The 277,409-nt window shown below is 41.6% G+C and overlaps 8 protein-coding genes and 1 long non-coding RNA gene across 16 annotated transcripts in view; 2 read left to right on the forward strand and 7 right to left on the reverse strand.

The window, feature by feature from the left end:
• Window positions 1-2,191, forward strand: part of gnmt (glycine N-methyltransferase) — a 9,720-nt gene extending 7,529 nt beyond the window's left edge. The window contains exon 6 of the mRNA XM_084380728.1: window positions 318-2,191. Within this exon, the coding sequence (XP_084236854.1) occupies window positions 318-489 (172 nt within the window). The 3' untranslated portion in view covers window positions 490-2,191. The remainder of the gene's footprint in view (window positions 1-317) is intronic.
• A 24,745-nt stretch (window positions 2,192-26,936) lies between these two features.
• Window positions 26,937-49,753, reverse strand: sertad4 (SERTA domain containing 4). Its single transcript, XM_084382187.1, has 4 exons — window positions 49,231-49,753; window positions 34,048-34,220; window positions 31,920-32,038; window positions 26,937-30,981 (listed from the first exon to the last, which is right to left on the reverse strand). The coding sequence occupies exons 2-4, from the start codon at window positions 34,199-34,201 to the stop codon at window positions 30,067-30,069; spliced, it is 1,188 nt and encodes a 395-aa protein (XP_084238313.1). The 5' UTR covers window positions 34,202-34,220; window positions 49,231-49,753; the 3' UTR covers window positions 26,937-30,066.
• A 2,014-nt stretch (window positions 49,754-51,767) lies between these two features.
• Window positions 51,768-100,246, reverse strand: syt14a (synaptotagmin XIVa). 3 transcript variants are annotated; one of them, XM_084380864.1, is made up of 8 exons: window positions 100,230-100,246; window positions 78,353-78,505; window positions 74,407-74,634; window positions 64,115-64,386; window positions 63,582-64,031; window positions 62,026-62,215; window positions 61,240-61,296; window positions 51,768-57,901 (listed from the first exon to the last, which is right to left on the reverse strand). In XM_084380864.1, the coding sequence occupies exons 1-8, from the start codon at window positions 100,240-100,242 to the stop codon at window positions 57,588-57,590; spliced, it is 1,677 nt and encodes a 558-aa protein (XP_084236990.1). In that variant the 5' UTR covers window positions 100,243-100,246; the 3' UTR covers window positions 51,768-57,587. The 3 variants fall into 3 exon arrangements, with proteins under 3 accessions (XP_084236990.1, XP_084236992.1, XP_084236991.1); XM_084380866.1 differs by lacking the exon at window positions 100,230-100,246 and adding an exon at window positions 86,455-86,497; XM_084380865.1 differs by lacking the exon at window positions 61,240-61,296.
• A 7,293-nt stretch (window positions 100,247-107,539) lies between these two features.
• Window positions 107,540-112,665, reverse strand: sdsl (serine dehydratase-like). Its single transcript, XM_084380867.1, has 9 exons — window positions 112,541-112,665; window positions 111,001-111,163; window positions 110,647-110,683; window positions 110,426-110,565; window positions 110,260-110,348; window positions 109,892-110,128; window positions 109,679-109,809; window positions 108,134-108,220; window positions 107,540-107,789 (listed from the first exon to the last, which is right to left on the reverse strand). The coding sequence occupies exons 2-9, from the start codon at window positions 111,145-111,147 to the stop codon at window positions 107,686-107,688; spliced, it is 972 nt and encodes a 323-aa protein (XP_084236993.1). The 5' UTR covers window positions 111,148-111,163; window positions 112,541-112,665; the 3' UTR covers window positions 107,540-107,685.
• A 756-nt stretch (window positions 112,666-113,421) lies between these two features.
• Window positions 113,422-149,485, reverse strand: LOC311273956 (apoptosis-stimulating of p53 protein 1-like). 4 transcript variants are annotated; one of them, XM_084381293.1, is made up of 24 exons: window positions 149,289-149,485; window positions 145,027-145,174; window positions 142,843-142,950; window positions 141,090-141,151; window positions 130,066-130,161; window positions 128,006-128,062; window positions 127,677-127,797; window positions 126,982-127,061; window positions 126,709-126,876; window positions 126,454-126,594; window positions 126,181-126,376; window positions 125,675-125,818; window positions 121,777-121,844; window positions 121,261-121,468; window positions 120,854-121,081; window positions 120,536-120,751; window positions 120,269-120,419; window positions 120,116-120,153; window positions 119,661-120,028; window positions 119,292-119,429; window positions 118,237-118,370; window positions 117,657-117,823; window positions 117,356-117,555; window positions 113,422-115,682 (listed from the first exon to the last, which is right to left on the reverse strand). In XM_084381293.1, exons 1-24 carry the CDS (start codon window positions 149,448-149,450, stop codon window positions 115,641-115,643), a joined length of 3,441 nt encoding a protein of 1,146 aa, XP_084237419.1. In that variant the 5' UTR covers window positions 149,451-149,485; the 3' UTR covers window positions 113,422-115,640. The 4 variants fall into 4 exon arrangements, with proteins under 4 accessions (XP_084237419.1, XP_084237420.1, XP_084237421.1 ...); XM_084381294.1 differs by having other exon boundaries at window positions 125,690-125,818; window positions 149,289-149,484; XM_084381295.1 differs by lacking the exon at window positions 125,675-125,818 and having other exon boundaries at window positions 149,289-149,484.
• Window positions 149,486-162,308: 12,823 nt separating this feature from the next.
• On the reverse strand, window positions 162,309-167,853 carry LOC311274391 (protein tyrosine phosphatase type IVA 2-like). Of its 2 annotated transcripts, none has more exons than XM_084382040.1 (8): window positions 167,736-167,853; window positions 166,698-166,836; window positions 166,488-166,613; window positions 165,451-166,201; window positions 165,250-165,342; window positions 163,166-163,296; window positions 162,907-162,981; window positions 162,309-162,744 (listed from the first exon to the last, which is right to left on the reverse strand). In XM_084382040.1, exons 4-8 carry the CDS (start codon window positions 165,544-165,546, stop codon window positions 162,633-162,635), a joined length of 507 nt encoding a protein of 168 aa, XP_084238166.1. In that variant the 5' UTR covers window positions 165,547-166,201; window positions 166,488-166,613; window positions 166,698-166,836; window positions 167,736-167,853; the 3' UTR covers window positions 162,309-162,632. The 2 variants fall into 2 exon arrangements, with proteins under 2 accessions (XP_084238166.1, XP_084238167.1); XM_084382041.1 differs by lacking the exon at window positions 167,736-167,853 and adding an exon at window positions 167,044-167,156.
• A 3,618-nt stretch (window positions 167,854-171,471) lies between these two features.
• Window positions 171,472-179,954, forward strand: gjb9a (gap junction protein beta 9a). 2 transcript variants are annotated; one of them, XM_084381454.1, is made up of 4 exons: window positions 171,472-171,610; window positions 176,699-176,913; window positions 177,875-178,176; window positions 178,279-179,954. In XM_084381454.1, the coding sequence occupies exons 2-4, from the start codon at window positions 176,743-176,745 to the stop codon at window positions 178,619-178,621; spliced, it is 816 nt and encodes a 271-aa protein (XP_084237580.1). In that variant the 5' UTR covers window positions 171,472-171,610; window positions 176,699-176,742; the 3' UTR covers window positions 178,622-179,954. The 2 variants fall into 2 exon arrangements, with proteins under 2 accessions (XP_084237580.1, XP_084237581.1); XM_084381455.1 differs by lacking the exon at window positions 171,472-171,610 and adding an exon at window positions 176,167-176,270.
• A 2,745-nt stretch (window positions 179,955-182,699) lies between these two features.
• Window positions 182,700-185,556, reverse strand: marcksl1a (MARCKS-like 1a). Its single transcript, XM_084381348.1, has 2 exons — window positions 185,229-185,556; window positions 182,700-184,082 (listed from the first exon to the last, which is right to left on the reverse strand). Exons 1-2 carry the CDS (start codon window positions 185,316-185,318, stop codon window positions 183,540-183,542), a joined length of 633 nt encoding a protein of 210 aa, XP_084237474.1. The 5' UTR covers window positions 185,319-185,556; the 3' UTR covers window positions 182,700-183,539.
• Window positions 185,557-216,255: 30,699 nt separating this feature from the next.
• On the reverse strand, window positions 216,256-217,110 carry LOC311273616. Its single transcript, XR_014624690.1, has 3 exons — window positions 216,984-217,110; window positions 216,672-216,731; window positions 216,256-216,587 (listed from the first exon to the last, which is right to left on the reverse strand). It is a non-coding gene; the product is annotated as an uncharacterized lncRNA (long non-coding RNA).
• Between the last annotated feature and the right edge of the window lie 60,299 nt (window positions 217,111-277,409).

A 277,409-nucleotide genomic window follows, 5' to 3' on the forward strand; every position in this document is an offset into this window, starting at 1 on the left:
CATGTATGTCACTGGGTCTAAATTAATATCCGCTCAGGCTTAACAGGTTAACCACTTGCCTACAAGGACGTTCAGAAACATACAATAGTTAGGATGTAATAATGACAATCCCTTTTGAATAAAATGTTATCTTAAAGGCCTTGTCTTTAGTGTTTTGTATGTTTTGCATACAGTATGCTATTTGTCATACATTCTGGGAACACTTTTCAAGGACTGTCATGGGCTCTCCCAAGGGACTTGTTAGACACAATTAGCAGTAGCGTTATTCAGTGGTTGGAGGTATTGTAATATGTGCACACTCTGTTTGTCCTCCACAGTAAATTCCGTCTGTCCTACTATCCTCATCGTCTGGAGAGCTTCAAAGGTTTGCTGAAAGAGGCCTTCGGCGGCAAAATGGAGCACAGCGTCTATGGAGATTTCCAGACGTACGTACCCGGCCAGACCCAGGCCCCGTGCTACTTCATCCATGTCTGTAAGAAGACAGCATAAGAAGAGCGCAGCCAAACAACATGCTATACACACAGAAAAAGCAAAATAATAGCTCTCTGTCCTCTCTAGGTCCTATCATGCTTCAACAGTCTGTCAGATTTTGCCGAATTATATTTAAATATGTCTTAAGATTGTGTAATTTGAAATTTCTTGTAAAAAAAAATGAAGCAACAGGTTTTTTCTTTTAAGAATGCTGGAAATAGTTTAGCAAATTGACTGTTAGGTCCAAATGATGATCACACGGGCACTAAAATCATCCTGATAGTTGGTGACCATGTAGTGCAGTGCCAGTAGGTAGATGGCTATATTATCATTATGTAAGAAAACGTATTGACTGTGCATTTTATGATGTGCAAAGCTTCATTTTCTTGAATCATTTTAAAATGTTGAATGCTAAAATGTTTAAGCAACAGTCTCTTTGACTTTGCCAGAAGAAATTTGTTGATCTCTCTTTTGATATAAAACACATTGTGTTCGTTGATATCCCAAAATGTAACTGATCTAAAAAGGTCAAACCAAGTTTGAAAACATATTCCAATTATATGAGAGCATTGTTTTACCCACATCTGGTATATTCACAATGCCCTGCCTTTGTGTTTCCCTTGTTTCCTCCCTGCCTCCTTCCTCTCTGAACTCTGATATCCACACAGATCATGGTGCTGTACATTACTGATATTCCTCATGTTGGAAAATGTGACAGTGACGCAAAGTGCTAAGATATATTCTTAGGCAGTTGTTTTTGAAAGTCTACCACATAAGTCTTAAAAACACAGATAAAACAACTGTTCTCTGTGTCTCTATGCTTTTCTTTTTCTTTTATATTTTTGAGCTGCAAAAGGAAAAAAGGCTGATCTTATTCTGGCCAAAAACAGATCAAGAGATTTTCCACTAAAGCCTGCTCTTGAGAGAAATGCCTCAACGCTTCTCATACTTGATTTTTTCATGTGGCATTGTTGTTGTCTTCTGAAGAACTGATTTCTTGTTTCTCTTATTTTGTGAATAAGGATTTACCTTATTGGAGCCAAGAAGAGCCTTTATGTTTTCTAGTCACTACTACTAATGAACCTACAACAGACCAGAAGTTTGTGTCAGCCAATAAAAACTAATGTCCTTTTGAGGATTAATCCAAATCTACCGACAGGAGAAAACAATAGTGACTCTATAATGGGATTAGCAAGGAAAAATGCATTACAGTAATAACTTGGAACACCCAACATGCTTTAAAATTGTACCAACCAAAGATACTATTAAAGTGAAAAACTTGAATGTTATTCAATTGTGCTGCACAGTCCATGTATCAGATAGAAGAGATGGTGGAAGAATCGTTTATTTCGCTGTACTATCCAAGTTCAAATCCTTTTTGCTTTGATGCCAAATTAAGAGTGTTTTTCCCCAGAACGAGAAAGGAGCTCTAGCAGAGAGAAATCAAATATTATCACTACACCTGCTGTTTGCCGAAGCAAGACCACATGGTGCATTCAAATGCTGTGCCAGTGCCTCTTGTAGAACAAAATCTGCGGTAGTTTGTGATTGAGTTTGACAGTAGGTGCAGAATGTGGAAAGATCGCTGAAAATTTTTCACAACAGCCTTATTATGTTTCCTTTTCTTTTGAAAGACAAGTGTAAAAACAATTCATAATTGACAATGATTATTGGATTTATTTTGCCTGAAATAAAAAGTTATCTGATTGCTACTTTTCAATTTTTAGTGTTGTGTTTCTGTTACATGATAAACGGATATGTGCATACAGTCAGATTTAGGAGTCCACAGGGATCATCATACATAACACAGCCTTTTTTAAATAATCAGAATCAGAAATACTTTGTTATCCCCCAGGGGAAATTGTTTAAAATGTGAGTGAACATAGGAACAATCATTTTTTACATAGTTTGATCGATGTTATATGTAGGTGCGTTAAAATTGCTCATAATTCGACATCATATTTTAATATATTTGATGACCCAGTCTAAAAAGATACCCATCTGAGTCTCTAATCTTACAATGGAGTTTTGTTTGTATGACCTTATCTTGTACTAAGCAGCGTCACAATTCTTTAAATCCACTATCCGATTTGATTTAATTCAATTTCAAATTAAACATGTTAAAACATAAAGGCTTTAACATGTTAACTGTCACTTACATTTTGTATGGTATCAAGTGTGATCTGACCTCCTTGGTAAGGGTGGAGTTAGTTCTGTGCAGGTGTCCAACTCCAGAGAAGACAAAACAGCCCCAAACTTGAATATTCCCACCACCACGATTCACTGTGGGTTTGAAACACTGAAGCATCACAACATTTCAAGATTAGAGTCCATGACTACAATCCTGGTGGTTTATTTGGCGCAAGTGCTGTTCTTGTTTTTCTTAGTACATATGCTGAATGTGCGTAAGTACGCGAGGGTGGAGAAAAAACAAGTAGAAGAGATTGAGAATCGCCGATCCTGCTTTTGATTTCAACAATTGAAATTAAATGCTCATTTCGATTGATTCATAAATTAGAATTGTAATTATGACACCCCTATGTTGTACAGTACAAGAACATGATCCCTCATAGTACTCTCACTACATACTGATACATCTCAGAAGAAGTCAACCAGTCAAAAGTACATTTACAATAATGTAACATTTAAAAAGTGAAATTCAAATTGAAAGCTAATATAGCTGAACATTTTACAATGTAGACAATGTCTCAGTATAACAAATATGTGCAAATCAGGAACTGTTGTGCAAATCTTCCTGTCAGGCATCATCAGCATCATTTCATACTTTTCATCATTTGCTTTTTAAGCACTCAAAAACCTTTAGGTTCAGTGCAACCATATTTGCATGTGAGGATTTATACAATTGCCATTAAGCTGTAGATGAACATATCTCAGAGTTACACATGCCATTAGACAAACGGTTTAACACATGTTGATCACAGGGGCCAACTCGCCGCATCGCTGGATTATTTAAAATACAAGAATTTCAGAATCATGATTTTTATATGAGAAGCAATTGATTAAAACTGTACCGAGTTGAGATCATTCCTAGACATGATATGATGCAGCTGCTGTGATACAGGTTTGACACAAGAGGGTGGTAGTAGATTACATGCAGCTCTTGAAATAATGACAAATCCCACAGATGAGGACCAGGCTTCATTAGTAAACCTCTGCTTTTGTCTTTTTGCATGATAAAGTTTTATCATCATACCATTGTGTTTCTTAACTGAAACTAACCAACTTTTAAATGTCTCATTTAATTTTAACGACACTCGTCTGGTCTCACTTATGTGTATTGTGACTGCTAAACTGTTTGCATTCCTGCCCCGAGTCCCAAGGCCTTCACATTTGGTTTACGTTCTCCTCATTTACTCTTTGGTTGAGAATTGAAGCCTATAAGAACCAATGTTTTTACCGCCTAGCTCTCTTTGTAGACGCCGACGCAACACATTAAACTTCAAAGCACACTAGAAAGCTCCTAACCCCAATATAACGTATAGCTTCTTCACTGTCTGACAGTTTATCAGTGAGTGACATTTCCTGCCTTGTCCGTCCGACCTCCGTACTTGAACTTGCTCACCATCACATAGCAAGGCTACCCTGCAGCGGAGCGTCTGGAGCTCATCTCGTCTCATGTCTCCAAGGTATGCTATCAGACTCTGTGGTAGACGGCCGTGCAAGGAGCTGATACACAAACCAGATGTGCGAGCCGTTTGCCAGATGTGCCTGCTCCGCTTCGCTTTGCTGCAGTTAGGGGAGTCAAAGTGGTCAACTATGACTGACTTTACTGGGGAGGATCGCTTTCACAGCACATCATTGGCCAAATCAAACAAAAACAGAGGGAGCTGAGAGAGACAGATTGGCTTGAAAGAAGGAGATGAGAAATGATGATTAATAATGATTACTACAGAAGAGCCTTTAAAGGAGAGAGAAGTTAACTGTTCTTACCAAATGTTCTTGTTACAAAATCTTTTTTTAAGTTTGTATTTGGGGAGAAAACGATTTCCTTTGTTTACCACTCCAATTTGGATTTTCTCTCTCCAAGGTGGCGTGATCCAATCCTCGATACATAATTTCAGAAACCTACAGTATTTGTGGCATGACTGACTGTTGTTTCGATACTGTATCAACACACCCAGTCACCCAGCTGTTAGATATTTTGTCTTTCTAAACTCTCTGTGGATGGTGGAGCATTCCTGGGAAAGTGATAGAAAGCTGCAGCAGTTTGTTTGGGGTTAATCTTCTGTAACCAGACTCGCATCTTGTTCAGCTCCAGAGGTCTGGAGAAATACAAGCAATTTTTTATGGTTTAAAGGACACAATGTTCCCGAAACCTTTGAAATTACTCTCTGAATAATTTGTTTGTACATAACAAGATGTGACCAATATGTTGGCGCTCACTGCTCTTTCTGTATTCCACGAGAAAAAAATCTTTATGTAGACTGTTTAAAGCTCCTGTTTAAACCCCACAAAGAGCTGCCACTCAACTCTTCTGCTCCTCTCAGCTCTTCCTACCTGCCCAACACCAAACAACAGACCGCCAAGATTTAGCAGCTAGCAACTAGCAGGTGAACATAGTGGAACATTTAGCTCCCAAATTTTTCTTAAGAGTTGGTAAAGACTTAAACTGAGCCACAAGAGCCACTTCTGGACGCCTGCAGTCCGACTACAGAGCCAACAGGTCTGTAGACGATGCTATGAACATAGCCCTCCACTACATCCTTCAGCATCTGGGCTCCCCAGGAACCTACACCAGGATCCTGTTTGTGGGCTTCAGCTCTGCTTTCAACACCATCATCCTGGCTCCGCTACAGGACAGGGTCTCCCAGCTGAGCATGCCAGACTCTACCTGCAGGTGGATCACAGACTTCCTGTCTGAGAGGAGGCAGCATGTGAAGCTGGGAAAACATGTCTCTGACTCATGGACCACCAGCACTGGATCCCCCCAAGGCTGTGTTCTTTCTCCTCTGCTCTTCTCCCTGTACACCAGCAGCTGCACCTCCAGTCACCAGTCTGTCAAGCTCCTGAAGTTCGCGGACGACACCACCGTGATCGATCTCAGATGGGGATGAGTCAGCCTACAGGTGGGAGATTGACCATCTGGTGACTTGGTGCAGCGAGAACAACTTGCCATCATCGAGTCCATCCTCACTTCCTCCATCACCATCTGGTACACTGCTGCCACTGTCAGGGACAAGGGCAGACTGCAGCGTATCATTCGCTCTGCTGAGAGGGCGATCAGCTGCAATCTGCAAGCTGCACCCCTCCAGCACCTGCACGCTTCAAGGACCCTGAGACGTGCAGGTAAGATAGCTGCCGACCCCTCCCATCCCGGACACAAACTCTCTGAGACTCTCCCCTCAGGCTGCGCTCCATCAGGACCAAAGCCTCTCGCCATAACAACAGTTTTTTCCCATCTGTAACTTCTATCAACAAGGCCTGTGAACCCCACTGACACTGACCCCCTCCCTCCTCCTTTACTTACATTACATTAATGTGAGTTTTAGCCACCGACTCTCTTATTTTGCACATTGCATTATCAGTATCTACTGCGACCTTGCACAATCTGGGTCAAACTTTTTGCACTACTGGATAAATCTGGACAGTCTTCACCCACTTTAAAATCGGTCACATTTTTACAAATTCCTTGTATGTGTAAACTTACTTGGCAGTACTATAACAAACTATAGATGAGTGGTTTCCCCCAGTGTCCAGCCCTTGTATTAAGTGGCCTGTCCAGCTTATAAGATGGAGGTAGCATAGCTTAATTTTTAGCGTACTGAGATGAGAGTGATTATTGATCTTCTCATCTAACTCAGCAAGACAGCAATAAGTGTATTTTCAAAAATCTAAACTATCTTTTATGAGTATGTTTAAGTGTTTTTAGCTTATTATTTTTCTAACGTTTTCTCAAGGTTTTTCACTAAAAATATTATTAGCGATTAAACAATAGAAGGATGTCTTTGATGACTTACTTAAAATAGGAAAGGGCATGAAATAGAAAGTGAGAAACAACATGTAATCAAACTTCCACACCGTAACCAACAAAACTATGCAACAAAAACTTCATCAGAAGAAGCCGATGAAGTGAGAGTGGAAAAAGATACCAGAAGGATCCGGAGATGTTCAAAGAGAAAAGGCTGAGAAGGGGAGGGGAGAGAAAAGTCGGACAGCATCTAACTGGCTTCGGTGCTTCCACTGTGAGATGCCAGATGATGATTTTCCAGATGTTAGAAGTAGAGGGAGAAAAGTGAGGGGATGTGGAGGGAAAGAAAATCTAAAAGTTTGATTTTGTTTACTTCTCTTTTTATTTGTCTTCCTCTGAGTTTTCCAGGTTTGGTCAGAGAATGAATTAAGTGGCTGCACACACTTAAACAAGGTGACAGTCTGTGAGTGCTTTGATTAGCCTCACAGCGCTCACACAAACAATAGATGGACAAAAAAAAAAACTGTGGAGGTTGATGGCTCGCTATAAACTCACTGAACTGCTTTCTTTCCCCTCCACTTCTCCTCTCTTTTTACTTTTTCCTCCCACATCACTGATCGTTTTCCTTCAAGGGCGCATGAGAAATTATGGTTTTATGTGTGTGTGTGTGTGTGTGTGTGTGTGTGTGTGTGTGCTTTGTGAGAATCAAGACTAAGTAGTCACAGCTGTCTCTTTCTCAGCTGCCACCACTTGACTCCTGATGAGAAAGGTGGACCCTGACAGAATAGATAGTTTAAACGTGTGTTTCTGTATATCTGTGTGCACTCGCTGTGATGTGTACATTTTAGATTAACATGTTTCATACCCTGCCTGTCCAGTGAAAACCACGTATCTTCACATTTTGTGGTTTTGAATTTAGATTTTTCTGATAAAATGAGGGATGAAGTGTTCCTCATTGGTTGACAAAATCCTTCCACTTTTTTAAAATAAATTGACATTTAAAGGAGCAATGTGTAAGATATGGCAAGAAGTTGAAAATGTTCAGTGAACTAGAATGACACTCAGTAGAGCGCATACCAAAAGCCCTCTTCACTCCACATATTACTCACACATAGATACTTACACCTACATACGGCACGAAAAATATCAAAACATAACCTTGGTAGTGGTAACTCGTGGGAATTAAACAGTTTTGGATTCAGAAATCAATGTATGGTTAAGAACATATCAGTGAGAGGAGGGGAGATTCCCCTTCACCTAAGATGTGGGGAGCTGTCAGTGTTATAACAGGTCAGCAAGTCACATGAGGGGCAATTCTCTTTGCCTCCTGTTAACAGGATCAGAGTTGGGTGACGTAACTACGGTACTTTTTTCGGTTAAAAAGTAGTGTAACGCGTTGCTACTGAAAATATGGTAACGTAATGTAGTTCCTTTTTCAGTTGGGCACAACGTTACTTTTCCCAGGGACAGATTTGACAGCGACACTGCCTCAGCTGCACGCTTGCGCAATAGTTGCGGGCTCTCATTCCACGCTGAGGCTGGTACTAGCAATAGCATGCAGAGAGCAGTCAGTCATCATGGCAAGCGCGGCGGAGCAACCACAACAACCAACGGTGACTTTTGAGGGATGGAGGTATTCCCATTATTTCAAACTGATTGAAAATAAGCAGAAGAATTTGAGTGTGAGGTGCACACTGTGCCCTGGCCAGAAACTTCTGTCCACTGCCGTAAACTCAACAGCCAACCACACCAAGCATTTTAAAGCAAAACATGCTAACATGAAGCTTGTAGCTCAAGATCCCCGGGGAAATGATGATATGTCCAGTCCAAGGTCACATAAGCAGCTAAAGCTTAATTTTCAACAGGTATCTAAACAAGAGTTGGACAAACTTGTGGCCTCGTTCATCGTTGGAGGGTTAGGGTCAAGTGCTCTGTGGCATTTTTCATAATAAAGAGCACAAAAGAAATACCTGTTATGTCCTCCATAGTAGAACTTTATGTAGGCCTATACACATTTAGGAACTGAGATGGGGTTCTGCCCAAAGTCGAGCACCATGAAAGTAACGAGTAACGTAAAAAGTTACTTTCCATAGAGGGTAACTAAGTAAAGTAAGGGATTACTTGACAAGCAAACACTACTTTTTAAAAGTAACTTCCCCAACACTGAACAGGATGGAAGCTAGGATGACACTTACTGTCCAATAAGACATCAAAGCGCCACTGCCCTGGGGAAGGCACGATCAACACAACTGTCATAAAGTATGTCCCCACTGTTCTGTTGATACCTGACAGTATATAACTCAGGACAATTTGGAAGAACGCTGCATGTATTAAAGAGATCTGATTCATCACACAGAGTCTAAAATTCTTCAAAAAAAATCTGCCTCAACAAGGAGAATTTCCCTTACACATAACAGAGAGCGAAGTAATAAACCATAAGGGTTTCGTCAAAGAGACTATATATTGTCTTGCAGAGATATCTTCTGAGGATGGCATGCTAATCAGCTAGCCCCAGCCCGTTTTGTCTTTTACCAGTTTTTACCTCAAGAAACAATGGTCCCCGTAGTTTCAGCTGGGAAATGTAAAATCAGCAAGTTTGCTACTTAAAAGGTGCAATTTGTAACCAACATTATCCACAGAATGTGAAGTAATGACAGTATTGATGTTATGTCAAAGACATAACATTTTGCGATATCTATTGAAGTTAGCATGCTAACCAGCTAGCCCGTAGCCACTTTGTACCTCAAAAATGCGATAGTAAACAACACCAGTACTCCACTGGTGCTCCAAGCTCCCAGTCCTGGTAGAGTCAGCTTGTACGACTGTGAGCTGCACGGTTAACTGAGCTCACTAGCTGACGGCAGCTACAGTGAGCAGCAGTGCGGTAACTCCTGGCTTATTTGGAGTATGAATTCAACAGTTGGCCATTTCTTACATATTGCACCTTTATACTACCAAGCAGTATATGAAATAGTTACAATTAGCTCAATCATAAATGTGTAAAGCAGTAAGATATAACATATTAATATGTATTAATGCAGCAGCAATAAGGTATAATAGTAACATGCTGACAGGGACCATTTAACTGTACAATTTACTTTTTCTTACTTTTGCTGATAATACTTGTATACTTTTACTTAAGTAAAGATTTAATTACAAGATTTCACTTGTGGACTATTTTCACAGTGTGGTATTAGTACTTTTACTGCAGTAAACTTTTCCACCACTGGCGTCATGTGTACCTAATGTCTGTGTGTTTGCGTAACGGGGCTTTCTTGAGATCCCTTCTCAGGATGAGCCAAGTTGAGGGTCTGTAAGCATTTATAGAGTCGTTATAATAAAAGAGTGGGTCGCACCAAAAACTCAACAGCAGCTCTGGGATTTTCCAGCCCTCCACTCAGCCTGTGCCAAGACACTGTTTGGACAGAGAAGGCTAGAGATATTGAATGCCTTGTCTAGTGTTACGCAGTGGAATAGCCTAATCCAGACTGGGCCCATTCTTTCCCACATGAATGGTGTGTGTTTGTCTGTGCTCAGTGTATGTTTGTGTGTGTGTGTGTGTGTGTGTGTGTGTGTGTGTGTGTGTGTGTGTGTTGAGAGGGGTCAGTAAGAGAAAGAAGAAACAGACAACATCCTCCTGCTGCGCAGAGAGGGCCTGAAGAACAATAAAGCCTGGCGAGTGAAGGAAGCACTCTGGCTGGAGGCCTGCGACTGGACAACGCTTAGCTTGTTTTGGGTTCTGAAACAAATAAATGACAGAGTTCCTCTCAGTTTCATCAGCAGGCACACTCTCACACACACACATGCATGTGAAAACCTATGGAGATGAATGTATTTATAACAAAAGGATTGCATGAGCACAAGACAAATTCATTTTGAGCATGCAGAGACAGATTTGTAAAGCTTGTCGCTCTTTTTTCAGTTAAAAATGTTAAATCTTGTGAAGCTGTAATGCATATTCCTCGAGGCTGCTAGCAACAATTACACTGCACAGGATGAGTTATATACCTGTACCTGGAAGGAGGATAAAGGATGGGTTTATATCCTTTCAAGTTTATCTTAAAATAATATTCACATACCCATATGTATGAGTTATTGGTCAGATTAACCATTCCTCCTGTCCATATTGTCTTAAAAGTGCAATATGTAAGAAATAGCAACTGTCAATTTATATTCCAAGCAAGTTGGGGGCAGCATATAACCAGAGTAACCACTAACTGCTGCTAACTGTGACTGCTGTTAGCTAGTCAGCTCAGTTGGCCATGCAGCTAGCGGTCCTATTAGCTGACTCTGCCTGAGCTTTACGATCAGACTATTGCCTCATGAGGGTACTTCAACTCTTCAACTCTGCAACACAAATCATAGTCATCTTTGACATAACATCGATACTGTTGTTTCTTCACATTCAGTTGATTATTAGCTATTAGCTATTATTATTAGTTCATTTTTTAACTGAAGGCAGCTGAAGTTTATATGAGGCTTCAGCAATCTGAGTCGACCTGTGTTACCTTTCTGAGCTGCAGTGGAATAGTTGTGAAAACAGGTCATTTCATATTTAAATATTCATCACCTTGGCCCTCAGCTCTTTCATTGAAACTGCAATAGGAATAAGACATCTTCATGGGCCAGTATGGCCAGAAGGAATCATTACAGTGATATAGTGACAGTTTACAGCAACAACACTTTCAATGTACGCATGAGCATGTGATTGTTGGAAGACAGACTTGAAAAATGTGAAACAAGGCCTCAAAGTAATATCCTGAGTGTTGAGGATGAGTTCAGGCACCTCGCAGCCTGAGGAAAGAAGCTGCTCTGTAGTCTGGTGGTACGGCAGCAGATAATTCTGTATCTTTTACCAGATGGCAGCCGGGTGACCAGACTGTGGCTGGGGAGGGTGTTGTCTTTATTCTTTTGGGCTCTGTGCAGACGCCTCACTTCACCACTATCACTGCTGCTATGTAGATGAGTACCAAATGATGTTCTTCACCCTCTGTAGAGCGTTTCCTGTCCTGGGCCACACATGAACCATGTCAGTTTGTGATGTTTCCAGTCAGGATGCTTTCTATCTTTTGTGGGACCCTCTGAGGGCAGCTGTCTCAGGCAAGTCTCATGTCCCGGTAAGTTAATGTGTATTGTGTGTTTTACATCAGTTCATTGACAGTTACCTCTGTTTTGATGTATTTTTCTGTATCGTGTTTTTCGTGTACAGTTAAACTACCATGCTTTTTTACCTAGTATGCTTTTTCCCCCTTCCTTCAGTGTTTTATGGGTTCTTATGCATGTAAAAGATATTGAAAGTTAAAAAGGTCAAAGTCCACACCAACAGAAGCCCCTCTCTCCCACAGAAAACACTGCTCCTGAAACGCCTCGTCAGCACACTTTTTGACCTCACACTATGTCACCATGTCACACAATTGCATAATTATACCTTGATTTAGCAAAGCTGCTCTGTTGTTGTTAGTGGTGCTGGGTCTGGCATGAGTGAGCTGACCAATCAGAACAGACTGGGTCTTCGGGAGGGGGGACCTTAAAGAGACAGGAGCTAAAACAGAGCATTTCAGACAGAAGTGGAGTACAGTGCTTGCAGCACTGGACAGTATGAGAAAAGTGATTTGAGCTGATTTGATTAAAGTATGTAAACCTATTCTAGTAGTAACCCAAAATACAGTTATAGACCTGAAAATGAGCGTAATATGTCTCCTTTAAGAATGACTTTTAACTGCAAATGAACTGTTATAGGCTGGACACACTGGATGCCTGTGTACTGTGTGGCGGCTGCGTTACCGAGCTGCTGCGGCTCACTCGCATTTGTGTTCACATAGGCGCTCTGTTGATGTGTCTGCCTTATCTGTTTACATGGAGTTTGCCTTTGATAATTATCGATAGATATGATTACCTGATTTTCCTTTACCCCCACTGAAAGAGCAAAAGCCGGAGGGGGAGCTAGAGGAAAGTGAAAGTGAAAGAAAAGTGCAGGAAAGAAACTGCCCCTCACCTGTTGTGTGTATCCTCTTCATGTCTGTGACATATTCTACACATACAGACATTAAAACTGTATTCGATCTAGATTTTTGCAGAGAACCGTGCTTGACACGCCCGTCTCAGGCATCCTGTGTGGCTGGTCTAACCTGTTAACATGGACCGAAATGAAAAGCCAGAGGTAATGCCACACAGCAGCGCTGCACATGCATCCAGTGTGCCCAGCCTGTTACACTCTACACGTTAAGTTCAAGATGAACAGCTTGAATTTTGAGGACTCATTAGCCATAAAATCCTGTGAGGTATGATGATGTCAGCATGCTAAATGTTACTTTACGAGTGTGTGATTTGGTTGAGGTGATGAAAAAAGTGCAGCTGTTGTTAACGTGCACAGCTTAACTGCTGTGTAGGAAACATTTTAGGGATTTTTCTAGATGTCCAGAAACATGCAGTCATTGAGACATTATGACTCTTAGTGCGGTTTGTTTTTCTTCAGCTTCACTCTAAAGTGTGAGCTCTCCCTCTCTTTCCTTCTCTCCGTCTGTCTGTGTCTACCTCCCCACCCGATTTCCCGTTCATGCCCCAGGCTCGGTTTTCCTCCCAGTGGTCCTCCAGGTTCATTTCAGTGAGTGTTGCCAGCTTGTCACAGGTTAGAGAGAAAATAAACATTCAAGCTTTCCAAGTTAAACAGCAACCTTGTCATACCATCTGAAAGCCCCTCTGCTTCCTCTGGGCCGCCCACCGCTCAAAGAATGTGTCTTCAGTTCTCAGAGAAATGGCACAGTCTGCACACACAACCAAACAAACCCGCACGCGTATAGAAATGAACGCAGATGTCATTTTCAAACACACACATGGAAGGTGTAACTCTTATGTGCACAAGGGAAACACACACAGAGGCAAGCTCTCACTGCGGTGATTTCCGTGACAGTCCTGAGTACACTGCATCTATTGTTCGGAGGCTTTGTGGGTCCCAAAGAGAGCGGTGAAGTGTTCGCCCAAAGAGATGGAGATGGGGAGGGTGGGGGTGCAGGGTGGTGTCCATTTCTACACACCAGTGTAACGACACTCGTTCTAATAACTGCTGGTGAGGTCTCCTGATGGCATACAGTACAGCACAACCTGCTACGCCACACACACACATACACACACACACATACACAGACATCATTAAATAAAATTTCATTGACATTTTTCCTCCTGGCAGGTCACTCCTGCAGAAGTTTATGGTTTCCACCGGTTATAAATGTTAAGGCAGGATTTGGGTAAAAGCGGTTAAACATGAGTGAGTCTTCCATGAAGTAAAGTAAAAGGTTTTTATCACATGTTTTCCATCAGAAATGAACATTTTTCATGTATAACTTCAATTTGACCTGGTAGAGCCTGCGAAAAGTCACCCCCTACAGATCATTAATGTCAACAGAAAATGTTGTTCGAGTACAGTGGGTTGGTGGAGGGGAACTTGTAGAGGAAGAGGTCAAGAGGTCACCAAAAAGATTCTCTCTGTTCAACTAATGTAAAAACAGAAAGACCAAAAAATGGACGAAGAAGTTGGCCAGTATTCAAAATCAACAAGTCATTCTATAGGTTATTTAAGTATACACTTATCTTGATTGTAGTAAGAAGTAAACAAGCTGCCATTAGCAGTGAAATCTCATTTGTAAATTGCTACAAAACTGTACTGTTTCACAGGATTTTATTTTGTAGGCACTTTTGACAAGCAATAGTCAGAAAATACATAAATAATGAAAAGTAGAATCTTTAGTCATCACAATGTAATGACACGTACCATGGTTTGGGTTTTCGGTTAGTTGTTTCCTGTTTTATTTTGTAGATTATATCCTCATTTGTCTCGACTTCCATAAAGTCGTAATGTCACAACTATACAGTCACTGCATCCAGCCATGCCTCCAGCACAGCCGTGGCTATAAAAAACACAATCGGAGCTAATGTGGAAACACAGAGGGTGGTTCCTGCTCAGGCCTGTGAGAGCTGACTAATTACAGCAGACTGTGCTTTTCAGGAGGGGGCCTTAAAGAGACAGGAGCTAAAAGGGACTGTGCATACAGAGGGTGATTAGAGGTGCTGCAGCAATAGAAAGTATGAGAAGTGTTTTTTAAACATTGAATCATGCAAACATTTTCCAATATACATGTACCCAAGTTCGAGTATGAACTTGAAAATGTCCTGATCTGCAAGTCTGTTGGTATAAAATCAGACTCAAGCCAGTAATGCCGACTGGGTTTACAGCCCTTAAACATCCAGACTGTGGAGGCTGGACAAGGTTATCTTTTTGCCTGTGTCTGTGTCATAACCCATTTTAAATCAAGTGTTTTGAGATTGAATAACTTCCACATTAACAAAAGCTACCATGATCTGCTGGAGGTGGCGACTGCCGACAGCAATTAATCTGTTCTTTCGCTGTCAGTGAAAAGGTGTTCAGATTGACTGACTGACTGACTGATCACTACAGAAGACAACACATAAATCAACCACTAGATGTGTCTTTAGGAGCTTCAAAAGACATTTCTTATAGGCCAGGAAACCATACATGGCTTATTATTTTCCATCCGTGTAATAAATGACTCCATGCTGATTATTATATTTAGTGTCTGCTATCTTTTCTTTGCAATGTACATTTTATTAAATGTTTTCATCTAACTGGGTGGTTTCTATGTAGTTATGCTACCACAAGAAAGTTTTGTAGTGGCATTTTTTGTTTAAACTACCAACTTTCATAAATTTAGCATTGTGGTGAAAACTCAGTCTTCCTTTGTCATAAAATTGGTTTGTGTTTGTTTGGACTCTGGGAAATTATTTTGTTTGACTCTCCTTGCCAAGATGAGAGGTTGTGCTTTTATTGGAAATTAAAAGCATGATTTGTGTTCCCGGAAAGGCCAGAAATTGAGTTTTGATCTAACCAAACTGCATTTGTATTGATGTAATGTATGTGCAGAGGATGTTGTCAACAAAGCCCCTTTTTTTGCTGCTCAACAGTTTGTTGATACATTTCGTAAAGCCACTGGAAAATCCCGTTAGAGCTGTTTTTCATCTCTTGCCTCTTTCCTTTAGGTTACTTGCTTTTTAAAGGCTTTCTGGCTGGCAAATTAATACGTGGGTGGTATTTTCTCTGTGGCTCAAACTCAAAATGTGGTTATGCGTGGGAATGATAACAGTGATAATGCTAAACGGCATATATTTCCTGCCCTTTAGTTCAAATGAATGCAAAGGTAGCTGTTTGGGTAGGACTGAAATAACATGAAAAACTGTCTTCAAGACTGGAAGGACAACTCATCAATGGGGTTTTCTCCAGATTTAATAAAATGCTATTATTGTATACAGAAGAACATGGTTTAACAATGTACTTTTGACCTATCCTGATGCAAGAGTTACTTGTGTGTCTGGGCTTTAATTGGTTACACTGGGAACCATAATTCTTCGGTAACCACTAAAACACAGGAGACAAATAGGCCAGCTAATAAGAATTTAGCTTGCGTGCCAATTTGAGTCTGGAGTTTCAGGTTATTTGAGGCTATGAGTAGCAGTAGAAATGACTCAGAGGGCGATCTGAGTCATTGCTCTAATATGATGGATGCTGGCAGACTGAGAGATCTTTATTTACACTTATCTGGATACAGTCAGTGGTGGTCGGATGACTTATGTGTGTAAAAAATCTCTCTGTGGACTGACTGGACTAGCTGTGAACGAAACTGAAAAAACAAACTGATGCTCAAGATGTGTGTTTCATCAACAACATGATAAAATCTGCAGTAGGAGGTAAATACTGGTACGTTCCTTTTTAACACAACGTGTGATTTACCAAACCACGTTAGGTCTAACCTTCAAGATTCAAAGAATACTGTGACATTTTAGGAAATATTTGCTTTCTTGCAGAGAATTTGGGAGAAATTAATGGCCCTTTTTTTTTTTTTAACCCAATCCCAATCCGAGTCATTTAATATTCAGTATCTGCAGATACTGAGTCCTGATCCGATACTTAGCCCTAACTTATATTTTCCTAGATAATACAGCTGCAATAAGAAAAAAAAAACCTGCATCCAAGCTGTTATAGGTTTTTTTATTTTGTTGAAACTAAGTAAATACTTTCATATGGTTCTTTCTTATTCTGCATATGCTATTGCAACATTGGTTTGCATTTGTTTTTTTAACAAAAACAACCAAGTAAACAAAGTCAGTAACTAAAAAATGTCTTTGGCTCTTATCAATTCCACTTAGTGCAGATATTGAAGTAAAACTATAACACTCAAATGAAGAACATCACAATTCCACTTGGTGCAGCATTACAGACTATAATGGTAGGGCATACCAGGGATTCAAAAACCCTGATCCTCTACCATGGAGATTGCTTGAGCTGAACTCATTATATTCCTTTGAGTGTTTGTTTTTTATGTGCCAAATTTGTACTATTGAATGCAGCTCTTTTGTTACCCCCTCATGAAACGGTCGTATTGCAGATGTTACATGTCGCCGTTGGACTGCCTTCGCTTACCAATTTAGAATATTTCCCCACTGCAGACATTTTATCGATAGGTTTGTCAAAAATAACGTTACGCTCGTGTCTGCGTTCTGCCACAAACTGTGCTCCATTTACAACAGCTGATGTAAAAATCATCGGGCTTGGGTCCATGTTCAAAATTGCCGATCCCGATCAGTGAAACAATGCCCATATCGGCCCTAATCCTGATGCCGCAGAAGCAATACATCCGTCAAATCTCCCTCTGAATTCTGGTTTGTGACTTTACTGCTTCTAAAATCCATTTTCTTTGGTTTGCCTAGCTGTGGTCCCTGCGTTGGAGTTTCCTCAACAGGCAGAAACCCACAGGGCAATAGCAAGTCTCTGTGAATGGTACAATGCAGTCCACTACCTTTCTCTGGCTTGACTACATGCACGGGGCCACCATCAATACGCGTAATATATGAATAAGGTGCTCCCACTTGTCTGCAAGTTTATGTTTCCCTCCTATGCTGACATTTCTTATCAGGACCCGGTCTCCTTTGACTAGTGCATCAGCTCTGACTTTGTCATCAAATCGTATGTTGTTTCTCTCTCCTGTTTTTTTAGAGTTCTCAGCAGCCAGTGCGTAACTTTCTTGGAGACGCTGGCGCAAGTTCTGAACGTATTCTGAATGTGTCTTGTGCGTCTCAGTTGGAGGATCGATGCCAAGGATGAGGTCAGCTGGGAGAGTTGGCTGCCTGATCAGCTAATATGGTAAATTCCCCGTGGTATCATTTCTTGAAAAACTGTACGCATGTACAAGGGGTTTCACAAAATGTCTCCAATGTTTTTTATCCTTTTCGTCCAGGGTCTCGAGCATGCTTAAGAGGGTACTGTTAAAGCACTCAACAGGATTTCCCTGGGGATGGTAGGGTGTAGTACGCACCTTCTCTGATCCAATCAGCGACCACAGCTCCTTGATTGTGTGGGATTGTGTGGAAGTCCCTTCCCTGATCATTGTGAAGACGACTAGGAAAGTTGTAGCGGACGAGAAGTTCTCTGGGAGAGCCATGGCGACAATCTTGGCCTTTTGATCCTTTGTCGGTACTGCTACCGCAAACTTTGTGAAATGGTCAGTAATGACCAAAATGTTCCTGGTGTCATGGCTTTTAGGTTCGAGTGATAAGTAGTCCATGCACACTACTTCTAATGGTTAACTTGTTTTGATGTTGCTCTCTGTGGTTTAGATTTCTTCTGGAAACACCTCTTACAGGGTTGGCATTTCTGTTCAATCGACTCTTTCAATCTCGGCCAGTAAATCTGGCTCGAGCAAGGCCTTTGCCAGTCAACACATCAGGCACTGATGAAGCACCTAGAGCAAGAGACTCTGCAAGGACAGGAAGTCGTGGTGCTGACACACTCCAGAGATTACATCAGTGGGGATCTCTCGGTTCTCCCCCTCTATGATGCGCTTTGTCATCTCATTAATCCGTTCCTTTTCCCACAGGAAGTCCTTATCCTCCCAAGGTGCTGTCATCTAGATAGATCATTTGCATCCCCGTTAGTGTGTCAAGCTTGATACTTGATATTGAATCTGAAGGTTGAAAGGGCAGCCACGGTCTCTTTTTATAGGTTTTACCTCTCTTTTTGCGTGGATAGTACCCAACAGTGAGAGAGTTAAGGGGCCTGGCGATCTTAGAATAGCCCGCCACAGAACACCTATAATATCCTGCAAAGCCCAGGAAACGCTTAATTTCCTCTCTGTTCACAGGGTGAGGCCAATCTTTGAGAGTAGAGCTTTTGTCTGGGTCAGTGTGGACCTCTCGGTCATCTACCGCGTAGCAAAGGTATTGTACAGATGACCTAAAGAACTGAAACTTCTCAGGTGCCAATTTTAGACCATAGTCCTTGAGACAATGTAACACCTTCAGAAGTCTTGTCTCATGCTCTTCAAAGGGCTTGGAAAAGACTGTAAGGTCATCTAAAAATACGAGAACCTGGTCACCCTGCTGGGTGCGTTCCCGAGGGACACGTGAACGCAGTCTTAGGTTTATTCTCCTCTGCCCTCTCTACCTGGTAATAACCAGACTTGAGGTCCATTACCGAGAACCACCTTGCTCCACTCAGGGCTGATAATGTCTCCTCAATGTTGGGAAGGGCAAATAGACAGAGGGCTTCTCCACAGAATTCTGGTTTGAACCCAAGAAGGTGGCAAATAGCACCTCACCATCCTCTACCACCCCAAATGCTGATTCAAGCTGAGTGAGGTAAGCCTCGGGGGGTGCATTGGTACCAAGCGGCTTGAAAATATCAGCAGCTGGGCTGAGCAGGCTCTCTAAGATTCTCCTTACTTTTTGAGAGTCAGACAATGAAGCATCATTGAGAAGAAGGTCTACCTGGGTGTGCCAGGTGTCGTAATCACCTTGCCCTTTGGCTTTGGCAGCCGCCGAAAAGATTCTGATCTGGCTCTGGCTGTAACTAGATGGTGTTGTGTCATTACGAATGAAATTGTTCAACAATTACTTTCTGGATTTGGGGGGGAACTATTGTGCCCTTATCAAGAAAAGGGGGACTTACGGAAGCACTGGGGGGAAGAGAGCTAGTTGCCAGATTGGTTGGCTTTGGCTCAAGAATGTCAGACTGACCCTCATCAGTAGCTCTGTTGTTACTACTATGTGTAGGAGCATGCTGATCTGAAGACGACTGGAGGTGAGTATCAGGACTCTGTGTGGGAACAGCCAGCTTTACTATTTCCAGCAAGAGTGCTCAGTCTTTGGGCTAGTTCTCTCCCAAGCACCTTTTGATGTACCTCACGAATGGTCCTCACATGCCAAGTAAAGGCCAATTTATACTACTGCGGAAAGTGCTGTACACGGACACGGAGAGCCCTCTCCGTCCCCGGAGAGCCTGTCGGAGACCCTCTCCTTACTCTCCGGGCGCATGAAATATTTTTTAAGTGTCCGTCACTCCGTTGAAGGGAAACGGAGACGGCAAGGGCTGTGATTGCTTCAACTATGCCTGTGACGTAAAGGCAACAAGGCCCATGCAAGTCAATGATCCATTTATACTGTATGTATATTCTTAATAGAATGTATTCCCTGTTTTCACAGTAATTTGCAGAAACATATGAATTTAAATTATCTTTGTGTGTATTCCTCTGGATTAAATTATTTTCTCTAAAAATAGTAAATAGGGTGGATTCTAGTTTAATTTGCACCAATCTCCTGGCTAGCCCACCACTTTCGTAACCCCTCCTAACCCGTTACTTCAAGATAGTGTTGAATATCTAAGTATGAGACAGGGGTTTGACCTCTAATCTAGATTCAGTGAGGAGATTGGCCTAAATTTACTTGTCTGACCTTTAAAGAAGACCTGTAACATCCACCCCAAATAAAACACACAACAACAGACTGGTGATAAAAGCACATTAATATTAATTAAACAAACCCATAAAGTGCTAGCTAAATTCTCAAAAGACATTGGTAATAACCTGGGGTTAAACTACCCTGGTTGCACATTGAAATGATTGCAACCTGATCTGGTATTTACAAATGCCCAGGTCTTATGTTGGTGATGAGGTTAACAACGATTTGACCACTGGATGGTATCACAGGCGAACGGTGCTTACAGTGTTGTATGTTGTTAAAGCACCGAGCTGAATTCCTTCTGCCTGCAACATCTTTCAGCTTGGTTGCACCACTCGTGCGCTTCAAAACACAATTGCTGCGTTTTGAGTCAAAGCGGGCTTTGGGTCGGAGACAACAAGCCAAGAGACCAGAAGAGTGGCATTAATCAGACACAGATGACCTGGCTTGCCTCATGTGATAAATGCATCCGAGAAGGAAAAAAAAACACACAAGGGTTGACATTTGAAAGTTGGAAGTAAAGAGTGTAAATGGTCAGTACTAGCAGACAAAGACTTGAAGGGTTAAACCAAAGCTAACATCCTCACATCCAGGGTTGCCAGGTTTTCCTCAAGAGCCAGATTTGTCAATCCATCCCAACCTTCCTGATTTCTATCTAGAGTCAGTTCAAAGAGTCCATGTTGCAGAGCAGGAGAGGACATGACTTGAGGTAATAGGACAGTGTGCCATGGGTGGAGAGATGTGTAGCCTATCAGCTGATCCCAGAGGGTTGTACAATACAGTCGGTGTGGAGGCAAAAAGAGGATGCGGCAGGACGGATATAGAACAAGGTTATAGGAGGACATGTTGTGGATGCTCTCAGGCCATTCTCTCCCCCTCCTCCAACGTTTAACCTCATTCTTTCTCTCAGGTCCGTCAGGCCTCATTGCAGCTAAACGCTGAAACAAGGAGAGTGATTCAGGGCCCCGAAAGGAAACTTGTAAATTGTTGCTAAAGATAGCAGTGTTGAGACAGGGTGTGGCTTTTCACTTTACCTGTTTCCTCTTCATACAACAAAAACCTCAAACCTCTGACCTAAAGCCTTTTATGCTCACTCTGCTTAGACACAGGTCGCTTTTTTAAACACTGTTGAGAGGAGAAAGCGAATGTTATTATTTTAAATGATTATCATGGAAGCACAAAGACAACTAATTAATCCTTGTTCAAGTTTAACTGTGTTACATCTGATAACTGTGACCTTGAGCATGAGGTTAGATGACACTCAAAAACAGAAACATGACATATAAAGCTGCTAAGACATAAAAAACATTCCACACACAGACATCATCATTGATTTGTCCACTTGAGAGAAGCAAATGCTACAAACACAACACAGACATATCATCTTTATGGCTAATCAGTTAGCAAACAGCCGTGTGTTTACACATCCACAGACACAAAGCAACATTAGCATTCATTTGGAGTCTGGTGTCACGCCACCATATGAATGTAAATCCAACATTCAGTCTCCTTTCACCTCTTTCTTGGTCGACAGAAATTCCTGGGATAAATATCGGTCTCTTTAGCTGCTAAATGCTCCACTGTGTCCAGCAGTTATAGCTGCTTACTGCTGGGTAGCTGACGCAAAGTAGTTTAAACAGGGCTTTTCACGCTGGACACAGCTGCTTGCTCAAGGTGGAAACCAGATTAATAAGAGTGAAACTGAATCAAAACAATCAAACAACGGTAATTCTTTGAGGGCCTGTCACGACGAGCAACTACTTTGACATAGTCTCGCAGAGCCAGACCTATCTCCGCAGCACTGTGTCATAATTGTCTTGGGCAGCCCAGGATGCAGCAATGTTGCCCCTGCAAAACAGTGCCAGGGGGACTTTTTGTTTGTTTGTTTGTTTTTGTTTTGGAGGTGAGCCCTGGCATTAAAATGGCTTAATCCCTTCAGAAGAAATGTTAAGAGCAGCTAGATTATATACGTTCGTATCATTTGCGACCAAGCTAGGGATATGGTAACTTGCCATTTTCAGTGTGAAGGTTGCCAGCTCGAATGTTGTTTCCTGCAGCGGAGAGCATTTTGGTAACAGTATACATGTAGATAGTGGAAGGAAGGAGAATGCCACCTCAAATACCACCCAATGGCAGGCCTACACCGAGGAATACAGCTGATGTATTGTGTGTGTGCTCCACACTTTTAAAAAGGAAACTGTTGAAGTGGAACACAACTTTACATTATCACATATTACATTTTCGCATAATTTTCATTAATGGAAAAGTTAAAAGTTTTCATCTTTATACAGGTAACATTTAGTTTTTATCAACTGTTTTTTTGGGGGTTTTTTTGCAATGACATCACTGAAGTTCAATCAAAATCAGATCAGTGGTCTCGGCTTCCTTCCCAATCCAAAGACATGCATGTGAGGTTAACTGGTCACTCTACATTAAGTGTGAATGTGAGCGTGTATGGTTGTTTGTCCCTATATGTCAGCCCTGTGATGAACTGGTGACTTGTCTAAGGTGTACCCCGCCGCCAATGCCGACTGGGATTGGTTCCAGCCCCCCATGACCCTGCGAAGGATAAGCGGTTACAGATTCAAATTCAAAAATACTTTATTTGTCACCGGGAGGCTTTATTTGTCCCCGGGGGGCAGTACAAATCAACTACTCTATGAGCTTACCGGTCGACTGCACGAGCAGCGACTCTGAAGGTGAAGATGATGGTGGTGTAGGTACAATTAAATCTATCTAAGACAGCTTGCTAGTGTGTTCTTTGTATTGCATGCACACAGTCTCCTGTTGTGATATGGGTTGATCCAGAAAGATAATTTTATTGTCAGTTGAAGACACCAAAAATCTTCAAATTCATAGCCAATTAAACGCATCTCATTCATCTCCAGTCGCAATTCATACACAACTTTGTCTTGGTACCGTGAAAGATTCAGCGGTGGGGAAAAGGGAGTGTGCTTCACAGTCTGGGATTGAGGACATCCTACACATTGCGTGTTTATCAAATACCAACAGCTTCTTTCTGCAGTGAAAATACAGGCGCATTATGCTGGAGGGAGAGACCCAGAAACATCAACAACAGCCAGAGAGCTGTGGTTGTTATGTAAGCTGAATCAAATTGATCCAATGGGGATCGACTTGTTGGGCTTGAGCTGCAGTGACATGGATGAAAATTCAGGCATAATAATCTGTGAGCACTTGCAGAGGGCAAATCATTGCTGTAGTCATTGTTAGCTGATACAGCTGCACATTCTGGTTGTATGGATGAAATCCTCTTTCATATCATCTGATCTCTGTAATATTGCCCAGGATCTTCAGTTTTGCAGTGATTACAGCAATTTGGCTTGTTATTGTAATAACAGGGCACAGTCACTCATCTTCACTCACCAAAAGTCATAAACAAAAGAGCTTGTTCCTAAGATCTGCTGTATTTTATTTTGTTTTTTTATTGTATTCGAAAGATGCTTCAAGAGTAAAAGAACCAAATATTAATGTAGATGCCATAGTCACAGATTCTACTATGGATGGGCGATAACACAACATAATGCATATTAGAAGAACTGAATAAGCCTTTGCAGTTTTTGATAATAAATAAAAATTGTTTATTGTTAAATTCTGTCAATTATAGCAGCATAGATGCAGTGCAGCACTGGCCAGAGTATTCATGTGCCTAGAATGTGGTCTAATGTGCGACAGATCCTTTATTTTGATAGTCAGTGATGGAATGTAACTAAGTACATTTACTCAACTTTGAGGTACTTGTACTTTAGTTGAGTATTTCAATTTTCTGCTACTATCATAAAAAAAACCCCACTGATTCTGGTAATCAGAAAAATGACTATTACACAGTATATACTGTATTATACAGTATATGCTGAATATCTGTTCTGATAATTACGATATTTCTGTTCTGTACATGTAGCATCTCTTGCATTTCTGTCCATCCTGGGAGAGGGATCCCTCCTCTGAGGCTTGTCCTGAGGTTTCTTCCATCTTTTTTCCCCCCCATTTTTTTCCCTTGGGTCTAAGGACAGAGGATGTCGTTCACTATGCAGATTGTAAAGCCCACTGAGGAAATGTGATTGTGATTTTGTGCTATATAAATAAATTTGATTTCATTTGATAATTGGCCAATAACGCCAACGGCAAGTACACAGTTTAAACGTGTACATATATGTAAATATAAATATATGTTTAATTTACCTTTGCTTATACTTTTGATACTTAGGTACATTTATTGCCAGGAGATTACATTGAATATGTACTAATACTGCATTTCATATCAGATAGTTTAAGACTTTTAAGTTCTCTTTGTATGGGCGACTTTCACTTTTACTCAAGTATGACTTTTGGGTACTTTTTACGACACTGTTAACAATGACTTTACAATCTCATGATACGATATCATGTATTAATAACTTAGTTTATACTTTTTTGCAATGCTGATGCTCAATGTTAGAGCTAAAACAATAAGTCTATTAATCCACTGAATCTGTTGAATGACAGAAAACCAAACTATTTTTGATAAATCATTTCAGACATTATCCAAGCAAAAATACCAAACATGAGCTCATTCCACTGTGAAGATTAGAAATGTTTCTGTTTTATATCGGTGTAAAATTAAAATATTTGGGTTACAGACTGTGTCAAAACAAGACATTTGAAGATGTCACCTTGGGCACTGATATTACCTTGCGAGGAATTCTGTCTGTCTGTCTGTCTGTCTATCTATCTATCTATCTATCTGTCTATCTGTCTGTCTGTCTATCTATCTATCTATCTATCTGTCTATCTGTCTGTCTGTCTATCTATCTATCTATCTATCTATTAGCTGTTCAGACACAGCAGACTGCGGAAATCTTCCCGCTAATAACAAAACCAGAGGATTGGGGAATGAAACAGAGGAATTCTGTGTCTGAGATGGAAGACAGCAGAACAGGCAGAGAGAAAAAAGAAAAGAAAATCCTGACAATATGTTTGAAGCTGTGAGAGACGAAGGTGAGTCGTGTGGAGGAGGGGTGGGACCTCCGAGCCTTTGGAGCCAATTTGAGGACCTTGTGATGCAAAACCAGTCCTCAGCAACAGACAGTTCCCATGGCAACGTTGAGCTGCCAAAATTCCTTGTTGACAAATGACAGCTCCCCTCTACTTGCCTGGCGATGTGTGTGTGTGTGTGTGTGTGCATGTGTGTGTGTTATTTGGCAAGTCCCCATCTTTGCCTTAGGCACAGGGGAAGAAGGGGTGAAGAGATCATTGTTTTATGTATGCAGAGATACATATGGTATTCACATACCCACATGCACACACACACACACACACACTGGTTACAATTGCAACAACATCCTCTTACTGCAAGAACATGTTATTAATGTTAGATGTCATATTGTTTAGAATATGTTTATACACTAAATAATTATGCTATTAAAGGTAATGGTGATTATGCACTATCCTGTAGTACAGAGATTCTTCTGCATGCCAGGAGATTCACAGAAAGATTGTGGAGTAGCTCAACTATATTTGACAAAACTGAAATTATAACGTGAGCAAAAAAAAAGAACTTTTTTTAATTAATGGATAAATGGTTGAATTTTTGTTATAGCAGTTCGCTTAAAGTAATTGATAAATGAATAAGTAATGAAAAAGTAATACAGGCTATAAATGGTCAAAATTAGGGTTTGAGTTACATGGGAACCAATGGGAGTTGAGCTCCCATAAGGTAAGTTAGCTAAACTGATGGATAAATCCACTCAAGACCTAATTAAACAGGTCTCTTTAAATTTGACTCCCAATATGGAATTATAAACATCTTAATTGACTTAACATTATTTTTAGTAAAATTACAATTTTATGTATCACAATCCATTACAATCTGACAATCTAATAATAGTAAGTGCAGTAAAATGAAAAATACAGAGGAATGTGAAGCAGGAGCAGAGAAAGATGAGCAGCAGGATACACACACACACACACACACACACACGCGCGCGCACACACAAACCCCTGCGGCAGAAGTGTTGTGAAGAGATGATCTTCCATCCTCACCTCGCAACAGATCTGTCAAGATGTTCAGACCCATGATTTAACCTCCCCACTTCACACTGTTACATCCTACCAACACATACACACTCTCTGCAGTCTGTACTACAATGGCTAGCTGCTTTCAAGCAATCGGGAGGAATGTCACACAAAACCTGCACAGTATTAGAAATAATCCAGTAATAAGGGCACACATAGGGAGCACTAATACTGGATCAAAGCAACATTTAACTTAAGGCACTTAAGGTGGATGAAAGTACTGTGTGTGCACAAACCGCATTAAAACAGTACACAGAACATCTCTTAATAACACTTAATATTGACGAAGTGCCTGTATTTTAATTGTCCCTTGCTTATCTCAAGGTTGTAGGGGACACAGGTCTAAGGGTCTGTGTGTGTTTTATGTTACAAGTGAATACTGCAGGGACAATAGACATGACAGGGAGTGCAGGGTGGAGTGTGGAGGTGACACAATGTCAGAAAGATTAACAAGAATTGAGGGGCAAAGTGACACCTGAGAGACCTGTGGTGAGTGCAAGCTGTGATACTGTACTCCACTGCACAGCAGACAGGGTGGGAAGCAAGACAATAAGCAGGAGTACACAGACATACATTTACAAATACACACACACACAACTGTCATTGCACTGTGAACTGCAAGGTTGTAATGTAAATGAATAAAGGAGTAAGCCAGATATTTTTTTCAACATTTCTTTTACTGATCTTTACACTTGTCACAGAACATCACATAAAATCAGAGCTGACTTGCTCTTTTGTCGTTTTTAAGTACAGACAATGCAGTTATGCTTTGTCATTTTTTTTTCCCATCCTTAAAAAAGTACCACTGGTAATTACTGGGTTTTTATTATTTAGGGTTTAGACAAAGTAAAGTAAAATAGGCTGGTACTCATTTGTACTTGTACCTATCTAGTTGAAGATGTGTCACCAATGCCAGTCTTATTTTGGACATAAGAGAAAAAGAAAAAGATGGGACAAGTGGCAACAAACCAACTGAGACCATCCAATTCTCACCTTTGAGTACGTCACTATGATTAAGAAAAACAAAACAAAACACGACTGACTGATAGAATATTTCCTTTTTTTTTAAACTTCAGTGTAGGTTTGGGACCCTAATCTTCAGAGGTGCCGAATGAGACACAGCAACAAACTAGAAACCACTGATCATGCCATCATGACAAAAATAACAACTTGTTATGTAGTGTATCTGTCATTAATTGGTTTCTTTTTAGTGAAGTAGAAAACTTAGGAGTGTCAGCTCCTTCAAGGTTTTTAAAAAAAAATGACATATAGTATCCTCACCAATATATACCTAAATAGTAGGGCTGTCACGATTTCAATTTTAAATGAGTGTTTCAGAGATCCTGTATGGATTTCTTTGAGAAGAGGGTTTCCTCGAGGAGGAAAAAATGAACTGAACTAAGGTGATATCATAGCCAAAGATCCTTTATTGGTTTTTGTTGGGAGGAGGGTTTTGAGAAACCAAATTTTTGTTGAACTGTAAATGACAGCTGCCAGGGCAGAAAAGTCAAAGTCGAACAATAGCATAGCTGTCAGTACTAAAAAGAAATAATGGAATAATTGGAATGGTGACACCCCTTCTATACAGGCTGACGCTGTTCAACCAACATGAATTCACTCTATCATGCTTGATTCTATGTGCTTGGCAGGAACTTCAGGTGACACACACACACACACAGGTGTGGATCATTGGAGGCAGGTCATATTAGGATAGTTAGAGGTGTATAATGTAGTTTTTGGTGAAGAAATTTTTATCACTTAAAAAATGTAAAAATGTAATTGACTTTTTGATGCCAAAACAAACTAAACAAACAAACAAACAAACTTTTCATGACTAAATAAATTCAATATACAAACTGACCTTAAAGGATGACACCCTGCCACCTTTCTAGCTTCAAACAGTCTTCTGGGGACCTTATTTTCCTCTGAAGACAGCTTGTTTATTAAGTTTTGGAAAAAAATAATATTTCAGAGTTTGTATTATTACCTCATTAATATTGTAAATATTAAAGAGTTTGAATCACTTCTCCAAACCTACATAGTGCCTCTTTAAAGGAATAGATTGACATTTTGGGATATGTACCTTTTCGCTTTCTCCTTGAGAGTCAGATGAGAATATATCACTGTCATGTCTGTGCAGTATATATGAAGCTATGAAGCCAGCAGGTTTGCTTTAGCTTGGCATTAAGACTGGAAACAGGCGGGAACAGCTAGCTTGGCTCTGTCCAAAGGTAAAAAATCTGTCCACCAACACCTCTCAAACTCAATATTTGACAAATTAATATGTATTATATGTATGATTAAGTGTAAAAATGACACATTGTGGTTTTACTATTACTTGGCTGGGCGCAGAAACTTCCTGACTGCTGAGCAACTAGTAATGACACCAGTAAGATAGAGACACAGATATAAACGTGTTAATTAGCTTTACAGGTGCTGGTAAGGAGATTTTTGATTAGCTTTGTTGTAGATCTTCTAATGCTCAGCAAGAAAGTATGCATTTATTAAAATGTCAGACTATTCCTTTAACTTCCAAATAGAGCTGACTGAAAAAACTGGAGCTTTTTGTCTTTACACACACAAAAACACATAATGAAATTTTATCAGTCTTTCCTGTCCTCTTGTTGTTGCTACACATGTAGATCGGTGAGGACGCCGGGGTATTAGAAGTGTGATTCAATGATGATTTTTATAAAGCAACAGATCCAGTTTTTTCTTCTTTTAGATCCAGATATGTTTTCTTCAAACTTCAATGGACAGACCAACTGAACCCCACTAAGCCTTTTTTGGGTAAATTCTAACTAAATGTAAATGGGGCTCTGAACACACTAAAGGCTTTAACTGTCCTTGAAATCAGCTTTAAGTTTGGCCATTGTCAAGACTGGTAGTGCTTAGAAAACATGCATTTTGAAGTAAAAACAAACAAAACACATTTTGAGTGTGGAAGTGAACTTTGAAATTTCATCGACATTTGAAAGAATCCCTGCATTTAACCACATGCCCTTGTCCTGTTTTAGTCAAACACAGTCACTTGGAATGCAAGATATCTACTTAGCAACAAGAACAATTACATGAACACACAATATACAGGTATCTATAAAAACACTAAGGCACTTGAAGATGTGATTTAACATTTCCAATGTTTATGATTGTTGTCATTTAAAATAATCTGAAGAATACACATCGTGCCGCCGCTGCAGCACAGTCGCTTGCCATTGCCTGAGACAGCGTTGAAATCAAATAGGCACGCACAATTATGTGCAACCCATGTTTTTAATAAAACAGAAAAGCTGAAAATAAAGTTTTTTAAATGCTACATCCTATCTTGCAAACACACACACACAGAAGCACACACCCCCAAATCCACAACCCTTTACTTCATAGGTTTGTTTAGGGTCTTGAAACGAGACCGTTGCACCAATATGAAGCCCCACTTGAGACCTTAAGTTTTGTGCTGTGGGACTTGAGAATGGTCTTGGAGACAGTGCAATAGCAAGCTTCACTTCACCTTTGGGATTTAAGATCCCATCATATGTGAACTTAACCTTTATAAACGTGTTTCCAGTGCCACCAGTGGCCAAAAACTGTCTTATTTTTATTTTTTTTCATCTGACACAAGCAATAGAGTTGAAAGGAGTTCAAGTTAAATAAAACTGATTAAAATACAGCTGACTTGGCATTACTACAGAGTAGGTAGCTCACACCTTCATCTGCTATGAGGAGAAATAATCCTCAACTGATGACAGCTGTGGTCATCATTACATTTTTATTCTAACACACTTAGAATGTAGTTTTTATTGTCTATGAGCTCTGCGGTGCCAAAAGCTGATTTTGTGGAGCTCCCTTTCTGTGGCTGTTGAGTCCCACTGACAAGGTCTCTCAACCTGCTCCTCCTCTTCCTCCTCTTCCTCCTCCTCCTCCTCCTCTTCCTCCCCATGCTCTCCCTCCTCCTCCTCTTCTTCTCCTACCCTGTCTGTCATGCAGCTGTCCTCTGCTGTCCTTGTATGTGCATGACCCAGCAAGGTCCTAGTCCTACTTTTCTGGCTTGACTTGTTCTCAACAACATCAAGGGACGGCCCAGCTTGTCTTCTTTCATTGTCTTCTTCCTCCTCCTCTTCCTCTTCCCTCTCTTCTTCTTCTTCTTCTTCATTTTCCTCCTCCTCTTCAGCATCCTCATCCTCGTCATCATGCTCCTCTATGGCCACTGCCAGCCCTAACTTACTGTGGCTAGCTAGCTGAAAAAAGGAGGAGGAGTGAGGTGTGGACGGGCAGGTGGAGAGTGCTGCGTCGTACATGGAGAACGGGAGGTGGAGGTAGTGTCCTGCAGCAGCTGCCGCTGCATAGATGCAGCAGCATGTCTGGGCACAGTCAGGCCGCAGATCCCCCTGTCCTCCACGGACCATTCGGAAGCGCTTACGGAAGGGTGGGCCAGCCTGGGGCGTTATGCAGATCCGGGTGGGGACTGTTCCGTGGAGCGCCTGGTGAGCAGGGTTAGTGCTGGGTGGTGGGACACAGGGGCCGGTGGTGAATGCTGGGTTGGGTGGGAAGCACCAGTCAGTGCTCTGGAGCAGGATCTCAGCTCGAAGGCGCCGAAGGAGGTTGTTAACAAGGACAGAGCGCCTGAGGAAGGCCTCAGGGTCGTCTATGAATCGCATCTTCTCCAGGGAGAGGCGCAGCACATGGGCACGCTCCTCCAAAACTGGTGCCACCTGAAGGACATTATCCTTTTAGATCTATATAAGCTCGTCATTTTTTTTAGCATGATATTTGTGTGAGAGTGTAGAGTTTTCAACTTTTTTTCTAAGATATTAAAGGTGCAGTATGTAAGAATTTTAGTTCAAAACATTCAAACATGAACTCAAATTATCAACAGAATATCAAGAAAAAACAGCTTTGATGTTTTGTCAAAGATGTGAATGTATAGTGCTGTCGCAATATCTACTGAAGTTAGCATGAAAAAACTACTAGTCATGGATGTATAAACAGAATACTGTTTACACAGTTAATAATGCAGTTAAAAGATACTCTGGGGTTGTGCTGTCCAATATTTGTTGGGAGAATGAATTCAACAGGTGGCCAGTTCTCAAGTACTTCACCTGTACAGCACATCAAGCCCAGCTACTGTTATCATGTTTCAGCTTTAACATTACCCACCCACCAACTCCAACCCTTTATTTCAAAACTCCTGATTGAGACCAATTTAAGATTTTGGATAACAGTTCCTTACAATGCTTTAGCCATTCGGAATAACTAAAATAACAATGCACTGTATTTACTGACTGCCATTTTATTTGAGTCTCAGAGTTCTGGGTGTATTATTTATCCCCTATGTAGTGTCCTCAAAAATTCCGACAATGGAACAAACGAGTAGAGTCCAATGTTTGTTAACAACATGACAATGCAATCTGTTAGTGATGACACAAAATTATGGCGATTCAGAAAAAAGTCTGAAATCTCCAGCTTACTATAAAGTAAACTATTGGGAATATTAATTGAATAACCAATTTGGACAGTGATATTCTTCTTTCAAATTATGTCATCGTGACAAATGATGTTCTGCACTCATTTTAATTAAAGAGTGAATTGAATGCTGTCTTGATACACTGTGTGATCTGAATGTGAGAATTTGGAGTGTGTTAATACTTACAGTCTGGCAGTATGTCCTGAAACTGAAGCGAGGCTCATCGTCATCATCAACAAACTTCCTCTTGAAGTATGCGATCCGTGATACTGAGACATGATCAGGAAGTCGCCTGCAGGGGGGTTCTAGGGGTACAGGAAAGAAAAACACCATAAACCAACTACGCTGGTGGACTAAACAATGTTACAACATCTTTGACATAACAGCAATGAACACCATTGTATGATTTCATAACTTACACATACTATTATAGTTAGAATCCTGTATGAGGTAATTTGGAGCCTCACTGCAGTGTATTTTGTCATTTGATGATATTTCATATATATGAGTCATTTCCTGACGATGTTGATGAACAACACCATTCGTCAAGTATTTTTGCCAATAATTCAATTTTACGCTCAGAGTTAAAAATAAAAAAGCTTTTGCAAATATAGGACAATGACGTATGACTATCATATGGAATCTGTGAGTCATGCGTCATGCAGTTTGAAAAGCTGTAGAGATATGGAGCCTGATGAAGGCCAAAACATTTGTTCATTTGGAAAAAAAAACATTGGATTGAAAATATAAAATTTGTAACCGAAAGTTCAAGTTTTGATCGAATTTTTATTGAATTATAAAAAAGTATAAAACATTTTCAAAATAAAAGTGTAGTGTAATTTTGATTTAATTCTGATATTCCTTTCAATAAATTATTTATTTTTAATTTTCAATGATATATATTTCATACTTGAGGTCTTATTTTTTTCAGTTGCAGATTTTATGTTTTCAGATTCAGATCTCATTTTTTACGCATTCAAGTTTCAGACTTTTGGCCCTGATCTGGTGTGGGTGGCGTGGCATCAACTGAGAGGGGCGTTGGATTGTGAGTGACAGCATAATAAAGAAGGCTCAGGGCCTTCCCCAATTACTTTGCCTTCAGGAAATGTGGATACTTTGTTTAATACGAATAAACTCTTTCTATACACTGTATTCACCTGATTAGCAGTAAATTAAGTGATGCTCAGGACAAAGTTACATTAAACAAGCTGTTTCAGACCACTCTTGGCAATTATCAATAATAAGAGCAGTAAAATATGCCAGATTGTGAAGTAGAACAGCCATGCTTTAAAAAAAGATGTTTCCCATTTACACATAAGACTGTACAATTACATTTTGGCCTTGATCTGGCTCCATATAGAGACACCAGCAGTGTCTTCCAAAATGTGAATCATGGACTTAAGTGTATATGATGGTAAAAGTTGCTAATATCCAGGCTTATGCTACCCAAACTATCATCTATGCAATTGCTATCCATACTAATAATATCAATACTGTTGCTATCCGTACAAATATCAATGCTATTGCTATCCATGCTAATGATGTTGATCTTGCAATCCGGTTGCCATCGAAACGAACAACATCCGACTATTAACCATGCCTTACCTTGTTTGATAAAGAATGTTACATGTTAAAAAAAGGAAGTAATAATGTCTGGAGTGGGGCCCTCAACATCTATGCAACTTGGATGGTAGAAAATGTGTATAATTATATTTTTTCAATTGTAATCATTGCTTACTCTACTTTGATACTAAAGGCATTTAATGCATTGTAAGGACATATTGTATGTGAAAAGTAACTAAAAGTGCTGTGAGACAACATTAATACCGAACTGAGTCTTCAACTGGACTTCCTTGAGTTTCAAGCAAGACCATTTGCCTACGTGACTTGCTTGAGTTTCTTGAACTTAGAATTCTGATGCATTGATTGAAAAAAAGACATTTTACTTAACAACAATATTTAAGTTTCAGTCCAACCAGATTTAGCTTGAGTTGAACCTTATCCTTAAAAGTATTTTAATGGCAGCAGGCCATGGGAAAGAACATGTTTATTGGGTAACTCATTTTAAAATGAAATGTCCTACTGGAAAATGTGTTGGTCCTTCAAACAATTAAAGTAAAACTTTATGAAAGCAAGCGCACATACTGCTAAAGGGCTACCATGGTCATTAGTTTAATTGCTCTTCATCATTAATATCTGTATGCTTATCTGCACTCAAGTGACAAATAGTGATAGATGGTTTGGGCAGAGGCAACTTATTGCCAGGGCTCAAAAACTAAAAACTTGAACGAGCATCTGTGCTCGGTGTCAGTACCTGGTGTAAATTGCTCTTCAGAGCTGCATGGTGGAGCAGGGTTTGAAAGGCAGGTCTTAGTGCAGCGCTCCGATTCCCATATGGGCTGGTACGTGGAGAGCGGAGGGTCTCCTTCTGGGTCCAGGAAAGGATTCATGGACAAAACTAGGGTCATCTCTCTCTCTGATTCCAATCTGGGAAAAAAAAAACAGGAAATAAGTTTGCAAAGGAAATAACAAAGCTAGTTTAACCCCTAATAAGTTGTGAATCCACATAAAAGTATTCCATCATAATAAAAGGCAACTTTCAAAACTGTGGATAGATGTAAAATAATTGTAATATATGTTATCTTGAAAGCAGTTTACAAACTATTTATGAATATTAACACACGTCATCTGACAAGTATTCTGCATATGCTTCTTAATGATGTGGTAAATGTTAACAAGATGTTTATCTATGATACTGGCAAATACGTGTGTGCGGAGGAGTAACCAGCTTCTGTGCAAGCTGCATGACAAATCTGAACGACAATAATGGTGAGCACTTAGAAATTGGCAGATGGCTGGCGACTCTGTGATATGCGTGGTGCTGAAACAAGTGGGACACAGATGGAGAGATGACACCCACTCACACCATGAATTCCCTATTGATTAGTCGGAAGGAGAGTTAGCGAGTTGTTTGACACCAATTTGTTCGGTAAGATGGATCCCGTGCAACAAATCGCTTTGGGAAGCTTTGTCAACAGCTTGGTAATCTAGGAGGCAAAGGAGATGTGCACGGTGCCAGTGGGTCCTGTACATAAGGCAACCGATTTGAAAAAAAAAGTATCAAACAGGCAAAACATGTATTTCTTTTTAACTGATGTTGATGATTTTTGTCTGTTTCTGAATAATACAAACAATAACATGAACCCGTCTCCCTAGGTTCCCTAGTCTCTCTAGGTTGCATCACTATGAAAGTGATGCAAATAAAGAGAATCATGAGGCCGGCACATTGCTTGGCAGTGAGTAGCACTCGCCCTCCAACTGAGCTTTTTTCAATCTAAAAACAGAGCCCTACTGTGAAGACAGTGAGGGGCCTGAGAGCCTGTCTCTGAACCAGAGAGGAGAAACTGTATCGTCCTTTTGATCACAGTGAATGGCTATCATTTGGTTCGCTGTTGATTCTCCCCTTCGTGCAGAATGCAAAGCCAGCTGTTTCAGACCTCTTCGTCGCTACCTGTCCTCCTCAAAGCTCCTCCTGCCCCTCCTCTTCCAGCCCACGTGAACAGATACAATGGCCTGCAACCCATCTTGACAGACCAAACAGAGGCGACACCATCTCAGCCTCACCCCTGTTGGGTAGCTGATTAAAATGTCCGCTTCAATAAGCTCCCTGCTTTGCTTGGATGAACAGTTTTATTTCTGTGTGCTGCTTTTCTAGTGTTTGCTTTTAATGGACTAATCAGACACACCTAAAGCCAGTGGAACATCACCTCAGGCACTGCTACTCCCACCAAACACATCTCGGCAGCCCCAGGGAATAATGGATTACATAGAAGTGCATTACATTTTATGTTTTTAAGGGTACAATGGATATGCTTTAACATCAACAGTCGACTACAACAGTTCAGTACAAAGCCTACATCACTGCAAATGCTGCACCAATCCAATTTTATGCTCCATCTTATCCTCACTCATGAACAAGATCCCCCCTGTGAATTGCCACTTTATCGTGGTGGAGGGGTTTGCATGTCCTTGTGACTATTGGAGCTGTGCTGTTGGGTGCAATAGCCAGTGGGTTTTCCTCAGACAAACTGCCAAGGGGACGGATTAAGAGAGGCTTAACTCTTTCCTGTTCTGAAGTTGTTTAGGGTAAGTGGGGGCAGGTCTTATAGGGCAGGTCATTGCAGATGCATGCAGGTCTTTGGAGGGCTTAAAATTTAACAAGACAGATATGTTAGTGGCTCTGCGAGGCCCAGCTGTGCTTTGACCTAATTGCTAACATCAGCATGCTAACATGCTCATAATGACAATGCCAACATGCTGTTGTTAAGCAGGTAGTGTTTTCCATGGTCACAATCTTAGTTAGCTTGTTAAGATGCTCATATTTTGGTAATTAAACAAGTAAAGCTGAGGCTCATGGGAATGTCAAAAGGCTAGATGAAAAGTCATAGAATCAAAGTTAATTCAGTTCATCCTAAAGGGGGCATGAATGAATACATGAATGAATGTGTCTACCAAATGTCATGGCAAGCCATCCAGTGGTTGTTTTGTGACATTTTAAAAATACAGACGTCAACGTCATGGTGGTGCCTGAAGTCAGGGGATCACCAAAGTCTGTAGGATTTATCTAAATATATAATTAATATTGACCATCGAGGATTACACAAAATTACTTAGCAATCCCCCCAGTAGTTGAAATACTTTAGTCTCGTCCATCCGATCTACTTCACACTTCACAAAGGAAGTGCTGTGTCAATTTGGTGCAATTTTGACACATGACACTTTTAATATTAATACACTTTGAATAAACAGAAAACACTGCTCTGTGCAACGATGGGGCCGTGGCTAAGTGGTTCTGCAGACCTAAGCTGGGCTCACACGTGATCCCTCTTAAATGATCTCATGTGGAAGCAAATATAAACAAACGTTGTTGTGGTGCAACAACTAGCTTTAGTAACATGTTGCAGAAGGTTAAACAAGTCTGCATGAGTCAGGAGACATTGTCAGCACAGGTTTTCTATTCTTCAGCTACTGTAGAACTGAAGGTGAGATTTTAAGTTTCTGTCAACAATAGTATGATTGCTAACGTTGGCCTTAAGGGCTACAATGTTTACCGTTGTTTGGCAGCACTGTCAGCTGCTCTGGGATGCCTCTATCTAAATAAAGTTATATATCTATAAAGTGCTGGGTGGGGAAATTAAATTATTTTCTGCTTCTGAAGGGGGGGAATGCCAGAAAATGTTTGAGAACCATTGCGATAGACCAGAAGTGTGATCCACAGAGCCACACCGCTTACTTACCTTTTATTTTTAACGATGAGAGTTTGCTATTTTAGTTTTTCATTATCTGTATAATCTGTAAAAATGTATGATACATTTCATCATAGATTACATTTTTAAATGTTACATTTGATTTAGTCTTGTAATTTTGGAATAATTTTTGGCCAAATTTCTGATGATGAAATGAACACAGTGAATTGACAGTGTTTACAGGTTATGGGAAGCTGGTGAGGGATCATGTTCTTACGGCTGCAATAGCGACCACTAGTGGTGATTGGCCTGTGACTTCACTGTCTACGCCTGCCTCAGGCCAACACAGTGTATCAACAGAGAAAAGGATTGTAGCACAAATTTGTGGAGTGTAAAAAGACAAGTTACTGTACATGTTATTTCCACAATTCTGTCTTTAATGCATATGGACATAATGGAGGGAAAACCCAGCTGACAGACAATAGGTTTTCTTCTTTGGAGCCTGCGGCTCAGCTGTTCCACTTTTAGTCACAATACATCACATTACATGATAGATTATTCACATTTTGTAACGTGTTGTCAGAGTCAAACCACGCCTGTGTCAGCTGCACTCCACTGCAGAAGCCTCCCCCGCCAAGGACCACCAACTAGGGCCAATTATGTCACTGTTATTGAGTGCTAGTGCCATGGTTAATTAGCAGCTTTGGCCCTTCTCATTTCCCCCCTGAGCTGCTTTTTTACCCTTAGCTATTTTCCTCTTCATCACCTCCCATCGCTACAGTTGTTGATATGTTTGCTTGGGCACAAAGAAACAAGCATGCCATCACTCCCTCTGCCCTCTGCAAGCACCTCCATCTCAACATCCCCCCTCCCTCACTATTTTATTGTCTCTTTCATCCCCCAGTCTCAATCTCTCACAGCGGTCACAGTTGACAGCTCTCTGAAGGGGGTGAAGTAAAAAACAGAAAAACAATGAGAATACCGACCAAGCAGCTTCCCTACATGTACAGCAATACTTCTTGTTCTTCAAAGAAAGGGTGGAGGGGGAGGACGAGGGGGAGACAATGTGAACAAGTGTGTGTGTGTGTCTGTGAAAAAGGAAGAGGGAGAAATAAAAACAAGGAACGAGGAGAGAAAAATCTCCTGGGGGGATATCATACCCCTCTTTTTCCCTCTCTCTGTTCCTGTCTGCATCTCGCAGGAATGTGAGAGTGATTGATAGCGAGTGCAGGGTGTGTGTGCGTGTGTGATTGTGTTTAACAGTGTGTGTATTTGAGGAAGAAAAAGAAACCTGTGAGTGTGCACAAGTGTATGCGTTTACATGCGAGTGTATGTGTGAGACACTGCTTCACCTCTGTTCAGTCTCCTCAGGCTTCATCCCTCTTATCTTCCCTCTCTCACAGCTTCCCTACCTGTCTGTCTCTATCTCGCTGTCTTTTTCATTACACCCTTTGATGATGAGAAGTTAATTGCAGTGCCGGGGCACGAGACAAAGCGTGGGAGGGAGACAGAGAGTGATGGAGAATGGGGAAAGGTGGAGGGGGGAGATAGAGGGAGGGCTGAGGGATGGATGGATGGAATGAGTCAGGGAAGGAAAGATAAGTGCCTTAGGAGCCTTGTCATGAGTGGAGACAGATCGCCCGCAGGGATGATTTCTGCTGCTGTGATTGACTCCCTCCCTCCAGTGCTGCGATAGACAGGCGCACACACTCAGACATGCACAGCTTGTAGCGTCCTGAAATATTTTGGAAGGAAAGTCAACTAAGGCCGTGACATTCAACCGAGGTGCTTGACTTCTACATTTTCACAGCTATACTGTAGGTGTTTTACCTCCCTCAAACAAGGATATTTCTAACATTCACAGACTGTCTTTAGCGACTTTGAAGATTTTAGTTGTAGGGTTAGGCCTAGATAAAATTCTGCTGTTGTTTAAGTGATAACATCTGCATAAAATTAAATGCTTCCTCCTTTTTAGAGTAAATCTAAAGAAACAGGTGTGCAGCAGTTAGGGTTTCCATTATCCGGTAATTGAATTTTTGTTTTTACTGGGGAAATCTGTCTGACATACTTGATTCTCTCCGTTATTAATGTCTAACTCCCTTGTATTCATACCAAACATAATGCAAATTTTTCTCACAATCTTTAATCTTGGGATTAAAACGTGTCGGAGGTGCCAGTGTCGTTGTAATGTAATGTAATTAGTCTCTCTTCAACCTTGTTTACTCTGGTGAGTACTGAGTTCAGTCAGAGGCTGACACTGACACAAACACGCGTGGCTGTCGTTGCTGGCTAGCTCACGGCTGATGTACAGAAAGTATTCTGGCTATTTGTGGTGATTTAACATGAGTAAGGCGATGTGAAAAATTTGGTTCGCTTTGCAATTTGAATTGTATAAACGGTGAAGCCATTCTAGAGAGAGAAAGCTGACCGTTAAATCTGAATCCCAGGTCATTAAATACTGACGCTTTGTGTTAGCGATGCATGGCAGTCTCCGTGAACTGTTCAATCGTTCAATAAATGCAGATAATATTTCAACAGAATTCCTCCAATTTGTCCAATAGATTGAAATCTTTCAGACCTCCCTGGATGAATCCTCTGGGAGAGATGGTGAAAGACAAAGTACAGGAACAAGCTCTGAGGGGTTTTCATGAACTCCCTTTTAGTTTTGTTAACTAAATTGACTGTCTCAGATGGCTAAATCCTTTATTATGCACACAGTCTGTTAGCATACCATAAAGTGCATTCTTAAAACCCATTTTATAAGATTACTGTTTTAACAAGTCAGCTGGAAATGTAGGGATGGGCACAGGACATTTCAAAATTGAGAAAAAAATATTACAATTTAGGTAATGGCTTGTGACTGCAATTAAATAGAGCCCAAAATGCATTTTCAACCATTTTGTGAAGCTAACATTGGCGTAGTTTGCTAGCCATAGCTGATAAGATCTGCCAGTGACAATTCCCATTTTAGAAAAATCTAGGCCACTACCTTGAAATGCATTCTTTTGTCTACTTCTCTGTAAGGAACGAAATAGTCAAATAATAATAAGAATTTTGTTGATAAATCTGCCATTTCATGTCTATTTATAATTAGTATGGAGTGTAACTAGCCTTACTTTTGCTGTAAAAATGTAACCCAATGCATACAGGATTGTTGAGGCCAATACTGATATCAAACAAACAATCCAAGGCAGGTTTTCACGATGAAAGCAGTGCTGTCTCCGGTGTCAGGGATTAATGTTATTGGGTTGAGTAAAATATGCCACCAGTGTCAAAAATCAAACAGCCTGACAGTTAAGAGTGAAACAACAAACGGGAGCGTTTGGATTATCTGCTCGTTATCTTCAATCCGTCAGTTGTTGCTTTTTAGGGATGTTCACAAGTTCTACCTACTTGCCCTTGCCTTATGTTTAATAAAAAGCATTCAAAGTGACACTGATATTCAAACCAAGACTGGGGGAAGGCTTCATTTGTTCAATGATTCTGGCAGAGTATGAAACATGCCTCTAATAAGCTTTGTGTTCCCTCTTTTTTCTCTGCAGCCTCAAAAATGCTAATCGATCCAGCATGTGTTTTTGAGTGCATGCTGTCTCTGTGTGTGTATGTGTGCATGTGTTTACTCCCTGTTCTTTTGGCCAGGTTTTTACTTAGTGTTTCCGAGCCCTAGGGGAACAAATAGCAGTGAAAAGAGTTCATGTCTGTGGTTTTCACATCAAAATAAATCCCAGATCGCCTGAGAGGGTCTTCACAGCACACACAAGCATGCAATGTGTCATGATTTAACAACTGAGAGGAATCACACAGATTAATTGTGGAACAGGGAATTCTGCCGAGGACATGAGCGTGATGGTTAAGATTTTGTTCTGCCATATTCCATTACTGCAAATGAGACGAGTACACACCCAGTGTATCGAGGACATGAATCAAATAACAACTACAAATGTGCATACATGCACTGAATGTGCACACACTGAATGCCAACCCATTCCTTTCCACTTTGCTCATTTTTCCAAACAGGGACAATGTAACAGTCTTCTGTCTGATTTACAAAACATTTACATTGGATATTCCAAGATGGCTACTGATTGTGTGTAAAGGAAGTGGTTGGACACTTGACAGCTGTACTGTATGGCAAATTTGATGATTAATAGTAGTAAGTTAATCAATTGGATAAAGCTGATCGAAAGAAAATTAATTGCCAAGTATTTTGATAATTGGTTAATAATCTAATTAATTTTGCAAGCAAAAATTTCAAACAATTGTAGGTCCAGGCTTCTTTAATTTGCTGCTTTTCTATTATTGTCACTCTGTCATTTATGACATAGTCTTTGGGTTTTGGAGTGCTGGTTGGACAAAAGAAGCAATTTGAAGACGTCATTTTGAGCTCTGGGAAATTGTGATGAGCAGCTTTCACCATTTTTGGCGATTTAAAAACTAGTGTTTTTCCGATACTAGAATTTCAAATTTGGATAAAATATCTTGAAAAATACAGGTATTTGATACCATGCTCGATAACACATTGAAAAGTATGTCGGCATGTTTTTGTTGGGATAATCTTGACTTTGAGTGACTTTATAAAGCTCAATCACACGCAGTTCTTTGATTTCCTGATTTATTTTGAAAGAACAGGGAGGTAGTTGTGATAAAAAAGGATTTTCACAAAAAAAAACAGTGTCCTGTCAGTGATTCAATAAAATGTTTGTTTCCTAACAAATTAGAAGGTAAAGTGGTTCCATGTGTTTCAGTGTCATTTTAAGAGTTTTTTTCTTTTTCAAGATAATCTGGAGTTGCATGAAATGTGCATCCACTTTGACTTCCAAGTACAACTTTAGTGCAAGCTGAACCATGTGCCAATGCCATGCTAGGCCTTACAGCTCATTTCACTGGTGATAGTTGGCAGAGAAGTCAGCTGAAATGTTTTCCATATGTACAGCACACTGGGGAGGGCGTCAGCAGTAACCATGTGCACATGAACAAAGGGAGAAAAACCCTTTTTAGAAGTCACTCTTGACAATGTCGGCTCTGGTCAGTGTCAGCCCTTGTGTATGTCAGTACTTATCCCTGTACAGATTCAGGCAGGTGTGTGTGTGTGTGTGTGTACAGTGACAGTTTGTGTGGTGGACCAAATCTAAGCAACACATCTCCACAGTGAGAGGATAAGTGGGCGTAGCCCTGAAAGAGCTGCCTGTGGTTGCCTCGACAGGAGCTTCAACAGCAAGCTTTCCTCTCAGCTCGGTAATCTCACGGCAGGCACTTTGAGTCTCACTGGAAGAGAAAAACTTGAGTACTGGCACTGCCTTCTGTGCTCCCCTGCATTTCTTTTTTTTTTTTGGTTTGATGCCTGCTGCCTATGCTCACACACAGACTGAATGGTGATGTGATTTGAAGGGACAAGGACAGGGCCAATGAAATCCATCACATGTAGAGTACCTGGTGTATCTTAAAGTGCTACCTGGTCACCTGCAACACTTTGACGCTGAGTCGTTTAAATCCTCCTCTCATAATAAAATATGACACAAAAATGGTAAGCTTTAACTTGCAATTATTATCAATTAATCTATCAAAATAGTTGCTGTTAATTAATTAGTTAATTAAATTTTCTCTCAACTGACTAACCAATTAATTGTAAAATTTTCATTGCATACATATTATGGCCACATTCTTAAATAACCAACTATAAGGATTCTTATCAAAAATGTTTGTTCATAGTATGTGTTAAATTAAAAAATGAATCCAGGCCAATAGATTGGTACTGTTTTAATTTATTAAGAAGTCCTAAATATCTGTATCAGCCTTTATAATTCAGCATCAATTGGGCCCTGATCTAAAGAGTGGAACTCTGAGCTAGCAGTGATTTTGCTGTTCATTGACTGTCCTGTTCAAGCTACAAATCCCTGAGCTTTCTTTGAGTGGTTTTTCACACGCTGAGTAAGGTTGGGAGATGTCTGCCAAATTGGCATATGACAACGTCTACAGTGAAACATCATGATGGATGATGACATGGTTGTTTATGAATTTGAGGCAGCGTGTCCCCTCAGTGTTGTCGTAAGGCAGCAGTTGTTTGTTAGCTCGCCACTGTAGCTGCCGCTGTTTCCCACCGCTGCTCTGACATGAATCTCCAACTGTCTCTCCATGCAGAGGAAACTATCCTGTTACCACCGACATACATCCCTGTGCCAAGTTTAAAAGCGTCCTCGTCTCTGCACCACATGTTCATAACCTGGCTTTGTTCAGCCTCATATGCATAAAACAACGTTGGCCGAGGCTAAGCTAAGGAAACTGTGTGTAAAAACGGCACGACTGAGAGAAACAGCGGCCTGCAGGAAAAGAAATACTGCTGCCACAAATTTAACCGAGTGTCTTGGGTTCTCCTAACTAAGCTGGTTTAATGAGAAAATAATAAACGGGACATGGAGACGTAATGTTAGTGCACTGAGCAGCAACATGCTTCTTTTCATTTCCTCTCCCCACATATCACAAACATCAACTCTTGCCCTATGGCAACTCCGAGGGGACACGTCACTTGATTGTGCTCTCTGGTGGGTAGCCTTTTGGCGTGGCATTTGTGGATACTGCTCTCGGTTTTCATTCAAATAATCTGTTTTTTGGTTATATATTGATATACTTTTGGTTAATGATATAGTTTGGAGTTTTCACTAAAAAATATGCATGCTTTGCTTTACATTCCATATTTTACACCAAAACACATTGTGTATCCTTAAAGCCAACAACTTTCTGCACTCTGCTGCCTTCCGGTCTTAATCCACACTAAGAGATGGGCACTAATACATTACAATACAGTATTTTACTATAACAGATTACAGATATTTGTTTATCAAATATATCCAAACTGGATTTTCTTGCCAATTTGTTTAAAAGCTGCAGGCAGGAGCTCTGCGATTAAAGTCACGATTTTTGTTATTTAGTTAGTCACTCAGGTAACTTGGTGTTAACTTATATGCTTGAACCCAGCTACTGGAATAGCTGTATGTTATGAACATGGTTCAGAAGACTCATCAAGGTAGTACCAAAAAAACCCTCCTCATATTACTTTATTACATCTCATATTATCCTAAGCATGCTAATCTGGACATATCCATATTTGTATTAGGTGAAAACTGCAGGTAAACACCAATCAGAAAGCAGGCTAATATATGACAAATAAAATGGATGATGAAATGCCATAAAATGTCGATTATCATTCTGTAACTGGAATTCTAAGCCAAGAAGGCCACTTCTTCTCAAAAAAAAGAAGCTCCATCCCATCAATATGCCTGCTGGCGTGTGGGTGGAGAGTGTGCAAGTGCTGGCATAAGAGGGTGAAGCACACAGCAAGAGAGAACAGATAGAGAATAGATAATAGGTGTCATGACATCAAGTTCGACTTCAGAGAATCGACAACGAAGAACTGTACGCAATGAATCAAAATTGAGACACTCAAATAGCAAGCAATTCACCCCCTGCTAGTAGAGTGGACCACAGTCACTCAGCAACACTAAGAAAAGCCACGCTGGGCAAATTTGACGGAAAAGCCAGATGCTTTGCAGTGGAATGTTCAAAAGATAAATCAATGAAGACCACAACAAAATGTACGCTTCCCACAAAGACCCTGGTGCACTGAAAATTTCTTTAATGTCAATGACAGGATCAATGAAGTGGCTCTCCTACTTTACATATTTATGTGTCACATTAAACCCTTACACACACTAGGAACTTGTGTAGGATTAGAGATGCTAAAAAGCTTGTACAGTTGTTGTTCTGCAAGCCCTAAGTATGACTTGTAAATCCTCAGAGCCTGGCTACCATCGCTTCTTCAGTGTCAGAAGAGAGGGACTAGACCAACAACAAGTCTGGGGCTGGTTCAGTAAATGCCACACTTGTTTCCTTGAACACATGTTCATGTTACATCCAGTTATAATAATATAAAAGACAAATATGTAGACTAGATATGTAGACTAGATTAAGAGCCGTGCTGGGTGTTAGCTTGAATTATTTTTCATGATTTTTTCTGTGTTCTACGTCTGCTAATACATATATTTCTTTGAGCGAGAGTGTCAGAAGCATTAGGGATCATCGCATTTGGTTATTTACAAGCTCTGAATGGAAGTGGATGTGTCAGTCCCAAAGAGTTACTGGTGATGAAACAGTGACGTATACACTGGCAGTTTCATAACATCCTGCGATCTGATGCCAAAAATATAATGTAATGCAGCCTGCAAAATTATTTGTTGAATTTAATTATTGTTTTTTTAGTTGGACCAATTGCACCAACTTCACCTTCATATGCAATTGAAATAGAAATTCCATTAAAAAAAAAATTTTAAAAACGCGAATTGACTTTTATTTCGACGTAGACTAATCATAGGAAATTCAAAGACAGTTCGCACAGCTGTCGTTCATCAAAATGTCTGTAGACTTGTTTTGATAAACAAAAGCAAGAGCAGAGCAAAAGACCAGTCATTTTAACCATTTTTAGACAGCGGATCAGTTTTAAATATGTCAGGGAGCAGTTTTATACAGTCGGTGGGAGTAATGACCAAGAAGGAGCTGTCAGATGAAGAGCTGCAGGTGACAGGCTGCACACCTCCGACTTCTCAATTAGGTAATCCTTTTCCCTCATTAATGTTATCACGTTACCCGTTATCACTGAATTTAAATCTGACATATTGCCAAATAGGCGCCTTTTCTATTCGATTTGACAGCAAATCTTTGGCCATTGCCTTGTCAATCAGCTCTCCTAACTTTCTCCACGCTAAAAGTGAAATGTGACTCCTTCTCTCATGCTGGCCCCACTGTTGCAAAGGAATAGACGGCTCCAACAGGTTGCAATTGCAGCATCCATCATCAAACTATTGATTTTTTCAAAAAGTGGTGGGCAAGTAATGTAATTGGCATAACACCTGGATCTTGCACTAGGCTTGCTGCAAAGTCGGTGTTCCAGGTGTTATGCCAATTACACTTCGCAGCAAGCCTAGTGCAAGATTTAAATAAGTAATTATAAGGAAATAGTTAAAACCTGTATTTCATTTGTTAGTTCAATGCAAGGTTTCATTAAGTTATTTAAGAGTAGAAAAAAAGATCTTCACTAATTGTTAAAAACTAAAAATGTACACAAACTGCTGTTTGCTATGGAAGCCCTAAAGGGCCATGCATTCATACATTTTATTTCCTCCGTTTTCCCGTGATAGAGAGTTAATTTCATTTGTTTTTTCGTTTCATTTGAGTTATTATTATAGATAACGAACAACAACTAGAATTGCACTAAGTACAGCACATACCTCCGCCAATGACCAACATTCCCCTTTACCCGCATCAAATTGTACTCATGCTTAATATGCCAGATATTTTTCATTAAGATCCATGGATCAATTCCTAAGAAATTAATGAAAATGTCGAAAAACATCCCAACTCACAAAGTTAAAACATTCCAAGATCCGTCCATTTATCTGGACCTTGACCAAAAGTTGATGGGATCTATCCTCCACAAAGGTTTCATGGAAATACATTCAGTAGTTTTTGTGTAATCCTGATTGAACAAACGGACACGGGTGAAAACATAACCCTCTTGATGGATGTCATAAATAATTTATTCCACCAAGTAACTCTACATATGGAGATATCTAAATTAAAGTTTCTCCAGACCTTTTAATGATACCCTGATTTGGGCCGAAAAACACTCCTCTGTCCTTCCACTCACACTGTGCCATGTTGCTGTTTTCTTTCCCTTTTCTTTTTTTTGTTAGTTGCATCTTAGATTGTGTTTGTGCCAGCTTGCAGCCTGTCAGGACTCATCAGAGCAGCTTGCTGTTGGTGGAGGGGCCGTCTTGGCCGCGGTGGCGTGACTAAGCTGGGTTCAGGGCCCTCTGGGTTTCATCCCTGCGCTCTTCTTGCTGAGTGGTGACACATGTGTTGTGACAGGGCCGCTGTACAGCGCTGCATTATGAACTATCTGGGGACGGCTTGTTGTGGCTGTGAGGGTTAACGGGCCAGGGGTCTGTGGGTACGTCAGTGCCACACTCCCAGGGGTGGATGCAGCACATTAAAGACAGACAAGGGCATCGGAATATGTTTATCAAGAGAAAACGCTCACATTACAGTATGATGTCAATCCCTTTTACACTCTTGGACAGATGTTGGATGGATTTTCCAGCTATGGTTTTCACAGTATAAAAGGCTATTTTTAAGAGAAAGGCATCTGAAATCACAAAATATATCGCCATTTATGATTTTGTTGCATCAGTTGTCTAAATAAATTAATGCTCTAAAGCAGGTCTGAATTCATAACAGACGCATAAAGTAAGGAATCTGGTTTTTAGTAGCTACAGGTTTTTTGGATCGCAGGTTGTAAATGCATTTTTCCAGCAAGGGTGAAGTCATGAGGTCTCAGCTATAAATAAGCGACACGTCACAGCTTCCTCTATTTTTGCACAAATGTGTGTTCTCCGCTCCTTTTGAGTTGTCCACCTTAGCTGTGTGTCTTTCTGGAGCACAAAGGCGTATTCATGATGGGGAAACGGTGCCTGAGGGGAAAAAAGGAGTCTGGGGCTACACCCTGCCGTCCTCACACACACAAACACACATTAAGCAGCTCAACTTGTCTTGGCTGAGACCTTCTGCACAAAACAGAGTGGAGAAAGAGCGGGACAAAGGGAATCATCGCCAACGACATTACATGTCTGCGCTTAGCGGTGTTCTCAACTTTCCTTTATCCTGTCGCACAATTATTATCTATTACACCTGCCTTTTTGGGCAAATTACAACTTTCCTTTATCCTGTCACATTTATTATCTATTGGGCAAATTACAAACCCTTATAGGTTTGTGTATGAACAACACATTTGAAGTGCTCTTAAATTTATGCTTGGCAACATGTCTGCTGAGAGGCAGCTTTTAAAAATGTATTGTCTCTCCTTCAGCGCACACTACAGGTCCGCTAAGAGCCATGTTTGGAAATGCTGCTCCAGATGTGAGACTCTGCGCCCCGCTGAGGGAGATGAATGGCTAGGGGGGCTGCAGGCTACCTACAGGTTCACATCGTTAATGAGCAGAGGAGTCTGCTGAGAGCGAGATATGATTGATAGCGCCGTGACAGAACTGGAAGAGGGGGAATCACAGCAAGGAATTTTTGATAAAGACAGAGGGGTGAGGGGCTTTGGCAGGCAGCAAAGAGAAAGAATCTGGCATCGGACTCGCTCGAGCTAGATGCCAGGAGCCCGTCTACCATGCTGCAAAGCCACAGTGCTTCCTCTTGTTACAGCCCCACTTCTCTGGTCTGTTAGTTTAATCTGCAGCTGGATGTTTGTCCCTGTTGCGTGCCTCACCATATTCCACATAATACTTTTCCCTCCAAGGGAAACAAATAGCAAAGGTGGAATTTCTGACAAGTGTTTCCGGATGTTGTTGGCAGCAAGTGGACATGAAGTGCATCCAACCCTATTACCAACCCACTGTGCTTGGAGCCTTCCTTTCACCAGAACGACGGATAGATTAGGAGACAGAAGGGCGAAAGTGTATATTTATTGCCTCCACTCCATTTGACTCGCTATGTTTTCATATCTTTTAATCCCCTCTGGGGTGTTAATGGTCCTTTCGGAGCGACGAGATGCCTGTGACACTAAGTCAGAGACGGCACAGAAATGACATCAAGGAGAGAATTACAACAGAAGCGCAGAATTCAGCTAAATCGTCTCAACCCCCTTCCTTTCAGATGGCAGCAGTAATACAGGCAACCGCCACTTCAGGATTTGCAGCCAAGAGCAGTCCCCACAAAATAATGAAGTGAGGCTGGATGGATGCCAGGAGGGCGACTGGTTATGTCAGCCTGCATAATGTGCTAGACCAGGGTCTCTGTAATGTCATACTAGTGAGCTATTGACTGCCCCGATTCTCATTTACCCTGCAGTATCAGATCTAATCACTCTACTACATGTTTATCCAACATCAGCTCAGTGAACGCTAAGCAGGCTACATTACCCACTTTGCCTTTGACTTTATAAACAGTTGCATTTCTAACATTAACTTCGGCTAATAATAAGTTAGTGTTCACCTCTTAACCTTGGAGGTGGAATGGAAATCTTAATGCGTGGGAGTCCACACTTAAAATGTAGTTTGAGTCCAAATGCAGTACGGCTGTGTTAATTAGTACAACATGGACACAAAGAAACACATAATGAGAGCGAATAACTTAGTGGCAAAAATGATAAGACTCACTTTTCATGACTAAAACGACTGAATATGATGTTAGCAGCTCACCTGTCTTGAATTGTGTTGACCTCGTCCCCGGCTCCACACTTGCTTTGTGGTAACGACAGAAATCCAAGGTGCGTTGATGACAAATGAAACAGTCCTACTGCATAAACACTAACGTAGCGGTGTCCTCAGCTGGCAGCGCGTTGTTCTAATTTTAGCCCCGCTAGCACGCGAAGCACACTATCGGTTTAAATACCACTTATGTAATTACCAGTTAATTAGCTGCTTGTCTAAATACTAATCATTAAGCGCGCGCGTTTCGCTCACTATACCCGCGCGAAAGCATCCCCGCGCGCTTTCTGCTCAGTGGCAAACGTGGACGGCTGTTTTTTTTATCTTTTCCTTGAATGAAACAAGAAGGTGAGCTCGGCTTCGGCTCGGTCCTCTGGTAGTCCATTCAGCGCGGTCTCCCGTGCAGCAGTGTCCCGGGCGGCTCGCGTCTCGGCTGGGGTCGCTGGGTTGACAGTTCACATGAATGTGTGGCGGAGAGAAAACAACACCAGCGACGCAGCTCCATCCCCTCCAGTCAACTACTGCTGAGGAGTTCAGGTGCAACTCGGAAATGTCTGTACTCGTTTGATTCTCAAGATTGGAAGTGAACAGTCAGTTACTTGTGGCAGGTGTATGACTAATGCTGCCTTTGTTTAGAGCTGAAACTGACTTGTTTTCATTTTATAGGGAAAATAAAGGCAGGAAATCAATCGATCAAGATGACACCTTCAAATTGCTTGCTTTTTCCAGTCAACAACAATCTATTGATCATTCAGAGTAGATCAAAATTAAAGGATAACACCACCAGTTTTACAGATGTAAGTGTGTTTACAGAGGAAGCTGCATGTAATCTGATGAATTGCCTCTCAGTGGCTAAATTGCATTGTGGGCTATGTAGGCACCAGTTATGAAAAGCGGTCCACTGCTGTAGCTTTGCACTCCTATAACACTGTTGGACTTATTATAGACAGTTTAATAGCAAATGATATAGCCTTTATATTACAATTTCCTTATTTTCAAAACATGGTGCCTACATTACCCAAAATGCAACTTAGCTATTTATCAGATTACATGCAGCTTCCTCTGGAGCCACAAAAGGATTAATAGTAAATTTTTCATATATGCATTAATACTCCCCAAGACCTGTAAACACACTTTAATGTGTACAATGTGCCAGATTTTTTTGAGAGGTAATCAATTAAACGATTTTTTGTTTGGTCTGTAAAGCATCAGACTTGTTTTTGTTTTGTCTGACCACCAGTCCTATACCCAACAATATTATATTTACTGTAATATTGTAAGATTATCCTGTTTGAGAACTCTTTTTCAATCAACTGATTATTCAAAAAGTTTCTGCTGGTTTTTTCCGTGGGTAAACTAAATAATAGAGCAATTGACCAATCGTTTCCTTAAGTTAATATTAAAAAAATAATTTATTTCTTGAATAATTGTATGCCCACTTACTATTACTCATCAACTAACCCTTAATCATTCATTTTGTTCATTTTCCTAAGTGTTAGCACCTACATTGATACCATTTTGTTTGGGGATGGTGCTCTAAATTTGTAATTGTCATATTTCCGACAGCTCATGAATGCAATCTAACACTTTTTTTTTTTTCTTTTAGAGGTTTGTGTGTTGGAGATCGGTTCTGCAGGGATGTGACCGACAAAGAGCGAGGGGAGGGAGCAAGCCCATCTCATCTGTCATGCATTTCCCCTTTGGTTCAGCAGCAGCCACTGAATCTTATTTTCCAGCATTTCTCCCGCTGACCGCTTTATTCTGTGTTCAGCTGTGGAATGTGCTGGAGAACACAGTTAATTGTAAAAAAAACCCTCATATCTCTGATCTTGTTTTCGCTCCCTGTACTTATTTTTTTTATTTTTGTTTTTTTTACAATAGCTAAAACGACCAAAGAAGGTTCAGGTTTGTGTCAAGATCACACAAAGTAGGGTCAGTTGAGTCAGCTAAAAGGAAAACACTGCTTCTAAGAGCTCCCTAACATGCTACCTACATGTGAACAAACACCATTGTCATTGTTTCCCCAGTATCCCACGTTTTTAAAAGCCATTTGTTGGCCTTGAATGTTTCTTTACTTTTAGCAATTGAGTGGACTTTTTTTTACCCACTGGGCAAACATGGTTTGTTTTCTAATGAGCAACCTCGAGTCAACCACTCCCCATAAGAGCTGCAGGCATCTGCTTATTAGTTCTAGTTCAAATTTAGTACAAGTTTATATAGTTATTTAGGTTCAAATTTGCTGAACACTGTCAAATAAGCGCTAAAATGCAATATTTGCTCCCCCTGTCGGTTGCTTTGTGGCGATGCAGGGTATCTGTGGACTTCAATAACTGAGTCAGAGCTGAGCAGCATATCTAATTCACAATGTATCAAAGGCCCAAAGGCTCACAGTATGAAAGGGCTCAACACTGGTGTTGTTGCTTTAGGGTAAATATCAGTATTCTATGTTAACACACACAGACACACACATACACAAAGATGTGATGAGACGTGGTAGAAAAAACTACTCCTACACAAGCATCTTTTCTCTTTTAGCTCTTTTTTAAACAATAATATCATCACATATAAACTCTATCATTAATCAATTTGTAAGACATTTTACAAATCAAACTCAGCCTGAAGTACAGAAGAAAAGTACATTTACAAGTACATTAAGACACTGTGACACAGGGCTTGCTGAGTGAAAAACAGTAAGGCACCAATGCCATCTGTGGCATAGGTAGTTTACAAACTAAGAGGGAAAAAATCACCAGTTAAAAATAGCATTCAAACCAGAAGATTTTTCAAAGTGTGTAAGAAAATGAAAGCAAAATAAACAATACTGAAAAGCATAAACATTTTGTTTTAAAAGCCTCATAAGTGGAACACAACATGTGAAAGATAAGCAAGACAGAGCTAGAAGATTGTTCCACCAGATATTTGTGTTCTTACAGAAGCAAAGAAAGGCCATAATAATATGTATTTTAAAGGATCAATTTAAAAATTAATCACCACTGAAAACTAATATTAAAATTTAAATACCACAAATGAACAATTTTGATTTACATTAACATAGTACTGACAGATGTCAGATCAAGCTTTGGTAGCCCAGATGTTCAAGTTTAAATTTTGCTTCTAAATTTTGGTGTCAGAATTTCCCAATTCAGTTTTACCTAACTGTTTTTTTGTTTGGTATTTAACTTGACATTAAGTTTTAATTTATATTTGTCACCATTTTCCATCTGGATTTGCAAGCGCCCAGTCAAATTGATATTTAAATTAAGCAATGACAATGATTAAATTCCTGTTGGCCTTTCATTGCTTCCGTAGTTTGGTTGTGAGACCTGGTTTAACGTTCAAGAAATGAGTGGCGTGTTGATGGCACTACAAACTGGTTGTGTGGCTCTCTAATGAAAGTGTGACGTTGTGGTCAAAAGTTTACATACACCTGTAAAGAACATGTATATCATGACAGTCTTGAGTTCCAGTGTTTTCTAGAAGTCTCATTTTCTGTGATAGAATGAGTGGAACACACAGTACTTGTCACAAAAAACATTCATGATGTTTGGTTCAATAATTAATTTATTAAGGGTTTTTTTCTGAAAATGTGACCAAATCTGCTGGGTCAAAAATATACATACAACAACTTGAACGATCAATCTTGGTTGTTGTGTCACTGCCACGATCAGGAAGAAAACGCAAACTATCACCTGCTGCTAACAGAAAATTGGTCCGGATGGTCAAGAGTCAACCAAAAACCACCAAAAAGCAAGTCTGCAATGAATTAGAAGCTGCTGGAAGACAGGTGTTGGTGTCCACAGTCAAGCCAGTTTTGCATCGCCATGGGCTGAGAGGCTGCCATGCAAGAAAGAAGTCCTTGCTCCAGATGTGGCACCTTAAAAATTTAGGTTTCTCCAGCCATGAAGTGAACAAATTTAGTTAAACTTCATCAATTCTGTTGGCTATCAAAAACACCTGATTAAGGCAAAAATGGCCAAGGGACATTTAACCCAATATTTGAAATACTCCATGTATATTTTTGACCCAGCAGATTTGGTCACATTTTCAGAAGACCTATAATAAATTCACTATTGAACCAAACTTCATGAATGTTTTTTGTGTCCAAGTTGTGTTTGTGTTCCACTCATTCCATCACAGAAAAATGAGAGCTGTAATCATTAGATGTTTTTATAAGTGTATGTAAACTTTCATTTGCTAATTCTTCCTACCAAAATTTATTTCATCATAGTTTGTCTTATTTAAAAGCGTTGTTAAAAAAGTGTTTTGTTCAACCTTTATCATGCAGGTAGAAATCGAAGATGCACAAAAATAAGCTCACTGCTAATATTGTCTTGACTATGGAGCGTAGCTGCCATCAGACACCCACGGATAAAATATCTCACTTGATAGCTATTTATATTCCCTCACACCTGTTGATTCAACAAGATCACTCCTTTTTCTGCAGGTTGTCAAATGGTGAGACTTGAGAATCAATTTACTGAAGTCAAATCAAAATAAGAGTGGATTGTTCCCTTTAGTCTGCAGTATTGGATTCTAATGATATGATATGATGTCTCTCTTCACGTACAACTAAGACCCTGCCAAGCTATCTCTTACATGGTGTGTTTCACTGTTGTGCTGTAAAGACTGTGCTTCTGTTTCACACTGTTAAACAGCATCAAAGCTGAAAAGTCCCGACAGATCGTTGAGCAAGTCACTGTCACATCCCTTTCTGGTTTTAGAGGAAATGTACAGAGGACCAGATCTGCAGGACATAAAAGTGTTACTTTTTCCTCTAAAACATAAAATAAAATAACAGAATAGCAATTCAGAGTCGTATTGCTCATAGGGTGGGTTACCGTTTGATTCACTATTTAATTGTCTTGACACAAATTCTTCCTCATTACTGATACAAAAATAGATAAGAAACCATTGTATACAAAGTATATGGCAGACAATCAAGAAGTGGGTTACTTTGTTCTAAATACCAGTAATTAAAAGTCAGAAATTGTCACATCCAGCAAGAAAATGCAACAACTACCTACAGTATATCACAGCTCCCCACGCCCCCTTTACTGTACCGATCCAGTCAACAGACACACGCACACACACACGCACGCGCACAGACACACACGTGCGCGTGCACACACACACACACACACACACACACACATCCACTTGGTAAACACAGCACAAAGCTAGCTTTCACCACAACCACAGGCACAGTAAAGAGTAAATGTAGTTTCTGTTGTCTGTAAATGACATGAAGTGAGAAAGTGGCCACAGCTAAAAATACAAAACACTGGCCCAGAGACACTCTGCAGGTTTGTCAATGTACACTGTGGCTCCTGTGAAAACAGTTCTTACAGGTTGGATTCCCTTCAGTCAGGCTATGCTGTGTGCGCTTTCTGTAATCATGGATGAGGGTCTGTGTGCTCTGAGGGTGTGTCTGTTTTTGTACTGGGTCCACTTAAAGAAATGCATGAACTGACTAAACCATAAGGCAAGGGATTGTTTGCGAGCAACCACAGCACTTATTAGCACCAGAGCAGGTTAACAGGTAGGTTTTTTTCTCACCTGTTATTCTAACTGCTGTGATGTGAAGTTATTTTTAGTCGAGAGACAGAAGTGTCTTAAATTTCTCTGAGTGGAAACTCAAGATCACACAACCACCACAGTAACTACCACACTTCCCTGTCTATATAACATACCTCAGTCTATCAGTGCCTCCACAAACTGGCGTTTTCCAAAAATATCTAACAATGTGAAATGCTCATTTTGTCTCAGAGATCACTCAACATCAACCCTGACACTTCCACTGTGAGTAATGTCAGGAGGATATATGCCATATAATTTATTTGCCTGACGAAAGGGTCTAAAAATATTTAGTCATTGTTTGGTTTACTTAAGCTGAGGTTCAGACAACTAGGATGTTTTTGCCTCGGCAGTGTCGACAGAGAGAGGTTCATGATGGTGTAGTAATTCAGCTCAAATCTCCAAATGAATTCTTCACAAAAATGTTCAACTACTTCCTGGGCACTTCAAGATATCGTCCAATATGCCTCCATCCCTGCAAGTTTATATGTAATAGATAACCTAATTGCCATGAATTTGCAAAGGACAACATTTACAACATGGTGAACATGTTACAAGTCAAAAAACAATGATTTAGTTGTGTTTAAGGTCTTATTCACACAGAATCAGGCATTGCGGCAAAAACAGTCCTCCCATCCAGTTGAATGTGGGCAGTGTGTTTAGGTTGTGGTTGAAACAGAATCAACTTTGAAGAAACGCAACACAACGGACAATTAATAAGCCAGCTTTTAATCTGTCGTTGTGGATAAACAATTGCTAACTCATTCATAGGACCAGCACGCAAGTAACATAGCAACATGGCAACTTCTCTGTTGTTTAATGGTGGTTGGCAAACTCCTTACCACCACTTTCTGGATCAGGGGCTAAAGTTCACAGCATTACAACACATTAACCATCCACAACCCTGCTGCTAATCGCTGCAACACCAGATTCTGTGTGAATATGGCCTAATACATGAGGAACAGGGTAGCTAGCATGAGCAGTGATGGTAGCTTCGCATGGCCACATCATTGGCTTACACAACTGATATCAGGAGAAATTCAAACTTAGCAGCTAAGTAGAAAAGTATACTGTTGCTGTGGGCTGTTTTTTCTCGGAAGCAGATTATGCTACTATGAAGTCCTGTCCTGTTTACTGGTGTGACAAGGACATTGCTAGCTAGCTGGAAAAAAATGTAAAAATGGCGCTTTTCATACCATGAAAATTGCCTAACGCTCCCAGACACTTGGTTTCCAAATTCTTTTATTAAATGCTCTTTTATAAATGTCTATGCAAAGTTTTTGCTAATAGTGTTACTATTAACTACTCAAAAACGCAGCTTACCTCCTGTATCATGACTGCACGGGTGTGGTTTGGTTGAGGTAACATAAACAAAACAATCCCACAACAGTTCTTCATTCAAATGTTGCTAGACTGGATCACAGTGATGCATGACATCACCTTTTTCAAACTGAGCCCTACCCACTTCAAACCAGTGAGAAAAACAAGGAGCAAAAACACAAATACAGAAATCTCTCATGTGTAACAACCAAAACTGTTCTAGCTTCAATGGAGAAGTCTGTGTTCATGTGGGACCACACTGCTCAGAGAGAGAAACCGACTGAGAGAAAAGGTTCTCGGGACCTTTAATAATCAGTACGTTTACATGATGTGAGACTATTGTGACTATTGTGTTAGTCCGACTGAAACTTGACTTTTCAAGTCCATGTAAACATGTTGGTTCGACTGAATTTGTACTAAATCGAATTTCTCAAAGTCAGACTAACAATAATGTGGTTGGAAGTCGATTGACTCTTTCATGTATACGCCTTATACGGACCTGAAAAGGCCTTGGCATTCTGTGCATGCACCACAGTCCCTGTGCCGGCCATTGACCCAGAAGTCATCCATGGCATAAATCCGTAGCAGGAGGCCCGGAAAAAACAGAAGAAGAAGACGACGACGAAGGTGTTAATACAATATATATTATGTAATATACAGTGCTAAAAAGTCATCATTCGCTGCGCGGCCTGTTTGCTGCTTCTTAACTTGTTTGGTATGTGACAGTAGGACAATCGGATGAAGGTCCAGTAGCAACTAGCTGAAACAGTGCATATCCCCACGGTGTAGCTGGACATACAAACATTCTCCCCTGGTGCTTGTATACTGGGACAATGCCAGTAGTCCAATTAAATGGTCTTATCGAGCTATGACTGTAGCTCGACTTAAGTGTGCATGGAAACATACTGATCCATGCAAAATCCATGACCAAAGCCCAATTACTACTGGTGTGAAAGTGGTCACGCATGTCCCGTTCTGGGTTCTATATGAGAACTATTTTCCTGTCAACCCTTCAGCTTCTTGTACACAGGAAGAAAAACAAAAGAGGGGGGCCATGTTACCAGGGCCTTGCACAAGAGTTGTAAACATTTGTGATAAGATTGAGAATAATCCTGATATCAGTTGTTTGAGCTGGAGATGTGGGTACACAAAACTATCACACAATAATTTCCTGAACAATATTATCAGGAGCCCGCCTCTTGGAGCAGGTCCCAGCTCTACCAGATCAAAAGACAAACACAGTGAGCGCCACCTACAGCAACTTAAAGGTCATTACAAGGTGATTCATGAAAGTAATGACATCACCGTTGTGAGTGGTTTTATGAACAGTGCCATGAAAATGCTTATGCAAAACAACTCTTGATCTTCTTCTTCTTCATTGCCACTGACTCTGGTTTCTGGAAGCTCCGTGGAGTTATCCTCAAGCACTTTCCTCACTTACTGTTGTCTTGCTGTTAGGACTCCAACAAACTGTGCCAACGGCAAACCTGCTGTCCTTTTGACTCCTTCATCTGAGTCCAGTGGGTGAGCTCCTCCTCTCCGGAGCTGTTGAGGCCGAGTGAGATCCAGCCGATCATCTCCTTGCGCTTCATGCTGCGCTTGTTGTAGACGGAGAGGATGAGCGTGACGTCCGACAGCTGGAAAAGAGCTACCTGGAAGACAAACGTCTCTTTGTAGGTCGGGTTGGGCTGACCTCGACAGATGGATGTCTTACACTTGGACATCTCATGGCCCATGGAGTTCAGTAGGGTCAGCTTAACGTATGTATCTGAGCAAGACACAGGTGGACAGTTAGGGGGGTATGGTGTAAAGCTTTTGAAATAATTTTTAATGTGCTACAACATTTAAGGCACCTGGCTTGAGCAATAGATCATTTGTGCAAAATCCTTCTGTTTCTCCGGTGTATTCTCTTTGAATTAAAGCCTCACAGCCTGCTGCAGCTGTGCTTCGTCTGCAGCAAATTCTCCCCTCACAGCATTTGTTCTTGTTATAATATCATTGTGCTTGATGTATAAGATCATGACCACATAGGATGCGGTTTTCTCCTGATCAAACACAGCTGTGAGTGTTCCTGATAACAGCGAGTGAGAACTCAAAGGGTGCAAGGAGCATTACTTCGGTCTTGTTGCTATGCAACTAGTGCATGTCTAATCTGAAATAGGGGATAGTGTTGAAGATAAAAACGGACTAGAGAAAGTTAGAAATACTTCTGTATGTGTTCACAGGGTGAGGAGCTTCTTCTAAAACAGATAACAGAAAATTAATGTTCCTCATCAGGAAAACCCTCCAGGAGCTACTATTATTTCCTCTGACTTTGACATAATGTCAGTGTCACGACATGACATGTCCACAGACTTTTAGAGCCCAGAGCGGTGCCCCAAAACGTGCTCCGTCCAAAAACGTGTGTCACATATTTAGAGGAGAGGAGATGCACGTCTGCTGCGAATACATGAGAATGCTCAAAAACATATAGTCTGTGACTTGTGCACAATTCTAATACATCGTAAAAATCGTACTAATCAGATTCAGCATGGAAAAGAAAATCTAGCTGAAGATCTGTATAATAAAACAGTTATCGGTTATCATTATCAGTATTCAAGCAGTTATGTTCCCGCTAATCCTGGTCTGTGTGACATGTACCCCAGCTGATTCCCTCCTATTCTACTGTAAATCAGTGCATATTCCAAAAGAATCATTCCCAATAAACTAATTCAGGAAAAAGGAAAAGGAAAAACACTGCCATTATCAAGTGATTTAGCATTCACGCTTTCCTTATTCACTCCTCATTTCCATGCAGGAATCATGATGTAAACTGAAGCCACAAATCCAGCTGAAAGTAAACGCGGCACGACCGGCAATCACAATGGCTCTTTGAGAGTGTTTCGCCCCTCATCTACAACCATACTACATAATAATGCTGTGTATTATGTTCCTGTCTAAGAGGGAGTATAAGGAATGAATTGCCGAGCCTTTCATGCTGTCGAGTGCCAGCTGCCTTCCAACGCCTAGTTCACCGCCTCAAATCACATATTCAGTTGCTCTCTTTGACATAAAAGCAGAGTGGAAAAAATAGCCTTGATTTCTTTTTTGACTGCTGCTGAATGGGCTCTGCCGAGCTGTGGATGTCTTAAGTGGTCAGTAGCGGTGATGCATGGCTCTTTGGTATTGTCGCTGAATGAGAGGGGCTGCGACTGATGATTAACTTGACTTGTCGGCTCTGTACTGTTTTGAAGTGATAAAGAAGGAGCTGTGAAATTGCTCTGCATCTTTCACCGCGCTCTTTCCACTTTGTGAGACACACAAAGCCAATCAAGGCCTTCATAAGCATTTTGCACAAAGATTTTTTTTCAGTGTTACCAGATGTGACTATTTTCTAGATGTAATTTGTGGATATGCCGTTCAGGAGAGCACAAACAATATCACAATCTGGCAGCTAGTCATTAGTTACAGACATTCATGAATACAAGGAACACAGCAATTAATGGGGGGACAGTACAGTGTGTCTTTTAGATTAATATTTATGCTTGTCTCTATCACAGAAGTCCTGTTTGTGTTTTGTGTGCCGTAAAAGGCAAAACTACACCGAAGCATGCCAAAGTGTATTGTCTGAATAAAGCCAGCGGCGCACAGCATTTCCTTCAAGCTGGCCATCAGCCACCAAGCAAACTGGATTGAGTTAGCATGAATAGTTTTTCATTTCTGAGTAAAAACATGAGAGACTTCCAGGCATCACGGGCACAAACACAAGACATAGGTAGTGGATGACAGTTATAGGGCTGCATGCATTAAAAGACATACACGTCTAAACAGGCAGCTATCTTCATGGATAGATGTTCAGAGTTTTGTGTGTGAAGCAGTTACAGTGTAAATCAAATGTGAATCCCCTTTAACAAGTCATTTTAATTTTACAACAGATTTTACTTTTGGGAAGAAAGCATATTTGCTTTTTGCTAAGCATTAGATGGGAAGACTGAAAGAACTTTCTGCTAAATATTAAGTTACAGCAAGGACAGAGTCAGCTTTGCTTAGCATTAAGATTGGAAACAGCAACATAATGTAACTATTTTACCTTAAAATAACTGCTTGTAATATGTAACTTCAGCGAGACAGTAGGATCACAGCATTACATACATGTTTACTTCAAGATACAAGTTTTCAACACATAACATTCTTATGATGTAATGAGTTTTGTTTGTTATTAGCACCTACATTATGTCTAACAAATTGTTAAACTGAAACTGTGGGCCGATTTTTAGTGGTTGAAATGCTTCTAAGGACCCCGGAAGACTAGCAACTACTCTGTAAAAGCTGATGGGGTACCATTAAATATTAAATACCAATATAAATAACACTTTATAATAACCATCATTAATAAATGGTACATTTCTAATGAATAAAACTTAAGTTAGTAGTTATTTTACTGTCAACAAACAATGAAATGTCTCATAAACCATTTATTAAGTAATTGTTTATTGTAGAGTTGCAACAAATGTTTATAATTCTCTTTAAAATGGTTAATAAATACTGTGTAGTTTATCTATAAACTTTATTCGGATGGTCGTTATAGAGTGCTGAGGTTTATAAACCTTAACAACTTAATAAATGGTTTATAAAGCATTTATTTGATTGTTAACAGTGAAATAACTATTAACTGACATTTAATTAATTTGTAGTTATCTCTCAATTGTTTATTACATACAAAGCTTAAATGTAGAAATGAAAACTTGCATCTTTACATGGGTGTGCTACACTAATTTCTTGGCTGGCTGTAGTGACGTTGAGGGTTTTTTGTATCTACAAACAGTGCCAGACTAGCTGTTTCTAGTCTTTATGCTAAGCTAAGTTAGCAGGATACTGGCTGTAGCTTCAAATTAACCGAACAGATGTAAAAGTGGTTTTGATCTTGTCATCGTGTCATTTTCTTCTGTTTCCTCATAAACTACTTAAAAGTTTTACAAACGTCTATGATTGAGATTGTGTAATAAATAACATTTAAATTACATGTGCCAACCAAAGGAAAATGCTTTGTGTCTGATTGGGTGAATCCATGAAGATAGTATGAAAAGGCAGTGATAGCACCTCATTTTGCAGCAGGGACCGACTCACCTCTGATAATATAAACCTGTCCACCTATCAAGTGTTTAAGACAACAGAACAGTCCATCTGACAACAAGGGTTGGACAGCAGTAAGAAGAAACAACGGACCAAGATGTCAAAAAGGCAGTAGGGTGAGAGAGATTTAGGTACAAACATAACAGAAGATGCGAGGAAAGAGAAACAGGGTCAGAAGGACAACAACATTGCAAAAAGTTCAACAAGAGACACTTTTTGTTTGAACTTGCTGCTCGGATCCCTGGAAATTGACTGAGGGGGCTGACCAGGAAATGAGGGAAACCATGGATCAATCCAGAGGAGAACTAAAAAGCAGGTCGTGCAGCCGAGACAGATTGTGCTACCTCTTTTAAAAGTTACAGCTGTGCATAGTTTCTCTCTGGCTCAGTCGTAGTTAAATAAATAGCATTTGTTTTATAGCCTATATATTTCTTTTAAAAAAGGACTTTGACATCGAGTTTTTAACTAATTTGAGGGGAATAAATGAGTTGAAGAGTATTCAGAAATGTACTCCAACATGACTTAAAAGGCTAACAAATACAAGATGGTGGCCTGTATGGCTTAACTAAAACTACAAAGTTTTGTTGTAAAAAAAAAAAACCCAAAAGAAAACATTATTATTGGTTCGGCTATATGTTTATATGAAAGGCTGTCTAAACATAAAACCCTATGCACAGGCTCAACTTGTCCTTCCCCCATCTGACACAGGTCAAAATATTGTTTACACTCTTCACTGCTTTTCTGGAAAATGACTAGAATAAAATGCTTTAGAGTACTTACTGGGTGGCTTGTTGGCAGCCAGGTTTTTGAAATGGATGCCTTTGATGATCTCCACTGAGAGACGTCCTGTGGTGGCGTTGTACACCAGGCCCACAAGGATCTCTGGTGTGGATGTTTGACTGACTGACTGGAATGATGAGGCGCTTTCACTGCATGTCATATCTGAGAGGCTGACCTGGGATTCACCACCCTGAAAATGTTTCACACAAAATTGTTCACTGGTATTTGTTGTTGTACAATGGATTCTTGATTGCAGACTGATGTGGACAAGTCTTCTCATTTCCAGCAGGCAGCCAATTTTTACATCTGAAAGATTTCATCAGCTATAGTTATCTAGCTAGTCAAGGTAATGTTAGCTCCATGACTTTGTTGAAAAGCTGACTCCAGTGTTGTGTTAAAATCTCTTTCCCTGCTAATTTATGTTTCCCCTCACCTTAAAGGATTAGTTCACACAACAGTGAACATTTTGTCATTATCTACTTACTCCCGCGCCAATGGTAAGTCAGATGATGTAGTTTTGCAGTCCAGAAAAAAATTCTGGAGCTTCACAGCATAACAGTGCTGCAGCATTTTCCTAAACAACCCAAGTAGATAGGGACTTGTTTTGAAAAGTCAAAAACAACAGAAAAAAATAATAAATTCATTTAAGAAAGGCCCCTTTCAGCTTGTCCAGCTTAATCCATGTCTCCAGAATACCGAGGTTACAAGTTTATTTGGAAAAATGTTATACCCTTTTTATGCTAAAGGCGTTAGCAGGTTCCCCGGCTGAAGTCTGCACATCAAGGGTGTAAAAACCATCATTTTCAAATCAATTTGGGATCTCTGAGCTTCTGGACACGTGGAATACACTGGACGAGCTGGATGGAGCCATTTAGTGTTTTGTTTTGGGTTTTTTTTCAAACAAGTCCCCATCTACTTCAGTTGTTGAGGAGAATGCTGCAACGCTGTTTTTCCGTGAAGAGCCAGAAATATTTTGTGGACTGGAAACTTCACCGTCCATTGGCATGGTGGTGAGTAGATAATAACTACATTTACATTTTTGGGTGACCGCAACCTGACATAACCTAACCTACCAAGCACTTACCTCGGTTGCAGAGGGCAAAGCTATTCAAGGGGGAACTTTGACATACAGTGGAGAATTACTGCAGTGGATGTGCTAGTCATGAACTGGCCTTTTCAATGCAATCTATGAGCCAAGAAACTAATTCACTTCGAAATAGCCTAATGTACAGTTCAAGGTGCAGGTATCAAGCTGGTTAGCTTGACATGATTGAGCTTGTAGAGCAGATACATCTATTCCTTACACTTTTGATCTTGTTTTTGGTTTTTGGAGAGGCTGAAAAAATGAGGCTTATTTCTCTCACCATATGTTGCTAGTTTGCCAAAACAGAAGTAGCTGGCTCGTAAAACAGGATCTCAATACTCTCCCAAGCTGAAAAAGATAACTTCTTTCTGAAAATGTTATCCAATCACACGAAAGATCAATCACCGTAGAGCAGCAATTAGTGAGGTTATGAGAGCGCTTGAAAGCCAACACCTGCTTTGATGCCACTTACCGGGAGAGCACAGCATGCGTCTAATATGACCGGCACAGACATTTTGCCCTGAAGGTTGAGCTTGGTGAGGTAGAACACCTTTTCCCCGAGCACCTTCTCCTTCTTCATCCTCCGCATACTGTAAAGGCGGAATCGGATGGCGTAATTGCTGATCATCTCCGACTCCACATGGCTGAAGCGGAAGGTTTCAGTGAAGATTGGGCATGGCCCTCTCTGGATTCCTGTTTTCGCCCTCTGCTTCTTGGTGGGCAGCAACACAAGGTGGACCTGCCAGGAGATGTTGCCGGTACGCTTTAAGGCAGGGAGGTCTGTAACTGCCATGATGGTGACCGCCAGCTGCTGGTCCTCTGAGTCAAAGTCAAACACCACATCCAGAGTGCCATATTTTGCAAGCGAATCTGGTTCATAACCTTTAGGGAGCTGAGCTGCTGATCCACCCGCTGACATGTCCTAAAGAAACCAATGAGATCTTAAATGTACAACAAACACCTTGATCCGTATTTCCAGTTATATCTTCTATCACTGGTATTTACCTCTGGGCTGAGGACAGCTGTACTGTCACTGGGTACATCCTCCTCGTAACCCTTGTTGAGGTAACTTCCAGTCTCGTGGCCATCGCTGCCCTCACTGGGGCATTTACCAAAGGACATGTGGGGACTGCCACTGGTGTGGGATAGATCACACTTGGCGTCTCCCAGGTCTGACAGTGTACAGGACATCCTTGGAGAGCCATTCTCATCCTGATAAGGAGGTGGCTGAAGCTCATCCAATGGTGGAGTTCGTCTCATCCTCTGGATGCAGTTGGCTGGTCGAAAGAGAGTAAAGAGAGAGACCAAGGTTCACAATAATGAAGATATTTATAAAGATTTTTATTTGAACCATGTGAAGGAAAGTTTACTTTGCTTAACTGCCAACAGCAGTGCTCTTAGCAATGGCAATGTTGGTTAATCCATTGGTTGGTTGGAGGTTAAAAACTTTTCACAGCTCACAGAGAATGAAGCCTATCCACGAGCTTCCTGGGGAGGCCAATGGGGAGGTTACTGGGGAAATGATTATGGTTGATACTTCCTGTGCTCGGCGTAAGTAACAAATTATCATATTAATTGACATACGGGCAGCACGTTCAAGGCTTTAGAAGCAATAGCTAGTGGGGCTCAGCAATAATAATGGCATTAGTGACCTGGATATTCATGAATGAATGATACACCGTACCAATCGCTCTACTAAAGAGGATAAACGTCCTGTTACCATGGACAATGCCGGCTCCGGTTAACTGACAGTAAGGAATTTAAGTAGTGACGGTTGAAGGAACGGAAGAAAAAAAAAGGTCCACATTGCGCATGCACGACTCTGTCCTGATACTTCCTAATGTTGTAGCTCAACAATCTACAACATGAGAATGCCTGGTTTCCCGTACTCAGGAGTAGCTCAAAACGTGTTTACAACACAGAAAATGCTGACTTTAGTGACAGTGAAAGATTACATGGTCATTACTACATATGTATTTCTGTCTGGCCGTCTATTTACTGAGGCTCTAAATGAGAGTGTTTATTCTGTAGCTGCACCTCAATGCTAAAGTAGGATTCTGGTTCTTCTTTCCTGGCATAATATATATCGTTCATGTAATTCTTGATCATTGATATAGATATATTTATCGAAGAATTCATTTTCACTCTGAGAAATGAAACTTCTGCCAATCCCAATGAGCATTATATGCTCTGTGGGAGGAATCTTGTGAATACACAGGCTAAACAAAAAATCAGATATGCACAAATAAAGGACTGATACTGATACTTGTTACCCACAGATTTTATGCCTCTCACCTTTCTAAATGATTCACATGCCTGGAAGGCAAACAATGAGGCTATACTGAGAGTCTCCGTGACACTTAACGAAAGAACCTCGAATAGTGTTTTCAGCCGCATTCTCAAAACTGCGTTCCTTGTCCAAGTTGGATTCACAAAAATTGAGCAGCTGATGCTAATACTCCCACAGGGACACTGGTGAAGCTTTAAACTCCAGTCTCTTGCAAAAAAACAGAAGGAAAGAAAGAAAGAAAAAGAAAAAAAAAGGATGAAGAAGAAAATAACTTGGAGAAAAAAATGATCTTCTTTTTCTGTCTCCCAACTTTTGGAAAAAGCCAGCACTATGATGACGTAATTCCAGCTTTCTCCCGAGTTCTTCAAACTTTCACTCTTAATAATGTCAGTGAAACGCCGCCTCAAAGTGGCACATAACAGTGGCAGGATGGAGGCAAAGGAGTCTTAACTAAGTGTCATGGAGGGCTTGATAAAAGGAGCAAATCCATTTTGAGCAGCTTTTTTCCTGCTGAGCCGGGGGCGGTTGATTTGATGGAAGCTGCTGTGTAAAAGCACTACTCTTTTCTCCAGCCCGTTAATTGGGATGGTTACCATTCCTGCTCTTGTCTAACCCAGCCTTCCTTCACAGAGTTTCATCCCCTCTGTATAGGCAGACGCCTTGTTTTGTCTTCTTGTACCTCTGTTAGTGCAGAAACAGTTTGTGCGTTGAGAATCTTGACTGTGAAACTATTTTGGGTAAGTGGAGCAGAACTTCATTGTCCTTCCTATGACCACAAGGATCGGGAACACAGATGACCTCTTGCCCATCTGACACCTATGCAAGACAGTCAAGTTAACAAATGTCTCCCTTATTTAAAAAAACAACAACATACAACTGAGGTAGATTCAAACGGTTAATAGGTTATAGCAACAAAGATACTGAGAAGAGATTCAGTAGGGTTAATAGTTTTTAATGACCTATACATGACTAAATAAATGCTGTGAAAATTGATTTTACCAGATGTTGGACTGAGCTTTTAGCTTTTACTGAAGTGTGTGCCTCCAAGCACCTGAAAAGCACACGCTTGACACATTGATCTCAGCAATATAGCTCCTTTGTTCATCAGCTAGCATAATTTCTTAAAGAAATAATTCAACCTTGAGAAATAACTATGTACACTTCTTTCTGAAAGTATTGATGTCACTGTCATGGCTATGCATTGAGTGCAGAGCTGGAATCAGGAAGTAGTTACTGTAGCTTAGCTTAGCATAGAGACTAGTAGCAGGGGGAAACAGCAAGCCTGGCCGCCCCGAAAGCGAGAAAAATACACCAAGTAGAAGTCTTTAAAGCTCACTAAATAATGCCAACAACACCAGCAACAGGTCATCCATTCCACAAGCACCCTAGTGTGGGCTGCCAGATGCAGTACAGGTTTTACCCTTCACTGAAGCCATTTTAATGTCTGGGTTACTATGATCTCACTATGATGACAAGAGTCTGAGCTGCACCTGGCTGTTGTTCGCCTTTACACATAACTACTAACTGTATTTTATTATTTTTGTGTAGCCTAATGTTAAAACAAATAGAGACAGCAGGAAAATCGGCTCAGGCTCAGTCAGAAGGTAACAAAATCCAAGGTGACAAACAAGGCAACACAAACAAACAAACAAACAAAAAGGTGTTTTTTTTTAGGGAAGGATGTGCCAGACCATTTCTTGGCCAGGAGCAGTGGCTTGTTGTTTTTACACACAAGTATTTGTCTGGATTTAACAAACAAGACCCGGTGTGTTATTTAGAGCTTTAGAGGTGTTGAGAGGCACCCTTCTTAACTTTAGAAAGAGCCAGGCTTGCTGTGTCCCCCTTTCCATTCCTGTTCTATGCAAGGCTAACATCCTGGATAGCTTATAAACATGACATGGTATTCCTACCATCAAAGAAAGAAAGCTTAAAAGCGTATTTCTTAAAGATAGTGAGAATTTTACAAACCATGCATAGTGGTAATAAATCTTGCTTTTGAGGTAGAACTACTGCCTCGCACTTGTATGCCTCCGCCTCAGCATTCAATAATGGCCAGATTATTTTTGGCAAAACATTATGATGTCACAGTAAAGTTGACCAATATAAAAATCATGAGCCAGTGTAGCTGTTTCCTTCTGCCTCCCATCATTATGCTAGGTTAAGCTAACTCGCCTTGCTTTAGCTTCATATTTATGGCATGCAGAGATGAAAAAATACTAATTTTGTATTTCCACAAACGTCTAACTTTTCATCTAAAACTTATTCATGATGCTCTTCAGTCACTCTGATGTCATTTCTGCACTTCCCCCTACGACCAAAGGCAGTGATGGTCATTTACAATGCTAGGGTCGCAGAACAAAATTGTTTAAATAAAATAAAAAATTTAAAAATAATTTAAAAAAATAGGGAAAGAAGCTGCTTTGTAGTCTGGTGGTATGGCAGCAGACTACAGAGCAGCTTCTTTCATCAAAGGTAACAACTCATTGTAATTCTAACTACTATGTTTTAGGCAACTGGATGCTTCTTCAGTTCTAACTAACTGGAGTGGAGTTGCAGTCTTTTAAACTCTGTGTGGGAGTGTCCTTACAGATGGACACATGTGAGCTCTGAGTTTCAGAGTCGTTAGGGCCGCTTGTGGGTCGTTGACCCGACCGGCCTTCATGTGGGTTGCAAGGGCTAGGTGAGCCCAGGTATGAATGGTTGTTAAGCTGTGTAGGGAGGGAACTCAGTACTGGGCTGTTAGTTGCTCAAAGTCTGGTCCATCTTAGTAATGAATGCAGCGATGGTGAAATTAATCTCTTTCACTGAGTAGTTGGTTTTGAGCCCTCTAAAGGATCCTTGTGGCCCTGTGTCCTTTCACAGTTGAACCCAGACGTAAGCTCTTAGGAATTATCCTGTGTTGCCTGCATCTCGAGTTGAACTGCAGGTGGTTCCTGTAATCACCTGCGGTTCAACTCCTAACATCACTGCTGCCAAGCAATGTCCTGGAAAATGTTTCCAAGTGTGTACACTAAAGGTAAGGAATGGCAAACATGAAAAGACCAAACATTACAGACATGTCAAAACAACTCGCATAGAACAGAAGCTCTCACCTGGAGAAATAAGGACATCAACAACACAGCACATCCTGACATGCAAGAGAAATGGGTGAAAAAACTTGTCCAACAGAGAGCTCACCCAGAAGGATGTCCTTGCGAAAGGACTGAACTTTGTAGCAACTCCAGAACAGATGCTGGTAGTAGATCTCATCACAGCAACAGAGTCAGCCATGAGGAACAACAAGTTGGTAGACACAGAGGCAGAACAGCTACGGTTGAAGGTATCAGCCGCTCTTGCTAATGCAAAGCATCCCCCTCCAACCTCCACCAGTAAAAGAATCCATCTATGTCAAACTGGAACGACCGTCTTTGAACAGAGGAGGTGGCCTATGACATTACTTATCACCCACCTACAATGCAGTACTGAGAGTGAGTACCTCAACGGCTCTGTAAGGACACTCCCACACAGAGTTTAAAAGCCTGCAACTCCCCTCCAGGTAGCCTCTTGGATACTGAAACATTTCCAGTTGCCTACAATATAGCACTTAGAACTACCATGACCTGGATTACTGAGAACCTTCTTCAACAACTCATTATAATGAAAATAAGGCCTGAATTCTACATTGACTACAAGCATTTACTTTTAATGAACTCTGCCACTTAAATAATTCCTTTTAAAAAGTATTGTGATGTGTTGCCTCACAACACGCCCTAGTCAAGCAGTCATGACAGCATGTTAACCTCAGAGAGGAGAAAGTTGGGCCAGACAAACCTCCGATTATTTCGTTCTTGCTGCCAACTTCCTATTTTTGGGATTGCTGTGCGGAGCCACCGGGGCACCCAGCTCTGCCTGATTCTGCAGCCTCTGCACAATCCTCCTCATGTATAATACATATGTCCTGAGGATAAAACGCTTCATACTCTCAGACAAACACAAGCAGCAGTGGGAGTCGAGAGAAAACAACACAGACGCCTCAGAACTTTTACCAAGGCTTGTTGGAAATTAATGAAATCAAGTACTCTCTCAGCTATATCATGGAAACTAGTGCTGTCTAAATTTCTAATAATATGTTTCTGTTTAAGAGAGAAGCGGTGACCGGGTGTCGGGACTGGTGTGAGATCACTGCTAATCCACAATGGCTTGCTGAGAAAACCACAACCATCAAAGCCTTACCACAGGAAGGGAAATAATGAACATCTAGTACTTTTGAAGTGCAACCATGGATGGACCAAGTTCTTGCTGCACTTCCTCTCCTGGCTACAGACCATATTAGTGTTTTGTGGATTACAAGTAAACTGGTTACATAATCTAATGATCCAAGAGAGTTCATAGAAACTGCGAACCTGAAACTCCCTCAATGGATATGTTTTCTTCATTCCCTCTTTTTATTTAAGAGAAAGAAATAATCTTTTTTTCACCCTTGAATTTTCTATATAATCCTTCAAACCTTTAAGGGTGTTTGAATCACACAAAAATAAACACAAGATCTTTCATTGCTTATATGTTGTCATATAAATAAACCAAGTAAATTTCAAATTATTGCTGCCAGGCACAAGACTCAAATCTCTGCTGCTCTCGCTCACAAGGAACACACACTGATGGAAAGCAAAGCCAGTGTGACTGCTTCTTTGAATTCAATGAAAAGATAGTATGGCTGTCCAGTCACTATAGTTTGATGACGTCTGGGGTTATTACATGTAGCATTTTATATTTGATAGAATGAAGAGTCAATAGGGTCAATAGCAGCAAATATGCAATGTGACCAGCTGAGACAGCGGAGTAATGGGCCATTCATGCTCAACATTAGATGCGTAGATGGTTACAGGATGGTTACAAGAAAATTGAACAATGGCGACCTCCAAAAGTACTGGAAATTAAGTTTGTTACAATTTCTGTCATTGGTAAAGTGAAGAGGACTCTCTGTTTACAGTTGCAATGTAGTTAGTGTCTACTGTCAGCAGGCAATTTTTGACTCTGAGCTGCCCTCTAGTGGATGTATTGCTTAAACCTACATGCCAGCATAAAGGACTCATGTATGTATGTAGGTCAGTTCTGATTACATCGTTTGAGACGGACATACCCATGAAAAGTGAGCACTCTCAACCTTGAGTGGAATTGTGTTAAATGCACATTGATGGAAACGCTGAAACAGTTCTTCCATGAAGAAATACAGCAAATTTCCTGTTAAACGTGACCCCATGACACATCGCAAAGTTCAGGAGATCAACAATTGGTCACAGTGTCTCACAGGATAAATTTCAATCGCTGAATCCCCAGATAAATACACTCAGAAGTCAGAAACTGTGCCTTTTGACGAGACATCAGGACTTCACAGAGTTTATGATGTCACAAATGGAGCGACGCCTGTGAGCTAATTCAGGCAGGCAACTCGAGCTGCACTGATATACACATGACATGCTCCACGCTCCACACTCATCTACCAAACGCACCAATTTGGTGGCCTATTTAAACAGCAAAAATCTCCCATCTCTCCCTGTGCCTGTCAATGCCATCACTGCCCTGCATCTGTAGCCCCATTCACACTGCCCTGTAATGCATCTCTGCATCGTCCTCTGTGTGAACGTTTCAGATGTGGAGAGGGGGGACAGTTTCGCTGCGGCTCTGATGCGCCTCCGGAGGTAGTATCAGAGGCGCAGCAGAAGCGAGACAACATCTTTTTGAATGGATAAGCCAGAGGCGGAGAGCCGGGGCGTGTTGATCTGATGGTGTTCACAGTCTGACAGCTAAACAGATCCTTCACTAATCAAATAAAAGACACATTTCCAGACAATTTCAAGACATTTAAAGACAAAACATTAAAATATTTGCAAAGATAATTCATTATTGTTTTGTTATAAAAGGTAGGGAACCAATATTCAAAATGATGGTCTCATTCAACTACATTTTTTAAAATGTTATTTGAGGATGATGTATTGCAGTAAAGCTTCTACATGTTGTAGCGAAAGCCTGATCATTGAAAGAAACATTAAACTATCTGTCACTATAAATTCACAACACCAGCAAAATCCCTGGCTGATGAACTGAACAAAATATTAGGAACAATTTGCAGGCAACATGGAGCATAATCTAAAAAATGTTCCCTGTAAGTGGACAGCAACTAATTAGTAAGATTGTATGTTCTCGCTCTTGACAGGGAGCCACTTGACTGTCAGCCAAGAATCACTGATATGCTTACAGATTCAAATGAGGAATCACTGTGTCTGTAAGAGAGAAATCTAATGAGGCTACTGCAGTTTTGATCAGATGATCCTCTGTAACAGAAAACATGTTTTTATCACAAAAGTCAAAAAGTGACATTTTCAGAAATTTCTGTGTATGAGACCAAAACAACCTGTAAATCTTTAAATATCTTATCACTGAGCAGCCCTTGTTTCCTGGCTCCATATATCTGAGCCCAGGCTGAGGGTGACAGGGACCGTAGTGGTTGTGAGGAGATGTACAGTTTTTGCAGCACTTGCGTAACAACAACTTTGTGCAGTGTGTTGCTTCTTTACTAATGGAGTCAGAAGCATGTCATGCACTATTTATCCCTTAGCTACACATTCAAACATTGCTTTAAATAGATCGTGCCAGACACTCAGCCTTGGAACCCACTGTCTTATATAACACAAAACTAGTTCAGACATGATTCACTGATTGAGGACCTTGGCGAAGATTAGATTGTTTTTGTCTTTTAGAGACACTGTCAGGTGCAAACACAGCTGATTTATGTCTGAGGATGTCATACACGAGCATGTCAGACTTTCATCTCTGCATGTGTCCAAACCAAAGTACAATGTTAGAATCTGATCTGCAGGATATCACCACCTCTTTATATGAGAGCATGTGTATCAGGAAGCTGTGAATCACAATATCCAGGTTTAAAATGTAGTTTAGTCATTTTTAAGTTTAGTCACTATTTTTTATTAACTCATTTTCCTTCCACTGATTTAAATTCAATGGGTTTTTTTTTAGCTTATTTCCTTCTTTAAAAGTAATAGTTCGACATTTTGAACACCTATTCATGATCTTGACGAAAGTTAGACTACAAGATAGATACCACTCTCATTTCTGCTATTAATATATAACTAACTGCCAGTTAGCTTAGCTTAGCAAAAATAATGGAAACAGGTGGAAATGCTCGCCTGGTTCCATCTGGTGATAAAACAAATCCACCCAGCAGCACCTCTAACGCTCACTTCTCATTTGTTTAATCTGTACAAAAACACAAAAAAAAGTGTAAGAATGACAAGTAACGGTGATAGCAAGACTTCAGGAAATCACTGCTCCCGACCAAAAATTAGTCCAGAACACTCCACACATTTTGACTTTGATTTTTGTACAAATTAAACAAATAAGATATAAATGTGTTAATTAATCAGACGATCATGGTAATCGTAGACCAATATTATTACCTTTTTTTAAAAAAATTTTTTTTATTCTTTTTATTTCGAATATGTAAATAGTACAAGGCTTCCTCATTGCTATTTAACAAATTATTTGCACAACATAATATAGAAATGAAAATTTTTGAGGAAGCAAAATAATAATGAAGCACAGAAAACAAAAAATTATTGACATATTCGAAAAGGAGTGAGAAGAAGCATAGCTTGTTAGCTCTCACCCCTTTGTCTAAATCAACTATATATATATATATATATATATATATATATATATATATACATATATATACATATACATACATATACATACACATACATACACATATACATACACATATACACATACATACATACACACATATACATAAACATACATACATACATACACACATATACATGCATATATATACATACACACACACGTACACATACATACATACATATACACACACACATACATACACATACACATTCACATTCTCTACCTCTCATCACCATGCTACATCAATGAATAAATAATAATCACCAATGTTCATTAATGACCATTATCCATTGTACCCGCTAAATAATATGTTTTTGTACATTTTCTTGAACTATTGCTCTTTTCTGCAGGATGGTAAGTGACTGTAATGAAGTATTGTAAGTGTTTCCCCAAACCTCGGCACAGTAATGTAAATATGGCAAGACCAGTGAACAGTACAGTGTGCGAAGAGAATTATGATCTTTGGACTGAGCCAGGCTAGCTGTTTATGCTAAGCTAAGCTATAAGCGATTTAAATACTGCATCTATCTTTTCTGCCTCTCATTCATTCTAGCACCATCCCACATGAATTCATCGATCCAATATAACAAATAACTACAAGACAGCACATGAGGTCATATCTAAGTTGTTTCACAACCTAAATGATTGATTCACGTTCAGGGTTCAGATGAAGTGTGTACGGCACTTTAATAATGTCAGATAAATCAACAGCACCCACTTTAGTGAAGTGTTGTGACAGATGAATAACAGACTGATCCAAATAGGTCAGTGCCAGTGTTCTCCTGTGACTTGGTCTATGCTGAAGTGAAAAAAATAACCTGCCTTCCATCCACCGCGGTAAATGCCTTGTGATGGAGAGTGTGGCAGATGTGAAACAGAGATGCATAAAAAAAAAAAAGAAAAGTGTGAGGCTGTTCAAATTATGCAGACAGTTGACTGTTTCACAACCCTCCCACGGAGAGTGTGCTGAACGGGAGCTTCGCTTTGATCACCTCTCTGGATTAACTGACAGTGTGTGTCGGTGTGTGCGGTGCATTCCTGTTTGTTGGACTGGAGGTGCAGAGGAGTCTGTGCATTTGAATCAAGCTTACTGCAAAGATAAGGGGGGGGAAGTATCTCTATTAAACTAGTGCAACTTCTCATTGTACAGTTGAGGCATCCTTTGTGGATGTTCTTGGAAAAGTAACCAAAGTATCAAAGTGATTATGCAATGGCCTTGAAGCACAGAAAAATGCTGCTACTGCACCGTCTACAAATGAATATTAACAGAGAAGAATAGTGGTTTCACAGATACAGATCCTACCGTCATCAGCCGAGGCTTCACTGCTGTAGCCCTCATAATCAGCAGTCAGAGGGCTGTACTTTTGCCGGCTCTCCCAGCTGAAACCTCCCGCGAGTTTGGTATTAGCAGCTGCCTTGGCTCCTCCCCGGAGGCCTTGGGAGCGGCTGACTGCTTCCTGATACTGACCCATAAGTTCATCCTCACTGTCCGACGATGAGCCCTGCAGGTCGGCGTCAGTGTAGGCCTTGTCTGTTCAGGGTAGAGGAAGATGGTTACTGAGGTCAGGCAGACTGGCAGCCTCTGCTGGCCCTAATCCTGCATTGCACAGGAATACTGCTGAACTGTTTTTACAAAAGGCAAATGGAAAAATGGTTTCAGGTACGATGCCAGTGCCAGAACAGTTCTCAGGAAATGAAGTTTACCAGACTTGTCTATAAATGTGTCAGCAAAGTTGGCAGAACACTGAGAGACATCTCTGTCCTGAGGTGACATTTTTTAGGGGGTCAAAATGATAAAATCTGCCAAGTCTCCCAAAAGATACAACAGGATGTTGACAGTCCTATTTAAATGATATTTAGTCATTTAGTCGACCTTCAGAACATATATTATTCAGTGCATCACCATAAATGTACCATATATCGTAAAATGTGATCCATTTGCAATAATCATTTAGAGGTCCGTTCTCTATTTTAACTATGTGTGTTTTATTTTTCTTATTAATTTAATTGAACTAATGTTCCTTTTATAAAGGTACTAATGCATTTCCTCACATTATGCCAAGTACTTTACTCTGTGTAGTGAAAGTGCCAGACAAACAAACTTTCCTTGCCTAGAGGTTTCAAACCATCATGTTTAAATTGTATTATAATTATTAATTACAATGGTGGTGGTCATAACAAATCGAATCAACAAGAATGTATCCATTTATTACACCGTTGTGCTTTGGTGTGGTAGCTGTTGCTCAGTGGATCATTCTGAACAAAGAGGCACAGATCATTAAGTCACCCTGTGATGCAGTCTGTCTTATTTTATTCGATCTATCCTGTACCACATCATCTAGATTATTTTTGCAGTGTTGAATGAATGATGTGCTGAATTCACTGGGAAAATAACAAGCTGTCATGAATCATTTTGTTTTAAGTGGGTGTCGTCACACATGATGTCATCCAACCTCAAAGGCTTCAGATGTTTTTTTTGCTTTTTTTTGTTCTTGTCTGGTGATTCAGAGATGCTTTATAATATGAGTTCTGGAAACTTACATGAAAAACAGCAGATGGACAAAAATCATGTTGACAAGATTATCCATGAGATCATCAAGTATATGAACTGCTTAGTTTTTTGTTTTTTTTGCTGCTTTGGATGACTTTTAACAACAGACTCCTTTATGGCTACAACCCAACAATGATCATGCAAACTGGCAAAGCAGGTACCAGAGCATTCAATGAAAACACATTCAATCGTACATTTTAAGTCCTACGTATCTGCACACAACAACCAAAAAACAGAGAAACTCAAAACTACACAGTCAAAGGGAATAAGTCAAAGTCGCAGAGGAGAAGCAGACAGATAAGAGTTGTTACTGTTCAGTGAAGCTTCTCTGAACTTTGTGCAGCAGCTAGATATCGCCGAGTTACAGAATCTTGAAGGTTTTTGCATCGTTGCCATGGAGCTCTGTCCGTGATCAGACACATTATGCAACAAAGTGCCTTATTATGCAACAGGAATATATTTATAGCATTAGCAGTATCGGTAATGAATTGTGGAATACCAATTTGTTAGGTACATGTAGTGCTGTCCAAGAGAGAAATTATATCTTTGTGTCTCTGTAGACATTTTAGAGGCTATAGTTACATCAGGAGGGGGCAACTTGTAATCTAATTAAGTTTATTTACTCAAGTACTATATTCAAGTACAATTTTGAGGTACTTGTACTTGAGTATTTCTATTTTCTGTTCATTTATACTGTACTTTATCAAATGCATTTCTTACTCACTACATTTAATTGATAACTTAAGTTAATACTTACTCTGCATACTGCATCAAAGCCAATGCATTTTGTAATTAATTTATTTGATTGGCAGAAAAAGATTGGAAAAAAGATTAGAGATTAGAGAAGATTATTAAAGATTACAATGCTGAAAATTTTATTTGCTAATCGGCAGGGCAGGTAGATGGTTGACTCATAGTATACCGATGTATGACTACTTCCACATTTGTCAATACGATTTACGTCAATAAACAGTCACTACAACATCCTTTCTGTAAAATCGACCAGCCACTGGAACAGCAGTTGTAGCTTCACATTTGATCCAAAAGGGGGCAGCAGAGCTTTAAAATGACTCTGGCTGTCACATTTACCAGACTGAAACGTCTCTCTAAACATTAGTAACTCCATAAAATAGCGGTTTTGGCACAGTAGAAAAATCTCTTCTCACTAGATTGAGAAATAAATATGCATTTTTGTCCCATGTTGCCATTGAAATAAACATGGTGCAAAAACCAGCTCACCACTTCACACTGCCTCCCTTTGTTTTTTACAGAATGTTTACCAGGTGGCTTCCCAGGGCAGAGCCAACTCCCTGTGCAGGCTCCCTGGGGCCACCAACCTTTTAAACTTCGGAGGCCCTGTGGACGGATGACAAGTAAACAGGGCTACATCTGTCAGCAACAGTAATCCCCTCATGGGTTGAGAAAGGCCAGCGCCAATGTCCCCATGCCTCATGCTGCAGTCGGTGGCATGGGTAGCCGAACGACACGGATGGCTTTCAATAACTGACCAATAAGAGGAAAATTAAGTGGAAATAAGGGTCACGGCATAGCTACTGATCCGTCTCCTAAGTTTCAAGTGTAAAATATCTGTTGTTTGTATTCAAATGCCTCTGCTTTGGTTGGTTAGAATCATTGTATCTCTTTAAACAGAGACAAACTCGAAAGGTAATATGTCGAAGAAGTCAGACTTTATAGCTTAAATTCAATAAGAACAGCGTAAAACAAAGTATACAGTCTGAGTGGCAACTACCACAGGCACATAGTTCACAAATGGGTCCTTCAGCATTGATTTAAACTGTCCCAAACTTTACCAGAGGCATAAAAATGGAATTAAGATGTATCATTAAAAAAAACAAACGGTAACACTTTATAATAACGATCATTAGTAAGTCCTTTATAATACATTAGTTAATAATGATCAAATCATGAACAAAACATTAATAACCCTTTGTAAATGATTAGTTAATACTAAATTAACATATCACAACTATGTTGTAAGTCATCTACAACTGATTAGTTAATTATGAAATATTCATGAAATAATCATTAGTAAATGTTTACCTTATGATTTGTTATGTAATGAAAGAGGCCTGTTCTTCATCTTTTATAACTCATGTGTAAATGTATTACTGAATCATCTATAAGTCATTTACAAGTGCTTTTGCATCCCCCTAATCTAAAGTGTAAACACCCCTCGCCACATCTGAAACTTTCTCACACAGAGGCAGATGCATTGGTGCAGGATCCCCGCATGCAAACTGCTGTGTGAAGGGGGCTAGTGCGGCGGCCGGGATGCGAACCATAGTCCCGTGGTTTAAAATGCAATGGATGGCAGCGTACTTAACCACTCGACTATCGTATCATACTTATGTTGGCATGAGTATACTATATAACATATATCCGCTAATGTTAAATTTAAAAAAATCTAACAAGTCATTTGCAGATGACTAAAAACATAGTTGTGATATGTTAATTTAGTATTAACTAATCATTTACAAAGGTTTATTAATGTTTTGTTCATGATTTGCTCATCATTAATTAATGTATTATAAAGGACTTACTAATGATCGTTATTATAAAGTGTTACCAAACAAACAAGACTTGTAGAGATAATTATGGTAAAATATGCCTTAAAACCTTGAACACAAAAGCACAAAAGTGCCTACAGTAAAAGCATGGCTGTGTAAATGCAGCTCACCTTGAAGCTCTGTTTTTTTCCTGAAGTCATCAAGGCACTGAAGGCTCCCTGGGTTCTCTAGTGCCAACTTGTTGTTGAGGTACCAGAAAAGGAGGGTCATGAGGATGATGAAGAGTCCGATGGCTGTCAGAAACCCCAGCACCTCTGGAGAGACTGAGACACAGAAATTCAAGGTAAAGTTGTTTGGCATTTTTAAATATCAGCAAGGCATTGTCAAAAATGATTGTTTCAGCCTCAAACTAATGCCAATGGTATTGCTACTGATTGTATTTCTCAAAATTAAAACACACTGCTGGTAAACCCCACTGCTTTCAGTGAACAAAAATGATGTTTCTACCTGGCCCATAGTCTATCACTGTCACTTAATAAAACATGAGTTTGACATTTTGGGGAGAATGCTTTTTCACTTTGTTGCCACGAGTTAGTCTCGTTAGTCAACTTCCTTCCTCACTCTCTGACTGACAGGCGACCAAATGAAAGGCAGCGTTACCTTGAGTGAAATTATGGTTTTCTCTCTGTTTGGACATTGTTGGAAACATTTGGGATAATGTAAGTACATACCTCAACAACATATACAACAGAGGTCTAGCGGTTTTGAGACATTTCAATCCAAAAGTGTGATAAATAATTTGATAAATAAACATAAACAGCATGATAAATGTTTTAAATTAAATGCAGCTTTAATAAGAGACTATTCTAAGCGCAATGGTCTGCTTTTCCTGAGGTGTCACATAAATAAAACCCCATCACGTTCTTTGTACAAACATCAGGGCAGATGAGAGAGACAGAGGCAGGTAGATTGAAAGGCGCCAGGAGAGATGTAAAACAAGCGGAGGAGAGCGACACAACTGGTGCGTTGCCATAGCAACAGGTTCAGGTGCAACGTCACTCCAGACTCCAGACACACAGGCAAGTCAGTTGTCATTAAAGCAACGCTGGGTGCCACGCATCAGTAGATCCGGTTTTGTTCGGAACAAAACATTGTTATCTATGCAGACGGCGTTTGTAAACCCAGTGCGAGTCCTGTTGATTATGACAACCTGGGGGTGCTTTTGACAGATGAAAGCCAGCTGTAAGACCTTCCACCACACATATGACCTTCAAGGAGGTGCCATGTCATCTATCATCAGGGGTGGCCACAGAGGAGACTTCTCGTCTCAGCTATTAAAACATAATGTTTCTGGTAATACATCAACCTTGTGACATCAGAGCAATCAGTTGAGCTTAATATCTTCGTCCTCAACAGCTCGTAACTATTAAATGTTACATTTTTAAACTAGAAAAACCTAAACCACAATAATTTAGCAGAACATTTTCACCTCGCCGACCTCGACAAAAGTTCACAAGCTATCTCCTGCAAGCAGTTCATTTGACATTTTGCTGTAATTTGTCGCAATCAGGGACACTCAGAGGGTGAGTGGGTCACCAACTGTGACTCAGTGTATGGAGGAGGATGGAAAGACCACAGGGGCTTCATTTTCCGTGTGAAAGCCAGTTATTTTGACGCAACAACAATCATAGCTCAAAATAAAATAAAATGTCCATTATTTGTGGTCATGTGGTAAGTTCGGACAATAGGGTTCAGAAAGTAGACCATGTTTGGTGCATTATGGCAGTAATTGGGAAAAACTGTTTCTTTGTGCAGTAGAGGATATTTGTATTCACACTGTAACATGCGGGATGCGCCAAGGATTTTATATATGTAACACTGCACACTATACAACACTGCATACTGCAACCTTGTGTGCACCACTCTTTATTCTGTCCACTGTCCATAGGATGATGCTGAGGGCAAAGTGGATTGCGGGATGCACTGAATTTAAACTTGACTAAACTATCAAATGATTACAGTTAAACTATTTAGGTTGTGAAGTATTTTGGATGTCAAATACTGCCGTAAGCCAGTACTCTATCATATTAAAACTGCACTTTCATATTAAAATAGAATGATCACCAGCACCAGTTTGGGCAAAGCTCTAACACTGTATTCTACAACTCCCACACTGCAACTACCCTGTACATGTTTGTGATTGAGAGGAATGAAGTGTTAAAATAAAAATGAAATGTCTATGTACAGTCGTATACTCTGCATTAGATTAGCACTAATCAATACTTAAAAAGGGTTATAAAAGTCGGAGGATAAAAGAGATTTTACAGGAGCAAAGGGGAAAATTACAGTTAAAACAGATCTTTTAGTGCAATTACAAAGAATATATTGTTCACTCCTCAGATTACTGCTGAGCTCATTTAATGTGATGAATGAAGCTTTCAACCAGGAAATCACTATATGTAAAGTCAATTTTGCCCAATGACTGCCTTGGTACTGATAGAAGATAATGAGCTCATTTGGCGACAAAGTGTACTCAGATGACATCTTATTCTCCGATCAATGATGCTTTCTGTTATTTATAATGCCTGCAACAATTAGCTGGACTCCGATCTGTGACTATTATGCATTTGGAAAGACTGGATAAAGTAAATGAGACATAACAGGATGCTCTCCAGTGTGAGTGTGAGCTCATCCACTCAAAACTTAACTAAGTATATTGGTGTAATAAAGTTCTCCGTTATGAAAACAATGAGCTGTCGAATTGTTTTTAACAGCCAGAATCGCTCTTTCACACCTCAAGAACCAGACAACAATGCTACATGTTGACTTTTTGTTGAAAATTGTCAGATCTTTTGAGTAAATGTCCTCTCTGTGAAATGTGCCTGTGCTGTAGTGAGCCTGCTGGAAGCCCACGATACAGGAGGCGTTCTCCCGTGGGAATGCCTGTCTGCTCACACTGTATCAGCATCTCACTATTGACTGAATTATTCACAGCACAGATGGATCTTGCTCTGTCTAATTCCCCGACTGCCTCAAACAGGGAAAAGAATATTCAATCACAGAAACCTACAGACAGTTTCTCTCTTTACTTTTGACTCCCTGACTTCCAGACTACTTCTACTCTATAAACAAACTCTGCATTCAGGTAGATTCCTCACTTCTACTCCCTAACAATGCAAGTGTTTCCAACAGTGCAATAAAAGTGCTGTAACTACAGGGAAAAAAGTGCTGTTTATAAAACAGAAGCTCAGTGCTCTTTAATGCGATGCAGAAACTAGCCTTAAATACTGTATTTATTACTACCACTTATTTGTAGCCACAAATTGGAACTAATGGGAACTTATCCTCTGAATAAGTAAAAGATTAAAAGATTAAACTTGTTTTGCATGATCTTGATTAAACAAATCAGTCATAGACAGATGTTTTGATTGTAAATGAGCAACATAGAGAAAACTAATAAAGCAAAGCACAGCAGAGAAAAATGCAGCTACACATTCATGAACACACACACAGTATATATGTTCAGTTTTAGCTAAAACAACTTATTTAACCGAATCTACTGTATTTCATTAACAGACGGAGAATAGCCTTTAGATAATGTGTGGGGTGGCTGAATGATGACTCACAGGAAGAATTAACAATAACATACTTTATTACACAAGAAGCTACGAGAAGAATAATGCAGGAACATGTGAGGACCTTGGCATGGTTATAAAATGCACCACACACTTTTGTAAAAGTGTTTCTTTAAAGCTAGTGTGTAGAGTAGATTTGAAGGTAAGATGAGAGCTAAACTTGAGAAAAGATGTTTCGAACAATTTATCCTAGACTGAGACATTTTGAAATCAATACAACAGAATAACCTCAGAAAACTGACAGATTTCACATTGCTTCCTCATTATGACGATGATTGAGATGATAACAGTAACACGATGAAAAGCATCAGAGAAGGATTCATCTCTAAATTATATATTTAATCATTTTAAATAAGGCGATTTTTAAATATGACAATGTTACGTCTTTGTTTTGCATAATGATAAACTGTACTGTATAATATAATGATAAGGTTTTCTGATGCAACTCAAACAATTTAACAGACGACAGATGTCTTGTTGTTAAGGGGAAAGTGTCTGACGCTGAGTTTGATACAGACTCAGATGGCAGTCAGCTGTAGTGAGGCATTGATATTCATCTGGTGCAACAAGTGATTTAGATTAGATGCTCAGTTTAAAGGTAAATATAAGTGAGTAAACGGATCGGTTATAAATAGGGTTGGGTACCTTTCACATTGGAACCGATACAGATGCCAGTACTGGTATTGGATATCAGCACAGTACTGGACTATATTAAAAAATATAAATGACTGTCATAAGGAACATTAATTACAAGCAGTATAATGTAGCAATACACCATTGCACCATCGAATCTGCCATATCCAAAGCAGACGGGTAAGTAATAGTGGCATTGTCTGTATTGTTGTTGGTTTCATACTAAGGTTTCAAACTTACTTTATGAACTCACATACTGTTTTAGCATTCTGAAGAGCATGCTGGTCAGGAATTTCAGACGCAGCCAGTGGTACCTTTAAAAGTACAAAATTTAGTACCCAACCCTAGCTATAAAGTGGATGAGAAGACAATGTTTACTCCGAATTATACAGCAGGTGATGTGAGATATTGAAAATCAAGAATCACTCATTTTGACATAGCTGAACAACAAGAAGAAGTGCAATGTCTGACATTGTATCAAACCTCAAAATATATAACTTATTTAGAGGAAGACTGTTGAATGACCAGCCACAGTTCAAGGACACGCTTGTGTTGAACAAATGGAAGGTATGCAAGTACTTGACCAAACAGAGCAGGTGATCTTATTTCTTCTTTTGAAGCTTTATGTCCTCATCTCTAGCTTAAACTGGGTGCCGTTGACTAGATCTAACAGTCATTATGCAGGTCTGAAAAGAAACTACCGTATCTACTGTACAAATGCTGCACATCTTTAGTTAGAGCCAATAAAAGAGCCTATTTATAATTCTATCATCATAAACCAGACAAAGACACTCCTACACTTGTTATCTAAAACAAAGAGGGCCCTCAGATAGCTTGATTGATTTGCCAATCTCAACAGTCCTTCTCAAAATGTCCTCTTTCAACACAGGGTGGTAAGACCACAGACTAAATAATAAATAGCGGACCAGCGGTTTGTAGACTGCTGTTTCGAAGGCCCAAGTCAGGCAAGATGGAGCCATATTTGGATAAGAAAGTGGAGAACCAGAGAAATGATAAATTTGTAAATCACAAGGTATTCGTGCCCTAAAGGATACCCTGCTTTATCTTCTATTTTACTCTAAATGGGACCTCAATGTACAAAATGAACATCATGTTGTATTGATGTCAAGGACCTGAAACTAGTGATTGAGACCATAAACTCACTAGAAACCTGCTTACTGAGGTAATAAATCAAGTCAGAAGTAGGTTCATTTAGCCATAAGCTTACATAAAATCCAACTTCTTTTTGCAACCATAGAAGATCAAGAAACTCTGTCCACTTATTACTCTGTTTATGGGTAAGACAGAGGAACTACACCTCCCACAAAGCCTGGGAGCATTTAGAGATCCCCCAGGAGGAGCAAGAGGACGCTGCTAGGAAGAAAGACATCTGGACTGCTCAGCTGACCCTGTTGCCATGGCAACACTGACCCAGGTATGTATGTGTCTAAAAAGTAGATGGATGGATGGTTAATGATGCTGGGTTTGTGCTTTTAGGAGCAGAGTTAAGGAAGGGACATGTTTACATATGAATATGTTTATACAATGAGAAAAACCTGTCGCATAGTGGAAAACTAATGTAACTGTGCTTTAGTTTTAAGTTTAAAGAATTTAAAATGCTTTTTTGTCACTGTTGGCAAATATCTTTGGTATTTTTGCTTTTTCATTGCTGCACATCTCTATTGTCTTTGTTGTGTTCAGTCCGCATGGAAACAGTTACCATGTTGAATGTCAAAAAGATAAAAACCATCTCAAAACCAGAAAGACACCCACACACTCCACAGGCAGACTATAAGCACTCTCATCACCATACACACTCCCACACATGTTCAGACAACGCTCCGAAAGCACAGCACCTACTGTGTAGCCACAAGCCTGTCCACACACACACACTCACACACACACACACACACACACACACACACACACACACACACACACACACACACACACACACACACACACACACACACCTCTGGAATCAGTCTTCAACAGTCACAAAAAAAATAATAAAATAAAATGGGATAACCCAAATTATGAAACAGCACACACTTACACAACCAGACCATTCAGTCAGCTCACACAATGTGATGAGCACCCTCTGAATCTACTTGAGCATGTTTCAGGTTTTAAAGAATCATCACCATCCACAATATTTTGCACTGGCAAACAAGGGAACTGAGTACTCTAATTGAACATGCAAATGTATGATTATTCTAACCAGCCTTATTTGTTAAAAGCGTGTTATTACAGAACTAAACAGTTGCATCACCATTGTGATCTTCAACTTGCAGTCACCTCAAAAACAGATCATGTCAATTCAATTTTGTGGCATGACAAGAACATGTACTTTCATGTAAATGTTAAATAGTTACACAAATGTCTTCTTTACTCAATTAATCAATTTAAATCAACAAATATGCAATGTAATTTAATTATTTATTAAATAAAGGATTGAATAAATTAACGAAATGAAATGAATAAAAAGACGTAATAAATTACAGTCTAAGTACCTACATAACATTTAGGGGAAACAGCAGTTATTCCTACTAGGTAACAAGACTGGGGAAAAATGGGTTTAATGGTGAAAAAAAAAAAGTACAATTATAACTTTGGGACATGACACTGTGCAATGTTTGTTGTACTTATTTATTATTACTAGTATGTAAATTATTTTTCTGGGAACAAAACATAAAGGCGAACCTTTGTAGAGTTTGTACCTTTACAGCTATTATGAAATTTTTACAGTATGTGTATGTTTTTAAATAATGACAGAATACTGCACAATGGTGATGAAGTTTTTGGGTCGAAAATGAGATCAACTACATAATCAAAACTAATGTTAGAGAACCAGCTTTTACAGTATGTCCTATCATTAACAGTTCTGGAGCCAAATTAGTTTACTGTACTTTAACTAAATTAAACTTCAGTCAAATTATTATATTATATTATATTATATTATATTATATTATTGTAACAATAGTATAATAATAGTATAATGACTTGACAAGATAATTCCCCTTTCGTGTGTGCACAACAAAACTCAATATAGCATTTATGTTAATGTTGATTTACAGGCAAAACACACTGTTACCCTATCTGTACCCTGTAATTACTGAGGGAGTAACAGGTTATTAAAACTCTACTGACAATGTAGCTTATTTCCATGTCATTCTTTAATCAGTACTTTTACTGGCTTTCACCATCGAATTGAAAAGACACATACACCCTCGACATGTGGTCGAGCATGAGCACCCACTTCAGACTGGGTGCACGCTGACGCTGTTAGCTTAGCAGCTACAGTGAATATATAACATCTTCTCAAACCAGTTTGGGATCTCAGGGCTTTCAGAGACTTAACAACTTAAAAAACTTTTTTTTAAAAAGTCCCCAGCTGCTTTCGTCGTTTAGGAGAATGCTGCAATACTGTTTGGCTGTGAAGCTCCAGAAACGTTTTGTGAACGACAAAACTTCACCCGACTTTCCATCAGCATGGGGGTGAGGAGATAATGACTGAATTTTTATTTTTGGGTGAACTAATGCTTTAACAAATATACTTTACTTTACTTTAGTAGATACCCAGTTAAGTATTTCATTGGCACCCTGTATGTAAAAAGTAGTACACTGTAAATTGCCCACAGTAAGCGTTACCATGTTCAAAAATCTGTCAAGGAAGGAGGAATAGAGCATTGTTTCATGCCTGAAAGTAAAATTTTTTACATTTCACTTTGGTAAAACGTAACTCAAATTTAGGTGCTTGTGTAGTTAATTTACAAGTTTTCAGCTGACGGTTGAAGGAAAACGATGAACACAAGATGTGAGCACACAACAACACAAACACAGGCCACAGTGAAGGTGACACAAATTGAACACAGTGGAGAAAGAAAAAAAGACACGTGTTAATGGTAACAGTTTCACAGTGATAAATGTTGGTGAGGAAGGTCAAGTGGGCGGTGCAGTGAGGGGGTCAAAGGTCAACCTCCCAGAGCTCTGATCTGCCCTACCTTTTCTGACGCAGATCAGCTCATGTACTCCACAATTACGCTCGCCACCTGGAAAGACAATGCAGTTTCAATGAGCCACACTGTGATGGAGGGAGCGACAGACAAAACAGACATCATGGAAACACATTTAAATATGTTGGACCATGTAGACAAAGTACCTGAAAAGGACGAGAATAACACAGATATAAGACAACGACAGAGACTGGATGGTATATGGATGGCCAGTGTACAAGCTGTGGTTTTTATCCACATGTTCTGGGCAGTTCCTGTTCAGAGGCTGAGTGTGTTCCATGTGTTCAGGTAAAACAGATTTTAACTAGACCACACCTCACACTCAATTACAAAAAAGCTAATCTTAGCTAACCATCTCCTGGTTTTAGCTTGCTACTGTATATGACAGAAAGATACTGTATAGGGAGTGAGCCTTGTCATCTTACGTCATCTTATCCTCCCATCGCTGGTGCTAATTCATCCCTTCATACAAAACTTAATTTCAATAAACTCATTCCTAGATTGTATGGTTCTGGAAGATTGGCTGGATGCGACAAAACAAAAAACACAATCTGAAAAAAAAAAGTTTGAAGCTGCAAAAAGCTGTTTGTAATTCAATAGCATCTCTGACATTTAGAAAAACCCCAGCATGATAAAACCTTGATTATGCCACTTTGTGTCACTGTGTGTTGATTTTGCTTATCACCATCAGGAACCACACCAGGTGGTAGAGATAAAGGTATGCTAGGTGTTTTACAACATCCTCAGATGCCATTTGAATGCAACCCGCTGTCTGACACTGTTAAAGTGAAGATGGGAAAGGAGTGTTGTCACGTACTCCACAAAGCATTGCTCTAAAGCTGTTACAGCTCAGTGATGCTTAAGTTTGGGCAAATTGTGGATACAGAGGGTGTCTTCTAATCTTAGCACAGATCTTGGCAGCATCCATGCAAACTTGTATCAGCTTCATGTGATGATTACATAATTTTTTTTTTTTTTTTTTTTTTCTTTTCTCCATTTTGGAGAGATATGTAAGTGCTCCATTAAGATATCCATTAACATATCAGTTTAATTACCAAATTAACTTCAGGTGTTGTTGATTGAGAGGAAATACTGTATTTATTGTTCATACTGTACGCTGATATTCTATAAAAGCAAAAGAAAAGATTACATTCTAATGGACCCTGGGATTTTTATTTAAGGGCTACACCCATAAGACAACACTAATGCCAAGAGTGAACAAATGATGGTAGCCATGTCTCGGGCAGGCAAAAAGATCGAACACAATGTTTTGGAAAAGGCTAACAGACCAAATGCTACATTGGGTTAAGCAATTAATAACTAAAGAGTTACATATACACAGAAAGGAAAACAGGATATGTTCTTTTCCAAGTCATACAGAACTAATTCAATCAATATTCAAATGACACCCCTACAGCAGCTGGTGCTCCAGTGCATGCAGCTGGTGCTCTTTTGCCCCTGTCCCTCAAACATCCCGAGTCTGCCACTGCTCTGGGGTACAAGAATTTCAAATTATAGTGCAGCATCATAGCAATATCTGGTGGTAGTTTCCTCACTGAGATCCTCTGTCACTCTGAATTCTTGTCAAGCCGTGTGTCAGCTCACTGGCCTGGACCCATAGGGTGGCGACTGCAGGGGTGTGAGCATCCATTAGAGCATCAGTATATATATGATGAGGTAAATATCTAGACACAATGTTATCAGACAGAGGACCTGTACAAAGAGATCACCGTGATTTTCTACTGCAGGCTGCAGGCTTCCAGACAGTGTCTGTAATTCAGAACTATTACTCACACTTGTGAAGGCCTCTCGGTCTCTGAGCTCTGCAGCTGCCTCTGGGATCTGCCTACAGGTGGAGGTTTCAAATAGCTCCGGCTGCCATCAGCTGTGACACATTGTGCAGCTACAGAAGGCAGAAAGCACTGACACTAATGGTGTCACAGTGGCACAACTATAAAGTCATGCTGGGCTTGAGAAAATGCATTTAGCTTCACTGGGTCGTGAAGAAACAACTAGAGATCTGGTCCTGTCTTAAATTTCACCAGACAAAATTAAAAAATCTGATTAGCACCGAAGAAACCCCAAACTATTTTACCAGTTTAAGGACAGCAGACTCCAACTGAATAATCTGAAATTAAAATGAATTTTACATACCCTGTGCAAAACTAAAACATTATGGGTATTTAAATTATTCCACCTAAACCGACCCTGATCAGAAACAGTATACTGCATAGTTCTCGTTGATAGTGACATCCTGGATTGATTCGTCCTACCATCTTTGAAAGGTCAAACCCACAAATAAAGCTCCCATTTAAAACTGATCTTTGATAAGAGCACTGCCTTTTCGGTCTGTTGGTTATGGCCAGTGCAGTTGTTTCAAAAAAGGGCAGAATCAAGAGAATTTCAAGAACAAGGTTAATCATTTATTGTAAAGATCATATTTTAGGCAAAAGTGCTTCAGAGTTTTCTAAGTTTTCTGTGATACTAAACAGGATTTTTTTAAATTAAGTTGATATGTAAACTTGGACACACAACTAGCTGACTGAAAAATGTAATGATTATCAAGAAAACAATCAGCTGAATAACAGATAACAGTTACAGGCCTAAAAAGAACAATGCATGTTAGTCTTGATGCTACTGGTGCTCTCTGGTGGATCTACAACCAGTGATTGATGAACTAATCATGCAGAACTTGCAGTTTTTGATATCATTTGAATTTTAGGGTAGAACAGCACCTCAAGCTCTGAATAAAGAGCCAGCGGCTTTGCTTTGACAAAATATTTTTTTTCGCTTTTACTGTCTTTCCTACTTATTTTCTATTCAGTTCCTCAGTATTTTACATCTTACTGAAATCAGAAAATCAGTTTAAACCTCTTAGGTATCTGGCTATGAGGGAGAATAGGTTATATCCATAAAATGTATACATACTAATGGACTGTCCACGCTGCAGATATGACACAGACCAATGTCTGCCTATGTCGATGAAGGTTCTCAGTCATCCATCATGGTAAATCTGGGTGCTGTATCGTAGGCAACTAGACGTGTTTCAGTTTCTTGAAGACGTTTCACCTCTCATCCAAGAGGCTTCTTCAGTTCTAACTAACTGAAGAGGGGTTGACAGGCTTTTAACCTCTGTGTGGGAGTGTCCTTACAGAGTCGTTAAGGACACGTGTGAGCTCTGAGTTTCAGAGTCGTTAGGGCCACTTGTGGGTCGTTGACCGAACCGGCCTTCATGTGGGTTGCTAGGGCTAGGTGAGGCTAAGTGCTGCATTGTAGGTGATAAGTAATGTTGTAGGCCACCTCGGCTGTTCAATGACGGCCGCTCCAGTTCGACATTAATGGATTCCTTTACTCCTTCTTCAAACCATCCTTCTTCTCTGGCCAAGATGTTTATATTGTTGTCTTCAAGAAATTGAAGTCCAGTTGCCTTCGATACAACACTTAGAATGTCTGCCTGTGTTTGCACATTGAACAGTTTAAATCCTCTAATTCAAATAAAACTGACTGTTAAAACATGACTTCAGGCTGCCTTTTTCTTCGTCGTTCCTTAGTTTCGTGGCATGTTAGCGTATACTTTCTTTACTTGCAGTTATTGCTATTTGCACTAAATTTTACAGCATCCTTTGTTTCTCATGTATAAGGAAGTAACCTGCAGCTCAAAAGAAAATATTCTCAATTTGTTTCCTAATGGCCATAGGAAAATTGTCCCAAGATATCAAAGGTTCATGTAAATACAATCCTCAGTAAGACATAAAACAGTGTGGCAGATAGCCATACACTGTAGTTACCACATATAAACACAGGCAACAAAAGACGTTGAGCTGCTACATGACAAGACTGTCTGAAAGTCTTCCCTGCCAAACTCTGAGCTGAAAGCCGAATTTTTGTCCAGCAGATCAATATAGCAGCTGTGTGTGGGAGGAAACTCCCTGAGCTCCTTCACTCCTCTTCCACTCAACACACAACATACTTGTCAAAAATAACATTTTCTTGCATGTGTTCTTGAATACGGTACACAGTGCTGGATGCTCATATCACACCACAAGCGATCCCTCTCCCATCTTTTAAATATTCTGGGGATTGAAGTTCCTCTAACCAGCACTCCAACCTTCAATGTAGCTATCATTTCCAAAGGATTTACACCCCTATCACTAGTTACCTAGTAGATCTTGCTGGTTTTGTCACAGGAGCTCCCAGATCATTTCATACTTCCATTTCTGTTCAAGGCAAAACAGGCAGCAGATAATGTCTCACCTTAATTATCTGAATATGTTTATCAAACATACTTGCTTACACTAATAAATTAAGTTGGTCAATTGTTAATAGTAAAACATTTGTGCATCAACATACTTGTAACTTCTTATATAAACTCCTGGAAATATAAAAAGACAGCCAAATTATAGTCATTAATACTCATGTAGGCAGCAATGACTAATCAGGTCTTTGCATGGACTCTCTCCAAATACAGTCGTTAAGAGTCAGTGGATGTTTTTAATGTGCAGTGTCATTATTAAGGGGGAACTCCACAAATTCGGGGTGTGGCGAAAGAACAAGCAAGCTTAGCAAACCTCTGTAGCCCACTCCTCATTTCTGCTTGAGATTTGTTTATAAAGCCGCTACTAGCATAAAAAAACAGAATTTCTGACCAAACTGTCAGTGGTCGAGTTATACTGTAGGTAATGTACACTACCAGTCAAAAGTTTGGACACACCTTCTCATTCAGTGGTTTTTCTTTATTTTTATTATTTTCTACATTGTAGATCAATACTGAAGACATCCAAACTATGAAGGAACACATATGTAATTATGCAGTAAACATAAAAGTGTTAAACAAACCAGAATATGATTTATATTTTAGATTCTTCAAAGTAGCCACCTTTTGCTTTGATGACAGCTGTGCACACTCTTGGCATTCTCTCAGTCAGCTTCATGAGGTAGTCACCTGGAATGGTTTTCAATTAACAGGTGTGCCTTGTCAAGAGTTAATTTGTGTAATTTCTTGCCTTCTTAATATGTTTGACACCATCAGTTGTGTTGTGCAGAGGTAGGGTTGGTACACAGTTCAATACAGGGAAAAGCCCTATTCAACTACTGTTCTTGTCCATATTATGGCAAGAACCACTCAGCTAAGTAAAGAGAAAGGACAATCCATCATTACTTTAAGAAATGAAGGTCAGTCAATCCGGAAAATTTCAAGAACTTTCAATGTATCCTCAAGTGCAGTCGCGAAAACCATCAAACACATGATGAAACTGGCTCTCATGAGGACCACCCCAGGAAGGGAAGACCAAGAGTCACCTCTGCTGCAGAGGATAAATTCATTAGAGTTACCAGACTCAGAAACCACAAATTAACAGCACCTCAGATTAGAGCCCACGTAAATTCTTCACATAGTTCAAGTAGCAGACACATCTCAACATCAACTGTTCAAAGGAGACTACGTGAATCAGGCCTTCATGGTCAAATTGCTGCAAAGAAGCCACTACTGAGGAAGAACAACAACAAGAAGAGAAGTGCTTGGGCCAAGAAACACAAGGAATGGACATTACAACAGTGCAAATCTGTACTTTGGTCTGATGAGTCCAAATTTGAGATTTTTGGTTCCACCCACCATGTCTTTGTGGGATGCACAAAAGGTGAGTGGATGGTTTCTACATGTGTGGTTTGCACCATGTAGCATGGAGGAGGAGGTGTGATGGTGTGGGGGTGCTTTGCTGATGACACTGTTGGTGATTTATTCAAAATTCAAGGGACACTGAACCAGCATTGCTACCACAGCATTCTGCAGCGACAGGCCATCCCATCTGGTGGCATCTTAGTGGGACCATCATTTGTTTTTCAACAGGACAATGACCCCAAACACACCTCCAGGCTTTGTAATGGCCATCTGACCAAGAATGAGAGTGATGGAGTGCTGCGTCAGATGACCTGGCCTCCACAATCACCCAACCTAAACCCAATTGAGATGGTTTGGGATGAGTTTAACCGCAGAGTGAAGGCAAAGCAGCCAACAAGTGCTCAGCACCTCCTGGGAACTCCTTCAAGACTAACGTGCAGTATCTATTCTGAAAGGAGACATTTTATGCTAATTTTCAAGTTCATCATTTTATTTTGGGTTACTACTTAAATAGGTTTACATCCTTCAATGCTCAAAAAACTCATCTGTTTTGTCAGCTCAAACACGGCCGACCCAGCACCACAACAACAACAGCACAGCTGTGCCAAATCAATTCTTACTTGCCAAACTAGCCGCTATGCATAAATTATGCAACTGTGTGGCATGGTGACGTAGTTTGACGTCACATGGTCACTGATTTAAAGGCGAGACTGCTGACGAGGTGTTTCAGGAGCAGTGTTTTCTGTGAGAGAGAGGAGGAAAAAAGGCCAAACATTCTGCTGCTTCAGCTCAAATGTAAGAAGAACTATTTAAAAATGTGACTTTGGGCTCACATATTGTGATTTCCATTCTTCACTTTTTAAAATACATTTTAAAGACCAAACAATCTATCTATAAATTAAGAAAATTATCAGCATATGAATTAATAATGAAAATGATCTGTGTCATTCATGAATGTGTGTACTTTATGGGGCCTGATCAGTCAAGACCAAATAATAATTACAGTTACTGAAGTCAACTTTCTGTCAAACAAAGCAGATGACTTGTCACCTGTGCTGCTTTGAGGCTTCTAAATCAAAAACTTTATGTTGCAGGATAGTTGAGATTGATGAATATTTTTTTGAGGAAAAGCTCAAACAAAAGCTCAACATTTGGCCGAGACATAGTGATGATGAGATGAGTGCACCTTGTGTCTATCAGAACGCTAAAAAGAGAGTACTGGCTCATAAAACCTTGTCAGTACGTAAAGATTTTCACATGACCTGCTCTTCCGCCTGAACAAAATCAATTTGAAGCACCATTTGTGATCGATGTGTGCAGTTTCCGAGTTCTTGTTTTGTCAACCTTGGCTGCACTCCCTTCTGCAAACTTAATCCAGGTGAAGTCTGTGGCCTCACAGTCTTTCCTCACGCAGACGTCTGTGGCCAGGCTGGAAGCATTTTTAGGATTTGTCCCAGTTTCTTAAAGGAATCTCCTCTGCCTGCCCCCTCTAATCAGGCTGCCGAGGCTAACGCGTCTGGGTTCAGGAGAGAACCATGAACCGAGGCTGTGACACAGAAACTTGGGCTTAAGAAATTGACCTGACAGAGATATTTGATTGTTTGGGGTCAGTGGAGAGAACATGCTGTGGTAGAAAGAAACTCAGAGAGACAAACTTGTGGGTTTGCCCCCATTAAGTTTCAAACTGAAGCTGCATAGAGACAAGGCTTTTAAAATGATATTCAAAAGTGCATTAATTGATTTTGAGGGGGCAGCAGCACAAGCTGTGAATGCAAAACTCTGTCATACTCGTGAAATTCATTTGACATGTATTTCTAGTCCTGACATATGCAAGTTTAATATTTACTATCTTTCCAATTTCTGTGGAAAATATCTGGCTATTAAAGGTGATATAATGGACTAAACTTGGGGACTTGGCTAAACATGCATTGGTCTTTATCCTCATCAATAAAACAGCGACATTAACAGCAATAATTGTGAAACATTTCCTTGTCAGCATCTGTTTACATGACGATCTGTTTTCTGACACTGGCAGAGGGAAGGTTTGTGCCCCATCAGGTTGTTCATGAAACGTGTTTGTGTTGTCATAATGAAAAGCACAAGGGAGACACTTCAGGGTAAGCTCCAGCTAAGCCAATTAGCAAGCGGAGGATACAGTACGTGAAAGATTAGCCAGCTTACCCCGACAGTTCATAAAGCAGCAACAGTCTCCTCAGACTATATCTGTACAACATAAACTGTTGAAAGGGATTTTCTTGAGAAGACACTGAGGCGTGTGTGTGAAGTCACTGCTAAATATACTGTATATTTTCAGCACATTTTCTGTTGTCCCGGTCAATGGAAACACACTTTAAAGGCAGTGCAATTGATAGCTTATTCTAAGAAATGATAAAGCAACCTCTCCTCAACCAACCTCCCTTGCCATGTGTCAGCTAGAGAGCTGATCAATAAGTAAACTAGACAAAAACGAGTAACAACAGCAACCCAGCTGTGTGCAGACAACAAGCCCTGAGATGACAATAAAAAGAAAAATCTCATATACAGCAAAACTGTTGCTGATGAGTCAGTGTGGTGGATGTGCAGTCCATCTCTGTTGTGCCCATGGGTTAATGGCACAGTGAGAGTGTTTGTGTATGTGGATACATGCTCATCAAAGCTTCAGCAGAGCAAACCTTGAGGTCCTGTGAAGAAAAGTGCTGAACCCACAGAGAAACATTAGCAAACATAGAGTTAAAGTATATAAGAGCCTAAAACTGTGCTAAAGAAGATCAAGTCATATCTCTGAGATTATCTGTTTAGGTTCCAGAGGCAATACTCATCATCTTAAAGCCCTCAGAACTGTTAGCATACACTGTTTATCCTGCTGACCTTTTCAATGCGAGTGGCCCTTCCCTCTATCTTAAGTACATAAATGAATAAATTATTACCTCATTAATAGTTGAAATGAAAGCTGCATTCAGTCTTTTTTTTTTCCTTTTGCGGCCATTTCAAATGACTCTGCTACAAGCCAAAAATAATTTGCTTTTGGCACATTATTGCATTATTAAGTTGATCTAGCTGATATGCTAGCAAACCATTGCGTCCCAACACATTGAGCAAACATGGAGCAGCATTATCATTCATTTGGAGTCATGTTGCGGGCCACCTGACAGTCCAATACACTCTGTTTCAGTCTCCACTAACTCCTTAAATAAAAAAAAAGCTGCTAAACAATCCACTGTATTCACTGGCTGGTCACTAACTTTGTCTGTCCTCTGTTTGTTGCTCAGCAAGTAGTGCGCTGTGAATTGACCAGAGCTTGTTTTTGAAAACAGAAGCTTTTGGCTGGAGATGGTGCTGATAAGAGCAGAGACTGAATCAAAACAGTAAAATTGCCAGCCCGTGAACCAAAACAATGAACTGAGAGAAGCCAAAATACCTCACAGAGCTGAGGGGAGCTGCAGAGTCAGGTGATAATTCTCTGTGGGTCTGTCAATACGAGCAACCCCCTTTATATTATACATTTCATTCAGTGTTAATATAAAGATATTGATTAGAGCAGCTTTAATTATAAGCATCATAAATAATCAAGACTGTCACTGTAAAGATTGGCAGCCTCTTAACTGCCTTTTAGCTTCTCCTGGTTCAATTTATGTCTCACAACAAGTGCAAGTTCACTCAGTTTCGATTCAAAGCTAGTGTATTGCTCTTTTTCAGATACAGTGTCTCATAGCAAATGTTAGCACAAATGGTCAGATGACATATTAGCTATTATCGCCTCATATGCCATTTCTCTTTCTCCAAAACAAACAGAGCCATACCAAGGAGGAGGAAGGGAGAGCAGCTGTAAAATCCTTGACAGGAAGCATCAGGGTTCACGGAGGATACGGTCTTAATGTTTCGAGAAAACCATGCAGTGTTTGTTTTGTTTTATCAGCCTAAACAACATATGTGACCGAATGCTAAGACACCCATATATTTATTGGATTTAGCTCAACTGGTTGACAAAGCTATAGAGGACACATGACATGGGAGGCATTTCAGTAAGATTTGAAAGATACTGTCAAAATGTCAGCAGAGCATTTCTGCTGCTGCAATTCCAACACATCATATTTCTACAGCTACAGTAAACACCTCCTGGGCTGACTACTCTCTACTTGGCTCCAGCTCAGGACTCGACAAGGCTTCATACAAACCACACACACACACACACACACACTGAGAATACCAAGCGAAGTGAGTCGGGCTGCTTTTGATCTGCCGGACAGAACACCGGGCTTAACCAGGATATGTGAAATCCATTTGGGCCTGCAGTCGATCTGTCTACAGCTTGTCACAGGAGCTGATGCATGGAGCTCAGTCCCAGAACACGATTCACCAGTCCTGTTGAAATAACAATTGCACACGAAAATCCAGATTTTTACAGCTTTTCATATTGGATTATTTTGATTAATTTACTTAATTAACAAAGAGCTTTCATGTACACAAGCTAAGTTAAGTCACTGAGGGATCCTTTCACAGAGAGCCTGCTGTGAAGATCCAATTAAGAAGCCTAAAAAGCTCTGGTATATTTGGTATTTAAGACAGCACCTTTTGATAACTGTAGTTTTAAGATGATGATTCAGAGCTCAATCTGAATTAGCAAAATAAACAAACTCGATTACTCAACTGAATGTCAGTGAATACATTAATGAAGTCCCTAAATAGCTACTAAAATATGAGCCCGGAGGCATAAAGAAAGAAGAGTAAGTGGGACACAGTTGAGGCTGTTCACTCAAACTAACAGGAAATGTTGAAGTGAATCCAATGCAAAGCATTTTTTTCAGGTTCTATCCATCATGTGTCTTACAATCAGGTAAGTAGAACACTCAAATGAGAGAATTTGATGCCCTTATTTTTGCCATATTTAATCACCTCTGCAAAGTGTCTGTTTGTTTCTCAGCAGGATTACAAAAGAACTACTTCCACAAAACTTGGATACTTGGAAAAGATCCCATTTACTTTTGGTGCTGATGCATATAAAAGAACAGATCCATGATTTTTTTCTCGGTTTCTTTAACATTGCAAGATAGGCCGTTTTTGACATTTTTGTTTATTTCTCAGGGAACAATGCATGGACCTTGATGAAAAAATCTGGTGTTTTTAGGTGGCTGATATCTATAAATATAGTACAAAAGAAAGTTGGGTTTTGGCAGAGGTATGTTTTTGGGGAAGACAAACCAAATGGCTTGATTATTTATAGGGGCTCCATGGAACTCCGGTTGTCAGTTTATGTGAGAGTCCTCCATTTTTAAATTAACGTTAGCTTCTGTTGCTCTCTGTGAGTGGACCGGAGAGAGGTACTGAGACAAGGCACTTGAGGACGTGCATAAAGTCACATCCTTTGGACTGTCATGGGAAATCTGACCCCGGTCCTTCACAAACAAATCCACAGTCCAGCAGCATTAAACAACTTGAACAAATTGTCAACTAGGCAACTGAGAGACACGATGAAGGTCTTTTTTTACCTCACGTTATAATCCTCTCACATATGGCCAATAAAAAAGTGATTAATACATCTAAATGATAGAAATTGTTTTACTGATTTATTGAAAGAATAACTGTTAACTTAATCCATAATTAAAACTAATGTTGATCATAGCTGTTTTCTTTGACTGAATATTGAAAACATCTGCAGTTGTACTTTCATGTGTGTGAACATCTGATGCGATGAGCTGCACTCTAAATAAAAGCCCATTCTCAACAACATAATGAGGAACACTGCGAACACTGACTGATGCAGCCACAATAAAACATCACGACATCTACATCCATTCTTCTTAAATGTCAGGCAGAAACAGCTTGTTCCTGTTGTTTGTGCCACCTCATGATGTTCAACCAACCTAACATCATCACAAGTACAGACAGAACCACAGCCTCCCACCGGTGATGACGGCCCGGCTTCTGGGTGCGGCAGGTGTCAGTCAGCCCCACAGCTGCTGCATAAATCTCAGAGGAGCCAACTAGCTCCAGTGGAATATCGCTGACAGGGCCAGCTATAATCATGGCCTTTCAGGAAATGGCACTTTGCTGACTAATGTGGCAGGAAGTTGAGGTCAGCGGGCGGGGTACAATGAGTGTCTAACTCAGGCGAGGTGTGGCTGACTGATAAACTGGAGGGGGCACTGTATGATGGAAGGGAGGCTATGTAACGCAGGGGTAAAGAGCTGCCTCTTGTCATATTGTGGACTTCTGATTGATTCATATTTTGATTGTGTTTTTTTAAGAAAAATAAATTAAGATTAAAAATGATTACTGAAGCGAGAAAACTAAAATTGAATCACCCAGAAAGTGAAACAAGGAAAATGATTTAGCTCTGTAGTAAGTATATGCATATTTTAGTATGCAAACAAAACAATGCAATATCTAACAAGAAAAAAACAAGACGCCTGGCAGATGATGACAGTGTCAGTCAATGAAGCAGATGGTGGATTAGGAAGTTGCACATGGTAAAAATAAATAAATAAATAAATAAAAAACATTAACACTGAAGAAGCTGGAATCAGATAAGTTTCACATCATTTTCTTGTTAAAATGACTCAAACTGATCAATCGATTATCTAAATAGTAGGGAAATTGTTCCCGCTCAACAATTTTTTCACTTGATGATTCTGTTTCTCACTTTCATAGTGTCAAGTCTTATTAGCAAAGCCCCGAGGCCCTGGGCTGGTGGCTGGTCTATTTGCCTAGTTTACAGCAGGCTAGTCCACATCAATGTGCTGGTTTCTAGAGGTGAACCCAGCTGTCCTGTATTTCTGGTGGCCTATTATTTTTCCTCTTCCTCCAAAGACTGGTGCGAAGACTTTACACTTTTACAGGTACGAGGCGTCCTACTGGCCTAGTGGTTCGAATTCATACCACAGACTGTGAATAAGACATTTCCTGTTTGATTTCCAGCTGAGAACCTTGTTTTGTGTCAATTTCCATGTCCATGTCTTTCTCTCCTCTCATCTCTTGGCACCTCTCTACTGCACAGGAAGAAATAAAGGCACAAAACGCATAAATCAAGTCGTACAGGTTTGACTGTGAAACTATCATAAAATAATTCTATATGAAAGAATTAATGAAAACTAATGTGGAACAAACCAATCAAAGCACTGACGCTGATTTATTTTGGGAAACATCCCAAAGACCTCCGCATATAAAAATAGCATCTGTATAAACTTAAATCATATTCAACTTTTTAGCCATATTTCCATGTTTCAAATTATCTTATCATTTTATGTAGTATTATGAGTAGGCCTATAATCCTCATACAGTAAGTGGATGATATTTTTCATTTTGATTGAAAGGGATAAACCACTGTCTTTTATTACACAGCAGGTTCATCATTTATCATTGAGCTTAGTGATGGCCTATTTCCAGTTACATTACATTACATACAAGTGCAGTATGTATTCTACCGCTGCAGGCATTTTGATATTTAAGCAGATAAAGTGAGCACCAAAGCTGCTTACAAGCTGCAAAGTTACATAAGCAGAGACAGGTGAAGAGTAAACGCACATATCTGTTCATTGTGCAGTCCAGAAACACACATTATACATGTGTACAATATGTTTTATACAGTAACTACATGTCAAACTTAGTGTTTTGCGTTTTCTAAAGCTGGACCAGAGCTTTCCAGAGCACACTGTCCGGGTTACTGAAAGCTCAAACCCCATCCGTGTGAGGTTTGCTCCCTTTAACCCAAGTTGTAAAGTACCGACACGGAGCAAGCGAGGCTGCTGAGCAGCAGACTTCAACGAAAACCAACTGACAGCCAGAATTACGGTAAAATAACAGCAGGAAAGCAACCAGCGAGCAGACACATGGCACCGCTTCAAACACTCTCCGTTCAAACTGACACTAGCTAGTTTCATACGGAGCTGTCCGTTCAGCACCGCCGCGAAACACACCGAGCTGCCGCCGCTCCAACGCTCACCTCTCCCTCCTCTACTCTCACACACGGCGGGGGAAAACCCTCGGCTCACACACATATGAAGAAACTTTATCTGCTTCCAGTCAACGCAAGCGCCGTTCCCCTAAAAGCATTTCACTTTTCTAGTTTGAAACATTTCGGCTGTGACATGTATTATTTCCACTGGAAGTTAATTAGCAGGAAAAGGAGCGCCGTTATTGGCCTACTTACCATCAATCGCCATGATGTTCTGTTTTGGCTTCCACCAAAGCGGGCGGTGAAGAAGGGGGAGCGGCCCACTGTAACTGAAGGACGGGGGGGACTCAGTGGTGGTACGGTCCAGAAAACACCGGGGAGGAGAGGAGGAGGAAGCTGACTGTCTGAAACCAGCGCTCTACAAATGGCTATCCATTATTTACAGATAAGAGAAACGTGCTACAGCTAAAGAGAGATCCACAGCTCTGTAAATTACTGGGTGACTAACATCTGATAGGCTACAGATTAATAATATAGTTTGAGCCAATGCAAAAATTAATTTAGTTCAGCTAAGCTACATAAAAAGTGCACTATGTAGTTCTGAGGAAGACATTATAATCAATATAATATCATTTTTTTCAAAAAACTATTTGAACTTACCTTAAAGGACAGCATTTTATACTGCTTTACTTTGTTTATATTTGGCGGACCCTGCCACGTTTCTTCAAACCTAGCTTCACCTAGTTTCAAACATTGTTATGGGGACCTTATTTTTCTCTGAGAATAGCGTGTTTATTCAGTTACGGAAAAATAATTGTTTCTGAGTTTTATTACTACCTGATTAATGTTGTAAATATATACTATAGTGATATCTAATAATAATTTGAATTTCTTCTCCAAAAACTACATAGTGTCCCTTTAAAAAATGTAAGCTAAAATGCTATTAGGCCAAAAATGAATGACGTTCATAAGCTAAGTCAAGGTACACTGTGTAGTTTTAGGAGAGAAATTTTATTTAGAAGAGAAAAATCTTCATTGATTGATTTTCACCATTAATTAAACAAAATAAACAAACTCTCTTGTTTTCAAGACTGAAAAAACTGAATAAACAAACCTAAAAGGACAACGCAATTTCATACAGTTTTACTTTGTTCATATTTGGCCGACCCTGCTCCTTTCTCGCTTCAAACAGTGTTGTGGGGACCTTATTTTCCTCTGAGGAAGGCTTATTTATCCAGTTATGACAATAATAATGTTCTAGCTGGCTCAGCTAAGCTAGCCCATACATATTTAGGATGAATAATATATCACAGCAATGCTAATACAGTTAAATGTTTTGCTATGCAAGTTAATGCTCATAACACCAACGATCATCTTTGCTTTTTTGAAGCCATTATTTTATGTGTGCTACATGTTTATATACTTGAGGGAAATGTCCAGCTCTCATTAGCCGTGGTTCTCAATCCTGCTTCCTGTGACTCAGTGCTGAAGGTTCACCCACCACCTTAGCTGTTAATCACCACATGATTATCGATGGCTGGAAAAGAAACCAGCAGGGCTCTGAATTCTGAGAACAGGCCACCGTTCTGAAAATGAACAGTATGTTACGACTAGGGCCTAGGGGAAACCCTGGTGCCACATATTAATGGGACTCTTCCAAGCATCACCAGCAGCAAAGTATTTTAAAGGGTTTATTTAAAAACACATATTTTTGGGCATTTAGCAGATGCTTCTGTCCAAAGTGACATACATTCATACACTGATGGCAGTGGCTGCCATGCAAGGTGCCGACCAGCACATCAGGAGCAGTTTGGGGTTCAGTATCTTTCCCAAGGACACTTGGACATGCAGACAAGGGGAATCGAACCAGCGACCCCTGAGCCACAGCCGACCCCAACACACACTGAAGTGGAGAGCCCATGGAAACTGGGAGGAGCTGACCTTTACATTTCTGGCTTGGAGGCTGGAACCAATCAGCTCCCTAAAACAACCTACACTCACACTCCATCACTCATTCAGCCAAACACACCTGCAGCCAATCACACATTCACACAGGTAACAAGAACATACATGAAAATGTTCAAACGACCTCTGGGGCCGTAACAAGTAAATGTTTGTATCAGAACCGAAGAACACAAGCTTCCTCCTACACTTGCCTTTGCTGACAGTCATCAGTCATACCAGAAGCAACCTGTCATCGCAGACCTTTTCTGGGACTTGTTGAAAAACATTCTGGGATTCATGTGATGGTGATTTGTCTACTTGTAGTGTGAATATTAAAAGTCAGCTATTAAATGCAGCAGTGGAATTAAATATTCATACAACAGGCAGGAGGCATGGTTGAGAATATCAGTTCAATCTTCACTGTCTTGTTTTTAAAACCTGTTGTGCTTCCATCAGAGATGTAGATATAGTGAAATAGGAGGAAGAAATTGGAGAATATATCCAAATATGACCTGTTCACTATACCTCTGAATCCAAGCTGCACACCCTGATATGTGTAATGGTTTTACTGTGCCCTGCCTGAAACTGCAACACAACACAAACACAACTTAAAGGTGCAATTTGTAAGAATCGGCCGCCTGTTGAATTCATACTCAAAACAAATAGGGGGCAGTATACCGCTAATTGTTGCTAACTGTAGCTGCCGTTTGCCGAGTGATGCCATTTACATTACTAGCACAGGGGCTTTGGCCTGGGATGGGCCGTGACAAGTGGATTAGCATGCTAATTTCTGTAGCTATCACATAATGTAATACATAGACTTTATAACATCAAAAGCATCATTTTTCACATTCTGCTGATAAATGTATTATAAATCTTAAAACAAATCAATATTTTTAATAGTTTTGAATTAAAATACTTGCCGTTCATATCGCACCTTTAAAACCAGCACATGTTATCTTGTCATTCCCTTATTGCCTCAGTGCACTGTATTTATTCTAGTCTGATCTAAATCGCTCTCTGTGCTGCTGCAGTCGCTCCATTTCCTGTTCATTCAACCTTCAATCATTTCTATCTCATCAAACTGTAATTATCCTGCTACTGCTATCTTTTTAAATTAGACAAATACTACTGCCTGCTTGTGTTCATCTCTCTACTGAATTACAAAAATCTAAATATAGTCCATTGTGTGGAGTATTTCACTAGCTTCTTTCAGCCCTCTGAAAACATGCAGCTGTAGTATTAATGCTAATAGGAACCTGTTGTTACAATACAATTGTAAAACCTGTTGACTTTCATTTTGCCATTCACTTCACGCTGCCATGCCGTCATCAAGTTGCCATGGATACATACAGCAGCTGCTGAGAGCTTGTGATTCCCTGTCAAACACATGGCCAAATGTTAACCAATCAAAGCATGTGTAACACATCTCTGTACCCTCCTCACTCTGTTGTGCCTCTAAATTTAGAATCCTCAAGTCAAACAGAGCTGTGTATGACAGTGTGTGCTGTGCTCTGAGGAGATGGTATACTAACACTGACAAACATCAGTCACATATCTGAAAAAGGCTTTGTAATATCATCCAACATGCAGTTTAAATAATAGAATCCAGAATCCTCCACAGTTTCATCATCTGATATTTGTGTACTTACTGATTAATCATGAAGTTAACATTTCTAAAACTAACTGTAAACATCTCTGTTATTAATTGACATCCACCTTATCCATCATGCCAACAATCTGAGGGGTCTTTAACTTCTCATATGCATCATTCAACACCAAGAATGCTATTTCACTTATAACACAATATACTGGATAAATACATCTATTACGAGATTAAGAGTTTAGCTGTTCTACATCTCTTTGTCTCATTCTCAGCAGTTTTGTTTATAACCCATTAAAGGGTAACTCCATCAATTTTGCACATTAAAGTGTGTTTACAGCTCTTGGGGGGTACTGCATACGTGGAAAAAGTAGTATAAAGCCTTTTGTGGCTCCAGAGGAAGCTGCATGTAATGTGATAAACTGCCTCCAGTGATGTCTCTCAGTGGCTAAGTTGCATTGTAGGTAATGTAGGTGCCAGGTTTTGAAAAGCTGTCCACTGGTCTAGCATTGCAGTCCTATAACTGTTGGAATCAATTATAGACAGTTGACCAAACAAATGACCAAAATCAATACAGCAGAGCCAGTGTGTGTGGTGTTTGCAGTGCTTACCTGTATTGTGTATTTTCTATTTTTTCTAAACGCTGCACATATCAAACTGATGGTTTGGATGTTTTCCTAATTGGCTTGTGATGTGACTCTTTGCATCTGTTTTCTTAAGTTGCAGTGTGTTAACTTCTCAGGGCCACCATATAAAACATCATATTACCAGAAAGAAGTACAGATCAGAGAAGAAAAATCTCACTTCCAATCTCACCTGGAGCCAGCGCTCTAAAGCATCCTGAGTGGCAAACTGAGGATCTGTGCCATAAATCACAGTAGAAATTAATTGGGCATGTTACAAATGCAAATACACATGCCTGTGTTTCATTTTACACCTTGAGCCAAATCTCAGCTCACAACCCCTTCATAGCAAAGTTGGTGTGGCCCAGTGACGAGCGATACAGTCACATACACTCAGCCCAGATGGTCCTTATCTGGTTGCCAGAACACGGTGCCCATGATATAGGCCTTGGTTCTGGGCCAGAATGGGGTCAGCTAGTTGTACAGTTGGCTGAAGTCGGACCAATGCTATGGGCATCTGTGTATTTAGCATGTTAGCTAACATCTGCATCCGCTTGTGGAAATAAAATCATTTCAACTTGTGCATGTTATGTGTGTCCAATTTATTCTTTTTTTAACTTCTTTACATTATTTGGACATAATATGTGCCCTTGTAGTGTTGAGTATTGTTGGCCAGCCATGGACAGGTCGCTACAATAAAACCTCGTGGTTTTCAACTTTATTATACTTTTATTTCTAGATTATTTTTCATGTGTGTTAATGAATTTTCTGTGTGTGCATTTGTTTGCAGCCTCTCTTGCCTCGATTTGCTTCCTTAGATACAAATAAAGTATTTTGAATTAAAGATGCACTATGTAGTTTCAGGGAAGACATTTTAATCAGCCTAAACAAACTAAATGAACAAACTCTACGTTTTCATGACTGAATAAACTGAATGAACAAACTGACCTTAAAGTACACAAACACAATGTCTGTTCTGGAGACCTTATTTTCTTCTGAGAAAAGCTTGTTTATTCAGCTGTGGAAAAGATAAATATTCTTGAGTTTGTATTATTACCTCATTAATATTATCTGAATTTAAATTTCCATTCCAAAACTACATAGTGCCCCCTTAAAGTGAAGTAATTTCACAAATGAAGAAACACCAACACATGTTAGATCAATGCTATTTGTCGCAAGCTCAGCCCAGCAGTCTTGTCCATTACTTTTAAAATCAGTTATGGATGCTATATGTGACAAACTAATTGAAAACAAACTTTATTAACACATAAATTATCAATTGGAAACAGTTTCTGAAAATCAATTAAATATGTGTGACTTGCGCATCATTAGTAATGCAGTCATACTGGCTAAAGAACAAGAGTTCACAAACATGCATCCACAAACACATAAACTCAGACATGCGCTGTTTCTCTGTTCATCTCTCCTCATTCATTCTTGTTTGCTTTGTCCTATTTTTAGCTGTAGCTCTGCTCACGTGCCCTCTGCTGGGCTCATCAAAGCAGCTCCTCCAAGTTGTCATAGAAATTAGACCGGCATGTCCATTAGCTTCTCCGTCCGGAATCACACACCGGGAGCACAGCTGTGGGTCAGGGAGATTCTGAATCTGAACATCTTTAATCCTGTAAATATTTCCAATTAATACAGGTAATCTCATGACTACCCATGCGTAACAACACCTGCTATATACCCTTCAGTCCTTTAATATCAGCGTTGTATGACAGTCTTGATATGATGATATTACATGATACAGTCATGTTCACTCCGTGTATGACCTTGTGCTGTGAGCACCAACAGTGCTCCTGGGAATAATCCAGTTCAATCAGACAACTGCTGCTACAGCACTGCTGGGGAAAAAGGAGCAAGTATACAGTGTGTCATCAACCAAACCTTGTGGCTGAATGAGAGGTACTTCATAACATGCAACATGCTGACTTATATCACCTTGTTTACATTAATTTTTCACTCCAAACAACCAGGAATGTATGCAAATCCTTAACCTGTCTGTTTCAATAGCTCCTCTTTGTTTTTTGAATTGAATTAGCTCATTAATATTTCTAATTATCCAGTGTATAGACGCCTGGAGGCTTGAGGAATACCGCCTATTTCCTCAAGTCAAACATATCAATGCAGAATGAGCGAAGCAACAGAAACACTGAGGTCCAAAAGTGTGTTTTAAGTCGATAAAAAAGCAGCAAGGTGCTGGTGTATCCTGCACAATCTTATATAAGATGTTTGTCTTGTAAAAATCTCAGTAGTAAAGGAAAAAACATTATCCAGTTTCTTCTTCCAGTTGACCTTGGAGTCTCCACGTGCGTTTGGGTGAACTCGTCGAGAATTAATGAGCTTTCTTCAACAGTGGCTTTCTCTTTGCCACTCTCCCATAAAGCTTTGACTAGTGAAGAACAGTCGTTGTATGCAGAGTCTCAAGGTGAAGGTTCTGGAGCAGCCGAGTCAAAGCCCAGACCTCAATCCAATGGAGAATTTGTGGCTGGACTTGAAAAACTCAGAGTTCCCTGTGCAAACTCATAGAGCTTGAGCAGTTTTGCAAAGAACTGCTCAGAGCTGTGATTGCAGCCAAAGGTGCATCTACTAAATACTGACTTGAAGCTGAATACTTATGAAATCATTTGACATTAAGTATTTTTAATTTATTGACATTACTTTGTAGAAATCTGTTTCACTTTGACTTTAAAACATTTTTTTGTAATCTTTTTGTCAAAAAAGCCAAATAATATTGACAGTAATTCCATTTATGAAAGCAAAAAAAGACGAAAACACCCAAGGGGCTGAATACTTTTTATAGGTACTGTAGCATTCAGTCCATTTCTCCTTATATCTTATGTGACCATCTGAGAGTTAAGATGGCAGATTATCAACAGGTAGTTAAATGCAACACTTTCCACTGACTTCTCTGTTGCAGGCAGAATAGTGAGGAGCTGTTTCCATAGTAATAACTTGATACACCAAACACAAATTGACTGGACGACTAAATTTAAAATTACATGAAACAATCGAATTGTTCTGAATTGTTTTGATTTTAAATATATGAGTGCACTAGAAAAACAATCCAATGCTGCTTTTAGTATTTAAAGAATATTTTGTAATGCCATCAGTTCATTTATGCTTAAATTTCATCAACAAATGAAAAATGAAGCTCTACATTTTTAGTTTTCTGTGTCTGACTCTGTGTGGATGGACGGTGTATTTTTGAATGGTGATCTGTGACACCACCATGTGGCCAACGCTGGTAACTAAATTCTGACAGTTAAATGAACTGAGCATGGTTACAACATATTCAAGTGTAATGAGTTACTTAATTATTTAAAACGGAGGACATCAACTTCAATGCATTTTCTTTATATTTTATGTGACAAAAAAATTAAACTGCAATATCAGAAGCATTGATTGATTTATTACCAGCAACCTAAACACATTTGTTTCTAAATCAGATGATACATGTCTGTAGATCTTGTAGGAATTCATCTGTATTCGATGAACCATTCACAGTTCATTCAATTAACTAATGCAGTATTTTAGTTTATGTCTTCAGTTTGTGTTTTAGGTTGGCAAGTTGCTTCATGTCGATGCTGCTGCCACCGCACACGATCACCAGCAGGGGGCCCAAGACGGTCGGCAGCCGACCTAATAAAAGGTGGTACAACAAAACTGATCAACTTCTGTAATCTCCACACATTCCCACTTATTGGAGGTTAAATGACAATTATTGCTTTTACATTTTCTACAGACATAGCTGTCGTCTGAAAAGGTCTTACAATGTATACATGCATACGAATAAGAACCACCGACAAAACAAAGAACAAAGAGCTGCTAAAGTAAATGTCTGCTTGGGTGTCACTGCTGTATCAACAAACAGAGGAATTGTAAATGAAGAGGAGCTGATACAGAAGTAGTCATGAAATTGATTTTTCCACGTTTACGTTTACTAGCATGGTGGTAAATATCTTTCAAGCTGACAGAGTAGTTACCTTCATCCTGTAGTCTGCGTATGAGTCCACTGTAGACAGCTGCAAGTGAAGCTCCACATGCCAGCTCCACCAACACTCGCTCCTCATCTATAAGATGGAGCACACACAGGCACGCATGCACGCACGCACACACACAGACACACACGTTTGAATAAAACAAAATGAAGCCAAGTTCAAGAACATTATAATCATAGACTGTATAACAGAAGTGGACGTAGCTTCCAGGTCTGAAAAGTGAAGCCAAAACAAAGTGCATCAGCTGGTTGCAAAAAGGAGTTTGATGTAAGCTTATGAGAAAATGACCGTACTTTTAACTTGATTTACTACCTTAGTGAAGTCTTCTAATGAGTGTATGGCCTCAATTGCGAGTCCCAAGTCTTCTTCAACATAGCATGATGTTCATTTTGTAAATTACAGTCCCATTTAGAGTAAAATAGACGATAAAGCAGGGTATGCTTTAGGCCATAGCTACCTTGAACTTGTTTTTGGGTGTTGTTCGTGTTTTCACGTTGGATCTTTGACCAGTTTGTTTTCAGGTCATGAAAGTCATTACTTACATTTTTGTTCGCATAAAAATGTCTTGTTCAGCATTCAGTTGTTCTAAAACACACTGTAAGGAGTCGGCTGTTCATTTTGTCCGGCAAGTACAGTTTTTCACTAACCTCAATTAGCATCCCAAAATAATATCACAATTAAAGCTGCTGTATGCTTTTATCAGAATAAGTGTTGATTAGCTCTACATTCCAACAGTAATCACTGATCTAGAGTTATAGTGTTTGGTCTAGGGGTTAAAAAATCGTTTCACTTAAGAATCGCGATTCATGTTTCCCACAATTCAGAATCTATTCACATATGACATCGATTTTCTAAATGTTATTTGGTAGCGTGATGTTGATGGAACGAGAAAGGCAGAACTAAACACCGAGGGTAGAGTAGCACCCGGACAGTTAACAGCGAGCAAACAGTAGAGTTAGGTTGAAGTTCATCTTCAGACAAGGCAGCGATCACAACATATATTTGTGATGACTTTTGAAGCCATCATGAGACGTTATGATGTAATGCTAATAGAGTGGCGCAGCTGTCAGCAGTAACAAACGAGACCAGCTGCTTTATTTACCATTATTATTGTTGTTATTATTGCTCATGGTATTAGTAGTATTAGTATTATTAGTGTGGTTATTATCAGTAGTGATGCTGGTGATAATGGCAATAATGAATAATGTTTTTGCTATTTTATTGCTATTATTAATACTCATCATTACAACAGCTTACTTTATAGTATATATTGATAAGATCTTTGCATATTATGATATATAGATATAGATATGATAAGCCATACATATCTTGTCCTCCAGATGTCACACTATTGTGGTTTTATTAGTTTTTTCGGTGAAAATGAAACTGAGATGCAAAAATCACTATTACTAACAATTGTGAATCATATCAAAATCGTAATATCTGTCATAATAACTACAATATGATTTTCTTTTTTAAACCATATCATGCAGCCCTACAGTACATACATTCGGGGAGACACACACTCACCCAGGAATGTTTCCACAGCCTGCAGAGCCTGCTGGTCAGTCACAAGCTCGGAGATGATCGTGAGCTCGCTGCATTGGCTGCATTCAAAAGCTTTCTTGCACACTGTCTTTGCTCCGAGACATTTCGCCTCACTGTGGACGGACAGATGAGGATGATGTCAGCGTGGTTGCATTCAGAACTGCAGAAGGCATTTGAGCCACTTTACCCTCTCACCTGGTGATGTCATCCAGGGTGACCACCCTACCAGCTTTTACCGCAGCATTTAAACAGTCGGCCCCCACTGTCTCCATGGCGATGATGGGTACATCTGTCCAGCCGACATCCTTTAGGCCCTGGACGACCCCACAGAGGAGCCCCCCACCGCCTACAGACACCAGCACAGCTCCAGGCTTAACACCAGAGGGACCCAGAGAGGCTCCAACCTCTGTGATCATAGTGGCGTGGCCCTGCCTGGGAAGTGAGGAGGGAGATACAGGAAGGGTTTGGATGGAAGTATTTTAATATTGCACAATGCCAATTTTGTTGTTCATCAAAATTGCATTGTAAAAACTGGAAACTTTAACTGTGATGAATGTTTCTACCAGAGCAGGGGGTTATCGAATGGAGGAACATAGGTGAGTCCTTCAGTTTCTGCCAGTCTGAGAGCCTCTGCATTGGCATCATCCCAAACCTAAGAAGAAGATTTTACTTCATTTTCTCTGCTAAACCTATAAAGAAGAAGAAGAAGAAGAAGAAAAAAAACTGTACCTTGCCTACAGACTTGACTGTAGCACCCTGATCCTTAAGTCTCTGATGGACCATCTGAGGTGTGGAGGAGGGGACTATGATGGTGGCCGGTAGACCCATTTTCCTGGCTACGTAAGCAGCAGCCATACCTGCATTACCCCCTAGAAAAGGCCAGGCTATTACGTTTTATGACAGCCATCAATAATACTGTGCATATTGACATGTCACAGTAGAAATTTCACCTGAAGAGCAGACAACTCCTTTAGATTGTGTGGCGAGCTGCAAAAGAGAGCAATGAATGTTAGTGTCCTTTTTCCAAAATCTACTTTTAAAGGTGCACTGTGGAGTTTTGGAGAAGAAATGCAAAGTCAGAATTTTGATATTTACAATATAAATGAGGAGGACAATAAGGTCCCCAGAAAGGTGGCAGGGTCTGCCAAATATAAACAAAGTAAAACACTATGAAGTTGTGTTGTACTTTAAAGGAGGATTTCTTCCCCATAACTACATAGTGCAACTTTAATCCAAATGACAGATCACATTCAGTGTCTGATATGATGGCCGTGAAGAAAAAGCTTGAGGCTGAGGGTTCCTACCTGCTGGCAGAGGTGTCCAATGCCGCGGATCTTGAAGGAGCCAGAGGGCTGTGAATTCTCCATCTTCAGGTAGACGGTCGTTCCCACGCGTTTGGACATGCTGACGCTCTCCAGCAGCGGTGTGTTGACGTGGAAATGCTTTGCCATGGTGCACCCGATTTCACTTAAATGACAGCATGTTAGACGAGTAGAAAGTTGAGCCGGACAGCTGAGAAAACACTATCCACTAATGAGGACAGACACAATCTGTCCTTTAAGAGAAGTATGTTTTCAGCAGGTTGGTTTACTTTACATACTTTATTTTTATTATAGAGTTTTATATTAATAGGTGTCAATGTTCACACGCGTGCTTCCTGCCCTACTGTGTGACATGCAAAAAAAATAAGTATTTCTGAGTTTGCATTATTACCTCATTAACATTGTAAATGTTAAAATTGTGATTCTGAATTTCTTCTCCAAAACTACATAGTGCCCCATTAATAACAAACATATGCAAATTAAGAGGAGAAGAAATAAATATCTTAATAAGATGACTTTCATTTGTTCTCGTGAAGTGTTGTCAAGTGTAGGGTTAGTCTTTATTTCAAAATTGCAATCCTGTTGGTAATCCTCTTTTTTACTGAACGTATCTGTAATCTAATTACATCTTTTTGTCTATAACTATACCAAATACAGTGACCTTTTATTTGTATCCTGATTGTGTAATCCTGTTGCATTCATGTCAGTATATATTCTGTTACACCCCAAGCCTGGTAGTTGTCATGTTCACATCAGTAGTAGCACACAAAGTAAGCTGAAGTAAAGCTGGCTAATAGTTCATTATTATTTGATCAGTAGTTGTTGTAAATCACTAGAATAATGCTTCCTGAATGAAATATCTAAAAAGAATAAAAATCCATCACAGAATGAAGTGAAAATCATTAAGTGGAAAGCATTACATCCAGTTTGACAATTTCAGGTTAAAAAAGCCCAACTGAAGATCATTCACAATGACATCTGCGAATTACACTGGAAAATAACTGGGGCATTGTTTCCCAGTCTTATGAACACAACAAACAAAGTCCAGTTCACTTCCCAGCAGTACTGGGGGGTATTCCAGAAAGCGGGTTTTGTGAAAACTCTGAGTTTCACTTCACAGGGTAAGTCAACTCAGAGTTCAGGGTTAGGCTCAGAGTTTGTTGAACCTCCTCTCTGGAATACCCCCCTGGACTGGCAGCAGACACATCGTTAGCAGTCAAACACCTCTACATCGCTTGATACTACCAGTGGTCATTTTAGTTTCATATACGCTAATCATTAAGCTAGACCTATTTATTTATTAAGTTCACGATGTATTAGGTCACTTGGTGCTGTTTCTCAGTCTTTTAGCGATTTTCCTCCATGCAGTTGAACCTTTCTCTGTGCAAATCCCAAAACACAAAACGTCATGTGACGTACTTCGCTTATAGTAAACCACTGTATTGCGTACATTGTTAACTTTTACTGCATGTGGATAACAGCGTATTGTAAGGTCATAAATGTTGACTTATGACTTACTTACCTTCAACGGTCTTGTTGAACGAGCCTCTGACCGTTCAATAAAAAGCGCTTTATATTGTGCAAAGTGTTTGATATTATCAGTGGTCGCTACATTGTGTTAAGCGATGTATCATGTAGCACAACAGCCTACTGTGACGTAGGAACAACAAAACACCATCACTTCCGGTTGGTATTTCAAAATAAAGGTAGACCATGATTCACTTTTTCAGGAACAACAGTAACAACAACAACAACAATAATAATTAATAATTAATTATTATGAATATGTTTCTGTAATGGCTAGACCCGCACTTTTTCCTGTTTTTGTTTTGTCTCGTGGTCATCAAATACTACAATTTTTTCTTGTCATACTGTAGGCAATACTTTACAAAAAGTATGCAGTATAGTAAAGAATAGTGATAGTAGCCTATATAACATGTTTGAGAATGTAAAAACTTGGCTGTCTGTTCTGTGCTTTCATTTGGAAAGACAAATCTTTTTTTTTCCATCTCTCATGTGTGATGGCTTTGTTTGCATTCTAAGTTGTACCAGCACATCTTGCTTAACAAACTCAGTCAAAAACACTCATTTGCACAGTATGACTATAGTGTGAATTTCATGGAAATGAACTCACCTGTTAAGAGCCTTCTGTCGGTGCAGCAGACTTGAATGACCTGTGAAATCCCCTCTAAAGTCCACGGTTTATTATCAAGCGTGTGCCGGGTGGGGTGGCTACAGTTATATCACAGTGTGTGGTTGATGACTGATGTCAGTGCACACATCTGGTCCATTCATTCGACAATAACTACATCCAACTTCCATCTCATGCACTCCTTATCTTCTGCATTTTACACTTCAGAGAATTGAGTGAGTGAGTCACAGCCACAGCGTTGATCGTCTGCATGGATTATAATATCTTTATTATTATTGTATGTACATGAGTTGAGTAGTTACAGGTCGCATATACACAAAGTCATGGTTTGCACTCCTCAGACCGATGTGCCATTACACATCACTCTACTTATTGCTTCATATTTTACACAGCAAGTGTTAAAGGACATGACGCTTTGTGTCAAAACCTTCCTGTCCATTGGGTGGCAGCAATGAGTGACAGAAAGAGAAACAAGAGCAATGTGTCTAATAATAATAATAATAATAATAATAATAATAATAATAATAATAATAGAAAACAAACAAACAACAAACCAGGAGAATAATACATTTCATACAACTACTGAAATGTGTAAATCTGAAGAAAAAAAATCCGAGATGACACTTGAAGAATGTTGTTTTCACACTTGAGATTCTTCATTCGCTTTAGGCTGATTTAGCCCCATTTGAACACTAAAGCAGTTCGCCCAGCAGGGATAATGTATACACTATATTCTCAACCTTTGTTTGAAATGTGGCAGCGTGAGGCCTGGTTTGTTCTGACAATCTGTGTCTTGACTTTGAAGAAAACACAGATTAGCCACGGCAGCTTTTATGTGATGTATTTAAGAGGACTGAAACACTGAGACTGTGGTAGATGGGGGACACTGCTTTACCATATTTTTAGTTTTAGAGCTCCAATATGATGACCAATATGTGCCAGGCCCAGGTCTGGACTGGTAAATAAATGGGCAATGTGTAAGCATTTGAGTTGACGACAGAATGTGAAGAAATACCAATTCTGACATTATGACATCGATGTATTGTGTAGCAGAGATATCTACTGAGGTTAGCAGGCTAACTAGCTAGCCTCGACCTGTCCCAGTCCTAAAATCCTGTGTTAGCGGCGTAAATGCAAACACTCCCCTGATCTCCGAGCTCACAGTCTGAACCATTAGCTGCATGGCCAACTGAGCTAACAAACTAACTGCAGCTACAGTTAGCAGCAGTTAGCAGTTAGGCTGATGATACAGTACATGCTCCCCCTTAATTTGTTTTGAGTATGAATTTGACAGGTGGCCGATTCTTACATATTGCACCTTTAAGTGTTAATGGAGAATATTGCTATGTTTTGTCAATTCCTCCTCTCCCTTCTTCTTCTCTAAACCCTTTGGTACTTTGGTCTCACAAATTCACTTCACACATTCTTGTTTTCCTTCTTCTCATCCAGCAGCAAACATTTTGCAGTTGAACAGATGTTAATATGACACCATGCATCAGTGCTGAGTCAACATAAACACACAATAGTAAAGCATTGAGACATCGGTAATGATTCGTAGATGTTGTGAAATCAGAATTCTTCTGATATCAGTTCAAACCCCTCTCTTTAACCATGCCATAACATTTTTATTGTCAGTATCTTGTTCTCATGTGGGATGATGTGGACTTCAGCCACCATGCATCAAAAGCTTGCTGGATCCTGCTTCTTGGTCTTGTGGTTTGCACTGCTAATAGCTGCCCTGTAAACAACCTGACAAAGCCTGAATTTCTTTCCTTAACACACATTCAGAGTTACACTCCCTGTTCTCTCTTCTCACTTTCATCTCTCCAACTTCATCTCTTGCACAAAATATCACCTGATCCAGCCTGTGAATATACTGCATTTAAATCCTCACACCACACAGTGTGAAGGTAACAACATACTATGTCCATCGACAGAGAGCTCATCACTTTGCTGTTGACTTCATGAGGATCCATGTGGGTGCTTTTGTTAATTAACACCATACAAAAATAAAGTAGCATTCAAAGGTCGGGATTATTTGGGTAAATGTCTGCGAGAGCTTTCTGGAAGAACTCAAAGATGCAACCAAATGAGATAATTTTACGTTTTTTTCTGTTCAGCTTCTCTCATGCGGCTGAACTCATGTGAAGTTGCCAAGCTACTGTTGCTCGAAGTAAGATTCAGACAATTCCTTTCAGCTGCAGCAACTCAGTGAAAGCATATCATGACTCTAGCATAAAGTGGCTCTGTGATTCTAGCATTACATCCAAACAAACTGGAAGAAAAGTTGCTTCATTGGAGTTGCGAGTTCCATGTTTGTTTCCGATGGAGGTAGTCATTCCTCCCGACTACCTCCATTGTTTTTCCTTCTTTCTCGGCTAATGTCTCCTCCCACATGCTGCTGCTGCTCCTCTTCTTCACTGTGTGCATGCGCCCTCTGTGAGTGTGCACATGGCTCCTGATCTGGGCTTCATGCCAGTGAGCGTTGTCTGGGTTTGATCCTTGGATACAGCTGGAGAGAGGAAGAGAGATGGAGGGCAGGGTCACTACATGATGTTAACATTGTTCTCAAGGTGCCTGAACATCATGAAGGCAGACTGTAAGACACTTGGTGGAAATAAAGTTACCATTTATTACATTGTTTCCTCTGGTGAATCACAGTGAACAATCAATTCACTGAACAAATGTGAGTAAGTACAGAAATGCAACACGCAGTTATCTTTTACACGGTGGCAGCATGGTATACAGTTGCAGCCTCAAGGTGATGGCCAGTTTTATTGAAGCGACTGTATATGGTCTGGCTTTACTATTTGCAATAATTGAGCTCTGAGCATTATGGAGCGTGTACACACTGTAATCCCTGAGGCTTAAATGACACAGGAGCACAAGCCCTGTCCAATAATGCTTCTCTAAGAAGTATGCATTATTGGACGGCGTAATGAATTTTCTTGCTTCACCTTCACATCCATCAATCTATCCATTCATTATCTACAACTGCTTATCAGTAAAAGTTTGCAGGGGTTGGAGCCGATACTCAACAATAGATGTATTCATCTGGTAAACATTCCCTTAAGAATGTAGGATAAGTGCTATATGGTGTTAGCTACTAGTTTCATAAATATGGTTCTAAAAGAATAATCATCTAGAGATGGAAATTCAGAATCCCGGTGGAAGCCCATTTCTACCAGCTAAAGGAAAACCAAAAAAGATGAAAACTAAGCTTGATGACAAAAAGTGTTACCATGGTAAGTCAGCATCATGACAAAAAAAGGTCAAAATTATGGAAAAAAGTCAATATTGAGATAAAAGTCAAAATTTCCCTAATAATTCTGACTTTTTAACTAATAAGTTTGACTTTTAATCTCATAATAATTACTTACCATGGGAATATTTTTTATCTTCAAGCTAAGTTTTCATCTTTTTTTGTGTTTCCTTTAACTGGCTGAAATGAGCTTCCATAGAATCCAGATCACCGATTGCGTCTCTTCTTTCATTCCTGGGCCAAAGTTTGATCCGTACATCAAATTTACACTGTTCAGAAGTATGCTCAACGTACGCTTACTTAAAATGAAATGTATTTTGTGAAGAATTAGTTATTAGAATAACTTCTTTTACCCACTTTATGGTGACATAATCAAAGGTCTGGTTACTATATAAACCATATATATTGCATTCTTTGAAATGTTTTTTTTTTTGGGTGTGTTTTGACACTGACCAATCATTGCTTAGCAACTGTAACTAGCAGGGAAGAGGTATGTGTGGAGCTGTAGTAAGAGCAATATTTTAAATATAGTAATTTACAACTTGAGAAATTAGATAGTGCTGTTTTTAGCCTCTCTAAAACCAAAAAGACAAGACAAGTGTATGCAGGTGACAAATGTTAGCACACTAGCATACATACTGTGAGCAAGTATGTGAGGTGAGTAGCCAGTGTTATGTTCAATCTCACATTTCTTTTCATTATCACACTGGGACTTACTTTTCCTACACTGCAATACAAGAACTATACTGCTTGTTTATTTCCATATTTGGCTACATGGATCACCAACTGGTGTTGCATGGTTATGAATCTTTTACACAAAATGAGTGATGCTAACTTCTGTGGCAGTCATTTAAGTGGCTCAGGCTCTATATGAGCACACATTTATGAAAAGATGACTGTTGTAATGTCTTCTGTTCTCTCACCCCGAGCAGGTTTCTGGGTATGTATCCCTCGCGGTCGTTAAGCCGTGCCCACCACCAATCTGTCTCTGTGTCGTCGCGGCGGCGCAGCACGGTGAGGGCGTCCCCCTCGTTGAACGACAGCTCGTCGGCCTGCTGGGCTGTGTAGTCCCAGAGAGAGGAGACTAAACCTTTGTTCATCACACCCAACTTTTCTTGTACACCTGGGAGAGACATAGAGAAGTCAGTGTTAAATGAAGCCGCTTTGAGTAGAGCTTGTAATTGTCACATGACAAGTTTACTGACTGCCTGTCTATAAACCTACCATAGAGGAACTGAGAACACTGTGTGTAGCCCTCCTCCATTTCTTCGCATTTGTCTGCTGCTGTTTCGACGTCACTAATTGTTGTGGCGAAAATGGCAGCCCCCGACTCCACCAGCATCTTACAGAGGTGGACGCTATTACATGAAGCTGCGCAGTGCAAAGGAGTCCTGGAGGGGGACAACAGTGAAATATGACAGACTTAGACATTCCTCTGCTAGGTAGGTTCATTCACCTCTGGTCAAGAAAGGACAAAGATGTTGTGACAAAAATCTAATCTGGCAAACTCAATTAACATCATTAGGAAACAGGCTGGCAAAACATGAATGAAATAAATGACGAAACTTGAATGCAGATCCTCATTACCCTTGGTAATCTCTTCCTTCAATACTGCGGAGGCAGCTGAGTCGAAACTGAATTTAGAAATGCAATTATCTCTCTCATTGTTGCCTGTGAGCTGAGCTCCAGTATCGCTGTCACAGAGCGTGTTCATTTCACAAACACACCCGAGTCCTTCAGCAGCCTCTGTTCTGTTATTAGTCTGGACCGTTACATGACAGACGAGCCGACTGAAGGTACTCACCATCCGTCACTGTCAGCTGCGTTTACATTCACTCCAAAGTCCAGCAGGAACTTAACAATGTGGTGATGGCCGGCGCAGACTGCGTTATGAAGAGGAGTTATGCCTTCATCATTAGGCATACTGGGATTTTCAACCTACAGAGACAATGAGAAAATAAACATGGGTATTGGACTGATTAGAGTGAAACCATGAGCAACCTGTAAGTTGGAGAACACAACAGAAGAGCCACGTGACTAAATTCACTGTGATAAAGCAACCTTTTGTGAACAGCTTGGAAGCTGTGGAGTTTTTGAATCTTTCTGCCTCGGGGCACGAGGATGTCAAACCGAGATGTTCTTGATGTGAATGTTTCCTTGAGAATATCAGCTACAGTTTGCAGTTTGGAGATTCAGTAAGCACTTTTGTCCAGTCTCCAAGTGAAAGCTGTCAGGGATAGATGGGAGTTTGCCTTTTACAGATCTAAGGCTTTGTTCTCAGTAGCTTTGTGTTGCTGTAAAACACAGAATGCGAGTACTCAACAGTAACTTTGCACACCTGACAACAGAGACCACCGCTCCCCTGACAGAGCTCTTGAGGATCAAACATATACTGAGTAGGTTTTGTCATGAAGGTATTGAAAAGCTTCAAGATCTTCTGGTTATTGGCAGATCTGTCGAGGAAATCTGTGCGTGGGTGTTCAGTCATTGTTGGCATGTACAGATATTCTTCTCTTGCATAAGGTGGTGTGTTTCCTCATTCAACACACACATGTATCAAAAGCAGAAAGTGATATTCAGAGCTGCCTGAAAGACGGCCCAACATTTTGGGGTTCAACAGGAGATTCTCTGGTGAGATTACACTAACCTCCCTACATTTTCCAAGAATTTTGTGTTTTCATACCACCTCCCAACACGCCAAGCATCCCTGAACTGACAAATCAGACCACAGACCTTCATGATAAGATTTCTGCTTTTGGATGTTTTATAACAGAAAATGTATGAGGCTTATGACCAAAACAGCACACACAGTTCAGATTCACATTCAAACTTTCTAAGAACAACAACATAATCTGATACCTCATATATAATCCTCTGCACCAGGTCAAACTCTCCCTCTAACGATGCATCCAGCAGTAGAGCCAGAGGGTTGAACTTGACCCTGAGGCCGTGGCCTGTTCGCTCCGACGACGGCTTCTTCAGGTTGGTTCGCTTCACCTGCAGCACACGGGGAGAGAGACCAAAAAGTGTTGACGGTGCAGAACAGGAATTGCCAAGTCAGCACATTAGCTTTCAGAGGGAACACTTATTATGTTTGGGTTAGCAGCAACAGATTTCAAAGGGGAACACAATAAAAGAAAATACTCGGAGAAGAATTATGAGTGTCTATTTTAGCAAACAGAAGCCTGTGTGTACTCCAGCTTAGGTGTAATTATCGTCTGTGCCTACCTTCGGCAGTGAGGGTGGAGCGGGAGGCGATGGAGAAGGGGAGGTGTGGCCCACAGAGTTGTGTGTGGGACTCGACCCTCTCTGGTTGTTATTGTTCTGGTCCTCTGGCCTATCAGGTGCAGGGGATGGGCTGGGTTGGGTTGATGGAGACACGTTATTGGTGATTTCTGTTTTTGCTGTCGTCTCCGTGGCTGTTTCTATGGCAACAGAAGGAGGGGACAATCGGCGGGAGCCAGAGTTCAGGTTTTGACCTTCGGCCTCCGTGGTTGCCATGCTGACGGGCTTGTCACCGGATGGTACATTCCCGTTTGCTGAGTGGATGTTGTCCATGTCACCCAAAATGCAGTCTGGCTGGTAGAAAGTGTTTCCTGGAATTATGAATGAAACAGACAGTTGACATCAATGGGAAATACTATAAAGATGCTAGGCCGTGTCATTATATCACAGTGTCTTACCTGAGCCTCCTTCCATGCCTCCCGCCAACGTGTTAAACCTGCACAACACAACAGAAATCAGTTATAACCAAGCTGTTGCTGCCTTGATTGATTATTATTTCACTTAAAAATGATTTGTTTTCATGTCGGGGCACAGTTCTCAGTAGCACAGACCTCTGGTACAGTAGTTTTTGGATGTTCGGCCCCTGTGGTCCCTCAGGCTCAGTGATTGAGCTCCGTTTCTTCAGGGGTCGCGGAGCGTTGCTGAGGCGTCGGCGGAGGATCTCCAGGTCAGCGTCACTCTGATAGCGTAGCTGGGAGTGGGCTGTGGTGGGAAATCGAAATACGTTTGACCACAATTCTGTAGGCGAAGGACACTTGGAACTAGAGTAAATTCATGACGGCGCACTGGTGGGGTTAACTCGATCCTCTGGTACATACCAACTGGGGTGAGCTTAGTGGGACTAAGGGGACGCGGGATGTTGTCCACGCTGGGTGGAGGCAGGATTTGCCCATCACTGCTCTCGCCTCCTCCTTTCCCTCTGTCTTTATCCGTAACATCCTCTCCTCCTGCTCTTGCTACTCCTCCTCCTCCGTGGAGAAAAGGTACAGGGGATGGAGAGTTGGAGGAGGTGGGGAGGATGGGTTTACCGTAGACTATGGAGAGAGAGGACAACGGCACAGAAATATACGTTATCATTTGTCTGTACATGAATCAGTCATCTGTAAAAAAAATATTTCAATCTGCTGTTAAATTACCTGCTTTGACAGTTGTCCTGTTGCTGAGAGAGCCATAGTTTTTGGCCTGAGGGTGCTGGAGGTACATACTGTAGATGGAGCTGCTGTTCATGGTGGGGGGGCCCTTTCTGGGAGACTGGGGCCTGGAGGGGTGGTCCGGGACATAGGGACGAACCGCCACTGCTGGTGGGGGGTCTGTTCGCTCTGTTTGAGGGGACAAGGGAGAGGGTTGGGAGGTGGTGTCAGGGCCTAACAGTAGAGGCAGGGTCGGGAAAATACACAGTTTACACTTAATTACAACTTAATCCCACTCATTCATCATTTAGTTCCCCTAAAATAGAGAGGGTGTGACATATTTTGAGTGTTGTTATGTGGCATGAACAGGAAAGCAGCCTTTCTCCCTGCTGCCAAGTTATTCTTTAAATTACCTTGGCTAGCATTCGGAGGGACAGAGATCCGATGCTGTATTTGCTGCGAAGAGGAGGATGATGAAGAGGAAGATGAGGTGGCATTTGCGCCACTAGATCGGGGCCAGCCCAGTGTACCAGGGGCAGAGCGGGGCAGGGAGCTGGTGGCACAGTGATGCCCTGCCGCCTGGTGGGTGGCACTGGGGTAGGTACCATAACCAGAGGGATGCTGAGAGGAGGGAGAGACGTCGAGATGAGGAAAGAGAGACAGAATTGGAAAAAGATTTCTCTAAAGCCTGACTGCATAACCTAATTTTCTGTGAAAACCTGCATGACTATTTGAGAAGGAGATTTTTCTCCCAAAGATATTTATTTTTAAGTTGAGAAGTTCAGGCATCCATCTACTGCACTGGTCTTAAACGTAGGACCCAGGGTGCCCTTAAATGACCTGAAGGAGGCCCCCTATTGTTTCTATAATATCATTCGGTAGAAATAATATATGAGAATGACTATTTTCATGGTAACTTTCACTATTACCTGTTCTGGACTGTTGGTCTTCCAATCCGACACACTCTTACTGATGCTAGGCCATGATGCTTCATTAGCTAAACAGAGAGAGAGGGAACACAGATTACACCAGGAAAAGCGGAAGGAGAGGAAGATTCAAAAACAGACACAGACGGGAGGGAAAATGGCAAAAAAAAAAAAAGGAAAGGAAAGGTGAGGTAAGGTGAAGTTAGAGAGGGTGACATGGTGGTATAAAGGTTAGTTTATTACGTTATACTGAGAAGAGACTGGAAGGGATCTGGTACAATATCCAAAATATTGTGGATAGTGTAGTTGTTGTCATGGTAACATCTGTATCTGATAATAATAAAAATAAATCCGTAAAAAAGACTATAACTGGCTGACTTGGTTACTTGTGACAGTCCTGCAGGTCAGTGGCCTAGCTTAATGCTACACAGTTTCACAGCAGTTTAACCCACCTACTTCCATATAAAATAAAGCAGACGTTTTTAAGACTGATACTGGTTCCATTATTGTCTGTCTATGACCATGCTTACAAAATATTAATCAAAAGCACTGTCAGGCTGTTAATGTTAACATGTTGAGCAGGTAATGTTTAACGTGACCTCTTAGTTCTGAGTGATTGCATGCTCACGTTTGCTCATTAGCGCTGAAAACAAAGCAGAGCTGTGGTTTCTAAAGTGGTGGAACAACTGCCACAAGGACTGGCAGTCAAGGTTTAGTTGAAAAAGCTAGCTAAAAATAATTTTCAAAAGTCCATTGTGAGACGTTAAACTTCCACTACATGTTACAGTTGGCTACAGTTCAGTGTCCATTGTCTAAGTATAATTTTAAGCTGTTACCTAACCGTTCGGTCTAGCTGCGGCACAGCTGCGTCACAGTTCTGGCACGTACCAGACAAATACTGATTAACTGTTAAAGCTTAGAACCCTGCAGTCAGTTCAGCTGTGCTGTGAGACCGTTGACTGCTGTTGTAACCTGCTGACCTCAGGAAGAGGAAAGTCACGTCAGGAAACAGCCAGCTCTGTGTGTGTGCGAGGTGGAAACTTGGCTATCTGCCTGAGAGCTCAGATTAGAAGTCACTCGTGTTGTGGAGGAACGACAGTACCGTTTACAGAACAGGCAGCATCACTGGACGCCCTGGTGCAAAAATGCAGGTTCATGGTTTTCGGAAGCCCAAGCCTCTTCTTGGAGACGCTTAATGTATTTCAGAGCTCAACTGTAAAGCTCTCAATAAGCAGAAAACATGATGAATCATATTTATATATGCTGTCTCAAGTGTGTCACTTAGTTAGGATTAAAGGAATAGGTCAAAATTTTGGACGAGTTAGTTTAGAAAACCAATGTCACTCGCATATCTGTCCGCTAAACATTAAACTGATTAGCTTAGCTTAGCATGAAGACTGTAAGGAGGAGAAAGGAGCTACTCTGACTCTGTCTGGAAGTAAGACGCCGCCTTGCATAATCAAGAAACCCAGCCATCTAACTGGGGCTGGGGTTGAGGGACAATGGTGCTTCGGCACGGTACAGAGCAACTGGGCCAAGAGTGAATGCACCCAAAGTGTACAGAAATGAGAGTGGTAATCATCTTGTTATCTAACTCTTGGCATTTTCAAAAATTACCCAAAAATGTTGAAATGTTCCAACAATATCTATAAGTATCTAAAGGTGCAATATGTAAGAATTTAAGTTTAAAACATTTGAGAATGATCTAAGATTATCAACAGAATGCAAATAAATGAGAGTCATGATGTGTTACAGAGATATCCACTGAAGTTAGCATGGTGACCAGCTAGCCCCAGCCCATCCTTTTTCATAATACCGTTAGCAGCAGTTACATGTAGAGCTTACTCTGCTGATATGACGTCCCTTAGGTGTTTGGAGTTCGAGAGGTGGCCAATTCTTGGTTTGTATTACACCTTTAAGGATTAATCAATACTACATTTAATACTATGTGCTGTAATCAACCTAGCTGTTAGACCTATCACATTGCAGGTACACACCACTGACAGGACCAGTAAAAAAATGTTGTCTGTTATCCATCTGATAATGTTTTTCAATAACAGAAGCTCCAGGATATCTGAAGCCTGTCCTGCTGATCGTTTACTATGCAACATTCGTAACAGGAGATTTAGTTTCAGAAACCCTGGCTCTTGGGTTGTGTTACCCCTTTCTTCCCAATTTTTGTATGAGTCAGGTGAATATGAAACCATTTCTCTTAATTGTGTGGATTTTCAATGAATCACTAAATGATTCATGCCATTGGCAATGCATATACTGTATCAGCATTCATACAATATAAGAGATATACATTACATTTGTGAGACTTTGATAACTGATAACAGTGACAGCAGCTGCCATGACCCCATAACCCCCCTCACCTAAAATATACACACAGAACACACAAAAACAAACAGACTTTATATAGCTACAAGTTAGCGTGTCTTAGACTTAATTTCATTAATCTGTCGTGGCTCCCTGCACAGTAGACTGTATAGTTTCCACATTACATAAGCTGGGATAATAAATAGAGCTGTGGCATTTGCTCTGGCATACAAGGACACAATGGGATTTGTATGAGAGCTGTTTCAAGGCACATTGTTTGTACTGAGCACTTAAAATAAGTGAGACGAAAAGTTCTGCTACTTCCAGCTGGGGTGTACTGATATATTACTATAAACAAGACAAGTGTCTTTCTGACTGGCATACTGCACGATGATTATGGCCTGACGTAGCACGATCAGCGGTTAATGAGACAAGGCTGTGTTATGTTCACAAGGCTCACTCTAGATTAGCTATTGACACTAAAAAGTTAAGTAAGGGTGATTATTAACTAGATTAAATAATGGGCCATGTTAGAGAAAAAGGTTTAGTGAACTACACTGACATGAAAAGTTTGATACCACTCTAATGTCACTATGGTATTTATGAGGCCATGTGACAGACTGTAAATAAGGGGGAACAGCTAGCTTAGCTCCGTCCAAGGTAACAATATCCATCGTCCAGCACCTTTACAACTCACTGATGGCTTCTATGGTACACCAGGAAGTCTCTTTGCCTGCCAAAGATGTAGTGCAGTACGTCTATATATTATTTTCCCACGTTGGCGAAGTGATGACCCACCCTACTCTGCGAATGATTGGCTGGTACTGGGTTGGTTAGGTTAAGGCATGAGGAGTTAGTGAAGCAGCGAGCAGGGCGGGTCACGCCTTCGCTCTTCTGGGGAAAAAAATATCCCGTCTGGTACACAACCCATCAAGAAGACATTAGAGTGGTCTCTTCTCATCTACTCTCAGAAAGAAAGTTAATAAGCCAAAATGCCAAACTATTCCTTTGAGTCAGTGAGTTATTACACTGACCCTTGGTTCTTTCCGTCTTTGGTGTTGACCAAACATAAAACTCTGTTTCTTTACATTTTCTTTTTTTCTTTTAATCGTTGTCGTCGTTCCCTTTTTCAAGTTCAAATTAAAAAAATTTTTTTATATATAAGACAGTTATTTGAAAATTTGTCAGCAAAATTAGTTTTCTAACTTTGAAACTGGAGCTGAAGATGATGAATTTGTTTTTACTGCCATTGACTTTCTCACACCAGGTGGAAAAACATGAAGGAATAACTGAATGTGAGTCCAGACTGGGGTTTGCGTCCAGTTTATTTTCTTATGTTGGACTCCCTAACGCTGAGCAGCTGCTGGTGATCAGATGTCATGTATGCATCCTTACACATTTGACCTTTACATTTTGAGGTCACCTTCTGAAGCTGATTCAATTATGTTCTCCAGACCATCTGTCTGTAGTTAGACACACTCCATACTACAGCCCAGACCGGGACACACACACTTTGAAAATGTCTACATAACAGTGAGTGAGGAAGCAGGTGCTGCTAATCTAACATCAGTTTCTCTTGCACCTTTCAGGGACTCACTGTTGTTACTGTCGCCCCCTTGAGGGGACCGAGGTCCCTCCCACGCCCCAGTGGGGCCTGACAGGACGATGTCTAAATCTGACACTTTCCATTGGCTGGGAGGCTTCCTGATGCCACTCCTGTCCTCCTCTGCATGGCCACACCCACCACGAAACGACAGTAACAAGACACCAACCGTGACAGTGACAACCACCAAAACAATATATACACCAACACCATCATAATGACATCAAACGGTTTCACAAAACAGGAACAATTCGCAACAACAACCACCACCATGACATCAACAGGTGACAACACAATCGTCACAAAACCACCAATAACATCAACACATCACATTTAAGGTAACATCAACAAGAACAGGGAAGGGAAAAGGAAAAGAAAGAGCCAACAGACAGGAAAAGGAAATAGACAGCGAGTTAGAGCCCAGACAGAGATTTAAGACAGTGCAGCTAGAAACTCTGAAGTAAAGGGTTAGTACGTCTACCAACCTGAGAGGGAGCGGATGTGGCTGAGCGGGGCTGGTTTGGGTGGCGGGTCGGCTGGCAGTGGGTACCCCACCTCCTGTCTCCCCTCCGCCGGAACCTGGATGTAGGGACAGACAGCCGCGACTCGACCCGAGACTCCACTGCCCGGATGGGAGGAGGTCTGAGGGGAGGACAGGCCTCCTCCATTCATACGACTCAGCTGAGGAGGTGCAGACAGACAGAATTAGACCTGAAGTAGCTGTCAAAGTTAACTATGTTAAGAGTTAAGTTGCGTACTTCTGCTTTCTTCTTATGCAGCCGTTCTCTCAGGTCTCCGATGCGCTGATCCATCACCGTCACCTGGGCGTTCCTCTTGTTTAGCAGTTCCTTGTTCTGGGCCAGCTTGGTGCTCTGCTCCAGGTTATGACGGTTACGAGCCTGAAACACACAGCGTTACAAGTTATTCACCCTCCATTTTCTGAAAAACTATTTTCCGACCAAAATAATGTGTTTATTTGTCGATTAAGAAGATTATGACGTGGTTTGATTTACCTGCAGCTCCTGGTAGAGTTTCCTTAGTTCCAGGGCTGCAGGACCAGACAGGGGTGATCCTTTCTGGCCAGTGGGTGCACCCTGGGAACCGGTGGGTGCCCCCTGACCTGGTGCAACAGAGTGCAGCTGAAGGCGTCCTCTCCTCAAGTCCTCCAACTGCTGGGTCAACTGGTGAAAAATATTAAGAAAGAACTCAACAACTCGCCCGCCACAAACTCAGTTTTGCTTGATTGTGTCTGTTATAATGAAAGCTCACTCAACCCTCCATGTTACCTGGTCGACTCTGACCACAGCAGACTGCAGCTCTGCCTGCTTCTCCTGAAACAAGCTGCTAACATGGTCGATCTCTGCAGCTGGAGACAAAGCAGGAAATACGAATTAGATTGAAAGATTTTAGGTTACATGAGATTGCTGCTAAGCTCATGAACGTGGCATTTAAGTTCAAATGGTCAGCTTTAAAGCTCTACTGTCTACTGCTGCAGCACCTCTATTCACCCTGTGCCTGTCTCTTTAAGGCCCCGCCTCCTGAAAAGCCCAGTCTGCACTGATTAGTCAGCTCTCACAGACCTGAGCAGGCACTGCCCCCTGTGTTTCCACATCAGCTCTGCCTGTGCAACCACGGCTGTGGTCAAGGCAATGCTGAGGGCCGGGACTGTACAGTTGTGACATCACAGTGTTACGGACGTCCTGATGGCTCATTTAAAGGCATAGCTCCAGGATGCAGGCTGTGAGCATTTCTCCATGAATTGAACGTTTGATATTTAGCAGCTAAACCTGCTCCTGAGTCCAAAAAAAGGAAGAAAATCGAACTTTCTACAATTTTAAGCTGAATGAATTTCAGCCGCATTTTCAGCCCTCATGCTGAATCAGCAAGACTATGTTATGATTCACTAATATGTAGTCATAAACTGAAGTGCCTGTAATCCACAGGCATCCTCTCTGCAGTGTGCTCAGTGTGCCATGCTTACAGAGGTTTCCGTTGATCAGTTTGCTGTAGTCGACTTGTCCTCTCATGGCTCGGATCTTCTTCAGCTTGGCCTCCTGAGTCTCCACCCGCTCCTTCAGCTGTTGCAGCTTCTCTGCTTCGGACTGAGCGAGAGAGAAGGAGAAAAGACATAAGCTATTTATTATAGTATACAGTTTCTACACTAATGGGGCTTCAACATATACGTCTTTGTGGAGCTAACTTTTGGGTTTGCCTACAGTATATATGTAACATCAAGGTTCACATCTGCTCTGGTGCCTTAAAGAACATTTCTAAAGACTGATAGAGGACAGGCAGATATGTGGACCTCACCTGTGTCTGTCCTTGGTTAGATCTGCCTCCCTGGTGAAGATACCTTAGTCTCTGCTCCTGGAAGACAAAAAGGTGAGAACATTTAAGATTTTTAGATTTTCAGTTATTTCCAGATACGACCCCAGTGTGTCAGACTAATTGCTATAAACATTTCTCTCACCATAAAACTCTTGATTTCTCTGAGTGTGTTTGTCACTACCCATAATAACTAACTCTTAACTAAAATTGAGGAGGCCTCATTCCTCCTTCTTCTATCGTCCTCAAGGACAAATGGTGCCTCTCAATTAAGGGCATTGAAAGCTTTTTTTCTTTTTTTTTCTGACATAAACACAGTTTTGTTTAGAAAGTTTATCTACCATAGGGACATCCAAGAGGGCACTTAGTGGTGTTTTTCAAACGTGGGGGCACCAGGGGGGATCGCCTCTTTTCATCAGTGTCTGACATGCTGTGTTTTTTGTTTTAAGTCCAGTGCTGTCAGATTGTCAGACTGTCTGTGTTTCAAAAGTTTCACATTCATCAAGTTGTAATGTAGAATTTCTCTGTACTGACTGCCAAAGATGCTGTCACAGAAGAATAATAGAAATATTACCCTTGTAAGAAGCACACACTGTCTCTGATCACTGTTTCTAGTGATCATCAATTGATCGACATTTCATACAAATACCATTGAATGGTTTAATGCTTCTTTTTTAGGTTCCTTGGTGTTTGGCATGCTGATTTATTTTTCATAGCTCACCGGGGCACTTGATGGAATGGAGCCGACGTTAACAACGTATGTTTCACCTGTGCTTTTCTCATGTCCTTTGTTACGCCCCCCTTATTCCCTTCACTGCTCCACCCACCTGACTAGAGGTCCAATTAGCCAGTATATGACAACACCTGTGTAGGTGTGCACACTGAACCTTATTACTGAACTTTGTTACGTTTCTGTAAAGCACAATGCCTCGAGGGGAGAAGTAAACAGAGAGAGAGAGAGAGGGAGAGAGAAGTCTATGGTGTGTAATGCTGACTGAGGCAGTTTACACCTCTCTCTGTTATAGTACAGCTGACCTGTGTGTCTCTGTCACACACACACACACACACACACACACACACACACACACACACACACACACACACAGAGGAAGAGGGAAATGGAGTGTTGGCAAGAAGCCTCCCATCATTCACTAGGAACACACATACACGCGCTAATAACACATTACAAAACGGTAGCTTGTTTCATTATGTGGACAGTGCACAAGTTAAAGTGCACGTTCTGAGTGCCAGGAGCTGTTTTGGATAAGTCTTTCCTGGAAGTTGTAAATCCATGTTGCGTTCGATCAATCTTGAGAGGATGTAAACTGCAAGCCGAGGAAATACATAGGAAATAAATAAACGTAGACACTGGAAGGAAGCATTTAATAGCTGGAATGTAGCGGGGGAAGTTCCTGCTTTTAAAAAATGCTGAATGTTAGCGTGAAGTTGCCAGATATAATCAAATCAGCGGCCTTGAAAAACCCAACTTTACTAAATGAAAGTTGGTGGTTGAAAACCTGCTGAAAGCATTTTTAGTTAGCTTCAGACTATATGTTTCATCATACTGAAGAGATTTTGTTTTTTGTTTTTTTGGCAGGCCTTACTAACTCTTTCCTGGAGTACAATTCTGCTTCAACTTCCCAGGAAATGTGGCTCCCCGATGACCTCATTTCCTGTCAACTGAAAGGTCACTTCCTAATGTGGGAATTGCCACGATCTGTGTTTCTCTCTCTCTCTCTCTCTCTCTCTCTCTCACACACACACACACACACACACACACACACACACACACACACCTACACACAAAACCATGTCCTTAAACCTCTGACCTGGATCACATGTCCTGTTTCCAAGGAAGACGTATGTGCCCTGATCCTTACACACACACACACGCGCGCGCGTGTGCGCGCGCACACACACAAATTCCTCCAAGGCTCCTCCGGCCTCAAAGCCAACCTTTTCAGACAGAGTCAAATGTAGGTAACCTTACACTAACTGACAGGCAATCCATCCAGCAGCTGTGTGTGTGCGTGTGCATGAGTTACCTTGGCCACCAACATCTGTTGCTGAGTCTCTATTTGTTGCTGTTGTCTCGTGGCCATTTCCTGGAGCTCAGAGAGGGTCAGCTCCACACGGGGAACCTACACACACACACACACACACACACACACATGAGAACACACAAAAAAAGTTACACGTAATAATGGGGTATGTCCATAGAAAAAGCTTGTGTCTTCCCTTGTGTATCCGTACTCTCTGGTTCCATCCTTTACACATCTCTGAGATGACAACCCCAACAGTGACAGGAGATAAATGCTAGGCTACAGCGCACAGCTGCACACACATATCACCTCACACTTTAGGTCACAGAGCACCTTCAGTGTGCTACAGAAATGCTATTAGGCTAGAAGCTGGCGGCCTTGGCAGGGTGACAGAATTATGGTATTGGTTCAAGGGGAAAATAGCCAGAATCCTCTCTGGTCTGGTCATTACAGGCCTGTGACACCGACATCAACATGAGCTGGAAAATATCTGATCACATTATCATTTGTCCCATGTTTCACTATCAGAGGACTGACATGGGAACATGTTGATATGGCTGTGTTTGTGGGTCTTCAAAAGAAACATTCCTATGATTGTAATGTGTAAGGGGGTGGGCTGGGGAGAGAAATGCCTTTAGCAGACAATGAAAGGTTGCTGCCCAGCCACATCCTGCTATTGTGTATGTTCATTCATGGACAAACACACACACACACACACACACTCACACACACACAAACACTCACACACTGCACCTGGTCTGTTGCTTTCATTGTCAGTATGCAGCACAGTCAGACAGAGTGAAAAAAGTTTTTAAATAACTCAACTCTCCTCTGTGTTAATAGTCAATACAACAGTTAATATTTTAAATATTCTTAAATGGTACATAATTATATTATAATTATCCTCTTTTAATTAACAGATGCAGCTCTAATAAATACATTTAAAACATGGATTCAAGGATATAAATGTCTATCACCTGTACTATACTGTAAACTGTATGTCAATACGTATGTTTAGCTGTCAAGTAGTGCCAAACCACATAGTCAGAGATATAAAGCTGGTGGCGCAAAAAATAATCTTCTTTTTACTGCTATTTATGCTGCTGTATTGGATGGGCTGTACTACAGGGTGTGTGTGTATATATATATATATATATATATATATATATATATATATATATATATATATGTATATGAATATTTCATACATATGTATATACATAAATGAAGGAACAAATACCAAATACTAACAGAACAAAAAACATTACCACAAAGTACATGATCAAAACATACAATGCAGTTGGGTCAACATGCAAACAACTAAAGTAGTAAACAGAATCTGCAAAGGGCCTAAAATGAAACTCTGAGGAACCCCAGAGTTAATAGGTTTAAAGAAGTAGTTGTTAAAGCAGAAACATGTTGTAGTGCCTTTTACTTTATATCACCTCAGAGAGAAGTGGTCTATGGTGCAAATAACTGAACTAAAGGCTGATCTATGCTTCTGCATTAAATCTATGCCACAGACGTAATAAGTCAATTTGTATGGCTCTTCTTCGTCACACTACAAAAGCTGCCAGATTGCAGCAAATTCATAGAGAGAATACACAAATATTGGCCTGGACAAATGAAAGAACAGGAATTAATTGAGGGAGTTTGTGTTTGCCTCAGAAAGAAACTCACTATGAGGAATGGTGATTCAGGTGGGAAACAAGTTCCTGTATTTTATTTGAGTGGTGAAGGGTCACTTCACCCAGACTAACAGAAAAGATAAAAACATTTTTTATTAGTGCACGTTTTGAGATCTCCTCAGAGTCCACTGACAACCCCTAATACACTTGAATTTAGTATATTGTGGAATGAAAAATTACATTTGAAAAAACCTTTGCCATCTAAAACTAATGTCCAAAACCACTCCCTGTCAAAACATTTTACTTATGTTCATTAAAACCTTGATGAACTTGGTAAGTGACGAACTGTCTGTTGAGCACTGCTCTGAAACGTCAGTTGAAGATGGAAGCTGGAGATAATTATAGAGGTCTGTAATCATTGAGATCTGAAAAGTCTAGGCTGTAAGGTTTAAGGGCTTGAACAACATCACAGGGAACTCAGTTCCAGCCAGAGATGAGTGATAAATGGTCTGAAAATGACTAGGGAGTGCAGGCTTCAGTCAATTTAGTCAAATGTTCAAAAAAATCTTCAAACCAGGGAGGGAGGAGCTGGTCAAACCCCATTACACTGAACAGATCCCTAAGGGTTATGGCAACTCTTAGATATGATATCAGTGAAATAAATTAAAACAACCATCCATATAGTGACTCAGGGAATGGAAACTCTCACTCTGGCAATATAAGCTAAAGATCTGTTCCAGTGAATAATGAGTCCGATAGCCACCCTGTGCTTCATCACTGCCTTTGGGCTGACTTGCATAATTCTTAAAAAAAAATAAAGCAGACACGCAGTATTCAAGCATAATACAGACTACATCATCTTTAAGGCGATGACACTATGCACTTTACGCTGGTTTTCCAGTCAGGGGTGCCACATGTCATTAGCAAACCGCTGACTTGTGGGATTCTGCAGATCCATATTTTGATGTGCATTATGAAGTTATGAGTCTGCAGATGCAAACCTATCTCCTGCTAATGCACTCCAGTGCTGTCACCTCAAAAGAGACCAGACAGTGCCAGTGTGATTATAATATTTGTTAGCAGTGATGCAGTGGTTAATAGATAGATTAGTAAAAACAAGACCACCTGACGTTGATCATTATAAGGCGATCACAACCTTCAAAAATGTTAATCTGTCATCATACAATGTATTGATATGATGATACAAGACAGTATAATCATTTGTAGATGTATGATTGTATGGCAGCAAAGACAGGCCATGATAATTTGAATGTTTTAAGCTATTTTAAAAAGGATTTACTTGATTGTAAAAATGAATTATAACTGAATATTTATTGGTATGGGGATTTACTGTATGAGTCCCCCACCCTAAAACTGGGAAGATATCTGTAGGTTTGAAACAGAAAATTAAACAATAAAATAGATAAATAATATTCAAACTGGAAACAATTCTCTGGCTAAATTTGCAATGCCTGAAAAACTCATTCAACATCGAGGTTTTGAAGTTGAATGATTTGAAATGATCTCGTGGAAAAGATGTGAGTTCAGACCACATCATCAGTTTAGATGGATGGTTTTCCAAACCAAGCATTCTATAATGATTAATCCAGTAGTATTTACATTTCAATACTAAAAATAAAAGGTAGCGACCACATTTCTCATCTAGGTATTCAGTTGCTTGCAAAATTGGAATCCTGATACCTTTTTGCTTCCGTATATTGCATTATAAAGATGTATTAAAAAAGGTGAACAAACTGAATTTTGTTGAACCCTCTACTAAATGCGAACCTTCTTGCTGACTTGCTTGGTTTAAAAGCCTTAATGTGAAAGACTGTCATCTGCTGGTTTCACTTATCAGTCAAAAGAGTGATGCCAGTGATGTTACACTGTTGTCCTTCGGTTATCTCTCATTTACGTATATCCTCTTGGCACTGCGATATCCATCTTTTGAATGAACACATGCATCTTACAGATACTGAAAAGTTAACAGTTTTCCCGACACTTAACGTCATTGCCATGTACTCTGCTGCTCACTCTGTTAACACTCTGGAGCAGCCTACAACATCCTGCAGACTGTGCTGCTCTGAGCCCCCAGCTGACGTTAACATGCCATTTTCCATCAGCCTCCCGCTGTGCTGTATTTACCTGCAGGCTGTCCCATGTGATCCTGCAGGAGCGGACTTTAATTTTGCTGCATTGTCCTTCAACAGTGAATTCCTGCACCAAATCCACCTCATTCCACTCCATCCTCACAGCCCTTCAGAGGAACAGCGGACCTTTATGGTTTCGGCTGGAAAAATGATGCCGGAGGGTTGGAAGAGAAGAGCTCGGGAGGGGGACAGGAGAGCGTTCCTTATCACAACTTTCCCTCTCGTCCGCCCGGTGATGTGCTGTGATTTACGACACTCTCTCCCTCAATCTCTCCCTCTCTCCTGCTCAGCCCACGCTCCCTCCACCCCACCCTCCCCTTTCTCTCTCTCTTATACAAACTCTCTCTCCGGCATTGGTGTGCTCTCATACGACGTGTAAAGCCCAGTGTGACACTAAATTCAATTACTACAGTAAACAAACATGTTAAACTGGTCCACAGAGACGGATGGAGAATCATCACATCCATCTGCTGTTTATACTTTCCTCAATCCTTCCCTCTGTCTCTTTTTGTACCTCCTTCTCTTCTTACACCTCTCATCTGTTTCTAAATCTCCCTCCATCCCTTTGTTCCTTCTTCTTTTACACATCTACATCCTTCTTAATCCCCTACGTCCCCACATTTCTCTCAATCATTATCATCCCTCTGCAGCTGGCTTTTTGCTGCAGCGACATCTCCTCTCTCTCTCTCTCTCTCTCTCTATCCCTCTCTCCCCTCACATCTTCGTCTGTCTTTCTCCCAGTTTCCCTCAGAAGGGAAATCACTGCACCACAGCCTGATGGGGCACTAGCTGCTCTCAATCAACCTTTGTCTCCGACTCCAGATGTGCGTTATGAGGAAGATGATGGCGACGGTGATGATGCTGGCAGATTAATGGCAGCGTGCACGGCGATCTCGTGGCACAAATTCCTGCCAGACGCGTCCAGCGGCACGACATGTAACGTGCATGCACACACAGACACAAGAGTAACAGCTGACTCCTGCTGCGTCATATTGTTTGCCTCTTTTTCTCTGCTTTACTCTCTGCAACACACACACACACACACACACACTCACACACACACACACAGTGGCATGTGACTTAACTGCTGCGTCACACATTTTCTCTATAAAAGAGACACACATCTGTCCCACTCAGATGAAGACACACACACACACACACACACACACACACACACACACACACACACACATTCAGTAATGAAAGCTGAGTTTCTGCCAGTTCTGCTGTGTGCAGTCATCTGTGTGTTGGCTGGAGATTTGCAGACATGAGATGCAGGATGATTAAAAGCGGTTACTTATGTTTTTATGATTACATATAACATATATTTAACAGTGGTATTATTGAAATTGGAATACATTTTCATTGCCATTCACAGGGTTTTTAAGTCTGAAGCTGATATGTTTGAACTTGAAGTTTTCGAGTTCCCTTCAGACTCTGTTCAGGCCCTTAATAGCATAGCATTTACACCACCAAAAGACATTAATATTCATTCAAACTAGTGGAACTCCCTGCTTTTAAATTATTCTGGGAAATTTGGCAGCTCCTTAATGTGAAAATATTCAGATTTTGCAGAAACTGCAGTATAAATTTGCATCGAGAACAAAAATGAGGAAAAACACTTTACAACAGAATGTAAACGTGTCATATCACAGATATAATGGATCAAAATCTAAACTTGAAATATTTTATTTCTATGACATGTGTGTTGCCAGATTTGATGGTTTTCCACCCAACTGGTCTTCTTTTTCATTCAATTAGGCAGCTTGTGTTAACGTTATGAAACTGTCAAAGTTTGGTAAGGGTTATGCAACAAAACTACTTGGTTAGTTGTAGGAAAGGATTGGGAATACAATGAGTTAAGTTAAGTTAAGTTAAGTTAAGTTAAGTTAAGTTAAGTTACATCGCGTTAGACACCTTACATGTTAAATATGTTACATGTGTTAACTTACTTTGAACTTGAAACTTTTTTCTTTTAAACCGTCACCTGACTTTTTTTTTTTACATGTGATACTCCAAGGAGAACAGATAAACTTTGCAATTGAACATTGGTGTATGCACTGCACAAAATTTGACAGCATTAAGTTGTGTTATTTGTATCCAGATTGATGACATTTGGCTAAATATGCAGGATAACATAGACACACTGTGTACTCTATTTAGTGCTTTTATTATGCAATTCCAGTTAAACCTGACTGACACTTGTGTCAATAGATTTTTCAAGGCACTTTGCAGTAATTGTCATGATTGCCAACATCATGACAGTTCATCAAATACTGGCGAAATGTAATCAATAATATTTGTGTATACATGCACGAATCATGACAATCAAAAGTTTAAAATGGAAAATTCTGTGTAGGATTTTTAAAGATTTTTATTGATATTCAACAAAAATCACAATCTTTTCCTAACCTTAGCCAAAGTGCTTTTGTTGCCTAAACTCAACATAGAGCATATGTAAACCCTGGATTCTTGTGTGACAGTCCTGTTTTTCATACACCATCCACCCACATCCTCCCTGCCATGCAAACAAAGTTCATAAATATGGTGCATAAATCCGTCAAAGAAACCTGGTGCAGGCACAAAAGATGACTTTCTGAGAGCGAGGAAAAAAATTCAATTAGTCTCCATGTACAAAAATCCTGTTGACTACATTTCGTGTAAATCTGACCAACTACCATGATACTATTTTGTAACTGTACACCAACTGTAAAAAGTGATAGCCATTTGCTAGCAAGAAAACATTTAGAACAATCACATTATAATGTTGACCACAGCCGTCTCATGCTGCTGCTGCTCACTGGTCTTTCAGTTTCAATCACGGTTATAATCTGAAGCACATGGGTTATTTGACCTCCTCAGTGTGCGAGTATTATGTTTCCCAACAGTGTGTATGTTCTCAAAGTTATGCACACATACATATACTTGCACACACACACATAGACATGTTGTTCTGATCATAGGTCCCATCAGTAATGAAACCCATCCCCTTCCCATCTGCTGTATGCCTCCAGTAAAAATATTCCTCCTAATCTACAATAACAGCCTCCAGACATTCCTGCAGACCCGGCTGAACCAAAGGGGAAACCTGTGTTATCAAAGCCGCTCCGGTGACAAACATTCACACAGCAGGGTAGCCTGACCATCCTGTGGCTGAAAGGTCACATCTCTGAACCTCACCACAGACAGCTTGTCCATCAACATCCATGTGTCCTGACAGTGTCTTTGGGCTAAACACCTTCAGCAGCAAAAAAAGCTCAACCAGCTGGATTAATTGTGGGAATACTCTTTTAACTGGAGTTCTGGTGCAACACCCAGATTTCACCCAAACAGGGACTTTCCTACGACTACAGAGTATAATATTAACAAAGTGAAGTTTGTATTACACCTAGTGATTGAAGTCTGCCAATGTCCCTGAACCCAGACTATCATATAACCCTCAGAGGCATTTCTGGTGATGATATACAGTGAAAATATTAATCTTAATCCGTGTCAACACAAACCCCTGACATGTGTCTTTTGTCAAGAGCACACAAACAGACACACCTGACTTCTTAATATATCCCTCAGCAGTGCTCGCCTCACACACAGCTGGGGTTGGCTCAGCAGACTGTGTTAACTCAAAATGTGTGACAGTCCCCGTGGTCGGTCTGAGGTTAGGGGTGAGGCCTACATTAGGCTGTCTGGGAGGTGAAGGAGGGAATGTTGTGATCGGACTGCTGTCTTACTGAAGCAGCCCACACACGACAGAGGAAAACACAGCTCCTCTTCACTGTGTGCAAAACACCAGTGCTGGCTTTACCTAACATTACAGTAAAGATACAGTGTGCACTTATCCAAAAAACTACATGTCATCAGGGATCACTGCACCTTGTTTTGTTTTTCACCTTTTTTAGATTTCGACTCATGTAGTGATGCTTAAAGCAACACAATGTAACTTCCTGGAGAAAGATAATTGATTGTTGAGTCTGAGCTCAGTCTGTACAGCTGTGGCTGATGGTAACTATAGACAGGTGTTCCCATTACAAACACATTACTGGAAACCAGTATAATTACTTTTTAGAGGTAGACTTGTGTGTGGCACATTTCTTTTACCAGATCTGTTGGCTCCAGCTAGCTACATGTGAGAAATGGCAATATGGCATCTAACGCTAACCAATACCTACGCAAAGTTAGCTCTGCTGGTATAGAAAATGTAGGTATGAGTGGGTCCCAGATAAGGATTGTAAATGGTGCCAGACCAGAAATAGCACACAGGGGCCCCTCATAAAGGTAAAGGTAGTTTTTTTAAAGTACTGTTAGCATGTATGAAATTACAAAATTCCTGCCGTACAAATTAGAGCACAGAAGCTCCCTCCTTCATTCACAAACAAGGAGGGAGCTTGACGATCGGTTGGCCGTGGACCACAGTCGGATGTTTGTCAGCATGACTGTTTTTATCTTTCACAGCAAGATTCCCGGATGTACCAGTATACGCTGTGTGAGAGCTTATGAGAGGGAGCTCCATTTCAGCAAGAGGCCATTCAAATAGTTTACAACATGTTATTTAATAGTCAGTGTTTTATAAAAAAATACCATTGAATTTTCCATTAAAAAAGGTTACAAAGTGTATGTGTGTATGCTGATAATATAAGAAAAAGGAAATCTGAATGTGTCAAAATCAGAATTAGCAGGTCAGACTCAAAAAAAAAATTGCAATCGGTGCAAGTCAAAGACGCCCCACTACTTTCTTCAGTAAAAGAATGACATCAACACAGTCTGGTTTCCTTATTAAACCCTGGAGGGAAGACTGACTTACCCTGAGGTCCTGCAGAACCATTCCAATAATATTAAAAATACATTTTGCTACCATGAGTAATGACATGTGTGTTGAGATGAGTGATGAATAACAGATCTAAAACTGCTGTACTCATTCTGTCTGTCAGCACTGTCATGTTTACATCATTCTGTGGAAGAAACATCATCTGGTATATGTCTGTGTGTCTCTGTGTGTATTAGTAAGTGAGAGCTTTTGGATATGATTATATAGAGCCGAGAGTCACACCCTGACACACACACACGCACACACACACACACACACACACACACACACACACAGAAACACATGGCCTACAACAGTCCCATCCTGACACAAGGCACACAGACAAAAGCCAGTGTGTGTGTGTGTGTGTGTGTGTGTGTGTGCGTGTGTGTGTGTGTGTGTGTGTGTGTAATCTGGATCATGAACAAAGAAAAGTTAAAAGAAAGTAAAGCACACTTACACACACACATCCACGCACGCACACACACATTTCAAAGTCACCTCTACATTTGCTCCTATATCCACTTCCTCAGTTGTTCTATTATGTATGACAAGCTGATGTGAGGAGAGGTGGGTAGAAAGTGTAAAGCAAACACACACACACACACACACACACACACACAGACACACTTTTTAGAGCTTTATACAGAAATGGTCACACACACACACTCTACATACACCCACAAAAAATAAACACATTTCCAGAACTCACCCCCACGCTGCTCTCTTGCCTCAAACTCTTTGCTTTTGCTTGAAACTGAATGTTGAAGGTAGACGACAAAGAAAGACGGGTACCTCAACACGACTGTGAAGGAGTGCTCGAAGTAGGAGCAAGAGAAGACGGAGGAGGAGGAGGAGCTGCTTGGCTAGCTAACAATCCTCTTAGCCTGGTTATGTCATGGGACCAAGCTAATCCTACCTTCACTGACTGACCAAAACATGCACACACACACACACACACACACACACACTGGCTGACTAACTTGCAGACTGACCAACACAGATCCGCAAATACATTCACACACTCAAGCCTGGTAGGTGACTGGCTAACCGAGGCCTAGCCAACAAAGCTAATGTCTCGTCTGGGCACAAACACAATAGCTAACATGGTTGAAAATAGCTGTCAGTGTCCAAATAAAAAGCTGCCAGCGTGAGGTCAGCCGCTCCACTTACTTTATGACTCAGTGTTTTGGAGGGAAGAACAAGCTGGCAAAACAAAACATGGTTAGCTAACGGCAATTAGTCAGGCAAGTGGCAAAAGGCTAATTCCCATTCTATCTATTTTTCTGTCTGTCTTTAAAAATACCTACAGTAATTATATTTGTGTGTGTGTGTGTGTGTGTGTGTGTGTGTTTTCACATGATTCTTACTGGTAGAGTAACTATAATCATCACTGTCACTAATCCATGGGGGCTAATCCGCTAGACTACACACAGAGAATTATACATATGCCCACACACACACACACACACACACACGCACATGCACATTGTTTTGTAAATATGAGTTGTTTTGAGAATGAGAATGTTTTGTTTTTTTCCCGCCAAATGAAATTAGCCTATTTTCAGGATATGTAAAGATTTAAACACCATGTCTGGCTTGAGTCTGGACTACATTCGTCTTAGTGGCTACTTGTGTTTAACATCAGGTTTGTAACACTACTAGACGAATCGTTGAAGTTTGCCAAATATCACAATTTACAAAAATATTAAAGGAATATTTTGATCTTTTGAGAAACTCAACTTAAAACACTTGTTTTTGGATTCACAGGCTGTTATTTCAAAGGCATATTTCACCTTTAGAAAGAGCAATGCTAGCTGTTTTCAGTCTTTATGGTAAGCTTGTAGCGGCGCCTCCATGCCATTGTTCCAACAGCCCATTATTCCAAAATGTCGGAAAAATGTCCCATTGGACCGGCCAAACCGGCCAGTGCTCTGAAGGGCCATTGCTCCAAAAATACACACTCTTTGAGGACTTTTGGGGCATTTGAATCATCAGAACAATGCCCGGTGCCTACTAGTATCTCAAGAATAAAACACAGGGTTTGATTACATTTGAAGGCTAAAAGATCCTTGTCAAAATTCAAGTCCAGGGATACAGCCTATGTTAGGAATCGCCAATATGTATCATTTTTAGCCGATACTGATAATAACCTGCTTCTCATGGCCGATGTAGTTTCAACGACATGTTGGGCTCTCTTGTCTACACTCTACACAGGTGAAGCGTGCTGTACTTTTTCTTCAGCTGTAATTTCATTTCCTTCATTTCATTTTAATAGCTGATAATACAAATAGTAATAAATGATCATTATGTGTTGGAGTGTCGATACTGGATTTTGAGATTGAGCTAATTAGAGATGCATAACACAGCCTGTCCTGCACCCTAAGCCAAGCCCAGCTCCACTGTGTGTGTGTGTGTGTGTGTGTGTGTGTGTGTGCCTCCACCTACCCTGTCATTAGCACTCTCTGGTGACTCTGTGGTCCAGCTCTGCTCCAAAGGCTGCTGACTTCCTGCATATAAATGAAGAATGAAAAGAAATCTGAGCAGAGATGGTGAAATCAAAAATGAAATGGACAGGGGTTGGTTGAATCTTATGGCCTGGTAGACTGGGGAACATGTGACCGACACACACACTGATACACAAAAAAAATGAAAATGCAGAGGAGAAGGTGGTGGAGAAGACTGACACACACAGGCTGCACAGTATATATAGCAGCATGTAGTATGTATGCAACACAGGACCACAAACATCATGTCCACATTACATTCAACAGGGAACTTAAATCAGTGATCACATTCAATCAAGCAGTAGTTTAATAACCGAGTAAACGAGAAGGACAGCTAAAGCAGTATAGTAGTAATCAACAGTAATTTATGGACACAGGGGGAAATATATCATCATCATCATCATCATTAGTTGTGGTGTGCTTGGATTCACTTACGACTAATAAATTACATCTGTTCCATCCCAACTAGAACATTTCTCTCTCCATTACAGGGCAGATTATTTGGTGATGTAGGCCAGCAGAGTAAGCTTCTAACAGAAAGGAGACGTCCTTGTGGGAGGTTCGAACTTAAATAAGCCAGAGGGCAGATGACGGTGGAGCAGGTACTACAGAAGGCTAATGTGTCGCTCTGGTCCTTGGAGAGCAATGGCTAGTTAGGAAGCTGTTTTATGATAACAGGTGAAGACACAAACATGACCAGTCAGTCACTCATAAGATGATGTAACTGTCATAAATCAAAGGTAATGATGGATGGCAGTCACTCCTATCAAAAGCACATCTGTATTACACTCTGGTGCTGGAGTCATGGGGACCAGGGGGAGAGGCAGGCTCTTCTCTCCACAGCAGGCGGCAAAATGAACCGCTGCTCTCCTTTCTTATCTTCCTCTAGATCTCCCCCCGCTGATGTTAAACCTATTACAGATCTGCCAGCATATGAACTGTGACTGGATGCAAAATGACAAGAACAGACGATAAAATCTGTTCAATAAACGGTCTAAGACTCAGCCAAGTGATACAAAAAAGTGATGATTCATTTATATTCAGAATAAACTTCACAGTTCACAAGCGTATGATAATAATGAGGTTTTAATGAATGATAATGATGTTTTTAATGAATGAGGGGAGGAGAGGGAATGCACCAGCAGGTGGTGAGGTTGCCCTGTTCCTGCAGGGAGCAGACACACACCAGTGCTACAGTCCAGTGACACTGTTATATCAGAAGCCCTGCTATTGTACAGCTGGGGTACTAACATGCACAGATATTGTAGAAACATTTGCTCATTGCTTGTTTAACAGAAAAAGGGAAATTATTTTCCTTGGTTATTTTGATTTAACATCAATGCTAAATGCTAAAACACATAATGTTTTTTAAATGCTGAAGCACATGCAGCTATTTTGTCAGAAAATGATGTGATGTTTGTGCAGCAGACCAAACATTTCTCTGTCCTTATCTCTGTCCCCCCTCCTACCCCGTTCACGTTTGCCCCGTCCATGTTATATAACTCTAATCATCTTATCCGGCTAATTACTGACCGAGCCCCTGACCTCACCTCTAAACCTCATACACACCACTGGTCCACTCTCTTTGTCTGGTTCTCTCTGTGAGAGTGAAGGATGTTCTGTATCGTTTTGACAGCAATTCATATTCACAGCTTGGGTTGAATTAGGGACTATATGCATTTGTTTTGCTGTACCTTGTGTCCAGGATGGGCAGTGTCTGAGGTAGAAGCTGACCTCCGGCCTCCTGGCTCCCCACTGCTGGAGAAGATCCAGCAATAACACCTCTGAAGGGAGAACTCGCTCTGAGGAGAGGTGAAGAAACATGAGCCAGGCTGTTACACAGAGAGCCAAAGTATAGAGGGAAGCCAGGACAGGATGATTCAATTGTATACATTCAATTACCATGACTTACATTATCATGGAGTCCTGCTTAACAGCATAGTTTCATATTTACTGTCAATAATCATTATTGTCTGAAATAAAATGACAGCATGATATTCCCTCTTGCTTGTATTGGTGTATATATATATATATATATATATATATATATATATATATATATATATATATATATATATATATATAATGATATAAAGTTATATTGAGACATAATTTTTTTTCCTGCAGTCCAGTGCTGCAGCACCTTTATTCACACTCTGTCTGAAAGCTCCCTTTTGTCTCTTTAAGGCCGCTCCCAAAAAGCCCAGTCTTCTCTGATTGGTCGGCTCTCATAGGTCTGAGTAGGCAACACCCACCAAGTTTCCACATCAGCTCTGCTGGTGTTTTTGCCATCTCGGCGATGCTGGGTACATGGTTGAGGGCTGTGACTGTATAAATGTAACATAACAAACTTACAAAAGTCCTGACGGCTCATTTAAAGGCACAGTTTCTGAGTACAAGTTGTTGAAATACAATTTTTTTGAATTAAATAGGAATGAAATTGGGCACTCCTATTCTGAAATAGTCCAAATGATGGATTTTAATGCAAAAACTGACAATGAGTGACAACTTGGTCTAAATGGTTTCTGTGATGGTTAGTAGTGGCACTGTGGACACTGTAAAAATATGTATTATTAATATTTATCATTAACTCAAACTCTTTGCTTATGTGTGTAAATATTTACACATTTACACGTATATGAGTAAAGCAGAAAAACTGAAACAAAAGAAAGTTTGGGGTATTCTAATATTTTCAAAAAGCCTCAGCAATATTCTCCCTGCAAAATAAATCAATCTGTAGCTAATAATATACACACACCAGTCGGGAGGCCAGTTGTGGCCTTGGGGCAGCAACACTTTGTCACAACACCATTTATTATGTGCTGCCTCACAGTGTCACCCTCTAAGAAACAGTATAGTATTAGAGCCATTTATAGCCTGTCTGACCACTCAGTCACACCACAGTGCTACACAAACACACTGCGTGGTTATGTGCATCACTACTTTAACAGCTATCAGTGAATGAATGGAGGCCATGCCATAATGGACACAGTGGCTCTCAATGTCTGCACGTGATGGACCGGTCTGTTCACGTTTACAACGGCATACTATTGATTCCACGAGCTGCAGCGGAGATATAGGTCTGACTTTGTTTATAATTAGCTTCAAAGCAAAGGATCTAGGCCAGAGTCACAATGTGATTATCCTGTCAGATAATCCCAGATTATAATCATGTAAATAATATAATGTTCAAAGGACTGTCAAGAGGGGTCAATAGTAATTATGTTAGTAACTGTCTTGGCTGGTATCATTTCTGGATACATATTATACTCATTATAATAATAATAATAATAATAACAACAATAATAATAATAATAATAATAATAATAATTGTGATTATTATTATTACTATTATTATTATTGTTATTATTAATATTATTATTATCCAGTGCTGCAGCTGTATTCCTCCTCTGCTTGAGCTCCTCTCTTTAAGGCCCCCCATCCCAATATGCAGTCTGCTCTGATTGGTCAGCCGACACATGCCTGACCCAGCACCAGCAGAGCAACAACAACAGAGCAGCTGTGCTAAATCAATTCTTACATGCCGAACAAGACACTAGGCATTCATTATGCAAATGTCTGACTCTGTGACGTGGTGTGATGTCACAAAGTTACAGAATGAAAGATGGGACAACTGACGAGGTGTTCATGAACAGTGTTTTCTGTGGGAGAGTGAAGCTTCTGACCTATTCAACCTTTTTTCATGCATCTTTATAATGGAATCTTTTAAATGCACAAGAACCTACAGTACAGTATATAACACAGAGAAGGAAAGGGGAATAAAATGAAAAAGAATAATAGGTCTCCTCTAAAAAAGTGAAAATATAATTTTGCTTATTGTATATACTGTACATAGATAGATGGATGGATGCACTCACCATGTCCATTCCACACTTCAGCGAGGTGACACTCCCCCTCACCGGCTTCCTTGCAGTATTCCACCACATCAATCACTCTGGTTGCCGGAGTGATTGGGACCTCAGTCAGCATCTGCTGGGTGTCATTGAGGTAAACTGTGAGGATCACCTGTAACCATGGAAGAAAACATGATTAATGTTGTGAAACATCATAGCTTTTACCACCTTACCACTGCAGGAATATGGACAATGTGAAGTGAAATATTTCTCACTGAATACAGCATGGGATAACTATCGGTTTGCCAGTCAATCAACACAATAACTACAGTTCAATTACTCAGTCATGTCTCTAGCTCAGCATTAAGAAGCAACCTGACTGATCAGAGAGAGATCACGTTCAGATTACACTACTTAAAATGAGTTAGGGATAGTAGGATATTATTATGTTTCACCTGATTGTTTATTCTGTGACCTATCTGATATTTTTATTTTGTGTTTTGTGAATAACACATTTAATATGACTTTTATTGCATATCCATGCACATGCATATATGCACCCATATCCCATTATCCCTAACTCATTTTGAGTAGTGTAAAGGATCTACTGTAAACTAAATATAATAAACCAAAATGATCTCATATTTAGTCAGAAATGTTCCAAAATCATGTTTATCCAAGTCAGTAAGATTAGTTTATATGAAGAGAAATCACAGTATAATTTTGCCAAGATGATTGCGATGAAGCTTTAGGTTTGATTTAACATATTTGAAAAAAGCAACAAATGACTTCAAAGTATCAGCTGGGCAGTAGTGATCCCCTCTGAAATAATATATATAAATATTTTTATCAAATCCCCCAAAATTCTGCAGCCAAAAGATTAAAATAGCAATCAGAAAAGGACATCCTGTGTTATCGCCTGTGATGTCACTGGCAATGTCACTGGTGATGTCATGTCAGATAGTCAGACGGCAGTTGAAAGATAAATTTGGGGTAATCTGGGATAGGAACACACAGACCAACCAGGGCGCACACATAGACACAGACACACTTTTAATCTCAATGTTGCATTTTCTCTCTCTCACACAGACACACGGACACACACATTACATTGTCTACTGTCCGCACACACACAGACACAAACTCCAAATATATACTGCTCTAATCCGCAGTATTCTACACACCTGTCCCAGATCATGTGAAGTAATCCCTGGTCGCATGCAGACACATTGAGCGGGGACACATTCTCTAAAGCTTGGATTAGACACACACAAACACACGCGCACAAATACACGTTCACGCACATGCAAACACAGTAGGGGTTTGACTAGTCCACAAACCATTTAAAGAAGGAAAATCGTGGCCTCACAAGGGCTGTAATGTTTCTGTCTCACATGGTTAAAATCAGCATTTGTCACACTGAAGGGCTGTTGGCAGAAATCAAAGGGTGTTTTATGTGATCAAATCATTTGAAATCATTCCGAGTGGGTTTTTCTCATCAACAAAAAACACTGTCCAAAATATTATATAAACGCAGCACATACACACACATAGAGTACACGGTCATTAGGCACGGCTGGGAATTTGACTTCCGGAGTTACACGGATATAATGAATGACTACATAATCAGTAAATGTTTAACATTTAGGAAAGAGAGTGTTGTCATGTGAGTGTAGGATCATTAAACTGGCCATGGACAACGTTTTAGCTTTAACTTATCATTCTGAAGTAAATACTGATTGCACAGTGTAGAAAAATGTATGTCATATAGATTGGTTCCCCATAAACTTCACTTTGACTACGTTATTCGGTCTGCCACTGGACTCGAGTCTTCATGGAAAACAAGGGTAAAAGCATAGCACAAAGGAAGCATGTCTGCCATTGCGCACCAAAACAGGATTGTTTTACCCGGTCACTATCAGCAGCTAACTGTAAAACAAGTGGAATAACTGTGGAAGGTGAAAATGTGAACAGACAGGCATTCACTCAATGAGAGACCGCCACTGTTGTGTCAAAGTCTGTTTTCCCGTCGATGTGTTCCCCCTCACCGCCTAGACTTGAAATGGTTCAAAACTGACATCCTTTCTACCAGATCAGTAAGTGACAAAACCTGCCCACTTAATAATACAGATATGTGTTTTAATCTGCCTTTTCATAGCACTGAGATCTGGGTTTCCAGGTCAAACGGGATTCTTACGGTTGTTTTTTGCTTCGGACAGTAACCAGGCTGCTTAAGTAAAATTATTAAGTAATTTGTCATTTTCCAAATGCAGGTTACTGTGATACAAGGACCCATTTTCTGCTTCCTCTAATGGGAGAACCAGCACAAAGTAACATTTCTCATCCTAACCTCTTTAGAAACACTTATTTTTGGGACCGACAGCTCATGTTGCTTCTATAACTGTGCCAAAGAATTACTTCAGCAGTGGAAAGGTGATCTTTTGTTAAAAACTGGGCCGTCTATGCAGTAGAAAGCTGCAAATATTTTTGAAATTGGTGCCACATGACCTGAGAAAACAGAGCAAAAGGGCTGTGGTATTCCCTTTTGCTTAAAAGATAGGCACTGTGAAACATTTAAATCAATCAAATAGTATAATCAAAAAAGACAGGAGTAGCCGGAGAGAGAAGCAGGTTTCTAGTTTCCACCCTGGCAGTTAAACTTCTGTGGTGTACGTGAAATGATTTGTTTCCTGCTAGTGCTAATGCCAGTTAACTGTGACGATGTGTATTTTTACTACAGACGCGTTGAATTGTCATAGAAAAGCATTATTAAAGGTATTATCATGTGTCCCTGCTTCCTCCTTACTCATTTAATTACTCACACACGTGCTTCTCCTACTGTGACATGTCAACATGCCTTCAGTGGAAAGGGCCTACTGGGTTGTCTTAACATGGAGAAATCATGTGTTTAGAAAACCAATCTGCTGTTTACAACCATGGTGGGCTTTCAGCATGGCCGTTCCAGAGTAGATTACAGTATATCACCCAAAGACCCTCTATAGATAGACCAGACTATACAGTTCAAATGCAGGCCAGATTTACCTAAGCACCAAAGCATACAGCATATTGCGGTTTGATGACTGCTCTGCCATTAACAGCGAGTAAGTTTTCCATGAAGAGCGATTAAGACTTATCATGTCCATATCTAAGTATGCATAACAGTAGTTCAAAAAACATCATAAACCTATCATGTAATAGCAATATAAAAAAGCTTTGTTTGTAGCAATGAATTGTTAAAGGATAAGTTCACCTAAAAATTAAACTTCAGTCAAAATCTACTCAGCTTCACAGAAAAACAGTGTTGCAGCATTCTCCTACACAACTGAAGTAGATGGGGACTTGTTTTAAAACGTAAACAAACAACCAAAAACAAAAAAAAAGATAACGTCTGGAGTAATCCAAGTCCCCTAAAGCCCTGAGATCCAAAATTGACATGATAAGACGTTATTTACATGCTTGATCAACAGTTGAGCTCGGTCACCCACCTCAGATGGGGGGTGTGGGCTAACGCTTTTAGCCTAGCCACTACAGTTAAGATTTCAGCTCTAAATAGGATTTAAATAGAGTAGAGTTTTAAAAACAATTCGGGATCTCTGAGCTTCGGAAGACTAGGATTACTCTGGACGAGCTGCATGGAGCCCTTTTGTTTTTAAAAAAAATGTTTCGTAAACATGTCCCCATCTACTTCAGTTGTTAAGGAGAATGCTGCAATGCTGTTTGTTTGCTGTGAAGCTCCAGAGATTTTTTGTGGAGTACGAAACTTCACCCAACTTTCCATCAGCATGGAGATGAGTACACTTAATTTTTTCCTTTTTGGGTGAACTTTTCCTTTAATCCTAGAAAAGCCTTTAAAAAAAAGAGACTTGTTCAGTCTTTATTGTTAAATTAAGTCGCGAGTGCACACTAGTTCTGACCTTTTTCAAGTTTTAACATGATGAGCTCACAGGAAGGTCCACTTCCTCCCGGCTATTTGAGTTGTGGTTCCTAAACTGCCTCTGGTGCTGAATGAAGTGACTCTGGCTATTTTAGGCATCAGAGAGGGAGAAAGAGATAGTTAAACTCTAAAGAGGGGAGAGTGACAGCCTGGTCTCTTAGTTAGCCTGCTGTGAAAACATATCAAAGCTCATTTTATATGTAACTCAAACCATTTCAACACAATGCGTTGATTGTGGCAGGACAGTGGCTGGTATACGTACTCTTATCAACCAATTGTGCAAGAAACCAAAACCCACACTCGTGCTACCAATCTTCTTAGCGATGTATATAAAGATCTGTCTCTCACTCACCACTGGTTTGGTTTTCAGCTTCTTCTTCTGTTTCCTGCATTTGCTCAGTTTGAAGTTCTTAGACACAACCACCAGTCGCTCCAACACCAGCCCGAAGAAACGCTTCATGGGAAAACCATGGACCAAAAACACACACAGAAGTGTGTGTATGAGTGTGCGCATGCATGTGTGTGTTAGATAGATGGATAATTAGTGGTGTCCGATGGAGAGAGTGTGTTTGAAAAGTGTGAATGTCAGGCTGTGTGTACGTCCTAATGCTAGGAAGTGAGAGGAAGGGAGGGAGGGAGAGAGGGAGGGAGGGAGTCGGCTTTCAGTAAATATAAGGAGGAGGAGGAGAGGATGATGGGAGATAAAAAAAGAGATGTTAGTGGGAGAAGACCATGATATTGAGCTGATATTGTATCAGCAATGAAAAGATGTATTTATTAAGAAGTTCCCGTAGTATTTGTTGACACTATCTGAAAACTGTAAAAACATAGCTGTGGTTACATGGATGATATTTCTTCAGTTCCGAGATTGCAACTGGACTGTTGACATCACTGCTAAATAAAGTGATCAAATAAGTTGAGCATTTACATGCCCCAAAGCATTTAATCAGAATATAACTTTTTTGACATGCGCAAAGTGGTTTCATCCACCGTAAAGCTGCGGAAAACAGGAGAAGAAGTTTATTTTCCAACTTTACTGAGAAAATTCAATTCACTAAATCATTTGTTTGCCTGCAATTTTCAAGATGGACCCACATCGTGTCCTGGGAGCGATATCTGCATTTCTGATTCGGTGGATTGCGGTTTTGTTAATCCTTTCAAACTTCGTTATATTTTACTTTCACCATGTTTCTGTGCCTCCAACAAGCAGTGTTACTTTATATTAGCCCCACAGGAAGTTAACATGTGTGGAAAGAAAATATTCAATCCAGCTGGAGAGAAACAATCAGATTAAGCCTTAACTTTGTTATTAGGTGCTAACGTTTTCCTGTTACACCACCAATATCGATCTGATTGAAAAAATCATTCAGATCAGGCCGGATCAGATCAGTATCTTCCAATTAAGGTTATTACATGAGGATTTGTTATATTAATTAAATATATATAGTCATATACATATTTCCATATTTGTAGCTAGTGAAGCCATAATATTTTAAACTAGTCAGGTCTGGTCTCATTTGAATGTGAAACAAAATGTTCCTTTCTCATCTGACACCAAATGTCCACATTTGCCACGTACTGAATAGTGAACAATATTCCAGTCACCGGTCTACACATCAGCATATCATCAGATTTGTGGATCATCACAACACTCAGTACTTGATTAGTTCGAGCATGTGACAACTGAAGTGTGAAGTCTCAAAAAAGTCCCAGACGTTCTGATGCCAGAACTTTTAATTTTAGCTCCGAGTGTAGCAGAGCTGGTGCCGGCCAGGTCACTCAGGGTCAACATTGACACCTTCACTTGCGCAATCAATAATGGCACCGTACTGACACATACTCTGTTTTACTGCTGGTTCTTAAATGATTGATGATGAGCTTTTAATTTGGACATAACTGTCATAAATACGCCTGTGGAAAGTCTGAAAATGCCCTAATATATATATAATACTGTTCTGAATGATAGACCTGACAGCCAGCAATGAGAGGCATGCACCTAAAATAATCATAGAAACACAACGTCCATGTACACAACATTGGCACAAGTATTAATATGAGCTGAATGTATCAGTGTTTATCATGTTTGATGGGTGGTCAGTGTGGTGTGGAGTGAGGCTGTCCAGAAGCAGCAGTAGTAATGCTGGAGGGGGAGAGATTACAGAGGCCACACTGATAAACTGCAGCATGACTGCACTCTGACACACACACACTGACACACACACTCTCACACACAGAAAGGACACAGAAGGTACACTGGCAGAAGCTCTGTGTGTGCGTCTCTCTCTCTCTCTGTGTCTCACACAAGGTCACATGCTTGATGCATGTGCTTGAAACAGTGCGTCTATTGGAATTGACAGAACATCAGTAGACAGCGTAGAGGAAACGAGACAGACCAGAGAGGAGAGCCAGACACAAGTTACTACATTACTATGGTCATTACCAGCTGATTCATTCATCAATATGCCAGCAATCACAAACAATGTGTTGATCTCTCTTTTTCTCTCTGTTTCACCCTCTCCTCGTCCCTTCACTTGTCACCTCTTTGTCGCTCCGGCTCACAAACACGATAATAAATCAGTCACAATCGTTACAAATATGCTGCCTGGAGAAATCAACTAAACTATGACCCTTAACCACATATTTTTCACATGGGTGGCCAGATGGGGTCAGTGAAAACCTCTGGATGGAAACTATAAACTATAAAAACTATGTACACTCATTTCTTATAGCATTTTGTGTATATATAGGAATGGAATCAAGCGATCAAAATCACAAGATCGATATCAAAACAGAAGCTCTCAGGTTTATTAGAGAAGAGGAAGTGTTTTGTTATGTATGATAGGAGCAATCTCTTTAAGGACATGTGTGTGTGTGTGTGTGTGTGTGTGTGTGTGTGTGTGTGTGTGTGTGTGTGTGTGTGTCGCTCACTCTGCAGGAACTGGAATTTTTATGAACAAAATGTTCTTCCAAGTTCTTCAGAAGGGACAGCACTGTACTTCCACCCACCACAGACAACACAACCACACAATGCAACAGAGGTAGTTAAGATTCCCACACACACACACACACACACACACACACACACACACACACACACACACACACACAAACTCACAAACTTTGTTCAAACAGTAAAATTAAATGAAATTTTTTTGTATACAGGAAAATGAGGTCAGCTAACCAGAGTGAACGTGAGTCTTGCTGAGGCATACCAGGCCTGGTGAACAAGTCACCATGACATGACATCACGCTCACCAGCTGTCACCAGCTGCCGCTGAAGGGGACAAATGTGAAGCACTGAAGCCGAGAACTGCTTTGCTTGCAATTTTTTTTCATGCTAATAAAGATCACATTAGGTTGTTCATTATTTTGTGATCTCGAGATAACAAAGCTTGTTTTCTTGTGATAATGGGTTAGTGTTAAATAAGTTGGTAAATTGTAAACTGCATTAGCAAACTGAAATGGGAGCTGTATTTTATTTGTCTGCTAACAGAAATAATTGTTTATGTTTATCTGCTTAAAACACTAAGGTTTCTATTTCTTAAAGCGACTGCAGCAGTGAAAGTTGACTCTTGTCATATAAACAGTAAACACCAGGAACACGCTTCATTTTGAACATGCAAAATATGCTTAAGACGTATTTTCAGCATGCGACTGACAGTTCTGGTCAAATTTCATATTAGCAGCTGTGTCATTTTTGTGAATGTGAATTATGTAACAGCTATGCTTGGATACTGCCCAGGCTGCTGTAGCTTTTTTTGCTAGTAAATCATTTTAAACGATGATGGACTCTGTTGGGATCTGGGGGTAGAGGCTGCTTATACCTGCTGTGCCAACCATACAGGGAAAGTTATCCTTCTGGGAGTGAAATGGTTTTCAGCCTGGTCCATCTGTCATGCTCTTGTTATGTCTGCCCGGTGGCTTTTTTCCAAATCTAACCCATTGTCCTGACTCTTCCTATGTGTTTTGTTGCAGTTCCTAAAATAAATTCCTCTACAGCTGAACTCTTACTGGTTTCAAGTGAATTCAGAGAGATTATTCAGGAGCAGCTGGTAGAAGCCCACATGATTTTAACTTCATTTCTGTGATATTCAAAGGACTGTCTGCTTAATGTTGAATCAAGCGAGGGTAGAGAGGCTCGTGTGGGACTGAGGAGAGTGCTGCCTTTTAAAAACCACCCAGGAAGACGTCCTTTTTCCATCCACAGCAACCAAAATTAGGAAAGTATTACACGCTGAGGAGAAAATAGCTCTGTCACACTGTCTTTCCAGTGAGGCAGCTTCAAGTAACGCCTGCTAATAAACCGGAGGGATTTACAAGCTTAAATATAAAGTCATTGAAGACTGACTGATGATATGCACGAGTCTGTATTACATTACAATTACAATTTAAGAACTGGGCTGTCAGACTCTCATCTTAAGCCCTGTACAATGACTGAACAGTGGACTGAGCTATAATCATGTTCTTAAGTGAATGAGCTTCTCAGATGACTGTAATTACAAAAGAAATGATACTCCTGGAGTATATTTCTCTGACAACAGAGTGACAGTGTCAGTTTTAAAGTCCTGACGAGACAAAAAATGTGCGTAAAGACAGAGAAACTAAGAGCTTAAGTAAAAATAAAGCTTATGAATGCAAACATGAGAGAGTGAAAAGACATAAAACCAAAGTAACACCAGCTTGCCTCTGTGCAGCTGTTGAGCTGTCTGTGTGTGTGTGTGTGTGTGTGTGTGTGTGTGTGTGTGTGTGTGTGTGTGTGTGTGTGTGTGTGTGTGTGTGAGAGAGCGCACAGTGGAACACAGAGACAGCTGAAAGTGATTTACGTTTCAGACGCCCCAGCTCCCACTGCCCACACCCAAACACACACTCACACATATCAGTCAGTACCGTCTCTATAGGAACTGCATGTGGCCGGTGAAACACGACCTTCGTGCCCGTTGAGAAAGAAACAATCCTTTAGAACCAGCTCACAGTGTCTACCGCTGTGTATGTCTCTTTGTATGCATTTTCCTCCATCAACCAAAGTTAATCAATGCTTTGGCCTATTAATTATTTAAACCCTTTTTATGTTCAGGGGTAAATTTATTCAATCCTGCAAAAGAAAAACCCACCTCATTAATTTTGCAGCATGTCAAGCTAGCTTAAAACTTTTCCAAAAATCTTGTTTTTCATTGCAGATGTGATCCTTTATTAACATATGGCAGACCAGCAGACCCCAAGGTCATCAATATGTCCGCTGTACATCCCAAGCTGTCTACATGCTAATTCTGTAGAATAAATGTGACTTTGTTTTGTGTTGTTTAAGAATTTTAGCATATTTAAGTGAGAAATTTAAGTTTAAAATGTTCATAAAGTAAATAAAATGCTGGAAAAAATAACAGTTTTAATGTTGACTATGGCCCCCACATCCCCGCCCCCCGCTAAACACTTAGCTAAATGTCAACATCAGAACGCTAACTTACTCAAACTGATATTGCTAACATGCTATGGTTAGCAGGTATAATGTTTAACATGCTCACCATTTAGCGTGCTAGCATGCAAACACTTGCTAATTAGCACTAAACACAGCTACCGGTTAACAGGAAAGTCGTTAATTTAGCAGGTAGCCTATTTGGTCATAAATGAAAGTGTGATACAAATTAAAATTTTGACTGGATGGTGGCCCTACATGAGAAGTCACCAGAGTTATTACAATTCATTCTGAGGGAAATATGTCGCTACAATAGTGGATACATTTCATTTTCAATGTGAACATCATAGTGGCATTACAAGTACAGTCAGGGGATCACCTAATTCATTGAATAGTTGAGTCAGTAGTTTCCATCCACTGACTCATGCTACTAGCATGAGCAATAAATAGCAATAAATAGTATGACTTAGCATTGACTACTGTCTTTGTGCATGGGAAGTGACAATGGTGGTAGCAACGTTGCCAGCTCTCTACCAGGGAAATATGTGTTGGCTGCTTCAGAAGAAGTTTCGAGATGATATCATGCTCTGTTTTGCATTTGCTGTATCAATCATGTGAGCTGCCTGCTGTGTACTGAACGGGGGCAAAGCTGTGAGAAGAGATGTCTGGACTGTAGTTTAGGAGTCAATAGTTTCTCCAGCAGTCTGAATAATTAAGCAGACTTGTTGATCGCAGCTTTTGGCAAAATACTTCACAAATGGAGTGAAAGTCACAAAGCTACGAACACATGGTAGAGGCTAAAGCTCACTTTACTCTTGGAAAAAAGGGCGAAGAAAAGGTTTGAACCAGAAAGGACATTCAGGCTGAGGTCAAAGGTCAAGGCCAAAGTGTTCACTATGTTTCTGTCTCTCCCCCTCTCTGTGAAGTAAACACATCTCTATATCTTCAGTGTATTGTCTGGAGCTGACAGCTGCCCAGCCCAGCCACAGTGTTGTAGTGTTTTCAGTGTGTGTGTGTGTGTGTGTGTGTGTGTGTGTGTGAGAGAGAGAGAGAGAGAGAGAGAGAGAGAGAATGAAAGAAAAGGGCAGGATGGAAATAGGAACACTAATGTTTTACTGACTTTAGTGTCTGCTGTCCAGTACAATAGACTTTTCTGCCTTATTCAGTACTATCTGCAACTGTGCACCGCATGTCTGCACGCACTTTACTTCCTTTGTTTTCTACTCACCAGAAACTTAGTATACATCAATAAGACATCTGAAAAGTTAATGAAAATGCATGAACATGTCATTTTAATATATTTTTGATGGGGTTTCGAAGATCAACTGCACCACACATGCAGGCACAGACTCAATAGTGTCAAGAAAGCCAAAAGAAAAGCAAGACAGCTGATTCAAACCTTCAAAATAAAAGCCCCATTGACCTGATTGCTATCATTTTTGAGTAACACAAAGAGAAGTGAAAATCACAAATGCATATATTCTTTGCCACATACAGTAGATGTATGGAGATATATTCAAGGGCACGGTATGGATGTGTATCTGTCATAGTTACACCAGACAAACTCAAAGCATATTTAACATCTACATTTCAAAGTTTATAATCATCAGATTTTAGAGCCACCTTCACCATCTGGAATAATAAAAGCTGATCTTGCTCATTTGGAAATAGAGAATAACATCCCTTGAACTAACACTGCAGCAAACATGCAGAGCCTCCATGTTACAATATACTGTACGCTTCCTTTGATTGACAATGAAAGCAGGCTACATGGTGAGAAAACACTGCCGAGCTGCCATTTTGGAAGCAGAGCGCTGAACTTCCGGTGTTCTTTATAAATGTGACAAATTGATACAGCCGAGACCCTGAACGCAACACGAGTTTATGACTGCGTTGAAAGGCTTGTTTCTGTAAAGTCACTTAAAACAAATGACAACCTCTTTACATTCAAAATCACATTGTTTGATAGAAGTTTCACTTGATTTCCTGTCATCACTTTCGGAGAAGTTGCCGTAAAAATACGCAGTTACGACAATAAAAAAACAATGAATGAATGAGAGCATGCTTATATTTCATACTTAAACATCTAAAGTGTAGTTGTGTGAAACGTCGCCGGGGTTTCCTTCCAGCTGTAGTTGTGTCTGAAGTCATATGGAAGTGATTATGTTCGCCATGTACATGTTTCCCAAAGCACATCCTGTCTGATACCATCAATGAGAACTCACCGGCAACATTCCCGCTGCTCAGCGCTCCTGTCCCGTTAGAAAACACTGTCCCGCACCTCCTCCCTGCGCTCCTCTCCCTCCCTGGTCTTCTCCTCGTCTCTTCCTCTGGCTTCACGTTGTGTTCCTACGCATCCAGATTCTTCTTCTCCTCCCTGCGTGTCCGGCCAGATATCCAGATGCTGAGAAAACTAAAACTCCAGCTCCTCTCCACTTTCCTCTCCCAATCCCTCCCTCTTCCTTCCTCTCTCTCTCTCTTTCACTGACAAACAACACACACACACACACACACACACACACACACTGAGTCTCTCTCCTGTGTTTTAAGAGTAAACACAACTGCACATGAGAGGTTTGGAAACAGCAGCTGCAGTTTCATTATATGAATTTCACTGATTTCATCCCTCAGTCATCAGCAGGCGGTCTGCGGGGTGAACTGGGTCACCCTCTGCTCATCCCTCCCTCCTGCCCCTGCTCCCCTCCTCCCCCTCCCCCTGATAAATGGCCTACATGTTTAGTACAATATGTGGCAAAACAGTTGGTGGAATAATCACTAGTACAAAAGTCTATACTATTTTCCGGAGATGTTAATAAATGTTGTCCTGAGTGAGGGCGCCCTCTGGCAAAAGTGTTTTCCTGCAGTGTGACAGCAAACTGACTAGCTCACTCATAATCTTTGTGATTATCTTTATTAATAGGTCAAAAGTCCTTGCAAGATGCTTTTTAACATTAACATGACTTATCAGTGATAACAATAGCAAAATATACAAGTTTATATTTAGTTTATAAGACATCTTTAAGCACTTATTAACAGTTATCTGTGCTTTTTGCAGCTATTAAAAAGTACTTATCAAAGACTTGGTGGTAGCTGCAAAAAGCATAGTTAACTGCTGACAAGTAGTTAACTAATTAACCTGATAAATGCATTATAAAGTATGTATTCATCTTAATAAAGCAACAAAGAGCTTAGTAAAGGTTTGACAATGACATATCAGTTCATTAAACTTAAATGTGTTTTAAGAACTGTTAACAAGTGTATCGCTTCATCAGAGAAGAGTTCTTGTTATAACGCATTTATCCTTGTGAACATTAAAAAGATTCACCATTCAACGCCCTTGAATAACATTTAAAAGATTAATAAAGTGCTCTGTTTATATTTCAACCAGAGTGCAACTGACATAATAAAGTCCACTTCTACTTGGCAGGACATTACTGCCACCTACTGCAGCAACCAAAACTCAGGCTGAACATAGAAACATTTGAGTTTGACCTCTCCACACTGACTGCTGGGGAGGAGTGAATATGTTATTCTCATCTCTGGATATCAGTACATGAATGTTGGTCAGTATAAAAGCTTTTTGATTCATTTAAAGCCTGAAGGTTATAATGTTCTGTACAGGGTAAGTGTAACTGTTAAGAGAGATCACTTTAGGATGAGTTAGGATGATGTAGTTTGTGGTGCTGTAAAGAGATGTTTTTGTCATTGAGCCTATTTAGCACACTGTGGATCACTTTACTTTTTAAACTTGCGTTCTACAGATGAAACCAAACTTGAACAAAAATAGGGAAATGAAACATTATACTTTCCTCCAACTGAGAAGTCCACCTAAATAAAAGCATTTTTTCTTAGTTCTCTGATTTAACTTTGTGTGGAAAACTTGCTCCAGGGCGAAATGTGACATTCAGTCAGTCGTCTCTTTGTGTAAACATGAACATGAAAAAAGACAGTGATGAAAAGAGGACATTTTTCAAGAATTGACTCTCAAACCCACTTCGTGGACATTAACTGTATTCACCCACTGTGGCTCTTTTGTTCAAGGTTGGTTCATGTGCGTGTGTGTTGTCAGGTCAGTCAATAAAACCAATCAACCTTGAATCATCCATTGGCTCCGTGTGATGCTATCCATCCACCATGACAGCTACATTCACACAGCACCACCACAGCCAGAGGCAATCTCTCAGTCTCTCTCTCTCTGTCTCTCTCTCTCTCTCTCACACACACACACACACACACACGGACACAGAGTTCACGGAGGTCAGGTCACACTCAGCCTCATGTTGGGAAGCTGCCATGTTACAGCTACAGACCTACATGCAGTCAAATCATTGTGACCTGGAACTGTTGTAGAGTCGGCCTGGTAGCTTATAAAGCTTCATACAAATAATAAGAATAAAAACGTGTTTTGGGGAAAATGTAACATGATGGTAATAGTTTCAATATCAAGTCATGTCACTGTTATCAACCTCAGATTCTAAGATAGTGTGTGGTCTGACTGATCATTTCTACACTAGCTGTCAGTGTCTAAACATTTTAGTTTAAAATGTTCAAAAATTAACTTACTTACATTATCAACAGAATGTGAAGAAATATCAGCTCTGATGTTTTCTCAAAGATGTACATGTATTGTGTTGAAGAGATATCTACAGAAGTTAGCATGCTAACCAGCTAGCCCAGGCCCATCCTTTCTCAGAATACCACTTTGTAGTGGCAAGAGTCCGATATTGAAGCTCAGGCCTCTGGAGGTGGGTGCTGATTGATGTCGACAATTGTGCTTCGTGTCCCCGCCTGAACCGCCTTGTTTTTGTTGTCCCTGATGCCAGAGTCCTGGTCGAAGTTGCTGCAAAATGCTAGCTGCATGGCTAACTGAGCTAACTGCATTCACAGTGGGCGGGTACTCTGCTGATATGCTGTGCCGCTACCTGTTTGGACAAAGAATTCAAAAGGTGGCCAGTTCTTACATATTGCACCTGTAAGTGTCTTGTAATCTGAAATTATTTTCAGAATTTGCTCATTATATGCAAATAAGCATGAAAGTGAAATGTCCTGTGTGACAATATTTTCTCAACTCACAACACAGACACATTAAACTGCGATTCAAAAACACACACAACAGTTACAGTACTTAAACACTTTAATTTTCTAAGAAGACTGATAGATTTTTTCAAGCAGACAGACATGTCACAAAGAAACACTGTCGAATAAATAAATGAATAAATAAATAAATAACAAGTACAAATAGTTAAAAAGGTACAGGGAAAATAAAACCTATAGAAAAAATAACAACATCACAAAGACGAACAGCAGCAGCTGACCAGACAGCTAGGTAAGTACAGAACCAGAGATAGACAAGAACTATGAGCACAAAGGTTTCAGTGGCAGCCATGTTGGATCCACAGTCCTGTTCAATAGGGGTTATAACAGGAACACAGGAAGTATTCAGCAAACTGTCCCATTAGCAAGTTTAACCGGGGCAACAGAGGTCACTTGCAAGCTCATTTCTTTACCATCTAAAATAGCAAGTGCTCATGTGTTTGCATAGAGCCCACCATCATTCAACAATATATTTTGGACTGGTATTGTATGCTAATTGTTAGCGGGAAGCATAGACTGTATAAAGAAGGGAACGTACCCACCGGGTAAGAAATGTGAAGCCAATGTGTAAGTTCTTGCATTGTTTGTAATGCCCAGCTGGAGGCAACTCCACTGGTTTCAAAAAGAAGTCTGATTGCATAGAAGTCTATGAGGAAATGACCCTACTTCTCACAGGATTGATTAGCTCAGTAAACATTTTCCTAATGAGTTTATGCAATCAGTCTCTACTTTGAAGTCCACTTGGATACAGAATGATGTTTACTTAGTAAATTAGGGTCCCATTTAAAGTTAAATAGATGTTAAAGCAGGGCATACTTTAGGAACTGGCTACCTTGTAACTGACAAGTCCCAACTATAGCAATGCATAGTGTTCTCAGTCAGTCCACCCTCTCGTCCAAATGTGAACACTTCTAGCAAAAAAAACAAGACGGCAGCGGCTTTAATGCCAAACTCGATGCCTCAAAATGGCAGTCCAAAAATCAATGGGTGACGTAAGGGACCCAACATCCATTTCCTTTACACAGTCTATGGCGGGAACACTATTGTCACATACTGTATACTTCCACTCCATCATACACTGCTGGTAGACTATTGGTATGCTGAAGTAGAGGTATAGAGCACTGGGGCTCGTGAATGATTAGGAAAGCATTTTTGTTCTTTAAGCTAGACAGCTAACAGGAAAATCTATCAAAACCTTTCAGTGTTCATTTATTAATACATTCACCATATGACCTTTTAACATGGTGGCCCACTTGCATTGATGACATTATGAAGGACAGTGTCAAACAATTACAGTCAACACAAGTTTGTTCTAAAGAGGCAGACTGTGCTCCTATGACTCAGACTTGGGACATACTATACAATAGGTAGGTAGATTGTAGTGCTCTTTAATACAGTATACGTCACATTTGCAAGTGAGAGTACATTTTTAAAATTATTTAAACTTTTAATCTCCTCTAAATACACTTCTTTAACATTGTATGCTTCCTAAGTTCAGTTTTCATCTGTTCCACTTTCTGGCTTCAGGACATTGCCTTTTTCAGTAAGTAAAAGTTTGGAATAAACATATTCATCTGAACCACTAGCCCCATTCACACTGCCCTTTGAGTGAAGGGATCCTGCGCCAATTCTCCGCATCCTCCTCTGTGTGAAAGTTTCAGATGTGGCAGGGGGTGAAATTTCGCTGCGGCTCTGATGTGCCTCCGGAGGTAGTATCAGAGGCGCAGCAGAGGCGAACCACTTCTGTGTGAATGGGTAAGCCGGTGGCGCAGAGCAGGGGCATGTCGATCTGATGGTGTTCACAGTCTGACAACTAAACAGATCCTTCACTCAACAATATAAAGAGAAATGTCCCACAAAGTAACGTTACATGACCAAACAACAGTAACGTAGTAACTGGTCGTGTCTTTGGCAACTTATGAGGAAAAAAAATCCACAGTTATACGTGGAGAAGTGTCTGTCCTCCTGTCTGTCATCCTGTCTGTCCTACAACAGCGCATGTCCCTGGCAAAAAACTTTAACTCACCAAGTGTTTGTCTCCTTCCACTATTGTGTTGTTGTAGTTACTGTCTTGAATAAAATCACTGTGCCGGTCAGCCCTCCCAACTGAGACTTCAGTGAACTTTCCCCCAGAAAACAGCACCCCTCCCCGGAGTGAGAGAGTCAGACAGCGTCCTGTTTACTGATGGTGATTATGTAATCATGTAATTTAGAGCCAAAAACGTAACTTTGTCATTTTCCAGGATGTATGATGGGTCAGGATCTCAATCACAACACATTATAACTGCATCCATATGATTATAAACAGTCAGCGGGTAAATGTTTAGATTAACGGGAGGACACCGGGGGAAACATGTTGAAAAAAACACACAGGTGTACCGTCGTGTACCGTGGACGTGTACTGTCACGCCTCTTTTAGATCTGCAGCGCCGGAGTGCTGTATTAATTGACACACTGGTGCAGCTTTACTCTGGAGCTGCTTGGTTCTGTGTGAACAAACAGGCGGAGAATTGGCGAACCTCCGCTGCGGAGATAATGCGGCGTCTCAGTGTGAAAAGGGCTACTGTGTGGATTGATGTGCAATTACCAGCAAGCCTCTGAAAGCACATACAGCCAACTATTTATTCTGCATTTGTAGTGGTGTGGCTTTGAACAAATATGAAGCTGTAGACCAGTTTAAAATCACGATAAATCAATTGTATACTTGCCTACAGACAGCATTTTTTTTAATGTCTGATCCATATGTCAAAGTTTTAACAAGTCTGTTCACATAAACAGCATTTCTCATTTCTGCACCTGTAACAGTGTATTGATGGAGTAACCTTTTGATTTCACAGTGATTTTGCTGACAAACAGACTTACTTCTGCTTAACTGTGGGGTTCCTTTTTAATGGACAAAGTCTTTTTGCTACATATTAAGAGTTACAGGTCAAGGAGCACAAATAAAAACACATCCAATTTTTCCTTCATGTTTGATGTGAAAATAGAAGATGGTAATCTTTTCACAAGATTTTCAGAAGCTTGACGTGAGGTCCTTGGATACTTGGTAACACATTAAGTGCTTTGAAACATTTTCAGGGGCTGTTACATTAGCTTATCATTTTACCCAAACATGTCAACTTTCCATTTAACATCAAAAGATCAAAGTCTCCTGTGAAGCTGCACTGAAGATGTATGGGGAGTTGTGGATTCCTACTGTATACGGCAGCTCTGTCCGTTGGCATCTTTGGAGCGAAGACACAGTTTAGCTTTGTAGTTTTCCAGGTACAGCAGCTGCTTGGAGTTGAATGCTCCACGACGCTTCCTGCAGAACATAATCAAAACAAGAATAATATTTATAAAAACAGTAACAGGTGTGTGAGCAACTACAGGCATGATATACTAAATACAGTGCATGAAAAGACAGAGCAGTTAGTAGTACAATCAAGTAAAAGGGCAAACAGCAGAATTACTGTTTGGTACTCACAGTCTGATGAAGTGCACAGCATCCTCATATTCCATCCCACACTCAATTAGAGCCAGTGCCACCAACACAGGAGCTCTGAGGACAAACAACACAAAGATGAAAATTTACAACCATCTTTGGACAACACTTCTATGGTCCTGTATGAAGTACAGCCTTTAACTCAGTGTGTGCTTATCAAACTTTACTACTACTACTTTAAATTCTAATAAGCCTGAGTAATTGTACTAGGTTACATTCTGCACCACTGGTGCATACTTACCGTCCTAGTCCAGCAACACAGTGCACGGCCACACAGCTGCCAGGCTCGTCTCTGAATTTCATCTGCAGTAGGTTCAGCCAGTCATCAACCACCTGGTCTGGGGGGGCGGAACCATCGTCAAAGGGCCAATCCTGGAAGACAGATAATACACATTGCCTTGGATGTTTTCCCTGTTTTCTACATGAATTACAAAAAAAAACAGTCCAGCCACAAATACTCTATGGATTGAGGTCTGGGCTTTGACTCAGCCACTCCAAACATTCGCCTGGTTGTCTTTAAACCATTCCTGTGTTGCTTTTGCTGTATGCTTTGTTGGAAAATAAATCGTGTCCTAAGTCATAGTTATAGTCATAGTGTCCGCCAAAAAAATTCTAGTCTGATGGCCAAAAAGCTCCATTTTGGTGAGACCAAAGAACCTTCTTACCCACATGCCTTTGGGTGAACACTAGTTGAGATTTGTTATGAGCTTTCCTCAACAGTGGCATTCCCTTTGCCACTCTCCCATAAAGTTTTGACTTGTGAAGGCTCACTGAAGTCTCAGTCGCAGTGATTTTTTTCTATACAAGTTGCCAGAGACAGTAACTACAACAACACAATAGTGGAAGGTGACAAAGACATGGTGAGCTAAAGGTTTTGGCTCCAAATCCCGTCATATAATCACCGCCATTCAATTGCGGGAGCTGCCTGGCCCTGCTGCCGGGGACAGACGCTGTTTTTCGGGCAGAAATATGACAAAGAGTCTGTAGGACAAACAGGATGACAGAGGCTTTTCTATGTATGGATGTGGTATTTTTTTCCAACATTACTGTTGTTTGGTCCTGTAAAGTTGCTTTGTGGGTTGAAGTGTAGGACATTTCTGTTTTATTGTATGAGTGAAGGATCTGTTTAGCTGTCAGATTGTGTACACCATCAGACCGACACACCCCTGTTCTGCGCTACCGGCTTTTCCATTCACACAGACGCCATCTCACCCCTGCTGATACTACCTCCGGAGGCGGAGGTATACATACACACACACAGTGTATATGTGTTACCTCAAACCTCCACACAATAACTTAAATACAGTAAAACCAGTGGACAGTAGAGAATATGGACAGATTTGTGATCCAGAACATGCTTGGCTCAGTACTGAAATGCTTCTCGACAGTTTGGATTGTACATGATTTATGTGAGCTTTCCAAATGATTCTGTCATCTATTGTCACCCCAAGGAATTTGTACTCATTAACTTTTGTTGACACCATCTATTTGTATCTGTACTTGACTATTTGCTTTATAATTACTGAATGAAATTATTTGTTTTATTCAAATTTAATGATAACTTTTTTCTATCAAACCACTTTAATTTTTCCATTTCTGTAGTGATAACCTCTAATAATTGTTGAAGATTCTCACCTGAACAAAAAATATTTGTATCATCAGCAAATAATACCAGCTTCAATATTTTGGATACTTTATATATGCCATTAATGTACAGAATAAACTGTTTGGGACCCAACACTGACCCCTAGGGGCGCCACAGGCAATGTCCAAACATATTGAAGAAAACCTTCCCAGCTTCACAAATTGTTGCCTGCCACTTAAATAACTTCTTACCCAATTCAATACTATGCCCCTGATGCCACATCGTTACAGTTTATTAATCAGTATTTCATGATTGATTGTGTTAAATGCTTTTTTGAGGTCCAGGAACACTCCAACAGCATGTTTTTTAAGGTCTATGGAGTTTTTGATTTCCTCATTTGATTCAATTAAAGCCAATTATGTTGAATTGTTTGGTCTGAATCTGAATTGACTGTCGCTAAGTAATTTGTGTTTATACTGAGGATAATTTATTTGTCTAGGACCATTGGCACAGTGGGATGTAACTCCACTGGGTCTGGTAATTTTGGGAAATAGGCTCATACTGTACATTGTGTTAATGAATTCTTCAGTCATTCAACAGATCAGTATTGATATCCCCACAATGAAAATTATTTATTATATAAAAATTATTGAAAACATTTCCTCCATCCAGTCCCTGAAATATTCCCCTGTCAGTTTGTAAGGAAATGAGTGGGCTGTGTATCTATGCATGTCACTTACGAGGACCTGTATGCCTTCTTGTTCCACTGGCGCTTTGTCATATGTAGCAGCACACACTCTCACCAGGGTGTTTACTCCATATGCCTTCAGATCCTACACGTCAAAACATACTTGTCAAGTCACTGTTGCTTCTTCAAGAAATAAAAGATGAAGAAATGAATGAAGGGCATAAACAAATGATCAGAATGTGTTGTACAGTACCTCTATAAATCTTCCCAGTTGTGCGTTAGTGGGGTTGTGCGTAATGAGGAATCTCAGACAGTCATAAGTGATCTCCACTGGAGCCGGTCGGTTCATGTTTAGATTTTTAGAGGTTTGTGAATTAAGAAAAAAAGATCAGAAAAGTACTGTACTTCAAAGAATGGAGTAACAGACAGAGTCTTCAAAGGAATTTCAGTGAAAGTCTACTGATCATCTAAAATAATCTTATTATTAAAAGAAAAACTGCTTAGACCTTACAATTAACTTTACTAACTAATGCATCTGTATAATTATTGGGAAAAGAAGTAAGCTATTCCTTTGATGGTAAAGAGTAGTTTGAATAAAAAACAAAAAACACAAGACAAATTTCTTGGTTATTCAATAGGAGGATAAAAATCTGAACTTTTCTTGGCAATGAATGAAAAACTAAAATTGGCTTGGTTAAAAACTTAAAAATCTAAATCTGGCAGAGTGGGATCAAAAAAGGCCGGTGAGGAGACACCCAAAGTTCACAAGAAAAATCAATCTAAAGACAGATAAAAGATCCGTCCTTTCCTTCTTTCAAATCTATTAGCCCATTCAGAAACAACTTGTACGAATCAGAGTAGAAGAAGGAAGCGAAAGCAGGAGAAGAGTAGAGCTGTGAGGAAACTCCCGGGCTACAACCGAAGGGTTCCCTGCTCCCCAGGACAAGTGACAGGCTGGAGGTTGGCTTGTCTTCATAAGGGTTGAACAGGATGGCAGTAAGGACCTGCGAGGACAGTCATTAATTACACACCATTTTCAGCAAACCTAACTAAAAGTACACTTACATACCATTTTTTTCTCATTACTTTATTATGAATGCAATCTTTCTGTCCGCTGGCTATTCTCAATATCACGTTTCACATGTGATTCTATTGCATTTGTGACGTTTTAGCTGATAACCAATATACAGACAGCTACTTCAATCAGTATTTGTGTCAATGCTTGAATCAATGTACCTTTCACCTCTGTCATCCAAGAACTACAACATGCTGAATCTTCGTACTACATACCTGTGTGCGTGAATGGCAGTGTTTGCGCCTAGCTGGTTTCTCCTGTTCACTTGTCCACAATAAGCAGCAGGTGCTGGGCTTGGCAAAACTCCCCTCCAAGCCTCGCAAACGCCATACATGTGCAGCCTGAGGGACACACAGTAATGGATTGCAAGTTGGATGTTCATCCAGTTTGCTCTGTATTAAGACATGGGACGGTGAAATACTCACTGTGATGAGAGCTGAGGAGACAGTTCATTGAGCGGACACAGGAAAATGTGACGGCTCCGGGATGTAGACACACCATTGATGATGATGCTGCTGCTTTTCTGGGTCCTGGCTGACGATGGCCCGCTAGCTTGCTGCTAACCTGCGGTGTAAAGGATAATATGTTAAGTATACTCAGCTATGTCACCTCAAACTAGTAGCTCCTGGTTACTCCTATTGCTGCGTACTTCTAATGAGAAAGTGACACACATGTAACCGTTAGCTACAGCCGTTAGTTAGTGTAACTAAAAGTATGTAACATATTGTAAATCTACATAACGGAACAACATAAGACAACGTTATATTCTACCTGATTTCACATGGTGAAGTCGTGTGTCCACTTGAAAATAACGGGACGTACATACAGAGCTAAGGTGGTCAGCTAGCTAAACTGCATCCCTGACCAGGGATCTGATTTTACACCCAGATTGCCGACAGTAATTAATATACAATTAACGGCTGAGCCCGAGATGCAAATTGTTAAAAGCAATATATTTGGCCAGCTATTTATTTATTTATTTATTTTGCCCATACAGAAGGATGTTAATGTAACTATGTTCAGGAGCAGCCCGCTTGGTTGTTGACGCTAGCTAGAGCGATTTTATAACATTTGCTAAATCACCCGAAAGCCAGCTAGCTTAACGTTCACGTTCGCTGTGTCTAAATGCACATTAATCCATGTATAGACAACACAGGTTATCACCCAGTTCACGACACAATGTTAGCACCTGATTTAGAAACTACCTCACTTGACTAATCAACGACACCATCTGTCATTACAGGCTATCTGCGCCAACTGCCAGCCAGGTCATGTAAAAACAGGTCAACAGCCATGTACACAGCAAGCTAACACTTCCAGGCTAACAAGAGCATTCGCCGGTTATTATAACTGCCAAATGACAGCGACGACAGTGGCCTTGTTACCTCATGCAACATTAGCTACACACTAACTACAGCTGTTGCATCAAAGTCAAACCACACACGACTGAATAAGCTACTTACAAAACGCAGTAGTTTCGCGAAAAAATCCAGACGCTTCTAATGACACAGGAGGGTCTGCGAAGGAGACATGTTGAACACAACTGTCGAGTGGGAGACACTTAGCACAGATACTTCCGGCCGCAAGCTTTCCAGAATAAAACCGATTAAAAATTACACATTGCCCTGTTTTAAAAAATCAGGACGTTTTAGTTTGGAAACAACTCCTCTACACTTCCGGTATTCTTCAGCCTGCCCCCTTTTAGATGACGAATTAAACAAATCACTGTAACGATGGATTAAACATTACCTGAGCACACTGGGCTTTTTTTAACTTCACATTATTTTGCTTTATTTTATAAAAGTTCAGTTTCAAGTACTTGCAGCATATTTAGTAAAGATTAGGTGTATCCAGACATGTAGATGAAACTATTGTTCTCTGCCCTCTATATAACATTTATCAACCTAGGCACAACTGAAAATTAAAATCATAGTAGCATTTGTTAAATGTACTGTATGATGTATAAGTCTGAAAGCATGCAGGTAGTTGTAACTGTATTATAGGCAGATGTTGAAGTCATTGCTGCCATCTACTGTTTGCACACAATAGAGTAAATCTACCAAGATGTAGCTGCATTGTACAGTGGTGCTTGAAAGTTTGTGAACCCTTTAGGACTTTCAATATTTCTGCATAAATATGACCTAAAACATCATCTGATGTTCACGCAAGTACTAAAAGTAGATAAAGAGAACCCAATTAAACAAATAAGACAAAAATATTATACTTGGTCATTTATATATTGAAGAAAATGAGTGGCAAAAGTATGTGAACCTTTGTTGATGAAGGTTCTCAGTCATCCAGGTCATGGTAAATCTAGGTGCTGTATCGTAGGCAACTGGACTTGTTTCAGTTTCTCATCCAAGAGGCTTCTTCAGTTCTAACTAACTGGAGGGGAGTTGGGTGGCTTTTAAACTCTGTGTGGGAGCAGGGGCGAGGCCAGGGGGGGTAAGGTTAGGACGATTCCAAGGGCCCGGCACTGACAGGGGGCCCTTTGAGGGGCTAATAATATTATTATCTATCTTGAATATTTTAATCTGTCATGGGGCCCAAGATTTCTGGCGGCGCCCCTGTGTGGGAGTGTTCTTACAGAGTCATTAAGGACACATGTGCGCTCTGAGTTTCAGAGTCGTTGGGAACACTTTAGGGTAGCTGGTCCAACCGGCCTTCATGTGGGTTGCTAGGGCTAGGTGAGCCCAGGTGTGAATGGTTGTTAAGCTGTCTGGGGAGAGGACTCAGTACAGCACTGTAGGTGGGTGAATAAATGTCTCAGGACACCTCCTCTGTTCAAAGACGGAAGGTCCAGTTTGACACAGATGGATTCTTTCACTCCTCTTTCAAACCATCTGTCTTCTCTGAAGATGTTTACATTGTTGTCGTCAAAGGAATGATCTTCTCCTTCAGGTGTAGGTGGAGAGCAGAGTCTTGACCTGAGGAGTTGGCCCTCCTGTGTTGTGCTATTTGTTTATGGAGAGGTTGTTTCGTCTCCCCAATGTACAAATCTGTGCAGTCCTGGCTGCACTGAACAGCATAAACTACATTACTCTGTTTATGCCTGGGTGTTTGGTCCTTAGGAAGTTTCTGCCAACACACTGAGGCAGAAACTTGTCCGTACTAGAGAAGGACAGCAGTGGCTTTCTCCTTGCAAACCTGCCATGCACACCATTGTTGTTCAGTGTTCTCCTGACGGTGGACTCATGAACATTAATATTTGCCGATGTTAGAGAGACCTTTAGTTGCTTAGAAGTTACCCTGGGGTCCTTTGTGACCTTGACAACGATTATGCGTCTTGCTCTTGGAGAGATCTTTGTTGGTCGGCCTCTCCTGGGGAGGGTAACAATGAATTTCCTCCATTTGTACACAATCTGTCTGACTAGTCAAATAGAACATTGCGCCCACTGATTGTCTGGTTGTCATCGCATTGATTAAAAACACCTGACTCTAATTTCACCTTGAATCCTAGAAGTTCACATACCACTCATAGGCATGTAGTATTGGATCATTTTCCTCAATACATAAATGGCCAGGTATAATATTTTTGTCTCATTTGTTTAATTGGGTTCTCTGTATCTACTTTTAGGACTTGTGTGAACATCTGATGATGTTTTTATGCAGAAATATAGAAAATTCTAAAGTGTTAACAAACTTTCAAGCACCGCTGTATGAATGTTGAAGAAACACACTAAATGGTACTAAGATCCCAAGTTCTCTTAATTGACTGAATTCCTGCACATTGTCACTCTCCCCACTGTGCTCAGATTATAAAAAATAAATAATGTGAGTGAGGGATCCGTCTTTTAAAGAGCATTTTACTTCACAAATAAAACGCATATGGAATTTTTATGCTTGTTTTTTTCTCTGGTGGGCCATATTGAACCTTGTGGCTGGCCAATTTTGGCCTGCAGGCCCCGCTTTGGGCAGTTTTGTTTTAAAGTGAGAGAGTTTTCTGCAGAGACTTGGAGTCATTGGGACCTGAGTCGACTCAAGTCACTGTTTTGATGACTTAAACCTTGACTCGAAAGAAAATAAACGACCTGAGACCAGGGGTGGCAAAGTTAAAGATCAATTTGAATGCTAGCACTTTTTTAAAAAATTAAATAGATATCGTTACAACATCATTTTCATTAAATTGTTTGGCCACAATAATCGTGTTGTTAAAATCTGATATCATGGCAGCCCTACTTTACACTCGACTTGGACTTGGAAGTTAAAGACTACACATTTGAGGCATCATGTCTCAAGTCACAACTTGAGACATGTTGCCTCAAATGACTTGTCAGTGTTCATTTTATGTTTATAGTTTAGTTTAGTTTTATTTATTTATTTTGTCTAGCTGTCAGTGTTTTGTTGTGTAAAAGTGATAGATTTTGTTGGATTGAGAATATATTAAGCTTTCATAAAGTTATTTTTGTCCTTATTTTATTACTTGACTTGCCCTAACTAAGGACTCGACTTGACTTGCCCAGGAAAAAGTGACTTGAGACTTGTTGGAGATCTGGACCAAATGACTTGAGTCACATGTCTGGTTTTGAGGAGGTTTGCAGCTTTATGTTTCTTTAAGCCTCATTCTGTTTGATGGTCCAACACAGAAGGCGGTGCTGCTGATGTCCTTCTAACAAACCTAAAGCTTGATATTTACACTTTGACTTCTACCCTTCAGCCTGCTGCTAGGATAACATTTTCTTCAGTGTTTGAAATCATAATTATAGGCTTCACCTAGAGTACACATTGTTGATTGCTGTGGGGTTACACAGACACAGACTTTCTCTGATGTTGAGTTAATGAAACTGTTGGATACACTAGGAACACATCGCTCACTGTAAAAACACATTTGCATTAATCATACTCTGTGCAACAACAAAGAGGGTGTGGCATCTCTATTACTCTTTTTCTCCTACACAATCACACACACCCACACACACAGAGAGAGAGAGAGAGAGAGAGAGAGAGAGAGAGAGAGAGAGAGAGAGACCACAGGCATTCTGGTTGGCTAGGATGGATTTTCTGCCTCCCTGCCTGACAGCACATATGTGTCTGTTTCTTTACCTATTCATAAGGTGTTAGGTTACAGGGCTCGTAGGGAGTGTATCCTGCAGACTGACAAGACGGGGCACGCAAAGTCTGTGTGTGTGATGACGTAGCAGCTGCTGGATCTGGTTTGGCAGGATTTCTGAGGGAAGGGCGAGAGAGCAGGGACACAGACACAGAGAGGAAAAGGAGCTGAAAAGTTGAAACTGGTTTTGTCTTCACTGTATTTTACTCTGCTGTCGTTGTATCTAAATCTTCTCCGGTTGGTGTGGACATACTGGGTTTTGGTGTTTGAGCCGGGTTTCAGCACGAGGTAAGTTTCCTTTTGTTTGGTTTTGGTGTATCACATGCTTAAAGTCAGGACAGTGAAGAAAACATAGAAGCCAGCTGTTTCATTTTAACAGCTGGCTGAGTTACAGTAGTTATTTACCCTAAAACAAGATGGAAACAAGTTGTTATTTATGACAACAAAGGGAAGAACCACCATCATTAAACCTGTGAAAAAACAATGGGAGAATGTTTCCTGTTTCTATGACTAAGACACAAACTTCAAGTGTGGAAGGATATTGAGCAATCAACACGAAGACACAGTTACAAAAAGAAAACTGTGATCTTTATATAAACTGTACATTCAACACATGAACAGAGGCCTCCTGGAATGCAGCCCTCTTTACAGTTAAACATTTCCACACACTCATGATACATCAAGATGGTATGCAGTTGGGTTTGTGGTGATTTCCTGAAACGAAAACAGTTTCCCGAACATCACAGTGTAGTATAGGATATCTAAAGTCTAATTTGCCACTTGACACAAACGACACATGCTATTGTCAACTGCACTGCATCATAATGCCTGATAATTGTTAATAAATACACAAAATTTAATTGTAGTTTGAAATGGTCAATGCCGCTAGATGGCACTTAATGGACCATGATGGTTAAGAAAAAGCCAATGTCAGAGGAAGCCCAATCGGCGCAAAACTTTAAAATTCTATTCATCATGATAGAGGCAGTGGCAATGGAGTTAATTCAGCGTTTCAAGTGTTAGCACTGAAAAGTCCTCGGAGCCGAGCCACTCCTGTTTTCTCAAATCTAAATATTTTACTCTTTCCTAAACAGTGCATGATCCTGCGCTGCTCCTGACACCGTACAGGCGTAAGGATGGTGGTCCCATATGAATTTTATTTCACTTTATGACCAGTAATGTGGTGGGTATAAAAAGAAAATAGGGCAGTTTATAACTTTAAGTACAATTACAGTGAGAAAAAATCTATTTTGCAGAAACCCTTTCCTTACATAACTTGTGTGTCCTTTTTTTTGTTAACATTTTCCACCCTTAACTCCAGGTTTGACAGCAGTAAATAGGAACATACTAGGCGATGAAATACTAAATTAGATACACACTGGTAAATAAAATAAAGGTACAATATGTAAGAATTTCAGTTAGCCTGAAAACCTCTTTTTCCCAGCGGTCCAAAGCTCCTGTGCTAGCCGTGTAAACAGCAACACTCACACATGCACGGCTAACTGAGCTGAAAAGCTAAGAGTAGTTACAGTCATGAATGTGGGCAGTCTGTGGTGGTACTTGGCGGCATCGGATGCATGATACATAATGTCCTGTAGGTGCTCCATGGGATTTAGATCAGGGAAACGAGAGGGCCAGTCAATGGTATCAATGCCTCCTTAATCCAGGAACTGTCTACACACTGTGACCACATGAGGCCGGGCATTGTCCTGCACCAGGAGGAACCCAGGGCCCACTGTCTCCAGTGTAAGGACTGACAATCGCTCTGAGGATTTCATCATGGTACCAAACAGAAGTCAGGGTACAGTTGGCTATGACATGGAGGTCTGTGCGACCCTCCAAGGATATACCTCCCCACACCCACTGCCAAACCGGTGATGCTGGATGATATTACAGGCGGCATATTGTTCACCATAGTGTCTCCAGACTCTTTCATGGCTGTCACATGTGCTCAGCGTGAACCTGCTCTCACCTGTGAAGTGAACAGGCCACCAATGGCAGACTTTCCAATTCTGGTGTTCTCTCGCGAATGTCAATCAAACTGCACGGTGCTGGGCTGTGAGCACAGGTCCCACTAGAGGACGTCGGGCCCTCATGCCACCCTCATGGAGTCTGATTCTGACAGTTCGGTCAGAAACATGCACACCAGTTGCCTGCTGGAGGTCATTTTGTAGGGCTCTGGCAGTGCTCCTTCTGTTCCTCCTCATACAAAGGAGCAGATACCAGTCCTGCTGCTGCTTTGATGCCCTTCTACAGCTCTGTCCAGCTCTTGCGACCATACGTGCCATCCCACATATGTGCCATCCCGGAAGGGGTTGGACTATCTGCGCAACCTGATTGGGCAGGTACCGCCTCATGCTACCAGTAGTGACAAGGACACTAGCAGAACACAAAACTAGAGAAGAATCAGCCAAGAAAAATAAGGAGAGAAAAAACATTCCATTATTGGGTGCTGTCTTGTTTTTGCCTCTCCATTGCACTTGTTGTCGCTTTCATTTTCACCAAAGCAGGTGAAATTGATCAATAGAGAACTGTGTGATTAGATTTTGTTTGCAAGGAGAAAGATATATTCGTTAAACACACACACACAACCAAGTATCTCTGTACCATAAACTCTCAAACCACACACATCTGCCAGGAGGTTTATGATTGAAGTTATATTTATAATGGACAAATGACAGGAGGCCGTTTCATTCATGGTCGTCTTTAGCTCTGCACATATGCTGGTGTCTCCACTGTGTTCATTCAGCATCAGCAGACAAGCACAAAGCAACAAAAGCAGCAGCAGTGATAACACACACACACATGCACACAGACAGCAGCTGTGTGGACAACGTGAACAGTGTCCAGGATGGAACATAACAATAAGTAAAGACCTGACAAAAGACACACAAAAATGTAGCTTCAGGTTTAGCTTCACATTAGGGAGGAATTAAAGGTGCAATATGTACAAGCGGTAAAGGTAACATCTACTTTTATTAGCAACTTCAATACAACACGTGCGGCCCCTTTGTCCAAATGCAGAAGGGTACATTTGTTACGCTCAGCAGGTGGAGGTTGTAGGACCCAGAAGCGGACACCAGAAACAGAGGATTGATTAGAAGGTGTTTTTATTAAACACAAGTGAGAAGCTGGCAGTTGAGGAGGGCTGAGGAGCAGACTGGAGGCTCCGCCAGGGAGACACAGTCCAAACATTGTAAACATCATCATTAACTTAGAATAGATTAAGGTTATGTGTACATATTTAAGAGTCATTAACAATAAAGGCATTTGTCATGGGACACCAGTGTCAGTTACTTTATGTGTAAAAATAAATCAATAACACATATTACTTGTTACCTTCTTTTTAAAGTAACATATTACATTACAATATTACCGTCTGCATAGAGTAATAAATTACTTATAACACTACTTTTTAGTTACTTTCCAAAAAATTTATTGTATGGAATATATTCATTCATTCATTCACTCAACCTTTATTTAAATCTCGAAAAATCTTTGTCTGCAAGCCCTTATTTTCAATTGTGTCGAAAGCACAAATGAAAAACAGAATAGGCGCAAAAATGTGAAAACAAACCAGAGCAAATAAACAGAATGGCTACATGAAAATGATAACAGATAAGAAGCAACAGGTGAAACAGGTTTCAAGGCTTTAAAAAAAAACAGAAAGCAATGGCTGTCACGTCTTTCTGTGAAAGGTTCCCACCCAACTTTATGAAAGTTTCTTATTATTATTTAATTGCTCTATATAGATTATTTGTAACTAAAAAGTAGTGTAATAATTAATGTATTACTCTATGCAGACAGTAATATTGTAACATAATATATTACTTTAAAATGAAGGTAACTAGTAATATGTAATATATTGTATTTTGAAAATAACTTGCCCAACACTGGTTGTAACACTGCCTACTGATAATAAAGCACATTGTTTGTTAGCGAGTTCACCCTTTCTTAGTATCATGTCCACACTTTACTATTTTGCATTGGCAACAGAGGTTTTTGCATGAAATGTAAAGCTTCAAGGTTTAAGGTAGAAGAAGAGCAGTGGAATAATTGCTTTTGTTACTTGAAAGCTGTAGATGTTTGTTGGAAATGTCGTCTTTACATACAGGCTGTCATCTGAAGAAACGACGTCTAACTGAAAAATAGTTGGAGATGGTGCCATCTTGCTGAGATTTAGATGAGAAGATTGATGAAGTTGGGGTTCACTGAAAAATGTCCTTATTTTTGAAAGGAAAGCATCATTTTCTTCGATTAAAAGAACAATAAATTGATCAGAAATACAGTCTAGACATCACTAATGTGGCAAATGACTATTCCAGCTGGAAATGGCTGGACATGTTTTATGGAATATCTACACAGATGTACAAAGGACCGTTTTCAACAACCATCAGTTCTGTGGCACAATGGCACATTGTGTCAGCTAACTGATCATTAGACAACCCTTGTGCAATTATGTCAGCACAGCTGTAAACTGTTGTGCTGATTAAAGAAGCAATCAAGCTGGCCTTCCCCTGGCTAGTTGACTATCTGGAGCATCAGCATTAATGGGTTTGATTTTAATCTCAAACTGGCCAAAAAAAACAAACAAATAATAATAATAAACAACTTCCATGTGAGAAATTGCCAAGAAACTAAAGGTCTCATACAAAAGTGTACTATTGCTTCAAAGAACGGTGCAAACTGGCTCCAGCCAGAATAGAAAGAGAAGTGGGAGGCCCCAGTGGACAGCTGAGCAAGTACATAAGAGTCCCTAGTCTGAGAAACACACAACTCACAGGTCGCCATCGTGCAGCTTCAATAAATGGTACCATTAAAACACCAATCTCAACATTAACAGTGAAGACTCCAGGATGCTGGCCTTCTATGCAGAGTGGCAAAGAAAAAGACATGCCTGATATTGGAAAAAATAAAACGACTTAGGAAGACTGGACAGAAGTGTCATGTAGGGAGAAATCTAAGTTTGAGGTGTTTGGGTCACACACAGTATTTTCCAAATATTAAATGTGAAACTACTTCTTTAAAACGGAGGGGTTACTTGTTTGTTTGTGTGTTTATAAAGTGTTATATGGCACTATCTACATATTGATTCATCCGTCAGCCTGCAACCAGCTAACAAAGAAATTAATTTTCCAAACAAGGTCTCCACCTTCCTCTCCAGGCAAATCTGCAATTTGCAAACTATTTCACACAAGCCCATGCAGGTTCGATGTCAGTCACCAGTTTCGGTTGAAGTTACCTGCATCTGTTGGCTTGGACGAGATCCCATTCAATAATAAAAAGGATTTCACAAGTAATTCAGCTGTGATCTGTTTTTATCTTGTCACTAGGATGTGGAAAGATAACCTTCTTTTCTGTCTTCCTCTCTTTCAGGGGGTGCGCTTGTTTTTTCCACCCAGGCCAGTGCAGCAGCAGGGATGAACTGGTCGGGACTAGAGAGTCTGTTGAGCGGAGTCAATAAATACTCCACAGCGTTCGGGAGGATCTGGCTGTCCATGGTGTTTGTGTTCCGCGTGCTGGTGTTTGTGGTGGCAGCGCAGAGAGTTTGGGGCGATGAGAGCAAAGACTTTGTGTGTAACACTCGACAGGTAAGACGGAGGAACGACACTGGTTGGTCTATGCTAACACTGTGGAGCGATTACTCTCTCATGAGGAGGTACCATATTAACACACTGCCAGTCTAACAAGGACTGTTGATCCCAAAATCAAAGATACATTTGTTCCCCTTACCTGGTATGCTCCTTAACTATCTCAATTTTTTTTCAAGAGTTTTGGAGATGAAAACCTGAGTTAGGGACTTGGGTTGTAAACTGAACTGGGTTGCATTATGGGAACTGTAGGTGTTTTTTGGATCCTATACAAGAGTTTTCAAAGTAAGGATATCTCAGGCTCTGTTGCATCAATTTTTCCGTTGTCTCTTGTGAGTCCCCCGACTTTCTGTGTGTGACACCAAATCTCTGGAGTAGATCTTAAAGAGCTATAGGCTCAGTGCAGGCAGACTTTTTAAAGAAATGTGCTGACTTCTTAGGACTTTAACACATTTGTAAGCTTTCCCGTGAGACTTCGGATACTCTAAATCACCTCTGTCTGTTTGTTGAATTACTCTGTTAGGTCATTTATAGAATAGAAGGCAATTGGTAAGCAATCAGTACCACCTATCAAAGTGTGATCTAAATAGAAAGCAACTGCAAAATGCTGACTTTAGTTTTATCTGCAGGGAAATGTGTTGAAAAGTATTATGCCTATCCGCTGAAAAAGGCTGCAAGTTCAGATGCATTGTAGCTTTTAACCATGGAGGCATTATAGCCTTCATCAGCCCCTGGCAGCACTAGTGCTATTGTTTTGTATTTATCATTTCATGACAGTTGCATTAGCTTTGGTACAAAATAAAAGTATTGCCTCTTCATTTCCTCTTTGTTTCTTGGGTATTATCTCTGGTACAAATGTGACAACCTATACTATCACTCATTTTATCTGAGAGATCCTGGTCATAAAAGAAAAAGCAATTGCAATAACCTGTTTAAAAAGAATCTCTCTCTCTGTTTCCAGCCGGGCTGCACCAACATCTGCTATGACCACATCTTCCCGATCTCCCACATCCGTCTGTGGGCGCTGCAGCTGATTTTTGTCACCTGCCCTTCGCTGATGGTGATGGCTCACGTCAGATACCGCGAAGGAAAGGACGCCAAGTACGTTGCGCTGCACCAAGGCTCTCACCTGTATGCCAACCCCGGCAAGAAGAGAGGGGGGCTGTGGTGGACCTATCTGCTGAGTTTGGTCTTCAAAGCCGGATTCGACACATCGTTTCTGTACATTCTGTACCGGATATACCACGGATACGACTTGCCCAAGTAATGCTCGAATCATTACCATGGAAAAATACAATCTGATTATCTACTGGACTTCTATTCTCTTCTGTTCTGCCTTTAATCCTCTCTACTCTTTACTTCTAGATTATCCAAGTGCTCCCTGGAGCCCTGCCCCAACACCGTTGATTGCTTCATCAGTCGTCCAACAGAGAAAAAGATCTTCATGCTGTTCATGGTTGTATCCAGCGCGCTTTGCATCTTCATGTGTATCTTGGAGATGATTTATCTCATTGGCAAGCGCATCGCCAAACTGGTGAGCGTCCGCCATGAAAACGAGAGGCTCGTGTTCGCTGATCAGCACGAGCTCACCAACATGGCCCCACCCAGGTCCCAGTATCGTAAGACTGACCCGACGCTTGGAGACAGCCAGATGAGTTTAAACAAGAGGGAGAAGGTCAAAGAATTTAGCATAAGTACGACCTTGTAGGACTCAGAGGTCACTAAATGCAGGTTGTTACGAATGGGTGGCCACACAACAGGAACACAAGTTACCTGATTAAAATGATCGAACCAAAGGAATGATGAAAGGAGCGATACCGTGTATCGTGATCCTGTGACACACCTGAACATGAAGCTTTCATGACTCTCTGTTGGAGGAATCTCCAGCACTGGCCAGCTGTATGTTGTAGAGCACTGTTAAAGAGGAGGACGACTATATTTTTACTGTGTTTTGTAGCTTTACTATAAGTCTGATCACGTTATGGCCGACTATCCAAGGAGAAACGTTCAGGAGCTGGTGGGACGGCACAAATGGAGTCCGATGTTGTGTGTGACGGCACTGTACAGAGATAATTGATCATGAATCAACAACAATAAGCCATGTTAATTAAATGCAACACCTTTCTGTACATAATGTAAATTGTCTTCAACACTCTTAATAGCTTTATTAATCGTGTGATTGAGAAACAGATGGACAGCTGCCCCACAGGACATGTTGAGTTTTCCATCAATGTTTAACTCTTCATCATTGAGCTGATCAAACAGGATCTTCTACATCTTCTTCCATAGCTTCTTATTTCCTGCTAAAGGGGCTCAGTAGACCATATTTACGCAGTTTCCCTCTGACACTCCACTCAGGGTGGGAAGCTCAAATGTAAGAGCCTACTGCTGTGTTCCAGGTTGCAAGGTTGCAAACATATTTAATGAATCCCATTAGCTTCTGTTGGACAACAGCTAACATGAGCATTCAACCACTTCCTAGCTAATGTATTTAATAGTGTTATCCAATACAATAGTAAAGATGTAAATTAAGACTAAAATATCATTGCACATCTTGGACACATTAATTTAAGCCTGGAAATGAAACACACTGGATGTAAAGGTAGCAGTTGAAGGCTAATGTTAGCAAATTAATTATGGCACAATTTCCTCACCAGATTTTCACTATCCATTATCTTTTCAGTTTTGTAGTTTCTCTACAGTTATATGACTTGCAACCTGAAACATAGCAACATTACACTATCCCCACATTCAAGCACCCCACCCCAAGCTTGACGTCAGAGGAAAATGGACACTGCGTGACTACGGATTATTATCAGGACTCAACATTTGCATTGAGACTCAAAGTTATGGTGTTTTTATTGTATGTATGATGAGTAAAGAGAGCGAACTTGAAGCTGTTGTCTTGCTGTACAGGCTGGATTTAATCCAGAGACACGGGGTAGACTACTTATGCTTCAATAGTTTTTTAAAAAACTTGTTTTTATTGACCCTTATAGTGCTATATTTAATTGCTTGTCAAATAAAAAATGCTGATCAAACTGTCTGTTATTTCTAGAAAGGAATTTTCCATTAGTTTTTACTCACAAACAGGGTTTGCAAATAGAGAGTAATATCAGGGACAGTGTTTAATAGAGAAATTGAAAGCTAAATCTTATATGTCATAGATATTTCTACTCTACACTATTTTCCTTACTAAACAGAAAAATACAATCACACAGCTTCTGATATTTTTAATTGCACTGGTTGACTCATCTTAAAACACACTTTATACCAACTTGACATAACTGAACTAAAACCTAGCAAAACAGTATCTCCTTGTTTAGACTCCTGTCAGCTGGTAAAGCCAAGTAACACACTGAGCTACTTGTTAATGGCAGCTAGCATGGCAGCTAGTTGCTACAATCAAAGATAGTTACAGCAAAGAGGAGCTACCATCGAAATGCAGGCCATTTCTTGCAAATTACACCTTTAAAGGTGCATTATGTGGTTTTGGGGTAGACATTTTAATCAGAAAGAGAAAGATCTTCCTAAACAAACTAAATAAACAAACTCTGAACAGCTTGTTTACTCAGTTATGAGTGTTGTATTATTAGCATTTAAATAATAATAATAATAATACTGTAAATATTAAAATTCTAAGTTTAAATTTCTCCTCCAAAACTACATAGTGCCCCTTTAATAATACCCTGGAAATTATACTCAAATCATCACAGCAGAACGTATTTTACATGGCAGAAAAAAGTACAGGTGTTATCACAAACCTTAACAATGACAGTGAGCTAGCGTGCATAAACAAGGACCCTTATATTGAGGCAGCTAAATGGAATTCAGCCGCCATTAATTATTTTACATAATTATTTACACATACACGCTTATAAAAGGTCTGCTTAAGTACTTGCTCATTATCCAAATCTAACTAAATTCAGTTCCTGTCAGTCATCACTAGATGGCGGCATGCTCCAGGTTAAATAAAGTAAATACACCAATATATGGACATTTGGGGGGAATTTGTCTACAGGTTTTAAATTTTGCAATGGACTCATGAACACATATAATGGTATTGGGTAAACCAAGAAGCCTTGAAAGCTCCATCAAGGTAAAAAAAAAAAATGTTTTAAAAAATCGTGTGCCAGTGGTGTTCATTAAGGGCTCCGAACAGAGCTGCTCATACTGACCTCGCAGGTACCCCTGCCATATGGACAAGTACCTACACAGATGCCTTCTACTTCCTCTTGAAAGCTACTAAACCACTTAATATGCCATGTTACTCATTACCAGGACTTGACTACTAAGATAAATCAGGTTCCGTGTCGTCTTATGAAAATATTTTTTTAGAAACCGACGTCTTTATAAAGTCACTTCTTTTCTGTTTAATGGATCAGTGCTGCTTCCTTCCGAGCCCTGGGTCAGTTTTAGCGTGGTGCCGGTCCATCAGCCGGCAGGAAGCAGCTGGATTCACCCTCATACGGAAAACAAATTTTACGACGAGGATGGGATTCGAACCCACGCGTGCAGAGCACAATGGATTAGCAGTCCATCGCCTTAACCACTCGGCCACCTCGTCTACAATGCTACTACGTTAGCCTGCAAAATGTCGACTCACAATAAGTGTTTTATTAACATGTAGTAACGTGTATATTAGGTGTTAGCATTAGCATGACACGTTATAGGCCTATAAGTCGAAGAGCAACAGTGTGCAGAGTCACATAGCTACTGTGTACACTTCTGTCCACAGCAGGGAGCCAGAGACCAGCAAAGACAATTAGGTATTTTAACCATCTAATTACGTAACTATTTAAGTGGGCCCTATCTTTGTTGATTAACATGTCAAACATGATGCCGTAATTAGTTTTTCAAGTTATGTAATAAGATCTAATATCCTCCTACCCTGCAAGAGACCTGCCTCAGGTTTCATGTTTCATGATGCATCATTTGTGCAGTGAAATGCAACATGGCATACTCCTGGTGTTGTGCTTGAAGATTAGTGTGAAAGAAAGATTTAAAGGTATCATATGCAAATTTTAATCAGGGGGAGAAAGATCTTTTTGACTGATGTTTTATGCCTAAACAAATTGAATAAACAAACTCTTTGTTTTCATGACTGAGCAAACAAACTGACCCTAAACGACACCACAAGTTCATTCTGTCACTTTATTTATGTTTCATGGACCCTGCCACCTTTCTAGCTTCGAACAGTGTTCTGGGAACTTATTTTCCTCCTTGTTTATTCAGTTATGGATAAATACATGTTTCTAAGTTTGTATTATTACCTCAATAATATTGCAAATATCAACATTTTGTGTAAATTTCTTCTCCAAAGCTAGATAGTGCACATCCCTTTGATATATCTAAAAGGCAAAAATTCTAATTTTAAAAAACAGATAAATATCTGTAGTCATTCAAACTAAATATATGTGCAACACGTGCAGGTGTGACCTTCTTATATTATATATTGTTCCTTTTGCCGCCGTGCCAAATGTAATTTCTCCAACAGGGGATCAAAGATACATCAGGAGCCGGATGAATCAACTATGACTGAGGCGCATCCAACAACATTAAAGTTTTCAAGCTGACTAAAATGTGCCTTTTATTTAATCTAAATCATGGTTGAGTTTAATCACTCATCTAAGAAAGTATGTGCTGTCCCAATTATGATTGTTTTGTGTATGCATGATGTGACAGCTGCCCCAGCCTCCTCCTGACACCTACAGTTAATAACTAATCTGACCCTGCTATCTTATCAGTGTGTTTTGAGGTGTGAATCACATGGCAAAACACAGACAGAGGGGATCAAACATTTATTTACCCTTATTAAAAGTTACAATAAAACCATTAACATCTTCAAACAATAGCAAAATAAAGAGAACCAAAAGTATTGGCCAAAACATATTTACAGAGACAGTTTGCAGATAAAAAGCTCACATTTTATACACAATCCCAACCCCTGCGTCATAAACTCTGAAATGTGAACACTGCAATACTCAAGAAGCTCGAATGTGGTTTTAGCCAGAAAAAGAATCAAAATGCACAAAGAAAGACATAGCTCTTTTTCCACCTCCCCTCCTCGATTTTCACTTTTCTATACATGATAAAATACTTGAAATTTGGGGGTAAAACATAGGAATGTAGAATTCTAAAAATTAATAAGATCATTTGAAAGGTTTGTGTCCATATAACAGTCATTTCGAAGTGAAGGAGATGGTCTGCACCGCTCCGCCACGGCGACAACTTTTAGATCCCAAAAAAGATGAGAAAGAAAAATAAAATGCTATAGGGCTGCCACGCTGTTAAAAAGGATGCTTCTCCATGAACTGGGAAAATAAGTCAGTATTCCTGATTCGCTCCACATCCAATCCATTACCTTCGCCACACGCCAGTCTCTGTGTACCATGAGGGGGTGACACAAGCCGACACTTTCGTCACGAGAGGGCCTGGTGAGATTCCGTCTGTCGAAGAACTAATAAAAGGCAGTGAACTGGTGGTTGAATCAGCAAACGTGATATATCCTTTGTCTTCTTTTGTAGTTTTGTTTATAACTTTAAGAACGTGGCACAAGTCTCTCATATATATATTTATATACTTTAATCTTGGAAAATCAGTTCAGGTGCCATGGTGGGGGGCAGTCACTCTGCCTTGGCCTCGCCCTCGGAGGCTGCGGGTGTCGTGTCCTCGGCGGGGGCAGGGGCAGGGGCGGCCTCCTCGGCGAGGGCAGCCTCTGTGGGTGGGGCCTCCTCCGCTGCCGCGGCCTCTCCCTCGGGTGCAGGAGCAGCATCCGCGACAGCCTCGCCCTCTTTGGCCTCGGCGGCCGGCGTCTCCTCTTTGGTTTCGTTGGCCGCATGGCCGTTCTCCTCGGGCTTGTCCTCGGTCGTCGGGGAGGTGACCTCCTCCTTGCCCTCCTCGCTGCCCTTCTTGGTCTTTTTCAGGGAGATGCCCTTGAACTTGAATGAGTTCTTCAGGGAGAACTTCTTCTTCTTCTTGCCATCCTTGGCGGCCTCGCCCTCCACCTTAACGGCCTCGCCCTCGGCTGCAGGAGCGGGCTCGATGGCGTCCCCGGTGCTGGCTTCGCCTTCCTTAGCCGGTTCGGCGGTTCCGTTCCCGTCTGCGGCAGCCACTTCCCCGTCGGGCTTGGCCGACACGTCGCCGTTGGTTTTGACGTGGCCGTTCTCCTGCAGAGAAGAGGAATCAGGGATTTTAATAATGGAACTGGGTCAAAATACACACACTACTTCTGGAAAACACAGAATCACTCAGATGTACAGATGGATCAACTGTGGACTCATATTCCAAATAAATCTGGGGAGATCTGGCATATGACAGATTAGCATTAGCCCATTTACTCCAGCAGTTAATCCATGTTATACCTGAGGAAAGCTGCTTGCCCTGCCAGTGGTTCAGAGGGGGAGGGTTCAACATCTGTTTGCATGACTCTGACCGGACACAAGGGGGCAGTAGAGCTGCATGTAACCGTCAACACAGCCTGCGAGCTGGGGAACAAAGGAATCCCCACGAACCCATCCAGAGCTGCAGCTCATCTACCACTGCTCCCAGTGCAGACACACACCACGTCTGTACTTTAACGATTCTACATCACTTATAGTAGATGTGATGAGTTTTATGTGCATAAGTCGGTCAGCTGCAATGAGTTGATCATGTATAAAGTGGCACCTCAAGTCACTCGTTTAACTACCAACAATCACCAATTAACCATCACATGTAGGCATCAAGGAAAACGTTTTATACCCACAAACTTCTCTAAACTAGGAGCTGATGAAAGCACGCAGGGTCAGGGCACAGTTAAAGCCTGTCCGCGCCTCGGCTGCAGCTCCGCCTGCGCCTCCAACAGCACAATCACTAGCGCCGTCCGCCTCGCATCTTTTGTTCGACGCGAGACCGACTTAATCCCCCCCGACTACAGCCAACTCATGACAGAAAACAGGCTTCAAATACACATTTAGACCACAATCTGCCCTTCGTGTGCAAAAATGTGCGTCTGAATCGCCCCCGTGGGCGCAGCAGACGAGTTAACAAAAGGCAGCAGGCTGGTGCGCGCTGAGCGGGGACGAGCGTGGCCACTCGACGGCTGCGCTGCTGGAGGTTCCCCCCTGATTTTGGACTGCCCATCTTAGCTGTATTTAAACTTATTCAGTCTGCAGCCGTGTGGGGAAACAGGGGGATGGATGTGATCTGAGTGCGGAGTGTGAGAGAGCGACAGCCCGGCTCCCATCGCCCTGGCACCCATGTTGCCAGTGGGCGTTGGGTGCCATGTGGCTCCCCGCTGCTGCTGCTGCCCATCTCGGGCCCGTTTCACTCACCTGGCCGTTGGCTTTGGCAGCAGCTGGGTCGGCGGCGGCGGCGGCTTTCCCATCAACAGCTACTCCACCCTTGGACAACTGAGCTCCCATTTTTTTTTTTTTCCCTTTAAGTGATGTGGACCAAAAAAAAAAGAAAAATCGAAAAAGAAAAACCTCGAGGAGTTTTATGGAGATTTAAAAGTCCAGCTCTGGGATGGTGAGGTCTCGCCCAAAAAGAGGGGAAAAAGTCCGACCGGATCTCCTGCTTCCTTACTAGGTCTGGAAAACGTCAAGATCCCCCTTCTGTGAGTGTGGACCCCACGGCGGCTGAGCTCAAACTAAAGGATGTCGGTGATAAGCCTGTGAGTATTTCAACCGCGCCTCAAAATCGACCAGGCCCCTCCCATGGGCGTGGCCGGCGGCCTTTGTCCAATGTGCAGCCGGCAGGGGCGGGCCTCCTTCAGCCCACTGTCACTGCAACAGTGTGCTCCTCAACTGGGTGATCGCACTTTTCCACTGTTTCGAGATGCCTCGAAGATTTGGGCATTTAAAACTTGTCTCATAAAGACACTTAACAGTTGTTTCAAGAAAATTGGGCTCTGTAGGACTCTGTGATCGTAGAGAAGTTCAGTTAAAGTGATTTCATGATGGTCAAACAACACTATACATATTATAAGTTATGTTGTCAACTTAGGACAAGACCCTCAAAGTGTTTTGTCATCTTTTGGGTGACTGCACAAAGGAAATAAAAGTATTTCTGCAACAAAAAATGTTTTACATCATCAGATCTGAAGGAGCTATTTAAAGGTGCACTGTGTAGTTTTGGGGAAGACATTTTAAGGATCCTCGTTGACTGAATTTTAAACTAAATGAACAAACTGTCTTTGTTTTCATCACTGAGTAAACAAACTGACCTCAAACGACAGCACAATTTCAGTGTTGAGTTTGTGAGCGAGTTTGTATTATTACCTCATTGATATTGTAAATATTCAGATTCTAAGTTTGAATTTCTTCTCCAAAAGTACACAGTGCCCCTTTAAAATGAGCCAGTACTAGAATGAAGCATCAGTTTTGAGGTTGTGCTGCTCAGAGCTCAAAGATACACCTAAGAAAGTCGGATGACGTACACTCTCTAGCTGGAAAAGGCTGGGAACCAGTGCAGCAGACTCATGATTTCCAGACTTCTGTCACCGTTTCACTCTCTCAAAAACACTTCTTATCAACTTTCACATCGTCATAATGGTTTGAATGGCTTCCTTCAGCAAATATCCTCAGATGATCTTCATGATCTGATTTTTCTGCGCTAAAAACACTTAAAAAAAGAGACGAGGAATCGTTTATGGCCTCTGACTGATTTTGAGCGACGGGCCCGGCTTTCAAAGAGTAAACTTGTTACATAACGCTCAACCAGCTCTGCACTCGGTGTGGACCTTGCGATGGCACTGGGGCTGCTTTGTCACTGACACAGACAGGGAGACAGTGAATCGGCCTGTCAGCCAGTAATGAGGTCTCTTGGCCAGATGAGCGAATCCCACGATTGAAGCGATGACACTGCATTTTTTTTTTTTTTTTGTATTTGAGAGTCCAAAGCTGATGGGTCAGGGGTCATGTGTTTTAAGCAGAGTTATGAGAGCCAGTGGATGGCTTCCAGGCATGGGACAGGATCGCACATGCATTTATATATGCCAGCTGCCTCATTTTCAAGCCGTTACTCTCGATTCTGGCAACCTTAACCAAATTATCCCTTCTTCCCGAACAACAAGGCCCTCATTTATCCCGCAGATGAACCCATGTTAACAAAACGGCACTCTGTCTGCTTGTCATCTTTATATGACTTCATTAAGCACAATTTATGATTTCCTCTGATTAAAGTGTTCTTCAGAGGCATCTCTCTACGGCTCCATACATCCGTCATTGTTTCCATCAATCCAGTGGCACACAGATCGACCCCCTCCGCACATGCACACACTCACACAAACATGTCACAGCCGTGGTATGCTAGGCATGCATACGCCACCCAGAGAATGATCTCCATCCATTCAGTGGGCTGAGCTTCCCACAGTGGAGTACACCCTCAGGGGCTCAAAATGTGCAACCCCAACCCCTTCTCATCAACCACCAATGCTCCATACATTCTCACAAACTGAGTCAAGACAGAGAACAACATGTTTGAAAGACGTCTATAGTCCCCACCTCGGCGTCCCAGTGCGTGCACAGCTCGGTCACAGCTGTGGGGTTCCTTGTCGCTCTCTGATGTGGGCCGTCTGAATGGGGCTGTAGTTCTGATGAGGTCTATACATTGAAGTTGTCACATTTCAAAGAGATGTTTCCAGCTTGAGAGACGTTCTGGGCCGACTTCTCACCAGGTTAACCACAGATTTGTCACACATGTACAGTGGGGGAATGTGACAGTATTTTTTCTACATGACTGTACTTGAAGGGGCTCTATGTAACAATTTGTAGCAATTTGCACATATAAATCACTTGTTACTGGCCATATGTAGCAACAGTAGGTAACGTTTGCTGAGAATTGTAACTTTATGTTATCATAAACTTAACAACGGGCTTTCAGCTCAACAAGAGTTTCCACAGAGCCCCTTTAAGTACAAATTTGAGGTTCATGTGCTGTACTGCAGTATTTCCATTTTATGGTTTTACTTCCAGCCGCCGGGTTAAAATGTTGGCAGATAATGTTTTTGCAAACACCTGATGCATTCACATTTGTACGTATTGACGTTTCTTCACTTTACCAGTGATGAAACTACCAAACAGTGTGATAAGTAGTTGATATTTGACTAGCTACATGAAAATGCTATACATTTATCTGATATTATTTCTGTTGAGAAGTAAGTCCAGTTTTGAATGCAGAACTTTTACTCTTTGGCATTACAACCTTTACTTTGGTGAAGCACCTTAATACGTCTTCAACCACTGTTCTAGCCTATTAGAAACTGAGGTGATCTTACTTTGGTGTTTCTGACACCAAAGCATATTCAGAAATCTTCCTTCAACATATGAAGGAGAAACTGCAAAAGTCTGGTCTTTCACTACTTGGACAGAAAATACAGACTTTTTAAAAAAAATATGACCTAATATGATCACGATTTGTAAGTATCTTAATTAGTTGGCACCCACTTTACTTTGAAAATAGCAAAGCTTGATAAAAATGAATGCTAATAGGCCAATATTGTATTTGGCTTATCTCGAGCTCATATGGTCTGTGCAGCTCAGGGGAAGGCATTTTTGTCTTTTCAATTTGAGATTTTCAGTGCTGACAATATACAATATACATGATTGATAGCCTACCACTCGCATGTCTGTTTGCTTAACATGGTGCTAGAGCTAGCAGTTATCTTATGTTAGCATACAGGCTGGATTTCGATGTATTTAGACAGGGCCAGGTGTTTCTCAGTTCAGACGTTGTGCTTAGTTAAGTTAACTGGCTGCTAACTAGGCTTACTTAGCTTAGCCTAAACATGATTTTCTCATTCAGCCTTGATCAACAATGTGCATAATCACGCACAGACATAGCCTGCGCTAGTGCAGACAGAGCCTTTATTATTTCCATCCTCGCCAGCTCAGTGTTTAACATGCAATTCAGTGTGCACACACACTCGAAGTACACACAACATCACGATGACGAGGCCTGATTTCCTTGAGAAAAATGAGAAATGTGGCTGGAGGACTTCCTCTGGACTCGGCCTGCCTACTTATTTCTGTCACGTTTAACATGGTGCTTCTTCTCCTCTTCACACACTCTTTTCCCTCCTGGCTAGTCAATGCCCCTGTTTGTGTGGTTGCCCATTTTTCATGCCCTGACACAGGATGAGCCCTCAAATCCCGCTAAAAGCCTCCATTGTCTGTCTCTCTGCGAGCCAACTGATGAGCATCACAAGTAGAAAGAGAGGAGAAGAAGAGAGAGAGAGAGAGAGAGAGAGAGAGAGAGAGGAAACATGTCTTGGGGATTGGTTTTTCTTCAGGTAGTAGAAGAGTTCATGACGTTCACCTTGAGCACATTACTTTGGCATATCAGCATGATGAATATGTAATTTCCCAGGGTTGCTCAGCAATTCATGCATACACAATCACAAAAACAAGAGTGCAGGCCGTTTCCTGTGTGCTTCCTTGTGGTTTGTGAGACATTGATGATTACAAATTTGTTGCAGTTTTTCACAGCTAATGGCCCAGACCTCAATACCTAATGCAATGTCATCCTATGAGGTCAGAAAATAGGTTTTATAATAAGAAATAATGTGAGGAGTTAAGTTAGCAATAAGTGGATTATACTGCATGTAGTCACATTAGCGTCAAAACAAAAATATTTAGTTTTAATGTATCACAAATACAAATATAACATTGAATGATGCTAAAAAGTGACGTCTAAGCAAATAAAACCAAACATTTGCATCGCCGAGCACCTAATTACAAAGGAATCAGGTGCGGAGTCCTCTTCACTGCCATGAATAAGGGTGCGTTGACTTAAAAGAAAGCCCTTTGTGATGCTAATTAATTCGATCAACTGGCTTATTGACTGCAAAAAGGCCCTCACCAGCAGGCGACCACAAAGCTGAGCATGGTGGCCATCTTGACCAGGAGCTTGTGCAGATGTGTCTGTCTGTCGGGCTCTGGCAGTGGCTCTCGGAGGAGGAGGAGGAGGAGGAGGAAGGCATAGTAGCTGGATTGCTCAGCCAAGCTCGCATGTTTGACTCGCCTCATTGATAAAATTCACATCGCGGGGGAGCTTGGAAGCGCGACACAACCTCTAAAAATGGAGAGCAGTAATCGTGCTGATGTGCGCAGATGTACCGCACACACGCCCTTCTCCCACCTCTTTCTTTTTCCTTGCGCCTAAGGTGGCAGACATGACGCGACACACCCCTCCCGACATTTCTGCATGCGTGCAGACATGCCACAGAGCCGGTTGCCATGGCAACTACTGCTTCTATCGACATCTCCTGGTGCTGTTAACGATGGGGGGGGTCGTTTTGTGGGAACCCAGTCATGAAGACAGTGGAAGAGGATATGGCTTTGGCGTTTGTTTTTATTTGCCTTATCATCTCTGGCTTGTTTATTTGAGATGACTTTGACTCCCACAATTTATGCAGCTGAGACTCTCAACCTCCGTGTGACCACAGGGAAATGAAGCGCGGTTTCCTTTTAACCTTTACCCTGTCCACCTCCCCGTCAGACTTTGTTTCCCTTCTTCATCATGAATTCCATCTCCCTGTTTTATCAACTGTGCATCTTTTTCCCTCTCCTTGCGTTTATCTCTGGCATCAAGGCTATCACCCAGTGGAGCCTTGTTTCCATCTGTCGCAACACGCAGACCAGGTAAGACGGCAGAGAGAGATTAAACAGATGGAGAGGCAAGAATAAGGCGAGGGTGAGGGGTTTGGAAGCACATACTGTGTTGATGAGTGAAGCAGAGGGAGAGGGGCTGGGCAGAGGCAGTGTGTGTGTGTGTGTGCATGTATGTGTCAGACAGGAGCGTACAGTAGTAAGGCAGCTCATCCCCAACGGCACTGCGGCGTTACTAGGTCAGTGTGCCATCATCTCATTCATCATTATCACAGCCGGCTCTTCCTCCTGCACTCTCACTCTTCATCCCTCCCACGCTCTCTTGCAGTTGTTCTCTTCTTTTCCAACACACACGGCACAATGTGAGAGACGCAGAGCTTCAGAGACAGAACGGGGAGCCCGAACCCAAACAGACTCAGTGTTGGAGTGCAAGCTGAAGTTTAGGCCATTACAGTATAATGGATTGATACTGTGAACTAAAACTAATGCATTTATTAATGATTAATCAATCATTCAACATGCTTAAAAAATAACAAGTGTTACCTCACCAGGTTGTGAAAAAAGCTCTTTAGACCACATCCACAATTGGCCAGCTAATGTTTTGCCATGCTAGTGCTGTGAACCTAGCATCTGAGTGTCAGTGACACATAAATGTCTCAACAAGTTGTCTCTTCAATGGAATGCTCTTACATTTTTTTTTTTACAGACATCTATCTTTCCTAAAATAGATACAAAACACAAGTATGCAAAACAAATGGCATTCGCATCAGCTTCAACTTTACCCAGTGTTGGCGTGCTAACATTATAAACTAAGATGGTAAATATACCAGCTAAACTGCAGCATATTAGCATTGTCATCGCTAAACTTACATCTGGCTAGCCACAATAGCATGTGAAGGTTGTTTTTGTTACAATCCCCTCTACAATCAAGTTTAAATGATACGAAAAGGGTTAAATCGTTTTGTCACCATCATCATCAACTCCGCCCTCGTATCTCTACGCTAGCTAAATATAAAGACAAGAATATACAGCTAGCTTAGGGACATCCAAACTGAGGCTTGATTCAAGTGTAATAAAGTAGTGAAACTATAACCTTTATTTCTTATCAAAGAGTTATAAGTTGAACTGTGCACAACAGTATGGGCACCTGTCAATATCAAAAAGTGAGGGTGGCCATTATCCCCACCATTAATCAAATCCATGTCTCTCTTTTGGTCAAAAATCACAAAATGACAGACGCTCTGTGACAGACAGAAATCGATTAGCCCTCGTGAGTTCAGTATAATGATCTGGAAGCAGGAGCAGTGAGTCTGACACACTCCGCACCATTAAAGCGACCAATAGGCCATATTTCATGACAGCTTTGCATTCCTGCATATTGTAAACGGGCCTGGGTGATGTAAGACCCCCGCTGCTCAGTAATAGCTGGCAGCATAACTGTCGTTTGTTTGGTATACACACAGACGCGTATATACGACAACAAGCACTTGCGTGCAATCGCATGCAAATGTATTTACCCCTCGCCGCTGCCCTCTACAAACGCTAAGACTCATTAACTCAGTTCTGGGTTATCTGCTAGCTGGGGTGGGTTTTTTGGCCAGTCTATGAGATCATCACTCTCCCTGAGCTGAGCCCCAGTCCTTTTTTCCTCCCACTCCTCAAACCCCTCACCCCTCTCCTCCTCAACGATCTTTATTGTGATGCAGATTTGGGGATCAGTGGGGGATGGGAGCAGGGGTGTGTGGGGGATGGAGAGAGAGGAGGTTTGTGGCGAGGCTGTGGTTAGTGTTAAATTTGACCTGGCAGCCCTGCTGTGCCTCAGCGGGCGGTCCGGCATGGGCTTGGGGGAGGGGAGACCGAGAGAGAGAGAGAAAAGAAAGAGCTTCGAGGGTTATCCCACAGCCTGTGTACGAGACTCAGATATCAACATAGCAGCCTCATCTTGAAATAAAAGATGGCAGACACGCCCCTTGTATCTTCACTCGACAGTAATCCCATCCAGGAGTGGAACAGAGATGAATGGGATGTTCAATGGCGTTTTGTTCTGTCTAGACATAATGAGCTTAATGTCACCGAGGTCATGTTGTTGTTCCCTCTGTCATAGACTAATACCATGTCAAACTAACTGGAATATGAATAGCGATCATAATTTGCAAATGGGAATGCATTAATCTGTGTATTTATCTGTGGGGAATAAAGCCATTACTGAAACATCACTAATTTGCCCACACAGATCGTTCAGCCGCTGTGCTGTCTGAGGCTGGGTGGTAAGTTTTGGGCTTTCCTGCAAGTGTGTCAGGGTGTGTGTAATCACCATGTGCGTCTGCGTGTGTGTTCTTACAGTACGTCTGCAGCTTAACCTACGGCCACGCTCCGCCCAGCTGTCAGAGGAGTCAAACCTTAACCGAGCGCATGCCCTCCTATGACAACGCATCCCACCCCTCACACACTTTCACGCACACCAGAACGGAGGGCAGGGATGGTAGAAATCAAAGAAAGGCCCTGGCAAAAATAAATAAATAAATGTCTAGAGTTGATACCTGGCTTTAATGAGGCGTGCGTGGGATGGATTCATTGACTCTGCACCTGTTATAGCGCTGACAAAAAGACAGCGAGTTCACTCCTGTTCACTCGTCGTTGCCCATTTGATTATACCGAGTCACACTCTAAGTGCACAAGAACAAAAGTAGCGCACAGATTAGGGTTAGGGCACTGTTAAATGGTTTACACAGACATTTATTATAATAATAACCATGCTGTGATTTGTTGTTCCTATGTCTTGGCGCTCCTCCAAAGAGATCTGAGTTCAGGTTCAGTCACGGAGACACACAGCCAGTGACACATAACGAAAGTGGACGTTTGCCAAAAAAGATGTGGGTCCTTCAGCGGAGAGATGATCCACACAACTCAAGTGAACCTGTAAAAAAAAACAATTGTTGAGTTCACTCAGCTTTGGCGTGATTCATTATTTGGTTGTCATTTTGCTCCACTTTTCCATTTTATCCATCTGCCATTGCAGCTGGGTTGTCATGGAGCATCATCGCAGCGTGATGAGCTTGTTTGTGAGTGACCTATTTATAATCCACCCCCTCCATCTTTTGCCCCCAATTCTCTTTCTTGTCCTCCTCCAGTTTATCAAAACACGGTTACATAAAAACAGCTCCCTTTGAACCAGCCGGGTCGTCACCGTGGCATGAAAATCTTTTTGAGTTATTAAATAATTCAGCAGACGGGGTGAGGTGTTGAGTCTGGGTTATTTAGGTTTCACTCTCGAGATATTCTTGGCTCAAAAGTGGCAAGACGGAGACTTGTAACTTGTGTGTCGTGCGTTTATTTGAAATATTGAAAGTCACCAAGAAATGAAATCTTGAGCAGCTTCAATCTCCCAGAATGTGACTTATATCTGAGTGAAAGTCACACAGCTACTGTGCATTGTGACAGTAGCTCAAGGGGAGGAAGTTTCTGCCAGCTGCTACAACCAACAAGCTAACGGTCAAGTGCACTTTTATTGGTTGGGTTAGCTGGTCATCTCGGTCAGTTAATGTATAGCATAACATAACACTCCCATGTTCATGAAAAAATAGTATGTTTAACAAGAAGAGGAAAAATAGACACTTTAAAGGGGCTTTATTTCTAAACCGTACATTAGCTACTGTTGCTCTCTGTCAGTGGAGTGGATAGAGGAACTGAGTAAGCCTCTCCAGAGCGTGCATAAAGTCACATCCTGTGACCAGAGTCTTTCACAAAGAAATCCACAACATTAACCAACTTAAACAAATCATCCACAGGCTTGTATAGACAACTGGGAGAGACGGGGGAGGTCTCATTTTTCATGTCACATCACAATCCGCTCAGATACTTTATCTGAGTCTTTTTATGGGACTCAAAAATGGACTGTTGGTTCACCACTTTGGTTAAAATTGAAATATCTCAACTAATATTCAATGAATTGCCAAATTCAAAAACTTTTTTTTTGAATCTTTCTCTTACAGACATTTATCCTAACAATGACAATGGCTGCCGCTCCTGTAAATCACACCCAGCCTGCCAGCACTGACCTCTAGCCAGTCTCCACAACACATTCAGTAGCATTGTACTCTCCAACCCTCGTCTGCTCTCCCTTTTATCGGTGCTTAAACTGTCTACAACTGCCCGACCGTGTTTGCAGTGCAGCTCTGACCTCAACTCAACTGGTCTGCTGAGACAGCTAGCATTGATCTGCTAGCTTGAAAAAAGTTGCCCAGTTGAGCCTGCATTAACCTCCCACTAGCTTAGCTCCGGTTAGCAGTGATTGATTAGGGATTGATTGGTTGAAACAGTGCATAGGGAGGGAGGTGGAATGAGGTAAAGATGTGGGGATTGTGGGTAGTTATTTACGTCTGTGTCTCATTGGGAAATGAGCACAGTCAGGTTGGGCAAAGATTTACGGTTACTGCCCGTGTTATTCTCGTGTTAATTCACACCTTGTCAGAGCTTGAGATACGACCCTGATAGGAAGATACATTAAAAACAAAACGGGAGGGATTTATCTCCTGCTGACAGGTACAGTATGAAAGACACCTGCTTCACGGGGAAGAGAAAGCCATTTGTCGGTTCTGAAGGGAGACACTTCCTTTGTGTGACTTCCCCTGGGGGCTTACTAACAAGGTTATAATGGGTCAGTGATGAGCTGGGACTGGAGATCAATTGGAGAGCATTTAGGGGGCCCTCAGTGTCGGCCCACAGTGGAGCTCAGGCCATCAGGACGGACGGGGGGCAGCAGGCATGGTATTTGGGCCAAGGGCATCAGTTGGTGAAGGTCTCAGGAGGTTGTGTGCAATATGATCAGGTGCTGCTGGTGGATCTCCATCGCATCCTCAAATACCCAACATGTAAGCCGATCAGGGACCATTCAGGACAGTGTGGGAGATGATCTGCTTGAACTCAGTGACAATGGCTCGATATATATAGAAGCCCATGATTTGATGACATTTTCAGTTCTTTACTGATGTCATTGGAGGATTTAAGCCTATGGATGTGTAATATAAGCACATAACCTGTGTCACAGGAAGATGACCCGACTGATGTGGCATACTCACAACCGGAGCAATTCGATCATGGTCCATTGTGGCCTGATTTCTGTCGCCTGCTGGTGCACAGTACCCTATGGGATAGTGGTGGGTTCACTATGGTAAGCAAAGACTGTTGAACCATCAAGGCTATTTGGTGTCATGGTTTATCCCTGCAGCGCATGATGGATGTTGATGTGGCTAGTAATGGGGGAGCTCCTTTTTCCTTTGCTTGAGAATTTGCCCAAAAGGGGCTCATTCTTAAAAACATTCCAGGGTGTCCGGTTTTCTCCCCGAATTTGAAGGTTTGGAGATAACCGTAGCCTTCATGCTCTTACATTCTGAGAAATGTAAGGAAACAGGACAGGCTCGCAGAATCCATCGCTTAGGTTAACAGGATTTCATAGACGAGAACTGAACTGTTTGATTTTTTCAGAAGATTTATGGGGGTGTCGTGAGAAAGTTGCCAGGTTGGAGGCAAGTTCTCCCTCCTAATGGGCCGGGCGACCCCGCTCTCCTCAAGGTCAGGGAGATCAGGGTAATTACCAGCAGCAAGGCGCTTCGACCACCTTTATCTTGGCGTCTGTGCTATCATCAAACACCTCAAACCTTCAGAGAGTCCTGCTTGGCTCTGAGTTGACACAGCAATTCACAACGCACCTGTGTGTGCGTCTTGCTGCACCCACACAGACAAATTCAAGGTTGCCCAAGGACGCAGTCTTTGGGCTGATAGATGAGCATATCACATGTGTGTTTGTTCCCAAAGTGCTGTGTTACAGTATAACAAGAGGTCGTTTCAGGGCAATAATGGCTCGGCTTTAGGGAGAGATAAAGCTTAATGAGCTGAATGCTTTGGTATTCACAGCTGAACATAAACACGACACGGCAGCTCTCACCGCTGGGCGCGTCGCTAACGTCCCAACCTATAGACCCATCTTCTTCTTTTGTCCAACCGCAGGCTGGATCACCTTATAAGGCCTGAAAGAGCAGCTTGGCAGCAAGCGAGTGACTGTTGGGCCTGATGTATGCCCTTGTTATTCCAAATAGAAAAGAGGGAAACAGCTGATTATTGATATCTGTTAAGTGTCCAGGACGAGTAATGCGGCTGTCTGACCAAGCAGCTGTTCACCAAGCTTTTGGCAGGTGGTGGGAAATCAATAGCAAGACACACCTTTCAGATGAGGATAACGGATGAGAGGGGGGCACTGTAATGGAAAGATACCCGTCCATGCTTTGGCCTCTCTGGGCCGGGCAGATGGTGAAGACAGTAATGACACAGCGCTGATGAAAGCCAGTCCAGGAGCTGTCGGATTTCAAACGGAATACATGTTTGACCGCTGGTGTCTGGAAATCTGTTAAGGTTCGCAAACAGACACAGAAGCGTTACATATTCCCTTTAAACAATTCACTCTCAGAGGTAGTAGAGCCATTATCTCTCTCACACTTGAATCAGCCAGTGTAACTCTTTCTCCATTTGTTCTCCCCCCTCCCGTAGGCACAGATACACCCTCGTATAGATTAAGACACCTCTCATCAGCCTCGACACGCTCCCCGCAGGCATGAAGCACGTTCCTTTGCTGAAGCCCGCTTCACTTTTTCATCATCTTGCATCACTACGTGCCACATATCTTCCCCTGATACATCAAAGATCGGCGACCATGCAGTTTTACGTTAAGTGACAGTATCTCGTATGCGTAATTGTTTGAAAGACGCACATTTCTGGTGAGTGAGATATACTTGTTTGCCTTTGACTGCGCTGCCTGACTGTCACCATTTCTGGCAAAAGATACAGTAAAGCTTCAGTCAAATTACATCTAACGTCAAATGACTCTTTCTCAACCCTGTTTCCCTCCATGCTGGTCCCTCTGGTTGTTCCTCTCTCCCTTCCACTGCTGTGCAAATGGATTAATCTTGTAGCTCCCAGTCTCTGAAGGGAGGGCAGAGTGGTGTGCTTGTGTCAGGGCATGGTGAAATATCGACAGAGATGCAAACTCAACATGTGGTTATGTGAGGATAAGATTTGCAACTCTTCTGTGCACTTGTGTTTTTATATATGACGGTTGCCCACATGCCCTCAGCGATGTAAACATCAAGTGTGGTCTGTGCATGTTTTGACCCCTCAGGCAACTCACAGTCCCAAAATAGAGTCTTATCCATTAATAAACCACGTACCTGTGCATTCCAGTTCTTTTCCAGTATCCCTGCAGCAGAGAGAGAGAGAGATAGAGATAGGAGGGGACAGTCAGTGCGTCTGCCTGTTAACAGAACTGGATCAGTGTAAAGCCCTCAGTCACCGTTGACACTCATTTCAGCTTCTCTACATTATTAAAAATGTTTTAATGGTCAGATCGCATGAATTATTTACTCTCATCTTGTCATTCACTGTCTCTCTGACTCCACATATTCCCCTTTCGCACTTTTCTCTCGCTCTCCGCCTCGCTCACTCTTCCCCGTCGACTGAGCAGCGGCATCAATGACAGGGGTCTAAGTGGTTGCCATGACAGCGGTGATGGAAATCACTGGGAGCACATGAATGGAGGAGTTTGAACCTGAGGAACCTCACGTCTGGTAGTTGTCTGTAGAGGGTGAGAAAGTAGAGCCCGTTACTGTGCCCGCCCCCCCTGCAAACACAGAAACAGTACACACACACATACATATTGTGTTTCACTATGGATGCTCTGACTGCCCCAAAGCTGAAGTTGGATTGTCAGAATCCATGGTCAGACATATTGAGAGTGAAATATGGAGTCAGCATGTTCCTCTTTCACCCCTCTGTCCTCTGCTGCATATTAATAGCACAACTAACTTTGAGTGTCTTCAAGGCAACCAGACCGAAACCTCAGTATTGAACAATACCACAAAGCCGACGTTTTCCCAATTCTTACTTCTTATCTGTGCATTGCAACTATGTTGTGGTCACCATTAGGAAAAGATTGTGACTTTGTCACGTTATCATTAAAGTCTGGTTAGGATTAAGCAATTAAATCACATAAAGAAGAGTACTCAACTGATTTAGCAGTTCATTGTGCAATATGAAGGTCATTATGCAGCAGAATCAGAGATATCATCTTCTATACAGTCCTCTCATCCAAATGTGGTGCGTACATTAACTGCGGATCTGCGGAGGTGTGGTGCACTCACTTCCTTCTAACTCCGCAGATTGCTTTCAAACAGACTCAAATGACGTCACTTGAGGCAATGTATCACATTTAGATTATTTGTTTTCAGGTCCATTACATCCATTCTTGTGAATGCGATATCCAAAGGACGCCTTCAAGGAATTTCTTTTAATTTGGTACAAATGTCCGTTATGACTCAAGGATGCCCTGCCAAAGGTCAGAGGTCACTGTGACCCCACAAAACACATTTTTGGCCATAACTCAAAAATTCATGCAATAACTACAATAACATTTAACATACAAATTTGGACAGGTGAGGGCTAAGGATGAAATGTATATAGCACATATATAGTTAGCTGAAACAAAGGCACACGAGTCTTCAGATCGCTACTGTGTACATCTACTAAATAAAAGCAGGTTTTGCAGTGATAAGTTGTACATACCACGAGCACTCACCACTCATTCCCCCACACTCACCACTCTCTTAGAGCCTGTAGCAGATGAGAAATCATGGGAGGTCAGGGTGGGCGGGAGTTGGGATATGACATCATAATCATCATGGCTGCCACAGGCTGCAGCTGCCACCAGCTGTTGTACATTAAGCAAAGTGCATCAGGCGGATTTGGCTGAGCCAGTTATGGGATAACTCAATAACATTACTCTGTTAGGGGCTGCCTTGAGCTCTTTATTTCATAATGCATCGTGGTTTTACCACCCGACCTGCTATCTAACTCTCAGGAGCTGTCGTGAACTTGTAAGCTGATTACCTTGCGCTGCGTGACTTTATGGGTCATTAGTATTGGCCTCTGCTCATCAGTCAAGTCTTAACACACCTTGCCGTTTCTATCTATGAAAACAGTGTTAACATTATGTTATTATACAGATGCAAGTGCAGAATTTCATCAAGTAAGGCCATCAAATCAAATGCTCGATGTTCTCCTGGCCTCTGGCTTACACTCTCAACATGACTGGGTCTTAATGCTTGCATAGAAGTAGGTTAAGTGCCTTGTGCCAACACAGCATGCCTGCATTAATCTGACTCACCACAAGTGCCACACAAGTGTTCCTCGGTGAATCCTGGGAGCTCAAAAAAAAAAAAAAAAAAAAAAAACTACAAAGAAAGAAAGTTGTGAAGTGAAAGTCTGCAGTTGAAAAGGGGACGACTGTCTGGTGATTTCTAAGAAATGCCAACATTTTTCAACCCCCCACTGCTTTGCTTTGTGTTTGATGTATATGTGTGACTGAGCGAAAGGGAGAGAGAGAGAGAGAGTGTGCGCAAAATGTAGCGGGGTCTTTTGACAGTAATTGTTTGGGATGGAGGTGGCAGCTGTGGGAGAACTCCGGGGCAGAAAGGTGATAGTTTGACCCTCCCCACCCTCTGGGCTTTGCTCAAGTCGTGTCCACGCTAATGGAGATAAATTTGAAACGGCATCTTTTTCTTTCCATTTGGGCCTCCGTGAACACTAAATTGGCCTTTGCCACCACCAAAAACAAAGCTTATCAAAAACAATCACTCAGTTTAAGTCAGTGAGGCCAACAATGCCCAACTTAATGCACATGCTGTCATAATGCTGTCTGACTACTGCATACGCATGAAATGGTTATGTGGTCTTTTTTTATAGACCTCCATCACCTCATCCTCCAGTGGCAGGGCAGGCATACTGGTATGGAGGGACCCTCCTCAAACTGAAATTAAGATTTGTTTTTATTAAAGTATATGTTTGTCCTTGGTTTTTGCTTTGACCTGTGCACTTGTTTGGTCCAAATTTCATTAAAGGTGCACTATATATAGTTTTGGGGAAGACATTTTAATCAGAGGAGAAAGCCTGAATAAACTAAATAAACATAAAAACTGTCAATCACTTAAGTTCATTTTTGTATAATTTGTTTTAAACTCAAATTCTTACACATTGCACATAAATAACACCAATCGAAAATAAAGTTTTGTGAGAAGTAATTCTAGTGCTAGCAAGCTAGGCTAACTAGTGTCCACTTTCTGAGTGAAAGCTAGTTTAGCTTCTTCTTTCCAAGTGGAGCACAGACATAACAGCATGATGGGTGTTAAATGTTGTAAAGGTACAGACAGCTCATCGTTAACAGTTGATTACCAAGGCTATCAAATGTTAGCATCACAACACTCACTGTGCCACTTGTATAGTCAAAGCCCTTATAGGCTCCAAATACCTTCTCACTAATTATGCTACTAAAGAGTTTCATCATTGATTTGACGACAGATGAATCACTGTCCTCATAGACAGTGCATGGGTCGTGCTCCTTGTTACATTCACGTTATTTAGGAAGAAAACATTTTTCCACTGCTACTAAGAAGTGCGAAAACATATTTGCTGTATCTTGCTGCCAGCCTAAGGCACGTGATCATATTCAGTATTTGGTCGATCAAACATGACTTAGACAACATAATCATTGGTAGAGCAGCTTTGGCCTTAAGCAAAGGTCTGTGGTTTAACAGTGCAATAAAATGCACCAGCACCAGTGAAATGTATGATATTTGTTGGGCTCTTCGTGTGTATGCGTTGTGGACTGTCGCCTCCTCCAGCCCCAAGAATCATAATTGCCATCTACTCAAAATAACAGCTCCCTCTGTTAACTATCACCTCCTCCCTGCGGACTGTATCAGACAGCATTTACCTGCCTTTTGATGCTCACATCTGTTACATGATGTCTGGCTTTGCTTCAGATCACAAAGGCTTCTTCAGCCGTCAAAATATTTCATCCTCAGATTTCCCATCCTCACTTTTGATTGCATACTTGGCTTTATTCCTCTGCCTCTGTATCGGCTGTGCGCTTGTTAGTCTGCCTCCTTGGCTGTCCTTTAGCCGACTCAATAGGAGAGTATAAATACCTTTTACAGGCTTCCCTGCAGTATCTTTCTTTACCTCATCCTGTCCTTCACATCCTTCCCTCGGCTTCTTCTTTCGTCTGCCTTCCTTCCTTTCAAGTCTGCTTTTTTTTTTTCTGTATTGAGAAAAACATGTAGGAGGTCAGACAAAAGATAATATACATGCTATATATATATGACATACTGTATCCTGAAACACACAGCCAAAGCAAGCCAAAAGAAGGCTGCACTAGTAAGTATTTTACATGAGCGCAGCAGACTGCAGCAGCATGTGCGAATGTCATCAGTGGTTATGGTTCCACGTGGACAGTGGAGTGGTGTTCAGTGACAGTTTCACAATGATAAACCCAGTGGGCACGAGTAGAGAGAGAGGAGTGTGTGGCTCACATGCAGACCCGGAGGCCATGGGGGTAGGAGTGGGGGCGGGTTGGACCAGAATCTGCTTTGGCCGTTACAGCAATCTGGGTCAGTCAGAGGCTGAGAGAGAGAGAGAGAGAGAGAGAGAGAGAGACAGAGAGAGAGAGAGAGGCTGACCTCATTGCTCCTGCATTATCATTATTTTCCCAGTCAGTCACTACGCTGGGACTCAGAGAGGCTCCGCACCAGGAAATACGTACGATTTCCCACATGTGCGCACACACACACATATGTCCAGGCGAGAGGAAATGTAGTTACGACAGCCCTGAACCGAGAGGTCAGAGGTTACCATTACAAATGGCTCACTCTCACGTTCAGCCAATTCAAAAGGCACACTAATCACACACTCTCTCTCTGACCCTGAACCCCTCTCTCTGGCAGTGCTACGTGATCGTACATCTCACGGGTGGAGATTGCATTTGCAGGGCCCTATTTTCTCACCAGAAGTGTTTCCTCACTAATGTCTCAAGAGCAGAAAAGTTGATAAAACACCAAAGCCATCGGTGAAAGAAAAAAAGAACATGCCACCTCTTTAACATCATGCCTGTTTCATTCTCTAGGACAGAAACCAGCAACCTCTTCCCCCTTCATCGCCTCGATGGCACTCCCTCTCATACTTTTTGCTCCATTTCTCCCCAGCCTGTTTCTCCCTGCCGAGCCCTGAACTCCTGCCAATGGCTGTTAGAGGAATCTGATTTGCGTTGATTACATTAACATCCTCCAGATGTTCATAGTCAGAGATCTGACACCTCTGTCCCACAACTGTCTCATCTCGGCGTGCAAAGAGATGCAAGGCTACGTCTTGTCGGAGCCGTGAGGGAATGTGGTATCTCAGCAGAAGAAACACAGGCGGACGTATGAGATGGACTTGGAGTGGGTTCAAAGGAAATGAGGTGTGAGCTTAAAGAAAAACAGAGTTGAGGAGGAGACGATGTGAGAGACAGAGGGAGCTGGATGCAAGTGAGTGATCCAGTAAATGAATGGGCGAGATGTGTGCAAGAATAAGGAAGTAAAACCAGGGAAAGCAACCCTGACAGAAGGAGGTGAGTCTGTGCAGAAGAGGAGCTGGAGTGTTTGAGAGGAAGTACTCAATTGCCCAAACTGGTCGATCTGTTTGGTCTTGTCTTTACAGGGTTTGGTGCTTGATGCATAGCCTCAGGAAGTAGCCAGCCCCCTGGGTCTTCATAAGGGAACGTGATCCTTTTAGTAAGCCCTGACACAGTCCTCCATGATTGTCCTCCTCTTCAGAAGTCCTTTACTATAGGCTCTACTTCAGGCTCCGCTGTAAGCCTCACTTTGACTTGAGGAGAAGACTCCACACCTCAGAGGGATCAACACGGAGGACAAACCAGGCATTTAAAACAAACCTACATTTGGAAAACAGAATTACAAGCTGCAAAACATGATGATTGGTTAGTGGGGGTCAAAAGTCTTGTCTCGCACTTTAAGTCAGTGTTAACTTTTTCAATGTAAAAACCACAAACTTTCCCAAGTCTTTACCAAGTGCCACAAAAAAAGTTGAATCTTGCTTCAGTTGCCATGAGCTGATTTGTAGGAACAAGACTAGAAGAGACCACAGACCACGCAAAGTTTATAGATATTTATAGATCATGTAAAGTATACTGCCAATGTTTTTGGATTTGTTCCCTGGGGACCATGAATGTCATGGTCATCAATACAAATATTTCAGTCTGCACTAAAGTCGTATACGGACTGTCTAACTGAGTGACATTAACAGAGTTTGGTTACCGCAAACAAACTACAGTTAAGTTAAGGGTACATGGATTGCGATCAAAGTCAAACAGGAAAAAAGCTCTCCCTCACCCCAACCTCACTGTCTGCTTCAAGTGTAACTGACACCTAACATGATCATTATTCCTGAACATACTCTAATTGCTTGAGATAGTGGGCTGAGGTTTGTAGAAGAAGCTGCATGTTTCGTGCCATACTTTGTCTGACATGGGAATGGCATTGCTCATGTTAGAAAATCTTAGTGCCGCTCTTTGAAGCACAGAAGTCATTTATCAATGTTGAATGATCCAAGATCGGAAACAGTTTGGAAATTCTTACTGACACCCCAGAGATGATCATGTGTGTGTGTGGGATCATGTTTCCTCCATATTTTCCTCTCAGCACATTCCAGATCGTCTTCCAAGTGTTGTGCTTGTATGTGAGCCATGTGAAGCTATGTATCACTGCAATACATCCTGTGCTGGAGATCACATTACTGAAGATTCAGTCAGAAAACATAAAAATCTACATAAAAAGTTGGATTTGATCAAATTTATCCAAATATTCCAACCTTGTTAATGAGTATTCAAAAGAGTATGAAAGCTCAGCACAAAGCACCAATGGATTTTCTTTGTAGTTACTCTTTTCTTCTTTCTGTCTTTCTTTTCTCCAGTCCCTGCCTGGGATCTAGGCCAGCATATCAGATGCTAAGGGGGAACAGTGTTTTATATTTGAAGTTTCTTTATACCTTGGACTGTGTAGGTCTGTGTGCATGACTCAGTGGAATTCCTTTTTGTTATGAGTCCTTTGAGCCCAAGCTCAAATACTATCATCCTCCCACATGGATAGAGGAAGAGTTGGTGAGAAAGAACTACAGAGTTGAAAAGAGGTGGAGGACATTGAGTCAAGGATCAGAGAATGTACTTGAGAGGTAGATGAAGAGTAAGAAAACAACTCCTGTGTGGATTCTATCCTTAACTGGACCAAAAACACCCGGAGAAAAGTGTTTTGTCGTTCGGTGTCCATGAAAACAAAAACTCATTGGGTCTCACTGGCTCTAACCAGTTTCATCTGTAGAAAGACTCCCTCTCATTTCACAGTCGACACCATTATCCATCTACACTGCAGATCCCGAGAAAGCAACCATCTGACTGACAGCTCAATTGGGCAGATTTGAGTGTATATGCCCGCCCTAGAGCCTACAACAGCCAACAAGTGATCGTGTAGACAAATGACCCCCTGTCTCTTTTTTCTCCTTCCTTCTGAGCCACTTACGCACCAGCTTTTGAATGAGTGATGTATCGTGCAGCCAATGAGATTTCAGATTCCTTAGAAAAAACAGCGCTGTGTTCATTTTCAATGACATTATCCTATTTGAACTTGATTTGATCTAATTTGAACCCATTGTGTTTTCCAGCTCGGCAGTTACAGGTCATCTGGTTCAACAACAGCGTTTAATTCTTTTTCGGCGAGACTGGGATAGGCGTTTACATTTTACATACATTTCCAGGAATAAGAGCAGGCTAAACTCCAACATTCCTTCAGCTTCATCTCAAGATGGAGGAAGACAAGCAGCAGAGAACCTCTATCTGCTATTTGTAAACACAGACAACCAGAGGAATCTGAGCTATGAAAGCTATGGCTTAGGTGCTGTTTACACACGCATGCACACACGCCATACTGCATACACACACTGATAACGATGTAGTGCAAACAATCTGCCACTTATGGGATGCCAGTTTTCACAGCGGGCATGTGCATGCCTGACAGCATTCTTGTTCATGTTTGTGTCAGAATAAGTGTCATTTTTGTGGCACTTCCTCGCCGGGAATGGAAATCTGTAATTTTGCTCGGTGGAGATTTTCTTTCACAATGAAGACGAGAGGACACTTGTTGACTCAGCGTTGTAATTACACTGCACTGCTGTAAGTGCATTCTTTCTATGTTTTGAATTTCCGGTTGACAAAGCCCGAGTGAAACAACAGAAGCAGCACTTGAGGTTGGGCTGACCCTGTTCAATGTCAGCCTGGTTGGAGGTGTGAAGTCAGCTGCTCTGTGAATGCAAATGCCGTTTTTCCCATTAGCACATTGGGCCACACCGAGTCAAACCGAGCTGCGCCAGTTTACTCTTCCATCACCGGTTTTACCGTGCCGAGTTGAGCCGTGCCACGAGGATCTTCACAACAGAGATGGATGAAAACAAAACTTTTGCTTCAGCTTTATAGAGTTAAAAGACTAAACACATTTATTATGCTTGATACATCCATTTTGTGTAAATAATTGCAGAAAGTCTGGTTGAACCTTGTGGACTCTTGAACTCTTGGACTTCCTAGAAAGCGTATTTTAAGTCTTCGAGTCTGCGAGTACATTGAAGTCTGCACATTAGGACTAAATCCACATATCCAGCCTCGAACTTGCGGAATGAGCCCTCTGTCTTCAATTGAACGTACTGTGATGTGTTCACTGTCATCACGTCAAGTCTGCGAGGGCATTAGACTTCAGGGCTAATATAAGCACCAAAAGATATTATTTCTGGCCTATGTGATTCAAGTAATGTTTTAATAAAGTACTTGATTTACACATTCATAATAAGTTATTTTATGTCATGTCCATATTGCAAGGAATTGTGAATTATGGGTAACCACATCAGTGAAATCTGTCTGCACCCCAAGTGGACTCTCTGGAAGTCTGCAGAGAGTCCACTCAAAGCTTGCGAGTCTGGAAGAGTGGTGAAGTCCGGGTATTTGGATGCAGCTTTGGGTTCAGCTATACTAAAGCTGTACTGATGGAAGCCTGGCCTCTAATGAACAGATCAAGTTGAGTGTGGAGGTCCAAGCAAAGCTTTCGCCTCAGCCATTTAAAGAGTAAGTCAATGTTCACTTTAAGCCAAGCCTCACAATCATGCAAAATAGGAGAAGAGAAGGTTTGCACCAGATGGCTCATCATGATTAGCAGCTAAAAACACTATTTCTTAATCTAAAGATGTTGCTTTCTCCCTGACATGCAGTCTAAGTGAGATCAGGGCGCTCTCTCAACTCCATGTTGATGTGTCAAAGCACAATGAACAAAAAACTGATTTGCAGCTGCAAGTACTTAACCAATCAGTACCTTTGCTAAGTAGTACCTCAAGCAGGGACTTTTTGGTGGGTAAAATTATGTTCCTGGAACTTGATTTAGACCCTGGTTTATAACTTGTGGCTCAGACAACAAGCTTGTTGTTACATTTTTAACACATTCATAGACATATTTCATCTAAATTACATTATTGGTTAGTAAGGAGATTATAAAGTGCTCCAAGCTGTGTATTTTCTTCAGCTGGAAACATTTTGATTCACTTTTAAAAATGCTCGATAGCAGCTCACAAGCGGGACGAAAGCTGCTGAATGAAAATTAACTTCCTAATGACCTGCATGTATGTGAAAGAGGAGCCACTGAACACTCATTAATTTCAGTCTCAGCATCTCCGGGGCTTTCTTAATGATCTCTTCATCGTGTCATAATGATGATCTACACTCAGGCAAACTCAGCACCTGGAATACTGCACACTTTGAATCTTATTCTTAACTTGACCTCTTTCAGTTCCTCCTCCACCTCCTTCTCTTCTCTCTCTGCCCCGGGGTCATACAGGAAGCAGCAGCACCCTGTTGAGCAGCAGAGCATAGGCAGGATGCCCGGCCAGTCGTCCCACAGGAAGAGGAAGAGCCCTCGCGTGTTTTCCCCAGAGATACAAAGGGATGATACGTGTGCGAAGGACTGTCAGAGAGAGACGCGGAGAGATTTGACTATTTGAGTCAGAGTGTCGGGCTGATAAATGTTCAAAGAATTTACAACATCTGCGGGAGCCAGGATATTGGGTAATAGTGGCTGCGCTGGAGTTGAGTCACAGATTACTGAGAGTCTGCGGACCAAATCGTGATAGCAGGCCATTCATTCTCAGTGACAAAAGAAATAAAGCATCCAGATAAGTGGAGTTAATGAAGTAGCAGATATGAAAGATGAGGATATGCAGTTAGTGCTGGACATAGTGCTTCCGGCCCTGGCTCCTGGGAGGAAAGAGGAAATCCTTTCATAAGCAGCGAGCCTCCACTTGAGACTGACAACACAGTCTAATACCTGCGCTGCAGATTAATCAGCTTCCTCAGTCGCTCCCTGACTTTGCTGATTTACTGAGATGAAACACATAACTTCTCAATGCGTTTCCCTTTTTACAGTTCATGAAATGTGTCGTCCCACTGGGCTTGACACCTCATATAAACCTGCCATTTCTGCCAAAGCGTTAATGGCCCTGTGACACAGTCGTCCTCGGGGCGAATCGGCTGAGCAGTCGGTCCGTTTGCCTGATCCTGCCCCATTAAGCCACCCTCAGGAGAGATCAGAGGAGTGACCCTTTTGAATGTGGCCCCACTCCGGCTGCCTCCTGAAGGCAGTCCTCCACCAATTAGGAGCTCATAAACAAGGAGAAGGGGGATCTTTGAAAATGATAGGGGAGAGGAGGAATGGGGTTGGCTGATTGTGATATGGCCAATGTGTCAGGCTGGATCAAAATAATAACATTTTTACACCAAAAACAGCGAAAAATAGCCAATTCCCATTGCCAGTAGATGAGTTTGCCTTTGTTTTTTATACATTTTGGTGTGTTATTTTCAAGTCTTTAAACGGCAACATACTAAACTTGAACGTACAGCATGTCTTAGATTAAGATTAGCATGTCCATCTGGGTGTCATGTTTCCATTACTGCTGACCTGTGAATAAATGCCAATTGTACCATTTCCCACTGAAGATGAAAGCCAGATGTTAGTGTTTTCTTTTATCCGGTGTGAAAGCTACGCTAAGCTTTTACAATTTTCACAATAAAATTAGCACTTACGCAGACGCTTTTTAAACGCAAGTAAACCCGCTGATAATTAGTGATTGACTTCTTTCCCATTGCCAATTGACAAGTTTTTTCACAAATTTTTTCTTGTGTGTTGTGTTCATGATGGCAAATAATAGGAAACAATAGAAAGCAGCTGGGTTCATTTTTGAAGTTGTTCTTGTCATGCTTTGATGTGTTGATGATGTTTTCCATCTTACATCGTTCAGCAGTGGCGGAGGCAGGATATTTGAGGGGCAGAAAAATAAAAAGGGCACCACAAGTATGTGGGGGGGAACCAGCGCCAGAAAGTCGTGATATATTTATAGTGAAGAGAGGGCACTTTGTCATGTTTTATCTTCTATAAGGTAGAAGATCAAACATGGGTGCACCACAGTCCGTCAGTGCTGGGTTTAAAAGAGAGACTGAGGTAAAAGACATAATATGTAACCACCATTTCATTGCAAGTGGCTTTCATCGAAGGGCTTCATGTCCACCTGGATGTTGTGTTTTCATCACAGCCGATCTGAGCCAGAGCTGATAAACACTCAGGACTACTGCCGAGCCATTTTTCCTGGGAATGAATGCTCATTGTATCCTGTCCCACTGAAGACTAAAGCCAGATGCTAGAATGGGATTTTAATCTCGACTTTGTGTGAAACTGAATGATGTCCACCTCCAGTAAACAATAGATGAAATGAGTTTTTGGATAAGCACCAGATATTTATCTAATCTTACTCTGTGTGTAAGAATGCGTGTCCCCGCTATCTACCATCTGTAAATGACTGCACTACATTCTTTCACCGTGAATATTACTTGACTATCACTTCAGTCATCTTACCACATACAAATACACACTCGCAAGTCAGCTGAAATGAATGTTTAGATATTTTTCATCTGAATTCTCTCAAAGTTCTCCCGGAGGGAGTTTCACTGTTTCTTAAGGACAGAGGTGACGGGTCAGCAGACTGTTCAGATTAATGCACGACTAACATACAGTGACGGCCCAGAACAACATGCCTTCCAGCCAGTTACAACACGACTGAACTGTTGAAGAATTGATGTTGGCACAAGAAAGATAAAACAAAGGTTTTATAGTTTCATTAGACTCTGATTCATCTTTATTGAAGACTGACTTCTTTAAAACACGTCCATCCTTTATCTTGCGTCCCTCCCCTTCAGTCTTTCTTTACATTCCTGGCATGCTTGAGTAGAGTGATGACACATGCCCATAAGAATGCCGGCTGAGAGTTTAAAGGACTCCTGTGTGTCTCAACCCTCGTGTACCTCCAGGCCTTTAATCAGTACGAGGAGAAAAAAAACCAAGGAGAGGCCTCCACATTTGGGAACTGTAGATGCTTGATAAATGAAATGGGGTCTGTTTACAACTATTCTCTCAAGACACGACTGTAAAATTACAAACTCAATCATGGATTGGTTATTTAGCCTACAGTGTTTCTCCAAGCGTTCCCTTTACCAAAGCGTGTTTTCCGATAGCGCCAAGCAGCCCAGCTGTGTGAGCACGGGACATCACACATCTTTTGACAGGAAGCTCCATAGACACACACGGCAGCAAGTCAGGAAGCTCTGCCAGCTTGGCCCGCCGGTTCATTCATAAATCTTGACACACAGAGCATACACACCAGCGAGCTCAGCCAGAGATGCAGCAACTTTCTGACAGGATATGAAGAGGTCAGAGGTCAGCTTAGAGCTGTTGGGATCTGTGTGGGTGGTTTTAGGGGGTTTACGAAAATAGGAATTGGATCATCCCTTGACTTCGGATGTATCCTCTCCATCTTCAGATGGAGCTGAAATAGGCTGTAAAGTGGAGAGGAATTTCCTGGAAAGATGCAGATCACATGTCTTGATAACTTTTCCTTTCTCTTTTTCTCTCTCAGGCACAGAGAAAGTAAATGTTTAAGGTGACCCCTAAGACTAAACCAATTTTAACTGTGCACACAAGGCCGTTGATCATAATAATAAAAAGATTCCTATCGCAAGGACCCTGTCGAAGTTATAGCGCATTCGGGAGCTCCTCGGCAATTTCATTTTGACTAGAGTCTGACCAGCCATTAAAGAAGTCCATAAAAGACAGATATTACAAAATAACCTCGCCGGTGGTGAAGAAATATCTTCCTAAAACTCCTGCAGCTCCTTCCTTGTACATCAACACTTACCTAGAGACCCTCTTTAAAGGGTGACATCACAAAATGTTTTCCACAAGGGCCCAATTTTTCCCAGAAGGGGAGAATAGTAAAACAGACAGCGAGAAGTGAAGCGGAAATGTCAAAAAAGACACTTATTTGCCTGGACTTGCCTCTCACATGGCCTGTGGTGCTGGGTAATGAATGGGCCCGTGTGTGTGAGGGTGTACAGTATGTGTGACTACATGTGAGTATAGGTGAATAACATCTGTCTGGTCTGACAGGGACTTTTAAGGTAGGAAAGGAAGTTACAAGACGAAAGTAGTTAAATGAGGAAATATGACAGGAGGGCTCGCTACATCATCATCATGACTTCTGACCTTTTGTAACCCCGGCAAGGTTAAATGCTATCTGTGGGCTGTGGCAGAGCAGTAATATTACATTGTTGGGCTCAAAACAAAGTGCCTACATTACTCATAATGTAACCAAGCCTTCAACAGTGTGGTCTTTCCCCCAGATTTCTTTCATTGTCGAACTCTACAGCCTCCATTGTCGCTGACTCGAGTAACATCACTTGAGGCAATTTATCAGACTTCTCGCAGCTCCTTCCCCAAAGGCTTTATACAACTTTTTAAATATATGTAGTAGCACTCTCCAAGACCTGTAAACAGACTTTGATATGTAAAATCAGCATAGTTCCCCGTGAAGGAGGGCAGCAAAGATTTGTGTGAAGGGTTTAAAGCTCAAGAAGTGAGATAGTTTGTGTCTGTAGCTAATTCACTTTCTTGCCAAGAGTTGATGAGAAGATTCATACAACTCTCATGTGTGTTTGCTACATGACGGTCATGTCGGCAGTCAACACTTGAGATATAACCTGGTAATTGGTGAGCTCTAGCGGTGTTGGTTGGCAGATTTTGTCACCTTTACACAGGGCCTGACTTTTATGCTAAGCTAACTGTTTTGCTGGCGGTGGGCTTATTTTTAATGGTCAGATCTCAACAACACGTTATCAACAAGAAAGCAAATAAGACTGTAGCTCCAAAAATGTGTTTTATGACCTTCATATTAAGGTGAAAGGTGGGTTCAAACAAATCTGACCTTAAGACAAGTCATTCTGGGATTTCCCTGTAACTCCACCAGATAATACAAGAATATAATGCCTATCTCTTGTTTATGTTAAAAAATACATCACTATCTACTCTCAACAAGGAATACAAGCTCTGATATGGAGCACCCATGTATCCTCTGTCCTCTCCCCCATTTCCAGGGTCATCACCCCCTCCTTCCACCTCTCCCAGCCCTCCCTGACCCGTCCTGCCCGGGATGCTCATCCTGTTTCCCTTTAGTTTCCTCTTCCCTGTGGACAGGAAATGGCTGGAGCCCACGGATTCAGACACAGAGGGGAGCCGGCAGGAAGTGATCTCACTCCAGCACCTGCAACCAGGAAATAGAACAGCCCAACAGGGAGGTGGAGGAACAGGCCGCGGACGCTCACACACATATACAAACAAGTGTCGAACCCGCAAACACCCTCCGACTTCCCCTACAGCTGTTGGCACGGGAACCACAACACAGGAAGCAGAGTTTGAGCAAAGTCCTCCGATGCACACAGCACAGCTCCTCTTTGCTCAGGAAATATCGCCATATGTCTCACTTTAACACACACAGAGCATCTTATATATCAAATAGGACAAAGTAAAAGACACAGGCTGTGGTGAGTCTTTATTTCTGCAGGACCGAAACTGTCTTTGCGGTCTTGCTCAGGGTTATACAGGCGGAGGTAAATAACTTCTACATTAAAGCTCTTATTCAATTTGTGGCATGGGGGATTTTTTTCCGCGAGTAGCGCGTGTGCATAATTGTGTTTGTGCCAGGGGGATATTCCCCCAAGCATAGTTTGTAATCTAAAAAGTTTGAAATTCCATTACTCAATTAGGAAATACATTTTCAAGGTCTTATTGATCGCGCAGATGGTCGAAAAATTTGAGCTAACGAGGAGTGGCATCCCTCGCCTCGCCTCTGAATCCCTGCTACTGTCGGATGATGACAGCGGGATGAATGTCTCCTCGGATTCCAGTGTCAGCGTACAGCAGCACATCTAAATCTTGGTTTATACATCCCTGTTCTGAAATATGAGACAAGTGCGTATTTTCCAAATTGTTAAACTATTCCTTTAAATATTCAAGTGGTATTCATCATTCACTCGACATATCATATATTAGCCGTTTTGCGAATATTTGAGTATATAAAATATACGGCCAACAGTATAACACATGGGTATCACACTGTTCTACTTTCATGTACATTAGTGCGACTTTGTAGCAGCAGTTTGGGGAATATGCTAACAGCGGAATAACTGGATTAACTGGAAATCTGGAGGAGGCAAAGAAGGTGAGAGCGCACTCCCAAATCGATACGTGTTTCCCTTTACCACTGTGTTTCGCAACGGTTAAAAACAAGCACTCTTTCTACGAGATCAGTAAGTAACAAAATCTGCCTGCTTATTAATACAACCAGGTGTTTCACTCTGCCTTTTCATAGCACTGAGATCAGGATATCCAGGTCAACCTGGGATTCTTACAGTAGTTTTTTGCTCTGGACAGGAGCCAGGCTTAGCGGTAGCCATGTTGCTGACGCTGTTGCTAACAGAGACACCACAAGGAAAGACTAGGACGTATCATGTAAACACCTTATAGTATCTGACTGTGTTATAAAAGCTGTTACAGTGGAGCGACTGTCACTTTCATGAAGTGAATATGTGCTACCCAGATAGAGCTCCTCATTTCCTCCATTAGCCAGTCAGTGGGAGTGTGTGCAATGTGTGTTATGCGAGAGTATGCGCTCTGCATATGAATTGGCTGCGCTTGCAACAGACTACTGTACTTTACTACCCCGAAACTCACAAAGGCTGAGAAAGAGAGAGAGCGAGACAGAGAGCGAGCGAGAGAGAGAGAGAGAGAGAGAGAGAGAGATGTGTGCCAGGCAGATAGTGCAGCCCATTGACATACATTCTCCAGATGGAAAAATGGAGATTTTCTCTCGCTCTCTCCGCCCTCCTCCCCCCTCCAAGTTTAATCAGACTCAGTCGGAGCGGCTCATTCTTAAGCGTGAGCGAAACATTTGTATTCTGCGCAGGAGAAGCTTCGTTTCTTTTGAGTGTTATCGCCGTGTTGGAGGACCGACGTCGGAAACAAATCTGGACTTTTTCCTCGATCTTCTCCTCGCCCGACCTGCTGCTTATCGTGCCAATAAATCTCCTCCAGTCTGTCTGGCAGCATATCTGTTTTCATCGTAACACAATCTGTCATCACACAGTCTAAAAGTGCGACAACAAGCCTTCTTCCTTGCTCCCATGCTACGAACCCCCCCTCCCCTCCGCAGCCCTCTTCACTGTTGTCAGAGTAAGGACCCTTGTGATTCCTGAGATTCCAGACTGTGAAATACAGATATATTTTTCCACTAGAGCTCTCGTATATCAGTATGTATACACTGTGAACATGCCACTGTTGTTTTTACACTGCAGGCAGATAGGGTTAATATTGTGGTGCTGCCAAATAAACACACTGCAGATATTTATAAGATGGGTCACCCAGTGTGTTCCCCCGACGCCGCCAGCAGGATTAAACACTAACACAAGAATGATGCTGCATCAGGAGAGTGGGCGTTTTAGTAATCTGTCGACTCTGAAGGCTGGGCTAGGCTTTCAGCAAGATGGACCTCTGCTTTACAACGCAGCAGGTTTGTATGAAGTCTCATGCTTTCGTACAGCCGTTGAGATTAAATACCTCCCTAAATACTAACTTTCTCTTTGTGTTATTAGCTGATGTTAACATATTATTATATATTACAGCTCATGAAAGCTTTGCTGAGACCACCCTCCAGTGTTCTGCCTGCTGCAGCCTGTCTTTCAGCAGGATGTTGAGTGAAGAAATGCATCCTGGGACTTCTCTTGGTCATCAGAGACCAAACCTAGCCATTTGGCTCCATTATCACTCCACAACCCCATTCCTTTTGTGACGACTGTACACCCAAGAAAAACATCTACAACCCTGAGGAGGAGGTCAGGGTGGATGTCTGCATGGTTCTTGTTTCCTATAGACATTAGCCCCATTCACACTGCCCGTTCAGTGCAGGAATCATGCATCGATTCTCTGCATCGTCATCTGTGTGAAAGTTTCAGATGCAGAGAGGGGGGACAGTTTTGCTGCAGCTCTGATGTGCCGCCGGAGGAACGTTACAGGACCAAACAACAGTAACGTAGTAACGTGTAACGTAGTTAGTGTCTTTAGCAACTTATATGAGGAAAGTTATACGTGGAGAAGTGTCTGTCATCCTGTCTGTCCTACCGACTCTTCGTCACATTTCTGCCTGAAAAACAGCGCATGTCCCCAGCAAAACACTTAAACTCACCATGTGTTCGTCTCCTTCCACTATTGTGTTGTTGTAGTTACTGTCTTGAAGAAAATCACTGCGATGATCAGCCCTCCCGACCGAGACTTCAGTGAACTTTCACAGTTTGTGTCCATCAGTGAATTATCATGGGTTTGTGGGACCCTGACAGATGATGTCATTCTCCTCACAGGGGTGTTGGATCAGAAAATGCTATGTGTTGTTCTCGCATGTGGCTCCAAGCAATGTAGTTTGTTGTTTAGTTTGGAGGACTTGTTTTGGAGATAACAAGTCAAAATTTCAGCGTGGAGGATCCCTCCGCAGCCACTCGGGGCGACAACAATTCCATCCCCTGATTATTTGTTTCCTCCTGTAAACAAACAAAGGTCGATAAAGTAGAGCAGTCCATTCAGAGCTCTCTTCCTGAGTGGACCCCCCGTTATGAAACGTGGCTGTGTGCCAACAGAGAGAGATAAAAGGGGCCCCACAGTGTTTCCAAACCACCTGTAATACGGCCACAAGCATAAGGAAACAGATATTTTGAAAAAATAAGTTAGAGATCTCTCCAAAGTTGAGGGACAAAAGGTGTCCTGTCACCTTGCTCCTCGTGTAGTGTTGTTCCCTCCTTTATGTTGTTTATCTGTCACACCATCATTGATTTCCTTTGCTACTTTTGCAATGTTATGCGCAGCCAGGACGGCGATATTGGAATTTTTTGACCTCCCCTCATCCCCTCCCCCTCCCCCCTCTCTGTGCCCTCTCTCCTCAGCCGTTTATTTTTCTCTCCCTTTCTCTCTGCCAGCTGTCAGCGCTGGCAGAGTGCCACACAGGCGCTTGCCGCTCGGCTAGTGACAGATGCAGCGGCAGTCAGGCAAAGAGGAGGAAAGGAACAAGAGTTAAAATGGAGCGGGGTCAAAAAAGAGAAAGAGAGAACGAGCGGGACGGAGAAAGATGGAGGGAGGGCGACGCGGAGGAGAAGAAAAAGGGGAGCAGAAGAAGAGGGATGAGCGAGACAACGAGAGTTGGCCCTCCCCGTCGTGTCAAAAGGGACACAGCGCTGGATTAGGCTACGGCCAATAATCACAGCCAGATGGGCTTTGGAGGGGCGTGGACAGAGAGGGAGATTGAAAAACAAGATAGTCCGAGTTAGGTTACAGCACAACTTTATTCTGACATTTCTAGTTACAGCCTTGTGTACAGTTAATACATGCGTTTAACAGCTTCCAATACGAGCCGAAAGCGCCACAGTTCATTTCCTTGCTAGATTGCATCACCAATAGGCCACATCTGTGTGACATTTCAGTTATGTTGCCCTTTTTTCCCCCTTATTAACATTCCAGAGCCCATTCCTGAACCACTGACACCATGAGATTACCTTGACCAAACATGGCTCTTTCCCTCTAGTTTCAACACAAATTGCAGCAGTCATTTCTGTTGTCCAAAGAGCCATTTGTCACCTGTATAATATGTTCCTATCAGGTGTCAGGGCTCCGCGTTCGGGTGAAACCTCAGAGGACAAGCCTGGAAGAGAAAAACATGATATCAGAAACAGATTGAGGAATACACCCTTGTGATATTCATTTTTAGGTTTCTCTGTTTTCTTACTCTCTTCCTTTCAGCACTCGAGGCACCCTCTCCCTCAGTTTCTGCCAGCGATACCTCCACCTTTTCACCCAGAACACAAAACACACGTTAGCGTGTTTGAACAGCTTCGCTTTGCACAGTACACGTTCGATTGTAGCGTGTTACAAATGAGATCTGGCCCCGTCAATGAGTCCATGAATGGGTATAATCGCAGTCAACAGGCCCATGAACTTGGCCAAGCCTAGCATGTGCCAACAAAGACACAAACACATGCAAGCAAACAAACAAATGGACCCACACAAAGCCTAATTCCTCCTCCACCCTCCGCTCCACCTTGGCTGTTCTGCTTTCAAGTCATTTTTTTCTCTCCCCCAGTTTCTTTGTCTCTTCTTCTCCCCCCATCTGTCGTGTGTGGACATGGCCTCTCGGTGCTAATTCACTTCCTTGGACACCATCTGCTGTGTGACTTTCTACAGTAAACTGAGCCCGGCTGGTTGTCTCAGGGAGGGACCGGGGCTGTGTTGTCACCTGTTCAGCATGCCGCCTTCTGCCGCCCGGCATCATCTTTCACTGGAGGCTCCCCCGGATCGAGAGAGAGGGTGTGACGGAGAGGCTGTTTGTCAAGCGTTAGCACTCCTCGTGCCTCGGAGCACCCGGGCAGAATCATTTGCTCTATTTGTCTATTCTACAGTTCACCTTTAGGAAACATGTCTCTGCGGATAGATACATTAAAGCTACATCATATCTGTTTCGTGAGTAGCATGTATAAGTGGGGACATTTCTTTGACTGTGTTGAGCGCCTTAAACAACGCAAATTTAGATGATATGGGGGTCAGCAGAAGTTGTAACAGTTTGGTTTCCCTATATTCAGTGAAGAAACCGACATCATAGCCTGGAACAGGGAAGGGTTTTGGAAACCAGCCTCTACCAAAGGAGGACCAAGTCCAAGGGACTCAAACATTGTTGTGTCTTCTTTGCTTTCTTGCTAACATTAGTAAATGGTAAGCCTGGCATACACACACAAATCACCTGGTTTTCTGGAGTTTCCACTGTGAGGCTGCGGCGAACACGGTTGGCTAACTCAACGTACCAAGTTATTCAATTTTGATTGATTACATTTTTCAAGTTATTCAGCGCCACAAGGAAATGTTTCACTTCAGACCAACAGTGAAACACAGACGATCCTCTTGACTATTCCCTATGAATTTAATTATATATCACCTCCCTAATCAGCTAACTTAATTACCAAAGACCTTATTATTGAGCGTGTCAGCTTCTCGGAGGTGAACCGGGATAATAATAGCAGAACAGCGCCATTCAATTACCAAGCTCAGCAGGTGATTTTCTCACAGTACCAAGAGACCAGACTCCTATTTTCAAAATGTCAGTGGATTAAGAAAGACATATAGGAACATTTCTGATCTCACCATTATACATCATTGCTAAGTCAACACTGCTAAAACTTAACCCCACGAAAGAAGTGAATGGGTTTAGAAATGAAAATGCCTTGGAAGAAGACCTCATAATCTGAAAAGAAATGCAGTTTCTGGTTTAATCCTAATGGATATGTTCCAGTGTGTGCGCTGGGTTGTGGAAACAAACGGCCTGTCTCTGCTCAGTTTCCTCCCTCGTTTCCAGCCAGATCCATTTCTTTTTCCCCTCTCGCTGCCTTTTTGACCTTCAAGCTTTCCAACCCTGAGCAGAGTTGGATTTCTCCAAAGCTCAGCCTGGGTTCTGCCATCTGTGGCTTGTGCTTTGACCCCTTTCCATGGCTCAGGAAGTGGAGGATAAAACCGTAGCGGGGTCTAGGGGAAGAATTGCATCGCTGCCTGACTTGCTGTTTACATGACAGCTGTGGTGAGGAAAACAGAGCAAGAGGATTGGCAGAGGACAGAACAGACAACGTGCTGGATTGTATAAAGCACTGATTTAATGCACACAAAGCAAACATGAGTGACACACGCATGTGTGCACAAATGAGCACGCATGCGGGCGCAAACAAGCGCCCAGTAGCAACTGGAGTCTTGCAGCTGTTGCCGCTGCAGCATAAGAGGCTTTCTTGTGTGTCTGCGAGCATGACCCAGTGGAGGCATCCCTGCTGATAGTGTGGGCAGTAAGAGACTGTCTGCTGAATATCTATCAGCGGAGACCTCAGCGCTGTCCTCCTCCTACTCCTCCCCTGCCTCCTGCTGTCCTTTAGGAGCTGATAGCAGTCCTCCATCTACCCCCCTGTCCAAGCAGCCTGTCACTGGATTGCACTTTCTTCCCTTTAATCTTTTTTAACAGGGCCAACAGAGTGCAATTTATGACGCCGCTTCCTTGTCTTGGACCCTGGCATGGAGTCAGTACAAGCTTGTAAACAACCTCTAATGTGGGGACTGTAGCTGTGATGTGAAATAGAAATATAAAGTTGTAAGTTGTGCTGCTAGCTGCTGTTTCTACAGTGACACTACAGTGCAGGTGGATGGATTACAGCATATAAAACGTGTTTTCATGTCATTGAGAAGTATGATTTACTGCTCAGAATGCCTGTTTGTTCAGTCAGAACTATTGCACACTACTTCCAGGCTCTTTAAAAACAGTAGCATCTATTTTCCCCTTTTTCCATTCATTATCCCTCTGTCCATTTCTGTCCACATGCTGCGGGTTTGCACAGCCGTGTGGAAAATGTGTGTCTTTCTTGCTGTGGCAGCACATCACTGATTTATACAGTCATCTTGCATAAATGGAGCAGCGTCTCCTCTTTCTGCTCACAGAGAACAAGTGTACAAAAGTACCGTGCGGCCACCCAGGTGGTAACTCATTCACCCTCCGCCCCTCCTATCTCCAGCGATCGATACCAGCCCTCATTTAGTCCAATCAATTCTTATGGCGAATCAATCTACAACTGATGTTGCACTCATTCAAACTCATCCACGTCAGGAATAACAGTGCGGACCCCTGAAAAGGCCGTTTCTCACATGATAAATGGACTGGCCGATCTGACAGACCCTGGCTAGACAGAGTATGTGTGTGTGTTGCATGTATGTGATGTTAGATGCCCTCTGGGGGTGATTGGCTGGGTGGGTGCTGATGTGAGTTAGGAGCCGGGGAGTCAGGGGAGAGCTAAAATAGTGGGATGGTCCCCATCTGTCAGCCTGGCCCACTCTAAAGTGGCCATCACTCAGGATTGATTAGCCACTAGCCCATTAGCCCCCTGGCTTTTTCTCTCTTTCCACTTTTTTTCCTTTTTTTCTTAACTCTCTCTCTTCTTTGTCCTGACCATCAGTCTTTCTCTGTTTGGCTCAAAATCATCTCTTTCCATTGTACGTGTCTCTCTGTGCTGCCTGAGCTCTCCTGTATCGTGTTTTTCTTTCTCTCAAGTCCCAAACTTTCTCTTTCTTGTACTTTTCCTGCTCGTCTCTTTCATTTCCTCTTTCTTTCTTCCTGCCTCCATTCCCTAGTGAAGAGGCCTTTTTCTGTGATGGGCTGTTCACCTCACTTCATATCCGTCAGACCCACCAGTGCATCATAACTCTTGATTCCCCACACCTCCTTCCTCTGCTTTTATACCGATGGCCTCAGTCGGCAGAGGAGCAGAAATCAGATCTGGTGCGAGGGAAAACCCACCCCGCGATCATAACCGTCCTGCTGTCATGACAACCTGATGCTCTGCGGCGTGGGGACCATTACTCTGCCCATCCATTTAGGTCAGCGTCCTCTGGGTTATCAGCCTCCTTGGGGGATGTGGGTGTGATGTGGAGTAGCTGCAGGGGCAGAGGATGGATGGAGGGGGGCGGGGACGATTTCAAACTGGCTGAGCTAATTTCTGACATAATCTCTCTTGGATGTTCAGGACAAATTTCAACCCAGTCCAGTGAAAAATAAGCGATACTCACAAAACTGCAGAAATTTAGCTCCCAAGGCCAAACTTCAAAAATTCATAACTTAACAAGTATTTGGAGTACGGCTATTGGATCTTGCAAGGTCTCGTGAATTAAATAGAAGTTCAACACAATCTTTATTCGAGAAAATCCATGATAAGAACTGGGAAAAGTTCTGGACTTTGGGGTGAGTTGGCTTTGAATGACCCAGGAGAAGTCTAGTAGATGACGAGGTGACCCTGTAGGCGTACATGCTTTCTGACAGGCCTTTAATGGCCTCTGTGTGAAGGTGTGGCCTCGGTGACATATAAGCAGTGTGACAGCGTGAGGAAAGCTCCTGACCATGGCTCCACGCCTGGCCTCTGATAAGCCGGTCGAATGCTGATTGAGTACTAAGCGGCCTGTCATCTGCTTCTCCCTGAGTGCTGACAACCAACTTCTACTTTAGAAGACGCTCAAAAGCAGGAACATGGAGCACAAAGCCAACACACACACATGCAGGGAGGTATGCTTGTAACCCCCAACTGCTAATCAGTAGTGGTCCACTCACACCAATGTCGGGCGGAGTTGGCAGTAGCCTGCACTCAGACTTGAGGGGACATCAGAGAAGCCGGTGTTCCCAGGGAAGACCACACGGCGTCGGCATGTGTCCCTCCATGAGGTCCCGACCTCCTGGTACCTCTGGGGACTCCACCAGTACCCTCCCTTCCCCTGGTGCGGGGTGGAGAAGCTGGGTAGCTCCGGCCTCCAGTAGCGCCTCACGTACAGGGGCTCGTACAGACTCAGACGGGGCTTCCTTCGTGGGGGATGTGGAGGTGGTGGAGAAGAGAAAGAGAGGGAAGTGGAGACAGAAAATCAATACATCCACAGCATTACTCAGTCTACTCATTTCCTAGCTGTGTGGCCGTATTTAATCACAGACAGACGGACAAGCGAGGGCACACACACTGAGACTCTGCTGCATATTTCAATCTTGTTTCAGGAGACAGACAGTTTGGTGATGCTTGTGTTTTTGAACGTGAGTGAAACTACAGGAAACAACAAAGCTGCCGACTGCAACTCACATGCCAACAAATGAGAATGAATTCCCCTTCCTCTTCACAAACACAGTCCAGTGCTGGCAGTGTTGTCCCGGTGCCAGCACAGGCTAGTGATAAATGATTTAACTTGTTGTCACCCCATCTCTCATTAACCACACTGGGCCTGTAATAAACCGGCTTGTACTGTGGTGTTTGATAGAAGGATTGGAGGTTGTTGAAGGGGCTGAAGGAGAAGACGTGAGACAGAGATCGGAGAAAGTATTTCGATCCTTAGATTAAGTAAAAGCACAAATACCACAAAATAAAAAAAACTTCATTATCAGTAAAAGTCCTTGGAAATCGGCTGAGTTCGACAGAGTGCGCCCAGCGTACTGTACTGCCCTAACATCAGCTAGTTAGGGTTAGGCGTTAGCTAGCTAGTGTTAGCAACGTTATCATTTGCTAGCGTTAGCAACATAAATATTTACTGGCGTTAGCAACATTAACGTTAGCTAGCTAGCCTTAGCAACATTAATGTTAGCTTGTGTTAGCAATGTAGCTAGCTAGCTTTGGCAAACACATTGCCACTTACTTGAGGAAGAAGATAATTTTGAACAACAGCAGTGTTGTAACGTGAATGCAATGGAAGGCAGGGGACAGGATACCACATCTAATGGCTGAATATTATCAGTAACACCTTTAAGTAAAAATACTGACACCACACTGTCAAGATATTGCTCAGACAAAAGTATCTAAGTATAATCAGGAAAGAGAAGTCAAAGAATCAAAAGTGAAAGTTCTCTGTGAAGAAAAATGTCCTTTACACCAACATTTACTAGGACAATATACTATAATATCATGAGATTATTATTAGACATGAATTAATATAAAAGCAGGATTTTAATGTTGCATTTGGTTAAGGCGCAGCACAGTTTTAACAATTTTGTATTGGAATGCAACAATGGATTATTCGTTAGAACAGTGACACCTTCACCGTACAAAGCCAAGTAATTAAGAAGAAAGCCATCAAATCTCCAGCTGGAACCATGAAATATTTTTGCGTGAAAAAACACTTTTCAAAATTTTCAAGCTGTGCTTTCTAAAAATGTGGGTAATTAAATCAACAATCAGTAACACAAACTATTTTATAAGCGCTTTGTGTGTTTTGTGTGCAAAAATCCTGGTTTCCCTTTTCCTCAGTCATGAAGAACGGGATGACATTAATTTATTTAATCCAGTAGAAATGGATCACCAATTAACCTTCATTTTCCAAAATATGATGGTCCACTTGAGGTTATCTGGTTACGGTGGTGCTTTAATGAACATGGTGCAGCCACAGACAGCAGGTAACTAGAGGGACACCTTGGGATACAAGGGGCCCCACATCTCCACCCACACACCCCTCCACCACCCTCCCGTGAGGCCTGCTCGGCTTGGCCGCGCTCTCTCTCTCTTCCTTCCTTTCCTCCTTCTCCTCCCGATGACAGACGCTCGAACCATCCATATCCACCCGAGGCGACGCAGGGAACCATTATAAAACCACCGCGGACACGGAAAAACAAGAGCCAGTCGCATGCTATAGAATATGCATGCAGTCGTAGCATTAAAAAGTCGAGTGCGTTCAGACTCTTATAGTCCCATGAGGCACTGAATACATTACATCCAAACATTATTGCTTGGAAAGCGCTCACACACACACGCACACACACACACACACACACACACACACACACACACACACACACACACACACACACACACACACATTGGCATGTCTCCAGTTGCTTACACGAGTGCTGTGTGGATGTTTGAGCACATTTTGTATGCATGCTCATGACCATGTCCCAACTATGATGGTGATGTCAGTCCAGCTATCTGATTTCAGCAGGCCTCTAATGAACTCAGCGATGTGTGTGTGTGTGTGTGTGTGTGTGTGTGTGTGTGTGTGTGTGTGTGTACTAGTCTGAACCCACCAGGAGCGGCTGTAATCAGACAGCAATCAAAACGCACACCGAACAGCATCCGTCTTTCATTCTCCCCCTCCGCCTCGCTACCTGTGTCCCCTCTCTAATTCCAACTCACCCGGAGTGAAAATGACAGACACTTTGAAAGCCGGCGTGATGAGATGCATCTTTCATTTCAGACCCAGACGGGGAAAAATAACACATATCGACGAGTCCTCCTCTGACATACGGATGGAAAAAGAAACATTGGTCTCCTGTGTAGCAGAAACACGTTCCTGTCTGTGCCTGTCATTACATTTTAGGCTGGGGATGTTTTCAAAGTGCTGCTGAGACACAGAAGAAGTAAAAACAATCATACATCTTTAGGACAGAAAATCAGGGAAGAAGTCGATGATGAAAGTATTGTGCTTTCACCAGTGTCACCCTGACCACAGCCCGCATTGTCACACAATGACTCCCTGCAGTAAGAATGTAGACAAACAAATTGACAGCCGCAGCGGAAATACGGCCCCAGTGACACCTATTGAACAAACACTCAAGTTGTGTCACCACTCGCACGATGCTCTTGTTAAAAACAACCTGTGTCCTCAATTAGAGATACAATGGCTCGGTGTAAAACCTGCTGCGGAACGGTAAACAAGCTCTCGTACGGGAGCACGAGCGACCTACCTCAGGATGTAATTGGCCATATATTCAGCTGTTTCTGGATACATGACGCTCGTGTTGCCTTGATTCTTCACCGAGGCTGCTGCAAACTGCTTCTCGGGTATGTGCACTTTACATTTGTGCCTATTTCTGCATGGGTGTAGCCATACCGAAAGGGGCAGCATGAGTGTACGCCCCTGTTTTAGCAACCAGAATCCCCTCAGGTGAGAAAAGCCTGAGCACATCTCTACTGAAATAGAGGGGTTGGATCAGAGGAAGCCATGTAGGGACGAGTAGCACGAGTCCTCAGGCTGGTTTGCCCTCAGGTCTCACGATCGTCTGAAAACTTCTTCCCCTGCCGTCACTTTTGTTTGATTTCCTTCCATTCAAACCCCAAATATGAGGAGTATTCTTGAGTTGTGACTCAACCTACACATGTGAAATGAAAGGAGGATTTTATGCACTGTAAGCCTACTCAATGGGATTACATTCTGACAAAAATGATCGAACATGATTGCGTTGACATTCAGCAGATAGGACTCATCCTCTGGCCTCCATCCACAAAAAAATCCCCGTCTTTACAATCGAAAAGACACGGCGTCAATGATGCCGACTTCTGCGGCTGTGTGTCAGAGGAGAATGGAGTCTTGTCTTTTAAAGCGAGTAGCTCTGCTGGAGGAGAAAACATAAGCTTGTCATACAGCACTTTTTTGCCTCATTAAATCTGCAGACGTGCCCTACTTTCCCTCTTCCTTCGCCGTTGGACTCCCGTACTAGCGAGCAGATTTGGTGGAGGATGAGAGTGGGGGTGTTTCATTAAATATCCATACACGAGCCCTGTTCTGCAGCTTCACTCGAGATAATGTAAACAGGTGTGGAAGAGATATAGAGAAGACAGCTGGGGCAGGGGGTACTGTACGTATCACATGTGTGTGCTTCAGCGGTGCTCCCCCATCCTGTTGTGGTTCCTGCCCCCCTCTGTCTTCACAAACACACTCATAAGCCTATCCGTCTAACCTCCCCCATCCCCTTATAATTTCCCTGCAGTCCTCCCTAGTGTGACATTGAGCAGCCCAGGATTCCTTTTCTGCCACACCCACCTCCCCCCACTCCCTTTCCCTCTCCCATTTTTCCCCCTCCACCGCGGTCTGAAAGCTGTGAAAACACCGCTCTGCTTTCTCGATATCAAAGCCGGCTGAGAGGCACGGGCCCGTGTGTGTTGCAGCTTGGATTGAATTCTAACGTGATACAGACACACGGTTGTGACTCAGACAACTTGTGTTAAAATAAGAATATTCACAATATAACCGCACAGAAAAGCTGTCACTCTCCCACAGTCAGGTCGTGCTCCCCGTAGAGCTTGTTTATGGCCTCGTGATTTCTGTGGATTTGTGCGAAAGGTTTCACCGAGAGAAGGAAAGGAGAGTTGTATCATTCCTCTGAGATGTGTACACAGAAACCTGCCGGCTGGCTTGGTCAGTTACAGGCTGATGGAAACCCAACAGATCTCTCTCCTATTCCTGCTGCAGCTACTGCCCCGGACTGTTTGAGGTGAGACAGGTGAAAGCTGTTGAGGAACTGCTGAGGTCAGTTTCATTGTTTATTTCGAAAATGGAAGAAAACCCCCCCAAAAAGTCATATGTCTCTGTGTAATAGAGAACAAGGCACTTCTGTTGTGTTTTTTAGTTACGTTGGCAGTGCGGCTCTGTGGATGTATCTCAACTGAACAGACACATCATAAAGATAAAGCTCCTGTGTTCCCTGACAGTGAATACTATTGACTGTATTGATCCCCCCACTTTTCCTTTGGAGCCACCATCAGGTTGGCATTTATAGCTTTGGTGAAATATCTTGATTGCTGACTGGTTTGCCATACAATTCATCCCGACCCCATCCTCTTTCAAAAAAATCACTTGTATTCACTAAGCTTTTCATCTAGTGCCATTATCAGGCATCCCCACCACCCCCAGCTATTTAGTGCTGATTAGTGAATGTCAGCTCGCTATCAGAGAGCAATAATGCAGAGCATGGTTAACTTCATACCAGTGAAACATCAGCATGTTAGCATTGTTGTTGTGACATTAGCATTTAGCAACATTCTGATAGAACTGATCTTTGTGCTTGTCATGACAGGCGTTAAAATAATTGCTTTCCAGAGGTGTAAAATCATTTGGTCATCTAGTTAATGGATGTGCTCCTCAAACTGGATTTCTTGGTTCATATTTCACGTCTCACACGTACCTGAAACAACACAATCTCACCAACTTCATGCTTAAAAGTTTCAGAGTTGGGAGACACTTGACAAGAAACATTTATTCAACCTGTTATTTAAAAGTTCATGCCATCAGGAGTCCAGTAGCATCTTAACACAATGTGATAATCATGGTATTTATGGTACATTCAGCCAATATGACTACTTCCTATATCCCTATTTGTACAGGCTGGGATTTTCAAAGCCAACTGCAGAGCTGCAAGTCTTTCTCACTCAGCGCTGAGTTAAAAACCACCTCTCTGGGAAGCATTCATCACTCTCATGACTCAAAGTACATTGGAGGCGAGTGATGACTGCAGTGTATTTTTCTAAATATTTTACAGCGCAGCTTTAGCAAGTACTTAATCACGGCGAGGAAAAATGGCATTAAGGCAGAGATTTTTTATCACCGAACAGATAAAAAGTTTGTTGTCGTGGTGCCAAAACCATCAGGTGCACCAAACAGTTTATAACATGATGGCGAGTTGCCAGGAGGTATGGCAGTGCTTATCTAACTGTTGAATAAAACAAGTTTTGATAAACGTCACATTCAGAGCGAAGTTTGCAGCTTGAGCTCAGATTATCAATAAAAACAGACTCGTAAAAACTGTTATACTCCAAACAACATTTAGTTTTAAGGAAGAATGCTGAAGAAGTTTTAATATGTATGCTGCTGCTATTAATAGCTGCCTGCTGTCTTTGAGCTGTCAGAGGAACTTCACCCTCCTCTGCAGCCACCACCAGCTCCAGCGCTAGCAAGCCAAGTCATAGCCTATTCGCCAAGCAGACAGCAGGGCGTGCAGACTCCTCCCCCCATTGCCTGCCAACCAAACCATCTATCACCAGGCAAAACCAGCCTGCACAGAGTCACAGCAGGGGGCTGAGCGAAACTTTGACTTGGCTGTATTCATATATGAGTGTGTGTGAGGCATGATTGTGTCGTCTGATGGGATTTCACGCTCCTTCTTGTACAGCGCTGGTGACAGGCAGTCAGACGCGTTAACGGTAATACACAGTGACTGAAAGAAGCCCTGTCATTCACCCATCCCTGATTTACGCTCCCCTCAGCCCTCAACAATGGTCGACGTTGTGAAATGTGGGTCAAAACGTCTGTCCCCACCTAACGAGCAAAGTCTCTTTCTGTTTTGATCTTTGCATTGCACTCAGTCGCTCTCAAACGCCCACGCTGACATCAAAAATACAGGAAACCGAAAAAGCAAAAAAAGAGGAAGTTCACTTCTCGTCCATCTTTAAGGTGACATTTCGAGTTTGGTGCAACACTAGGTGCGAGAAAAGTCCCCATACTTTCCCAGCCTTCACTGTGACAAAGATTTGGGGAAATATCCAGCTACGACTAAGAGTGAAAAGTCCCTAAAGTAAGAGGTTTAAACAAACAGACAATTTAATCTTTCCTAGTTGTATTAGAGGAAGAGACAGACAGGGACTGAAAGCACACACTGGCTTACCAAAATCCCCAAATCCCAAAGGCCACTTTTTAAATACGTGTTTCAACAGCAAGAACGCGTTAGAAGGACTTATGGATTTCATCACCTTCAGGTCAGAGATGTCATGATTTTAAATTGGAAAGATTCTCAGGCATAGAAAAAAATGATGATCCTCTCTTTGTATTCAGGTCCGGACTTCATATAGCGGACAGCAGATTATAGACTTTTTAAGAAGATGTGCAGCAACATCGTCAACAGTCAGTAAAAACAGTATGGCCGAGTTGCATCTTGGCCTTTTGTTACAAACACAGTCAAATTTAGAGAAGGATTAACCCCAAGAGCCTTTATGGAGTGGCACAGGGGCCGCTGGGACAGGCTTTTATCCACAGCGCTAAAGCCATAAACGTGGCCTCCTGTTGTGCTCCCTGGGAGTTTTTGTGGGAAGCTCTCCAGGAGTCTGGTTAGTCGAAGTTTGTTAACCACCATTTCAAAGACAAATGATTCATCAATGTCGCGTTTGGGCAGGGGGGGGGGGGGGTTAGGTGTTTCTTTTCCTAATGAAAAATCAAACAGCATTGAATGGAAAACAGACCCACTTTGAGAGGATAAATGTTTTTCCTTCCAGGAACTGGCTTGTGAGGCGCAAACTTTTGAGCAGAGCTGCCCATCAAGAGTTGACTCACTCATAATGTCTCACTTGGCGGTTTGGACTTCATTCAGCTGAATAACAACAGGGCAATGTACACACATGCATCCACTGTTTTCCCACAGCCCACTCATATGTAGATTTCTGCTTGAAAACACAGTTAACTTGCCCAGGAATGCCCCTCTAAAGACTTTAGGGTCGTAGTTAGGGTTCAGATTCAGAGTTGTGAGTTGTGATGCGTAACCAGAAGCTGCTTTGCGTTTTCTCCACATTTTTTGATGCCAGTTACAGGACATGAAACACAATACTTGATGTGTGGCATGAAATATGGGTGAACAAAAATGAGCTCACAGTGACCTTTTCCATTAAAAAAATAAAATCTGTTTTTTTGGTAAAGCACTAGAAGCGGTCATGGCACTGTAGTGTGTTCACACACACGCACACACTCTAGACATGTGTTTTGGAGGTGAAAGTACACCACTCTGTCAGACTGTCCAGTCATCACAGTGGAAGTGAGATTCAATAAGAAACAGAGACACAAAGCTCGACCACAGCACATTTTTTATTTACGACACAACTCACGCACAGCTGCTTCACATACGCTTCAACACATCAGCTGGATGAAGCGAAGGGCCACATCGAGCGTCACATTTGCTAGAGACTGCTTTGCTTTGTGTCAGTGTGTGTGCGTGTGTGTGTGTGTGTGTGTGTGTGTGCGTGCGTGTGTGTGTGTGTGTGTGTGTGTGTGTGTGTGCGTGTGTGTGTAAATAGGATGTTGCTTTAGAGTCATCCAGGCATCTCTCGGCCATTGGCTAAGCTCCACACGCTGATGTCACCTCTTGGCACAACTTTGTAATCTTTGGACCTGATCAGCAATTCCACCATGGCCAACCAATCGGCTCGCAGGGTTTTGACCCCGGCTGGTGATGTCATGCGGCAGGGAATGCAAACAAGTGAGCTGGTGGAGTGCGGGTGCATGTGTGCGGCTGTGTGTCAGTGTGAGTGTGTGTGTACAGCAGCATTGTTTATAGAGCTCGACGGTTGTCGGGGAAGTACAAACAGCCTGCCAGCTGTGACACTGTTGATTTTTCACTGGACAACCTGTATATTTAGTGCACTCACTGGTGGTTGTGAGTGAAGTTACTGTGCTAATGTTTGTCATGGTCACTCCTCCCCGCTGCAACCTTTTCAAACTCTCCTGCTTTGAATTCAGTCTCACTTTTTTACTCATTTAAAAGTGAACTGCATGTGTATAGTTTTGGATTTTTTTTATTTTTGGATTTTTTATGCCTAAACAAACTAAATAAACAAACAAATTCATGACTGAGTAAACAAACTAACCTTAAAGGACAACACAATTTCATACAGTTTTACTTTGTTTATATTTGGCAGACCCTGCCACCTTTCATGCTTCAGTGTTCTGGGACCATTTTCCTCTGAGAACAGCTTGTTTATTCACTTATAGAAAAAAAAAATATATATTTGTATTATTACCTCATTAATATTGTAAATATTAAAATTCTGAGTTTTAATTTCTTCTCCAAAATTACACAGTGCCCATTTAAATGTCAATAACTTTCTCTTTACTATGTTTTACCCTCAACATGTCCAGTTAAAGCAATAACAACTGATATAAATAGCGACAATAACAATGAACTTTATTCTCTTTTAGCTGCTCCTGAGTGTGCCACTTCCTGTCTCTAGAAATGTTGCACAAATATGACTCACGTTGCTCAGCAGCGATGCAAAGCAGCATGTAATGGTAGTTTTGACTTGAATGTGTGAAACTCCTCCAGTGTCAGAGGGGGTGTAGATGAAAGGTGTTATCAGTGAAGTACGCTCAAGATCAGAACTGTTAATATCATGTCGCTGACATGGTAAACCTAGCAAGGAAAAACACTTCTCAGGTTAATTTTATGACTGCTTTACACTCGACACGCTGCATGGCTTATGGCTAAACAAAGTGGTTTTGAGGTCGCAAACCAAAATCACTAACCAGGAAACTGAGAAAGGCCTCGGGAAATACCTGAACAAAGCAGAAGAACCACGTGCTTTTTGTGGCAAATCCAAAACTCTACACACAAAAACCACTACGCTTTATTTCCCCGCCTGCCTCAGGTTATTTGAGGTTAACTTCAAACAGAAGATAAAAAATTCTTCCTGACAAAGACGGTAGTCGCTCCCCACACTGCTCAAAAGGAATAATTAGCTCTCTGATTAATCACTCGTGTTATGCATCATAAAGTATGTGTATTGAGCTGAGGAACTAAGATTAATATTTTGTCCAGACACACAGAACAGGATGACATCACTTATATGCAATACAGGCAAATATGACACATATTCAGAACCCAGTGAAAAACAGGCTCAATAGGTATCAGACAGATAAAAACAACAACCTTGAATTCAACACAGCAGAAATGTATATACAAACCAGAATATATATGTGTATATATATATATGCAATGAATATCAACACTTTCACATACTAAAGTTTAATGGAAATTAAAATAATCCTTCTACAGTCAAAATAACCCAAAAAGTGGGTTTTTCAGCTCCTAAGCTACATTTAACTGGATCTACGGCACAACATTTTTTATTCAGGACCAAATCATTTCTAGATGTGATAGAACTACATTAATACTACCCCCCCCCCCCCCCAAAAAAAATGACTTCCTGTTATTAATTTGATTACTGCAACCATTCACCACCAACTATTGGAATGGAAAGACCCCACTGCTTTTACACTGCTTGCTCTGGCTGCACAGAGGATCTGCAGCTTCCTGGAGACGGGGGACTGGCAGGGTGTGGTCGAGCAGTAGGACCCTGCTGTTCCTGGATGTTTGGGCTTTAGCCCCGCGGAGACAGTGAAGACCACAGTCTTTGAGTTTAAACGCTGATCCCGTCTGTACCCTGCCCTTATTTGCGGCTACTCCATATTAGTGGTGTTCTGCTTCGGAAAGTCCTGCTGCCTGCCATTTTTGATTCTTGGAAGGATCAGTAAATGGGAGTCATGTGACCTCCGGTTTGTGTTGGTTGGCAGTTGCAACATACTATCTGTGGTGTTAAAAGTACAGCTTTATAGGCTGTACTGTACTTAGCTACATGCTCGTAAAGAGACGCAGATTACAACAGAACTAGTAGGCCTTCTACATTCATATTTGATATTTCAACAGCTGCAGTTTTAAAGCAACATTATGTAACTATTTAAAATAACAGCTTCAAAATAATTTTAATGGTACAGTGACTTGTAATAGGGTGAATGGTGTCTCTGCCACAGCCAGTCAACCGGTCCCACAGCAACAACTATCTCTGATTTTGGTGAAACTGGATCATATCTTGTGGAAAAAGTGTCCCCCTTTTTGTCCTTCGATGTCCTCTGGCTGCTCTGCCTCAACTCTGTGATTTACAGAGTTTCTTGAGAGCAACCTGTAGCTGCTGCTAGCTATAGCTACAGCTCTACTAGCTGACTCTGCGTTTACATTGCTACCGCAGCAGTTTTGGACCGTGGTGAGGAGGTTTTCAGGTCTAGGGCCGAATGGGCACCTGAACCTGAGCGGGTTAGCGGGCAGTGGAACCGGACTCAGCAACCTCTATGGACATCATGCCAGAAGTGACAGACTGAAGAGGATGTTGGCTGCTTGCCCGGCTCCAGTTCTGGTTCCCATTCTCGCTCTGCACCTTAAGAGTTAGTCAAAGCGAGTGAAACAGCCCCTTTCTATAACGCAGAACAAACACAACACTGACTTTGTGGGAGCTACCGATGATTCAGCAAGCATCAGTGTTAAATCCATCTTCAACTCAGAAAAAGGAAGCTAGTTAGCCTAGCTGTCACTTTTAAATAAAGCACACTAGCTGCAATATCATTAGTTTAATCTTTGTGTTCTTCAGTTCAAGTTCAAGTTGTTTGATCAGTTGGAAAATGTGTTTTTGGACTTTGCTGTTTGGCATTAGCAGAAAGGACACACATTAAAATTTCATGACCGGCGATGTCATTTTAAGAAACACATTTTTGGAGAGGAGTGAAAACAGAAAAAGGAAAAAGAGGAGGCCTAAAGGATTGTTGGAATGCATCAGTGAAAAGAAAACTCCCTGCGAGTCAATGGGTTAGATTTACCGATTTGCTCTGCTGTGGATCTTAAACGTGTCCTTTGTATGTTTGTGAAGTATGGCATTCATAGCAGTCGCACACAAAAACCCAAAGCATATAATCTGAATTTATGATGTAGGCTTAAATCCAATTTAAAAACAGGAACATAAATAACCTCGGGATTTGTAAAGCTGTGTGAAAGGTTAAAATGTAATGCTTTGTTGAATATCTCTGCAAAGCCTTATTAATCTATTATTTCTCAAGGTCTAACAACTTATTAGTTAGCGGTTGGCCAGAAATGAAGGATGTTTAATCAGATTGCACACAATAGCACCCGGTGACCTTGCAATTATCCCTCCACGACTAATTACACAAAGCAGTCGTGTCTATATAGGAACTGTTTAAGCCTGATTTAATGGGCATGTAAAGCACTACAAGGTTAGTGAATGTCTTCTTAGTGGCTTCTCCCACAGCATTCAACACAGAGGCCAATAGAGAATAGGCCCAGGCGAGCCAAGGGGAAAATGCATGCCAAAGTAGGCAGCACCTGGCAACCAAAATATTAAAAAGGCTGTTAAGGTTTTATTTTGCCTTATAAAGACAGTGGCTTCCTGTTTTTCCTCCCTTGCCAGTCGTAGGAAATGTATGCAGAGGATTTTTTTCCCTCTTTCCTCTGTGTGTTAAAATGTCCTCAATCATTAGGATGAGTAAAGTGGCAGTAAAGGCATCTGCTTTTATAGCCTGTGTTTAAAAACAGCAGGGATTGAGGTCTTTCTGTCACGTTTATGGACTCCCTTACATCATAGACCAGCTCAGTTGAGGAAAAAGCACTGACCAGTGGTACATTTTAAGAAAGAGCCACTGATGGGTTACAAATACCCACGAGGACAGAGAACAATCAAAGCCCAGTTACTGTCCCCATCTGCCAAGGAAGTACAAGAATTAGCTTTATACAGCACTTCTGTGCGACAGCAGATGCCACATAGATGGTAAATGGACTTGCATTTCTATAGCGCTCAAAGCGTTTTACAACACTTGTCACATTCACACACTGATGGCAGAGGCTGCCATACAAAATGCTCATCAGGAGCAATTTGGGGTTCAGTAACTTGCTCAAGGATACTTCATGCAGCTGGGGTTTCGAACCAGCGACCTTCCTTTATCTTACTGGACGACCCACCCTACCTCCTGAGCTATAGCCACCCCTAAAAGATTTAGAACACAGAGAGCACATTTTAATGACCATAACCACAAAGTCACAAAACATCTGCAAAGTTGAACTGTTATCAAAGCTGGGGTTTCCTTGTAACAAATTGTTTTAAAGGAAATGTCATCCAAAGGCAAAAGTGCAGCCTCCAGACACACAGGGTGAGACAGGCTAATTGTCCGAATGGAGATAAACAATAGCTTTGGAGCACTGTGTTGTACTTGGTTGTTTACTCACAGAAAGTGGAAGACATATTTATGTGAAGAAAAAGAGAGCCTGAAACAGAAAAAGAGAAGTTGAAGTACTGCGTAGTGTCTCGGGCCGCATACCTGCATTTTCCTGCCTGTTCCACAATCCAACAAACAGCTCAGCTGAAGCATACCGACACTCGCAACATGTTTTATTGTTCTTACAATATCAAATTATGGAAACAAAAGCATGATTAACTTAATGGTTACGTTTAGGCAATTCAATGCACTTTATGGACGCACCTTAAAAGTTGTCTTTAAATCTTAAAGGTGCAATATGTAAAAATTAACAAACAAAAAAACTAAAATTATCAACAGAATGTGAAGAAATAACAATTTTGATGTTTTTATGTCGAAGACGTCTTTGTATTGTGTTGCAAACATATCTACTGGAGTTAGCATGCTAACCAGTTAGCCCATGGCTACTTTGTACCTCAAGAGGTGGTAGTCCGATAGTAAACATCAGAGACACTCCCCCGGTGCACCGAGCTCTTATTATTAAAAAGTACTTTAATAAGTACTGATCAAGCCCGGTGTTTTTGTTCTTTATTCGTAATGAAGTGCTCGGTTATTTCACTTCTCTTAATACCTCCTTATAAAGTGAACAAAGAAATTGAGTTTTTTCAGAATGAAGAACCAATCTAAAAGCACTTCCCCTTTGAGTTCAGGGCCTGAGATTAAACTCTTGTTATTCAGTAGGATCTGTGCAGGAATGAGGAAGTCTCCAAAGTTACTATGTTACAAGCCCCATGTGGAGGAACGGAGAGAGGAGGGACAAGGTAGGCATAGTAGTAGTGGAGGCCCAAACATAACAAACCTAATCACAACTTAAACAGCAGGACTTCCACCTATCAGCACTGCTCTCCTCCTTTTTATTGTCTCCCTTCACTTTCCGTGTGCACAGACAATTGCTGAAAGGGGTGCCAGCTTGCAAAAGCAATACAAAGGAAAAGAAAGAAGGTTTCTGCAAGGTCTAATCCTCGGGAGCTGGAAAAAGGGTCGGCTGAGGTTCCTCTCACTCTCTCTCTCTTTGTGCCTGTCCAACAGCCCTGTTTCTTGATGAAAATGTCCCGCTGGATGAGGGCATTAGACGCCCGCTCTAATCCCGTGTAATTTCCCACAATCCCCTTTGCTTGCATCCTGCCAAGGAGGCCTTCGGCGCCCCGCTGAGCCCCTCGCTGCTGGCTTTGGCATTCCCACACCCCTGCTCAAGCAGTATTTCCTCTGCTGGCAGCGAGGAAACAAGACACTCTGTCTCTCCTTCCCTCCTCCCTTTCATCTCTCTTTTCATCGGAGCCAAAACAGTCACAGAAAACTAGCAGCCTACTGATGAGCGTGTCCTCACATAGTGACCTCTGGCAGGTACGAGCCGTGGTAAAGGCCACAGAGGAGACAGACAGGTTTTAGTCATTAGCAGAATTAAAACCTCGGTCCACTACTACTGGTTGACCCAAATCACATCTGTGTGTGTGGTATTGTTGTCTTCCACTGCTAACCGTGTGTTTATGCGCAAGGCTGTGTACATTCGCCACCGTCATAATCCTGCACAATCTCCTTCTTACGTAAAATGCTTTATGATCATCTTTTTTATCACTAGGCGCATCAGAAGGTCAGCTAGGGAAAGAGCCGAGTGACAAACTGCCTGCCCTCTTGTCCAAATGTCTATTTCAGAAGCGTCCAGCACAAGTGATAAATCTATTATACATGCTGCGGTGTTCTCAATAGTCGTATAAGCTGCTGCTGAAAGGGGCTTTGGATGAAACACATGATTGCGTAAAAAGCACATTGGTTGCTCATCAATGACCCATTCAGAGGATATTATCCATGCACACGAAAGAGACTTTCACTAAAGTCTAAGATTAAAGTCAGCACTTCTACCGTAGTCCAAGACTGATGCTTCCGTTTGAAGTTGAGTTGGTGTGGATTAAAACTAATTTAAATGTAGTTTTAAATTTCAAAGATACTTCCTTTTCCCATGTTCACTTCATATATAGGTCAACAGAAGAAGTTACTGTGAGATACATTTTCATACTCAAACTTCTCTGACTTGGTTGAACAACATTTCTATGTGAAAATGAAGTTATCAAAGGTGAATCTACAGCGTAGTTTAGTCTGACAATGTGTTGGTCATGACTTGCATAAAAAAACAGTGACCATCTAAATCATCTTAGTTTAGCATGTTAGCATGCTAATATTTGCTAACTAGCACTAGACCAAAATACACCTGTGGCTACCAAGGCCTTTACCTTTGCAGGTATTGTACAAGTATTGTACAAATTAAAACAGACCTGGTTATGGGAAATTGAGCGTCCCCTTGTAAATCACCTGGTAGAGCATGTGCCTCATGTACAACAGGCTGATGGTACGTGTCCAAATGGATCCAGCGTTTCTATGCTTCCCATTCAGCCCTGCAATGCAATGTAGTGTAGCGTTGCACTTCGAGACTGTGTTGCATAAAGTTGTGGTAATGTTAAAGTAAAGATGGATTCAGCAAGTGCGTGCTTATTTCTCACCTAAGTCTCTGAAGTCCTGGAGCAGACATTCAATTTTGCGTGGTTGTCAGATGGGTGTCTTGGTCAAGCCTTCAAAGCTGGGGAACAGAGCCTCTGTGGACACGTTCCATGAGTCCTTCCCGCAGTGGCACAGGTCCGTTTCCAACCTGTGGCCCTTTGCTGTCTAAAATCTTCGGATGTTCTATCAAATAAAGTTAAGAAAAAATATTCAAAAGAAAAGAAATGATTTATTAGATGATGTACCAAACTAAATGCTAATACAGCCAACAGTTGTGAAGAAACTGAACTAAAAACCACAGATGTCAACTTACTCCTGGTGCTGGAAGAAAAGTCGGGAGATCATCAATATCTTTGTGTTTCATCCTTTGGGGACCATGAATGTCTGTACAAAGTTCAGTCACAATCCATCATGTAACTGTCAATCACCAAAGTGGCTGACCCATCGAAGAGACCAATATTGCCAACCCTGGAGTGTTTTTTGACCATATACTTAGCTCATAGTATATGATTGTGTTAATCTGTTCATTTTGAAATGATGTTGATGTCAACAGATCTTGGCAGAAGAGTAAGTATTTTTTACAATTATATCTGTTGCCTACATTTATACTAGAATTGCATAAATTATATGGTGAACTAATCTGACTAATCTACAGGACAAGGGACATCATGTATCCTTATGCTGAAAAAAGAAGTATAGAAAATTAGAATCCAGTTTAGTATAAGGTACTAAACATAAGGTTACTGTATAGCAAAGTTTCACATATAGCATTACATTATCCCTACTTGGCCTCACAGTTATTACAAGAACATACTGGCTGATGTTCTGTTCATGATGCTTTGTCACATGTGTGAATCTCACAAGAGCTTAGTGTGAATGTGTGAATGTAGGCTCTGCGTGTACTATACTATATGTATCTATATGTGCGTCTTACCCTGCACTTCTGTATATCACAGAATTGTGCACGTGCTGCATGAATTCATATCCACAAATGTGTGTGTACAATGTCAGAACAACAATTTGGCATTTGTAAATGAGCATTACCAAATTGCATTCCCACACTGTGCAGGTCTTAAATTCCGGCTGCATGTCTGTGTGTGTGTGAGCGAGTGTTTTGTGTGTGTGTTTTGATGTCTGTGACAGGCAGCGACACCTCTGCTGCCTCTGAGCTGCTCTGCTCCTGCAACCGCAATGGTGACTGCTCAGTGTCACACAGAAAAAGGAAGGACACAAGCAGGCCAAACCCAGCTTCCCATCAGTGCTACATTCAGCTAGTAATGCATATGCAGTGAGTAGACACACACACACACACACACACACACACACACACACACACACAAAGGACCGTTAGCTCCCAGCTGTTATCAAAACTGACTGAAAACAATTTATTTATAGCCGAGCGCAAACAGAAAAAACATTGGCTGCAAGTTACTGTTCTGTCATATCGTTAGTTTGTTCCATTCCCTAATTAGTCCTTTAATCACCGAGAGTAATCCAGTGGATGTGGATTAGTAATTATACTGAAAAAAACACATGGAGGGACTCCTCAGTTTGAGGAGGTCTGCGTCACAGCTCAGACAAACGTCTTACTTTTCACCAACAGACTAAGTGTAAATAAACTGCAGGAAGTAGTTGAAATGATATTGCTGCTAAGTGTTGACATACCAGTATTCAACCCTCTGCTTCCCATGGATATGAAGTTTTAATGACTACACTGACAAAAACAAACAACAGTGAATATCGCCAGACATGTGGTCGTCTTTGTGGTATTAGGCGTTTATCCAACAATGATTTGTGTATCGGTTGAGTTTGATTAAGAAATCAGTGCATACATCCTGGGGGTTTTTGTTGTTGTTTTTTTTTTTACTTGTGTACTTATTTCACTAGCTAGATGATACCTAACCATTGCTATGTGGGCTTTATTAGCATACGTACAATATATACAATACAGTATGATGTGCTAATGTACTATGGGGTTAACAGTGCAACCTGTAACAATGCTGGCTCTGAGACATAGGGGCTGATCACACAGAAACTCATCACTATAAGTGCAGTCGCCTTTAAAACGCCTTGGAAAAGCGTGGCCTGGAGAAAACAGCGTGGTGCACATGTGGAGCCGGGCTGTGGGCACATCTGGCCATTGTATGTAATTAATAGAACTTATAGTTGAACAGGTAGAAAAAAAGTGGAGAGGCCACCAGATGCACCATATCATAGGAAAGGAATGGTTTTGCAGGCGACACAGTTCTTGTCTCAGAGCAATCTACACTACACTGAACTCAGGGAAATGCTACCCAGTAGCTTGAGTTGCCATGTTACAATGGAACTAGATAGCACTAGCATGCCACAGCCCGAAAACAAACGCACATTTAACTACATTTAACTGCTCGCAACAAGGCCTCTGGATCATCTTGACTAACCGGGCCATGATTTCAGAAACGGGACATCAAATTAACTGAATGCCATCTTGTGTTATGTTTAGGAGAAGGCCTCATACCAGCCACCAAGCTAATGCACACGTAATGTTATAACATTACAACAACGTTCAAGTCATTTTTAGTTTGATTATGTTGTTCACAAATAACAGTTTTGGATATCGCTACATAACATGAGACTCATCTGATGGCTAGTTAACGTTACGTTAGCTAACATTACTTGCGGCTATGACTTTAGAGTGAAAGGATACAACATGAATAAACACAATGTGAATAAAACTTAAATAAATTACTTTGATTGTGAACAGTCAGTCTGTCTTTGAAAATCTTTTTACCGGAGAGAACCTTAACATTAGCAGCAGAAATTACATACTTGTGCTTTAAAATGTTGTAAAGAGACAGCTATCTCTAATTGCTAATGTTACACAAGCTAACACTATGTGTACTAACTAGAAGAGGAAAAAATGTCAGAAGTTGGCAGTGCGTCTTTCAGTAACTCCAGCTCTCAAATATTAGTCCACCACTGTGAAGGAAAACATCCCCCAAGAGGCTTCAGGCTCAGATGCTGTTTCCAGAAAAGTGTCCAAAAATGGTTTTAATCTGTAAATTACGCTCATTAGCGGCAGTATTATTAAAGCTTATATTTCCTAAAATTGTAATTCTCACAAAATGAGTATCAATTTTAGTTTGTCTTTAAAATGTCAGATTGAGTCACTTTCTGGAAGTGTTCAGTATAATGTATTACAAGGGGAAATGCTGTAAATTCACAGCATGTGGCGCTCCAAATACATCTCTGTGCTTTACTGGATTGAGCAACCCTGTATGATCAGCATCTGAAGATCAATAGAGGATAAGTGACTCCCTCACTTCAAACCAATCACCACAGGCGACTAGTGCCAACGGTGGCGGACAGTAAATGAGGAAATCCACTCGAATGAGACGGCAGGAGCTGACTCAAGTAAATAAAGTTCACTGTGGTGCAAGTCTTACTGTCATCACTTCCCCCTTGTCTTGAGATGTTGTTTCTTTCTTTAGAAATGTAGGAAACTCTTGAGCTCAGCAAAAACTAAATGTGGTGCTCTCATTTCCTTCAAGATTGGCTGCACTGGTGGAATGGGATTGAAATAGCGAGTGTTTGCTTTGGTGGTTTTGAAATCTGTATCGTAATAGTCCCCTGGGGTGTGTGTGCATGTGTGTGTGTACATTTAATGTATGCTGGACAAAAATGTCCAACAGCCACTGTAAGAATTTTTTTTTTTACACCAGATGTACAATTAATCAGCACTTCAGTGTTTTAACCATGTACAACATTTCTTGACTTTGAATTCAGGGGAACATTTCTCACAGGGAGTGGTGGGAGGGTATTGTAACACGCTCTGTCGCGACTACTCGGTGCAGGTTCGTCCTCATTATGGTTGTTTACAACACTGGGAAACATGAGCTGGCTAGATCAACACAACTTCAGGGATGACTGTTCTGCCTCCAGCTTCTGATCCAAACGGACAAACATGCAGTGCTTTGACTGGATTTCCACGCAACCGGCAATCTGTATTATGAAAGCATATTTCATTGGCATTAGTTTGAGCGATTCCCATGTTGGTAAATTGAATGAAATCCATATTTGAAAGCTCACTCAACCGGTGACACGTTTTGACCCACAAAAGCAAATCCCACCATCTTTCTCATCCTATAATTTCAATCAATCATCCTCCCACGTCTTCCTCCTTCTCATCCCTTCATCCTGCCGCCCTGACACCTCGACCCCCCAGAGGCAGCTGCAGAATATGTTCACTGACAGAACCCAAACTGTATGGGGACAAAAGCAAAACATGTTTCAAAAATGAAGTTTGGTGGACAATTTCCAGCCAACATGATCTTTTCCTAACCCTAACCAAGTGGTTTGCACCTAAACCTAACCAGATCATCAGCACAGCACTGATACAACATAAAATAGAAAACTGAATGCAAAGGAATGTAAAGTTTAATATTACGAAACTATCAGTTTCAACATATCCGCGTTCGGCTGAAATATACATTGCCATAATTTATTCTGGTGGCTGGGTTGCATGTGAAATAAAATAATCCTTATTTCTGGAAAGTTTAGCAAATAAAAGTCATAAAAATGTCTGAGGAAATAAAGAGATGTATCTACAAACTTCTAAGCAAAAATAAACAATTACCATGTAATTAAGGTAATTGGCTGATCAGACACAACATTCCTGTAGGCTAAAACCAGCAGCTGGTTAGCTTTGCTTAGCACAAAGACTGGAAACAAGGGGGAACAGTTAGCCTGACTCCATCCAAAAGTAATAAAATCCGATCGAACACTATATCTCATTTGTTTAATCCATCCATGAATCGCTGTAAAAACAATTGGCTGTTTTATGAGACAGTTTCTTGGTTCAAAGCAGTTGCTGAGTAACCAGCGAATACTCCTGGATGTAACTGGTCCAGCACGTAACCCCTCATAAAACTGTGATTCATCTAACTCAGCCTGATAGCAAATAAGCGTACTTCCAACAATGTCCAACTGTTTCTTTAACTCCCTGAGAAAATGCTTTTGTAGAAAACAGCCAACATTTTGGTGTAAAAACTCAGACATACACACACACTGACATCCAAACCTCGGGTTAATCGAAAGGTTACGGCCATTTTATACGAGGTGGCTTATCTAAAGATTATTGTCCCCAAGTGATTTGAAAATTATTAGTTAAATGGAGGAGAACTGGAGTTTATCAAGATTGAACTTGCAGTTCCCCATATGATGAGCTCAGGAGGTCTGCATGGAAACATGTGATATGCTATCTTTTTAATGGCATCATTACTGTTTATTTATTACGTCCTATTAATTCTCAGTCATTTATCACATCATATGTCGCGCCCCTGCCAGAGCAAACAATTTGGCCGTCCTCCATTTTGGGGCTTAATCTTAATTGGAAACTGCTGTAGGGGACACTGTGGTATGTGAGAAATAGAAGAAGAATAGAGGCAGGAGGGGAGGGACAGAAAGAGAAAAGAGGCACGCAGACAGACAGACAGAGATGATAACATAATAAATCAAAAATGAGAAACTATGTAAAAAAAAAACAGACAAGCAAATCACTCATACTCCAGTTCTCTCTGTTATTTCCACCATGTTGCAGCTGCGTCCTGGACTGCATAACACATTTTTTAGGTGGAGGTCTGGTAATGTACGTGTGTGAATGCATGCATAGAGGAGCAAGGTCAAAGGTCATTCAGCCAGTAAAGGCCAGAGAGGAAGCCCTGTTTCACGATGTGATGTGCTGAACGCTTGGGACAGATAACGTGAACAGAGATTAGAGAGGTGAGAGACCCCCAGCATATCGGCTCCAGACCAAAGGGAGGGGAACAGACGCACCTTGATGGGTACAGATGCCTGAAATGTCAGCATTTCATTTAGTTTGGTTGGCTGACATCAGTATTTTAACCTAAATGAAGAATTTGACTCTTTGTCATCCCACATGGTTGGCGAAAATGAAAAAACTTCACTTACGATTAAAAAAAGGTTAAAAAAACACTCAAAATGCAAACAAAATGGATTTAAAGTTTCGTCTAAGATCTAAATGCAGTCTCAATGACTTGCATTCACCTGTGAAATTGCTTCACATTGTATAGTCTCGGTTGGTAAAACTGAATCAAACTCCTCCCAAAACTACTTCTATTCTCTTAGTAACATGAAGTAACGTAAGCTAACATTTCAAAATTTCTGTCGGAAATTTTGAAATTTTTGAAATTCTGTTACAGATTTATTGACCAAAATAATAGACTGAAAGTCGCTGAAATTAGATAAGAAGCAGCAATTAACAGCCAGGAAAAAAATAAAGCTTGTATTGAAACCTGCTTTAAGGAGCTCCAAACCCAAACCTAATAATTTTATATATACATATATATATATATATATTAATTACTTTCATTCAGTGCCCCATGATGGCCCTTCTCCACCCTGTGAAGAATACATTTATTTAATAACATGTACCTTTATTGTTTAATGATATAAATGTGGCTTCAGGGCAGCTTTTAGAGAAAACATTAGAGACATATAAATGAGCCATTTATGACAGTATCACACACTCACAACATCGCGCTTGCTTATGTGTGTGTGTGTAATAATGTGTGTGTTAGGGAGGGGTCTCCTCAGCCTCCTGTTTCATATTACCCTCAGACCTTCTGAGATCGTGCCTCAGCCATCCTGTAGATACCATCGTGACTGACAGCTGTTGTTGCTCTAAAAGGAAAACGGCGTTAAAGATCTGTGTTTTTAAATCAAACTATCATTCTAGTATACAAGCTTCAGCTCAGCTTAACAGACGCTGACATTCAATCACACTCCCTTTAATGGAAGAGAATTTGCAAGCGAGCTAGTGCGGTCCTTGTCTCGTCCTGGCTGACACATAGCACAGTGGCTCCAGCAGGCGGCTTTGGCGTGCGTTAGCCGCCATCTGCTTTGAATTGTGAACAGTTGAGACGGGGCTGTGGTCAGGGGAGGCTTGGGTCTCATCTGGATCTAATAGGTGATGAGGGGAAACTGAGCCATCCTGGAACGAGCCCGAGGGCCTGCTGCCAGAGGCGGTCATTGGAAGAGGGCAGGGGGTCACTTTAAAAATGCTGACGTTTGCCTGATGTGTTACTGTATGACATGTTAAACAACAGGGAACTCCTCTGTAACGCCACGTTGGTAATCAACTGTTCTGTCTTATATAACTTCTCTTTTAAAGGTGCACTATGTAGTTTAGGGGGCGACATTTTAATCTGAAGAGAAAGATCTTTATTGAATGATTTTTTCGCCAAAACAAACTAAATTAATAAAAAACTCTCTTTGTTCTCATGACTGAATAAATCGAATAAATAAACTGACTGAAAACACAATTTCATGCTGATTTGCCTTGTTTATATTTGGCGGACCCTGCCACCTTTCTAGCTTCAAACAGAGTTGTTGGGACTTTATTTTCCTCTGAGAACAGCTTGTTTATTCAGTTATGGAAAACATAAATATTTCTGAGTTTGTATTATTACTTCATTAATATTGTATGTATTAAAACTCTGATTTTGAATTTCTTCTCCAAAACTACATAGTGTCCCTTTAAAGTGCAATACTGTCCTCTGCCCATCTCATTAACACAGAGCGTGCTGGAGGAAACACAATATTACTGGTACAATAGAGAGTACATCATCAAATTAATTAGCTGTCTGCGTTAAACAATAGATTTGCAGTTTAACAGCCAGACGGACACTGTCCTCTCCCATTTAAACACAACTTATCTACGGTTCCAATTTTCCTTTATAATGGTCGTTGCATTGAAAATGAACAAATTAGCACAGGAAACAGGGACTGTGACCGTTGAACAGCCCCATCGGCGGGATATACTGTTCATCAGTCGAAAAGTTCATCTCCATTAGTCAGCATTACCCTGCTGCCTCAGCTGAGTCCATAGAGTAATGGCCCATAGATACAGCCTATTCACAGTCATTACCAAAGGCAGCTCACCCAGGACTGTGGTGCAATACCTCACTCGGCAGCTGGCGGTGTGCCAGAGGGTGCAGATAGGCTCCTATTGTAGCCTGCCAGGCTACCTGTCACGTCCTATCAGAGGCACCATCTCTTCTGACGCTCATTCATACTTTGTTGGATGGGGTTATGTGATTTTATCCTAAAATTTAAAGCACTCAGGATAGAAATGAGGCTTCCTGTTTAAAGGCTGCACATGTGGATGGATGTGCAGTGCAGGAGGTCACAGTGTTGTTTCACTGGCTCCACTCTATCAGCTTGCGATGGGCGCTCTCATGCTGCTGCTGCTGAGACAGAGGAGGGAAACATTCCTGACAGGTCAAAGGGCAAATGTTCCACTTCCTGCCATTCTGGATGATGGGATTGGAGGAGCGTGACGGGGAAGGGGAGTCAGGGAGGGTTGTTATTTGGAAATCTGGCGCAGTTGACCATGTCCACGTCTTTCACTCTTCTCCGCCCATCCTTCTTCCAGCTGAAGGGTTTACATTGTGCTGCCTCTTGATCTCTCACTCTTTAGGTTTTCCTCGGCTCGATCGCCAGGACTGCAGGTCCCCCTTCATCGCCTCCCAGGTCCTGTGAGTCCTCCATCCTGGTTGCTGTTCTCACAGGGCCTCCCGGTGCCATCCAATCCCCGGTGAGCTGCTGCGGATGGAGGTGATTTACTGGTGGCCCCTGTGTTTGTTTTCCCTTCCCCTGCTGTTGGTTCTGCTAAGCACCCTGCTTAGCTACTTAGCTGCCGAGGGGTGCCTTTGTGTGTGCGTGCATGTGTGTGTGTGTGTGTGAGTGTGTACTGTATATGTTTCACTGGTGTCCCACCCATGAACAGGCCTGTGGGTGTATGTGACTGTTTTTGCAATAAACTTACACATTGGCATTTGCAAAGTGGCCAAAGTGGGAGGTAATGATGTTTTATTGAAATAGCCTGTTTTAATAGAGGATCCATGGAGTGTGTCGAATTTGATTTAGCTGACAGAGCAGTACAAAACGGTAGACCTAAGGCGGTGCCTGTGTTATCAGCCATAGAGTGCAAGTGCTCTATTAGAAGCGCTAACGTCATTATTTGACACACGCTGCCCTAAAAATGCCTCCTGAGCAGGTGGCGAGGGCTTGGCCTCAGTGAAGGTGAACACACACGCACAAAACTACACACACAGACACGCATATGAACGTACACACTCCTATCGCACACCAAGAGAAACAAAGCCACCGCTGTCATTACCCAGTGTTCATCTAATTGTCCACGTAGCTGGAGGGGAGGGGCCGTGAGGTCATGCTGCTCTCTCTGGGCGCCCATTACTCGCTCAGTTAAGCCCGGCGCCGCGTGGCGTGGCCTGGGAAGCTGGATACACTTGTCACTGAGACAGCCTAATTAGAAGCAGCCGTCCAGCGCCTGACCCCTCTGACACCACCTGAGAGGCAGAGCTCATACCCACCTGTTCCCCAAGGATGCCTCGTGGAGAATTAACAGCTCATACTAGATCTCTGCCTCTCTCACTCCCACTTATTGATATTCAGCATGGTCGAGATCTGATTCATGGATTCTCACTGATGCAATACTGACATATTTGGTGCCACGTTTTAATTAATTATGCTTTTTAAATGCTTTGTAAGTTATATGTCATGGATTTATGAATGATCATAAATGGTTTTAATTGTTTATAGATGAGTAATAAATCATTGGTAAGAACAAGTTTTGGTGTGATGTTGCATGACTTGTTCTGTCGTTTATACAGCTTCATTCAACTTATGGAGAAATCTGATTATTTTGACTTAGTAATGTTTCTAACTATAGATATTATGAAGTGGACATATCAGTAATTAAAGGTCAAGAGCTGAAACAATTAAGCAATTAGTTGATCAAGAGAAAATTAATCTGAGATATTTTGATCATCAACCGTTTTCAGTTATTTTTCCAAACCTTAATGTTGGCTTTGTTTCGCTCTGCTTTGTAAGGCATACAAAGGGCCGGGAGTAGGAGTTCATATAGCATAGTGAATGTTGTGCTTCGACCTATCTCTCTCTTTTTTGTAAATGTTTACACTGTTGATGCCTAAAATATGGTAATAATTAATTGCTTTCTTCAATGTAAGGATTTCCTGCTTCTCTCTGTTTTGTATCGTTGTAAGCTGAATATCTTTTGGACTGTTTTTCACCTTTCACAATAAATCAATCAGTCGAAACAATCAAAGGATAATCAATAATGAAAGTAAGAACAGTCGGTCATTACCACCAGACCTACAGTTTAAATATTAGCAGTCATTAAAAAATTTGTAATTCCACTGCAGTAATCAAATCAAGTCATGTTAAGCCATTTTTTATCAATACATTAAATAATAGAATTTGTATTATAGTCCAATATCACAAAAAAAAAATTTCCTCAAGGGGCTTTACAGTCCGTATAGAAAACGACACCCTAGATCCATAAACCCTATGACTAGGGATCTTACATCTGTGTCTTTGTTCCACTCTATAAGTAACCATAAACATATATGTTGTATGTTTGTGTAGCATGAAGGAGTCACAAAAAAGTAAATCAAATAAACATACATAGATAAAAGAAAAAGGTAGTGCCTTTTGAATGTGTGTCGGGCTGAACGTAAACAGCAGCAACAAGATGGTGATGATAATGTCATCTATAAATAAACTCAATCAATAAATCAATGAATATACACAGTACGTCTGTTGAGTGCAACAGCTTGATCTGAGATGTTGTGGTGGAGACAGGTCTCTGTAAAGATGTGGGCACAACTGTCCCATGTTGTCCATTTCTACATAATCAGGAAAATAGGAAACCAAACATTTACAATTTCTTGAAAACTGAAAAGTTCATCTTCTAAGAAAGATCATGTTATACAATCAAAAGCTCCAGAACATCGACTAATGGCTGTCCTGGAGAGATTGTTTTGCCAACTTGTAAAACTTTCATGATGTCATGCGGGGTCGACTGCAGAGCAGGAGAGTCTGGCTGCCTTGATATCCAGACAAAAACAATCCCAGTTTGAACGTGAAGCTCTTCGGTCAGACACACAAGTGAGGCAGCAGACTCCACTCTAGTTTGCATCACAGCAGTGTTTTTTTATAGTCTGAGCCGTGTCTAGCTTTGGTTCCCTGACGGCAGACACTGCATTATATGGGGCACGGACGGTCAAAGTAGCTCCTGCCCCTCGAGCTGCGCTCTGAGAACTGCCAATTACTGCTGCATGAGTCATTTCTAAAGGACTACTTTGAAATAATGCCAAATATGAGAAACTTTCCCCTGCACAGTGGAGCACACTTGATTACAGAAGCACTCGTGCATGTGGGGGTAAACCTGCCTCTGTTTTTGGGTTGGCTGGATGACACACAGGAAGCAGGGGCTGGCTCTGTCAGCTTTGTGTTAACGCTGCAACATGCGCTTAAATGCCAGCAGTCAAACATACATTCCAGTGCTGAGAGGAATGCAAACATGAGAAAACACTGAGGCACTCATGTTTGAACTCAATGTACATAAACATGATCATCTCTTTCGAGACCAGCATATATTGTTTCTCCATCAGTCATGGCCCTCTTACAATCTCATCTCGTTCTGCGACTTCATGGGGACATTCAAGGGCTCACCTCCTCTACAAGCCTCTGCTTTGCATCATCACTCGCCTCTTTCAAACTACACAAAGAAACATGTCAGTTTGTTTGTGGTTTACACATAGAGGGAGTGCTTTTGAATTAGTCACAGAGGTTAAAAGGTCAACTGCTTCACACAGGGAAAATTGCAGAGAGAATCAGGTAAACATGGAGAAAGCCAAAGTGGAAGACAACTTGATTGCTCTGTCAGCCCACTCCCCGCCGCTTTCCACCACTGTCCTGTTGCTTTATATTGAGTCTAGGAGAGGATATGGACACTCCGCCTGCCCCCTGTGCTGTCTCTTTCCTTTCACATCTATCTGCTTCACAGACGCTGCTCCGCTTGATGTGATGTGACATTTATTAAAGTCCAGCTTTCAAGACTGGTTGATAGAAGGAAAGATGGTAAGATGAAGCTGCAGGAGGAAGAGGAGTTGCGGATAAATGAAGGAAGGTGGTCACAGAGTCTTTTCTTGTGTTTCTAAATAGGAAGAGGAAGGACAAATTAGCAGAACTGGTGTTACATATGAGGGGAAAGAAAAGAGAAAAAGACCGAAATAATATGGAAGAGGAGAAAAAAAGTCATCAGCATCTAATTCTGAAATATAAAAAGCTCTAAGGCTGAAGCTGGTGGTTTGTTAAAGCCTCCTTGCGTTATTGATGAGCCTGTCAAGGTCACTCTTCATCAGGTTGTGGGAAGCAAGAGGGGGGAGGGATCAAGGGGAGAAAAGGATGAAAGTGGGAGGGGTGAAGAGAGAGGATGGGTTCGGCTCGAGGTCTGCTGAGCCTAAAAGCGCTCTCCCCAACAGTGGTGAATAATGAGCAGAGACAGAGGAGGGGATGAGGAGAGACAGAGGAGTGGGTGCCAGACTTAAAGATGGAGGATGGAGGGAGAGGAGGAGAGCGATTAAAATGAGAAAATAATACTCGTGTTGAGGGATTTGAAAATGCCTGAGATAAAAAAAACTGATGTGGCAGGCTACTGGTCGTATTCTTTAATGTGGCTCGGCTGATATGTAATATCTTATGGATTTTTTTCTGCACGTCACTTATTTTCATGTGCGAACTCATTTATAAGTTCAAGCTGAAGACTGCCGGGCTGCGTCCCTCTGATTTTCTGCTGTCTGGGGTTACGTTCAAGCCGGGTTGGAGTGTGCGACTCCACCGACGCTCGCCACAGAAAACTGAGTCATCCCTTCAGCCAGTTGGCTCTTCCCGGATGACCGAGAGCGGGGGCAGTCCGGCAATCTGCCTGTCAGATTCAAACATGACCGTGATTATTTCTCCCCAGCGCAATCCAATTCTGTGGCATGGAATTGGGAAATTATGACCTACTTTTTTGTTTTGTTTTACCCACCCACATACATCCCTCCCTCCCCCGTCTCCACCCTCTTCTTTAGCTTGATATTTAGGTCACGAGGGGGCAGCGTTTTCGAAGCAGAGGCCGAGAGCTTACTGTCCACTTGCTCCCAGTATGTAATTGAAAACATACAAATGGATTAGCTGGAGAGAGTTCAATGCCAGTGGGTCTGTTGGGTTTTGGCGCGGCCGGTGGATTCAGGCCCTCTAATACCACAGAGGGGGGAGAGAGAGGGAGAGAGAGAGGGAGAGGAGGGGAGGACGATGGACAGATCCAGGGATTTAGGGTATTGCGAGACCAGTATTAAAATCAACAAGCACTCAGGGGAAAACATGCAAACACAAAGAGGCAGAGGGAGGAGACGATGCACAAACACTTTCTCACCAAAGATACCAAAGTCGTGGTTCATACATAATTCCCACTGCATAATTCCTATAGGTAATAATACCACGCATGTCTGTGGTTACTGAGATGGGTTTTAGCTCATGTTTCTTACCCCATACAGGGTTAGACGTCTGCATGCCACTTCCTGAATAGTCTCTGTTCCGCTAGCTGGTTCATTAAAGGAATAACTCGCTTTAGATGAGAAGATTGATGCCACTCTCATGTTTGCCTGATAAATATAAGGCTACAGCCAGGTCAGTGGCCCTGGTATGACGCTGTAGTTACCCCTCTTGCATCATTTCTGGAAGTACCTCTTTGCTACAGTTACGAAAAAAGAAAAGTTTGGGGATATATCAGACACAGGATTCCCCCAAGAGAGCGAGGTTTGAGTCCCTTGTGTCGATTTTGATTTGTCTTTAAGCTCATAAGTCAGGTAAACTATTTGAATAAACTTAAACGTAAGTAAGTGATGTGATGGTATTTATTTAAGTGCGTAGTTATTTTAACCCAATGCTCCAAAATAGGACTCCAAAATACATAATGATGTAATAATAGCATGTGACATTGTCAGCAAGCTTCATTTTGAAACTAACTGGATGTTTTAATGTTTATTACTGCTAATGTTGTACTAGAGGGATAATAATAGCGTGGTGTAACTCAGCAGTGGTGCAGGTTTCATTCCAGCTTGTGGCGCTTTGCTTCTCGTCTTCCCTCACCCTTTCCTGTTCCTCTTTAAGCTGTCCTATTAAATAAAGCGACAAAAAAAATCCCCAAAAAATAATAAAAAGAAAAAAAAATTGAGTTATACTGTGAAGTGTAGGGCTCGTGACCAAGCTTCTGCATAACAAGTTGGGAATGAGAACATGACAAGCCACAAGCCAGTTAGCTTAGCTTAGCATAAAGATTGGAAACAAGTGAAAACAGCTAGCCTGGCTCTGTCAGAAGGCAACAGAATCTGCCCGCTAACATCGTTAAAGCTCACATATTAACTTACATTCGTTAGTTAAAGCTGGGGTTGGTAAGATTGAAAAACTGTCAAGCTAGCAACAGCTGGCTATGGTAAGTTAGATACGGCAAAGCTAAATCAACAATGTTAGTGGTGGGCCAGCTACACGTTTATTTTGTTACCCTCAGTGATTCACAGACGAACGTGAATATTGTATTGGACTCATGATAATAAGATGTGTTGCATGTTAGAGCTTCCACGATGACAGCATCGTTGACTCTGATGACGAGGAGACCCTTGGCGAAGCACATCATCACATCAGAGAGAACGACAGGACCAGCAGTGTCCAAGTATTGACCATTGAAAGTGTCTATGTTCACAGTATGCTGACAGTCAAACTCTGTTCCATAAAAAAATCTCATCATGTTGCTCATCTGTTGCTTTACAGGCCAGATTTTGAGGACCACGTTTGGAGCAATCACATCAAGTGCTGGAACTATTCCTTGTTTTGCATTATCTCTAACTTGTTTGAATAAAGTCTTGAAATTGATGAATGCCTTTTCTTTACACTTCCAGCATAAACAACCAACCCATTACAGTTCTTGCACTTTACATGATGCACTAATAATAACAACTGAATTAGGTAAGACTCTTGTTTATTGATTTTTTTGGAACACAAATGATGCAATTCCTTTTTATTGTATCCCTGCTCAGGAGCACATTCATGTACATAAAGCAAACCAACATGATATGAAAGAAGGACACATGCATATATGAAATGTATCCATCAGAGACACATATTGCATGAAAAACAGTGGTCTGATCCATGTTGCTATCAACATCAAGTTACACTCACCTGTCTGAGAGAGACTCAGCAGAAATCGTGGAAACATCAGGACGTTGTTCTGCTGTGAACTGACTCTTTGAAGGCTGGAAGTTGATGCATCCCTCTCATAACTATAGGACACAGAAAAAGGCAACATCAGCACGTGTAAAACGTCCAGTTCAAAGTCTGTATGAATGAACATCATATAAAGACCATCTAATGACATCTGCTTACAACTACAATGCAAACTATATGCATATGTGTAATCTTCCCATGACCTCCCAAAAGTAGACTTGGCCTTTCACACATGCAGCACACAAGAATTAGTCCGCCTCCCACCGCCGTCTGGCTAATGTCCAAGCAGCCCAGGGTAGCAGTGCATGTGTGAACACTGCTGTATGGATTAGACCCTCAGTACGTGTAAACGTTGGCCTGCGTGAAAATGGTAACATTACATGTAAATGTGTTTCATACAACAGTAGTCTGTCATAGCTAGCTAGCTAATGTTATCAACAAGCTGACAATGTGTGTTGGGCTAATACATAGGACAGCAACATAAGGAGCTAACGTTAGCTGCGTTGACTACAAAATGCAGAGTAAAAATATATTTCCCCAACAAAACAAACCAGCTCATTACCTGTCCAACAGAGACACAGCTACCATGGCGTCCGTTTTCAGGCCTTCCACTCCATCAGTTGTCGCCATCGTTGAACAGCCGCTCCAGTGTTGACTCTCGTCTCACCTCTTGAGCTCTCCAACTTCTTTTTGTTTGTAGCCTTCTCGAAGTCAGCACTGGGTGGGCAGGTAAGGACAGACTGGTAGACAGGTAAGCTGTCCATACAATATCTCTGGGCAGCTAAAAATATTTTGCTTTTGAATCATAGTATTTATTTAAAATACTGGGCTACTTATTATTATTATTGTACTACTACTGGGCTATTTCTTGGCACGAACCTTTAAAAATGTAATTGTATTCATTTGCATTCAAAATAAATGTATTATTTATGGCTGGCATCCTATGTGTAATGTGATTAAGTGTCATGATCTTTTTTTTTCTCTAAAAATGGCTATTGTTTTTTATTAAAAAAAACAAAAAAAACATTGAAGATATGATGATTATCAGTATCTGTATCAATAAAACTCTATCTGTACTGTAGTGAATGTTAAAAAGTTTTGTATTGCAATCCATATTTTACAGATTTGAGTCAAATTGATCATTGAAGAAAGCGAATAAAAATATTTCCAAACAAAAGTCCAACTGTTGCTTCGATCATCATCATTCATTCTGAAAAAGAAAAAAATCAACATGTTCGGGGGTTTACATATTCTAAGATAAAGGCTTATCTTATCTTATACCTGTAGCTTATCTAGGTGTCTAACTAGGACGTTGTCATTTTTGCTGTCTCAGATAAATCTCAAGTGTTTCACCCTGTCTGTCCTGCTGTTATTACAGTCATGTCTGCAGCATCTCACAGCTTCCTTCTTTTGGAGCGTATCTCTCTTCCTTACGTTTCTTCGCGCCGTCTGTCTCGTCCTTTCTGACACTGTGGACACACTCACAAGGTCAGCGTCTGCTAATATGTTGCTCAGTGCCGTGCAGTTGGCTTGGAGATGGTTGTAAAAGCACTGACAACATGACCTTCTCCTTGACTAATGATGGTCAAGAGGGCCATTACTATGAGCAACTGGCTGAGCTGTCTGCAGGCCTTACACTGTGATTATACATGGATGCAGACATGTTTTAGGATTTCAAGACTGATGACAGTAATGATTAAAAATCTCTTGTTTTTGTTTTTTTAAGTTGCACACCAAAAGAGGGAAATTTACACTTATAGGAATTAAAAACATAAGGTATAGACAAGGGTGAAGCTATGGAGGGATGAGAGGGCAGAAAATGGGAGGTGAAAGGGAGATAGAGGAATACAAATTAGAGGAGAGGAAGAGGGGGTGAGGAGGAGAGAGAGGAGACAACCCTTAGGGAAGAAGGGAGAAGGGGGGACGACAAGAATGAGATGAGAGAAAGACTGGATCGGAGGAGGAGAGAGATAGCTGAGAAGACAAAGAGGAGGTTTAGAAAGAGAGAGTGGCGTACTCAGCGAAGCAGCAGTCTCAGAGACTTGCCAGCACATCCGTGACCTAGATTCTCTGCTTCTCCCTAGATCCCTCTCCCTCATGAATGTTTGATTACGCCTCCAACAATAGCAGTATTTACACCCAACACTTTTTAAATTACAATTCGGCTGCAGTGGAGGAGAGGGGGAGAAAAAAAAAACCCAATCCATTCGAGGGGGAGAAAAAATGCAGGAGAAATTGAGAATTCTCACATCTGTGGAAAGGCAACATCTGAATCTCTGTGCTGATTGGTGCAGAGTCAGAGAAAGACAAAAATTCACCTTCACTCATGCATGCATGGCCTCTCTGCTATTTGTGAATAAACCACAAGCAGACCAGACCCAGACTGGATGCTGGTGAATACGAGGTAAACGAGAAAAAGAACAGTTTAAAAAGAACAACTTTAACCTTCGACCATTGTCTTCATAAAGGTGTGGCCGACATCACCCGTCCTCCCCCCTCACTCCCCCAACTCCTCTGTATCCCAAAACCATCAAGCCACATCCCATATCAGCCGTCACCATGGCCACTGGTAAACCTCTGTCAGTGTTGCTATGGTAACCATTCTGGGATGTTAAGCCGCTCTGACTGCCATGAGAGAGAACAAGCCATAGACACCAGACAACAAAATGGCGGCAAGATTAAACAGACGATTCTGGGCTGATCCACATTTAACAAAGGATGCTGGGAAAGCAAGAACACACATTATTTCTCTCTCTCCCTTTAACTGGCTCTCCTGCTTTTTCACACATGCACATATGTGCATGGATACATACACAGACACCAAAGGCACGATCACATACACACACACACACACACAGCAGCAGCAGCAGCAGCAGCAACAGTTAATCCCATTCCAGTAACCAGAGAGAACTGGTTCAGAGTTGGTAATCTCCAAAAAGCCCAGTTTTTGGAAGCAGTGTGACATCCGGCTCCAAGTAGAACAAGCCAGGCAGCCAGATCGTTGGCCATTACAGCCATGTGTTTTTTTTAAAATCGCCTGTTCAAAATGAGAAAGAAGGGTAGTGTTTTAAATAAACAGCAGCAAAGAAAGAAGGCAAAAGCTAATATCAAAAGGAGAACGGAGGAAAACTGTTTAAAACTTTGCAGACACATTTGCTATGTGGGCTGTTTACTCCCTCACACAGTTAGATGCAGTCCACATTTTTCACTTTGTGATATAAAGCTCAATTCAAGAGGCGTCATAAATAATTCCAATATTGAGCCAAACTTCTCTCTTTCTGTTTTCTCTCCACTGAACAAGTGGCTCACCCCTCACACCCCCACCCTCTCACCCTCTGGTGGAGGCCTCGTCCCCTTATCACCATAGTCTGGCTCGCTCCGCAGACCAAATCATTCTGTCTGCCCCCTGCACCACAGTTGCCACGGAAACCCTGTGTGAGTGTTTGTGTGTGCGGTACTGCTGGGGGATTGGTTGCTGGGGGCTAGATGCTTTCCAATCAAACCTGTTACCGGGGTGTGGGAGCTCCCCCCCATGAAAAACAGGGTGAGAGAGAAAGAGAGAGAGTGAAGTGGAGAGGGTGCTGTCTGGTGGGGCAGCCTGTGTTATCGTGTTATGGTGATGTTTGGACAGCGCGGTGCACACACAGAGCTATATCTCATTACTCGACTTCACAGTGAAGATGCACCTTTGTATTTCTGACATCAGAGAAAATTTCAAGTGAAGATCTTTTGTTTTGTGTTACCCACCATGCAGTATTCATCCAGCTCAGATACTGGCTGAATGGGACACTGACAGATGTGGTGTGCATATCAATACAAGACAGATTTACTGCATTGTATCGAAGGTGCATGTACAAAGATATCAACAATAATGTTCACGAAACAAGTAAAAATTCAAGTTCTGTCCTTTTTTTTGTTTTTGATTCATGGGCTAATATTCCCTATTATAGTGTATAGAAGTCTTTATTGAGTGTAATATATACTTAGTTGAGGTTGTGCTGATTCTGGGGATGTGTGCCACTTGATAATACTGTAAAAAATGAGAACTTTATGAGGCACAACCTAAAGGTATGCAAAAACTGAAGGTATGGTGGCCCTGAAGCGCAAATCATAATGGCAATAGGAAAACACAACAACAAATAGACAACAGCAGCAACCAAACACAGCTATTCATAAAATACAGCAACAAATCATAAAACACAACAGCAAAAAGCAAAACACAGCTACTCGTAAAACACAACAGCAAATCAGAAAACACAACGGCAAATAACAAAACACAGCAACAATAAATGTTTTGGTAGATGGGAAGGACTGTATAATTTGTATAGTTCAATAAAACTTGAGGCTGCCAGGGGGCATATTTCATAATATTTATGGATTCTCTATTCTAACATTAATTTGCTTTATGCTTTATGGCTTAATGACCTCAACATCACTGCATTATTTCTCCTTGGCAAAGGCTAATGGCATAACTTAGCTAGCAAACCCAAATCCTGTCGTTTATGTATCCATGCACATACTAGAAATATATTGCAAATGCAAAACTATCAAATTACCTCCATCAAGACACAGGCAGCAAAGAAAATACACCAGGCTACCATGCTCCGACATTGTATAACAACAGCCAAAGAGCAGTAATTAAAACGGAAATGATCAGCATGCAAACTAACACCATGTAATTATTATTACAAGGCAAAACTAACAACAACTATCATGTTTACTTACTGTTTTATGAATGCACACAGTCTTCAAAGGAAATTCTGGAAATCTGTCCACACAACACAACAGCTTTTCTGGCTGAATCATAAATGTCCCTTTACCACCTGCAGGGGGCGTAGTTCTGTTACTCTTGGACAGTTATTTTTACCTGTCGGTCAAGGTCGTCCTTCGTAAAAGCCACCCCCAAATTTGTAAAACAAAATTTGTCACCATAAGAAGGACTGACTGTATCAGCGTCTGGTATGGTGGGCAGACCACCAAGCGAGTGACAGGTCTTGCGTAGGTTTTGTCCTTGACCTGGACCGTAGCAATCCTGTCTCTCCCATCCTGTCCTAGGATGACTTTGGTGACTTGACCTGTGCTCTTGGCAGCTGGAGGTCCAACTCCATGACTATGGCTGTGCAGTGTCCTTGTGCCACTTGGAGTGGGTCTGAAGAGTCGGAAGGTAGTGTCAAATAAAGTAATTCCAAAACTGGTCAGCTAACACCTGAGTGTGTCTCCAGTGGCGGCAACTCAGCAGCTCTGGCTCCCTGTACACAGCCTGTGGGAGCAAGGGGTTGAGCCACCCCATGAGGAGCAGACTGGGGTTAAAATCCCTTCTACTTCAATTAGTGCGGTCCTCAGGACCTCTTCTGGGACAGGCTCGGTCTGGATGGTGGCAGTAGCGCTGATGGCGCCTAATGGCTCCACAGTCATGTGGTATCCAGTATTACGGTGTAGCTCTGCAAACAGATGCTTTGCTCCAGGTGACAGTCCTTATCTGTGTCCTGGATGATGAGCTGAGTCACTCTATGTCGAGGATCCAGGATCACCGGGTGGATGACATCTGGCTGTAGTTGGTTGCTCTGGCAAAGCCTTGCTCTGACCTGGGTGAGTCTAGCCATCGAATCATTTACTCTTGCGAGAGCAGTCTGCTGGTGCCAGATACTGAACTTTACCAGAACTCAGAGGCTGAATTCCTCAGCAAAGCTATCCTGCTGAGCACCTCTCAGGACTTCTCTCTCTGCCTCTGCATAGTCTTCCACAGAAGTACTGGCTTGGTTGGCTGCTGCCCCATGACGAGACTGTACAACAGCCTCTGTCAGCGCTCTGAAGGAGGAGAGCTGTTCAGCGTCTGGCAGCAGAGAAATCTGGGCAGTCGTGGTGAAGCGGCATACGGTAGGTTTTCTCAGTTCGGTAGAATCCTCTGTCTCACCGATGGCTGGCTGAGTGGGCCTGAAGTCAGCTGGCTACTGCAGGAAGGCAGGGCCCTGACTCACCTACTCTTACAAAATAGCTCCAGCAGTTTCTTACCCCACGTAATGGTGTCTGTCGGGTTGTTAGCTGACTCAACGTACCTCCAGGCCCGGCCGTCAATCAGCTCCTGGATCTCTGTCACACCTTTTCCAACAAATACTTAGTCTGACCGGAGTCTGGAGCCATGTGAGAACTGTTGTGGAGTCCGCCCTGAAGAGGACATCATGGATGGTCACAGTCAGCTCTATTCACAGTAGTGTGGTCAACTGGGCAGCTGTCACCTCTAGCCTCGTTATTGATTGCTGTCTCTTTGGGACCAATCTTGATCTGACAGCCAGGAGAGACACGTCCACATGGCCATTTTGACTCTCTTCATGCAAGTAGGCCACTGAGCCATAGGCCCTCTCTGATGCATCAGTGAAGATGTGCAGGTTTCTCTGCAGGCTAAGTGTCCATCTCGGGGCTTAGGTAGCAGTGAAGCATTGAGGTCTGAGAGAGATGTTTTAACTCCTCTTCCCACTTCAGCTAGGATTGCAGAACATCCTCAGGGAGTGACGGGTCATCCCACTCTTATGGATTGACCCACGAGTGCTGCACCCAGATCGTACCTAAGGGATCATACAGGCGTGCCAGGACTATTTCTTATAGTGGGTGTGGATTGATCCTGCATGCTGTATTTATACCTCAAGGTGTCCGAGTTGCAGAGCCAGCAGATACCCAAGAAAAGCTCTTGTGTGTCAGCATCTCCCTAGTGGAGCCACAACTCACTGCTCTTGGACCTCGCTTCTTTGGGAAGATGGCTGATCTCCTCAGGGGTATTACTGGCCCACTGGTGTAGGGTGTTGTGCATAGATCCAGGGCTCTGGAGGCAATTGTCCACACAGAAGGACCTTTTTATGGACACTCAAACTTCTTCACCTGGCTGGATGTGGTCGAACATGTTTCTGAAGTGCAAAAGTAGCACAACAAGGGCTACATGTAGTGCCAAACGGAAGAATTTGCCAGGTGTAGATGCTGGGTGTTTCCTCTGTCTTCAGGTCTTGCCACAGGAAGCGGAGCAAGGGTTTGTCCTCAGGAAGCAGCATCACCTGATGAAACATACCCCTGATATCATTGCTGATGGCAATGGAGTGCTCTCTGAAGCACAGCAGTTCACCAAGCAGACTGGAGCTTAAGGTAGGGCCAGGTATACGTAAAGGAACAATTGAAAACAATCCTGTTCTTTCCATCACCATATGGTGAGGAATGTACGAGGACTCTGCTGTGCAGTACCTTTTACCTGTCTGTCAAGGCTGTTCTTTGTCACAATTAACAAAACACAACAACAAATCACAAAACACAACAGCTAATAACTGAACAAAACAACAGTTAACAAAACACAATGGCAAATAGCAAAAAACAATGGCAAATTGCGAAAAAACAAAAACAAATCACAAAATACAACAATAAATCAAAAACACAATGGCAAATAACAAAACACAGCAACATATCACAAAACACAACAGCAAATAACTATACACAACTACAATTACAAACACAACAGATAACAAAACACAGCATCAAATTTGAAATCAAATTAACAAAGGTGAAAACAAAATTCCTTTTTGCCTTTGTGATTTCTGATTTGTCGTCGTGTTTTCTTATTTGCCATTGTGATTGGCACTTCATGGCCACCGTATACAGGTCCTTCTGTGGGTCCTTAGAGGATTAATAAAAAGTCTGTTTCTTTGAATGTCTGTACTACAGCATGACATGTATAATGTCATTATGACCACAGCTGACAACACACTGGCATTCCTGTCACTCCACAGTTCAACAATCTGACAGTTTTTTGTCTTTGCCTCGAGATGACGATGATCTCGGAGCCAAGCTGTGCTGCAGTGCGATGGGACATGGCCATAAGACCCATTCTCCAACTGTTACTGTATCCCAGCTGCCAGAGACACACAGAGCTATACGACAGTGATGGGCGCGCTCAGTGGGACGCTGTGCTTCACAGGCCAGCGGGAAGAGAACCAGAGCAAGCCACTCCAAGCTGTGCAGGTTGAGGGATTGTGGTTGTCTAGTGAGCCTGCACTAGGAGATGGACCCTGCTGTCAAACTAATGCAACTGAACAAACCCAGTGAGTGCACCATGCTGATTTTAACTGTAGCCTGATAATTACACTGAATTTCCATTTGCTTCACTTCATTATTCAGGCTGACAACACGTCATCACAACCAATTAGCAACGAGTTGAAGAAATATGCTGACTTAAGTCGACATTTTATTATTTCTGTAGCTGATTTATGTAATGTTGTGTGCACTTGGCAAAAGCAGGTGTTTGAATTGATCTGCAGTTGCCACCTTTGACAGAGTGGTAACCTGTGGGGAATGTTGTGGATATTCAGTCTGAAAACACAAATACGAACATGGTTATAACACAGGCTTTAGACAAACAGTTCAAAACCTCCAGTCTGGAAAGTTAAAGTGCTTTGAAACCATAGACAGCATTATACATCTATAAACTAGCTTATGTATTACAATGTAATCATATGACATGTATAATTCATTAAGTGTAAAACACATGACAGTATAAATGTGGCCAGGATGCAGGGCTGTAGCCAGCACAGCAGCTCGCCGAAGGCAGTCCCAGGTCGGTCTGTTGTCTGCATACCAACAACAACAATCGACCTTGAACTGCAAAAATGAGGATTTAATCAGAATTAATCAAAACGAAATTACTTCCATGGAGCAGAGGCTTATTGATTTTGCCTCTCGTCTTTCCAAAGTTGAACTTTATTGTTGGAGCAGCTGATAACAGTGCAGGACAGTCAGTATGTTTTAGATTATATCCTGCTTATTGATGCCAACCTCTTGTGCTTCACACCTCTCCTGTTCCCGCTTGAACCTACCTTGTTTTTGTTGTCCCCATTGCCAGAGTCCTGGTTGAAGCTGCTGCAGAATGCTAGCTGCATAGCTCACTCAGCTAACTAGCTACCTGCATTCACAGTTATCGATTACTCTTGTGATATGCTGTGCTCCTACTCTTTGTACTGCACCTTTACTCATTTCTAATACGTCTTCAAAGCTCTGATTGGCAGGACGGCCATCAAAGAGCACAACACTAAACTATTTGAATAACTTAAAAAAACTGGAGAAGTGGAATGTGATTTATAGCTCTCAAACCCAGCTCACATTACTGATCCCCACATGAAACCTTTCATTCTAGGAAGGGGCTGCGTTTCCTCGCCACCCTGCCAACATCTCATTTCCTTGAATAAAGCCACAACTGGATTGGGCGTTTAATTCAGGACAGTTATTTTTCCATCGCAGCCGGCATAATTCAGATGTTTGTCTCATCTGTAATATCCGTTATTATCACATGATGTTTGGTGCTTTTTATGGTCATAATCCTTACATCCTGTGTGACAATGTGGAGCTTGTGGCCTTGGGCCAAGTTTCTGGAATTCCCTCCAGCAGAAACTGTAGGATGTCTGATTAACAGAGAGTATTTAAAGTCTGAGGGGAACTGAGTGGCTGTGGTCTAACTTTGACCCTGTGAGCCAATAACAAAGACTGTCTGTCTGAATCTATCGATGTCTGTGTCTGATCTTTCTCTTTGTGTCCCCCTTTTGTCTTTGTCTGATCCACTTTTGCTCACCATACCAGGAGTTCCGCAGCCATCCATCTCTGCCTGTCTCCATTTCCATCTTTGTCTTGCTCTCTCTCTCATTCTCTCCCTCTCTTTTTCTCTCAAGTGCTGTCTTTCTCAGGCCTCCTGCCTTCAGATATCTTGTGTTAATCTACTCCTGAATTACAGTAGAGCCAGCATCCCAGAGGAGTGCTTTAGGTTGCTTGCGGAGGAGAATGGGATAAAGAGAGGGAAATTGAGAGAATGAGGCTTCAGATGGAAAGAGGAGATGTCGTTTGCAACAAAAGATGTCTTAATGAGATGATTTATGTCGTACAGAGGAACAAAAAGGGCTTCATTGATCCTCAAGTCGCTGGAGGAAAATGCACCGAATTATTAAATGGCCCACGAGAGACTTACGAGGAGAAAAGGAGAACTGGAGATTGATAAATTCAACAACGTATCGTAGTTTAACTTCTCATTCATGTGCGAGCTTGACAGCTTTTTAAATTAAGCCACCACTGTCAAACTGATTGATGCGCGAGACATAACATACAACTAACACACTTGACTCCCCATCCTCACGCCCTCTCGCTGGCTGTGATGACGCAGGAGTTAACTGCATTGTTTCTAGGCATGTAGTCTGCTCGCTCCGTTATAGTCAGTCACCTGGCACCATGTCTCTCTCTCTCTGTCTCTCTCTCCTTCTCCTGACATTCAGGAAAATGATGTTGCCAGGAGCAACTGCAGGAGGATGGTAGTGACGCTCTGACATGTCCCTGTAGCACCTCGACTTGTTATCCCAGAATGAAACGTGTCTATATTTATAACACTCAGTCACTGGCAGAGGGACTCTTCAGTCAGCTCTGGTGCATTAGAGAGTGATGGCAAAATCAACAACCACTTAGTGAATCTTCACAGTAAAAAGACGAGTGGGTTGATGGAGTCCAAAAACAGCCTATTTACACTCATTGCTGCGAAGTGAAAGTCGGATGGTGCCAGTCGAAATGCTTTGACAGCTGTGTTTTCTGCAGTGCCAGGAGAAGGCGAGCAGTGTAGTGCCCACAGCGGAGCAGCAGAGATGTCACTAGCATTTCCCTGCAGCCCTGGGGTCAGGTGTCAAATGTCTGTTCACTACGTGTGAGTCACAGTGTGTTAAACAGGGGCAGGACTTGTCATAGCAGGGCGCCCACGCAAACAACTGCGGCTCCGGATGGCACATCAACGGGCTTCACATCTCTGGATCGCCAGTGATTTCTGCGGTATGAGAGCGGTGACAACTACAATAAGTCAGACACAAGGGAAGTGGCAGCATTGATAAGTGTCAATCAGAAATGTCAGAGCGTGGCAGGAGAAGTGGCCGGGAAGCTCCTCAGAGACATGCAAAGTGTCACTCCGGTTTTTCAGGCTAATATTTTTATTGTTGCTGTGCCATACACTGATCTGATCTCCTCTTTGCTTCACCTCTGGCTTGATGTTGTATCTTCCAGGGCCCACAGTGGGCCAGCCGTGCCATATGGTCCTTTGCTCTGAGCTAGGGAGTCAAGGAACACCAAATTAATTCAACGCACTGAAGGATTAAATCGGCCCGGGCTCTATCACACTAAAGCCGGTGAAAAATGTGTTGCTTTCTTACAGTTTACCAGTCGCAGACAGCTGTTTCTGCACTACATGCACATGGACACTTTAAAGGAGACGTATTGTTCCAATTATCAGGTTCATAAATTTATTTTGGGTTACTGCTAGAATTAATTAACATGCTGTAATGCTCAAAAAACAAGTCAGTTTTCTCATACTGTTCAGTGCTGTAGCACTGTATTCCCTCTCTGTCTGAAAGGCTCTCATGTATCCGCCCTCAACCAAGCTTGGGTCCTCTACCAGAGGCCTGGGAGCGTGAGGGTTCTGCGCAGTATCTCGCTGTTACTAGGACTGCACTCTTCTGGACAGAAATCTCGGATGTTGTTCCTGGAATCTTCTCCACCACCTTCGGAGGTGTCTCCCATTTTGACCTAGGGGCTTCTAGCTCACATTCGGCACAGATGTTCCTGTACACTATGCCAGCCACTGGGTTAAGACACTCCATGTATGCCCTGCCTGCCTGCATCTTACAACCTGCTGTTATGTGCTGGTTTGTCTCAGGGGCATCTTTGCACAGCCTGCATCTGGGGTCCTCCCTGGTGTGGTAGACCCCGGTCTCAATCGCCATGATCAGTGCCTCTGTGCTGTCTTTCAGTCCAGCTTTTCTCAGCCACTGGTAGGATTTCTCGATACCTTATCTTATCTATCTATCTATCTATCTATCTTTTAGGGATGTCAAAGTTAACGCGATAATAATGCAAATTCCTCTTAGATACGTTTTTTAATGCGCGATTAACCCATGCACGTTATGACCCTCGGCCCGCCCCTTAGTTTGGGAAATCGCCTGGACAACTCTACATGAGACAAACTTTCAACAGCGATAGCTAAATGGGTGGCTACAGCTTGCAGGCCAATTCATATTGTTTAGTTAACCTTTACAAGTGTAAAGTTGGACACTACATTGTGTTGGTATTACTAAGGAATGTTTCATTCAGGTCAGTATGCCCATCTGTTGTTGCTTGTTGGATTTGAGTTTGCCATGTTATGCTTTCAGCATATTTTATGAGCATGCAGTACCTTTGAGGTTATTCTGGAGAATATTCTGGACAGTATTTGTCATTGTTTTGGATTGTTGCAATAATAATAAACATACATTTGCATAAAGCAAGCATATTTGTCCACTCCCACGTTGATAAGAGTATTAAAAACCTGAATACCTGACAGTTGTTCAGAAATTTGATCCGGTGTGAAACTGTGACATAGCAAAATACCTGTTTTTCCTCTTGGACATTTGTTCAGCTCCTGTTTTGCATAAAATACAATTAGGTCCAAACAGCAAACAATATTTCGACAGGTTCTGTCGCGTGGGGCTGATTGATGAACACCGTTGTTTTTGATCTTGTTGAAAGAAAGTGTCCCTGAGCATTTACATGCTAAACAAATGGGGCCTGCATGTCTGAAAGCGCCTGGAGGAGACATGACAAAAACCTGTTAGTGCGCCCTGGAGGTTGTGCGACCTCCGTCATCTGAACAACTTAATCTTCATGCAGGGTACACACTGAGAGTGAAACCAGAGGTGTCTGTAAACAGAAAAGGGGGTATGGACAGGAGGGACCAACAAGACTGTAGACTGTATTATTCTGAGAGGCCTCAGAGGAAATAGTGACATAGCTGGCTCCTGTCTGTCTGATGTCAGTCATCTTTAGATGTGAATAACAGCATGTTCAGTACAGTGTGTTTTATGTGTATTTACCAAAGATTTACATTTTTCAAAGATCTGATGATATAACATTCATGTAAATGTGATGTTTAAAGGTGTATCACTGTGTAGAGGTTGGAAAACTCTGCCAACATTTCAAAAGTCTTGATTTCTATAGTCTGTCTATATAGTCGTTCTATATTTCTATCTGTACAGCAAGTACAGTGTGGTAAAAGCTAGAGAAAGGTTACGAATATGGCAAACAAACTATGTTAAAAAATGGTCAGGGTTAGGCAACTACAGTACTTACAGGTCTGCAGTGGAATGCAATAGTCTCCTGCAAGAAAGTCCAAGAAATTAGATTCATGTACTACATAAGATACTTGACAAGGAAGAAAACCTTGCCGGGATACTATAGCGCTCACAGACGACATAGAACATGGAAGTACTCTCATAGTCTCCCACGGATGCCCCCCATGGGTTTCTGAGGGGCAGTTGTGAAGGTCAGTGTGGTGGGTCACCATCTTGGCAGTTGCTGACTCTGTCAAGCTTCCGGCTAATCCTTACACCATCAACAGGGAAATTAACTATAGAAAGCAACTGTTTATTGTGCCAGGCGGCACACTGGGGTCTAATGAGGATTGACTTGCCAGCCTCAGGTTGCCATTCCAAGAACTGCAGTTTTTGGTGCTTCTGCACTGGCTTCCTTTCTTCTTTTTAGCCCTGGTGGCCGCAGCTCGGTAGTGCTATGATTCACCGTGCATTAATCGCACAATCTGACTCAAACTCATGTTGCAACCATGATTGTGTTAGACCCACACGTAATCTCACACGATCGTTGTTGTTGCACAGTCTCAAGGCACCACATATTCACTATTTTCCTAACCACATTCATACCATGTACGGATATTGCTGAGGAGAGAATATTAAAAACGTTGGCTCTGGACATAAAAACACTTAAATATAATTCAGGGCCTTGCAGTATCATCCAATATAAACTTTCATATCTGGCCTCATGGTTAAAAAAATCTGACATGCTAATCCAACCATCCACCAACTAAACACCCTGACTTTATCTCCTTGGTGCACTGAACTGTGCTGAACATTGACACTGGTCATAAATTGAGGGTCATTAAACATATGAACAGGATAAAGTATTGCTTACGTCGATAACACGCCTAATTTCTGCAGTCCAATGAAGCCATAACAGCGCCATATTGTGTAATTGGATGGCAGTAAAAAAGGCAGCACCTTGCAGATTATTGGGGCTTTAAAAACATAACATGGCTCATGTGAGCCCTTCATTTCCCACATCTACGATGATTTGCAGCTTTTGGCCTACATCAGAGCCAGATCGCAGAGGGGAGCTCTGTGTAAGGTGCAGATGGTATTTCTTCTCCTCTGGCTGACAGAACTGGCCAGAGATTTAATAACAAATTTTCAAAATGTTGGCCTGGAGCATGCCCACCAGCCAATCAGCGCAATCCAACCCAGTCGACAGCTATAACCAAGTGTTATTTGGTTTTCATTGCATCGTGTAATTACTCCCCTCCGCTTCAAAGACAGCTGGGGCCAAGACAGCTGTGGTTAACCCTGGGAGGAGGAGAATCAGATAGACAGACAGATACTCAGATAGATAGATAGATAGATAGATAGATAGATAGATAGATAGATAGATTTGGGAGTGGAGGATGAAGAGATTGAAGGTGGGGTCGATCCGCTGCGATGGACTCTTCCTGTGGACTTTGGAGCGGACTCATTACTCACATTAGATAAAACCATCCGAGCCAGTCTGCACTCTCTGTGGACTGTCCCAACCGCTCATCTCTTGGCTGTCTACAGCGGGCCATCAAGCCAGGAAAGACCCAGGGTGTGGTGAGCCTTTTGAGAATACAATAACATTAACAATATGAGACAGTTTGGCTCAATTCTCCCTGACACGTTAATAGTCTTTCTGTCTCATCAAAAAAGCCCTGAGCAAAGTCATGTCAAATAAACACACTTCGTCTCATGTGGGCGGATGTGCGAGGTTGCGCTTATCAACTGGTTCGGACAGAGAAATAGGAGTCTTGAAAATGACGCGAGGACATAAGCTCAAACAAACAGAGCTAATCAGTTGCATCACTCCAGCCGCCTCAGTTCAGTATTGAGATCATGGAGATCCCCGATGAAGAAAGCCACGCTCAGTCAAGGCTGTTGCGGCTGAATGTGCTCCGTGGGCGAAGGTTCAACAAGAAACATGTGGACAGCTGGCTAATGTAACTCCAGCTGATGTGATTGCGAGGCCTTTCCTCAACCAGTTCGAGGATTCCTCTCTTTCTGCGTTGGCGGGGGATCCAGATAAGCCCAGGGTCGCTCCCCGCACCACATAAAACACAATGAGGGCAGCTCTTCAGGACAGGAGATAAGAGTCCTCTTTTCGTCATCCATTTCAGCAAAGTATGTTAGGAGGGGTTGATGGAAAAGGCAAATACAGATACATTTCTCAGGTTTGTAATCATGATAGCCATGGATGAGCACATACCAGGTGGCGAGCAGTGCGAGTGAAAACAGGGGAGGACAGAAACGAAGGGGGGGCTGTAATGCAGAACACATGCAAGTGGTGGGATGCGGTCTTTACGAGCCCATCATTTTTGGTTGGAGTGTGAAAAAATGCAGCTTTTTCCAACATCCCACATTCGATCCTGTGGCCTCGAGTGGCCCAGACCCTAAAACTTCTTTCTGGCTGGATGTAAAAACTTCCATATGTGTGTGAAGCATGCTAAGGAGTGGAGCTTATAGGGACCGCAATTCTCTAATGCCTAGACGTGCAACAAAACATCTGTGATGAGTCATTATCCAAGTCTCCATTATGCATGCAGTACTGTACACATGGGGATGGATAGTTTGTAAGTGAGGAGATACAAAGAGGGAGAGAGAGAGAGAGGTGCAGTAAAGGGGGGAAGTGCTGGAATGAAAATTGTATTGTCGACAAAGGTCTGAGGCTTGGCCAGGGACCAGAGTTCGGGGTGGGGAAGTTTGTTGTGATATTCTGCTGTGGAGCTGCAGCGCTCCCTCTTTACTCTGGAGCACAGAGTGGTCAGGGACGTGAGGTCCGGCCGATTAAAGGCTACGAGGGTTTCACAAAAGAGTACTTTGATTCTTTGGACTGGGAGTCCTGAAGTATAAAATGTGGAGAGCAGTGTTTGATTCTTTGATGTTTTACGTCAGCTTTGGTAGACACGAAGCTGTGGTGGGAAGGACGAAGGATGCAGTTAGAGCTGCTGAAAAAGGTGTAGGCAGTGGTTTTGAGTGATTGAACTCTGGGCCCTCTGAGAACAACTCATTATGATTACAGTCACATATAGTAAATCAGTTAAATCTGAAAAGCCATCCTTTTGTCTTTGTTTTGGCCTTAGGTCCATGTTGAACCAGCTTTTTCTCACCACAAAGAGAAAGATTTTTTGGAAAGTTCCCCTTTGTGGATAAAAGTCGCCTGTAACCTTTTTTATTATCACTCCTTTTACAGTAAATGTCAATACATGCGATCACTAAATAAATGTATTGTCATTAACTTGCATTTTTGTTTTTGTGACAGTCATAATTTAGACAGCAGACTGTTCCCCAGTAAGAAAATGCTGCATTTGTGACTCACGATCAAGTTACTGTTCTATACTCGTTCAGTTGTCTGACAACACAAACTGGATATGTTAATGAGAACAAATGTGAATTTGAATGTGGGGATAGAAAACAGGTTTCATCAACTGACAAACAGCAAATTAAACCAGCTCTACTGTACGCTGCTTCTGTCCCGCTCCAGATGTCGACTACGAAGGTGGTGGTTTGTTGGCCGACAGAGGATGGAGAAGAAGTGATTTAGCTGTTTTCCTTTTCTGTTATTGTTTAAATGTTTAGTCTAGACACGTTCAGATATACTTGCTTTAACAATGCATACACATAATGGCTGCCTCATGTATCCTGCGCCAGTTTGGAGTGTTGGTTGTAAACATCCTTTGAAATAATGCACATAAATGGTAGGAGCAGTATAGTGCCAGCCAGATGTGCAGCAGGGACAACAATGGGACAACACGCTAACATGCATCTAGTGGTATCCTTCAGTAACATGCATAGTAGAAAGGCAAGTATGTTAACAACTACGTTCATGTTCATGTTGTCTGAGCGAACGTGTGGTTAAAAAGCAACATCAACTACATTCTTAAGCTTCTTTCATGGAGACGCATCTTGTGGGCCACAAGTGTCTGTACCGCCAAAGTGACATCACACCATCATGCATGCCCCTTCCCTCCAATGCAGATGGTTTTCTTCTGTCCATGCACATCCAACATTTTCTAACGATTCAGACTCGGAGGGGTGAGGAAAATGGAGGACAAAGGAGCTGCTGCTGGTAGCTAAAGGGAGGAGGTACAGGCAGGAGAAACCTGCACTGACTACATAAGCTCTAAGTTGACCTCTTCATGATTCTGCGTCACCTCATGTCTGAGTAACCGTTGACCGCGAGGAAAGCATAACTGGCACAAGCTTTGTGGCCCTGAATCCAGGGATCCTTCTCCCCAGTCTGTGCCTCTGGTAAGGACTCCTTGCTGCTTGATGGATTGACACCATATAATCAACTCAAACTAGAATGGTTCAAAGCCAACCATAAACATCTTCAACAAAAGAAATGTGCTTTCATCATGTTCTGGATTTACTTCAAACCTCTGGGGTAAACTTTTCTTTCCATATTTGTCAATTATTAATACCAGAAAATGTTATTCTGTGGAAGAGAGGGCAAGTCAGGGTGAGGAGATACCAGTCAAATAAGCAAACAGATAACAAAACATGCCTCCATTTGAAAAGTTAGTCTTCTTAACGGCGGATAAAATCAGAAAGTGTTTTGTCATTGCTGTGGCAGTTTTCTTAGACTCAGCAGTCATTACAGGATCTGCACCTTAGGGCACTTCTCAGCTGGCCTCAGTATTGAGCCATGTGTTTGATTGGTGTGAATAAGATTACACTTCACTTGTTTATTTATCAAAAGGGCCAATAAAAGGCTCATGAATCCACGAGGCAGAATGACAGAGGGAACGCTTCAGGAATAGAGGTGGAAAGTCAGAATGCTGAAATATTTTCGGAGTGATTGATGGCTCTGTTTGTGTGTGTGTGTGAACATGTGTTTGTGTGTGGGTGCCCAAGTGAGAGGACTAATAATTGGTCTGTCCTGTGTATGTGATGGTTTGGTATGTGAGGTTTTTGTAGGGAGGAGAGTTCACAGGCCTCTGGCTCCTATCACTCTTCGTTTTTCTCCCCATCTTTATCTGCCGTCATGAAATTTCACCACTTTGAGGGGAACATGGAGAAATCCCTGCCTCATCTTTCAAATACATCCCAAAGATATTACAGCTCATGTGTACATCTGAAACACGGGTGCATTTGATAAAGCAGCACCTGCCACTAATGCACCAAGAGAGCAATACTTATCGCATGACTGTGTAGTCCATTTGGGATGTAACAGGGTTTCACTTAGAGCAATGGTTCCAACCAGGTGTGTCGATACCCCAGGAGCACCTCTGCAGTTACCAGTGTTTGTAGAAAGATTGTGGAGACGCTTCATTTGAAAAAATAGAAACTATAAGAGTCTCCCGTGTAAAAATGGCAGTGAAGAAACAGGCATTTATTCATCTTGGATCACAAATTAAACAATAACTTGTTTAAAATTCATTCCAATAAACACATGTAACATGATGGATGACAGGGCTGTTGGGGTATAACTGACAATAAAGGTTAGGAATCACCGATATAGAGGATGGCCCACCCACTACACAATGCGGTAAATGGAGATGCAAGCAAAACATGCATGCTGCAATGTTAACAGATATTCACTGTGCCCAATTCCACCTTTTTCTTTTCCACCAAGCGAAATCAAATCAGACATGCAGGAGGGTTGTAAGGGGGAGGAGAAGGAGAGTGACAGAAAAATGTAAAAAGAAAGGTCGCATTACACGCCGCCATCCATCATTTTTACAGTTGGGGTTGCAGACTTTGGTCTTAGCACGTTTTAGCAGTATGGAGTGGGTGGTAGGGGCGGGAGAGATGCCAGGAGAATGTGTGTGTGTGTGTGTGTGTGTGTGTGTGTGTGTGTGTCACAGTGTGCGCTCAGGGAGTGTGCACTTTTAAGATAAACTGGTCTGATGAAAGCGGAGCCCTCGGCCTTGCAGTGGCCCCCATCATCCATCTGCTGATGTCACCTGCAAGTGTGTGTGTTGGTGAGAGTGTGTGTGTGTGTGTGTTCCCGCATGTGTCTGTTGGTGTGTTGAGTTTCAGTCTATTAAGTGACCCCGCAGTAAGGCCTTTGGGAAGTAAGGAGGGTGGATCGGGCTTGTCAAGTGGAAGGATGACGCTTCTCAGCTCTCCTCGGCCCCACAGCCATTTATGTGAGCGTGTGCACGCTCAAACGTGCACATCGCGAGTACTGTAGAACGCAGCACTTATCCAAGAGAGACCCGCCCATGTTCAGCGGGAACCTGACACCTCTCAGAATATGGAAAGAGGAGGAAAAGAAGAAAAAGAGTGGAGGAGACATTTAGGGGCCCGGAGTGCAATAGATATCATTACCTTTCCATTTCACTTGCTGAAACCCATTTGGCTGGATTAGTTTCACTCTCTCAATGGGACCCTGAGGTGAAGAGAGCCTCCGATCAGGATTAGGGAGTTGGAGCGGGCTGAAAAACAGCCGGGTGATAAAGAGGAAGATGAACCTGTGTGTACTGGCTCCACCTTTCTCCACAACAAAGGGACGCTGCTTGTTTCTGCAGACTAACGGAGGCGGGGCTTCATGCTTGGCAGGCGACAGACGTGTGTGTGTTTGTATGTGTTAAGGAGGGAAAGTGAATCTGCTCTGAGGCCAGCCAAGTTGCCAGTCTGAATGAGAATGAAGAACGATGATTGGACTTGCCAAATTGGAGGGGATATTGAATCTAGGAAGCAAAAACCACTTGAAAATGAGTTTTTGTGGCACTGTATGTGAGAGAGTGTGTGTGTGTGTCTGAATGCATGTGTTTATGTGGATGTATGTTTGTGTGTTTGCGTTCACACCTGTGGGCTCTGTCATCTTTGCTTCTAATTATCTGCAGCATAAATCAACGGTGGGTGTGTTGCCATGGCAGCCAGCGGTAGGCCGGATGCTGGTGATGGTAGCATGAGCGCGCCAGAGCTATTTAATTAACCTTTAAAGGACTTGGTATTTATTTTAGTAGCAGCACTATGAATATAAATGTGTCATTTTTAAATGGGAAGTGACCAGGTAATAAAAAGTCTTAGGACTCTGGTTAGGTCTCTCTCTCTCTCTCTCTCTCTCTCTCTCTCTCTCTCTCTCTCTCTCTCTCTTTCTTTGCCAGCTTTTAGACACACTTGCTGCATGGCTCCATGGGTGGCCATGTCTATCAAACAGTTGGTCGTTCCAGCCCTTTAGTCCAGACTGAAATATGTACTGTATGATGCATTGACACAAAATTTGGAGACAACATTTATGTAAGACAATAAGTTTAATGATCCTCTGACTTTTCATACTGGTCTATGACTAAATAAATACAAAACTAATGACATTTCAATCAGTCTTGGCTGTACTTTGTCTTTAGTGCCAATTAACAAATGTTAATTAAGCCAGGAACATTAATTTGAGTTGAGGTTGAGCTTACAATATATATCAAATAAGATGTAAACCTTTCAGCCTTTTTTCTTTATATATTATCTATAGACCTAATCACTGTGACATTGCACTAAAAACAACAGGACAGACAACTGGTGGTTGATTTACATGGCGGAGCTATGTAAAATCACTAAATGTGTTTATTCTACTGTCTTTTCAGATTTACTATAGCAATTTAAGATACGATGAAACACAGCAGCTCAACCTATCTGGCATTTTTGTTGTGTTTACTTTATGTACTGTGCTGTTTTGCTAGTGTCTTTAATAAACCAAATCTACCCAACAGGGATATCCTATTGCCGGTCAGACTAACTGCTAGTTTTTGGTAAATTCAAGCTGTCGTTTTCTCTAGTCTGTGGCCCAACATGTAAGAAGACAGAAGTTACTGTAAACAAGCATTGTGATTAGTTATAGTTAGCTATCTCTCGGCACTGGTTGGGTAATGTAAGCAATGTTGGGCCTTAAAATGACTCAGACTAAAATCAGTAAAGGCCGGTAACTCTTTTAACTAGTCTTTAACCTATTCTCTTCTGAAAGAAATCTATTAAAACATCAGAACTAGTCCAACCAAATGTACAGAGGCACAAAGATGGTAAAAATTCACACTTCACACACATGCTGTAGTACTGTGAGGCTTTGTGCTTTTCAACAGTGGATAGTTTGTCAAGGTTAAAGGGAGAACTCAAGGGAGGACTTCATCAATGATAAGATAACTACCCACAAAACAGAATGTTTTCAGGCTTGTTCAATCTTCACTGAATACACTGAATAGCAAAGATTTAGGGATGAGTACAACAAATTCTCTCAATAACGTACCACCACCTATACACATTAAAAGGTTGAGAGTGAAATCTTTATGCTGAATTCCTTCAGACTGAACATCTGCCCAGCCATGGACAGAGGCCAGTCACCAAAGAAAGAAGGAGAAGACAGAGAAAACAGAGGGAGGGGGAAAACATATAAAACACACCTGAGATTCATCACTGAAGGTGTAAAATTAAAGATGTATGACTTTAAAAATAATAGTAGCTGTAACACAGTCCCTGGGCTCTCTGCAGAGCTCTCTCAGGCATGTATTATATTCTCGAGGAACATCATCATGAACAGACAAAAAGCCAGCGTTCGCAGTCGGGCCTCAGGGGCAACAAGGGTAACCGAGAAGGCTCTCTTTGTGTGCTGGGATCATGGACGTTTTGGCTGCCATTGGCTGATTTAAAAGAGCATCCTCCAGATGCCTCAGCAGTAAGTGTAGCCTCTGTAACCACGAGTAATTCGATTGTGCCACATGATTTCTTGGTGAGTAATCCACAAATGGGCACTCAGTGAAAACAGCTTGGCATCCAGGCCTAATGAGCCAGAGGTACTGAGGAGGAGGAGGGATGTGCTGAGAGGACAGAGACGGGGCAAAAGAGGGACTGGAGGGGGCAGCACCAGCTGAATTTGAAGGAAAGAATGTGAATAGCAAGTAAAAAACAGATTATTCACATCAATGCGGCCTGTGGAAGGAACCGCATCAGTGGTCAGCATATAAAACTATACAAAGAAGAAAACAAAAAAAACTTGCATGAAGAAACTTCGGCATCGGTTTCATGGGTGTAATGCCACAGATTTGCATTGAAATCCAAGCAGATGAGACACACTCACTTGCCAGACATGAGACGTTAACTGATGAAAAGCATGCACACACACACACACACACACACACACACACAGCTTCGACGTGTAGTGCTGTAAAGCACTGGCTGAGAGGGTTAGGGCTGTGTGGATCTGGATTGTTTCAAGTGAAGTGAAGAAAGTCCTTTCTGAGGCAGCCAAGAGATGACACCCCCCTCCCTTCACGGTTCCACTCCAGGCACATTCAGAGTCTGACGAGGACTCTCATTCATACAACAGGGACAGGAAACACAAAAATGGGTTGTGGAATGCCATGGAAATGGTTGATGGTAATGACTCTCGGTCTATTGAAATGGGCCTCAATGGGTTCAAAGATATCACCAACTGATTTGTGGACTACCATTTTGAAGCCTTAAAGTGAAACTCTCGCCAAAATGCGACCTAGGCTTTTTTTGTGAAGTAACCCGGGTCAAACCTTTGTGTAAAAGCATAATTACGACGAAAAAGCCACTTTTAAGATTTACCGTATTTTCGTTTTCGATTCGTTGTTTTGTCGTTAGCGAAAAACAACAAATTATCTGTGCATTTATATGGAACTAAGCTTTAGGACCTTTCCACCTTTACTCTCCTCCATGTTACATCGCACTCGGGGATCAACGCTTCTCGACTGGCAGGACGACGGCAAGCGGAACAAGCTATTGCTAGCGTGAGTTGTTCAAAAACCTTCTATTTAGTAAACTGTGTATACAAACAATGTTCTCAATGCTAGTGTTCATGTGTAGAGACCCTGGTGATACTACGAGCAAAGTTTCATGTCAAGTCTTCTCATTTTTTATTTTGATTTTGATGCTACCGTAATGTTGCCCCTAGCACGCCATTGAAAATTATTCTGACCCGAAAACGAAAATACGGTAAATCTTAAAAGAGGCTTTTTCGTCATAATTATGCTTTTACACAAAGGTTTGACTCGGGTTTCTTCACAAAAAAAGCCTAGGTTGCATTTTGGCGAGAGCTTCACGTTAAGTTTGGCGTTACTGCTGTCACCATCTAGTTTTTTTTAGCCAGAAGTGACCACATTTGGACAAGAGGGTGGAGACTGCGAGGCCACGCTTTGGTAACAACTTGTCAGCCACTAGGTCGCCATGCCCTTAAGCCTGGCCATGGTGCATAAAATGAACATCATGATGTATTAAAGAAGACTTGAAACTAGTGATTGGGACCAAACTCATCAGGAAACTGTTCACTGGGGTAATGAATCAAGGAGAGAAGTAGGGTAATTTTTTTCATAAGCTAATAAATAACATACAACATACAATCTGACTTCTTTTTGCAACCAGTGGATTGCCCCCTATTGGCCATTAGAAAGGATGCATGTTTAAGGAAATTCGGCCTTGGCTTCACTTTTCAGATCTGAAGTCTCTGACCACTATTTTTATTGTATATGAATGAGACTTATTCAGCGACTTTAAGGCAACATATTACCAGTGATGATTCTTTAAAATCCAAGTTTGGTGTCTGAATGATCACTTCCACCTAATGGAAGTATACAGGGGGGTGTGTGGTGCTAATTTGTACCCACTGTTAGACAAAAATGTGCGACTCTAAATGGACCAGAGGAGAGGAAAGAAAGGCACAGTTTCCATAGTAACCATTTTCAGACTAAGTGGTTGTCTTCGCTCGCTCTCAGTTTCCTGTTGATTTGCTCTCTTTTTCTCCATTTATCTCACAATTTCCTTTGTTTGTGTTATTTTTGGAGTAAATCATCCACCAACGAGATTTGTAAAGCAGCAGTGCACTGCATTCATTAAAATTTAAAGAAAAGAGGCAAGAAAGACCGAGAATCAGGTGTGCTAAACTAAAGGCTTCACATAAATACACCCAGAGGATGAAAAAATGTAGATGCACAAAAAAACACAAAATGACTGACTCCAACAAATAAAGCAAAAGCTTTCAGTGGCATGAGCAAGGTGGCGCGACATTGGAAAACTAAATCTAGACATGCTGCAGCACAACTATTCCTGCCCTATATTTCATATTTAATCTGCTGTGCTGGAGGATTTCTTGGTCTGGTGCACTGTGTAATCTTGTCGAGGGGCAGATGGCACACTCACAGTGTCAATCGGATCCCCTGGATTGGGACGGTGGAGGAGGAGAGTTCTTCAGGGGCAGCTAGCCGCCGCGCCAGGATCAGCAGTCTTGGCTGACCAGCGGCGTGGAAGCAGACAGTCCCTTCACCTTTTTTTCCAGGCTAAGCCCGGACCTAGAAGTAACTTTTAACACCCAGGTTGACATTGGACACAATTAAAAACTGGGATTAGGATTAGCCCAGGATCATATAGGCCAATCTTGTTCCCTCTTCATTCATGCACAAACACACATACACCTCCTAGATTTTCCTTTTAGACAGATTTACGCTACTGTTTTGCAGTTGATGCTTGGCTGAGGAAAGATGCCATTTCCACACCAGACAGAAGACAAGATGAAGTCCTGGTGGCCACTTACGAAGAGTCTAGGTCAGCAGCGTGAAAAGAGATGAAAATTACCTAAATGCTAATACCAGCATGCTAACATGACCCAATGAATGCTAACATGCTGATCATCAGGTACAGTGCTGACCATGTTCACCATATTTGTTTAGCATGGTATGATGCTAACATTTGCTAGTTAGCACTAAACACAAAGTACAGCTGAGGCGAATGAGAATGTCATTAGTTTTGTAGGTATTGGATAGATTCAATTCTGAACTGATGATGGCACTAGATGCAAAGTTAACGGATAACCAGTTCAACATCTTGGGACATTTATTGCTGAGCGTTCTAGATGAGAAGATTGATACCTCTGTCATGTCCGTATGCTACATGAGAAGCTACTTCTAGCAGCTAAAGCTAATTACTAGATTTTTAGCCCTGATTCTACAGTTTCAGACTTTTTTACTTTTTGGAGGTTACACAACATACACAAGCTTTTCAGTGACCACAATACGAGCAGGCAGTCGTAGGTTTCCGGTGCAAAAATAATCCTTGCCTTTCATATCCTAATCCATCCTCTCACTCATATTCTATTCTCTCTCTCCCTTGTTTTTTGCTGCAAATAAGCACACAAACACTTAGATTGCATGGATCGAAGCTTTCCCATGTCATGTCTCGCTTGTGTGATCTTACAATGTGTGACAGTCGTGTAGTGTGCAAACCATAACAACTGAAAGACTCCGATTACAAGACAGAAAGTTGAGTAGTCTAGTGTGACCAAGGCTTAACATATACGTCAGCACAAACAAAGACTGGAAAACTGGCTCTGTGTAACGCAAAAACCATGCCTATTAGGTAACTAATTAACATGTTCTCTCTTGTTTGTTTAACTCATTCAAAAACCAAAGTGTAAAAACAACATATCCCTGTTTTAATGGGAGGTTTCTGACAGTGACCAGTCGTGTGGCACTCAGAAGGAACTCTAGGAAATGACTGTTCCAAAACTAAAAAAGTGCATAAAGTGGAGAATCACATTAGGAAACCAATGAAGGAGAATAGTATGTGCCCAGAAAAACCTAAAAAATGTTGAAAACTTGGCAGAAGTG

This window comes from Pagrus pagrus (assembly GCF_965226575.1).
Source record: "Pagrus pagrus genome assembly, chromosome: 18".
Taxonomy (NCBI): domain Eukaryota; kingdom Metazoa; phylum Chordata; class Actinopteri; order Spariformes; family Sparidae; genus Pagrus; species Pagrus pagrus.

Excerpts from the sequence above, each read along its gene's own strand:
- sertad4 (XM_084382187.1), bottom strand. The coding sequence starts at position 34,201 with ATGACCCTAGTTTTGTCCATGAATCCTTTCCTGGACCCAGAAGGAGAC. Across the intron at positions 32,039-34,047 it reads TGAAGAGCAATTTACACCAG|AACCCCCCTGCAGGCGACTT; the intron begins GTACTGACACCG and ends CTGTACCCCTAG. Across the intron at positions 30,982-31,919 it reads TCAGGACATACTGCCAGACT|GTGGCACCAGTTTTGGAGGA; the intron begins GTAAGTATTAAC and ends AATGTCCTTCAG.
- syt14a (XM_084380864.1), bottom strand. Across the intron at positions 64,387-74,406 it reads TGAAGCCTCGGCTGATGACG|CCAACTGCATCCAGAGGATG; the intron begins GTAGGATCTGTA and ends TCTTTCGACCAG. Across the intron at positions 57,902-61,239 it reads ACAGGTTTATATTATCAGAG|ATACATACGTTAAGCTGACC; the intron begins GTGAGTCGGTCC and ends TGTCTTGCTCAG.
- sdsl (XM_084380867.1), bottom strand. The coding sequence starts at position 111,147 with ATGGCAAAGCATTTCCACGTCAACACACCGCTGCTGGAGAGCGTCAGC. Across the intron at positions 110,566-110,646 it reads AGGAGTTGTCTGCTCTTCAG|GGGGTAATGCAGGTATGGCT; the intron begins GTGAAATTTCTA and ends GGCCTTTTCTAG. Across the intron at positions 108,221-109,678 it reads GGCTGTGGAAACATTCCTGG|ATGAGGAGCGAGTGTTGGTG; the intron begins GTGAGTGTGTGT and ends TCCATCTTATAG.
- LOC311273956 (XM_084381293.1), bottom strand. The coding sequence starts at position 149,450 with ATGCGCACACTCATACACACACTTCTGTGTGTGTTTTTGGTCCATGGT. Across the intron at positions 119,430-119,660 it reads CTCCACCCTCACTGCCGAAG|GTGAAGCGAACCAACCTGAA; the intron begins GTAGGCACAGAC and ends CGTGTGCTGCAG. Across the intron at positions 117,824-118,236 it reads GCAGCTGACAGTGACGGATG|GACTCCTTTGCACTGCGCAG; the intron begins GTGAGTACCTTC and ends GTCCCCCTCCAG.
- LOC311274391 (XM_084382040.1), bottom strand. The coding sequence starts at position 165,546 with ATGAACCGACCGGCTCCAGTGGAGATCACTTATGACTGTCTGAGATTC. Across the intron at positions 165,343-165,450 it reads AACTGGGAAGATTTATAGAG|GATCTGAAGGCATATGGAGT; the intron begins GTACTGTACAAC and ends TTTGACGTGTAG. Across the intron at positions 162,745-162,906 it reads GCTGTGCACTTCATCAGACT|GAAGCGTCGTGGAGCATTCA; the intron begins GTGAGTACCAAA and ends TATGTTCTGCAG.
- gjb9a (XM_084381454.1), top strand. The coding sequence starts at position 176,743 with ATGAACTGGTCGGGACTAGAGAGTCTGTTGAGCGGAGTCAATAAATAC. Across the intron at positions 176,914-177,874 it reads TTGTGTGTAACACTCGACAG|CCGGGCTGCACCAACATCTG; the intron begins GTAAGACGGAGG and ends CTCTGTTTCCAG. Across the intron at positions 178,177-178,278 it reads CACGGATACGACTTGCCCAA|ATTATCCAAGTGCTCCCTGG; the intron begins GTAATGCTCGAA and ends CTTTACTTCTAG.
- marcksl1a (XM_084381348.1), bottom strand. The coding sequence starts at position 185,318 with ATGGGAGCTCAGTTGTCCAAGGGTGGAGTAGCTGTTGATGGGAAAGCC. Across the intron at positions 184,083-185,228 it reads CTGCCAAAGCCAACGGCCAG|GAGAACGGCCACGTCAAAAC; the intron begins GTGAGTGAAACG and ends TCTTCTCTGCAG.